The sequence below is a fragment of the Callorhinchus milii genome, unplaced genomic scaffold (assembly GCF_018977255.1).
Source record: "Callorhinchus milii isolate IMCB2004 unplaced genomic scaffold, IMCB_Cmil_1.0 Scaffold3, whole genome shotgun sequence".
Taxonomy (NCBI): domain Eukaryota; kingdom Metazoa; phylum Chordata; class Chondrichthyes; order Chimaeriformes; family Callorhinchidae; genus Callorhinchus; species Callorhinchus milii.
This window is the reverse complement of record NW_024704744.1, coordinates 24,903,987-25,152,674: the sequence shown is the minus strand read 5'-3', so window position 1 is coordinate 25,152,674 and position 248,688 is coordinate 24,903,987. Positions and strand designations below refer to the sequence as shown.

The 248,688-nt window shown below is 40.9% G+C and overlaps 5 protein-coding genes and 1 non-coding gene across 10 annotated transcripts in view; 1 reads left to right on the top strand and 5 right to left on the bottom strand.

Annotated features, from left to right (window-relative positions):
* The window catches only part of mpv17 (mitochondrial inner membrane protein MPV17), a 52,859-nt gene extending 44,137 nt beyond the window's left edge, over positions 1–8,722 (bottom strand). Inside the window, exon 1 of the mRNA XM_042333480.1 lies at positions 8,650–8,722. Within this exon, the coding sequence (XP_042189414.1) occupies positions 8,650–8,722 (73 nt within the window). The remainder of the gene's footprint in view (positions 1–8,649) is intronic.
* Positions 8,723–13,459: 4,737 nt separating this feature from the next.
* On the bottom strand, positions 13,460–57,562 carry si:ch211-243j20.2 (uridine-cytidine kinase-like 1). 3 transcript variants are annotated; one of them, XM_007904479.2, is made up of 15 exons: positions 57,433–57,562; positions 51,818–52,017; positions 44,898–45,004; positions 43,159–43,329; positions 41,785–41,856; positions 32,760–32,949; positions 29,979–30,040; positions 27,185–27,201; positions 22,006–22,104; positions 20,095–20,188; positions 19,096–19,158; positions 17,130–17,252; positions 16,410–16,517; positions 15,789–15,945; positions 13,460–14,896 (listed from the first exon to the last, which is right to left on the bottom strand). In XM_007904479.2, the coding sequence occupies exons 1-15, from the start codon at positions 57,510–57,512 to the stop codon at positions 14,820–14,822; spliced, it is 1,620 nt and encodes a 539-aa protein (XP_007902670.1). In that variant the 5' UTR covers positions 57,513–57,562; the 3' UTR covers positions 13,460–14,819. The 3 variants fall into 3 exon arrangements, with proteins under 3 accessions (XP_007902670.1, XP_007902669.1, XP_007902671.1); XM_007904478.2 differs by lacking the exon at positions 27,185–27,201 and adding an exon at positions 25,932–25,951; XM_007904480.2 differs by lacking the exon at positions 27,185–27,201 and adding an exon at positions 25,932–25,951 and having other exon boundaries at positions 57,442–57,562.
* A 17,812-nt stretch (positions 57,563–75,374) lies between these two features.
* slc30a2 (solute carrier family 30 member 2) lies at positions 75,375–121,797 on the top strand. The gene is made up of 9 exons (XM_007904489.2): positions 75,375–75,465; positions 77,332–77,422; positions 95,039–95,247; positions 99,454–99,600; positions 110,275–110,428; positions 112,592–112,820; positions 116,554–116,659; positions 117,602–117,736; positions 121,652–121,797. Exons 1-9 carry the CDS (start codon positions 75,375–75,377, stop codon positions 121,795–121,797), a joined length of 1,308 nt encoding a protein of 435 aa, XP_007902680.2.
* On the bottom strand, positions 108,419–108,512 carry trnay-aua. The gene is made up of 2 exons: positions 108,476–108,512; positions 108,419–108,454 (listed from the first exon to the last, which is right to left on the bottom strand). It is a non-coding gene; the product is annotated as a tRNA-Tyr (tRNA).
* Positions 121,798–135,700: 13,903 nt separating the features above from the next.
* gtf3c2 (general transcription factor IIIC, polypeptide 2, beta) lies at positions 135,701–188,611 on the bottom strand. The gene is made up of 18 exons (XM_007904481.2): positions 188,430–188,611; positions 182,608–184,161; positions 181,374–181,719; positions 179,708–179,814; positions 177,965–178,042; positions 176,534–176,632; positions 173,388–173,615; positions 172,711–172,822; positions 169,768–169,885; positions 156,988–157,019; positions 156,153–156,282; positions 152,669–152,813; positions 149,717–149,878; positions 149,204–149,291; positions 145,834–145,962; positions 140,771–140,959; positions 138,324–138,431; positions 135,701–136,732 (listed from the first exon to the last, which is right to left on the bottom strand). The coding sequence occupies exons 2-18, from the start codon at positions 184,098–184,100 to the stop codon at positions 136,499–136,501; spliced, it is 3,798 nt and encodes a 1,265-aa protein (XP_007902672.2). The 5' UTR covers positions 184,101–184,161; positions 188,430–188,611; the 3' UTR covers positions 135,701–136,498.
* A 3,593-nt stretch (positions 188,612–192,204) lies between these two features.
* znf512 (zinc finger protein 512) lies at positions 192,205–225,891 on the bottom strand. 3 transcript variants are annotated; one of them, XM_042332973.1, is made up of 16 exons: positions 225,719–225,891; positions 216,409–216,508; positions 212,914–212,981; positions 211,598–211,668; positions 210,631–210,824; positions 208,732–208,818; positions 206,203–206,319; positions 204,682–204,806; positions 203,577–203,663; positions 200,666–200,764; positions 199,399–199,566; positions 198,078–198,272; positions 197,539–197,640; positions 196,388–196,450; positions 195,138–195,236; positions 192,205–194,018 (listed from the first exon to the last, which is right to left on the bottom strand). In XM_042332973.1, exons 2-16 carry the CDS (start codon positions 216,497–216,499, stop codon positions 193,698–193,700), a joined length of 1,887 nt encoding a protein of 628 aa, XP_042188907.1. In that variant the 5' UTR covers positions 216,500–216,508; positions 225,719–225,891; the 3' UTR covers positions 192,205–193,697. The 3 variants fall into 3 exon arrangements, with proteins under 3 accessions (XP_042188907.1, XP_042188909.1, XP_042188908.1); XM_042332975.1 differs by having other exon boundaries at positions 208,732–208,815; XM_042332974.1 differs by having other exon boundaries at positions 225,679–225,723.
* Between the last annotated feature and the right edge of the window lie 22,797 nt (positions 225,892–248,688).

The following is a 248,688-nucleotide window of genomic DNA, read 5'->3' as shown; positions in this document are numbered from 1 at the left end:
CTGCTGTTGTATGTGGCAAGTTTCATTATTTCCAGGGCCCCTCTTGCATTATTTGTGTCCGGATAACTTAGTAGGGAAAACATGTCTACTGATACATCATGTAAAATAAGCAACTTAAACGGATAAATATGTTTGTCTCTTTGAGATTTCAGTCAATCTGGTTCTTGTGTTTACACTTCAGAGCTGACAGATACTATGCGCCATGTGGTCCATGGTCTCCATTCATGCTGTCACATCAGGCAGAGCTTTACGCAAAGGTGTGCTTCCAGGTTGTATCAGCGAGACATTTTGAAGAATGAAGTGGTGACAGACACAGATATGTGCCAGATATGTCCCTTTGGAGCACCATTAATTAGATAACTGTTCAGTAAAATATCCTTTCCTTTAAAGAGTTCATCTGGATCTGCTTTTCTCCAACTCTGCGACGCACCCTCCCACTATCTCATCCTCAGTGCACACCTGTTTTCCCAGCTCCTCCATTCACAAAATCCAACGGATTCAGGACCCCACCACCCGTACCAAACTCCGCAACCCCATCATCACAGGAATGCTGGGCATGTCCATTGGCTCCTGTTGTAGAAAGGATCGTTTTCGAAATCCTCACCCTCTCCTGCAAATCACTTCATGCCAGTTTGGGTCTTTTGTGTGACCCTCGACCCTCTACTCTATCATCAGCAGCTGTGCTTCCAGCCACTAGGCCCAGAACCTTTGGAACTCCCTGTCTCAATCCCTCTGCCTCGCCTCTTTTCCATCCTCAAATTGCACCTGATGATTCCTCTCCGTTTTCCAAAGCCCCCGGGGTCAAACTCTGCCACTGTGAGTCAGGTTGGCCCTGTTGTTAGCACTCTCGCCTCCACGTCAGAAGGTCATGGGTTCAAGCCACACATCAGGTCTTCAAACTCAATTAATCTAAGATGATACTTCAGTACAGTTCTGGAAATGTACTGAATTGTTGAAGTGCCGTCCTTTGGTTGCAATGTTAAATCAAGGGCCCCTCTGCCCATCAGTAATGCTCCTTTGTTCTCCAGGTGATGTACGATAATAATACTAATAATAATAATCCTTGCATTTGATATAGCGCTTTTCACGTCGGGAGGATGTCCCAAAGCGCTTCACAGAACACACTGTAGAGTGAATTGACTGTATATTTGTGGGCGAACGCGGCAGCCAATTGCGCACAGCAATGTCCCACAAACAGTCGTAGATTGAAAATGACCAATTTATTATTGTTTTTGGTTTTGGAGGGATTATTATTAGGCTCTGTGTGGAGTAAGGAAACTTGCCCAAGGTTTCGCCCTGCCTGGAATTGAACTCAGGACTCTCGCTTGCAAAGCGAGTGCTCTAACCACTGAGCTATAATGACTGACATGTAAGCAGAAAGAAAATTCATACCAGGGAACCGGGAAAAGTGGATCCTGCAACCGGTAGTAGAAATATTTTACTTACTGGAGGTGTAAGGAATGTCAAGTGGTAGGGAACAGACCCTGGTCAGCATTAATTACTGTCACAAGTTACAGATGAATATGGTTATTAAAAAAGTGCATTACTGACAAAGTCAAAAAAGTCATCATTGTACATCATCTAGAGAAGAAAGCAGCATTACTGTCATCCTCCAGTTTAAATATTAATGCTGAATTGTAAAACTTTCACATTCTCCAACTTGAATCCAATACTTAATATGATAAGCTATTAATGGTAAACTAAATGAATTTGCTCTTTGGTTACTTTAAGATACAGCAGGTAAAGTTATTTGACAGTTTATAACATATAACGTTTTCTATAATACTCAACAATATGAGAGTCCGTTACCATTCACCAGAGATTGGAAAACTCCACACAACAGCAAGTGAGTTTTTAGAAATTCTTACTATGTCAGCAATGCTCTTTTCTTACCATCCATAGTCACAAATTCACAAGAGAGTTACAGAACAAATCCTACCCTTTTTCCATTACAGCATCAAGCTGTTCCTGACATGGTTCATTGTCCTGTTCTCAACCTAATGTACCATCCTTTTTTTTTGGTCAGCCAGGTGTCTACATGTGTGGACTTTATCACGCCTTTATCACCTCAAGGCTGGACTATGGGAACTCTCTCCTCGCCGGCCTTCCTGGCACCTCCCTCCACAAGCTGCAGGTCATTCAGAACTCTGCAGCTCGTGTACTGTCCCGCACCAGGCTTCGGGACCACATCACTCCCACCCTCGCTCGCCTCCACTGGCTCCCCATCCCCCAAAGGATCGAATTCAAGATCCTCATCCTCACCTACAAGGCCATTCATGGCCTCGCTCCCTCCTACCTCTCCGACCTACTATCCCCCTACCTACCTGCCCGTACCCTCCGTTCCTCTGGCTCCGGTCTGCTCCACATCCCCCGCCCCAACCGCCCTACCAGCGGTGGCCGCGCCTTCAGCCTCTCAGCCCCGAGGCTCTGGAACTCTATCCCCCAGTGCCTTCGCCTTGCTTCCTCCCTTTCCTCCTTCAAGGCCGGTCTCAAAACCTTTCTCTTTGACCGTGCCTTCAGCTCCCCTCTCGACTCTCTACCCCCTCCTCGCTCCCTCCCTTCCCTCCGCTCACCCTGACCATTTCCCCCCTGCTCGGGTCCCGACCCAACTGTCCAACCGACGTGAAAGGCGCTCTATAAATCCAATCTTGTTGTTGTTGTTGTTGGAAACTATGTTTAAGCATATACAAACCAGAGTTCAGTGCATCCCATCTACACATGGAAATGTCAAAGAATTGGAATTGAATGCGCACTCTCTCCCTGGAGGGAAACATCTTGCTTACCTAATTCATGATTTTTAAAAACAATTGACTAAACTTACTCCCGAGTAAATATCCTTCTCTTGTAATAACTCGTATTTCAGTCAGCTTTTAATCATTTTTGTATTCCTGCAAGAATTAAGAAATATTTTTTATCCAAATTATTTTAAACTATCTTCTTCCAAACAAATGACCGAACAGAAAGAACTCTTCACTTTGACGGTGCGGATTGGGGGAGAATCATGACAGAGATATTTAAGATCATGAATGGTTTGAAAAATTTAGATCGAGATATGTCTCAAGAAAATTGAAGACCAAAGGGTCATACCTTCAAAATAAGGCTACCAAATCAAAAGAGGAATGCAAGAGATATCCTTCTTCTGAAAGGTGGAACAAACTACCAGCACCAGTGGTAGAACAAGAAAGTAGGAACTGGGCAAATTCCTTTCAAGTAAAAGCAATCAGGGTTATTAGATACATCAAAGGAATCTGGTGGGAAATTTGATGGGTTGAATAGATGGATCGATGATCTACAGCCTGTAATTATTACGACAATGGGTCTGTCCAAGATCTTTATTCTGTCTGCTATCTATCACCTTATTTAGTTATTATCACTTGAATATAGTTTACAGGAGTATTTCATAGTTCTCTGTTTGTGTCATACTGTTTTCTCTCATCCTAACAATACATGTTCCATTTCCCGTGTAAATACCCTCTCCTTGTTACAATACTCATGACCTTGATGCTTTCACTACAGTTCACATCTGTGAGTCAGCCTGTCTCAGTTGGTAACTCTGAATCAGAAGGTTGTGAGTTCAAGCCCTACGACAGGACTTGGAACATATAATATATGCTGACTCTAAAGCAATGCCTGGTGTTCTGTATTGCTAGACATACCTTCCTTTGGATAAGACATTAAAGCTAGTTCCTCCCTATTTCTGATCTTCTCCTACCCACAAAATATTTTGCCCACAAAATGTACAGTCAATTCACTTTACAGCATATTCTTTGAAGTGCTTTGAGACGTCTCAACGACATGATAAGGCTCTAAATCAAATGCATGGATTATTATTATTATTGCTCCCCTTCTGCTCAGCAACCTTAGGCCTGCTGTTTACTCACCATTGTTGCCCAAGTGTTTAGCAACTATGTCCGCACCCTTTGGAACTGCTTCCCTCTATCGTTTACCATACAAGCCATCAGTTCTTGGTGAATAACAACATATGAATAAATCCATACTCACATGCGCCAATCGACTAACAACCGGTTACTGCTTACTGCTAGGTAAACAGAGGCGTGTGGAGTATTGACAGTTACCCATCGTTTCGCCCTGCCGGGAATCGAACCCAGGTATCTCATTTGCGAGACGAATGCTCTAACCACTGAGCTACAGGGTTAGAGTAAGAACAATGTGCAGCTAATGGGAGAACAAACCCTCAGACCAAAACATCCATAACAACCATGCTAGTCACCTTCCTCGCTGAAAGTGGCCACTAAACTACATATAAAATATTACTAAATAAAGCGCTTGTGTAGTAAACTCAGCACGGATGCCAGCAAAACCTCCTTTAAAAGAAAAACAAAATACATTCCAGATGTACACTGAATACCAAGGAATAGGAATTTGAATGTGCTGAAGGCTAATCTCCAAAATTTTATTCAATAGTCATAACATGTTGTATTGTAGTCCAAAACTCAATTGGAAATCGAGATGGGAAAAGAGATGCAGATACTTTCTACACACAGCTCAGCAACGTTCACAAAACAATCCCCAGTAGTGGGAGGAGTTTCAAAAGGAAATTGAATAGATTTCTAACAGTGAATGGGGTGGGGACCATGTGATGTGATAACTGAAAAGTACCACATATGGATATAGTCTCTTTCCATCCTGCAGTTGCTTATATTCTTATAGTGGTTTGCATGTCTGCTGAAATAAGAGTTAAATTGCTTCTCCCTCACCCAAACACGATCACTGCAGTTTACAGTATATCCTTTGAGGCACTATGGGTGGTCCTCCTGATGTGAAAGGCGCTACAACAAATACAAGACTTATTATTTGATTAGTAGTACTCTATGGTGATCTTCTGAAAACAAAGCTACAACCTGATCCTTTGCATAATGGACCTACCTGAGGATAGATGCAAAATACATGAACTCACAGAGCACACCAACCAATAGTCTGAATACATAATCCTTGCATTTGGTATAGTGACTTTAACATCGGGAGGAAGTCCCACAGTACTTCAGGATTTCTTTTACTGTGAAATGGAGTCATTGTGTATTTGTAGGTGAACCCGCCAGGCCAATTGCACGCAACAATATCCCACAAATAGTCATGAAGTAAATGATCAACTTTATTTTGGGGCTTATTGGCCACCAAGAGAAACTCCCTTCTCTGTTTGAATAGTGTCTTGGGATAGTATCCATCTGAACAGGCAAACGGGAACTTGGTTTAACTTCTCATCCAAAGGATGGCATCACTAACAATGCAACACACCCCCTTTTATGTATGCATTGGAGTGTCAGCTTAAACTATATGAGTTCTAGTCCTGAAGTGGGACCGGCTTGTACCTACAGCCCTCTTACTCAGTAGCCGAGTGTGCTACCACTGAACCAGAAAGGGAGTAAAAAGAAATCTGACTTAAGATACTCCAGCTAAGTGTGCAAACTATATTCAGCGGATCAGGACTTGAAAGTTTAAAATAAATGATAAAAGATAACTGAGATGAAACCAAAGGCAAAAATAAAGATAGCTTTAAAATGCACACGGATAAAGGGCAGGAGGTGAAAGAAAGATTGAAAGAAGAAAGCTGCAAAGACTAAAGTAGACAGTAATGAATTTGGAAAACTATGTGAAACACTGAGCAGATTGGTGAAGATCTTTAGAGATCATTTTGTTTTAAACCTTTTTGGACTGTGAGCAGCGTATTAGGGTCTTTCTTCGCTCTCCCCCATCCTGATCGCCAGTCGTACAATTAATTTCTCTTAACTATAGCTTTCAGTGAACACTGTCCCCTGACAATCTGCCTCACCATCAGTGGTCGAGCTTTCAACTATTCTGTCATCTCGAAGGCCATCTGCCTCGCCCCCCCAGCCCCTCTCCCTCCCCAACTTAAAAGACTACATTAAGATCTTTCTTTTCAACCGTCTTACTTTTGATCACCTTCCGCAACCCCCACCCCCAGCCCAGGCTGCCTCTGAAGCGTTTTGAGATGTCCAACCCAATATAAACTGTGCTTTCTAAGTATTGCTGTATGTGACATTTCTCTATTGACAAACAGCACTATTGAACACCCTGTCACACGTACTCATTTTGCTTCAAATATTGCAATCTAGGACATTAGGACCACGAATGAGGAACAGGCAGGGTGGGGCAGGCTGTTCGCAGCTCACCCACCCAAGTCAAGTTTGCATTGCATCTACATACCTTCCCCATCTCTTTTCATTGTGAGCAAGCAACAAGAGGGGAGAGAAAGAAGACAGAACAGAGGTAAGAGAAGCACAAAATAACTTGTTAAGCGCTCTGAGACGCTACCCTGTGTGGAAGACGCTATATAAGTGGAAGTTGTTGTTATTATGCTTGTTCTTTCAAAATGAACCACCATGTCACAGTGCATTACAAGCTAAAAATCTGCATGTCTCTTGTAACGAACTGTCAGTGTGAAGGCTCAATAACCATAGATCATAATTGAAGAATGCTGTACCAACACTGGATCCTGTTTTTAATGCATTTTTGTGCACACAGGAAAAGCATTGTCATACTGGATAGCAAAGTGGGTGGAATTCATCTCTGTAAGCAGCTTAGAATCATACAAATCTACAATCTCTCTATGACTGTTAGGTCCCTGAAGTGAAATATGGATATCTTTAACTAGCTTCACAATTCAGTAAATGCAACCCCTTTAGCAGAAACCTGCCTGTAATTTAGCAGTGAATTAGCAACCTCACAAAGTGGTACCACAATTATGGTTGTGGGAAGTGGAAATATTATATAAAAGCAACGGAGGAGGGGAAGGCATGTTTTCTGACTATTCGCAGAATAATGTTGGGGTATTATGTTCAACTTTATTCTGCATTTAACTTGTGGTTCATCTGAATAGGGGATGCTCAGCAATGACCTCCACCTCTAGTTGGCAATTCAAATAATAAAAATTCAGATACAGAACAAGTACTTGGGCTTCAATTAAATAAACCACCACAAAAGGTGACAATCTTGCTTAACCTTTATTCTATATAATAACTAGAAGTGCATTACCAAGATTTTCAGTACGAGTCTAGAGCTCAGTATGTTTTGATGAGCTTATACATTTACACCGACTCTCATTTTAACTACATCCTGAGCTAAACCCAATGAACCACAACTCAATACACTAAACTATAATTTGGAACAGCGTTATTTTTGGAATCCAGTAACAAAGCGTGACATTCAGTGACTTAATAGCATTTTGATAAAGGTTTTTTAGTGGTCAGTTCAACAAGCCAACAATTCAGAATATCAATTAAGTTTAATTCCAATCTATTCAACAGGACAAGTAGTCATGGGTTTGACAAAAGTGCAGAAAACACGAGAGAGGCATATCCCTTCCTATACATACAATATACAGTTCAATTAAGATTTTGTGCAGTGCACTCTCTCTGATAGGGCTTTCAGTCACTTTTCCCTAATTCTCCTTAGTTCTCCCCCTGAGCTTGAGCTCCAAGTCAGCAGTGTGAGGTGCTCCTGATATGAAAGGCATTATATAAATGTCAATTCTTATTGTTTCAAAACAGCAGTTCGAAATTCGTAGCACTCTGTCATATTGAAAATTTCAAAGTATCTCCTCGGCAATTACTATCAGAATGTACTTGTAGGCAAATGTGGATCAGATATCTCCACCTCACTTTGAAGTTAACAGTGCCTCTCAGGTAAATTGCATATGCAGTAATCTTGTGCACACAACTACATTTTATTTGCTGATATCGCAGCCCAAGTTCACTCCTGCATCGAAGCCCCATGGCGTTTATCTCTACATTAAAGGTATTATTTAAATTCCATTAAAACTATAGCAACTAGAATGTCCACATATTGCGTAGGGAGAACAACCAAACAACTAGATGAAATAAATCATCCAGTTTTTTGTATGAGGGAGTCAGGCTTTTGTAACGTATTCAAGGGCTATTGTAATGTTGCACTGAGAAGCAAATTGGTCTCAGAGCTCAGCTCTCTCAGGCTACAGATTTGCATTGCCAGCAGCAGTCTTGGTTGGGTAAAAAACAAAAGCAGTTTCATTGATTCAGAAACAGGTTAATATTCAGGTCACATGCCATGTGAAAAAACACATTCAACACCATAAGCAACCAAGCCGATTTCACTAGAAATCCGTATGATCAAGTCGGAAGCTAAATAACTTAAAATAAAGTACTGCGCTTCACAAATAGGAAGATCAAATCATTGCCTAATAGTACACGATTTTTATAAAGTGCTGGGTACAAAAATGGCCGAGGACTCAGCCCACAAACTAAGAAGAGGGATCAGCAGAAATTCTAACTGCACTGATACTCAGGCATTGCTGGAGGCTGTCATTCAAACTACTTCAGTACAACCCATAGGCTTCTCCGAGTTAGATATCCCAGAGCAAAATAAATGTTCTGGATTGAATATTTCTTGATTTATGGCTATGATGGCCAACCTTTTTTAAAAAAAATCCTTGCATTGGATAACGTGACCATCCTTTGAAATATCTCAGAAGCACTTCACACGGAATTGCCATCAAGTGAGGTGACTGTGTATTTGTAGGTAAACACATCAGTTAATGTACGCATAGTAATTTCAGTCATCATTAACGTCTATCTGAAGAGGCAGATGGGACAATGAAATTGAAATTTCTGCACTTTTCTCTGAACTTCTTACCTGCAGTCATTATTTGCACTTTCCAAGGATCTGTTGACAGGATCCTTAAATAGGCTTTCCACAGTCCTGCCATTTTCTTCAATCTGCACAGAACACAGAGAAGGAAGGTGGTGACACAAAGATGTTGATAACAATGTAAAAATATATTACTTTAAAGGTATTTGACTCTGCTTGGCTCCACGGGGTTAAAGTAACTACACAAGTCCCTACATGCCAGGCTCCTTCAGGGAACCCAAGTAAAATTGTCTGAAATTGGATAAAATTATACTGTACTTAGCAGAGCACACACTTAAATTCGCACATACCTAAATCAATGAAAGAATGATATCCACTCGAAAGAGTCGTCCTCCTCCACCGCTTGTCCTCCCGCCTCAACCTTCAAGGCCCTGTCCTTGAGTGGTTTAGGTCGTACCTCTCCCACCGTCTTCATTTTGTTTCCACAAACGGCTTTTCCTCCAGTCCCCGCACTGTCTCGTGCGGTGTCCCTCAGGACTCTGTCCTCGGTCCCCTCTTCTTCACCCTCTATATGCTCCCCCTTTGGTGACATCATCCACAGACATGGGGTTAACTTCCACATGTATGCGGATGACACCCAACTCTGCCTGTCCGACATCGAGTCCTGGACGAGAGACAACTTTCCTCAGCTCAACGTGCGTAAAACCGAGGCCCTCCTGATTGGCTCACGTCAGCGCCTCCGCACCTCAGGCGCTGACAGCATCAGCATCCAAGGCTGCACTCTCCACCTCTCAACGCCATCAGGAGCCTCGGCGTTCTGTTCGACCCTGAGCTGTCCTTTCTCCCTCACATCCGCTCCACAACTGGCACCGCCTTCCATCACCTCCGAAACATCTCCAGACTACGGCACTACCTCACCCCTCACGCTGCTGAAACTCTGGTTCACGCCTTTGTCACCTCAAGGCTGGACTATGGGAACTCTCTCCTCGCCGGCCTTCCCGCCACCTCCCTCCACAAGCTGCAGGTCATTCAGAACTCTGCAGGTCGTGTACTGTCCCGCACCAGGCTTCGCGACCACATCACTCCCACCCTCGCTCGCCTCCACTGGCTCCCCATCCCCCAGAGGATCGAATTCAAGATCCTCATCCTCACCTACAAGGCCATTCACGGCCTTGCTCCCTCCTACCTCTCTGACCTACTATCCCCCCCATGTACCTGCCCGTACCCTCCATTCCTCTGGCTCTAGTCAGCTCCACATCCCCCGCCCCAACCGCCCTACCATCGGTGGCTGGGCCTTCAGCCTCTCAGCCCCGAGGCTCTGGAACTCTATCCCCCAGTGCCTTTGCCGCCTCCTCCCTTTCCTCCTTCAAGCCCGGTCTCAAGACCTTTCTCTTTGACGGTGCCTTCAGCTCCCCTCTCGACTCTCTACCCCCTCCTCGCTCCCTCCCTCCCTTCCCTCCCCTCACCCTGACCATTTCCCCCCAATGCTCAGGTCCTGACCCAACTGTACAGCGCCTTGGGACGTCCTCCCAACATGAAAGGCGCTCTATAAATGAAATCTTGTTGTTGACCCTCCTACACACACTACCACACACACTGACCCCCCCCATCACCCACCCCCACACACTGAAGCCCCGCCCACACACTGACTCCCCCTCCCACACACACACTGCCCCCCCCCCACACACACACTGCCCCCCCCACACACACACTGCCCCCCCCCCACACACACACTGCCCCCCCCACACAACCAACACTGGCGCCCCCTCCACATACTGACCCCCCCTCCCACACACACAGTGTCTCCCCCCCTCCCACACACACACTGTCTCCCCCCCTCCCACACACACACTAGCCCCCTCCCACACACACACCACTGCCCCCCCACACACCAACACTGGCGCACCCCCACACACCAACACTGACGCCCCACCACACACCAACACTGACCACCCCCACACACACCAACACTGACCCACCCCCACACACCAACACTGACCCCCCCACACACACCAACACTGACCCCCCCGCACACCAACACTGGCGCACCGCCACACACCAACACTGACCACCCCCACACACACCAACACTGACCCACCCCCACACACCAACACTGACCCCACCACACACACCAACACTGACCCCCACCGCACACCAACGCTGTCCCCCCCGCAATCTGATACACACCAACAGTGTCCCCCACCCCCCCATCATATATTCAACTCTAAAACACACTTCACAGAATATATTGTAAAGTGTAGTGACTGTATTTGTAGGCAAACAGCAGCCAATTTTGCATTGCCATAAAATCACATGGAGTGCGTGTTAACCAGAGTCCAGGAGAAACTCCCTTCACTCTTCAAAGTGACATGGGATCTTTAATACCCACCTGAACAGGCAGACAAGTCCTCAGCTTGACGTCCAAGGGCTGGTGTCGATTGTGCGATCGTTAGAAAACTATTTCTGGACCTAGAATTTTTAGAACTTATGATTTTTAAAATGATAGTGCATGAAGGGAGAATATAAAGTATAATTCCATATCCCTGGAGGGGAGCGCTGACACCTAGTGGCACTTTACGCTAGTATAAAGTAACAATGCATTAAAAACATCACAAACGTTATTCCATTGTTGTCACTGCAAGTGATAGTCAAGTCAAACAGTTATAAAACCTCAGATGTTATATATTCAGGAGAATTAGACCTGTAGGCTAGTTATGTATCTTTTATACATTATAACACAGTTAATGTAGTCTCACTCCAATTTTATTGTTTCAATTACATTATCCTTGAATATTACACAATAATTATATCGTAATTACATTTATTGGATAAATAGCACAAGTGATCTGCATAGCAAACTCTTATAATAATTATTTATGCAGTTACCAAACTGTCATTTGTATATTTCAAGACTTGTTCTTGTACACTTTGTTATAACTGTTTTGACGTTTGACTGATTCATATCCTTATTTCATCTCTGTTAAACGTCAGAGTTTATAGCACAAAAACTATTTGAAATTGCTTATAATAGTGAAGCAAAAGTAGAGCTTTTATTTTAGCCTCTTGCTTGTCAGACATCAAGGTCTGGATGTGTGTCAACTTTCTGCAGCTGAATGTTGACAAGATGGAAGCTATACTCCTCAACTCCCATCAATGTCTTTTCACCAGTGGCTCCGACCTCCTTAATGTCCCTAGCCTATCTCTTAGACACTGAATATGTGTACACTTGTCAGGTTCAATCACTAAGCTGTGCTTCCTACCCCACATCCGGTCGCTGGATGTGGGGTAAAAACTAGGTCCACTTTCCTTCACTTCCATCATATTTCCCATCTCTGACCTTACCTCACACCCAACGCAGATTAAAAGCTTATCTACGTATTTGTCACCCCCTGCCTCGATCATTCCAATGACCGCTTCACCACTGCACAATTCATAAAATTCAGCTAATTCAAAATTCCGCCATATCCTGACCTACACAAAACTCTGCACCCCCATCACTCATCCTTGCCAAGCTCCACTTGCTCACTATTGCAGAACAAATTGACTTAAAAATCTTCACTTACGTACAAATCAATTCACACCCTGGAACTCTCTACCTCTCTTACCTGCTTACACCCCACTAAACCAGCCACTGCCTCCGGCCTCTTGCGTGTCCCTCATCCCCTTGGCTCCACCATCAGCAGCCGTGCCTTTAGCCACTGGGCCCTCAAACTACTGAACTCTCTGCCTCAATCCCTCTACCTTGCCCCCTCCTTAACCACCTTCAAATCACACCCGAAGACCTTTCTCTTCAACCGTGCCTACGGTCACCTCCCCCCCTCTCCCAGGTTCGGTATTAAACTCTGACATTCTTAAGTGCTCCAAATTGCTACCCCGCATGAAGGGGCGTATATAAATGCAAGTTGTTGTTGTCGACAATGTGTTCAAACTAGGATCTACCTGTGCAAGTGTTGTGAACAGGAACAAAACAATACAACTAACTACAAAACTTTAAGATGATTGTGGGAACAAATTTAACACTGCTTTTTTAAAGAAAGGTATATATTACTAAGGGAAGATGATCTTAGAATTTTTGGGGTGCGACATAGTTTTGTACTCGACTTTCATAGAAAAAGTACAGAAACCTCAAGTCAAACTAATGCAATACATTTCAATTACTGTATTTTCCACTTTTGTACATACTTCATCAAAATAGAAAGAAATTGTACAATTAATCTAATCTTTACATTGTTCTTCCTAATTGCAGAAGCATAATTCTATTGAGACGTTTCAGAAGTAATTTGACTTCACTACTGATTGGCTCTAAAGCTCAACACCTGAGTTTAACACGGCTTATCCTTAGATCATATTTTGCTTTGCTCATCCATCTAGGTTTGTGCAGATATTCTGACTGGAAGATAAAACTAAATTCAATGTACTGTATGTAGCAATGTATCCCTATTTGATACAAACTGAATAAAAGCTGCAAGAATAGTGTGAGAAGACAAAATAGGATGATGCCGTGTACACATCATGAACACTAAATGACTTGGTCCTTAAAACATTAAAAAAGTGACACAGTATACTTCTCGGGGATTCTACAGAATCAACTGTTAACACTAACATCCCAAATAAAAGAATTCAGTGCTGCCATATTCACTTAAATAGCAGCAGAGAAACGAAGAACCACAAAACTCTTAATACCACAGTTTTGCATAAAATTGATGCAATTCCAATGAACAAATTGTAATGTATACAAAGTCAATCAAACATTAATAAATTATAGTGCACAGCACTTGCGGTCCCATTTATTTTTAAACACACTTGTATCTTGACAGGCTCAAACCTATTTCAGAGACAACAAAGGAATTAAATCTCTTTTAAATAACAGATTTTTATTTTTTAAAAAAACAAGACATTAGAGGCCTGGCTCTACAAATTTCAATCACAATTTATTAAGCATAAGCTGCATACACATATTGTACAACTTAACATCCTGCAGAATTTTGAAGGACTAAACCTCTGAAGAGTCCTGTATTATGCATCATTGCAGTGTCCCATGACATTTGTCTACAACTTTATATTAACCTGTCAAAGTTAATTTATGCTTTTCACTGTAACCACCAGAGAGAAAATGGGTTTCACCTACTCATTTTATTTAGTCCGACACTCCACAATGGGAAGTGAGTATAGCTTCGCTTTGCATCTCCCAATAAATACTTTCTATTCTTGATATACGATTGCAACATGGCAATCTGAACATTTCAGATGAAGTTACTTTCAGCAATGATGGCAGGTACTTTTGAGTGTTCACTGTAATACAATTAGAAGACAAGTGATGGGGGAAACTACACAATTGTGTGTAATTGATTAGTGCATTCAGAATCATCCTCATGCCTAATTAAAAACCTTATTTTCCCTTTGAAAACTTTTTTTCCCCCAGCATGAGAAGTGTCTTTGGACAGTTTAATAACAAAATCCCTTTTTCCAGATCAGTGATACAGAACTTCTATAAAGTCAGATCATTTAGAGGTTACCAAGGGAAATGTTGAGGGAAGTCGCTATAGATCCTGAGAGGTACCTGAAATAAGGTGAAATGAAGGTGGAGTTTTGTTCGATTGAAGATTGCTAATACAGTTTGGGATAATCAACGTTGAGGATGAATCGGGTAAAATCACAATATTACCCACGGTTAAGATCATTGGCATTTGGTTTGTCATTTGAATGTCCCATATATGAACAGCTATGACATGATGGTCCAATAAATTACTTTTTAGGCATTCATCAGTCCTGAGTGATACAAATAAATGTATTCGCCTTCTCATTTTGAAAATAAAACACAATAACTTCCAGAAATATCTTGATTTTCCCAGATTTTTAAAACTAAACAAGTTATGCTTCAAACTACTTAGTTGCTCAAAGAGGTCAGTTCTGTATATAGCACAGAAAACGAATCCTAGGCATTGTATTCAGATGAAATTGGGAAATAGTTCAGGTATTCTGAATATTACTTTAATAAATACATAGTTCCCTTTATGGAGCATTCAATGCCTGAATTTATAACAAACAGTAACATTTGGAAAAATCCAAAGTACATATGAATTGATCCAAATTTGGATCAAGAACTCATTTTGATATTGTCCTCAACATATGGTCAAAATACATCCAGGGATAACTGCAGTCTTTATAGCTTTGTCCAGATTGCTGTCATGTCCCTCAGGTAATGAGAATGATACTCAGCAGTCCATTCCCTCGTCACTCTCATACCAATCAGACGGTGCATCGGTGCCAAAATATCGATCTCCAAAGTTACCTGCATATTAAATACAACATTTATTAGTTGTGATTATTTATTATTATAACCCTCAAACAATATCTGGGTTACAGGTCAGGATTAAAATACACCTCTTAAAAAAAGATTCTGGGCAAGTTTCCACTTCTTTTTCAATTAACGGTTACTTTGTTAATTGAAAGTTAAGTTACTTTGCTAACTTACTTAAAAATCTTGTTTTGATCTACTTCCCTACAGGGGGCATATACTAACTATACACATTAGAAATTACACTAATTTGTTACGTGTTCCATCCCAGGTACTACATTGAAGATCAATGATTACCACAAGCATTATTTCACTAATATTTCGCTAATGTCATTCTCTTTGACCAGCACAAGTAATATTTCTAATTATGAGTCCAGATTGAATCATTACATAATAATCCTTACACGGATATTGTATCATACCCATTGCAAAGCCCTATGCTGAGACTTTGGCTTACACTCCAATGCAATGCTGGGAAACGTTCTGCATTGATGGAGGTGCTGTTCTTCGGATAAGACATTCAACTGAGATCGCATATCCTCATTCAGGTGGACATTAAAGAGCTCATGGCACTCTTCAAAAGGAGATATTTCTCCTGATGTTATGGCCAACAATCCCCCATATAAAATTCATTATCCACTTCATTCAATCCAGTTTACAAATATTACAAATTAGACCCCAATATCAGAACAATTAAATTAGAAAAAACAAGGCTCTAGCCTTCAATGTAAACCCAGTTTTAATAGAGAGAAAATGACTAGTCAGTCCAGCAATAATTTTAAGTGAGCCATCACACGATTTTTTATATTTTGAAGGAAAGGTGAATAAAATTAATACCATTTAGCTTCTTTCTAACAATAATCACAAAAGCTCAAGAATACCTTACCTATTCCTGGAATTATATGGAATTCATCATTTACTTTCTTGTCCACTGCTGTTGTGATGATATTGACCTTAGGAAAAGCATAAGCAACAGAATGCACACCCATCTCAGCCATTAGCAGCGAGATCAGAAAGATTTTATCCTCTTGTACATCATGATCCTGAAATAGCAATAAAAAAATAATTGTAAATAAAGCCTACAAAATGATAGCTTTATCTCTTACGTTTCCCCCACAAAATACAGTCATTTTACAGCTGTGAAGGCGCTTTAAGAGGTCTCAAAGACGTGATAAGACGCCACATCAAATGCAAGGATTATTACATTATATATAAAGTATTACATGTACATAATTAGTTTCCAATCATTTCCATTAATGAAAACAAGCCACTTTATTTTAAAAAAGATTCACATGCTTTGTAGTATATTCAGTCTCTCATGTGTCCAGTCATCAAGCAGAATGGTTCAAACAATTTACAGAAATAAACTACCTACAATTTGCTAGTTAGAATGAGATCTTTCTCATAATCATTATCACTAAATATTGCAATTTGTTTTGCCACAGGTGATGTATCATACTTAATACAGACAGCAATCCACACTCTTTTTGTGCAACTGGTTACTCACCAAAAGGACTCGAACTGCCATCATAGCAGCAGCTCCTGTTGATACTGTACTGTCCATGAGTATTACATAATCCTCACTGATATCCTTTGGTAACCGAAGATAATGGAGCTGGGTGAAGTAAGACAAGAGTATATTAGTCACAAAAATGCAAGGTAATTTTCATCCTTCTGAGACATGCATAACCAACGGCACCCCGAGTATTAAATAGAGGAAAGCAGGAATTCTTTGGGAGTAGAACCATCTCCATCATGACTGTGATGGCCATCTCTATTGAGAGACTGCCTGTTTAATTACATAGAATGTTACAGCACAGAAATAAGTTATTTGGGCCCAACTAGTACATGAGGATGAAGGGAAAGAGTTGAGCCAACTCTCTGTGGATTATGTAATCCAATACCTGAGACAGAGAGCGCTCCAGAGCACTGTTAATTGATCAGCCTGTCTGGCTCAACAACGGGAATGAGCGAGGTAGACTTGTCATGGGGAAAGGTGTTGAAATTCTTTCCCACTCAGCAGCAGCTAACAAGTAGGGTAGCCCAAACCAGCAAACAGCAGGAAGCTTATCAGTGCTTTGAAGTCAAGACTTGGTTTATGTCGCACAGTTAACCAATAGAGCTGATATTGATTAAGCTGCACTGCCCTAGATGTTGTTAGTTAACAGTAACTAGTATACTCTTTAGAATATGTGACTAATATACTGTTTAGTGTGCTAATACATACCTCAGGTTCTCCTGTATCATGGTTTGTTTGAATGAGAATCTTCCCTAGTCTGATATCCTTACACACTGCTGTCAGTGCTTGCTCCATTGTTTCACCAGCGCGAAGAATAGAGACTCCAGTTATCTAAGGAGTTCAAAATAGTTCTTTATTTCAATCCCGAATATGGTGATAAAATTATTGCAGATGCTAATCATTTCAAACACTATCAATGAATGCAGCTTTAAGATAAAATGTTTTTTTCTAATCGTTTAAGGATGACACATAAACACAAAATGGTGCTCTTATTATGTCAAACTAAAATGGTAGTTGACAATAAAAAAAGGATGTAATGCTGGAATTATTAATTTTAGCCATTCAATGAACTACTGGGTGACCAAAAGTCGTGATGTCTACCTTTACTATCTAAAAATAATATATATCCAAATTTCTTTAAGACATCGTATCATGACTTTTGGTCACCCTGTAGAAGAAAATATTTACAAAGATTACAAAGAATGTACAGCACAGAAAAGGTCACTCAGCTCAACCAGTCCATGCTAGTGCTTATACTCAAGACAGGTCTTCACCCATTCCTTACTCCTTCCCATATCCTTTTTAGATTTAGAGAAATAATTAGAAACTTCTCCACCTTTTCCTGCTTGACTCAATAGACCAATTACAATTTTGGATTACAAATAACCTGTCTTGTGTTCCCTACTTTAGTTGAAACAGAAACCTGTCTGAATATTCCAGCATCACCATGACTGTTATGTTTTTTGGGGTGAAGTAAATTCCTCTTGTTGCGAACTATAGCAACATGAAAATTCACTTTAATGAGAAAATTCCATGTATAACTTCATGTTGTCAAACGGCAGTAGAAATCCATAACATCCTGACAGCAAAAAAAACTGAAGGAGCTTTTTGGTTAATACTGGATGCATGAAAAACCCTAGGTTACATAATGGTTTACATCAAACTGAGAATTTCATTATATTTCTGCAAAGTTTTTCCTCAAGGAAAATATAAAAAAAAGCAAAATATGACCATGCAGAGCTGTCCAGTTTCCATACTTTATTTCAGATGATGTAATGCTTCATATCTCTCTATTAATGAAGGTTCCACAAAAGAAATGAGCTACAAATTAACCTGTCACCATAGTGAAATAGAAATGAGAATTCAATGACTGATGCCGTGTTTTGTACAGTGTTAAGCTCATTACTCAGTATGTACTCTTTTACCTTATACAGTACATTTCTATTAAGACAGCAACAACAAATTGCATTTATATAGCATTTTTCACATTGAAAGGACGTCCCAATGTACTGGACAGTGACGCGTTTGCACGCAAGCTGGAGGTTGAATTCAAGAAGGGTGTGGAGCAAGGAGTTTGGGGGTGGGAAGATGACCAAAGGCACGATCAAAGAGGAAGGCTTTGAGACAAGTCTTGAAGGAGGCAAGGGAGGGGGCGAGGCGACGCGACCCCGAAATGGAGTTCCAGAGGGTAGGGGCAGAGAGGTTGATGACTCGACCGCTGATGAGGCGGCAGAGAGTCATGGAGCAGGCCAGTGCCTGCTGAGTGGAAGGATCAGGTAAGGTGGTAAGATTTTAGCAGGTCGCAGAGGGAGAGTGAGGAAGGCCGTGGAGGACTTCAAAAGTGAGGACAAGGATCTTGAACTCAATCCTCTGGGGAGCCTGTGAAGCCAAGTGAGGACTGGAGTGATTGGCTCACAGAGCTTGGTGTGGGAAAGGACATGAGTCTCAGTCTGGCTCTCATTCTACAGAGTGGGAGAAGAATAAAATCATGGAACTGGTGACAAACATGAGCAACAACAAGTGAAAAACTACAATGCAACCCCCCATGGAACTGATATAATGGCAATCACTAACTCATTATTAGCAATAACTATAGGTAGGATTGATGCTTTGCATGTCTACAATTTTTTTTCATAATAATGTTCAAATTGATCAGAATCGGTATCAAACTCACCCTTTTCCCACCAAATCGTTTTCCTTCATATAGTTCTCCCTGAGGCGTTTCCACTGTAACAGGCTACAAATATTTATGTAAAAAATAAAGAAAATGAATAATCAGTTTTAAAAATAAATACTTTGAAAATCAGATGATAGTCAATTAAAAACAGTTGTACTAACAAGGGCTTTGCATCTTCATGCTACAAATCTAGACTAATGTTAACATAGAGAGGACCCCTTTTAAACCTTATTCTCTCTGCCTTTCTCCTTAATAGTCTCACTCTTCCCAACATAGTGATGCCAATTTTGTCTTCCACTCAGTCTCCATAATCTACACAAACTAACATTCAGTTATGACTGGTAGCCACCTACCATTATATGGTACAATAATGGAATGTACCATGTGCTCACAATCCCCATTTCGTTGCTATTAAGACTGCCAGAAAAAAATAGACCGGACAACTTGTGAACCCCCATCAAGTAGCAGCCCCCCAAACACTCGCACCGTTCTAGGTAAGTCTGTATTCAATCAGCAGTATGTTTATATTTTTTTCTTGATTGAATATATCTTGATTTACGGTATAGAGAGAGAGATAACATGTAAGGGTAGTTTTAGAGCTGTAAAGAGCAATTTCAGGACAGATAACCTACTCAGATGGTAATCAATGACTGGAACAGGCATCCAGAAAAGGTGAATGAAATCAGGACGCTGGACTCATTTAAAAAGCAGCTTGATGCTGTAATGGGGGACAACAGGATAGGTGGTCTGAAAGGGTGACATTGGATAGGACAAAGAACCTTCTTCATCCAAACTAATCTTGTGATTGATTCATTCTAAATCCAAGTTTTACACCTTGTAGGATTGAAGGATAGCACAGACAGGTGCTTGCAAAGCACAAGCTACCAAGCTGCTGTTTAACTGTATCTCACACAAGTAATCTTCAAATGAATGCAAGGATATCAGAATAAAATGTAAAATCTAGAAGTCACTGAAAGGGATAATAAGCACACTTGCCTTGAGTGGTAGGAAGGAGAGAGCATGCTCAATCAGCAGCCTCATTAATCTTTTTGAGTAAAAGATAAATTCATCTCGACTTGTATCCTTATTCCTGCGCAATAGACCAGAAATAATCAAAAACCCAATATATACATGCAGTGTAATTACTAAAATATTAGTTGTACCATATCAGATTTTCTAATGGATTAATCATAACAATTACAGAGTTATTTTTGTCTATTTTAAATGAAAGTCTTATACCATACTGAAAATAACTATGGTATAAAACACTCAATTAATGTATCTATTATCAAATTAAAGCAAAAAGGACAACTAATTTAGTTCTACAGAAAACAATGGAATGAGAAAATGCATTAATCTAATTGAGTGGTTTGAGAGACATCATAAACTGCAGCAAGAAGGCTTAAGTGCTTCATAAATCATCTGAACTCAGGTTGCATGATGGTATTGCAGAATTTGTATTTTTGAATAAATACCATGAAGTTGAGTGGTTATTTTTAGGTCAGGCAATTTTTTATTCCAGTAAGCGGCACTGGACTGACAGTCAGTGATTTTTCTACCATTGAATGAAGAAACCGTCATGTAAAAGATTAATGACTACCATCATTACTCAACATTTATTAGGAAATAACATGCTAAATAACTTTACTAGAAAATTCTATAGGCAGAAACAGCGCTTCTTCCTAACCTTAATAAAATGAAATTTTGTGAAAGACAAAATATAATAAAATAATAATAATCCTTGCATTTGATATAGCGCTTTTCACGTCTTCTAAACGTCCCAAAGCGCTTCACAGAATATACTATAAAGTGAATTGACTGCATATTTGTGGGCAAATGCGGCAGCCAATTGCGCACAGCAGTGTCCCACAAACAGTCGTAGATTGAAAATGACCAATTTTTATTATTGTTTTGTTTATTTTGGAGGGATTATTATTAGACGTGTGGAGTAAGGAAACTTGCCCAAGGTTTCGCCCTCTGCCTGGAATTGAACTCAGGTTTCTCGCTTGCAAAGTGAGTACTCTAACCACTGAGCTACAGGACTCCACAAATACATATACCTTGTATCTGCAAATAAAGGTGAACTTCGGGGATTTGTAAAATTTAAGTTATTTATTAAACCTTAGAAAGTTAGATAGTATCTTATGCACCAACAAATTTCTCTGAATAAATCTTCTTATTAGTCAATAAAGTAATTGGAAAATAAAATTTGAAACTAAAAGAAACTTACAGAAAGCAAGCTTGAAAATTAATGTTGTATTTTTCCGCAAGATAACTAGTTAAAGTTTTAAAAAACACGTTGATATGTACATGGAAAATTACTTAAAGAAAAATTTGAAATTATGGCAATCCTATTCAATTATCTATAATGTCAACAGGCCCAACTTCACATTGGGACATGCACAATAAAAACAATAAGTCTCATACAACAATAACAACTTGGATTTATATCGCGCCCTCCACGCCAGATGGCGTCTCAGAGCGCTTCACAGTAACGGATTCCGGGGCTGAGCCAGGGGGAGGGGGAGGAAGGTGACCAAAGGCGCGGTCGAAAAGACAGGTCTTAAGTAGAGACCTGAAAATAGGAAGAGAGGGGGCGAGGCGAATAGGTTGGACCTCACATTCAACTGCAGAATTAGTGTATGCACTTGAATGAGCAGATGAGATAAAGAATATTTTATCCTCTTCTTTTCTCTCACCATTTTCTTGTAGATAATTGAGCCATAGATCTGCCCAGAACTCCAATGACAAGTTTATTCCTACAATAAAGTGTGCTTAAATTTGAACATGAATAAATCTTATTTGCCTTCCTTGTGGTGTGATGTGCTCTAATTGTTGCATATCCTTTATCTTGCCATTCATTCCAAACTAAAATTACCCAATAATACCATTAATTGTTTACATTACCTGATAATGGTGTGCATCCCTCTAACCTGTGGAGTACTCTCAAGCACACTAAGCTTGTCTGGTAGAGGTTGTCCTTGATGGGCAGATGCCAGTGCTGCTCTGTAGTGATAAGAAATATGTTAACACCAGGGTAAAGTTTTGACTCTACAGCACAATACAATCATTCTTGCACCAGTTCAAAATTAAGTCTTGTAGTTAGCAAACTATTAAAAGACTGCTAAAAGAGTAACCCACAACTTCTGCTGTTCCAACTAACAGCATGTTTGTGTTGAAATGACATGGTAGGTTTGTGGATACTACATTTTTCAATATGAACTATTAAAATGAAAAACAAAGCAGATGTATAATAAGTTTTAACCTCATAATTCATTGTATTCAAATTGTAGTTTGGTGTGAGATGCATTAGTTTTAAGAATTGCCAGTAAAGGTTGCTTAAAACTTAAAACTTACAATATTAGATTCTTAACACCACCACAAAAGCTCATTGTATATGAAAAAATCCAATAAACTGCAATAATTATGCTTTATTTTATAGATACACACAAGATCATTGGCTATATCTCACAGTGACAGATTTTTAAAAAAAAATTTTTTTTTTAAAAAGGATGCACTCACTGGTACAAATCACCCAATTTGACAAATCATCAATTTTGACCAGCTCAGACAGTGGCTGATTAAATCAGATAATAATAATAATAATAATAATCCTTGCATTTGATATAGCGCTTTTCACGTCGGGAGGACGTCCCAAAGCGCTTCACAGAACACACTGTAAAGTGAGTTGACTGTATATTTGTGTGCGAACGCGGCAGCCAATTGCGCACAGCAATGTCCCACAAACAGTCGTAGATTGAAAATGACCAATTTAATTATTGTTTTTTTTGGTTTTTGGAGGGATTATTATTAGGCGTGTGGAGTAAGGAAACTTGCCCAAGGTTTCGCCCTGCATGGAATTGAACTCAGTTCTCTCGCTTGCAAAGCGAGTGCTCTAACCACTGAGCTACAGGACTCCACAGATTTCTGTACTATGCATTTTCCCCAGAAATTCTACGTAACCAGGTAATAGGTCAAATAAATAGCAATGATCAAAATCCCACATAACCTGGACCATGCATTTTTGCTGGTCCACCTATTTGAAAAAACACTTGAAACTTCAAGTGTTTCAATTTCAACAGTGCACATACATCAGGAACACTGTAGTAAGTGTTTTTGGAAAACCTATCACTTTTCTGTTAATTAATTGCAGAGGTTTTACGTAGTTATTATAAGAAAGCCACAAAAGGGATAATTATTGTGACATCATTCAACACAATGGGGAAAAAAAACAATGTCCTTCACTCAAACGTATAATCTGATTAAACCTCACACCAATGAAATTTTGAAGTAATAAAAGACCCATTCTGATGTCTTCATTAATTAAAGCATGACATTTCTAACTTTAATACTGAGGATGAAGTAGTTAAGATAGCTATGAAATTATTTCCTTCTCAGCATCCCAGATCTTTATAATACAAAAATCGAATGAGTATCTTGACAATGAACACCGATTTGACTAATAATAATCCTTGGATTTGATATAGCACCTAATCATATCGTTGAGTCATTTCAAAGCGTTTCACCAAATATACTGTAAAGTGGATTGACTATGTATTTTCTAGACTTTCTGAAGATCATCAGAGGTTTAGGTCCTCCTTTTGTTTAATACACAGAAAGTAGTCAGTCTGCTGAAACTGTACACATTACTTGAATAATAATGTTAGAAACATGCATTCATAATGTACACTAACTGCAGACATTGAATGCATCTTATTTGCTGATATATATTTCTTAGATAATTATAGAAATATAATGCAATTATGCTTTCCTTTCAATATACCTCAAGTTTTAATTCATATTTCAATTTCTTTCATATTGTGTAGGAATAACAATCATACAACACAAATTGGACTGACATAACATTTAACCAATCAATCAAAATGCATTTGTGCATTATCCTTGCAGTGCATTAAATTTGTTTTTAAATTATTTTCACCATTAGAACCCATTACGATTTTTTTCATGCAAATTACTGAAATGTTGACTACCGGTGTTAAATAAGATCAAACAGATGATCAGTTACAGTGCTACTCATGCTCCACAGGAAATAAAATGTATACTGTTAAAATGCACAAATAGAAAATAAACTACATATGCTTTACGCCTACAAGCTAGATTTCAGATCATGTTGCATTTTTCTAAACTGCTCTGTTTGCGCAGGAACTCCAATGATTTGAGATTTTTTTTTTGACTTGATATGAGGTACAGGGGGATATAAGTGACTGATCATTTGCACACAAGCAAAGGATATGTACAATTTGTGTAACAATTTTAGTTTGGATTCCCTTTGCTTTATTTCTCCATCTTAATAAACTGTTGCATCTCCGCCTATTCTTCAGTGAATGATGGATGGTGTTTAAATATATTCCCCATCACACAAGTTATTTTATTCCTGTACTACTTTAGGATGAAATCCAATGTCTAATTGAAATCAAGTAAAAAAAAATTGAAAAAGTAATAATGACAATTATATTTTGTTATTCTTAAGAATTATTCACTTCTAACTGTCGTACACTAAGGATAAGCTAAAAAGGGAAACATCTCAAAGGGAATTTCCTATATAGGCCATAGAAGGGAAAATAATAAAAAAAACTTGTAATTCCACAGCACCTTTCATATAAAATTAATGTCTTAAAGTGCTTAATAATTATGAAAAGGAGCACTGAGCACATAGAAAGGAAAGTTGACCAAAGCACATTAAAAGGAAAACATTTTAAAGATGGTCTTGAAAGCAAGGGAGAGAGGAAGCGAAGCAAAACAATTTTGGAAGAGAGTTCCGGTGGGCAGCAGTCTAGTGAAAGAAGTCTCTGTCTTCAGTTGCAATATGGAGAGAATAAAGAATGAGCAATAGACCAGATCAGAGGAACAGGGAGTAGGGTAAGGGAAGGACAAGTTTTTGAAGGAATTCAAAGGTCAAAATCAGGATTAAAAGTTGATCTGCTGGGCTAGTGGAAGGCTACAAAACCTAGCGAGAATGGGTATGTAGATGCTGGTGCAAGAGTGAATACGGTCTGTAGAATTTGGGATGAACTCAGTTTGTGGAGGGTGGAGATAGGAAGGACAAGTACAGCTGTAATGCTCATCAGCTAGATTCACATATGAACAGTGGCTAGTCACTTGATGCTGCCAGTGCAACTGTATCTCAACACAAGCCATTACTTTCAGGAGGGGAAAATTGACAAGAAATATCAAATGTAGGAGATAATAAAACTTTTGCCATTAGGATTCTTTAAAAGAAACAATACTGCATAATTATTGTGCATGTTTATCTAGATTTCAGCACTCAGGTGTGCTTCATAAGAAAAGTTTTCTGGTGGTCCACAGCCAATGAGAAAGGGACAGCTTCTATTCATGTATATGCACTAAATGAATTGCAGCAATACAAGAAGACAACTCTGTCTAAGGAAAAATTTAGTTTTTCATTAGCATCCAAATACTGAGGCTCTCATTAATATACTTTGACCAGGATGTTCCTTTTCAGGAGCTCACAGTAGAAATGGTGGAATATCTAAAAGCTAATAGAATCAATATTCACACTAAATGTTTATTTTATTTCGTGAAACAATGAAGATATTTTCTATTTTATTTAATTGTTTTTAACAAGATGAATACAGAAAATCTTCAAGTTGCATTTCACATACATCCAAATAACTTGTTGTTCACCCAGTTTGTTAATCCAAAACATTTCAGCTGTTTTAAACTAGTTGTGAGGAAAGCCAAGACAAAAAAAAACTGAAATGCAAAGAAGCCACGCAAGGGAAAAATCAAATTAACTGCAAATAACATCAAAAGTTGAAAACAAAACTCAAAAATACACAAGTTGTCCTCACATATCCCAGCGAAGTTTCCTCTGTTCAGTTCAGAATTATTCAAAGCGAGACAATTGGTGAAATATTCATGGACAGAAAGAGAAGACATCTATATTAGATGCTAGCACAAAGAAAAGCACATATGTATTGAAAAAGAAATAGGGAGTTGTCCAAAATTCATTTTCAAACAATGAACAGGAGATTCTACCAATACGGGCTCGACTGAGCTTTTGAGTAAGAAACGATCAGAGAAAAGGTGATGGAAGAGGCAGCACAACCAGCCAAGTGTAGTAAATGAGATGACTTTTTAAAAATCTGGCAGTTTCATGAACTCTGACCAAACCTGGGTGGAGACAGGGATATTTTCCAGTTGCTGGCTTTCAGATGAGACTTCTTTCATATTCAGTAGTCTCTATAATCCTGTTTGAGTGCCATACCAAAAGCTTATCATAAAGAAGAGGGTCTGCTTTGTATGGTCATTTATCAAATGAAGGAAGCCATAAACAAGGTGCGTTCTATTAGAAAGTATTTCATTGAAAAGCTACAGTAAAACATTCACTTATCTAAATGATTTTTGGACACAAAACAAATACTAGTTGTATTGATGGCATTTTGCAATTTCAGATTATTTCTGATATTTCACACTAAACAAAATTAAATTACCTTTATAATTAAATTGCCTTTACAATTAATACTGAGCGGCACAGCAGTATCGCTGCAATAGAATCATTATAACAACCCTTTTATTTCATGAATACAACAAAATAAAATACTCAAATGTTGTATATTCATATTCACCCTTAGACATTTCCGAAATTGTAAGCATATTATAAGAAACAAAACACCTAAAGGTTTTCAATCCTGAATGGGTTGTATATTCAAAGAATTACTGTATTTTTAAATCAGTGCATAGAATACTGCTGTTCAGGATATTCAGCATATCCGATTTGTGAAATCTGAGTACAAAAGCATAATTGGTGGTTGAAAATATACCATTGCAATAACTAGTATTTGGCTCTATGCATCTAAATATTGGGTAGTTTAACTATGAAAAGGAATGGGGGGAGGGGTTGAAACCAGAGCAGACAGAGGCACAGTCCAATTGGATCATGGTAAGTATCTATGAATTTCCACTAATTTGAAACAAGTGTATTCAAGCAGGCTCTATTGAGATAAAATGTGGCTCTTTTTGAAATGCCATCAGTGATGCCTGTAGTCTCATCATGCCCCCTTTCCCTTTCTGCAAACTAAAAACTTTGCTCTGCTTGTCATACCTTACTGTGATTTCACGCTGTGGTGATTACAGAAAATTCGTTCAGGATTTAGCAAGTATTTCATTATCACACATGGGAGGAAAGAAATAAAAATGAAACGGTCATTCTCATTAGCGGTAACAGTAAATATCAAGCTGTAACTGTTACAAGTACAAAAATACATTCGCTGTGCATTTTGCCATGAATGAAACCCATCATCACTTCCATTTTGGATGGACAATATGTAAGTAGGGAGGGCATTTGTCTTACAATATTCCTCAATTAAAATTATCCTTATGATGTATTATTACATAATAATTTAAAATCACACCGAAATACAGAAGCTTTTGGCTAGATGGCGAATTGAAAGCTGTCCCAGAATTACTTACATTCTTCAGATTATATTTTACTCCATTCAGTATGACAGAATTTTCAGAAGTTAGTTTTTTTGCAGAGGTTTCAAATAATCACATTTCAAAAGTAAATTCCAAACACATATCCTTTTTAAAGCTGCAGATAGCATTCAATAATCAAAAAATCCAGATTATAGTCATGGTAAGAATACACCATTGTTAAAAAATAAAGTTACTTAAGTTTACTATTTTTCCATCATTGATTCATTTAGTCCATATTTAGTTCAATCTATACAGTCCTGTGCCTAGGATCCGCATAAAAATCACTGCGTGCTCTGACCACTAGACTTTTGAATTTTATTCCATTCCAACGATCTATCTCTGGTATTTCCACGCGTAGGTGGGATGCATGGAATTCTCAGTTTGGTTTGGATACGCTTGAGCACGGTGATGGGTTTCTGCATTTGTCAGACACCCGACTGACAGAAAAAAAATCTTTCCGTGGGATACAGGGCTGCATCAAAGTGCTCATATCATATAGAACCACAGAAACAAGTTATTTGGTGTCAAATCTGCACTGGTGTTTCTCCCCCTACACCCCTTCTGGCACACATGAGCCAATCTACTCTCACTCTCCTGCTTGCTCTTCAAACCCTTTAATAATTCTTTTTCAAGCATTTATCTAATTTCACTTCAAAATAATTTCTGGACTCTGCTCAACTACAGAATGTGGTAGAGAATATCTAATTTCAACCACCATTAGTATAAAGAGCACTTTTGCTGTTCATCAGGGAGTATCTGATCTCAGCTGGTTATCACATGGAGGGCAGGGGCAAACCTATGAGAAGAAAAAATACCCAGCCAAGTCACCTTGGACTATCAGTATGAATATCCTAGTGATATGATCAGAGCAGAGGAACTTTCACAGAAACCTGGGGGCAAGTCATTTTCATTTCAGTAAAGGAACAGTGAGTCACTGGGCAATTGATAATTTGTAAAATATATCTTTCAGGTTTGTTGTATTGTAGTTATATTGTTTGCATGATCACTCTGCACTGTCAGCAGATAAGATTGAAAAGTCTTGTGGAGAGGGAAAGCAGTAATTTTTATGTGGATCCGAGGCACGTGATTATAGTTCAAATGCTAACGATTTATTTGCTGACTTTTAAAAAATTAATGAATGAAAATATGAAAAACGACTTTGATTTTACATGTCTAACCTAGTATTCTTTTTTAATAAGGAAGATGCTAAGAAAAATGCCCTGTATTCTTTGCATAAACCTTCACACACCAGATATAACTGATAATATCTGAATTAATTCATTGTAAAGATTACAATATTGTAGGCATCGCTCTATTTACTCATAAATGCTCAGATACTAGGGTACAGTAGCAAAAACTATATTGTAACTATTAATTTGTAAATATTAAATGTATGAATCTTTAATTCAACAGATGGAAAGTGATGAACTCTAAATCCATGAATTCATATGGCTTTTTAAAAGTTTTAGCAGCAGCTTCTGGATTAAGGTAACATATGATGATGCAACAGTCTATTCAAAGATTTGGTACTCATAATTGATTGAGCAATAAGAATGTATTACGGTATTGGTCAGCAATTTTAAAGGCTTCATGTGGACTAGTTAGCATTAGACAACTTGCTTTGGACACTTTACCATGGTCATCAATTCCAAATAGGTCATAGATTTCTCAAAAGACAAATTGATTACATTTGATTAGTTGAAATAAATGTGTAATGGTCAAAATGTTGCTTAGAATCAGGTACTGTGAACATGCCATGGACTGCCCGGAAGGTTCCAGGCAGCGAACAGAAGATCAACATTTGGTCCATCATGTCTGTATCAGATGCAACATCTATTAAACGAGATAGATACTCAAGAAGGAAATTAAATTAATATAGGGCGAAAATGGGGAAATGAGATAATCTAACAGCAGGTTTGACAGACTTACTCTTGTTCCTCATGACATATGAGGGCACTACCACTAAACGCTGAAAAAACTGAGAATTTATAAAATGCTGTTTATATCTCTGAAATTGACTTCACATCCTCTGGGCATTCAACACAAAGGGAATGACATTCAAGTTGTATGTGGCAAGTATATGCAATATCAGACAAGATGAACCAAATGCCCCGCTTCTGTGTAGAACATTTCTATCTTCTGTGGAATGTGTTTTACATGAAGTAAACTTGTAGATGTGTTGCATCATCAGAAGAATCCATGTGCAGAAGCATGTGTGCATTACTAAAGAAGTGTTTCGTACACTCATGGCAAACACATGAATTAATGGAACAATATAATTACGTCTAAGAAATAACTGTAAATTGTTCAAAACTAACAAAAATGTATAAAACAAATGCAAATCAATTAGCATCTTTATCAAGGATGAGTATATTTACAAAAATTACTACTTTCAAATAACATACAAAAGACACACCTACCTTTTCCAGCTGACTGTGTACATGCTGGACAATCAGGTCCAGTGCAACAAAATTTTCTCCACCTAGCAAATCAAAGAGAGCAAACAACGATTTTTTTCTAGGATTTGCTCAAAATTAAAGAACTGAGCAATGGGTTAGGTCGACAGTACCATACCTATAAATGCCTAATTTTCATAACAATTTGCATTTTTATACCTTCCTTTGCACACAATGAATGTCTGAAGCTACAAATTCTGTTAACTTGAAGCCCACTGTACTGTATATTCTTGGAACTATGGAGAAAAAAAGGTTGAAAGCAAAGCATGTTGGTACACAAATAAGAACATCAACAACATTGGTAATAAATGTCTAGAAACCCTTTAGTCCTCAATTGCAACATAAAGTTGAGCTATTAATATTGGCTATGAAGGTTAATATTGAAACTTTTACATGTCCAGAGAACATACAGGTGTAAGGGTATAAGGGTAGTGAATGAATTTTGTGGACGTATATGGCAGCCAACTTAAGTACAGCATAGTGCCACAAATAACTATGAAGTCAACGGTCAATTTATCTCGAGATGGTGAGAGGAATGATAGATACGCTCATGTACTGAATAGTGTATGAACAAATGGGCAAGACTCTAGAGGTGGTAGAAATTGACTCATCACTTGTGGCAATGGTAGATGTCCCAAGTAGACTTAATACAGATGTAAAGGTCCTAGGCTTTTAGCCTCACTACCAAACAGTTGGTTGCTGGTAAAAGACAGACCTGTTGTGTTATCCAGTACGTCGGTACAGATAAACAGCTTCAAAGTGCCTGCATCACAACAACAACAAGATTTCATTTATAGAGCGCCTTTCACCTCAGGAGGACATCCCAAGGCGCTAGACAGTTGGGTCAGGACCCGAGCAGGGGGGAAATGGTCAGGGTGAGGGGAGGGAAGGGAGGGAGAGAGGAGGGGGTAGAGAGTTGAGAGGGGAGCTGAAGGCACGGTCGAAGAGAAAGGTCGAGACCGGCCTTGAAGGAGGAAAGGGAGGAAGCAAGGCAAAGGCACTGGGGGATGGAGTTCCAGAGCCTAGGCGCTGAGAGGCTGAAGGCCCGGACACCGATGGTAGGGTGTTTAGGGCGGGGATGTGGAGCAGACCGGAGCCAGAGGAACGGAGGGTACTGGCAGATAAGTAGGGGGATAGTAGGTCGAAGAGATAGGAGGGAGCGAGGCCGTGAATGGCCTTGTAGGAGACGATGAGGATTTTTAATTCGATCCTCTGGGGGATGGGGAGCCAGTGGAGGTGAGCGAGGGTGGGAGTGATGTGGTCGCGAAGCCTGGTGCGGGACAGTACACGAGCTGCAGAGTTCTGAATGACCTGCAGCTTGTGGAGGGAGGTGCCGGGAATGCCGGCGAGGAGAGAGTTCCCATAGTCCAGCCTTGAGGTGATAAAGGCGTGGACCAGAGTTTCAGCAGCGTGAGGGGTGAGGTAGTGCCGTAGTCTGGCGATATTCTGGAGGTGATGGAAGGCGGTGCCAGTTGTGGCGCGGATATGAGGGTCGAACAGAACGCCGAGGTTCCTGATGGCTTTGAGAGGTGGAGAGTGCAGCCTTGGATGCTGATGCTGTCAGCGCCTGAGGTGCGGAGGCGCTGACGTGAGCCAATCAGGAGGACCTCAGTTTTGCGCACGTTGAGCTGAAGAAAGTTGTCTCTCGTCCAGGACTCGATGTCGGACAGGCAGGCTGTCAGGACATCAGTGGTCGTGGAGTTGAGGGTAGAGGAGGAAAGGTAGAGTTGGGTGTCATCCGCATACATGTGGAAGTTAACCCCATGTCTGCGGATGATGTCACCAAGGGGGAGCATATAGAGGGTGAAGAGGAGGGGACCGAGGACAGAGTCCTGAGGGACACCGCACGAGACAGTGCGGGGGCTGGAGGAAAAGCCGTTTGTGGAAACAAAATGAAGACGGTGGGAGAGGTACGACCTAAACCACTCAAGGACAGGGGCTTGAAGGTTGAGGTGGGAGGACAAGCGGTGGCCGGTAACTTGATAGCTGCGACGCATCAAGGGAGGGTTTTTTCAAAGTGGGAGTGATGTTTTTAGGGGAATGGGAACAGAGCCAGAGGAGAGGGACAGGTTGATGATGTCTGTGAGAAGTGGGGCAAGGAGGTGGAGCTGGGAGATAAGGAGTGGAGTGGGGATGGGGTCAAGGGAGCAGGTGGTGGGTTTCAGGGACAAGATGAGGTTGGTGACAGAGGGTGGGGAAACAGGTTTGAAGGTGTGTAGGGGAGGATGGGTAGGAGTTGGAGTGTGGGAGGGAAGGGGTGGGGGTAGGTGGAAGTTGGAGGGGCAGTGACCGTGGAGCGGATTCCCTTGATTTTGGATTCAAGGAAATCCAGCATCTCCTCGCAGTGAAGGTTGGAGGAGATGACCTGCGCGGGGTGGCGGTGGGGACAGAGGAGTCGGGATGTGTTAGAGAACAGAAGCCTGGGGTTGTTCTTCGCCTCCAGGATTATCCTGGAGTAGAAGGACGACTTGGCCGAGGCTAGAGTGGAGTGGCAGATTTTGAGGAGGTCTGTCCAGATTTGTCGGTGCTTGAAGTTGAAGGTGTGCTCCACCTGAAGCCTGTCACAGTCAGACGCTGTTACCTTATGGGCCAGGGTATCAAGATCCAAATTCTGGTGCTCCCCCATTATACAGGTAGGGAAACCTACTTACTTAATTAGAAAATAATATGGAAGACCTTTACTTTTGAGTGATTCTATTTGTATCATAAAGCACTGAAATCAACAATGCCCAGGTAGCTGCTTACCTCTCGGAACTACTATGTCTGCCAGCTGGACAGTAGGCTCTATGTACTGTTCAAATGCAGGTTTGACAAATTTGTTGTACAGTTTGATGACACCTCCAATGTCCCGACCTCTCTCAGATATATCTCTCTTTAAGCGGCGAACAAGTCTGATGTCAGAGTCAGTATCCACAAAAACCTTCATATCCAAAAGCTTAAAACACAAAGACAAAAAAAACGTTAATTTTAACCATTTATGCACGAGCCTGAAAGAAACTCATTTTTCTCCAAAATATCTCACATGTATGCTATTAATCTTATTCTGCATTCTCAAATCATAAAATGGCTTACATAAGTATGCTTTGATATATTCCTATTGAGCTGCTTCATTCCACTTCCGAGTATTTAACAATTTCTGGACATTCATGTATTAAACTCTTATTTCCCCCTTCCCTATATACTGAACTGTATTGACTACCCAAGGCGTCTAGCATTGCTTATCAATTTAAATGATTCCACTCTTTGACAAAATAACTGCGAAGTAATACTAGCTACAATGGTGCTCTTTTACTGCTATGAACTGGAGGCTAGGGAGGAGGACAATCACCTCATTTTGTGCAAGTTCTTTTAAAACAAAGTGGGTGAATCTCATGGATTCATGGACCAAGATTATTTGAGTTACAATATTCATTCTTATGAGCTCAAAAATGATCCAAATCTAAGTGGAGCGCAACTACTCATTTAAATTTATTACAAATGAATCTAACCTCTGTGCACTAATTTGTAAAAATTGTTTCAAGAATTATCTTTGAAAATAAACATTCAAACAATTGCAACAAAACTTATACTTGTATAGCCTCTTGGCACAACGCTTCAAAGCTTTTCCTTGACATAATCACTAATAAAAGTAATTTTTTTCAACAACAACAACAAGATTCCATTTATAGAGCACCTTTCACTTCGGGAGGACGTCCCAAGGCGCTGAATTTATTCATCAGTTGCCTTAATGAATAAACTGGGAATGGGAATTTCATCTTAAATCTGGACAGTATCGTTGTCAACTCATTATGTGCTCATAATTCATAATTATATAAAATCTACCAGTAAAAGTATATTTTATATAAGAGCACACATAGATCAAGAGTTTATGAAATCTATGAGAATCAAACTGTGTGGCATTTAATGTAATGTAAATTATGCCCATTAGTTGAACCCTGCAGTTTCAATGCCATGGTTATGTAAATCCTTAGAAAGTCTAGAAGACGTGCATTTTAAAGCTTGCAAGAAACAACAACAAAATTACATTTGTAAATTGCCTTTCATGTTGGGAGGAAGTCCCAAGTTGCTGAACAGTTGGAGATCAGAACCCGAGCGTGGTAGCCTGGATTGGGATGAGGGAGGCCAGAGAGGTGGGAGGGCGGCTGAAGGCACAGTTGAAAAGGATGGTCTTGAGTCATGCCTTGAAGGAGGCAAGGGAGGGAGCAAGGCAAAGGGATTGTGGGATGGAGTTTCAAAGGTTGGGGCAAAGAGGCTGAAAGCCTTGCCGCCGATGGTAGGGTGGGTCGGGCGGGAGACATGGAGCAGGGGAATTGTGGAGGCCAACAAGGAGGGAGTTTCCGCAGTCGAGCCTTGAGGTGACAAATGCGTGTATGAGGGTTTCGGGGGCCTGAGGGTTGAGGCAGTTGGGGAGTCGGGCAATGTTGCAGAGATGGGGGAAGACAGAATGGTTATGGCACAGATATGGGGGAGAAAGGACAGTTGAGAGTCGAACAAGACGCCCAGGATCCTGACTAGCTTACCGAGGTGGAGTATGCATCTGTGCTGATGCTGCCAGTGCCTGAGCTGCGGAGTACTCAAAAACATTTGAGTACTAGAAATTTCCAAAATAGCAAAGCGTTTTTTTAAAAACAAAATTCTGCTTCTTTCTGCACCATTCTTCCGTATTATTTTCCTTGGTTAGAACAAGGGACAATTCACATTGCAGATCATTTGATAAAACATATTTTTGCTCAGTCATCAACACACTCTACAACAACACAGTAACAGACTCTTTCAACATACACACATCACAAACACTACACAGACTTCCTCCTCCTGCCTCCATCCAAAACAAGAGACTTGAAAATGTGCTTTTAGGAGAAGCATGCAGGCTACAATTATATTATACTTCAGTTACAAGTTGGGACTTGAACGTGGCAAGAACAAATTACACTTGTATAGTGCCCTTCACATCGGAAAGACGTCCCGGGGCACTGGACAGACAGGGGTTTTTGGACCCAAGCTGGGAGTTGGGGTCAGGAGGGCAGAGGGGTTGGGGTGGGAGGGTGGCCAAAGGCACAGTCGAAGAGGAAGATCTTTAAACTGGACTTGAAGGAGGTAAGAGAGGGGGTGAGGGGGAGGGATTGCAGGGTAGAGTTCCAGAGTGTGGAGACAGAGATACTAAATGCCTGACCGCCAATGGTGGGGAGAGAAGTGTGGGGGACCTGAAGCAGGCTGGTCTCCACCGAGCGGAAGGAGCGGACAGGTTGATATGGGGTTACGAGATCGGAGTGGTTGGGGAGCAAGACGGTGGAGGGTCTTGAAAGTAAGAATGAGGTTTTGTACTTAATTTTCTGAGGACTGGGGAACCTGCGAAGCTGGGCAAGAACAGGGGTGATAGGTCCCCAGAGCCCGGTGTAGGAGGGGATACGAGCTGCAGAGATCTGAATAATCTGCAGCTTGTGGAGCGAAGAGTTGGGAAGTCCAGCGAGCAGGCAATTGACGTAGTCAACCCGGAACATGATGAAAGTGTGAATCAGGACCTCGGCGGCCTGAGGTAAGAGGCAGTGGTGGAGGTGGGCAATCTTGCGGAGGTGTGGAAAGGCGGAATGGATCACGGCACGAATGTGGGGATTGAAAAGGGCACCGAGGTTTCGTATTGGCTCAGTGAGGTGTAAAGTGCAGCCATGAATAGTGATAATGTCAACAGCTGAGGTGCAGAGGCGCTGCCGAGAGCCAAGTAGGAGGGCCTCTGTCTTGTCAACATTGAGCTGGAGGAAGTTGGCTCTCGTTCAGGACCTGATGTCAAACAGACAATTTGCTATGACATCAACAGGCTTGGAGTCGAGGGTGGAGTCGGCAAGATAGAGTTGGGTGTTATCCGCATACATGTGGAAATTGACCCAATGCCTGCGGATGACATTACTGAGTGGGAGCATGTATAGATTGAAGAGGAGGGGACCTAGGACAGAGCCCTGAGGGATACCACCCATTTCAGTGCGGGGACTAGAGGAGAAGCTGTTGGTTGACACGAAGTGCAGATGGGAAAAATAGGTATGGAACCAGGCAAAGACATAACCGTTGAGGCGGAGGTGAGAGGAGGTGATGGAGAAGATGAGTGGTTGACGGTATCGAAGCGGCCGAGAGGTCAAGAAGAACGAGGATACAGAGACAGCCCTGGTTGCAGGTTGACAGAATGTCATTTTGACCAGAAATGTCTCTGTGCTGTGAGCAGCACGAAACCCAGATTGGAGGGGTTCATGGAGGGAATGCTGGGAGAGGAAAGAACGAAGCTGGCACAGTCGGATACTGTAACATTGCAGTTGCTGTAGCATAGAAAACATTTTGCTTATAAATAAGGTTTTTGGTGGTGCAAAACAGGTTGAACAAGGGGAAAAGGTTCATGTGATGGATTATGTGTCTGAAGCTGGAAGTATTTTCCTCTCCCTTTTATAATGTCTCTTTAATACTCACACCACTACTCCATTTCTCTGGTTTCCATCACTTTTTATATAGAACTGAATAAAACAATTTCCATACAGATCTTGTATCGCTTCATTAACTTCATTACATTCAGCTTCCATAAATCATTGCCACAATAAATCAATATTAAGGGAAAAAGGTTAAAACAGAATAATGACAAATGTGCGAAACCAAAACAGAATTTTAAATTATAACAAAACAAATGGTTGTTTTCACTTGTCTCACTTCAATAAATGTTGTCTAAAATATGGGTTGAATCCAAAAACACATTTGAAAAATTAAGACATAACCTAATCTTCACTATTCTTCAAATAGTATCCTTCACAATGCCAGATTCTGATTATGCCAAAGGCTAGAATGGAGGCAGCAAAGTCATCATGAGTGTTTAGACATCTAAAGATTACAATCTTTATATTGTAATCCTTATACTGTAATATTAGGGAAATCACTCTGTTCCCAGACGCCATTCCTACACACTATAAAAAGTACAGCACATGGTTCTAAAAGTGCCAGTTAACATTTACAGCTGGAGAAAAAAGGGGAAGGGCTCTCGCAGATTCCAGCTGTTAACTCACCTACCAAGTTTTGGCAAACACTGTTGCAAAATTTTGGGAACGATATTTGGTAAAAGTAGGTTAGTTATGCAACATTGCAAATATTATTTATACACATTTGCTTCAAGAATGCCCATAGTATAGATGGACTAGCTCACATGAAGCTTTCTTGCCCATGATATGGTAACAATTGAGATTAGTTTTATTATCCACTTAGTGGATAATAGAATTGTTTCATGATTTCGTTCCCCAAGATCTTGGCTCCAAATTAAAAGAGCTGTTGGGCTCACAATGAGATTTGGGCCTGTTGACATACACTGCTAATGGTTCAGGTCCACATGTAGGTCGTGGCTGCTGCAGATTACGTGTGTACAAACAAACAAAATTATATTTGTATAAGGCCTTTCACGTCGGGAGGATGTTCCAAGACACTGGACAATCAGTGTTTCAGACCCAAGCTGGGGATCAGGATCGGGGAGGGTGGAGTGCGATGGGAGGTAAGGAGGGTAACCAAAGGCATGGTTGAAGAGGAAGTCTTGAGATGTGTTTTGAAGGAGGCAAGGGAAGGGGCAAGGTGGAGGGACTGCAGAATGGAGTTCCAAAGGGTGCGGGCAGAGTGGCTGAAGGCCTGCCTGCCAATGGTGGGGTGGGCGACACGGGGACATGAAGCAGGCAGGAGCCCTCTGAGCAGATAGGTTGGTATGGGGTTTAGGAGGTCACAGAGGTAGGTGGGAGCAAGACCATGAAGGGCTTTGAAGGTGAGGACCAGGATCTTGAACTGTATCCTCTGTGTGATGGGAAGCCAGTGGAGTCGGGCGACGGTGGGGGTAATAGGGTCGTGGAGCCTGGTGCGGGAGAGGACATGGGCTACAGAGTTCTGGACGAACTGCAGCCTAGAGAGGGAGGTCAACAAACAGGGAGTTTGGGTAGTCGAGCCTGGATGTGATGAATGAGTGTATGAGGGTCTCGGCAGCCTGCAGTGTGAGACAGTGGTGAAACGTCGAACAGGATGCTGAGATTCTGTATTGGCTCCATGAGATGTAGAGTGCATCCATGGAGGGATGTACAGTGTAAAAAAAGTAGGATAATCATGTTTGTATTTGATAATGGTGACTTTCATGTTAGAAGGCCATCTCAAATGCTTCACAGATTTCACTATAAAGTGTATTTTTGTAGTAGAAAGATGAGCTCGTCATTAGGAAATAATTTTAGGAATAAGGGTCAATCCATAAATATAACAAGATGCCATTAACCAATACCTGGATGTCATTAACTCCAGTTATAAGTGCTATGAACTTTCTTAAAAGAAATTTAGGCTCATATTAATTAAGATCTTGTGAAATAAGAAATTACAGAAGAACAGGCAGAATACAGCTCCCAGAGTGTATTCATAAATTGTTAGCTATGATTTCAATTTCTACAGTTCTACTCCAAGACAATCTTGGAGGCCAAGGACATCCCCAGGCTCCTCTTCCCCATCACCAACCGGCTCTTCCGCCGCCCTCTCACGCCTCGCCCAGCTTCACCTTCAATGCCAACTGTGAGGCGATGCTGGACTTCCTCGAATCCAAAGTCAAGGGGATCCACTCAGTTGCCTCTGCCCTTTCGTCTACTACTCCCTCCCCATCTCCTCTCACAACCCGGCTCCTACCCATCCCTCCTCTACACCTTCGAGCCCGTCTCCCGCTCCTCTTTCACCACCACTATATCCGCATGAAACCAACCACCTGCTCCCTCAACCCATCCCTATCCCTCTCCTTACCTCCCAGTTCCAACTCCTTGCCCCTCTACTCACAGACATCATAAACCTCTCCCTGTCTTCTGGCACAGCTCCCACCCTTTTAAAAACAGCCATCATTATTCCTATCATTAAAAAAACCTCCCAGAACCCATTCCTGTTCTCAAACTACCGCCCCATCTCCCGTTCCTCTCCAAGGTCCTGGAATGAGTCGTTGCTTCCCAGGTTTGCTCCTTCCTCTCCTGCCATTCCCTTTACGAACCCCTCCAATCGGGTTTCCATGTCGCTGATGTCCATCTGCGACCAGGGCTCCCTCTGTCTCCTCTTCCTCCTTGACCTCTCTGCTACCTTTGATGCCGTTGACCACTCTATCTTCATCCATCGCCTCTCCACGTTCTCCTGCAGCGTACCTCAGGGGTCTGTCCTTGGTCTTTATATCTATATGCTCCCCCTTGGTGACACCATCCGTAGACATGGGGTCAACTTCCAAATGTATGCGGATGACATCCAACTCTCTCTGCCACCACCCTCGACTCCAGGACCACTGCCGCCCTGACAGAATATCTGTCAGACATCAAGTCCTGGATGAGAGCTAACTTTCTTCAGTTGAACGTCAACAAGACCAAGGCTCTCCTGATTGGCTCCCGTCAGCGCTTCCACACCTCAGGTGCTGACAGCATCACCATCCATGGTTGCACACTCCACCTTGCTAAGCCAGTCTGGAACCTTGGGGTTTTGTTTGACTCTCAACTACCCTTTCTACCCCACATCCGCTTTGCCTACTCCCACCTCCGCAACATCACCTCACACCACAGGCTGCTGAACCCTCATACACGCATTCATAACATTGAGGCTTGACTATGCAAACTCCTTGCTTGTTGGCCTCCCAAACTCCTCCCTCCATAGGCTGCAGATTGTCCAGAACTCTGCAGCCCTTGTCCTCTCCCGCACCAGGCTCCGTGACCCTATCAACCCCATCCTCGCCCGACTCCACTGGCTTCCCATCACTCAGAGGATACAGTTCAAGATCCTGGTCCTTACTTTCAAAGCCCTCCATGGCCTTTCTTCCCCCTACTTCTATGATCTCCTAACCTCCTACCATCCTGCCAGCTCCCTCCGCTCAGCGGGCTCCAGCCTGCTTCATGTGCCCTGCTTCGCCCGCCCCACTATTGGCAGGCGGGCCTTCTGCCACTCTGCCCCATCCTCTGAAACTCCATCCCACAGAGACTCCGCCTCGCCCCCTCCATTGCCTCCTTCAAGACCTATCTCAAGACCCTCCTCTTCATCCATACTTTCGATCACCCTGCTTCCCCCACTGCCCTCCATTCTCCCCAATCCTGACCCAAGCTCGGGTCTTTAACAGACTATCCAGCGCCTTGGGACGTCCTCCTGAAATGAAATTGTGTTGTTGTAGCTGAAAGGTAGCTTCCCCAAGCAATCATTTAGGAAACCATTGCAGTTAATTACACAAACAGAGCTGGATTTCAGCCGAGCGTAACAAAACATTAAAGGTATTCTAAGACAATTTTGACTTCACGCGAGATAAGCACTATTGAACAAAATATTTAGAAAATCCCCTTAATCCAGATTGAAGACAAAGTCAAATCCAGTTTGACTACTGTATGGAAGCGCACAATTGCTGTTTCACTAACTCAAGGAGTTTGAGTTTTTATTTTACAAAGTATTTTACATTCTACAGTCAACATATCACAAAGCTAAAACCTTATTCTATCTCTGCAATTATGTGGTAGAATATGATCTAATGCCGTACTAAACCTCACAAATCAGATTATCCTTCTGAAATCATTTTTAAGGTGCAAGTCAAAGAGTTGCTGAGAGAGGTGGCAAAGACTGATATCACAGGCAATAAAACATCTAAGTATCTATCACTTTGCAGCCCTTGTGTCAAATTGTAAATCCGTACAAGATCTGCCGTAGGCATCCAACCAGTAACTTGCTATAACTCCCATATTCTAATGAGTGGCAGTTTTTAACCTTTGAGATTGGTGGGATGAACCAACAATTACATTTTGTCATGGGATAACATTTACATATTTTTATCTTGGCTTCCAGACTATCATGGTATTCTATGTTGAGAAAATCTGAGAAATGACATTCTTGCCAACATCCTTGCCAATATCTTGGTTTATGTGACAATTAAGTAGGCTCCAACGAAAGGACAGATTGCACTAATATTTTTTGATGTTAAGATACGGGAGGATGCCAACACAATCCTAGATCTTGGAAGGTTCTCAAGATTGAGTAGTTCAAGATCATTTTACTGTCTGAGATAAAAGTTACGAGGCCTACAGGAGACTTGAATGATGTTTATTTCCATATCATTCTGTCATGTTATAACAAGGTACCTCAGTTCTCATTTCCAGCTTCTCAGCTACTAGTGCAAGGTGTTCCAGTTGAACCTTCCAGCATATTAAAACAGCTACCCCTGGCTCACAACTACCAATGCAAAGTACAGACCAGCCTGTCAGCAGCATCGCACGTTAGATAAAATGCCTGTGAGCAATCTCAGCCCTTCACAAGCATTAAGTTTGCATCCCTATCCTTATATGATTGGTTTGGCTTCCCAACAACATCTGTGTCAAGAGGAAGCTTGAACAGCAGTCATGTCCTCAACATATTCTAGGAAACAGATGGCCATATGTGGCCCTCGTATCTATTTTACACATTGCGACCTTGCGGGTCACAAATGGGCCATCCCCATTCTAGGAGCTCAGCCTTGTATTAATTCTATAATTTCATAACATCTTTTTTCAAGGAATTCCATACTTTTAAGTTAAGGAATTTTCTTACATTTACATTGTTACATAAAAACTGTTACATTTCCCTATAATCCCTACTATTGCCCCATTTACTAGACTTGGAATAAGATGAATGAAATTTTCAGCCCCCGCAGTCTCTAATAGTGTTATGGTTCTTAATAGATTTTCACCCCAATAATCACAACCACTGCTCACACAAGCAACTTATTATTATTATATTAAAAACTGCTCTGCACCTTTAGAAGTTCCTTGTTGGCAAAGGCAAGAATTCCTTCAAAGATCACAACATTTGCTCCATAGACAGTTTTCTGTAAAACATAAATTTGTGAATCAACAAAATGCAAAATTAAACACCAATAATATTGTAAATTCTGCACTATGCTTCTATAAAGGTTGATGTAAAATAGTGAAGGTTACAACTTCTCCCACTTCTAGAATCTGAAATTACATCAAGTATCAACAGAGCTGAAGTACTTATAAAGCCTTATGTTGAGTATATAATTGTTTGAAAGTATGAGGATGGCCATTATAAGGGGTTCAACTTTTTGGACATGGATTAATCAGGCAACATGACTTTAGGAGTGTAGGTCATGCTTGAATGTATTGAATTTCAGAAAGTTAAACAATTTCACATAATAGGACTACATACATTTAATGCCTATTGGATATGTATCAATATACTGAACTGGATTATCAAATGGATAGTTAGTAGAAAGCGATACATGCACAGAAATGTGTCCAGTTGGGAACAATTTGCTAGCGATGTGCCACAGGGATCTGTATTGGGATTCTATGGATTATATTTTTATAGGTGATTTGGAAATTAACAGCATTTCAAAGGTTTTCAAATTTGCAGGTTAACAGGAGCAGTGACAAGTTTGGAAAATCAATGTGTATGAATGAAGTGGATCTGGAGAAGCTGGGTAAGTAGACAGATGCTTGGGCACAGATCTTCAGGCCACGATAGCTATATAAGTGACCATTCCTTATGCAGTGGAGACTAGTTATATTGCAGTTGGAATCCATTTATAGGGAGGTGCGATAGCCGGTTTCACCTCATAGCGCAGAGCTGGCTCACTCCTGGACTATAAAAAGACAACTTCCAGGTAATCAGGTTGCCATTGATGTCATTTGCAGTATGCTAAGTATGCACAAAGCAGGAAGCAACATTGAAGCAAACTAATAACCAAAAGTTAGCCTTTTTAAAGCACAGGAAATTAAATAGTCGACTTTCTGTCGTCAGATTGCCACCAATATCACTTCCTGCTTTACACACCAAACTGGAAATGACATCAGTAGTGACTTGATATCCCCCTCCTGATCAGTAAGGATAAAGCCAACAATAAATAGTATACTTTTGTCTGGATGGTTGAGATCAGCTGAATCAGCATAGGGCAGGGAACAAACTGGGCTCCTCTAGTTCTTCATTACAACCACATAGACTCTTGTGCATCTGTAAATTATCTTAAAATAAATAAGAATTTACTTCTGTAGACTAAAGGTATTTATGAATTACAAGCTAAAACTCGGAGGAAAAGCCACATAAATTGAAAGATGCAATGTAATCCCAAACAAATTTTTTCGTAAAATATTCAGAAGTATTTCCATACCCAATCTTTCCTCCGACTATGTGAATTGAAGTCATAAACTGGAACTTTTACACTTTTTCCTTTTTTCAGCTTCCTCAATGTATGTATAAGGAGATCAAAATCAAATCCATCTGGGTGGTCGAAGTTGTATTCATTTTTGGCAGCTAGTTCTTGTTCCTCCTTGTTTAAGACCTGATTGCAGAAATAAGACAGCCCAAAATATTTTGTTACACTGACTTTAGAAAGAAGGATCATAAGTAATTAAAACAGAGTTATTACTAAGTTCTTGATTATCACATTTAAAGGACAGCTAGACAAGTTTCGCAAAGGGCAGACCATATTTCATTAATTTGCTAGAGCTTTTTGAAGATGTTGCAAACAGAGTAGGGTACTGAAAAACTAGTTTCTAAACAGAAAAAGAAATTACTAGAAGTGTTCAAGCTGGACAAGATAAAGAACGGGTAAGCCTTGGGGTGTGTCAGGAAACATATGGTACAAATGATTTTGAAGATGACATGGAAACCAAGGAATCTAAATTTGTAAAGTATATTAAAATTGGAGGCAAATTAAACAATGCAACCAGATTAAACAATTTGGATATCTTAGGAAAGAGACAAAATCAGGCTAAGGCCAAAACAATTTTTAGGCCTCAAGTATCTAATGATGTGTGAATCGAGCTGACTTAATAATCAACATTGTTTTAATTTCAATTTTGCCCCCTTTCTTTTTCATGAAATAGGTTGGTTCTTTGGTTGGAAATGGGCTGTTGTGGTTCCTCGTGACATACAACCATCCAACTCCAACCAAGAAGGCAGCAATAACTTTCTTGAAAGTTCCTTCAATCTCATTCTGCAACCAGCTGTCCCAGTGCAATTGAGTCATATTCCCATTTTCTCCCCCACCAAAGGTTTCAGATGACTCCAAGCTGAAAATCTTTGACAATCCTACACCATATTATAACTATCAATGAGGAATTTCAAATGCAAGTGAGTAAGAAGTTATTTCTCGCATTCAAACTCTACAATCATAATAATCTTTGAATTTGGTGTAGTGCCTTATCACATCTTTGAGACGTCTTCAAAGTTCTTCACACGATCTACTGTAAATAATAATAATCCTTGCATTTGATACAGAGCCTTATCATGTCTTCGAGACATCGCAACGCGCTTCACAGAATATATTGGAATATGTATTGACTGTGTACTTTGTGGGAAAAAACGCAGCAGGCAGTTGTGCATAGCTATGAAATGAGTATCAATTTTATTTGGGAGATTGTTGGCCAGGACACCGGGAGAAACTCCCTTCTCTTTTCGAATAGTGGCATGGGATCTTTAACATCCACCTGAACAAGCAGATTGGACTTCAGTTTAATATCTCATCCAAAGGAAGGCAACCCTGACAATTCAACATCCTCCTCAACAATGCATTGGAGTATCAGCTTAGACTATGCAATTCCAAGTGCTTTTGTGGGGCTTGAATCTTCTGACTCACTAGAAGTGAGAGTGCTACCACTGTGCCAGGCTGACAAACAAATTGAGTTAGTATTTGTGGTTCACTGAAGTTCTTAAAGACTGATCTTTGGTGACCATAAGTACTTGGGTGACATCCACAAATGTCTACAAACCATTAACATTACAATTTAAGCTATATAAACTTTCATCCAGCCTTCACATATTCTTTGGACAAAGCTAAACATCTTGTTTTAAAATATGCAATATCTAAAGGGTTATAACCACCAATTGCAGAGAAGCTCAGTTTACCTTATAGAAGGAATCCATGGAGAGAAGCACCACCCAGGGAACATCCAAAGCCTCAATGATCTTGTTAGCCACAGTGGTTTTGCCAGAGGCACTTCCTCCACACAGACCTGAAATACAGTAATGGTTGAGCACAATAATAATCCTTGCTTTTGATATAGCGCCTTATCATGTATTCAGGACATCTCAAAGCGGGTCACATAATATACTATAAAGTGAATTAACTGTATATTTTACGGGCAAAACACAGCAGCCAATTGTGCAAGCAGTGTCCCACAAACAATCGTGGATTCAGTGAGCAAATGAATAATTTTTTTTTACATTTTTCTTTTTTTTTTGAAGGGATTATTACCCCTGGGAAAGCAATCCACCAAACAACTAACAACCAGGTTCCTCCTTACTGTTAGATAAATAGATTTCTGGAGTAAGGAAACTTCCTAATGTTTCCACTGCCTGGGAATCGAATCCAAGTTCTCTCGCTTGCGAGGCGAGTGCTCTAACCACAAAACTACAGGACTCCACAATATGCAATACACTATAGCAAAATTTGCTGGTTTCTATTTTAATCGGTAAGAATCAGTACTTTTTTTTAAATTTTCTCCAAAATGAGGTAAGTGAATTCCCATTGTTAAACAATGCTTTTTATGTCATGGTTTCAACTACAAACATGGCTAGCTTTTAGGTTGTAAGGTCACATGGACACCATTCCCTGCACACTGTGTGCAAGTAGCACTGCCATGTCCATTTTTGTAGTCAAGAAGCGTGCTAAAAATTGAAAAGCAAATCCACGTAAAATAAACATTGATATTATCCGTATAAAATTTAAAAAAAAACTGAATCAGGCAAGTCTGATTATTGGACTGAAATCTATTGAGTACGAACTAACACCCAGTCTCAGGAAAGAACTGCCATCTTTTTTAATATAACAGAGCAAATTTAATGGAAGGTGTCCCAAATTGCATTTTCTATTAATTTGCCAGTTTGCCAATTTGTCTCAAAAAAAGTCCAACTGTGCCCTGAGTCTGTGCTAAGCATTTTGCATGCACATCCAGCTCCAGCAGGCCACAAAGGCATGAAATAGTGAATGGCACTCAAGCTTCAGTCTGGAAGCAGCTAATACAAAATTAGTGCCAAGTCAGCAGTGGAAGGAGGTTAGGTCATATCATATGTCAATAAGAATTGGGAATAAACCACACAAACAGTTTTAAGATCAAAACAAACCATTATTTACTTCAATTTAAAAGCTACATAAATGGTTCCTTTCAAAGTGGCATGGTTAAGTTTTACAAAACATTTAGAACCACAAAAATATTCATCATGGTTATTGGTCCATGATTACTTTGCAGACAATATCAGAGTTGCTTGTTGAACCATTCTGATCATAAAAGATAAATCTGTAGTGTAAATGTAAATATTTCCATTTCTATTGATTTTTTTCAGCAATTCACTTTTATTCCGTTTTCCTGTACTTTCCCATGTTCTCATTTTAGTCTTGATTTTTTACTTTACTTTCCTTTATGGTTCTTTTTGGGGGAAATTCACTCAAATTCCTGCCCTCATTTCTCACTGCCTAACACAGTCCAAGCCTCGACTACATCAAACAAAGCAGAATGGGAAAGAACTGTGTGTCCATTCACTCCATGATTTTATTACTATAACTATTCTCTAAGGTCAGCTTGCTTTGTGACAGAACTTGACATTATGTAATAGCTCATGCAATATTGTTAAATTTGACCTTCGAATGCAAGATTTTACAGCTGTCATCCTGCTAAATTACAAACAGGATTAGAATAATGGGACCCTTGAATTCCAGAGAAAGTGTAAAGTATTAAGCTACTAAAGAAGTCAAAATTGTTTTGGAGCAAAATTTTTCTCAAATTGAGCAAGTCTCCAAATCCAATACTATAGTCCAAGGAATATTTTTTATTTATACCTGAAGTAAATAAATCTGTGACTTCAGACAAGAGAATTTTGATTCCTAAGCCTAAACATGGAATTTGCAAGTATTGAAATGTAACAGTTCACAGTGAAACATGAAAATGTTAATAATTACCCACAAGCAATCATAAAATTAGCAGAATGCAATAGTAAATTCAAAAACAATTTTAATCTATCTTACTCAACTTTTCAACCCTTACATTAATCTATGTGAAACAAACGTTAAAGTACATTCACAAAAAATAGCATACACTTTTACTGGAATTCTTTTGGGAGGGATTTTGTGTTCTTCAAGATAAGAGATAAACATGCTGTGAAATGGAACAAATGGTGTTTTAATGCAGAATTTTACATATTCTGTTTTGAAAGTGCTGAACTCTGAAATAACTAGGCATTTGCTATGTATTTAGTCTTCTTTCAGAAGAAACAAATAGGTGGCTACTTTTAAACTTAATTCATTTTGACAAGCGAATTGCCAGTGTGTGTACATGTTTATCATATGTTGATGCTAGTTAAAAAAAGTTAGATGTTTGTTTTTGTAACTCTAATTTCACAACCAGAACAAGCTTCCATCTTCATGTCCTGTTTCAGTAAAAAAAAGTTGATGTGGGTCTAAACCACCAACGAAAGCACTGAAGTTCATCATTTAAATGCAAAACAAGAACAGAAAACATGAATTCAGAGAAAGAATAGAGAACACTGAGAATAGGGAGCAATCAGAAGTAATGTTTTAAATTTAAGAATGAAAAAATAAGTTTGACTTGATCAACTTTGAAATTAAAAAGCAGTTGTCTGTATTCACTTCAGTAAAATGAATAGATGCTCGATTTGAGACTTTGAGAAGCCACTGAAGGCAGTCATCAAGGTGTGAAATTGTAACCTGACAGCTGCCAAGAACAAATGAATAGACATGGATGTTAAATATGGATGTGTAATAAAAATTCTCCAAAGTGACAATTGAAATTGAAGTCACCTTCACCGACAGCCTAACCACTGTTTCACCTTGATCTTTACTGTTAAATATCAGTGTTACTGAAAACAACTTCTTGTTTGCATGCTGCAATTTGAATATTTATAATCATGTTAGTATTCATACTCCTTCACCCTGGTAACCCAGGTTTTCAATTTGATGTACACATAAACATTTCATTTTTATAAGAAAAATATAAACAGTTACAGAAAGTGAAGTTAAAAGTATACAGGGAAAACTGTAGTCGACTAAGATATGTTTCAACAGCCACATTGTAAGCAAGATGTGAAAAAGTGTCCCACTTCCAAATTGTTATTTTGGGTCTAATATTATTTTCTACGCCTATGCACTCTATCATATTCAACTCTTACCTATCCCGGCATCTTTACTTATTCTCCTCCAATGGCTTCTACCCCCATTCCCTCATTTACATGTAGTGTTCCTCAGATCTCTTTCCTCCGTGTCTCTTCCACCAAATATATATGCTCCACCTTGTTGATATCATCTGCATCCATTTCCACATCATCGCTGGATTCCCCAGCGTCTCACTCTCACTAAGCTGCTGACCTTCAGAACTCCGCAGCCCACATCCTCTCTCCCATCAGACTCTGTGAGCCCATCAACCACATCGCTACTCAACTCCATTAGCTCCCCATCTCCTAGCAAATCGAATTCAAGAGTTTCGTCCTCACTTTCAAATCACTCCATGGCCTCTTCCTGCCCCATCTAAGAGCCTAATGCTCCTGACGCTCTCTCTGCTCAGCAAACAACAAACCTGCTTCAGATCCCCCAACATCGGTAGGCAAGTCTTCAGCCAATCTGTCTCTACTCTTGAGAACTCCATCCCTGAGTCCAGCTGCCTTGCTCCCAACCTCTCCACATTCAAACTCGCCTTGCGATACATCTTTTCAAACATGCTTTCAGCCATCCATCTTCCCTCCTCTTGGGTTCCCAATTAATTGTGTGAAGTGCTTTGTGACGGATTACTTCTGTACGTTATTATAATAATAATCCTTGCATTTGATATAGCGCGTTTCATGTCGGGAGGACGTCCCAAAGCGCTTCACAGAACACACTGTAAAGTGAATTGACTGTATATTTGTGGGCGAACGCGGCAGCCAATTGCGCACAGCAATGTCCCACAAACAGTCGTAGATTGAAAATGACCAATTTATTATTGTTTTGTTTTTTTGGAGGGATTATTATTAGGCTCTGTGTGGAGTAAGGAAACTTGCCCAAGGTTTCGCTCTGCCTGGAATTGAACTCAGGTTTCTCACTTGCAAAGCGAGTGCTCTAACCACTGAGCTACAGGACTCCAACTTATTGTTGTTATTGAAGTGGTACTAACATTATTTCCTTCGTGAAGTGATGTCAGATACACTTCCTGCACCCAACACATTACATCCTGATGTAATGGCAACCCGATAACCTAGAAGTGTGTACCAAACCTCTGTTAGCACGGGTCCAAAGTAGAGTAGCAAAGCACTATAAGCAAGGCAGCGCCCGTTTGAAGGGTGCTATAACTTTCACCTCCGAGTCTGATAGTGGTGGGTTGAACCCCCAAATCAGGACTTTGAACTTCCAAGTCTAGACCGTCCAATAGAGTACTGAAGATGCGTTGCATTATCAGAGGTGCCATCCTTTGGATGAAATGTTAAACCAATCTAGTCCATCTTTTCAGGTATATGTTAAAGATCTCCTCACCAACAATCCCCAGGATTAAAAAATTGGTCATTCACTTCATGGCTGCTTGTGGGATATTGCTGTACAAAAACTGGCTGCCTTGTTAGCCTATTAAATGCACAGTCACTATACTTTACAGTAAAATTATGTGAACTGCTTTGAAATGTACTGTAATCAAATGTAAGGATTATTTTATAATGCATTTCATCTGTACTTTTTTAAAATAAGATTTCAATATGGATCAAGAAATGAATGAAGAAAACTTATATAAATGTGTCAGTCCACCGGTTTCTGTGGGTATAGTGTTCAGAGGACTAAGGATATTAAACATAAGTGGAAATGAACGATGGCCACATCATAGCAGCTACTGAATATCATTCACTTTGTCCATAGTATAACTGTGTTAATATGAATTTGGCGAGTCTACGATGAAACATTTGTTACTACATTCCCCAAGGTCAGCTTTCTATATTACAAAACTTGACATTGTCCAATATCCCGTCTCAACTCCACTGGCTCCCCAACTCCTATGCTGTCAAATTTGACCTTGAACTGCTAAATTACAAACAGAATGATCCTTGTAGGCCCTTTGATATATAAAGGAAGTATTAAGCGATTTGTGAAAATTAAAACATTCTTCACACAGACAGAAGAATGTGCAATTCCCCATCATAAAGCGTAGCTGAATCCATAAATTATTTTAAAAGAGAATAGGATAGATGCTTGGAAAAGAAATACATCAAAGTGTGTAGGGAGTAAATAGGAGAGCGGGATTAGATTAGATGTGTCACATGGAAAGAAACACCAGTGAATGACTTGTTCCTGTGCTGCTTTAAGATTCTGTGCACGTCAGTGTAACACTGAAAAATGCCATTTGTGATATACAAGGCACAACCAGGTAGCAACACTTATAAACTCTAAGATAAGCTCCAAGTTAAACTCTACTTTTTGGAAAAAAATACTGATGATATCCATCATATTCATAAGAATACTGTACTTGTTTAAAAAATTGAGGTGGGGTGGGGGGGAGAATTTAGTCAATTGCCAACCTTGCATCATCCTTTCAAACTCTGCTTTCCAGACAGAAAAGGCTGTGATAGTTGGATACAATAACCTTTGAATTTAATGAGTTTCTTATGACATTGTTTAATGGTGTTAAAGGAACTTCACTTAGTTTTTATAGCACGGGTCTCAGTTTTGATGTCTCTTACTCATTGATTTTAGCAGTGAATGATCCAGTGACTCAGAAACAGTACAAATTTGCTGCATATTGTACTTTGACTCAGCCCAGAGTAGAGATTTATATTGTGAATTCACATTGATATTCAGAAGGATGAAAGACATATTATACATAACATGAAAATAGAATTAATATTTTTAACTAGCACCATGGGATTTTTAACTTCTACCTGGGCAGAGACTGTACATCTGTTTAATGTATCGGATCATGCAGTGCTTGCCCAGTCCCGGAGTCTCAACCTAAACTGTAAGCTCACAAAGAACTGAAATAGGGCTTGAACCCACAACCGTCTGACTTGAGCATTGAGATCGCTACTAACTAAGACAGGCTGACAAGTTCACCAAGACACATATTTCTTTAAACTTGTGTGATCAACAGCACAAGCTAATTCTGTCAGCACATCTTGACTGATCCATTTATAATTGAGATAAATCTCAAACTCCAGTGGGGTAGACAGAATGGGTCTATTGGCTTCCTATACTATAATTTTGTACAATACAAGAACGAATGCCGGTCCACAAGGTTTAAAAATATATTGCATTCAGCGAGACTGGATCCAAAACATGAGAAAAGACAGGTGAGCCCAATGCTACAGCACAGAGCTGTAGATTTATCTTTCCCATAGAGCAATATGCTCCCTTGGAGATATCCCTTCAGCTGCAATCATATCAGCTGAGTTGGGCGTATCTTCCACTACCAATTGTTTAACTCAGGCTAAGTCACAAGTAGTAACACTCCTTTCTTGCTGTTTCATATGGTTAGATGTTGGTGAAGGAAGATGGGCAACACAGAGTAAAAAGAGATTAATTTGTGAAGGAAGGAAAAGAACACGTTTTCAGTGTGTATTCCAGCACCAATTGTGTGTGTTTAGTATATTTGGTGTACATAACAAGTTTACTGAAATTATTCAACACACTTTAGGAGTAAGCACATGTACTAAAGACTAGATACTATAAAATAATTGACTGATTTATGAAATTTATTAAGTACCGACAATAGTAGATTACGGCGAGCATCCATTCCAATACTTTAGTTTATCTTTTAAGCGCTGTGTAAAATGCACGACCATTGAAAACATTAATATAAACTTACCAATGACAAAGGCTTCTTTAAATGGTGTTCCTGACTCATTGTACCAGGGAGGTCGCCCTGCAGTGTAGATTGTGCGTTTGCTGGTCCTCAGAAGGGGTGGCTCAGACCTACTTTGGCTGGTTGTTCTTTTCCGTGGAGAGAGAGATGGTGTTAATGGTAGTCTGGAATACAAGCTATCCAAGGAATCCTCACCACTGCCGCTAGGATAGAAAACACATTAGGTTAGATATTTTTTCCTTTTCTCAGGATACATTTTTCTGGAATGTGCTATTCTTAAGTTTATGGTGTCTTAGTACCAATACATTTTAGGCTTTTTTTCCCCCAATAACACCAATTTTAGGTGCCAAAAGAGAACAATTTATTTGCTGCAATCCCTACAGTCAGTATATAAATAAGTATCTTATTATAACCTTTGTGACCTTCTTAATCCCTTCAACCTGCCCACTCCTTCCGCTCGGCCGGCACGCATGACCTCCTCCCTTGCCCACCCGACCATTGACAGTTGGGCCTTCAGCCTTTCTCCTCCACTCCATGGAACTCCAACCCAGAGTCCCTTCAACTCAATCCTTCCCTCACCTCCTTTAAGGTCCATCTCAAGACCACCAGTTCCATCAACTTTCCACCCTCACCCCTGTTGGCCTCCACCACATGAATCCAATCCCCAATTCGGGCACCAACCATCCAGTACCTTGGAACATACTTCTGACGCGAAAGGCGCTATATCAATGCAATTTGTTGTTGTTTGCTGTTGTAATACCTTGTTATTAATAATACAATTTTTTGCCAGACTTAGTGTTAATTTTTATAGGCTAGGTATCTATTTTGAGGGCTCCCACACTTACATATCATATTAGGCGTGGAGTCCTGTAGCTCAGTGGTTAGACCACTCACTGCACAAACGGGTGACCTGGGTTCGATTCCCGTCAGAGCGCAATGTTGGGCAAGTTTCCTTACTCCACACGTACGCCTCTGGTTACCTAGCAGTAAGTAGGAACCCCGGTTGTTCATCGATTGGTGGGTCACTTTTCTGGGGATAATAATCCCTCAAAGAAAACCAATAATAATTTGGTCACTCAATCCACGACTGTTTGGGGGACACTACTGTGTGCAATTGGCTGCTGCATTTCACCCAGAAATATACGGTCAATTCACTTTACAGTATATTCTGTGAAGCACTTTGAGACGTCAAGAAGACATGAAAAGTGCTATATCAAATGCAAGGATTATTATTATTATTGGGAATGAATGATCCAGTTATTCACAAAACAATATAAACATTACTGTACAGTGTACTTTGACTTAGCCCACTAAGTAAAGATTACTATTGCATATTCAAATAGATTTTCAGAAGGCTTAAAATTGTATTACGCAAAACTAATGATGAAAATATAATTAAATAAGCCCTTTGAAAGGGATTAATTCCAACTTGACTACAGCATATTGTTAATTGGTACTCAACTGTTAAGACATATAATGTCAGTGTTTCCCTCTTTCTTTCATTCATTTACAGTATGATTAATTAATAGGGCAACAACCTACAGTAGTTGTACTGTATTTCAGTGGTCACACATTGCACACCCTGAAGCATTGGAGAGGGTTCAGAGAAGAATAGCAAAGTCATTCCAGAGTTAAATTCTCATGCTGTTTAGATGTGGTCAGAAGTGAAGTAGCCTTGTTGCAGTGTAACAACGGGGAGCAGAAAGCTGGGTTTGTTCTGCCCACTCCACATCGTTTTATTTGAGCTAGGAAAAATACAAACCCAATTCTGCTTTATTCAAATCTTCCTGATGATCCAACACATAGTCCAAGATCTTTCAAAGGAAAACCAAGGAGCAACTTGCTCAAATTGAACTTGCGTGCGCACAGACACAAATCACATCACTCCTGAAACCTCCTCCTCCAGATTGCTTTAGAAGTGTAACTGTAGCAACATTCACTGTATGAGCTCTGATTTTATTCACTGTTGGCAATTAATTTGCTAAACCCTCCGATTTATTGTCAATCTGTAGGACAATTCTAGGCACCAGGACATAAAGGAACTGCCCAGGCTCTCGAGGCAGTGCAGAGGAAAGTAATACATATGACCCCCAATGTTAGAAGTATGAGCTATGAATAATGATGAAACAAGCTTGGGAGGGCTTTATAGTCTTGAAAAGAGAAATATCTGAGGAGACCATAAAGAGGTATATGCAATGTTAAATGGGATTACACTAGTAAACTCAGATTATACTTTAGGATACCCTCAGACAGGGAACAGGATGACACTGGTTTAGGGTTGCAAAGGGCAATTTCAGGACAGAGATTAACACATTACACAGACATCAGTCTGGAATATTAACAGCACTAACACCTCTGAATCAGACAGTTGAGAGTTAAAGCCCAAGTCTTGAATCTATAGCCTAAGAGAGGGTGGTCCAAACTTTTGGGTATCGAGGCCGGATACCACATTTGAGAAACGTCCACAAGCCGCATAAGCAATATTTGCCGCATAAGCAATATTTTTGTTTTTCCCTTCCAGAAACATAAACGAATCATACAGAAATTCGATATTTTAAATTGTGTGACTGTATTACGTAATAATAGTCACATCTCAAATGGAAATAGATGCATACAATTTTGTAATATAAAGTCAAAATGCAAGATATCAATTCAGCATATGGAGGTCCCTACAGAGATTGCTCAACAAAACAGACTAATCCAGAATTGCAAAACTCCTTCAACACAGATATAACTTTCCAAGCAAACAAAGCACTTAGGTTTTCCAATACTTTCCATAAACAAGTAATCCACTTCCCACTAATATTGAAATCCTCTATTTTCCATGTCTACCTTACGTTTCCTCCTGAGATTCATAGTTCTGTACTTTTAGAATTGCAAAACACTCCTGCTGCTTGCTGTGTCTCACCAGACTGCACGGGGCTCAAGGGAGCACAAAACACGATGGGGAGGGACGGAGCAGGAGGACATCTCCTGCCTGCTCCAACCATCTTCCTGTCACTCTCTGCGCTGCTTCATGGTTACCCACCAGAAAAGAGTAGCAGCCGGAAGGTAAAGCAGTGAAATCAGAAATGTTACGCGAGCCGGACAAAATCACCCGCCACACCATTTGCTGGCCCTGCTGGACCACGCTGGTCTAAGCTGACACAGCAATACAATGTGGCAGGAGCGCTGCATTATTGGAGATATTGTCCCTCAGATGAGACAATAAACCGAGGTTCTGTCTGCCTGTTCGCGGGACATTAAAGATCCTGCGACATGATTCAAAAAGTGAAGTTTTTCGCAGTATCCTAGCCAACAATCCCACAGATGAAATTGGTTATTCATTTCATAGCTTTTTCTAGGTCATTGCTATGTGCAAACTGGCTACTGCATACACCTACAAAATACTGCAATTACCACATTTTACAATATATTCTGTGAAGTGCTTTGATACACTCCCAATGTGAAAGGCACTATATCAAATGCAAATATTATTATTGTTATTAAAAAGTAATGAATTACCCAGAGGGTAATTAGTGACTGGAACAGGTAACCAGGGAGAGTGGTTGAGGCCCAGACCTTTGACACAATTAAAAAGACAGATTGATGTTGGGATGGTACAATGAGGCAATCTTCATTCAAACCTCTCGTGTGACCTTTATATTTGGAGAATGCAGAAGAATCCATGGAGTAATTAATTTAAATTCTCAATCCACCATTTATATAGTACAGAATGTACCAAGAGCCAGATCTGCAGTAAGAACAGATCTAAAAAATTGCATATAAATTGCACCTCTGGCACTGGCAGCATCAGCATCCACGGATGCACACTCCACCTCACCAGTCTTTCCTGGGCGTTTTGTTCAAATCTCAACTGTCCTTTCTCCTCCACATCCATGCCATGACCCAATCTGCCTTCCCCCACCTCCGCAATATTGCCCAACTCCGCCACTGCCTCACCCGTCTTGCCTTCATCACATCTAGGCTTGACCCTGCCAATTCCCTGTTTGTTGGGCTCCCCAACTCTTCCGTCCACAAGCTCTCAGAGGATCGAGTCCAAAATTCTCATCCTCACCTTCAAGGCCCTCCATGGCTCCACGTCACCCCACCCGGCCCACCATTGGCGGTCGGGCCTTCAGCCTCTCTGCCCCCACCCTCTGGAACTCCATCCCATATTCCCTTTGCCTCGGTTCCTCCCTTGCTTCTTTCAAGGCACCCCTCAAGATCTTCCCCTTTGACTGTGCTTTCAGCCAGCCTCTTGCCCTCTACCCTCCCTGATACCAACACTCCCCCACCCGGGTCCAAATGACTCTGACTGTTCAGCGCCTTGGGACATCCTCCCAATATGAAAGGCACTGTACAAATGTAATTTTGTATTGTATATAAGCTTTGGCCGACAAAATTCGAACAGCATTTGATGAAAGTTGAGGCTCTCAACTTCAATATTAGATTAGCTCAGAATAATAAGATTTTATATTAAGATTAGTTCACATTGTCTGAGCCAAAATTGCTATTTGCAAGATAACAATGCAAACTATCAACAATATTCTTCAGTACCTGACTATTTTTCAAACAGCACACAGATCCTAGAGTTTATGTCTCATAATCTACCAAATATTACCTACTCTTGTAAATAAGTATAGATCTGTCTAAATAATATTCTTAACTACATAATACAATCTACATTGCAACTCAGTCTTTACGAGGTGAATGAAATGTTGAGTTATCCACTGTAGATATATTCTCTAAATGTTTAGCCTTTACATAATTTTTTTCTCCATACAAATACAACAACAAGATTCCATTTACAACAACAACAACAAGATTCCATTGATAGAGCGCCTTTCACGTCAGGAGGACGTCCCAAGGCGCTGGACAGTTGGGTCGGGACCCGAGCGTTGGGGGGAAATGGTCAGGGTGAGGGGAGGGAAGGGAGGGAGAGAGGAGGGGGGAAATGGTCAGGGTGAGGGGAGGGAAGGGAGGGAGCGAGGAGGGGGGAAATGGTCAGGGTGAGGGGAGGGAAGGGAGGGAGGGAGCGAGGAGGGGGTAGAGAGTCGAGAGGGGAGCTGAACGCACGGTCAAAGAGAAAGGTCTTGAGACCGGCCTTAATAATAATAATAATAATCCTTGCATTTGATATAGCGCTTTTCACGTCGGGAGGACGTCCCAAAGCGCTTCACAGAACACACTGTAAAGTGAATTGACTGTATATTTGTGGGCGAACGCGGCAGCCAATTGCGCACAGCAATGTCCCACAAACAGTCGTAGATTGAAAATGACCAATTTATTATTGTTTTGGGTTTTGGAGGCATTATTATTAGGGCTCTGTGTGGAGTAAGGAAACTTGCCCAAGGTTTCGCCCTGCCTGGAAGGAGGAAAGGGAGGAGGCGGCGAAGGCACTGGGGATGGAGTTCCAGAGCCTCGGGGCTGAGAGGCTGAAGGCCCGACCACCGCTGGTAGTGCGGTTGGGGCGGGGGGTGTGGAGCAGAGGGACGGGGGGTACGGGCAGGTATGTGGGGGGACAGTAGATCACACACACACACAGAGACACAGGGCCTTGGACATAGGAGCCGCCTATGCGGTGACTGACTGACTGACTGACTGCTGTTAGCTCCGCCGCCGCTGGTTGTTAATACCTGTCTGACCTGCAGATGAGTCTGTCCCTGTCCCTGTCCGCCTCCGCCTCCGCCACCATCTCCTCCACGTTACCGGCCATCGCTCCTCACCCACTCACTCGTCCACGCCGCTCGTCTCCACACGCCGGACAGGTCGTCAACGTCATCACGCACAGCGCGCCGCTTTTTCCCCGGAGCATTCTGGGAATTGTAGTTTCCCATCGGACGCCAACCTGCGTCCAACCCACACAAACACAGAGGCCACTGAGAGCAGGTCAGGCAGCATCCATGGAGAGAGGCTGCCCTCGCCTTTTGTTCTCTGTCTGATACACTTCTGGGATCCATTGAGGAGAGTGCATCCCTTCAGTGAAAGAATGCACTTTCCATAACCCAATAAATAATAATAAATAAATAATACTCCCTTGCATTTGCACGTTTTCCTGTAGCTCAGTGGTCACAGCACTCGCCTTGCAAGCGAGACACCTGGGTTCAATTCCAGGCAGGGCGAAACTTTGGGCAAGTTTCCTTACTCCACACGCCTAATAATAATCCTTCCAAAAACACACACTAGAGACACAGGCACACACAGGCACACAGGCACACACATACACACACAGACACAGAGACACACGAAGAATAAACAGGATGCAAAAGCCCACGGGGTTCTCCAAATTCCCAAACCTTAATAAACAATAATAAATTGGTCATTTTCAATCCACGACTGTTTGTGGGACACTACTGTGTGCAATTGGCTGCCGCGTTTCACCCACAAATATACAGTCAATTCACTTTACAGCATATTCTGTGAAGCGCTTTGAGACGTCTAGGAGATGTGAAAAGTGCTATATCAAATGCAAGGATTATTATTATTATTACATTTGATATAGCACCATATCATGTCTTCGAGTCATCTCAAAGGGCTTCATACAATATACTGTAAAGTGAATTGACTGTATATTTTGTGGGTGAAATGTGGCAGCTAATTGCGCACAGCAGTGTTCCACAAACAGTCATGGATTGAGTGACCAATTTTTTTGGAGGGACTATTATCCCTGGAAAAGCCAATTGACTAACAACCGGGTTCCTACTTACTGCTCGGTAAACAGGCGTGTGGAGGACTGTAGTTTCCTATTCCCTGCTCCTCCTCCCATCGCTCAATGGCCAGTGTTGTGTGTCCAAACTGCGGAGGATGGCAGCAGTGCTCTCTCTGATTTCATGCTGAGCTGCGCCGCTCATAGGGACGTTCAAGGGGAGTTCTGGGTATCTGCCATTCCACCATTTGAGGGCTAAAGCCCGCACTTGTCGTATGTCAAATGACCAATTGATGACTATCTACTTTTTGAGGGTTGGTAAACATGTCTCCTTGGAATAATAAGGAGACACACAAAATCGAGCCAACCCTCTGTGATGGGCTTGCTCGGCCGGTTCCTGAGCCAGGAGGGTCCCCAGTATTCTAAAGCACTGCTAATGCCAACACAGCCAGATTGGCTCATCAGCAGGACTCAAGGGCAGGGATTCTACCCACTCAGCTTCTGAGCCAGAGCCCCAGTGTATATGGCGAGGTCCTAGTTGAACAAGCTGTGGGAGGCTTGCCAGACAGTTCTTTCAATAACAAGCTATACAGTTTTAGCTGGCCAACCTCCTGTGGTACCCCATTGCACTTCTGGGATCCCCAAGTATTGGCTTTTGTTAAACTGCACCTTATACTCTGGGATTAGGTAACAGATTGCGGGCCTCTAGGGAGAGAATCCATGTTCCATTCCAGACACAGGTAAATTTTAATGTGTAGGCAGGATACATAAAACTCTGAGTCTGGTCTGAATTAATAATAATAATAATAATCATCCTTGCATTTGATATAGCGTCTCATCACATCTTTGAGAAATCTCAAAGCGCTTCATAGAATACACTATAAAGTGAATTGACGGTATATTTTGTGGACAAAACGTGGCCCAATTGCACACAGTAGTGTTCCACAAACAGTTGTGAATTGAAGTGACCTATGTATTATTATTATTTTTTTGAAGGAATTATTACTGCCAGAAAAGCGATCCCCCAATCGACTAACAACCGGGTTCCTACTTACTGCTAGGTAAACAGATGTGTGGAGTAAGAAAACTTGCCCAATATTTTGCCCTGCCAGGAATCGAACCCAGGTCACTCGCTTGCGAGGTGAGTCCTCCAACCACTGAGCTACAGGACTCCACATTCTCTTGGCATTCTCTTGGTAATGGGTTTCTGCATTTGTCAATCACCTGGCTGAACAAAATAAAATATTTAATTTTGAAATGAAATCTGTAGTAGGGAGACCAAAATAGTTCAAATCTCAGCTTGGTTTGGATACTTAGAAACATGGTGATGGTTTTCCGCACGTGTCACCAAAAAAAAAGTTCAAAGTTGCTGTTTCTGATTTCTATCCATTGAACTTCGCTGAAATTTTTTGTGTGTGGCTGTTAAATGAAAAGTGGCTGGTTTGGCTGCTATTGACCCACTGTCACTATCCTGGTGCCTGACAAAGTCTTTGACAGGCACTATAGTTGTCACTCATCCTCTCTGCTCCACCATCGGAGTTTTCAGTCACTATGCCCTGAAACTTTGGAACTCTCTACCCCAATCCCTCAGCCTTGCCCCCTCCTTCCCCTCTTTTAGATCACAACTGAAAACCTTCCACTTCAACCGGGCTTAGGGTCATCTTCTCTCTCCCCCCGTCTTGACGTCAGGCCCGTTAAGGCACTGTTAAGCGCTCTGAGACACATTTATGTAGCTCCCTTGCATGAAGGGAGCTACATAAATGGATGTTGTTGTTTTGTATAGCTCTTTGTAACTTTATCGTAGCTTGAATCAGACCTTCAAGCAAGGAAAGAAAATTTAATAAAATTGGAGGAAATATGCATAGATTTCTTTATAAAATAGATGAATATAAACAACAACACAGTTCCAGAAATTAAGAGATAAGTGGCACAGATGGCTCATGTAATCTGAGAAACATGATAACAACAGTCCAGTTCTATCTGTGAATGCCATCTTGGAATGAATGCAAAAGCAGATCAGGGTCGTGTAATAATTTGAGTGCATTTGGATGCTGGGGAGAAATTGCACAATTTGTTTTTCTTTAAAAGTGTTAACTGTGATTATTCATTTCATTCAGGAAATAAGATGTTAGGAGCAGCCGTACAGCACAAACTGTTCCCAAGAAGGGCTCGATCAGTCAAGTAACCTCCTCTTGTTTTATACTTTTTTGTACACTGTCATGGTTGCCCTATTCTTGCAGTCTTTAGTAATGTGTAAATAATATGATATATAACTATATAATATTATTTAAGGGAAATTGGATTGTGTTGCAGAAGCTGCTTGCAAAAGACTTAGCAAGAGTGCGTGAGATACACGAGTTTCAACAATATAGAGGTCCAGGGCTGTTTGACTGACTGTCAGTTAACAAGCAATCTGGAGAGTAAATTAACGTGGGCGCTAGATTGGGAAAAAGCCCTCGCATTCACATCATATGGTGGGCGGAGCCACACACCTATAAAAAGAAATGCTCGGTGCTCCTTGTGGTCGCTAAATATTGGTCATCATCCAGTACATACTGACATGTACAGGACTACTGTACAGTCAGGTTGGTTTAATATCTCTTTACTAATGAGGTATTGTGCTGTCAGTTGTTATAGTTATGTGTGACAGTTATATTCAATCCTATTGTTGTATATCTTAAATTGTTGTGTCCCTTATATGCAAGGTAGCCTAGGGTTACGAGGTCTTAATAAGGAGCTATTGTTTCTACCGAATGTACTCTCAAGTTTCTGTAATATTTTGAAACAGAAAAGGACTAAGCACTTCAGAGAGTAGCTGTCAACGTTAGAGTTCTGCTGGTGCAAGCAGACTCCGATCAGACATTCCAGTTACCAGGCATTGGAGTTAACTGGGAATACTGGTCTGTGTGTGACTCTGACTCGGTTGAGTCACCTTTGAAACAGGGACTCGCACCGACAGAGTTAGGAGAGAACAGAGGCCACTTAGTACAAAAGTGTTACTAAAATTCGCACGTACATCAAGGAGTGAAAACCGTCGCAGCATTAAATTGGAAGAAACACTGAAACAAATGGCACTACATGGGATGTGACAGTGAACAAAATGGCAAAATGTAGGAAGTGACAGTGAAAGAGGTGACAGTATGTGGGTAGTGACAATGATAGAAATGGCAGTGAGTGGGAAGTGACAAATAAAATAAATACCAATTTTCCACTGTATTTTTCTCTTTCGCTACAATAATACAATAATGCTCACTCGGTCCTTGTTTAAGAATATCTAGCTATGATTATAGCAGCTTCAGGATAATAATTTATTTTTTTAACAACACACATAAGTATCATAACAGCACTAAAAGGGACACCGCAGTTTTTCAACAACAGAAATTGCAACAAAGCTGATAAACTAGTTTCTGGAAACTTATTTTTGGAAAACAGCAACTGCTAACTGGGAAATGCAGAAGTGAGAAATACTCAGAGAATTTTCAGATACGGAATTATAATTACCACTGAGTCGTATCACTAATTTTGCTTTTGCAAGTACAGCATTTTCAACACATTACGTTTTCTTACAAGGGTTACAATTACGATAGTTACAGTTACAATAAAAATTATAGTGGATGTATATGGTATGTGATCTGATAATTATTATTGGTGACTGTTACATAATGCATATTTCCCACTATTACTCATACACAATATTGCAACAACCAACAATTATGCCTTTATACAGCACTTTTCATCTAGGCCCTAGGGATAATGTCTCATAGTACTTTACAAAAACTGAACAGGAGCGCAGGATAATGAAGGAGACAGGATGGGTAGTGGGAGGGGAGGTCGCCAAAACAAAGGCTCATAAAAATGGGGTTTGAAAGCCAAGAGGGAAGGGGTGAGGCAGAGGGATTTGAGTCGGAGACGACAGGACAGAGATGACAGAGCGGAAGTAGTTGGGGAGTAGGGTAGCAGGAGATCACTGAGGTAGGATAGGAGCGAGGCAATGGATGCATTTAAATGTAAGATGAGGATCTTAAAGTTGATCCTCCTGGGTAATCAGGAGCCAGACAAACATGAGGTGATGGACTTGCAGAGCTGAGTGCGGGAAAGCATACGACTTTACCAGTTAAGAATATCACAGTATTTTTTGTTCAATTTAGACAAACTCTGATTTTCCAGTGGTTTTGCAATCCATTTCCTCCAAATGCTCTTCAAATTCAATTTGAACTAGGTTTTATTACTGCTCAAAAACAAATCAACGAAGTGGCACACACCAGTCTGGACAATTTCTCACATTGAGAATTAATAGCTGCCCGGTGAGAGGAAAACTATGAATGTGAGATAAGAAAAGGGAGATCATTAGGAAAAGATCATATCCAAAGCAAAACTGCAAAGGGCAATGATGAATAACTTGATGTTATCTGGTGAAGTGGAAATGGAAGATTAGCTTCACCGAGGAAATGATTTGTGAGATTTTGCAACAGTTAATTTACAGGGTGTCATGCAGACCCTCTCTGCTATGCCTGTGGATGTAAATGTCAATGAGGCTATTCAGTTAATACTTGCTTTTGCCATGACACTTAGAGTAGATTACACTAAAGTCCAAGTGTCCAGGCTTTTTATTGGTATGGACCACATTCCTCAACTAGCTCATCACCACAGGCCACAGACTAACATTTTGTGTAAATGTTTTGTTGATTTAAACCTTTTATTCTTGTGAGTACAACTGTTGAGGTTTGTGGTATTTGCCCTTTCGCAAGATGTTTTCCTAATAGGGCATGTTTTTGGACAAGACAGTGCACGTACAAACGCATACAGGGAAATGTTTGTTTCCTAAAGTACTTTTATTTTCAGATTTCACAAACTTCATAATGCTCTACATGCACACATAGAGAGCCAAACATAGCTACAAATGAGATGGCTATTGTTTCAACCTGGTGTGGTAATAATAAAAATAATGTAGAAAGCTCTTAGCGTGGTTCACTGAGAGAAAATGCAAAAATACAGTATGTATATAAACTTTGTATTTTAAACATGGGTTCAAACTGACATTACATTCGAAGTAACATCAAACACCTAACAACAACAGTGCTACCAAGTGTTAGCTAATATTGGATGTTAGTTAGCACCCAAACAGCACTGAACGGTCAAGACTCTGAAGGCTTTCAATCAATATTCAAGATCAGGCAGGATGTCATTCGCTCCAGGGCTCTAGGGAGTCATGAGCTGGTTTATCACTGGCATCTACTAAGTGACTGAGTGCCAACTCTGAGATCTAAATTGGCATGTCTCCAGAAGGTCATGTTAATACATTTCAAACAAACGTCTGCTACAAGGTAGGAGTCTATTGTTCATAACTAACTAGATAGGAGAGAGAGTACATTATATTTACATTAAAATACTTTCTCCTTACAGTTCTTTTCTTTAAGTACAGTTGAAGATTAATCCTGACACAGTGATTATAGGAAGACTAGATATTGTGTTTGGTGAAGTTGATCATTAAACAACCCTGGAAATAATCTAAATATTACAATATATTGATGATAATAATAACGTGGTTACACAATCATAACTGTTTGTGGGACATTGCTGTTCACAATTGGCTGCCACGTTTCACCGACCAAACACAGTCATACACTTTACAGTATATTCTGTGAAGCGCTTTGAAACGTCACGAAGACGTGATAAGGCATGCTATCAAATTTAAGGATTATTATAAAACAAAAAAGGAAGTTGCTGGAAACTTCTCAGAAGTTCTTGTTTTGTTTCAGATTTCCAGAATTTGAGTATTTTGGTTTTGTTTAAGGATTATTATTATTGTTATTATTGTGTTTGAAATCCCTTATGCAGTCTGATAATAAATATTGCTCAGTTCAAGCTCTATTTTTAAAGTTTGCCGAAAAAAACAGTTACTAGAAGTTGTAATAAAATCCCATGTAGCCCTTTTGAGACATTCTCCCAATATGAAAGGTACTATATCAAATGCAAGGATTATTATTATTTTTATATTTTAAAGTCAGTAAATTGATATGCAAATATGTTACATCAAGTTTTTTTATTCATTCTCATCCATATCCCATAGCAAGCTGGCATTCTATAGCAGATCTGTGTTTAGTTTAATATTTTTAATTAATGGCTTTACCTCTTTATATTACTTTATGCACTGGATTACACTCTAATAGGTTTGCAAAATATCCTTCTTCAGTCCTTCTGGTGCCTGAAAGCCTTAGATTGTTAATCATTTTCATTAAAACTATTGTGAGGTAATAATTCCAATATTTAACAATATCACAAGATTGGTTTGGGTGAAGAAGGTGGTTTGGCCCATCTGATCTCATCCCTCCAGAATGAAATACCCTACCGTCCTCCCATCACATCATCAAGCTGCTTCTTAAATTAACTTGTTTTTATATAGATTTAGATTTGAAGACGATTTGTGCTAATGATTATTCTTCGTGTGGTTTACATTCTCCTTCAGCAGAATATTAAACTGGTTCTTCACTGGTGTGTCTTTAACATCAATTCTTACATCTGTGGAAAAGTAGCAGCTATGCAAACCTATGTTCGCGTACAAATACACAATCCCTCCACTTCCCAGTAAAATCCTGTGAAGAGCTTTGTGACGTCTTCTTGACATGAAAGGCACTATACCAAAAGCAAGGATTATTATAATTATGATTAATAATAAACATCTATTGCAAAGATATTCTTTGCTTCATCCAATATATTGTCATGAATCAAAGCCAAGGCTTTGGTTTTGTTACTCATATATATTTTATAAAATCCTGCCAGTATGACCTTGCACATCTAAATATTATCAGTACTGCACAGTGTATATTGTGAAGTGTTTTGAGACGTCCTCCTAACATGAAAGGCTCTACATCAAAGGCAAGGATTATTATTTTCTACATAATCTTGTAATAAAGTCTCCCCCCTCCCCCCAGCTCGGAGTCAGGCTCCGCCATTGTTAAGCGCTCTGAGACGCTATCCTGTGTGGAGGGCGCTATAGAAGTGCAAGTTGTTGTTGTAGTAAAGTGAGAAATGGAAAGCAATGATTACGAAAATTGTTATACAATAAAGGGAGTTGAGTACTAATCTTTGCATCTGATATAGGACCTATAGTGTTGAATCATTTTTGAAATGTTTCACGGATAATTAGTGTGAAATGTAGCAACTGAGTATTTGTAGCATATGTGATCAATTTACTTGTGTATGTTGACACTCCATTTTTGAACAGGGTTATCAGATCTTTAATGTCTACTTGAACAGACAGATGGGATTTAATTTAGTTTCTTAACTGACTATAACAATGTTTCTCCAGTACGGCATTGGACTGTCATAGAATATAACCAAATGACGTTATAAAGTAATGACGTTATCCTATCGTTCTGTAGCAGAGTTAAGGATCATTAAAGTGATTTTATTAACGACAAAATAAAAATTTGGGTATTTTTCAGGTCAATTTTTTGTATCACGAAAAATCAAGGAAAAATAATTTAATGCAAAAAACGAATCCCTGATAAATTTTGTGAAAATTGGTAAAAATCCATCACTAATTTCCATTTTCTGTCCATGTTAAAGGTAGGAAGAGAATACCATAAAGATTTTCGCAGCACAACTTCAAATAGCTGCACCACTCACAGATCACTATTCATGATTCTAGAGCTAAAAAATATACATGCATGAATACAGGCAGACATGCAGACATGCAGACATACATACTTTCATGCATGCATACAGTGTCGTAATGAGAACCATTGTAGACTGTAAGATCAACTGTGAGTGTGTGATTTGAATGTCAATCTGTACTGTGATGCTCACACATCCCAGAATCAAGGTGCATTGACACTTCCTCCTCATATGAAAGGCGCTATAAAAATACAAATTGTTTGGTATCCAAAAAAGCCTCTAAAGCCCCTGCAGACTACGGACTTTCACCAAATCATCTGGATATTTGCGGTGAAAATTGGTCAAATCTGATTTGAAAAATCCCTAACCGTAGTCCATTTGTGTCGAGCCTGCTGGCCCATTAGCAAAGCAATGTGCCAGCAGGCTGGATCCTCACCAGAAACATACTGCTAATCTGACATAGTTTTGTTTACAGTTATTTTCAAAGTGCTGCCAAATGCAATGTGAGAAAGCATTCAGTTGGAGATAAAAAAAATCCCAAATGTGCAGTTAACTTGGCACTTTGTATAATGCATGCTGGATCCATCCAGTACTAAACTATGCCTCTTGCACAATAAATTTACAATTGAAATTGTAGTCAATTTCATAAAGGAATTTAGAGAAAAAATACACGTCCAGGTAACAACAAAATCCAATAAGTACCATTATTCTACTGGTGTTCTTGATGGGTGATTGATGAGATCTGAGCTCTCTACAGTGTGAAAAGAGAGAACGTGGGCTTGAAGTCAAGGAAGTGGAGGAGTTATAAATTCACTGATAAATAAGTCTCATATGGTGGTGCTGATGAGCCAAGGAAAATCTCAGATCATCTGCTTTTTGCAATGATAAAACAGAACTGCAAATTTCATGACTATCATTTTGTATCAGTACTTTCTATATACTACACGACAACAACAACAACAAGATTACGTTTGTACAGCACCTTTCACGTCGGGAGGACGTCCCAAGGCGCTGGACAGAGTACAGCATTTAAGACCTGAGCTGGGGTTGGGAGGGGAAGGAAGGGGAGGGGAAGGGGGGTGGCCGATGGCATTGTCGAAGAGGAGGGTCTTGAGGTGGGACTTGAAGAAGGCTAAGGAGGGGTGAGGCGGAGTGACTGGGGGATGGATTTCCAGAGGTTGGGGGCAGAGTGGCTGAAGGCTCTCCCGCCAATGGTGGGGCGGGTGGGTTGAGGGACGTGGAGCAGGCCAGAGCCGGAGGAGTGGAGAGAACGGGCGGGTTGGTAGGGGGTTAGGAGGTTGCAGAGGTAGGGTGGGGTGAGACCATGGAGGGCTTTGTATGTGAGGATCAGGATCTTGAACTGGATCCTCTGAAGGATAGGGAGCCAATGGAGTCGGGCGAGAGTGGGAGAGATGGGGTCATGGAGTTTGGTGCGGGAGAGGACATAGGCTGCAGAGTTCTGGGTTATCTGCAGCCTGTGGAGGAAGGAGTTGGGAAGGCCGATAAGCAGGACGTTTTCATAGTCGAGCCTGGAGGTGATGAAGGCATGAACAAGAGTTTCAGCGGCCTGAAGGGTGAGGTAGTGGCGGAGTTGGGCGATGTTACGGAGGTGAGGGAAGGCAGAGCAGGTCATGGCTTGAATGTGGGGGAGAAAAGACAGTTGAGGGTGCTATACCATTGAAAGTAAGAAACCATGGAACAAGGAAATGTCATCTAGGCCAACAAGTCTGTTCCATCTGCTGACCATATCTGATTTATAATAATATGTAATTTATATTTATAATTAATATAATTTTTCCAATCAAGACTTTACCCATTTTGTTTAACAATTTAAACAAAATGTATAGCAAGTTTTGCAAAGTGACTCCTGGCTTTGTCTGTTGCTTTTCAGTGAATGATACTTCAATGGTTCCTGTGGATCAGCTGCATAATTATCTTCCACAGAGCAATTAATGATCTCTATCCTTATCCTGACCTTACACCATTCAATCTCATTTATGTACACATATCTGATATGTATTTGACTTTTTTAACAGCAAATGTTCTACTTGACAAGCCAAGAATCATTGGGAATATAGATTCACTCAGATGATTAATTTAAATTGAACCTAATTTAATATTATCATTATTGAACCCAACTCAGCTTTGAACTGTAGATTGTTGCAGTCCAAGAATAAGTCATTTGGACCATCCAGTCTGTGCTTGTATTTTTCTACACAACAGGCACCAGATCTAATCCTACTTGGCTCGCACCCCATGATCCTTAATATTTCTGAGGTAACTTTCCAAGCAAGTTTATCCCCTTCAAATATACTATTTGAATCCACAAGTTCAGGAAATGAATTCTCACTTTGTGACTACACAGTATGTTACATTGAGCTGCTGTATAAAAGTTAAATATTATGTTCAGAATCTTTATTACCACATTAGAGATCCACATTATTAATCAAAGAAAAAATTATACATTTCATCCATCATAAATACCAAACTATCCATGGTGACACTACAGTACTTTCTGCAGAGTTTAGCTTGCTGACAAGGTCACAGAAGAATTGAAGGAACAGAAATCAGCCCTATTTATGGCTCAGCATAAGTTAACCACAGTGGAACTCCGATTATCTGTCAAAATGCAGGAGATCTCTAGTGGATAATTATATTGGCACATGAATGCACATGTGTGATCTATGGGATGAATTCAGTATTATAAGAGTCCCATAATCATTGAAATATTCACACTAATTAACTTTTAATGCTAGCAGATTATTGAGGTCAAAATTATAGGATTCCTAAACCCATTCCCATCTGCTCAGATTGTGAAGTCTTTTATCAGGTGCACCTTTTGTGCTCCTTTGTCAAATACTCACCCAAGTATGTTTTGAAAAGCAAAAAAAGGTAAAAAAAAACTGCAGTAATTGGGACTCAAAAACAAGTGTATCGCTATTTTTTAAAAAAAGATGGTAGCCAAATTATCTGAGAAGCTTGAGGGAGAAACCATTCTCTGAGTGTCTGATAGAATTTGTCCTAAACCTGTTATTTTCACTTTCCACTTGATAAAGTCTATTGATAATCAAGGAACATCAGTGGCTCAGTGGTAGCACTCTAGCATCTGAGTCGGAAGGTTGTGGGTTCAAGCCCCACCTCAGGAATTCAACTCACATAGTCAAAGCTGACTATGTTGGGGTTGGGGGTGTAGTGTTCTGAATTGCCGTCCTTTGGATGAGACATTAAAAACTGAGGTCGCACATTTAGGTAGATGGTAAAGACCCCATGGCACTATTCATAAAGAGAAGGGAGTTTTTCTTAGTGTCCTGGCCAACAATCCCTCAAAAATAAAAATAATTGGTCATCAACTACATGGCTGTTTGTGGAACACTGTAGTGGAACAAATTGGCTGCCACTTCGTCCACAAATATACAGTGATTCCACTTCACAGTAAAACCCTGTGAAGTGTTTTGGGACATCCTCTCGAAGTGAAAGGTGCTATACCAAATGTAAGGATTATTCTTTTCATTATGTGGTTAGGAACACTGCACTGCAAATCTGACCCCTGTACTTAGAATATGAAAATAATCCCATAGTAAAAATTCTATCTCCTTTCCTTTCCCATTCTCTCCCACCCAATAGTACGCTTTCTGATAAAATGCAGGATTATCCAAATGTGGTTAACAGTTGCTTTAGACTGGGCCTCCCCACAGTCTTAATGCAGTGCCTGTAATGCAGGAACATTATGCTGCAGTTATACTCTGAAATAGACAGACAGTCAGCCAGCTATGGGAGCTGATAGATGGAAGGACCTCAGAGAAGTCTTTTGGTCTCTATGTCCAGTGTGACTGTCAGACTCTGTTGCACCCTGATATTTCCCCATTGATGTAAAAATACACTTGTTAAGTGGAGATTATTGATAACATGATATCCAATCTGGTAGCTGGATTGAATATACCTGTTGTGCATATATATTTCAAAGCTCTCTGGTAAAAATACATTTGTATTCTAGGACAGATAGAAGACTGAGATAATTTCCAACATGTCATTCAGATGTGCAGAGATTGCAATGGACCTGCTTCTTATTACATTTGATCATCAGCTGTAAGAGAAGAACACTGAACCTCGATTAAAATGCTACTGGAAAAATACACACATTTTGTAGGAAACGTCGCAATATGTTCAGAAATTAGATAGATTGCATTTAGATAGATAGATGGTGGCGGGGTGGGGGGGGGGGTGGGATGTGATGTATGCAATGGGATAGTTGTCACATTGCGCATCCAAAATCTTGGGTATTTTCTATAACACACTAAACACCAGTCTCGTTAGAATTGCAATCCAAGGAATGATATGTGATGTACGTGCACACACATGCAGACATGCAGACATACCACTGTGTGGATCCCAGAGCTCCTTTAAGTGGAATAAGCGAGGACTGTCCTTTGCACACGACTCGCTTTCCTCCCAATAAGCTGCACCATATACGACAGTGGGGACCAGCCTCTCAGTCCCAAAGCATCCTCCTCATCCTCATCGCGGGCACAGAAACTTTGCGGGCTTGGAGCAGCACCGGGAAGGAAGCATTTGCATTAAATAGTTTGCAGGCTGAGATGACTTTCGAAAGACAAGTGATATAGCCAGAGATTGCATCGGATCGGGAAAAAAAAAGATCCTGGATTTGCATTATTTATTTATTTATTTATTTATTTATTTATTTATTTATTTGTATCTTTATTTATTTACTTACTTACTTACTTGCTTTACTTACTTGACCCCCCAAGTTCCCCTGTGCTGCACTTTCAAGACCAGGAAGATATGGATCAGTTTGGGAATTCTGAGAAAGCTCATCTGATAACTGACAAGAAGGCAAACATGTACACCCTGCGCCTGAAAAGGTAAAGCTAAACCCCCCCCCCCTCCCCTCCCTCCCCTCCACCCCCTCCACTGGGGGTATATTTCTACAGCTATTACTGTATGTTTGAAAATGCGTGGGGTTTTATTTTTAAAAAAATATTGTTCGGAAGTCCTCCCACAATTTAACGAGATGAGGCGATCAAGTACCCACTTAATCAATTGGATCTTCCAATAGCCGAGGGTGAGGTCTGGGAACTGTGTTCCACATCTCACCCACTGTGCCGGAGACCACCGACTGCACACAGTATCCAACTGTGACACTGCGGTGTTGGGTTTGGCTGAATCTTTAGGGCTTTATTTCTCTGTTTCACACACACACACTCACACACACACACACACATACACACACACACACACTCACACACACACATTCACTCACACACATACACACACTCACACATACACATTCACTCACACACACACACTCACACACACACATTCACTCACACTCACACACTCACACACATTCACTCACACACACACTCTCTCACACACACACACTCGCACACACACACATTCACTCACACTCACACACACACTCTCACACACACACAATCACTCACACACACACTCTCACACACTCTCACACACTCACACACACACTCTCTCACACACACACTCTCACACACACACAAAATACAACGCGAAAGTAAAATGCGAATGAACTCACATGAGGGCGACCACATTGACAGCCACACGAGTTGGGACGTTTTCGTGGGTTAACCTCAGCACAGCCCAGACTGCTCTGCAGGAGAGTTGAGGGCCAAATTCTGGTTTCGTTTTAATGGGTTAAATGCAGCAAAAGTAAAAGATTTTTTGGGGGGTGATGGGTGGGGGTGGGGGGGAATCAAAGGTAACTGTTCCTTTGCCCACTAAGACTGTCGTGTGCAGGGGGTTTGCTGTTGAGCGAACCTGACCCATCCCAATGACTGGTTTTGTGGTGACTGATGTGTTCAGTATTACAGCTGCACAGAGTCTGGTAAAATGTGGAGTATTTATAAGCCACGATCTTTCTGCCTCGGCACCTAATGTGCAGTTGTATACTGTATATATATATATATGTATGTATGTATATATATGTACTGCAATACCAACAGTTGTTTGAAATACCCTGTTACACACCCAGAACAACATCTTTGAAAATGCACAGTGTGTGATCTGTGGATCTGTCCCCAAAGCAGCCACAGAGCCCCCGGTGCATGGCTTTCTCACCTTGCACAGTGTTTCAGTGTTTGCAAACCTACCCCCAGAGCTGAGCTGAGCTGAGCTGAGCTCCAGGAGGAGGGAGGGAGGGAGGGAGGGAGGGAGAGCAGTTTGTTCGAAGAAATTCATTTTCACGCTTGGTGTGTCTCAGACAATGTGTGATTAATAGCTCGGGGGGAGCTGATCATTCAGGAGATAACGCAAAAGGCAATACTCATGATTGATGCTTTTTTGGAGGAGAGGACATTATAAGCTCGTTACACACTCGCTTTCCAATCGTCAGCTCTCTCCGGGTACCCGGCAATATGAGCTGATAACGCTTCTCCCGATGCCTGATCCATATTGGAGGAATTATTCGTCTGTCAGGTGTGTGGGAAAAGGGGGAAAAAAAAGGACAAACAGCTCATCAGCTTCAAGAGATTTGGCAATTTGGTTGCATTGCATTTAACAAACCCCATTGTTTGTCCATCAACAATCTCTGTTACATTGTCCTTCTGTAAGTAATGTATATCACACCGTTCCTGTATAACCAATACATCTTCGCCCACAAAATACACATTCAATCCACTTCACAGTATATTCGGTGAAGCGCTTTGAGATGCCTCAACGACTTAATAATTCGTTATATCAAACGCGAGGATTGGTATTATTATTTAATATATTTAACTGATTCTACATCACCAAATTACCCCCCAAAATAGACAATTTTAGTAGCCTGGTTATTACACTGAACACACGGATTATCTGCTGATTATTGTGCAATGGAGATATTAATGTTTATCAAAGTCTATGTTCCACAACATATTCGCATAGCAAAACGTGGACCACTTTGAAAAGAAACCCTCGTTGATAAGAGTCGGATTTCAAGAAACATAAAAAGAATGCATAGAAGAGGATAGATTGTGTGAGGATAGGTTGTGTGTTTTTAGGATAGTTTGTGAGTGTGGAGAGCTTCTGCAAGAGGGAGCAATGATGCCCATCTAGTTAACGCTGGACCAAGGGAAAGTTTTAATCTATTATAGACATATATATAATATATATTAATCCAGTCTCTCTCCGTTCAGGATTTGCGGAAACTTGCAAAACCACCGCTAACTAAACACGCTGCATTTTGCATTTGATTTTTTTTTTGGAGTAATAAAACTTACATTAAACTCAATAATGCAACACAACCTTACAGACTAATTTCCATTTCAGACACAGGGACATTTCCGTGTTGTCGGTGGCAGATATGTGCGGACCTCTCATTCTGGTTCGAACCTGGTGATGGGTTTCTACCACTGTCAAACATCTGTCTGACCAAATAAAAAAATAAAAGTGGGATTTTTGCCTTCAGTTGCATACTTTTACTGCAGCAAATCACCAGAATTACAATACTTCAGTGCAAATCATGTCCAGCACACACTTTCCAGTGCATAAATTGGCCAACGTTTGGGAACTGATCATACAAATGAGTGGAGATAAACAGGTTGGTTATGGAATCCCCATTGATTCTATGTTTAATATATTTAGTATTAATATATCAGTAATATATTTAGCTGATTATATAACCACCAATATTCCCAAAGCGGACGATTCGCCTGATTCTATTTAAGAAAAGGACTACCTGCTTGATATTGTGCAATGAAGGTGTTAATGTGTATCACAGTCTGTGCTCCTTTCAAAGGAATTTCCTCGTACAGTTGTACTTACTTGTTTTTTTAAGTTGAGGTGTATTCGCATTGAGATTCCATGAGGGGTCGGATCCCCATCACCCCCTTTGGGGGGTGCAGTGGAAAATTGCGAGGCGTGTAATTGGTGCTGATATTTACCCAGAGAGAGTGTGCAGTGATACAGTTGGACTGGTGCACATCACACCCACTTCTCAGGTTTGGTGTCCCTCACCTCACCAGATGCACAGACCTGCAGCACCCAACAGCTCCAGGCGGATTGCTAAACTTTGGCACTGACTGTCTGAGCATTTTCACCTTAACTTTCATTCAGTTCAAACCACACTTGGCTCTGCGGTCAGATTGAGAAGTTGGGGGGCTATGGATTAAGGAACTGATCCCAAATATTATTATTATTATTGTTATAACTGGGGAATGGATCCAGACTCCAGCGTGAAACGAACCTGGTCAGAGCTGCAACCAACCAATTGCTATTTTCTCTCTGTGTGGCATCGTGATTTACCCCCCACCCCCCAAAAAATAATAATAATAAAGCGAATTATGGCTCAACATTGCTAAAGATCTAACAGAATTGAAGTAAATTGTAATACTGTATATTTAACACTGGACAGAACATTTTTGTTCTCAACGTTAAAGGTGGATTCTTCTCCCAGGAGACGAACAGGAATGGCTTTTTGAGGAATAAAGCATCATTTCAATCAAAACTGCAAATTCATACAATTGCACGATTTTCTCTTTACTGGGGGAGGAATGGTTTATTGATCCCATTTTGTTGTTATCCATCCCGATGTGTCGCTTCCACACACACAGACACCAATATTGTTTTATTTTTAAATATCACGAATGGTTTCAGATTTTCAACTCTGAGACCATAGAAATGAAATAGAATTTCTCCAATGCCTGATTTTGGGGGACAGGTTAGTGTGAATTTGCAACCTGAAGGCAGAAAGAAAGGCACACAGCACTTTTGCTTTGCTTTCTGTAAAAGTCTCGGCACATTGCATTAACAATCTTCTGTATGATTTATCACAGAGCTAAAAAGCATTTCCACTTTAGGATTTTCTTGAAAATTATCATCAGATCTTCAGTTACCTTTTTTTTAATGATGATCAAGCAATGCGCAATCATATTTAAAATTCACAATAATAAAGAGACATATTTGTTAGCGGGAAATGCTGATAAATAAATCAAAGAAGAAATGCTGTATTAAAAATAGGCAACTGAAAAGCTGTTACTACAGAAAACCAGAGTGTTATTGTTATTATTGTTATTAGCATTTAATCAACTAGATACAATCTTGAATACATTTCTGCTTGGCTCCATTAGTGATCTGGGCAAAATAATTACCAGTTTGCCTTTTTGTATGTATGTGTTATAACTTATAATAAAGACCAGACAAAACGATACAGTTATAACTGAAATATGTTGATAATTCTCACTGCTGTATAAAGCCAGACTTTCCCAGGAAATGGTATTGGGGGAGGTATTGAGGATGTAATCATTGGGGCCTTTTCAGGTTTAAGATTTTAGTCATCCTAAAGGAATGACATATCTCAGAACATTCCTCAGCTCGGCCGCCCAGTTCAGCTTTGAGCTATCCTACGGACGTAAAAAGCGTTACATCAATATAAACGGTATTGTACTGCAACGTCTAAAGAACTGGAAATGTCTTCAATATGAGTATTTATTTGGACTGTAATAATATTACATTCTTCAAGCCTCCTTCCAACTTAATTTTAAAAGGCTTTACAAAACTGAAATGCTGAATATTCATAAAGAGGACTAAAACCCAAACTTTTGTTTTAGTACATTTTTAATACAGGTTGCCTGAATGGTTTGCTAAGATAAACTGCCTTCTTATTGTTAACTACTATTGTTACTGATAAACATACTTGGATATATACTATAGAAGTCAGAATAAATGTCTTGACCAATATAAATTTGTCTTCATCATACATTATGCTAAGAAATAGGAATATAATATATGTATTTGTCGCATTAAAGAACTATGAAAATATCACAAGAAGAGGAATATTGTACTGTAAACTAATATATTTATAACTATAATTACTTTCAATAATGCCTGAGATAGTAAGGAGAATTGTGTAGTCAATATTACAACAAAAAAGTGAAAGGCTTTCTGGTGCAATGTTTGCTTTGCCACTATAAATCTGATCTTTCACTAGATTTTCTTTTGGGGATCGAAATTACTGTGATGTAGCAAACATTGTACGGAAATACTTACTTCATACATCCCAATAAAATACTCTTTGCCCACACAATCGCAACGTTGGCCAAGTTTCCTTACTCCACACACTTCTGTTTACCCAGCAGTAAGTAGGAACCCAGTTGGATCACTTTTCCAGGGGTAATAATTCTTTCAAAATAATTTTTTTAAAATAATTTGGTCACTCAATCCACAATGGTTTGAGGGACACTGCTGTGTGCAGTTGGCTGCTGTGTTTTGCCCAGAAAATATTCAGTCAATTCACTTTACAGTATGTTTCGTGAAGCGCTTTGAGACATCTCAAAGACGTGATGAGGTGCTCTATCAAATAAAATGATCATTATTGTTATTATTGCAATATTTTTCTGGTTCTTCAAACAAAATAAGTTTATTTTCTCACTCCAGTGTGCTGTTTTCCTCATCCATAACAGTATTTCAATCTTTATTCATACATCTAAAGTAAACTTCAAAATTATTGTCTGTTTTCCTTTTATGGGTGTAACTGATATGCAACACCCTTTTATCCTGTGCATGCTTTGTAAAAAGTAAATTCTTGACTTCTGCAACTTACTACAGAGAGATTTTTTTCCCACTTAATTGTTGCAAATGATTCAATTTCAAAAAATCTAGAATAATGTACAAATAGAATGTGATACAAAAAATCCAGCCACACATTTCAATGCACACCAATGTGGGCCGAACTCATCACTATTTTTATACGATGCATTCACGGAAATCAATATGGTAGACACACCTTCTAAAACACTCTAAAGTGGAAAAATACTTTAATATGTGAGGGAGTTTACACAGAATCAATTGGGATGTTTTGAAAAAGAGATAGAAATATACTTGGGGTTATAATATTTCTGTGCATTAAGGGAAGAAAAAAGGTGGGGAGATGAGATTAAAATATCTGCCGTGATCTAATAAATCGGTGGAACAGGTTTGATAGACTGAATGGCCTCCTCCTATTCGTATTTGAGTGTGATTTTTGTCAGCAAAATAAATGTTCAATTTAATTGAATTAAATTTCTCCATCAAAAAAATGGGTCAAAAGTCCACCAATAACAGATTCCCATTGTCTCAAAGAAATTTCATCGACAAGTCAATCACAATATGTCAGTGTACTTTAACGGTAGAACTATTATGATTTCAGAGTCTGGTTGTTACCCTTTCATTTCTATCACTCTTCTTCTCTCTGCATCATCATTCACTGATCAACCCGTCTCTTGGTTTAATTAATTTTTATTGCTGCTCTCTGTCTTGTTTTAAGGGTTCTTCCAATTCACTATTTCAGTTCTGATCAAAGGTTCTGCCAGAAACAATAACCTGAGGATTTCCAATGATTTTATGTCACAATTACTGTACGTAATAGCAAGTTGATGCAATTCCCCAAATATGAGATAAAATGGATGTTATATGCTGCACAAAATTAGCAAAAAAGGAAAATAAATAAACCCAAATTTGTTGATGTACAGGGTGATCTCAAACCATGGAGCGGGAGGTGAAATTCAAAGCATTTATAAAATCTACAACTGTAAAACAGGAGAATAAAATGTTCCAGAATGTTGTACATCATAGAACCACCGGTTGTTTCCATGTTCAACCGTGCCTTCTGCCACCTTCCCAACCCCACCCCCCTGCCCTCCTCCCCTTCTGACCCCAACTCCTGTCTAGGGACCAAAATCCCTGATTGTCCAGTGCCCTGGGACGTCTTTCCGACGTGAAGGGCATTATTAAGTGTAATTTGTTGTTGCTGTTATAGTTCAGATAGAGACCATTTGTCTGACTTGCCTTTTTCTTCTTATGAGCCACCTAATCTAATCTAATTCCCCTGCTCACTCGCCATACATAGTCTTTAATATTTCTCTTTTCTAAGCACCAATTTGATTCCTTTGAACATATCAGCCTGGCTCAGTTGGTAGTACTTTCACCTCTGATTTAGAAGATTATGGATCAAGCCCCACATCAAACAATACAATTTACACTAATACAGGATGACCAAAAAGTTATGATATCCATCCTATTATCTAAAAAAAACAAATATCATCATTTCTTTAAGACTTATTAGACATTGTAATGGTATCACAACTTTTTGTGTAGTGTTAGGGGTGTGCTGGATTGTTGGAAGTGCTGTGCTTCGTATGAGATGTTAAACCAATCCTGTCTACCTGTTTAGTTGGACATTAAAGATCCCATAACACTATTCAAAAGGAAAAGGGAGTTTCTCCCTGTGCCCTGGCCAACAATCTCGCAAATAAAATTAGCCATTCATTTTATGGCTGTTTCTGGGACATTGTTGCTGCATTCACCTACAAAGTACATAGTTATTGCACTTTACAGTATAACCTGTCAAGCTCGATAAGACTTCCTTCTGATATATCAAATGTAAGGATTATTATTATTATAAAGTAATTTATGTTCTCTCCTTCAATAACCCTTCATAATCTTGAGAACCTCTGCATGTCACCTCTTAAACATAACAATCAGCAAAGCTTTAATTTCTCAAGTCTCTCTTCAGAACTGAACCCTTCATCCCAGGTAACATACCAATGAATCTGTTACACCCTTTCCATTGATTTTATGTCATTCCTATAGATTTTGTTCTGTCCATTGAGGCTATTTCTGAGAGAAGTGAGCCCACAACAGGAATAGCAAAACTAAGTATCTAAATACAATGTTTGAAACTTTCAACAAAAACAGGAACACATATTGTACAGCAAAAAACGGATTAACAATAACAACTTGCATTTATATAACACACTTACATGGGGGAGCGTCTTGGAGCACTTAAAGCTACAGCAAAAGGAAAGGAAAGAGATAAGAGAATCAAAGTATCTCTTTGACAAAAGAGCTATCTGACCCTGCATGAAACTATTAGAATCAAGGCTATGAAGTATCCACAACAGTGAAAAGCAGACACCGTCATCAGCAAATGTCAAGGAACAATGTCACAATTTTCATGGCCACAGCTCAGCAAAAAAGTGAAAGCAGATTGCCAAAGTAATGCTGAATTCAGTTACGCCTCTTGCAGTTGTTTCTATGTTTAGCTTGAACTTGTGAAACACCGAAACAGATTGTCCAGCGCCTTGGGACATCCTCCCGACGTGAAAAGCGCTATACAAATGTAATTTTGTTGTTGTTGTGCTAGTTCCTTGCAGGCTACTCAGACTCAGTACACACACAGAACACACACACAGACATTATGATGTCTGTGCAAGGAGAAAATGCTGGACTTCCTCGAGTGCAAAATCGAGGGAATCCGCTCAGCTGCCACTGCCCTCCCAACTTCCAACCCCTCCCTACCCCCACCCCATACAATTACCCATCCGACAATTACCCATCCCTTCTTCCACACCTTTGAACCTGTCACCCCCTCCTCTGTCTTCAACACGGTAATCTCCATGAAATCCACCACCTGCTCCCTCGACCCTATCCCTACCCTTAAATCCCAGCTCCACCTCCTTGCCCCACTACTCGCCGACATCATTAACCTCTCCCTGTCATCTGGCACTGTTCCTTCCCCCCTCAAATCAGCCACTATCACCCCTACTTTGAAGAAACCTTCCCTCGACCCATCACAGCTATCCAGCTACTGGACTATCTCAAATCTCCCCTTCCTATCCAAGGTCCTTGAGAGAGCTTTTGCCTCCCAGCTTCGCTCTGTCCTCTCCTCTCACTCCCTCCATGAACCTCCCCAGTCGAGTTTCCGTACTGCCCACAGCACTTAAACTGCTCTGATCAAGGTCACAAACGACATCCTGACCATGTGTGACCAGGGCTCCCTCTGCCTCCTCATCCTCCTCGACCTCTCTGCCGCCTTTGACTCCGTGGACCATTCAATCCTCCTCCACCGCCTCTCCTCCCATCTCAACCTTCAAGGTCCTGTCCTTGACTGGTTTAGGTCCTACCTTTCACACCTCCACCACTTCGTCATGGCAAACGGCTTCTCCTCCAGCCCCCGCACTGTCTCGTGCGGTGTTCCTCAGGGGTCTGTCCTCGGTCCCCTACTCTTCACCCTCCACATGCTCCCTCTTGGTGATGTCATCTGCAGACATGGGATAAATTTCCACATGTATGCGGATGACACCCAACTCTACCTCTCTGCCTCCACTCTGAACTCCAGGACTACCAGCGTCCTGAATGACTGCTTGTCCGACATCAAGTCCTGGACGAGGGACAACCTTCTCCCACTCAACATCAGCAAGACCGAGGCCCTCCTGATTGGCTCGCGCCACCGCCTCCGCACCTCAGGCGCTGGCAGCATCAGCCTCCACGGCTGCACACTTAACCTCACTAAGCCAGTCAGGAACCGGAGTGTCTTGTTTGACCCTGAACTGTCCTTTCTCCCCCACATCCGCGCCATGACTGGCACTGCCTACCACCACCTCCGCAACATTGCCAGACTCCACCGCTGCCTCACCCCTCAGGCTGCCGAAACCATCACCCACGCATTCGTAACCTCAAAGCTCGATTCCGGGAACTCCCTCCTCATCGGCCTTCCCAACTCTTCCCTTCACAAACAGCAGATCATCCAAAACTCTGCAGCTCGTGTACTCTCACGCACCAGGCTCCGTGACACCATCACTCCCATCCTCGCCCGACTCCACTGATTCCCCATCCCCCAGAGGATCGAGTTCAAGATCCTCATCCTCACCTTTAAGGCCATCCATGGCCTTGCTCCCTCCTACCTCTCTGACCTGCTGACTCCCTAACAATCTGCCCACTCCCTCCGTTCATCGAGCTCCGGTCTGCTCCATGTCTCCCGCCCGATCCGCCCTACCATCGGTGGCCGGGCTTTCAGCCTCTCTGCCCCCACACTCTGGAACTCCATCCCACGGTCCCTTCACCTCGTTTCCTCCCTTGGCTCCTTCAAGGGGGGTCTCAAGACCCTTCTCTTCGACCGTGCCTTCAATCGCCCTCCCACCTCTCTGTCTTTCCTCACCCCTACACCACCCCTCCCCCATGCTCGGATTCTGACCCCTGACTGTTCAGCGCCTTGGGATGTCCTCCCGACGAGAAAGGCGCTCTATAAATGTAATTTTGTTGTTGCTGTTGTTGTTGTTGTAGGATCATCAGGGATAACAGCAGATATAGGTAGCAAGCTTTAGTAACCAATGTATACTCACCCTTGACTGCATCCATTATTCAAAGCTATTCCTTTAAGCAAAGAATTCCCCCAATAATCAGAAGTGTGAAAGGCACAATAAAGAAAGAATATTGATAAGAATTAGTGTTGATTGGTAGAGCTCAGCAACTGGTGCATTGATCGTAGTTTCAGTCAAACACAACAAGGGTGATTTCTCTGGCCTTCTTCTGATTCCTCATCTATGAGGAAGCTCATACAGAATTGTTAACCCTCTGAAACTTGTATCAAAGCTCATTGACACCCCATGCTGACCAGCCTAAATTAAAGAAAAAAATGCCCACTAATCAAAAAATTATCACAATTTTGAATAGAAATATATAAATTATATTAATTTTTATGCTTTTTTTTACACCATTTGGTTAAATTATGATAGTTACAAATTGGATACTGTAATAGAGATGCAATAACACAGTCTATGGTGAAGTGGGCTATTGGAAATATATGATAAAAAATAATAATAACAATCCTTGCATTATGTCGTCAAAGCACTTCACAGAAAATACTATGAAGTGAAATGACTGTGTATGAGATAGATTATTATTATACCTTATTATTATTTGAAACTAAAACATTCCTTCAGCCAGGGCAATTTGTATTCAATATCTCATTTCCTGTTGCAAATATATTATGATTTAACCAACTTGCAAAATATATTGTATTTGCAAAGGAAGTTTGCATGTAGAAAGATTAGTGTGATTATTCTTAATAGTGACTTTCCTCCTCCTTATGCAGCCTATTAGAGTACTCCACAATAGTTACTTGTATTTATTTATGTATATCCTGTACTGTGTTTGCTTTCCTCACCTAAAACCAAATTCAATGCTGCAATTCAGAAATGTAATAGCTTTTGAGAAACCAAAGTGAATATTTAGTGGTGGAGTTATTTCACACCCTGTTCATAACTAAACAAGTATCAAACTGTAAATAGGCCATTTAGGCTATAGTGTAAAAACGGTGTGTCATATAAATTTAATTATCTAAGTACATTTTCAAGATAGATTGTACATATAAATAGAAGTAAATGATAAACGTTATCTCTCTCTATTCAAGAACAATGAGTGTGCATTTTAATCCAGATCTTAATTTTGCATTTGTTTTTATTATTGGCGAAACATAATTTTCCAGAGGTAAACCTGCCTCAGTTGGTAGTTCCACAGAGTCAGAAGATTGTTGGTTCAAGCCCCACGTTCAGACTTTGAACTCACAGTCCAGGCTGATACTCCAGAACAGTGTTAGGAATCGCTGCATTGTAGGAGGTGCAGTCCTTCTGATATGTTAAATCAGGTCCTGTTTGCCTGTTCAGGTGGACATTAAAGATCCCATGGTACTACTTGAAAAGAAAAAGGAAATTTCTCCTGGTGTCCTGGCCAACAATCTTCCAAATAAAATTGGTCACTCACTTCATAGCTGTTTATGGGACGTTCCTGTGCGCAAAATGACTGTTGTGCTTGCTACCGATACACAGTCACTACACTTCACAGTAAAATCCTGTGATGCGCTTTGAAGCATCTCAACAACATGATAAGGTGCTATATCAAATGCAAGGATTATTATTATTATTCACCAGTGTACACTAACAAAATTGTGAAAACTTAATCATTTCCTTTAAAATGTTTGTGTGTGTTTCATCAAAACTAGCAGTTGTGTTTCTTTTCTTCTATCAGTAAATAGCAGCTGTGCACTGCAATCTTCCAACGGAAGGACACATCTATTTGCCTGACAGATAATTTCCATCTCCATGTGGTTTTATATGTACCTACTCCCAGATTGCTGCTTGCTGTGAATAATGCTAACTGTGTGATAGAAAAGATGAACTTGCATTTTTAAAGTGCCACTAACATCCAGAATGTCTCAGAGTGCTTTACTGTTTTGCTGTATTTGTGTGTCAGATTGGCTCAGTTGGTAGCATTCTTGCATTTGAGTCAGAAAGTTGTGGATTTGGGTGTCAGGACTTGGAACTCATATTGTACATGCTGACACTCCAATGCTAGGGGTATGTTACATTATCAGAGGTGACATCTTTTGGATAGTACATTAAACCAAGGCCCTTCTGCTTGTTCAAGTGGACATTAAAGATCCCATGGCACTTTTTGACAAGAGAAAGACGTTTTTCCTGGTGTCTTGGCCAACAATCCCCTAATAAAATTGATCATTCAATTCATGGCTATTTGTTGGACATTGCTGTGCAAAATGTGGCTGCAGTGTCTGCCCACAAAAAGACACACTACACTTTACAATATATCTTCTGAAGGGCTTTGGGATGTCCTCCTAATGTGAAAGGCACTATATCAAATGGAAGGATTATTATTATTTTCTTGTAAGCAAATGCAATTTACGAAACAGAAAGGCCCATGAACAGCAATGAGTTTAATGATTAATTAATATTCCCAAAAAGCAAAGTACTGCAAATGCTGGAAATCTGAAATAAAAACAGAAGGAACATGCAGCAGGTCAGCAAGCATCTAAGGAGAGAGGAAAATGAGTTAATGTTTCAAATCTATGATCTTTCATCAGAACTGGGGGGATGTGGGAAAGGAGCAGATTATAAGCATAATTAATATTTAGTATTATATTAATATATTACATTATTTAATTATAATATTATAATTAATTAATGTAATATATTAATATAATACTAAAACAATTATCCTTCTGCTGATTTCTTCCTCCCTTTGATAACCAACTTGACTTTAATCAGCACCTTGATGATTTGCCCAAGATTCTGAACTCACTATTAGGGAAACAGCAGATATGATCCGTGTCCTGCAACTTAGCCACCAAGATTGTTCATGTACCTAATCGCTTTGCCCTTGGCTTCCCTTGTTTTGTTTGCTGTTGCTTTGGTGCCAATTTATACAAATTGGAGCAGTCTCCAGGAAGACACAAACCTTCATTTTAGGTTACACTAGAAACTGTAATTGTTCACCCCACACAGGATTACACCATTGTATTATACTATTAATAATGTACCTAATAACTCTTATTCTCCCACAACAGGCCAAAAACAGCTTGTTACTTTGTATTGAAAGTAAAGAAAAATTGTGACAGTCAGGAATAAAAGGGTACAGCTGGTGTAATGAAAACTAGAATGGATCAGTTATAAAATTCACAAACCATCAAATAAAAGGAATAGTGTACCATAACTTCACATCAGTCAGAATTTATTGGCACCTGGAGAGCTTTTCATTCAAACCAAAATCTGCAGCTCTACACTGTGATATGTTTTACTAGTAAATTGCAAGAGTGGTTGGAAACGCAATGGAATAAGAGTATACGGTTTAATGTGCTGTCAGAATGACTGATGAATAGCTGTTGTTGGTTAAAAGCATGAATGAATTGGGTGATAAATTGCAGTATCCCTTGAGAATGTAATGGTGGAGAAAGACAAAGTGTAAATCAGGCACCTGCGTAATGATTCTTCCTAACAGGTTCTCCAACAACCAAGTCCTATTCCCGAACATCCTTCTTTTATCCTTTCTGTTAATCTACTTAGACAGTTGTTAAAAACTGAAAATGAGTTTACATCAGTAATTTATTAGCTTCATTCAGACATAAGCAAATGGATGACTGATTATTTAATAATCCTTGCATTTGATATAGCACCCTATCATGTCATTGAGATGTCTCAAAGGGCTTCACAGAATATACTGTAAAGTGCTTAAAGTGAAACGTAGCAGCCAATTGTGCACTGCAGTGTCCCACAAACACTCATGGATTGAGTGACCAAATTATTATTTTTTTTTAAGGAATTATTACCCCCAGAAAGCAATTTCCAATTGACCAACAACCAGGTTCTTACTTACTGCTCAATAAACAGAGGCGTGTGGAGTAAGGAAACTTGTCTAAGGTTTCATCCTTCCTGGGAAGTGAACCAGGGTTCTCTTGCTTGCGAGGTGGGTGCTCTAACCACTGAGCTACAGGATTATTTATATTATTTGCACTGTAGTACAGAAAAAGGAATTTCAAATAACATGGAAAAGAGTTTTGCAGTGCTGTTGAAGATTTGGCTCAGTTGAAACTCTTATTTTGGTTAGAAGTTTGTGATTTATCTCTGGGTCTATTTGCCAAGGCCCCTCGTATGAGGCCCTGGATTAAGCGGCTGATGCTGAGTAAACCTGGTACATGATACTGAACCTGGCCCTCGAAAACATCAACATGGCTGGTATATCACAAGCTATCCTGTAAAGGTTTTCCACACCACGAGGAAGGCAGATGCCCACCGGATAGCTGATGAGGAAACTCTGAGGCTTCGGGCGAGAGCTGCTGTAAGGCACTACCCGGAGTGCAATAATAATAATAATAATCCTTGCATTTGATATAGCGCTTTTCATGTCGGGAGGACGTCCCAAAGCGCTTTACAGAACACACTGTAAAGTGAATTGACTGTATATTTGTGGGTGAACGCAGCAGCCAATTGCGCACAGCAATGTCCCACAAACAGTTGTAGATTGAAAATGACCAATTTATTATTGTTTTTGGTTTTGGAGGGATTATTATTAGGCTCTGTGTGGAGTAAGGAAACTTGCCCAAAGTTTCGCCCTGCCTGGAATTGAACTCAGGTCTCTCACTTGCAAAGTGAGTGCTCTAACCACTGAGCTACAGGACTCCAGCAAGTTCGTGAACACACATTCGTACTTCCAACGCCTGGAATCCATCTTGATTGGTTTGCAGAGAGGTAAGCAGCCCCTGCTTAAGCTCTGCACATCCAATTGGTGGAAACATCGCTCAATGGAAAGGGATGTGTGCCCGAGCTGCAGACAGGAAGATGTGGCAATCCTCTCTCACGTTTCATGCTGAATTGTGTTGCCTATGTTAACATTTCCTGCTTTAGCTGGCTCCCAAGGGAGCTTGTTCCACAGGTTCACTGTTTGCTCACTGAAATAGTGGTTCCGTAGAATTATTCTGAATTTATTCCCTTCAATCACAGGCTTTACTTTGCTAGACTAGTTGAAACAGCCTGTCATGATCTACATTGTCTAGCCCTTTTTCGAATCTTAAAGACAGTAATCATATCTCCCTCAATCTTCTCTTCCAGTGTGAACATGCCCAATTTACTTTGTGGCTCCTCACAGTCCAGTCCCTCCTTTCCTTCAATCATTTTGGTTGCCCTCCTCTGTATCCTCTTGATTTCTCCCATATCCTTTTTGTACTGCAGCAACCAGAACTGTACACAGTGCTCTAAGTACAGACTCATCAATGATGTAACCAGCAACCCAAATCTTCATTCAGGTGGATATATTGTAATCATATATGTTGTTAATGAAAATAATGGAATCAAAATCAACAATTTAATCTTGGCTGGTCTGCAGTTTGAGTACAGAACATTTGCTTTACTTCCCAGTTGGGCTTTCTGACAACATCCGCAAATGGAATTTGCTTTATAATAATATAATAATAATCCTTGCATTTGGTATAGGGCCTTACCACGTCATTGAGACATCTCAAAACTCTTCCCAGGATATTTTGTAAAGTTGATTGACTGTAATTGTGGGCGAATACACATATTCTTATTGTTGCCTTCAGAGTGTTTCATTGATTTAATAGTGTTAAGGAGGAACTCCTTTATGCAGAGGCAGGTGAGATTGCGTAACTCCCTGCCAGAATCTGTGATTGACCCAAAAAACCATCAACACATTTAAGAGGAAAAGGATGAATACATGTGGGGGAAGGGACTGGAGGGAATGTTATGTCAAGAACAACAACAACTTGCATGTATATACTCTCATGCAGGGTAGCGTTCCAGACCACTTATCAGTGGCACTTATCAACGCTGAGGAGGGGTAGGACTGTTGGCACAGATGAGACCTGAAGATGAGAGTTCCTGGTACTTACCAGTTACCTAGTAAGAGCTCAAACCCACACTTGTCGGATGTCAAACAACAAAATAGTGACTATCCTCCTTGTGGGGGAGGTAAGTGGGATCTCCTTGGAGCTGAACTAGCTCCAAGGTGACATGTTTGGCAATAGAATGTCAGAATCGAGCCAGGTCTGTGGTGGTCTTGGTAGAGCAGTTCCTGAGCCAGGTAGGTCCACAATACTCCAGGGCACTTCTGATGACAGCACAGCCATCTCATTGATAGGACTTGAAGGGGCAGACCAGGCAGGGAATTCTCCCACACAGTTCCTGTTAACCATGCATGCCAATGCCCTAACAGGTGAGGTGATCCTTGATGGACAAGCAGTGGGAATGCTTTCAAAAAAGTGTTATCGATGGGAAGCTATGTGGTATTCACTGGTTAAACTCCAGCAGTATCCCAACTCACACTCTGGGGTCCCCAAACCTTGGTTCCTGCCAATCTGTACCTAATATTTCCGGAATTAGGTAATCAGGATGAGTCTCTCCAGAGAGAGAGTGCATATTTCATTCCAACAATCTATCTGTGGAATTTCCACATATAAGTGGGATGCATGGAATTCTCAGTTTGGTTAAATACTCTGAAGCATGGTGATGAGTTTCCGCATATGTCAGACACCTGGCTGACAAAAAAAAGGATCTCCCTTTGTAATTTGGACTTTAAATCTAGGCAGACACCCTGGTGCAGTTCTTGAGGGAGTACTGCATTTTTAAAGATGCATTTTTTCACATGATATTAAAAATCTGTCTGTTTTTAATTGGATGATAAAGATCCAATGAAAGTACTCAAAAAGAGAAGGATTTTATCTTGGTTTCCAAGTTAATAATCCTTCAGAATAACCTGACTAACGTGACTGGCTATGAGCTACTTTTCACAGAAGCAGAATGATTCATTTAAACATGATAATAAAAAAGGCTCTTTCTTATTTCTTACACCAGATGCAACTGAAAACCCGTCCATACGTTAGTCGCCACCGAACCCGACTTCTCAAATGCCCTCTTTGACGGTCTCCCCAGCTCAATCATGCACAGGATCCAACTGATCCAAAATTCCGCCGCCTGCATCCTCACCCATACTAAACTCTGTACCCTCCTCACACCAGTTTTAGCCAGGCTCCACTTGCTCCCTATTGCCGAATGGATCAGTTTCAAGATCCTCACACTCGTTTTCAAATCCCTTCATGCCCTGGCACCTTGCTACCTCTCCAACCCGCTTACTCCCCAACCTCCGCTTGACTGGCTCTAGCCTTCTGCACGTCCCTCCCCCATGGCCTCTGTTCCACCATTGGTGGCCATGCTTTCAGCCACTACATCCCAAAATTCTGGAATAGGCTTCATCTTTCCCTCTGCCTTACCCCTTCCTACCTCATCTTCAGGTGGCGCCTGAAGACCTTCCTATTCAACCTCCCCTGGCTCAGTGTTGTGCTCCCCCACTGTCAAGCGCTCTGGAACACTACCCTGGGTGAGGGGCGCTATATAAATGCAGCTTCTTGTTGCTGTTGTTTTGGGCTTAATGAGGTTTACACCATATTAGCTTGCCTTAGTTGGTAGGACTCTCACCTCTAAGTCAGAAGATTCAAGACCCACATCGGGAATTTGAACTCATAGTCTAGGATTCAAGGCTGACACTCCAATAAAATGCTAGGGGGAGTGTTGCATTGTTGGAAGAGCTGTCCTTTGGATGGGATTGTTAAATCAAGGTCCGGTCTGCATTTCTGGGAAGCATTAAAGATCCTGCAACACTGTTCAAAAGAGAAGGGAGTTTCTCTCATTGTTCCGGCCAATGATTTCCCATATAAAATTGGTTACTTACTTCACGGCTATTTGTGGGACATTGCTGTGCGCAAATTGACTGCCTTGTTCACCTATAAAATCACTGCACCGTAGAGTAAATCATGTGGAGCATTTTGAAACAACCTCACAATGTGTTATCATAATAACAATAATAATCCTTGCATTTGATATAGTGCATTATCAGGTCTTCTAGATGTCTCAAAGCTATATCAAAGTAATGATTATTTTTATTAGAGAAGAGGTTGCATATTTATAGCTCCTGTATTATCAAAAAGCACTTTCGAGTAATTACTGTTAAATTAAATAACTGATATTCTAGGCAAATATTTGTACTATTTTGAATGCAGCAAAGTCCCATAAACAGCGATACGGTGAAAACTAATCAATCTAGAAAATGGCTGGACAGGAGAATGGGAAAAGTTCTCTTCTCTTTTTGATAGTATTAAAGAATACTTAACATCAACCTGCACAACTGGCTCTGTTTTAAATATCTCATTCAAAGATTAGCATCTCTTATAATGCAGCAAGTCCCAACATAGGGGTGGAATCTTCACTTCTGACCCAGACAACCAAATGAGCCAAGATAAGACACATGAACCCTGTGCTAGTGCTTGTCAAAAATAGCTAACAGCATAATATAATTGTACTCCAAGTGTCAGCTTGACTCAGTTTATAGCACTCTCACCTCTGGTTCAGAAGGTTGTGGGTTCAAGTCCTAGGTCTCAGACTTTGAGCTCATCGTCCATGCTGACGCTCCAGAGCAATGCTGCATTGTCAGTACTCGCATCCTTCTGATGGGACATTAAACTGAGGTCTTGTCTGCCCGATCATTTGGATATTAAAGATCCCATGTGCTATTTAAAAAGAGAGTGAGTTTCTCCCACCAAATTGGTTACTCACCTCCTGGATGTTGATTGTTTGAGAAACATTGTTGCAAGCAAATTCGTCTACAAATACACAGTAACTATACTTAACAGTGATAACTTGTGAGGTGCTTTGAGAATTTTTCAATGAGATAAGATGCTATATCAAACAAAGATGAGTATTATTGCTATATTGTGAAGCTCACTGTTCGAGGAATGCAAAGGAGTTCCAGTCATGTCTGTGGCTATACATTTCTTATTTCAATGCACTACATGTGGTTAAGTGAAACGTATGAAACTGATTGTTAAGATATGAGAAAGTTGGTTCCAAAGTTGGTCCTGTAGCTCAGTGGTTAGAGCACTCGCTTTGCAAGTGAGAGACCTGAGTTCAATTCCAGGCAGGGCGAAACCTTGGGCAAGTTTCCTTACTCCACACGCCTAATAATAATCCCTCCAAAAACCCCAAATAATAATAAATTGGTCATTTTCAATCTACGACTGTTTGTGGGACATTGCTGTGCGCAATTGGCTGCCGCGTTCGCCCACAAATATACAGTCAATTCACTTTACAGTGTGTTCTGTGAAGCGCTTTGGGACGTCCTCCCGCTATATCAAATGCAAGGATTATTATTATTATTATTAAGTGGGAGTGCAGATCCTCTGAAGAGCATCTTCCCCCAGACAAGATCAGCCAGGCACACTCCAACTTCCTGTGCCAGCAGGTCCTGGTCAATGATCAGAGCCATGCCACATGCACCATTCATCTTTCAGCAGAGCCCCTTTAATTGCCCAGTAACTATGAAAACTCGAGTCACTCATCATCTCACACATTTCCTGTAGAGTAAGAACATGAATCTGCCTTGGGAAAGGTAAAATACAAACAGAAGTTGCCGGGAACACTCAGCAGGTCAAGTTCTGATGAAAGATCATCGACCTGAGATGTTAACTTACTTTCCTCTCTCCAAAGGTGTTGCCTGACCTGCTGAGTGTTCCCAGCAACTTCTGCTTTTATTTCAGATTTCCAGCATTTGCAGTATTTTGCCTTTTGGGAAACGTAAAGGCTGATCTCAAATCTTTTGCAACCCAAGAAATTGACGTTCCAAGAGGCAAAGGAGAGAACAGGCCTTTGAGAAATGTTCTTACACTTCTGATGTGGTGAGATTGTCGAGGCAGTTTACGGATGCTGGTCAATACAGCATCCAGCTGGGTGCATTTACCACCTACGCCCGTGTCCTAAACCTGAAGCGTGTCAAGGACATGAGCTTCAATCTCCTCCTGAAACCCAATCTCAAACCAAACCTTCTGAAGTCCTGGCACTGAAGAAGGCACCAAAGGATGGAATTCATGCCGAGATCTGGGCCAGGGTGTCTCACAAGATTGTCCATCATCAGATCTTTCACCTTTGATCCAGTTACAGACATGAACCCACTCAGGAAGAGCCTAGCACCACCATCCCATCCAGCCTTCTGTTGAGAACTCACCCCATCCAGAAAGATCTTTTTACTGTGATCAGTTTTGTGTATTTGTGAGCTGGTGGGTTCACTAACAGGCTGACTCCAGCCTTGCCAGCTTGTCCCTTTGGCCCAGGGCGGGGACTGTTCATTTGTTAGGGCTGCTCGCTAAGGGCCAAGCCATTTTAGTGAGCAACAGCTTTATCTATCTCACCAGAATTCCTGCCCCCTCACCAAGATGATTGCCATTGGCATCACCAGGCATTGATTTCACCTCATACTAGGTTTTCACAGTGGAAGTACCCTTGACCCGGCCAATTACAAGGTGGGCCCATCCTTGTAAGAATTAGGATCTTCAGTCATACTCTGGCAGGCCCTGCGGACTTGCCATTTTCCCTTTCCAAAACCCATCATTTTCCAATGGTTCACTGGTGATATTGAGGTGGATACAATTTACCATGAGTAGTAAGCTAAGATGTAATAAAAGCTTGTTGAGTCAACAACAACTGAATTGTGAAAGGAGCTACATAAAGGTAATGTTGTTCACATAAACGCCTAGTGTCATATTGTTATGCCAGATGCAAAAAGGATTTGGGCAGATGATTAACATAGTGCTGGTACTATGGAACAGAATTGCTCTGTGAACATCTGCTGTCTGGTTCTGGGCAAAGGAACTTATCTTGTTGAGAGCAGTACAGTTAAAATTACTTTAAAATTGCACTGTGCCGGTTATAGATTTACTTGTTGTGCAATAAAACCTTTCAGGGAACACAAGTTCCATGCAATGCTATTTAGTTGAAGATCAGAGCCTTACAAATGGATCCCTTTATCATAATTATGTTTCTCTGGCACAAGAATAGTGTTCATTCAAAGTAAGTCTCAGGTTATAAAACCTTGACCCTTTCTGAATGCATTGACTCCAATGATCGGTAAATATCTAGAAACCTAAATTCCATTAAAAAGGTACTGTTTTTATAAATAACTGTCAAATAGTATGTTAAATTTATAGAAGATAACACAAATATGTTAGAAAATAAAATCAGCCAAATCTGTAACAAAATAACGCTAATTCCTCTAACCAGATATCAGACTGTTTTATTATTATTCGTTCGTTATTCCCCAATATCCCGATGGGTCAGACCAAAGGCCGGTACAATCAACAGATCTTATAACAGAATAACACCACTATAGACATCTCGAGTTCAATTTCCAGATCGACACACAATATATCAACATATTCGAATGTCGTTCACACGCACATCAGCGCACTTAAATACCTGGTGCAATCGCCAGCGTACTCAAATGCCTGACAAGGAGACAATCACAAACCTCCTAGGTAATATAGTCAAATATTCAGCTTTAAAAACAATCAGACGTTGATGTATTCAAACATGCAACATCATTAAACGTTCGTCAAGGCTTGATTGTACCTCCCTTGTCTGTTTACTGGGGAATCCCGCCGACTACGCCAAATTGTTAGAAAATAAAATCTTCTTTTCGAGTTCCAATCAAACACAACCACTGTTTGCAACCAGAGTAGTGTTTATTAAACTCCAAGATCCGTCCAAGTTCCCGATGGGTGTGGGCAAGTAAGCACAATCAATAGATTCACTAACAGAACAATAGTACCGCGCAATCCCTCCTCGTGGTCGTCTACTTCTGTCTTCTAGCTCTCAGTCTTCCATCCACGGTAGGTACTGTCCTGGGCGCGCGTCGATTTTGGTCTGGCACGGTGTCTTAAGCTTGTGTCCATCCAATCATGGTGCGGACATTAGGTCACCTGGCCAAAATCATGCTGGGTTCACGTGAACATCTCATGGGGTGTACGTGCCTCACACACACAAAGACACTGTCCTTGAGACAGTCCGTTATCTCATGTACGTGCAGGACAGTAGTAGACATTTTGTCCTTGAGACACTCACGTGATCCTGGGTGTAAACTCATGAGTTTCAGTCCAGCTGCCCACAACACACTTAACTTAAAAGTTAACCCGTTCGCAACATCTATTATGATTCTAACATTATACAAAAAGTGTAAATTCTAACAAATAATATCCCTTGCATTTGGTAGGCAACAGATAGAGTAGTACTGGCTGCCCTTCAGTGGAAAGGATATCAATGTCATAGTAAGTTCACTAGGATGATACCAAGGATGAGGGTTGTAGTTATGAGGATAGGCTCAAAAGTTCTGTCCATTTTCACTGATACAGGGAGAGTTTAAGAGGGTACTTAATAGTTGTCTTCTGAATTTTGAAGTGTTTCGAGAGGGTACGACACAATACAATTCACATTTATATAGTGCCTGTCACATAGGAAGAATGTTGGAAAGCGCTTGAAAGAGTTTGAAATAGATAGTCAGTGGATAGCTAGCGAAAGATAGTTTCCAATGGTTGGTAGATCAGCAATAAAGGTCATAAAATGCAGATTGCCTCTGGAAAATCTAAAGGAAGATTTAGAAGGAAGTTTTTCATACCGAGCGCAATCTGAACATTGAGTCCATGCCTTGTCTGAAGTTATTATTCAGGCTGAGACCATGACACCATTCAGAAGGAAACTGAATGAAAATTTGAAGAAGAATATGAAAAGGAATGGGAAAATAACAAGGATTTGAGAATATAGTATTTATATCCATTTGAGGAGCAGGTACATCATGAGTCAATGGACCAAAAGGCCTCATGCTATTCTGTAATCTTTATGATTCTATAATAAACCTTTCTTTTTTTATTTACCAAACTCACAAGTCATGGAAGTTGTCATTCTAATTCAACAATCTCTTTTGCATGCTGTCTCACTGGCAGTGATGTGTGGCTCTTCTTTCTCACCAGATGTGAAGGCAGTCTCCTTTCCAATGAGCAGCGAAACATAGCTCTTTCTTTGCCTCCACTTGCAGTTTCTACTCAAATGGCTGAATACTCCCTATATGATGTAACTGCTATACAGTTCACAGCAGGAAAAAAGCAATATCTTGAGAAAGCAATGATTGACGCACAATTACTTAAATTTTTTCCATGACCAGTTCTTAGATTTTTTTNCCTGCCCTATGACCAGTTCTTAAAGTGATATTTCAAATGTGCTTGCGGAGCAGTCATCCGTTTTAGGTGAAAAAGAAACACGAATGATTTTGAAATGCTTGGAAATTGCCTCTACCATTTACGGAGTGAACTTATTTGTATCCTTTATAAAGTAAAGCCAGATGACCTAAAATTAATAGATCCAATCACTTGATATTACTAGATTCATAAGAACTGTAATGAACTAGAAAATGCAATTCAGCTCAACATCCTATCCTTTTTGATGTGTCCCAACCTTAGCTACCGACCATCTCACAAACTCTTTAATTTTATTTTATTCCATTATCGTCCATCATATAGCTGATGAGCAATTTTGACAATCTGCTACTATATCATATTTGTAATAGATTCCATATGTGTGCAACACAATTTAATCACAGCACATTTGCAGAACAGCATTGTTTGTTTTGAATAAAACCATAGGTTATCATTTCAAGGTATATGCATATTTTCACTGGAAGCCTGCATTATAGTACATTTCCTCTGGATATTATTTAATAAGTAAACCTTGATGTTGACCAACAATGAACTTAGCTGTATGTGAACCAGCTAAAAATACTGCACTTTGGCAGTTGTCCTGAACAGGTTATTCTCTGACTCCTGAATAAACAGGTAAAGTTTGTTGAAAGTGGATAAAGTAGGACCTTTAGATTATTACATTTAAGTATGGGCAACTTTTTAAAGAAAAACAATAACGTATTGCAGATTTCAATGTAAGCTTACTTTCTGAAAATTAGTGGAAAGAGATATGAGGACTCTCCTTAACAATAATACTTTGCATTTTCCTCTTCTGTTGCAGCCTTTTTTCCAGTTCAAAAGAAGTGTATCCAAACAATCCATTTGACAATGGGAGTAACACAAATTCCATTGAATTGGAGAGATATGTAAGCCAACACTGCCATACCAGAATATCATCAGAAATTGAAAACCGCGAAAAGCAACAAGCAAGAAGGAAACTCTATGTTGCTGCTATTGTTTGCCTAATATTTATGGTTGGGGAAATTGTAGGTAAGACATGTACCAAGTTGGACTTTTGATTTTCCTCAACTTCCAACTGTTTTTCTCCCAAAGGTTGTGGGTTCAGACCCTACATTGGAGCATAGGCACTATACAAATATAATTTTGTATTGTAATTTTGTATTGTATAAACTCACAGTCTAGGCGGACACTCCAGTGCAGTGATTTGGGAGTGCTGCATTGTTGGAGTTGATGTCCTTCACAAGAACACGAGACTGGTTCAGATGAAGAAGACCCTGAGGCCTATTGGATCTCATCCTTGCAGAACACTCACCCTATATTTACTCATCATATCAACAAGTTGCTTTTAAATGAGTTCAGTGCCCCAGCCTTAACCACCCTTCCTGGCAATGTGTTCCAATCATTAATTATCCCCTCTATAAAGAAAAATGTCCTGCTATCTATCCTGAAATTGACCTTCGCAACTCTAAACTTACCTCCTCTTAATATGCTGTTTTCCTAGCCCAGCAGCCTGTTTACTTTAAACCGAGGTCCCTTCTGCCTGTCCTCAGTCACACATTAAGGATACTGTGACACTATTCAAAAGGAGAATGAAGTTTCTCCCAGTGTGCGGGCCAACAATCCCTAACTTAATCAATAATGTACTTCAAGGTTGTCTATGGGTTGCCTGAAAGGGTGGTTGAGGCCGATTCGATAACTACTTTTAAAACCGCGGTGGACGGGTATTTGAGGAGGACGGGTTTGCAGGGTTATGGGGAAAGGGCTGGGGAGTGGGATTGACATTTCATTGCTCTATTCAAAGAGCCGGCACAAACTCGATGGGCCGAATGGTCTCTTTTTGTGCTGGACGATTCTATGATTCTATTGTAGATGTATGCTATACTAACATGCACTCCCACCCTCGCTTGCCTCCACTGGCTCCCCATCCCCCAGAGGATTGAATTCAAGACCCTCATCCTCACCTACAAGACCATTCACGGCCTCGCACCCTCCTACCTCTCCGACCTACTATCCCCCCACGTACCTGCCCGTACCCTCCGTTCCTCTGGCTCTGGTCTGCGCCACATCCCCCACCCTACCATCGGTGGCCGGGCTTTCAGCCTCTCAACCCCTAGGCTCTGGAACTCCATACCCCAGTGCCTTCGCCTTGCTTCCTCCCTTTCCTCCTTCAAGGCCAGTCTCAAGACCTTTCTCTTCAACCGTGCCTTCAGCTCCCCTCTCGACTCTCTACCCCCTCCTCGCTCCCTCTCTCCCCTCACCCTGACCATTTCCCCCCTGCTCCGGTCCCGACCCAACTGTCCAGCACCTTGGGACGTCCTCCCGACGTGAAAGGCGCTCTATAAATGCAATCTTGTTGTTGTTGCTGTTGCTTCCAAAAAAACCCTGCCTTGTCAAAAACTGCCATCGCATAAGACAGTAATTACTGTAAAACACTTTAAACCTTTTCAACATTATTGGTACTATAAAATAGAATAAAATATATTTTATATCCTATTTGCGATAAAGCTCCATCCTATTTAATTGCTCCATGCACGTGCAAACAAACTAGCTTTTAGTGAGCTAGGTACAACGGCCCTACATTCTCTTTGTTCATCTACCCATGTTATAGATATCTATTTATTGAGGCTCAATTAGGAGTAAATCATCTAAGTTTGGTCTCCAGATAAACAGTGGAAAGAAAATCATTTTATTAAATATTTTACTGGGGCAATAATAATAATAATCTTTGCATTTGATATAGCGCTTTTCACGTCGGGAGGACATCCCAAAGCGCTTCACTGAACACACGTAGAGTGAATTCACTGTATATTTGTGAGCGAACGCGGCAGCCAATTGCACACAGCAATGTCCCACAAACAGTTGTAGATTGAAAATGACCAATTTATTATTGTTTTGGGTTTTTTGGAGGGATTATTATTAGGCGTGTGGAGTAAGGAAACTTGCCCAAGGTTTTGCCCTGCCTGGGATTGAACTCAGGTCTCTCGCTTGCAAAGCGAGTGCTCTAACCACTGAGCTACAGGATGATGCTACATTGATGCTCCTTTAATATTTTGTTAATTTTAAGGGCTATTTGCATAATGAAAATAATTTGATTTAACTAGTCACATAATTAGAACTTCAAAAAAAAGTTACTGAAATGTACAATTCAACCCATCTAAGTACTCAGTATCACAATCTTCCATAAAGTAAAACATTATTAAAATATATTGGTCCTGTTAAGAAATATTTTTNATTGTAAACTATTACTCATTTACAGTCTGTCACACATTTGCAACAAACCAGTTTACAATGGATTAAAGGGACACGTTTCTTGGCTCTGTCAAAAAAATGTTCTAATGTTAAGTAAATATTGCTTGATATTTTCCAATTAAACCCTGTAGTAAAGATCTACAATTATTTTAGAAATCATGTAATATATCTGTATGTGCATGTTAGTATAGCATATTTCTACAATAGAATTATAGAATCATAGAATTGTACAGCACAAAAAGAGGCCATTTGGCTCATCGAGTCTGTGCCGGCTCTTTGAATAGAGCAATGTAATGTCAATCCCACTCCCCAGCCCTTTCCCCATAACCCTGCAAACCCGTCCTCCTCAAATACCCGTCCACCGCGTTTTTAAAAGTAGTTATCGAATCGGCCTCGACCACCCTTTCAGGCAATGCGTTCCAGCTTCGAACAACTCGCTGCGTGAAAAAGGAATAATTCATCAAGGTACCGTTTGTGTAGAGCACCTTAAATGGTTCAGTTGGGAAAGGCTGTAGGTCCAGTGTGAACTAAATAAAAGAGACCAAACCAATTACAGGATCAATCTCTGGTCTGTACTGCATTAGGTGATTTTCAGTAGGGATGATCACAAGATTCTAAGAGAGGTTTGGATGAACAACGCTCTTTAGCTTGGGACTTCCTCCCGATGTGAAAGGCGCTACACAAAAATAATTTATTGTTGTAGTTGTTGTAGGTTAGGTGGTGGGATTGAAGTGATCTCCTGCGGGCTTGATGGGCCAAATGGTATCCTTCAGCTCGGTCGATTTCTATGTTTTTATGTATTTCTGTGGCCCATTCCATCACATCCTGCCATCCACTCATTATAGCATCGGGCTGTTTTTTAAATGAGTGCAGCATCCTGGTCCAAATTACCCTTCCAGGAAACCTATTCCAGTTGTTTAATACTCTCTCTATATGGTAAGGGTGATAAAAATGATTTCACTGCTCCAGGGCTGGAGCAGGGCAAAAAAAACAATCTCTATCTAGGATCCTGCTGAACAGTACATATGTTTGAATGTTACATGAGAAGAGGATCAGATGTTATATGAGAACAGGATCAGATGTCAACCTGGATCCAGAGTCTGCCAAGACTCACTGTTTGGGTTTGCATAAAAAACTTAACATAAACAACAACAAATTACATTTGTATAGCGCCTTTCACATCAGGAGGTCGTCACCCAGTTTCCATATAGCCAGTATGAGTCAATGCCTTCATGAGAGGTGGAGAGATAATTAAGAAAAATATAGTGCATAGGAAGAATATGTATATAAAAAGAGGAATAATAATAAGGTGTATGTGGAGCATGGAGAAGAGTGAGATTAAATTGGTTCATATACAGACTGAATGGGCTAAATTGCCTATTTCTGTGAGTGCATAATCTTGTGAGCCTTTTTCCACCATAAAGCAAACTAGAAGTGATAGAGGCTGAAAGATTATCCACGATCAATACAGTGTTAGGAGTCCTACAGTGTGACAAATAAAGTGAAGAGCTCAATGATTCTTAAACCTCTTGCTGAAAGCAGAAAGTTGACTTTGATGATGAAACAATGCGTTTGCTTGATCATATTTTTCTTCCAGTTGTTTCTGTTTTGACGCGTTTATCACTTCCAGTGCTTTGACTTGACCTTGCTATGGGTGTTACCGCCAAACACTTTGTAGTTCCTATATCCCTCCAACACATTTGGAGTAAATTTTCACTTGGGTCTTTATTTACTCTATGAGGGTAACATGATTTTGTTAAATTCTTAAAATACAATTTTTACTTTTGAAGCTGGTTTTGAGTAAGTTATTTTGTGAACTGGAGATAACAGGAATTAAACAATTTGTCAATTTTTTCACACTCTGAAATACTACATTAATAGATTAAATCCAGATCCAGGTGGAATTTCTCCTCTTATATATCCTAAATAAGACTCCAAAAAATGACATTACAAAAAAGATGTACTGTGATTTATTTTCTCTTTCAGGTGGCTACTTTGCTCACAGTCTGGCAATTATGACAGATGCAGCACATTTGCTAACAGACTTCGGCAGTATGTTAGTTAGTCTCTTTTCCCTTTGGATTTCTGCACGTCCTGCCACAAAAGCTATGAATTTTGGCTGGCATAGATCAGGTAGGAGAGTTTTTCTGCATTGGGTTTTAGAAGTACAGTTCATGAATATTTACGAAACCTTCTTCCCATATAAACAAAGCCTGTTTAAGAGCTAGTTGCTGAAATGGAAGAACAAAGGGTAGGTTTCATCAAATGTCTTGCAGAATTCACTTTTTAAAAATTCACTATTGAAGAATTCAATTTTTAAAAATAGCCTGAACATTTCTCACAAAATAAAACATTTCTCTCTTTAGATCAAACTATAATGTTTCTCTCTTCAGATCAGAAGTTTGCATACAATCTATTTCCTGGTGTTTTATTTTGAGGTGAAACACGTCACTGCTTTAGAAAATGTGCCTGACTGGTAATGCTGGTCAACTGTATTATGTTGAATTAAGTAAATTAATGTAACATTTTTGAATAGATTATTTGCCACATTGAGATGTACAGCTTTGTGTTAACAATGTGGACTAATTTTGTCATAAATGGCAAACTTGTACTAAGATTGTGCAGGATATTGTTATGAGGAACTCAACATAAATATAAAACAATAACACATCAGAGACTGTCTACAATGTTTAGTGTACAATCCAATAGAAAATAATACGGGCCCTTGATTTCAGCAAGACATTTTAAAGTAAGGTGTTTTATCAACAGATAATTGAATTTATCAATTCAAGTCTAATGCTTGTTTCACACTGGTGAAACACTGTAATTGGTAATACACTACAATTATATTTAATTTGTATAGCATCTTTCACATTGGGAGGACGTCCCAAGGTGCTGGACAGTCAGGATTTGGGCCCAAGTGAGGATTAAGGGAGGGTGGAGGGCAGAAAGGGTAGGAGGATGGAAGGAGGCACGGTCATAGAGGAGGGTCTTGAGAGGTGCCTTGAAGGAGGCAAGGGAAGGAGCGAAGTGAAGGGAATGTGGGATGGAGTTCCAAAGGGTGGGGGCAATAAACAACATTTGACAAATAAGCAAATCGTAAATTCTATGTTGCTAAGAAGGGATTTCAAACAGATTTGGTTTATTGAAAAATTAAGCAGATTCAGAAAATCCAACATTTTAAATTTTCCTTAGATTTGAAATTTTTAGTCAATCCATAGTTTTGTAATCCATCCCAGTGTATCAAGTTCCCTGCCTTAAAAAAAATCCATATTAAAATACATGCTGAAAACTAGCTAAACAAAAGAATATATTAATATATGAATAAAAGTTGGGTATGCATGTCGTAGCATAAAAATCCTGAAAACATTTGACCATTCGTGGAACACAAACTTTTTGCTTTCTGGCCTCCAGCATTTCAGATCCCTGCAGCACACAGTGATTTATGGCTGTCTCTTCCTTTATCTCTGCAGTGTCTGACCTGTAAATCAACTCAGAACCTGCGGTTGTGGCCCAAAGGTTTTTCAATGTGAGATCACATCAGGATGTTCAGACCTCTTTTTATCCCAGCTTTAAATTGATTCAAAAATATGATCTTTGATTTTTGCAATGTATTCCTAATTATTTTTTATTAAGTGAGTCGTGCTGAATCCTCTGAATTTAACGGTATGGGGTTTTGTGCTCACGAACACACAACGTGTTGAGGAACGTAACACTCTACTATTGTTGCCGGCTATTTTTATCTGAAATCCTCCTTGGTTGGGTATAATTACCGCACTTGTTATCTTTCCTCCAAATGAAAGTATGACAATTGGTGGTGGGGAATTGCATTAGAATTGAGGTCAATTTATATTCAGAACAATAAGATTATTATCAATTGTCTAAAACATGCTTCAATATATTTAATGTTTATTTGGAACATGAATGCACAGGTAGAGGGCATAGATTTAAAAAGGAAAAGTGTCAAATAGCTCAAAAAAAATTTAACAGTCCCTCTCCCCACTCCATTATGTGGCATAACAGAAGCAAACAGAAGCAATTGATCCATTACAAATTACAGTACAATTTACACTTATATAGCGCCTTTCTCGTGGCACTTGATACTAAACTGATACCATGCAGATGGTAACTAATATAATATCTATTTTTTTTGAAAAAACTAAGCAAATATTCCTACCCACCATTCTCACATCCATAGTGCAAGAACAGTATTGGAGATATAGAAATGGGTGAGGAGTGAAATGAACAAATGCTACAAAGAACACAATGACCTCAGTCCTATTGGCGCTGGAAATTTAAGAGGTAAATAAGCGAAAGTATGGAGAGAAAAGAGGCCAACGGTGAAAAGGTGAAGATTTAAAGGATGCATATTCTGGATTCAAGTATAGTATATCTGTATAATATACAGTGGAAGCCACTTGAGCTGGATGTCGGTTAATCCATGATTGATGGGTGGAGCCCATTCATTCACAAGTGGCTTCAGGCTGTCAATAATCTTGGAGCTGCTGCTATTTGGTCCTATCGAACGGGAATGGCAACGCGAGGTAGAGGGTATTACTACTGCTCCTCTACTGGGTGGGATGAGGTAAGAGAACTTTGGTTAGCCTAGGACGCTGCTTAAGATAGACAAATGGCTGCCCCCGATGTGTCCATCTTAACCAGCTTCCACTGCATCGCACAAGGATTTAAAGCAGAGAATGAGCTAGGTTTGCCTTGGTTGTGGAAGGAATGCGCTTGCTAGTTTGAATGGCCTTTTCTCATTTCATGTTTTTGTATATTTTTTAGAAAATCTAATTTTGTTCTGTTCTAAGTAGAATTTTTACCCAAGCAATAACACGCTGGACGATTATTGCAGTTTTAATTTGCAGCATCTTAAATATAATTAATTACTGTCATATTTCACTTGGAGACAATACATTTTAGAAATCAGGTTTAAGTGCAGTGTTTCCATTTGGATTGAGCTGTTAAATTGCGGGGTTAATGGACTGTGCTATGAGCCTAACCAATGTGCTATTTTTAGCTGCTGTATCTAGAAGTCCTGATGCAAGCATAACATTTCTTGGCAAACCAGTCTAGCACTCATGAAAACTAAAGAGCCAGTACATCTAAGGCCCTTGTCCAGCAAGGTGGTGTGAATGCTTGTTGGCACTGTAGCAATACACATTAGCAAATTACCCATCTTGGAGCAAGATCCTTTCAATGTCTCCTGGGTTCTCTTTACTTTGTTTGTTCTGAACGAAACACTTATTAGAAATCACGCACTGCTTTTTGGAAACAATCCCGATTTTAAAAAAAATGCACAGTTTATGTTTTCAATGTAATTGCATTTGGATTCTTGTGTTACACCGTAAGAACAATTAACTCCCAATTGCTGTGTTGACAGCATATTGACTGATAGAAAAAATAAAGAAAAAACATAGAAAGTGGTTTGATTGATTGCAATCCTAAAGAATATAAGTAACCTGTTATCTAGTAAATTGTAAACCCTTGACTGTCTGGTGCCTTGGGAAATCCTTCCGAAGTGAAAGGCACTATATAAATGTAATAAATGTGGAGACCTGAGCGTTAGTGGTTAGAGCAGTCGGTCTGCAAGCGAGAGGCCCTGGATTTGATTCCCAGGCAGGGCGAAATGTTGGGCAAGTTTCTTTACTCCACACGCCTCTGTTTACCTATCTGTAAGTAGGAACCTGGTTTTTAGTCGATTGGTGTATCGCTTTTCCAAGGGTAATACGTTAAAAAGGAATGTGGTCACTCAATCCACCACTGTTTGTGGAACATTGCTGTGTACATTTGGCTGCCGCGTTTCACCCACAAAATGTACAGTCAATTCACGTTACAGTATATTCTGTGAAGCGCTTTGAGACGTCTCGAAGATGTGATAAGGCACTATATCAAATGCAATAATTATTATTATTAGAATTTATTGTTGTTGAACTGTAGAAATTACAGTACACACTCAATTGTGCCTGTGCTAGCAACCTGTCCATTTGATCCATTTAATCTGATGCTGTTTCATATATATTTTTATATTTCTCCTTTTGAGATATTTATCTAATTCCCTCTTTAAAACTAACATGGCCGTATCCATGGTTCCAGGTAGGACATTCCTTGTCCTAACAACCCTCTGTATTATAATTTGTTAGATTATATCACATTAGGGGTTGAAAATGTAATAATCACAAACTGGAAGCGACTGTGCAGATAATGATCTCTAATATTAAAATTAAACTGTGGGGTTCACTTAATAATCCTCACAATTGTTTATGCATTTCCCCACAAAATATACAGTCAATTCACTTTACAATACATTCTGTGAGGCGCTTTGAGACATCTCGAAGACGTGATAAGGTGCTATATCAAATTCAAAGATTATTAATATTATTTGGTTAGCAAATTTCACATTTGAGGATGTCCCAAAGCACTTCACAGGATTTACTGTAAAGTGGAATGACTGTGTATTTTGTGGGCCAATTTGCAGCCTAGATGTGAACCACTAATTCTATTTTGGGGGTTTGTTGGCCAGGATACCAAGAGAAACTCCCTTCTTGTTTTGAGTAGCACCAAAGGATCTTAATGTCCACCTGAACAGGCAGACAGAATCTTGATGTAACATCTAATTTGAAAGAATGGCAGGGTGGGTGTTTTGGATGGATGAAATTTGATGGGCCGATGAGCCTTCTTCATCCAGACCGATCTTCCGATCTTGTAAATTTCAGCTCATTCATATTGTCTTCTTCCCACCAATAGTGGGTGGCCAAGCCTATGCTCCCTGAACTCTCTCCCATAATCCCTTCACCTTGCTCTTTCTCTCTAACTTATTGCATTGACCATCCCTTTGGTCAACACTTTTAAATTCTTCCTTCTCTCGCCCCTACTGAGTTATCTCTATTATCTCTGTGAAGCACTTTGAGACTTTTATTCCCAGTGAAATGCACTGTATAAGTGAAAGTCTAAATCTGTGTCCTCTTGGTGCATCAAAAAATATTGTTCTGGGTTTTCTTTCTCAATCCCATTTAAAACTTTATCTATCTCAATTAGTTCCCCTCAGATATCTTTCCAGAAGAAAGTGAGGAAGAGATGTGATAATGTCATTAATTACTCATAATCTATTCTCCATATTATGTATGTTTTCATGGATACGCATAATAATAATTAAAGAAAAACATTGATCTGAAAAACCAAATATGCCATCAAACACCAGAAACAGTAGACCATACACTGTCAACGTGTCCTTTCTATAGTATGAGGGAATAATCCATTTACAACAATTATAATGTCATTAATGAATAATATAATTAACACCTGGATGTTTTCATTGTCAGAAATTTAAAACGAGCCTTAACATAAAATTGGAGCGCGTGGGATAGTGTGTGGCAGTGGATTACATTTGGCATGCAGCTCAAATCGATGGAATGAAAGCCTTTCCTTCTCTCTGCTGGTCATTGTAAAATCATTTCAGGGCAGAATCAATTTGGCTCCAACTGGATGAAAGTCAACAGCACAAATTTCAAGGAAATGACAAGGATGACTGGGGTATGAAGAAGCAACATTTGAATTACCACTGTATGGAGCACACCAGGGAGTGGTGCACATCAATTTTATGCTCTAACTTACCATGTCACACACCTCATGAGGCTCGGTGGCATTCATTGTTTCTCCAGTCTTTTGGCTTTTCTCTATACTGTTTTGCAGCTGTGCCATATTTTTCTATGTGGTTATGTTTTAAGTCAGCTTTAAATTATTTTCATGGCTGTACAATCAAACGCTCTGGGATGCAACTCCGCGTGAAGTGCACTATATAAATGCAAGCTGTTGTTGTTTTTGTACAATATGTTTGTTTAATTTAACGTTTGATGGCTCTGACTATTTCATAATTACTATTTTTATATTAAATTACATAAATGTTACAGCATTACAGGCCATTTGGTCCATGTGTCCTTGCCAGTGCTTTTTTNCATCATCCGTGTAACAACACATCCATATCTGACACATGCGGAAACCTATTATGTTTAAGAATATCCAAAGCAAACTGAGAATTCCATGCATCCCAACAATTCTTGGAAATTCCCGAGATATTTATTACAACAACAACAACAACAAGATTCCATTTATAAAGCGCCTTTCACGTCAGGAGGACGTCCCAAGGCGCTGCACAGTTGGGTCATGACCCGAGCAGGGGGGAAATGGTCAGGGTGAGGGGAGGGAAGGGAGGGAGCGAGGAGGGGGAAGAGAGTCGAGAGGGGAGCTGAAGGCTCTAATGTGAATTAGAATGGAATGCGCACTTTCTCCCTGAAGAGATGCATCTGGCTTACATAATTCTTTAGAGTATTAAACATTCTGAAACACCACCCTGTGTAAACAGTGCTGTATAAATGTCATTGTATTATCCAAGGTTGGCAAGAGCCAAGACCTGGGGACTCCAGAGTATGCACAGGTACTGCTGGAGCCTAAAACCACATTGCTTGTCATTACAAGTACAATCCGGCAAGCTTTGCCATTGTTTGTCCAGCTAGGACCTCCATATCTATTAAGGTATTGTGAATTGAATTAAGATTAGATCTAATTTTAGTAGTCCTCTATGGTGGTTTTGGTCGTCCAGTTCCTGAGCCAGTATGCCCCCAGTGCTCCAGGGCACTGCTGATGGCAGCACAGCCAGCCTGGTTCATCGGCAGGACTTGGAAGGACAGATTAGTCACTGGAGGTAGGGATTCTTCTCATTCAGCTGCTGTTAACCCTCCAAGTCAAAGCCCTAATGGGTAAGGTGATTCTATCTAGACAAGCAGTGGGAAAGCTTGTCAGACAGTTCTTTCAATGGCAAGCTATATGGTTTTAGCTGGTTAGACTCTTGCAGTATCCCCAACACATACTCTGGGGTCCCCAACCCTGGTCTCTTGCCAACCTGCGCCTAATACTTTCCAAAATTAAGTAAACGGGATGCATCCCTCCAGTGACACAGGGCACAATCCATTCCAATCAATATCTCAGGAATTTCCATGTGTAGGTGGGATGCATGGAATTTAGTTTGGTTTGGATACTCTTAAGCACGTTGATGGATTTCCACGTGTGTCAGATAGCCGTCTAACCAAACAAAATGTAGTTACAACATATGCTGAATCACATATGCTTCCCTGGTCGAGGGGAAGACAAGCTTCTCCTAAGCAGTCTTTAATCTGCTGTGAGAATCATCAATGTTCCAAGTGGCTGAGAGAGGAAGTTACTCGTCTGACAGTGTACATGACTCCAGACCTGAATGCCAAGTGAGAACTCTGCCATCTAATTACAAATCGCAATGCTTGATCAGTCAGTCTGCAATGTGGATAATGAGGGGATTGCTACAACACAATGCCAAGAAACCATTGGCCTGCTGAACAAAAGCGTTGTTATACATCTGGCTCAGTACCATCAAGGAAATCTGCCAGCACCACAAGTATAAATCTAATTGAAACTCACTGCTTTGGAAAACATGGATCCATTCTTTTGGTTTCACTTCCATTATTCGGGAGGGTATTATAAAGTAGGACAAATATGTTTCTGTTATAGTGCTCCAAGATGCTATCTTGTGGGAAGCATGCTGTATGAATTCATGCTGTTAAGATTTTACGCTAATTTAGTGTGAAACTCTAAATTTTTGCTACACAGAATGAAATACATAGCAATCAAATTAGATTATTTGAGGAAATGTAATAAATTATTACAATCTGTGCCTGGTGATTTCAGATAAAAAATAATACTTTGCTTCTAGTTTAATTAAGCTCTCATATTCAGAAGTTATGTTTAGTTTCACAGGCTTGAAATTCTCACATTGTAGTATTACCCTATAGGTCCATTTTGTCTTAATATTTAGGATCACACAGACACATGTAAAAACTCTTAATTCAGAAGCTGTTTCTTCCATGGTTCGTGCAAAGAAAGACTGATTTAAAGATTTTTTTTCAATTCTGTATGATTTTAAATTTTAAGACAAAATGGTTTTACTGGCTAACACTGCAATAATCTTTGCTTTTGATAATCCTTGTGTTTGATATAGTGTCTTATCACATTGTAAAGAAGTCTCAAATCACTTGACAGGATTTTTACTCAAGTGTATTTCTGACGGTAAACACTAAGTGCAGTTTCCGGCCTCATTAATGTTGAATTATCAAATGTCAGTTTGACTCATTTGGTAACACTCTCGCTTCTGAGTTAGATGGTTGTAAGTTGTAGGTTCACGCCCTATGTTCGTACTTGAGCTCATAGTCAAGACTGGCACTCCAATACAGTGGGATGCCAGGGTTGGTGTCCTTTGGATTAGATTTAAACTGAGATTAAGGTGGTATTAAAGATTCATTCAACATTCAAAAAGAGAAAGGAGTTTGTCCTGCCCCCAAATCCTCCAGATAAAATTAATGCCATGGCTGTTTGTGGGACATTGTTGTGCACAAATTGGCTGTCTTGGAGTCACAGTCACAGCCACTATATTTTAAGAAAATCCTGCAAAGCTCCTGAGATGTTTCAATGACATGATAAGGTGCTGTATCAAATGCAAGGATTATTATTATAATTCAAGCAAAAACTGCAACAATAAGAGCAATTCCTTGCTATGGATTTCACTGAACTGACATTATTTCTCTTATCAGTGTATTTTTCCCACCTTAACAGGTAACAAAATAAAAAAGAAATTGGCAAGAAAATGTGATTATTTTTCGCAATCTCACCTCCGTGTTCTAAGATTAGTGTGTGACAGCAGGGTAGGAAGTGATCACTGTCACATAAACGTTCCCAAACATTGGATTGCCAGTTAATAGAATGCCACTTATGTTTTAACGTTTTCATAGAATCATAGAATTACACAGCACAGAAGGAGGCCATTCGGCCCATGGTGTCTGTGCCGGCTCTTTGAAAAGAGCGATCCAACTCCCCTGCTCTCTCCTCATAGCCCTGCAAACTTGTCTTCCCCCAAAAATACATGGCGTCCTTCGAGCCGGAATCGAACCAGGGACCTCAGGATGTCCATGGCCGCTCAGGACTGCTATAGTCCTCCACTCTACCAGCTGAGCTATCGAAGGCGCTTTATTTAATGATTTTTTAACTTTAAAATCTGCTGGTTCTTACCTTTCTCAGCTTACGATCTATATCAGCTTCCAACCTTCCTCAGCTTCACTTTCTCAGTACTCAAAGTCCACCTTAGAAAATGGGATTATTTAAAATAAAACATTTTTTTCATTGGTTGAAACCTAACTTTACAGGCTGATTTTGCAGCTAACAGAAAGATCAATCACTAAAAATGGAGGGACCGTTTAACAGAAGTATCCATGGTTTTAATAATGATTTTTGACTTTTTTTTAAAAAGGCAAAAGAGCTTTTATTGACAGGAATGTAAAAACAAAATATTTTAATTTTCCAGATGTGTTCTGTATTGGGATAATCTTTGCACCCCTCCCCCAGCTCTCTCTCCCCCGCTCCACTGTGTGTGCCCAGTCAACTATGTGAAGCACTTTAAGAAGTCCTCCTGGTGTGAAAGGTGCTATATAAATGTAAATTATTATTATTGTTGTTAACAATAATTCCAGTAAATGATGTGGAGTGCGTTTCAGTTTCATAGATGCTCTTTTGCCTGAAAACCAGTGTCATTTTTATAAATATTTTATTTTAAACCATAATAATTATGCACTCTTATACACTTCTGAAAATAGCATACATTATAGGAAATTAGACATTGTTTATTATTATATCAAAACATAGTTCTCTATTTGGCTCACTGAGCTGGAGGAAGGGTGTGAATCAGCACCCAAGTTTGATTGAACTGTCACTGTGTAGCATTTGTTACACCAGATAATGCTTCAGGGCTATTTTGGAGAATCTGCTGAATTATTAATCAGCAATAAGCACAACTTTTTAAAAGGAAAATGTTGGATATTAATATTTCTGGGGCTAAAATCAATATAGTTTAAGAGTCATTTATATACAGATAAACAAATCTCGATTCATAAATAGTTACTTGAGCAAGTACCTTGTGAATGCTGTATGATTTCATATCTCTTATATTCGCCAAATTTATTCATGTATACATTTTCGGAGGTAAGTGTCAAAACTTCATTTGCATTAAACTGTCTCACAGTTAAATTATTTAGTGAAAAGTTCGCCCTCAGTGTTTTTTGAAGCAGGTTTTTGTCACGATTTTGGTCTGAAATGAATACAGCCAAATATTCATGCTATTCTAGAGTCAGGAAACACATTGTTAGTATGGAGAATCTTCTCTTTATAACAATGAAACATGTTTCATTCCACTTGCTTTTATTATCCAGCGTAGTCTATTCCCAATTATTTTCAGAAGATTCAAAACAATTGTGTTGCTGCAGTTTACTGTTTTATTGTCAATAAGTGTCTTTTTCTATTACTATGTTATACATAGTACATATGACAGAAGAAACGGTTTGCAGTTTGCTCTAAATGGGCATTCTAATTAAAATGTGCGCACCAAATTGCTAGCACGTCACTTGTTTACCTTACTGGGATTTTATTGCAAAATGTATTGAATGATTCTCTGAGGCAGACTGAATTGTTGTTGGAAATATACCTTGTTGTTGTCACTTTATGTTGCTCCCCCTTAGCTAGTGTGCAAAAAAGGCAACAACAGGGATCCATTTATAATAATATAATCCTTGCATTTGATATAGCCGCCTTATCACTTTATCAAGATGTCTCAACACACTTCACAGAATAAACTGTAAAGTGAATTGACTGCGTATTTTTGTGGATGAAATATAAGATTGTAATATAAGAATGGGTTCATCTTGCACTAATATCTTATTTTGCTTTGTGCCATAGAGATTCTGGGGGCCCTTGTTTCTGTGTTGTCAATCTGGGTGGTGACAGGGGTGTTGGTCTACCTTGCTATCCAGCGACTGATCAGCAAGGACTTTGAGATTGAAGGCCATGTTATGCTTATAACATCTGGGTGTGCAGTAGGAGTCAATATCATGTAAGCAATGTTAACGTTTGAGGATTTAACCATTCAAAGTTATACAGTATTTGGTTTTAATATTCAAACTAAATATTGTTGCTAAACTCTTATCACCAGAAATACATAAACCATTCATTGTTTTGATGGTGGGGAAAGGGATTTGTTTTCACTCAAGACGAAAAGCATATAACTGCATATATATTGTTGTGCAAGATTGGAACATCACTTTTGAGTGTCTTTCTACGAACATATACTATAATATATAATTACTTTAGTCGCAATCATAACACTGACTAACACATTGCTCTCTGTGAAGAGGTAAAATAATAAGTTAATGTTAAAAAACTGCCCTTGTAAATAATTTGCCAGCACAAATTCCTTGCCCAAAAAATAGTCACTTAAGAAAAGTACTAAAGGGTCTCTGTGATTGTCTTCAAGCGAGGAGAAATTATTGTGAGTAAAAATTATTAGAGTCATATTCAGGCCAGAAAGAGTGATGGTCTTTGGTGTGGGCTTCTTCATAGCTTTTAAGGCTGCATTTTATGTGTGGTCACTCAGCAGTTTGCCAGGTGTGTGGAATCCCTTTGCCATACTTGAGAGTTTCCAGTCTTGGAAAGCTGAGTTTCTGTTGCCAATTTCTTGAGTGCCCTTGGGTAAGTGAATGAGACAGGAGAGCTGGAACTGAACAGACTAAAATTATGCCATTTACTAATGTGAGGCCTGATACATTTCCCGTCTGGTATTGCAGCTTTGATCACCCTTCCCTTTATTAATTATTATTACTGTTATCAGCATTAATTTTCTGTGTCAGAACTGCATGAAATGGTTTAGTGACAAAGAAACCACATGGTGCAGTGGTAAGACTATACAGACAGGAAGTTTCAAAGCTGAATTAGCTGATTTCAGTCAGCGAACCAGTTGAGGTGTTCAGCTACCTCAGTACCCCCAAGGTAGGGAGGGGACAATCAACCAGAGTTCTCTTACTTGATCACTATCCAGAGACCTTTGCTTGAAAGTGTGCATGCAGCACATCAGTTGAGGGCACGATCAAACTTGGCTATGAAGCTCCTGCGCTCAAAAAGCCTGCTTTGAGACATCTTGAAGACGTGATAAGGCGCTATATCAAATGCACGGATTATTATAATACACTTCAGAATTAGGTAAGCCTCTCTCTGTCTGGGGAGAGAGTGTGTGTTCCATTTTAGGCACAGGGCAATTTCCATGTGAAGGTGGTATTACATATGTGGAATTCTCAGACTGGTCTGGATACTCTTAAGTATAGTGATGCTTTTACGCATGTGTCAAACACTTGACTGACCAAAAAAAAGTAAAATAGGTTGAAATATTTTCACAAAAACAGCAATAACAATAAATTAACAGCTCTACATATTACAAGTGTTTCTTTGGGGCCATCATCAAATACTTACATATTTAGTATTGCTTTCTAAATGTGCTGTCCATTCCCTTATTCCTCCTATGTGAATATTTAACCTGCAAGCATGTCCCTCTAGTTCAGATAACAGAACACACACAGCACGTAATTGTTATCAACAGTAAAATACTGGGCAATGTTAGAAAAGTTTGGAAGGGGATTAACATTCAACACAAATCACATGCAGAAAAAATAGCTTTGACCGGTTCCATGGATGACATATCCAATTAAAAAGACTTGAATGTCAAATTTTAGCTTCCTTGCTAAACTTAATGTAAAATGCAGGTGAAGAGTGCTATGATCTGATGTCCCACTGGTATGTGATTCCATTTTATGTCATGATATAATATTCAACCATTAAATTAGACACATGATTTTAGATATCGTATGATTAAAATTACTGGTAGGTTAGAGAAGCTTAAGAGAATTTTAATGTGAAAATGCTGATAAAATTCAAAATTAAATTCCCCAGAGGCTCAAAACTGTCATGGTCTTAGCCTTAAAATCAAATATAGTACAGGATTTTAGAAAATTCTTAAATTCCTTGTTAAATGGGAAGATTCTTTTTCAATTCTTTTTAGAAACTGGCAGAAAAATTGTTTCTAAGTATTTTAAGAACATTTGAAATATTTCTGCACAAATGCTGCCTTTAATTTTAAGATTTAAGGCTTGGACCATGAGAACTTTTGGTTCTCTTGTTAAAAAGAAGGAATTTGACAATTTCTTACACAAATGTTTTGTTGTTTCAGAATGGCTGTCATACTGCACCAGTCAACCCCTTTGCACAGTTACGTCCACAGGCACAGTCATGGGGGTGGATTCAGCTATGAGAAATTAGAAAACGGCGCTGTTGACAGTTGCACCACTGGAGCAGGTCATCATGGCAACACCAGTGTGAGAGCTGCCTTTGTACATGTCATTGGAGACTTGCTGCAGAGCATTGGGGTGTTCGTGGCAGCTATCATCATCTTCTTTAAGGTTTTTATTGTGTTTAAGTGACTGTATTCACATGGCATTTTATGAGATGGGTCTGGTGTCTGTCATCCAATTTTGGCAAACATCAACATTGAAACAAATTGTGTTGTAAATCTGGCTGACAAATTTTGTAACATATGCATTTTTTATATAAAGTTCGTGTGGTGAATTGTCTTCTAACTTTTCTCCCCATTGGCACATGATTGTGGTCCTGTCTCCAGCTACCTCTTGTCAGCAGTGCGGTTCTTTTGACCCTGACCATGGGAAGACCGGGATCAATTTAACCTCCTCACGCAGCCCATTATTGCAACAGCCGTTCCCAATTAAGATCATGGCACATCTGTTTATCCCATTTTCCTGCTTTTTCTTCATACTCTTTTACACCCTTACTCCCCAAGCATCCAACTAGGGCTACATCTACTGGCTTCTGAGGCAATGCATTCCACATTTTCATAATCCTGAGCACGGCTAACCACCCTAGCTCCAATGTTAAGGAATGGTGTAGATTGGCTTGATTCTTCTCCGTGAACAAAAAAGGAACATAACACCCTTCAACCTGCTGGTTTAATTTTAATTCAATGTAATCAAATTTTCGCAAAGACATGATAAGGCGCTATATCAAATGCAAGGATTATTATTATTATTATCCATGTGTGCCTGGTTACATTTTAGATTACATTTTATATCCTTGTGGAATATCCTCCATTCACATGTTCTTGGAAGAACAGATAAAGAGTCAAGATCAAGCCTTAAGGGATTCTTGATTCTTACGAGTATCACATTTTAGATTCCCACTGATCATAAGGGGATGTTACGGTAATGGGAGCACTGGTGCTTTATATGACAGGGTTCATAAATATTTGAGTTGAATTAATCTGGATCCTGTGCAGATATGGAAGAGTGGCGTCCTGTAGCTCAATGGTTAGAGCACTTGCTTTGCAAGCAAGAAATCTGGGTTCGATTCCCAGCAGGGTGAAAGCTTGGGCAAGTTTCCTTACTCCACACGCCTGATAATAATCCCTCAAGAAAAAACAATAATAAATTGGTCACTTCAATCCACGACTGCTTGTAGGACACTGCTGTGCGCAATTGGCTGCTGCATTTCGCCCACAAATATACAGTAATTTCACTTTACAGTTTATTCTGTGAAGTACTTTCAGACGTCTAGAAGATGTGAAAAGTGCTATATCAAAATGCAAGGATTATTATTATTAATTGTGGATCAAAGTGAGTGAGCAAAGGAAAATAAATTAACTGTAGCAATAGGGTTAGTTAGATCACTGAGCATTATGATTAACCTTTAAGTCAGGCAGAGGATTGATCAAGTTTAGCTTTAACGACTGAACTCAGTTAATATTTCAATAAGAATTACTTGAAAGAGCACTTTTTATTTGGCTACTTTACAATGTTTTCTGAAGCGTAGATTTCCCATTTGGGAACCTATCAATTCAGCCACAAATAACTGATTTGCTTCCGGGAAGTTGTATATAGATCTAAAGCCTTTAATTCCCCAGATAGGCCCTTCCATCATTTTTTGTTGAAATATGGTAGCTGTTTTGTTGAGTTTGTGCACTAGTGTGAGAGGAGCCTTTAAGGAACAGGAATTAGTAATCTTAAATGATTTTATAGGTTTATCAGTCATGTTAGAATCCTATTTCATTTGGAGATTTCTTGGAGATGGGCAGAAATAGAGCTCCCAGAGATTATTACATGTTAGATAGTGAAACATTTAATGAACTGGATAATTCATTCATGCGTATAGTGCTGTTCAGATATGAAGCAAAGTAATAATTACATTAATAGGCAATCATTTAATCTATATAATATATATATACTTGAAAAAGGAAACTGCTAGATATTTTTAAATTAAAAAGAAGCATGCTTTAACATGGTGATTATATGTTGTTTAGCAGTCTTCATATTTGATGAATGTTAATGGGATGCATCAAATCCCATTACCAGCCCAAACTGTTAAACGTTTAATCTGCTAATGGGATTTGATGAATCCAAATTTAGTTTGGATTTAAACTATACCAATCTTTAATTCAACCTAATTGAAGAAGAAAACCTTCACCATTTAATTCTATAATTGGTTGGGCATCAAAATGTTACCATACAAAACTGCACAGGTGCCCTCCCTCTATCACAAGAGAAGGTATACAATATTATTATTATTATTATTTATATCAGGGAAAACATTGGTTATATTGAAGAGTAGGTGGAGACTTTGAGTTTGTCATAATTTAAAATATTTGATACCCTACTTTGGTCACAGCAACTTTCTGCAGAAAAAATATGCCAGCAACAGGAAGGAGGCCATTGAACCCATCAAGCCTTCCAATTTATGAGAATAAGGCAAATCTTTTGAATTCCATTCTCCTGTCTTTACTTCATACCAATTCATGAAATTCCAATCACATAACACCAAAATCATTTGGTCAAATCAAATTTCAAAGTTGAATATTAGATCACGACATAAAATTCAATCACATACATTGGAGCAATGCATCTGATGCTTTGTGATTGACGAGGACTTTTAGTTTGTCAAGGAAACAAATATCTGATATTCAGTTGATGTTGTCCATCTCCCTTCATTTGAGTCGCTGTCTACATCAGTCTGGGTCTGTCTATGTCACTCAAGGACTCTACGTTACTCTGGGTCTCTTTGGAGGGAATGGAGGGTCAGAAAAAGTTGATTCTGGAGAAAGAGAGTGTAGAAATCCTTGTAGGACAAACAAAAGGCACACTGTTTTCCAGAAGGAAACTCAATGCTATCACAATTGCTTTCCTATCCAACTTACTTGCAGTCAATATTTATAAGTCAGATAGTTTAGATGTATTTAAGAGGAAGCTAAACCTTCATGTGAGGACAGGAGAATAGAGGTGGGGGGTGGGGGGGGGGGGGTGGTAAGGAGTGGGTAGATGCTCAGGTGAAGCATAAACACCGGCATAGACTGGTTGGGCTGAGTAGCCTGTTTCCATGCTGTACATTCTTTATATCAGATATAGTGAGCTTTTGACTTTCGTCTAGGCAGGATCATAAAATCATCTGAGATGCTTTTAAGAAAGAAATTTAAGTGAAAGCATCCTTCCATTTGATATGGTGCCTTTCATGTCAGGAGGTATCTTAAAGCAATTCCCTGGATTCACTGCAAGACATAGTGACTGTGTATTTTTGTAGGTGAACACATATTATTAAAAAGTGAAGATTCATGTGTTAAATGATTCACGTCCGGCTCCACTGGCTCCCCATCCCTCAGAGGATAGAATTCAAAATCCTTGTCCTCTACGGCCTTGCCCCCTCCTACCTCTCTGACCTGCTGATCCCCTATCAACCTATCTGCTCCCTCTGTTCAGCAGACTCTGACCTGTTCCATGTCTCCCTCCTGATACACCCTACCATCGGCGGCCGGGCTTTTAGCCTCTCTGCCCCCATCCTTTGGAACTCCATTCCACAATCTCTTCGCCTTGCTCTCTCCCTTGCCTCCTTCAAGGCATGACTTAAGACCCCCCTTTTTGACTGACCGCCCTCCTAGCGCTCTGCCCTCCCTCATCCCAACCCTCCCCCACCATGCTCAGGTCCTGATCCCTGACTTTTAGCGCCTTGGGACATCCTCCCGTTAAGGCGCTTTACAAATGTAATTTTGTTGTTGTTCTTGTTAAAATACATTGGTTGCCATGCCTGTTGAATTTACATTAAGCCAGCACTCTTTTGCTTTTTGTCTCTGATTTACAGCCTTCTTGTAAAATTGCTGATCCTATTTCTACATTCCTTTTCTCCATTTTTGTCCTGGGCACCACCAGTACCATTTTAAAGGATGTCTTCCGTGTGCTTATGGAAGGTAAGTAGGGCATATATAGATATAATCAATTTCTTAGAAAGGTGGAATCTATTCAATAGCTGCTTTCTCCCAACTTGGTATTCAGTAAAAACCATGACTTATGATATGGATAGAAAATAATGTTAATGTTTTATTTGATTTTTAAAAATAAGTATAGAATCTTACACTTTTGTACAATTTGACAAATCTGGCTGGACACTGGACTGAGGGTGGGATTTGAGGGGCCGAGGAGGGGAAAATGAACAAAAGCAAAACAGGTACGTTTTGAGACATACCTGGAAAGAGGGCAGGGGTGGAGGAAATCAGAGGAAGCTGGAGTGAAGTAGGCTAGTATCGGCTGAGTGAAGGGGAATGGCTGGGTTGATCTGGGTAAAATATGGTAGCGTGGGGCAAAGCCATGGAGGGATTAAATGCAAAAATGTGGTTCTTGAACTAGATCTGATGGGGAATGGGAAGCTAGGAGTTGAGCAAGTTGGGTTGGGCAATATCTTCGTGGAGAGGACCACGGGCCACAAAGCTTGGATAGTCTCCAGCCTGTGTAGGGAATATGTAACATAGTTGTAGAAAAGAAGATGCAAATATGGAGTAAAATGTATTATTTGTTTCTGCATGTGAAGTGTTTTGTTCAAACCCAAATTCATAGAATTTTACAAGAGAAAATGCTTGCAGAAACACCTCTTTGTCCCAACCTATATCAGGGTCAACGGGAATTCTAACCTTATTCCTTTTTAAATAATCCCATTGAGAATGACTGTAAATTAGAACTGTATCAGTGAAAATTGTGGGAACAGGTTTAAGCTACACTGTCTACTCTGCTTTAGATCAGAGCAAGCATATTGGACTGAAGCTAAAACAAAATGTACAGGCATGTATTCAAGTAAAACCTCAGGGAGTTATACTTTGCTCTTATATATAAAAAAACAATCCTGTTCCCCTGTTCAGGCACCCCGAAAGGAATGAATTTCAATGTGGTGAAGGACGTTCTTCTCTCTATTGAAGGAGTGAAAGCCATGCACAGCCTCCACCTCTGGTCTTTGACTTTAAGCCAGTCTGTGCTCTCAGTTCACATTGCTATTGGTGAGTGTCACTATGCAATTTCTAATTATTTGTCTTCAGAAATGTAGCTGTTCAATTTCTGTTATTGTCCCTTAAAGTGTCACTAGATTCATAGAATATTACGGCACAGAAGGAGGCCATTCGGCCCATCGAGTCTGTGCCGGCTATTTGACAGAGCAAGTCACTTTCACTCACCCCAATCACCAGCTTTCTCCCCATAACCTGAAAACCCATCTTCCCCAGATACCTATCCAGTTCTCTCTTAAAAGCTGTTATTGAATCGGACTCACTACCCTTTCAGGCAGATCATTGCAAATTCTAACAACTCGCTGAGTGAAAAAATTTCTTCTAACCTCCCCTCTGCTTCTTTTGGTAGATATCTTAAGACTGTGACCACTGCCACTGTCCCCTTAATACCGTGGGCCTCTAATTTTTTTATTAATCTCTTATGCGGTACTGTGTCAAAAGCCTTTTTGAAATCCATGTAAATAACGTCCACAGCATTTCCCTCATCAACCCTCGCAGTCACCTCTTCAAAACATTCTATTAGAATTATTAGGCAAGATTTGCCTTTAATAAATCCATGTTGGCTGTTTCTAATTACCTCATGTTCCTCTAAGTAGAGATTTATTCTGTCCCGGATTATGGTCTCCAGCAGTTTTCCTATTACCGAAGTTAGGCTGACTGGCCTGTAATTTCCGGGTTTGTCTTTCTGCCCCTTTTTGTAGAGGGGGGTAACATTAGCCACTCTCCAGTCTCTTGGCAGCACTCCTGTGTCCAATGAAGATTGAAATATAATGGCCAAAGCCTCCGCTATTTGAACCCACATCTCCCACAGCAACCTTGGGTGAAACCCATCTGGTCCTGGTGACTTATCAATTTTGAGCCCAGTCAATCTTTTCAGAACTTCCTCTCTGTCTATAGTAATCTGATCTACTTCCTCTACCCTCTCATCCAATACTGTGACATTTGGGGCATCCATTTCCGTTGTGAAGACAGATGCAAAGTACTCGTTCAGTAAATCAGCCAAGCCCTCTGCCTCCACAAGATTGCCGTCATTCTCTTTGATTGGCCCCATCCTACCTTTAACTAACCTTTTTTACTTTATGTGCTTGTAAAATATTTTAGGATTCCCCTTTATGTTACCTGCCAACCTCTTCTCATGCGATCTTTTAGCTGTCTTATCACTCTTCTAAGATCACTCCTTCATTCTCTATAATGCGCTTTGCTATCCTCAGTATCTTGCGTCTTCCAATTGTTGTTTTTTCAATTTTATTTTTCATCCTAGACAGAATATCCCTGGTCATTCAGGCTGGCTTGGTTGTCGCACATTTCCCTTTTGTGGGAATATATCTATTTAGACCTTGAGCTATCATATCTTTGAAGATCTCCCATTCTCATGAGTTGTTTTTCCTGCTCGTCTTAGTTGCCAGTCCACCAACTCTAGGTCCCTTTTTAGCCCATCAAAATTAGTCCTTTTCCAATCAAGCATTTTCACCCTTGACTGTACTTTGTGCCTGTTCATGAGTAATCTAAATCTAGTAATATTATGGTCCCCTAGATACTCCCCTACCGAAACCTGTTCAACCTGACCTAACCTAACCAGATGGATTCTGTTGTCGGGCCCTCCAGAGCCTCGTTCCTTTCTACAGCTATAATTGTATCCTTAACTAATATTGCCACCCCTCCTCCTATTGCTTCCTTCTCTATCCTTCCTGAACACATTATATCCTGGAATATTTAACTTCCATTCCTGTCCTGGCTTGAGCCATGTCTCGGTTACTGCCGCCACATTGTAACCCCCTATGGCCAGTTGAACCTGCAGCTCATCAACCTTATTCCCTAAGCTATGTGCATTTAGGTACATGCATTTGAGGAAATTGTCCACTTGTTCCTGCTCTACACTTCCCACTTGTCTTTTTCCTCTAACTCTAATCCATTGTTTATCCTTGGATACCCATCCCCCCTCGACACTGGTTTAAATCTGCCCCTTGGCAAGGAAGCTCACCCCTGCCTTGCTTAAGTGCCGCCCATCCTCAAGGTAAAGATCCCACCTCCCACAGTAGTGGTCCAAATTGTCCAGAAAACGTAAACCTTCTTTTCCGGACCATTTCTCCAGCCAATCGTTCATGCGTCTGATCCTTTCATTATGGTGCCTTGTTGTCCGAGGTACCGGAAGTAACCCAGAGATCAAAACCTTGGATGTTCTGGACTTGATTTTGCTCCCCAGCTTTTGATACTCACCCTGGAGCATCTCAGCCCTCTTCTTACCAATATCGTAGGTCCCCACATGGACCACGACTTCTGGACATTCTCCTTCCCCCCGAAGAATCTTGTCCATGCGCTTTGTGAAGTCCACTACCCTTGCACCAGGAAGGCAGCAAACCATCCTAGCCTCACGATTCTGATTACAGAAGATCCTGTCAGTGCCTCTTACTATTGAATCCACTATCACAACTGTATTGCCCTTGTGAACCATGCCCTTGTCCTGTTGGGACAGAATGTCCACTGCAGTCCTCACGAAAGGCTTCCATGCTCTCGATAGCTAATGTTGTGAACCGATTAGAGACTGGTACTCTGTTGGAGGTGCTCTGCCTTGAACAAGCCCTCTTCTTGCCCCGTCACACCGTCACCCAATCACTTTTAGCATGAATGAAGGGTGGCTGTGTGTTGGGCTCCTCTGGGAGTGGTCCTTTTCTTGAACTCTGACCTCCCGATAGCTCCAGTACAGCTCTCTCATGGCTCTTATACAGCGATGGGCGGCTATAACTGAGTCCTAGGGGAGTGAGGATCTCCTCTACCATGCTGTCCAGGAACCTCTCAATGTCCTGGACAGCATGGTGGAGGAGTCTGCATCTGAGACTCCAGCTCAGCTATTCTAAGTTGGCGCTTGCTCAGTTGCAGACATTTGCTGCAGATGAAGTCACCTGGGCTCAGGTTGCCCTCCATCAACTCCCACATACCACATTCCTCGCACATCACCTGCCAGGCCATTATCTATCTCCTCTTACTTCCCCTTAGATATATAACCTACACCTACTTCCCACTCTCACCCAATTCCTTCTCACTCTGGCCTCGCCTCACTCCGGACGTTGGGCTCTCTGCTCGAGTAAGGTTCTCGCAGCTATCCCCTTTATATAGCCTCTGGATGCAACCAGTTTCCAATTGGTCAGCAGTAATTTAGACTTAACACCTAATCTAATACTTCAATACCTACTAATGCTTCAATATTTGCTCCATTGTACTCATTGTGGTAGCACTCGAGTAATAAGTCTGTGAGAAGTTCAGATCAGCTGGATCTAGATATCAATGCAATTTACATTTAAATACATAGGCCGATGGTGAAAATATTCTTGGAGGAAGGGGCCGAGAAAAACTCAGATAAAGAGTTGCTCTCCTTTAAGACAGGTGAGCCATTGGGTTGACTGACAAGTCCATTGGCCAATCACAGGTGAGAAAGATCCAATAAGCAGTCTGCCAGACTGGAATTTATAAACACTGGCACAGGTTGGTTGGGCTGAATAGCCTGTTTCTAATGCTCTATTGCTATAGGAACAGGAGTAGGCATTTCAGTCCCTCAAGCCTGTTCCGCCATTCTATCAGATCATGCCTGACAGAATGGTGGAATAGGCTTGGGGGCCTGAATGGCCTATATAGTGCTGGAGCATTAGAAACAGACTATTCCATGCAACTTTATGTACCATATCTTCAAGATGAGGTAAGCCAGTGAAACATAAGTTTATAACAAATTATTAAAATTATTATTAAAATGTTACACAAAGGTCATGAGAATACAGAATCTATTATTCCCATGTTATTTTCCTATAGAAATTAAATTTGAAAATCCAATGACTGCTTACAGTTTCTATTAGGTACAGATATCTGAATATTCAAAAGTGCATTGCCTTTCTGATATGTCTGTCATTGGTATTACAGAGGAGAATGCAGATGCTCAGACAGTGTTGAAGGAAGCTACTGATAGCCTTCAAAGCAAGTTTACTTTTCATACCACGACAATTCAGGTCGAAAAATATTCAGATGACATGTTGGACTGCACCCAATGTCAAGATCCAAAGGACTGAGATTTCCTACAAATTTAAACTAATCCAAGGAGGTGGCATTTGTTGTTGTGTTGTACGTTCTTCTTTGTATTTGATGTGATTTTCCTGAAGCCAATTTAAGCTGCAAGGACATTGGAATACACAATCTAGACTCGCTAGAGAAATTGCTAGTCAGTTTCTCTCTGCAGGGCAAGTAAAACTCAATACAAGACAAAGGGAAAGAGGAGGCATGGTCAGTCCACTGCACTGGCGAGTAGCAAGGTTTCTGTGATTTATAGCTTCTTAAGACTTAAGAGGTATACATTAAACTCAGCAAAACATAGTAACTAACTTTATTTAAATGACTATGCATAACCTTGGGGGCTACATTGCCTAGAATTAAAAACTAGTTACTTTGCTGCCAAGACAAAATAATTCCTCTTTAGCATAGTACTATTTGGCATCACTGATTTGAGTCAGTTGTTACCGATTGTGAAACTGAGAGCACCCCAATGGATAAACAGGAATGAAGGAGGTTTAGAGTAACAGTGAAAATCGGAGAACATTACATTCAAAGGAACATGGGCCTGACCTGTTGTTTCCTTCTGTTGAAATGAATCAGGTGAGCAATAGTATTAAACCTATGATACAAGGCTTGCTGATTGGTGATGTTAACTCAAAAGATCTCAAGCTTTAAATATATGTTGACTCAAACATAGAAGAAAAAGAAATTGGTTTAGATCACGGTACTTTTGCCTCCGTCTAAATCCAAAGGTGCGTCTCTGTCCCTTCTCCATAAGCAACGGTGGATAGTACAGGAGGAATGGTCCTTATGCAATCCCAGGTGTGGTTGCCATGCTTTTCTGGCCATGGATACGGCGCACCATCAGTCTGATGTCAGCCTTTTTCTCAGACCTTCTAGCCCATAGAAATAGAGGCAAGCAGTCAGCCCCTAAGATGGATATTATATCAATTCTGTTTGTTAATCTCTGCTTCAAACAATTTACAAATATGTGAAGGCTTCTTTAATGCAAAATAAATGTTGAAGCACTTACGGAATGACATTAATGAAAAATGAAGTGTCAAAATCAACAAAAATCAGCATCTAATTGTAATCAGCAATATACTACTAACAACAATGGGATGAGTAGCCAAGTAATCTTGGAGGTGAATATGAGGAGACTATATAAATCAAGAAAATCAAGACAAAATCTCAATTGTTCTTGAAATAGAGGCAGAGAGACATCTCTTTACATCAACCTGAATCACAAAGTAAACAGGAATCAAATTAATGAGGCAAATGAATAAGAGCTGAGGATGTGTCATAGGAACAGAAGTAGACCATTCAGCCTCTATCTATCCACCTCAGTCTTGAAAATTTGAATGGATCCAGCATCCATAGCCTTTTGAGGGAGAGGGTTCCCGATTTCCACTATCGGGTTGTAGTAAATAACAATAAAGTTACATTTAATATGCTGTAGAATGTTATATAGGCAAACTCGGCAGATATCCTGTGCCAGCAACATCCCATAAACAATGAGATAAGTAATTAAATGAATTGATCCCAATCAAATCAGAGTAGTGACAATTATTTGCAGACCATACTGTAAAGATGGAAACTGGCCTGTTATGTCAGGAACAATACAGCTTTGATCCTCACATTTTCTCTGACATTTAAAGTAATATTAATGTGTCCTGATATTAAAAAATGATTGTAATGTATCAAAAAGTACCGAGTTCTAAAGCCAACGAGGTCATCATTTTAACTGAAGCTGTCAGGAGGTCTGATCATCTGGTGAGGTATATGTTAGCAGTGATTACAGTTTGGAGCTTAGAGTTAGGAGTTTTTAAAACCAGGAGAACTGATTATCCAAACCTAGAGAAATGCAAACAGTTTAGTCTTGTTTTATTGGAATATCTTACACAAAGGACTGCTGCTGTGAGCATCAGTATTCCTCTGGTAACTTGGCCAGCTGGCCATTCATTTGTGAGATTGGGCAATGACGAATGTGGTCTTCTTAATGATTAGATTCAGTACAACTAAGATCTATTTTGAACATACTCAACTGTTATATATTTCCAGAGCCATTTACAGTATTCATTAGAAGTGAGAACCTGGAACGTTTTTTCTTTCCGAGCCACGGGACAGTGAACCTAAAATTACCTCCATTTGCCATGCCTTTGTCTGTATGGCTCACAACCACACCTTAGTGCCTTTAACCCCATTGGGTCATTGCGACCACTACCTTTAAGAATTACTTTCCAACATTTGGTAGTTCACTTGCCGCAGATTTCTTAATCAGGTTAGCCTAAATCCAGGATAGCAATCTTTCAGGAAATCCTGTGCCCAAGTTTTAAATTTATCATTTAATACAGAATTAATGCAGAGCTGATGCCATTTAATGGAAGATTTGATCACCAGTGTTTTAATGTTGGTTCTTTTCAGCTTTTTCTTAATGTCTGTAAAATGTTTTTCTTCCCAATAAGTATCCAATTAATATAGGTTCTCATCATCCAGTATTGGTGCTACTAATGCATCCACAAAAATAGTGCAGTTTATACTAGTACATAACACAAAATTATTCAGGCAGTCGGTCTGATTTCTGTCAAGAATGCTCCAGTTGTACAGTTTTCTTGGTTTACCAATTAGGTTGGCTTCAATACTGACAGAAGGTGACATGAGGGGCAACATTTCCTGGTGTTAAGAAAAATGCTTTTGATACAGTCATACTTTATTAGAGAAAAATAGCTTCAATCTTAGCTGTGCTATTTGCAATGGATCACTGGCTGACACATATGTGATTGACATTGCTGTTCCTCAGGGAACAAAACCTTTCCTGTTCATTTGTTGCATTAATGATATGCCAAAGTAGCACTGATTCCCAAGTTTATTTTGATTTTAATTTTTTACTCAAAGCCAATAAAATAAATGGCTAAGCATTTCTCAGTAGTGGAATGGGAATCACCAAGTGCTGTAGAGAATTGTCCGGCCAGAGTTTGATTGAATTCATAGCACTGTGTTTTGAAATAGTGGATTGAATCAAATAGGTGTGCATGATAGAAAGAAAACAGAAACCTGCAAATGCTGGAAATCTGAAGTGAAAATAGAAATGTTGGGAGTCTACAGCAGGTCAATGAAAGAAAAACAGACTTGATATTTGGGCCGTATACCTTCATTAGAACTGAAAAAGTTAACTGAATATCTATAATAGGTGAGAGGAGGATAAGATGCCCCCTCCCCTCCAAAAATATTTACACGTACACATTTTAATTTACAAAATCTTATAGCTAAACCAACTAGTACATTTAACATTTTGGGGCTTAAAAGATATTCTTTTGAAAAATCATTCTGACAAAATATAAAATTTCTCGAATGCAGCCAAACTCTAATAACACACAAGTGATTTGCAGACAGTGGATGTGACGTGAACAGTTCAATAGATTGAGTGTGTCTTAATCACACTGCAGTAAGGTTCCAGCAGCTTCTAACCTGACATGACATACCTTGATAGCCACACACGCAACATTGTCAAAGGTTAGCTACAAACTGGAATTCAACTTTGGAATCCCCTCCTGATAATTCACAGTACTGTAGTCAGTGTAATTGCATGCACTGTTGTGATTGTGCATATATGTGAAATTCTGTGAACCTCCTTGGACAGGAAACCTAATGTAAAGAGATTTTGTGTTTAATAGACAATCCTTGTGCTTTTAAAAATAATTTAAAAAAGAATTGCAATAAGGAGCAGAATAATTTACAAGCGATTTAACATGAATATAATTTTTAAAAAAAATCCGGATTAGTCAGAATTGCAATGTTTATTTTGAGGTACAAGTTATGCATCCATTGTTTGCATGAATGTAACATGTAATATGATAAGAAAAAAGACATCATTCCCAGGATGTGGCTTCTGTATTCAGTCAGGATACCCAGGTCTAGCTTGGCTTTCTCTCAAATACAAGATCACAGGAGAGGCATGCACGAAGAAACCATTTGGCTTATTTTCTCACATTCTCTAGAATAGCAGGTTTACCATCTTCCCAATGCAGCATCAAGTTGAGCCCAGTGTTCTGGCCTCAACCAACTACTTTAGTAACCCATTTCAGCTGATGATTGCCCTCAGCAGTGCCATCTGAAGACAGCAGCCAAAGCAGTAAGGCCATAGAAAGTGAACAAAATATCACAAAATCCAGATCTGTCTTTGTTCTCCTAAATTCGGTTTTCCTAATTGACTAATTCAGAATGTAAGTGGCTAAGTGATAGAAAAGAGATTGCAAGAGTAGGAGAACTACTGTGATAAAACCTATCAAATAAATAAAATCTTCAATAGATTGAGAGCTGAGCTGGCTCAGGAGGAAAACACACAGATATCAAACTGAGGTCCAAACACTTATCTGCTCACGTTTAGCAGATGGTATCTGATCAAGTGGAATCTCTAAAGAGTGTCCTAGCAAGCAATGCACGTGATTAAAGTCTGTCAAAACCCCAGTAATGGATTTGATTTTTTGACTATACCAACTTTAAACGGGTAACAAAATATATTTTCTTGATTGAATATTTCCTGATGTATGCCATCAATCAAGAAATTTCAATTAAGAAAAAAATGAAAAACAAATAATTAAACATAACTTAAGACTTGTGTGAATGTTAGGGGGCTGCTTTTGACGGACCTGTCGGCCACAGGTTGGTCACTACTATACTGTATCCCAGTTCAAATGGATAAAAGGAGACCAGTGCTGATTCACCTGTCTTAAGGTTTTCATTTCTTTTTAAATTGTTTTTGTGCTTTGGAATACCAGTCTCAAAGAAGCTAATGTAGTTGCTGACTTGCTATCAACTCATTTAGCAAAATATTTCGACTGACTTTCATCAAGTCTACATATTTTACAGGATATACTCAATAACTCACTCCCGATAAAAACCTTATTATTAAAGCAAACAAATTAATTTCAATTAAGTGAGTGTGGATGGCATGAATATCTCACTGGAATTAAAAGGACCCGGAGGTCCTGATTGACAATAAATTAAAGCTATTGCAATAGTGCTCGGTAGCAGTGAGTAAGGCAAACCAGTTGCTGGGTTGTATTAAAAGGGCAACTTTGAGCCAAAATAGTGGGGTAATCCTGCCAATTTATAAATCACTGGTGCGACCGCACTTGGAATACTGTGTGCAGTCCTCATCACAATATAAAAAGGATATTGCTGTGAGAGGATACAAAGGAGGGCAACTAAAATGATTCAGGGGATGGAGGGACTGGACTACAAGGAGCGATTAAGTAAACTTGGCATGTTCACACTGGACAGAGGAGAAGGTTGAGGAGCGATATGATTACGATTCTGATTAAGAATTAAGATTCTGAGGGGATTGGATAATGTAGACCATGATAAATTGTTGTATCTTGTACTAAAAACTAGAACCAGAGGACACGGCCTGTGATTGTAAAGTGTGGGGGGGGGGTAAATTCAAAACCATTCTGTGGAGACACTACTTCAGTGAGCGAGTAGTAATAAACTTATGGAACAGGGAGATGGTAGAAGCAGAAAATGTTGTTTGTTTCAAGAAAAAATGAGATAGATTTCTGCTAGAAAATAATATCTCAGGGTACAGTATATCATTTGGGACACATGTCAAGTGACTGTGAGGAGGGTGGAAGGTGAACTAGATGGACCTTGGTCTTCTTTCGCCTAGCAATTCTTGTTCTTATATGGCATCCACATATTAATAAGTAAGATCCCATGGCTTAAAATGTATGGCCTGCCACAAAGCAGGTGGCTGAACTAATAGTGTGGAAGAAAAGAACATATTGTAATAAGTTTTCATTATTATCATTGATATGGTCACACACCATATTTACCGCGGATGGCTGGAGCTTTGATAGTTAGTCACATCAGTAGAAACATGTCTGTGCCTATAATTATGCCTTTGAGTTAAAGCGGAAATATTATCCTGGATAAAATCTCTTGTGCACTTTTAACCACTGCGGCATCACATCATGCAAATGTGATATAGTATTTAATAAACTTCTTAACTGGGGATATCCCGCAGATATACACTTGGCATTGGATTTCAGACTTGGGAGCAAAATTCCAGCTCCTGATATAAGTTCAGTGGCTCCTGCTGGAAGGTGCACTGGAGAAGAGGTTGGGTAAAGCCAGGATAGAATCATAGAAATGTACAGCACAAAGGAGGCCATTTGGCTTGTCAATTCTGCACTGGCTTTCAAAGAATGGTGTTCATTCAATTGCACTGTCCTGCCTTATCCTTATACCCGTTCAAGCCTCTATCCTTCATATACCTGCCTAATGAGGCTTGAAATCCACAACGGACTCTGTAATGATCCTTTTGATTTTGTGTTTTATGGAATGTTCTGCAGTCTACAGTATTGACTTGCTGACACTCACAGTCAGGGTTGACCCATGAATAACTTGAGCCTGGAGAATATGCCAGTAGAAAAGGGCAAAAGAGTCAAATGCCTTCAGTAGAGGAAAGTGGAGGGAAAAGAACTCCCGCTGGTATCCTGAAAACGTTTGTGTCAAATGCAATGGTCAAAAATCTCTCAGAAAAAAAATCATAAGTGTTTCAGGATTCAGCACACACTGCATTTTGTATGGTTGTGCATTCTTCTTTTTGACTTGCTGTATATCTTATGTTACTGTTACTGCTGCAATCCATGAACATTTATAACAAATCAAATTTATAGTATAATTCCCAAACACAAACTAATCGCAAAATGGAACATTTAAAAAAATGCAGGAAAAAAAAACGAGGAATCATTACTATTTTAGTAAAACCCTTTCCATCTCAACAGGGAAAAAAGAAAACTAAGTCTTCTTGAGAATAAATTAAATACTTTAGTTGTAAAAATCATGCAGTTATTTTTGGCTGTCAAACATAACTCTTGTTCTGTGAAGCGCTTTGAGACATCTCGAAGATGTGATAAGGCACTATATCAAATGCAAGGATTATTATTATTAATATAGTTATAACCTTAGGTTCAGACAGTAAAACAAATAGGTTGTGTAGACCAACTTCCCACTGTACATTTGTGGGGAAAATTCCTGAAATAATTCTGTCTTGAAAGATTGTGCTGATCAAATGCATATTGACGTACTTTTTGTGTGTCATTGAAATCCTTCAGCATTATAGGTTGAAAACGTAATTGAAATAGTTACTTATTGTAACCTACATGTATCTATGGAGTCTATCTATGGAGTACAATGCAGGCAAATCAATTCATGTACAGGTAACCAAGTTTACTCACATACATTAAAGGTTACAGCAAAGTCCAACAAACGTAATTTAAATAATATAAAGCCAAAAATGAAATTGCAAAATATCTTGTTGAAAAGAACTGGGATCGGTCTGTATTATGTTTTTTGTCTATTGCCTACAGTGTTAACATGGTTTAAGTGTTTGTGATGTGTCCCCGATTTTGAAATACAGGATGTTTTCTATGTAACAAAAGTTTGTTTTTAAATGTTGTAATGGTTTTTGTAGATGGAAGTAAATGTCTCTCTGTTTTATATGTAGGTGTACATTTGGACTGAAATGTTCTTCTGAATGGGATTTCCTGTATTTCAGAAATAGCCAATAAAAATGATTGCACACAGCATGAGACTACATTCTATTCTCACTTAATAACCTTGGAAATCCAACAATGAGCCCTTTCTAAAGCAGTGCACACTGAATTCACATGAATTAAATGCTAAGGTGTAAGACCTTGCTGCATGGTGAAGCCAGATGTTTGATCTGGTCAAACATTAGATCTCAAGATGAGAATGGTAATAAAATGATAATGGTTTGATCAAAGAATGAAGATGGGGAATCCCAACCCCTAAGTCACACAACAGTACTGTCAGTTCGTCAACTACTTTTACATCTTAGTAAAATGTAAAAATTCATTATCAAATATGTACTTAATAAAGAATGGTACAGTCCTTCCATTTCCAATTCTTTACTGAGCAAATGGACTGCGTGGTATGGTATTGAGTCATCGTGAAGTCTTGTAGCTCAGTGGTTAGAGCACTCGCCTCTCAAGCAAGAGACCTGGGTTCGAATCCTGGCAGGGTGAAACCTTGGGCAAGTTTCCTTACTCCATATGCCTGATAATAATCCCTCAAGAAAAAAAACAATAATAAATTGGTCACTTCAATCCACACTGTTTGTGGGACACTGCTGTGCGCAATTGGCTGCTGTGTTTCGCCCACAAATATAGAGTCAATTCACTTTACAGTCTATTCTGTGAAACGCTTTGAAACGTCTAGAACACGTGAAAAGCGCTATATCAAATGCAAGGATTATTATTATTATTCTGTGAAGCGCTTTGAAACGTCTAGAACACGTGAAAAGCGCTATATCAAATGCAAGGATTATTATTATGTTGTTCACCAAATACTGTAATTCGTCAGTTCTGGCCAGGCTCCATGGCTTCCTATCACCAAACGGATTGACTTCAAGATCCTCCCACTCGTCTTCAAATCCCTTTATGCCCTGGCACCTCGCTAGCTCTCCCTCATGCTTTCTCCCTAATCCACTACCCGCTGCCTCTGCTCAACTGGATCCGGCCTCCTGCTTGTCCCTTGTGCCCTTTGTTTCACCATGGGTGGCCGCGCTTTCAACTACTACCCCCCAAAACTGTGGAACACTCTTCCTCTATGTCTCTGCCTTGCTCCCTCTTTCCCCATCTTCAGGTCGCGCCTGAAAACTCTTCAGCCCTGTCTACGATCACCTCCCCCTCCCCCCTGCTCAGCGTTGAGCTCTGCCACTGTCCAGCGTTTCTGCACCAGAACCTCGGGATATCCCCCAATGTGAAAAGCACTATTTGAATGCAATTTGTTGTAGTTTGTGGTATATGAAGTGGCTAAATAAGCTTTTAAGATGTTCATCATTTTCTGAAATGTATATCATTTTTAAGCCTGGCTCCACTGGGACACTACTCAATCTGAGGGCGCTGTTTAAATGCACGTTGTTGCTGCTGTTGTTGTAGCACTGGCATCTAATTTATGAGACTGAAAAGGATTTGGAACTAATAAATTACTAACAGTTACAAGTACAAAATGTGTATTGTTCAAGATTTTAATTTTTCAAGTGGATGATTCTTAAGGTAGAACATTTAGAATTCAATACAGAAAACAAAATAAGTTGAATGTACCCTCTTGATTGTATTGTTGTGTAATTTCATTCATTTAATAAATATTACCAGTTTTATCCATGGTATAAAACTAAACAAGAGCATTGTGGTGATAATAAATTTCTGCACATTTACAGCACATCTCCAATGATAAGGGTTTTCTTTATACAGAGATAGCTAGAGAGTGAATTGAGTCCATCACACAATTTATACATGTCCATGGGTCCATCAACACCCAGTTGGCACCACGCTTAAAAATGATAAACATTTCAGAAAATGATGAACCTCTTAAAAGCTTATGCAGCCACTTCAAATACCACAAACAACAATAAATTGTATTCAAATTGTATTCTCAAAGTGCTGGGGTTGCACATAAAAGAGAAATACTACCTCTAATAAAAATTGGAAAATACACCAACATTAAATAAAATCAAATGTTTTAATTGCATTCTGATGTTCAGATCAAAATAACATTGAAATATAAAAGATATAACCGCTCAGTCTTTGAGATAGTCTTAATGCCTGAGTATACTAGAGTTCATACTCTACTAAAACACAGGGAGACATATTTACAGTAAACATCACAGTAAGAACATGATCATATAAAAAGAGCAAGCAAAAAGTTAATTGAAAATGATGGGTATATGACCAATGTCCTCAGGTAATAACATCATTAGCAACAATCAAAAATCAAATTACACAATGGAAAAAAAGGTCAATGAATCAGAAACTGTTTTTAACTTTTGCAAAAAAAGATTTTTATTGGGTAGAGATAAAAATCTGTTAACCTAAATTTTTTATTTTAAAATTTTAATTGACTGGAACAAAAAGGTTAATCTGAACTAGGACAACTAATACTTACCCTGAGTGGATTCGGTGATACAAATGCCAGAATCCAATCATCTTTGGCAAGTAAAAGTTTGACTTGTGAGGCCAACTGACCAGTGGAAATAAAGGGAATCAAACAACTCAGCCAAGTCGCCTCAGAGTCAGTTTGAAAGATGCCTCATTGTGGAGTACATCCATAACTCCTATTGTTCCTAAATAAACAAAAGGGGCTACAAGATTCATTTTAATAAATGACTTTGTATGCACAAATTTACAATATAATTAAGCCAAACTACTGTAGAACATTCACCAATCCTCTTTGTATCTAGCAGACAAGGCAATTAATCATTTTGAAAAACTGGAAGAAGCTCATGTAAGGTACTGTAACAAAAGTAGAAATTAAAAATATGTATAGGTTTGGGACCTTAGTCAAGTACACAGAAATTATACAAAGTTTTCAATACTACACAGATCTACAATATTGGACCCTGTCCTCTTGGTGACAACCCAATATGTTTGTTCAAAGAGTTCTGCCTTGCCTTCTTGAATGGATTCATATTTAAATACTGAACAATTATACTAGGTACCCGAGGACACTAGTTCAAAGGTCAATGTCACCTGGTTCGCTATACCTCACTATTAAGGCTGGCTATCCGACAATACAAACACTTTGTACATGCAGGACGCATTGTCATATCCATGTTCAAAACCCCAAGTGCATCACAGACACTAGTGTTCACCAAGTTGCACACTACTACAATATAATGGACCACAACATATTTACAATGGGAAAGAGCAAGATCTCTGAAGTAACACTGGACCAGTTTACACCCCAAAAAACAACCATTTTAATTACCATGTTCCATCCACAACATTGTAAATTCTGAAAAAAACACCTTTAAGAAATGTTACATTTAAACAACTCACCTACTTATCAGCAAAATTCTCACGTTGTAAATCTTGCTGTTATTTATGACTAAATTAACTTTGTAAGATCAAGGTTTTTTTCACCAAACACTTTGGATTTGTTTGGTGCAGAATAATAATCCATACATTTGATATAGCATCTTTCAAAGATGCTCCAAGATGCTATCTGCATGAAGGGCGTTACATAAATGCAAGTTGATTCACATCCGGAGTACGTCCCAAAGTGCTTCACAAGATACTGTAAACTGGAGTGACTCTGTTTTGTGGGCAAACATAGTCAGAATGACACCTGTGGAACTCTGAATGTACTTTAGATTTTTCGGGATCAGCAGATCTAAGAAGTTGTTGTGGGTTTACAGCACAAATATTGGATACTAACTAGCAATTTGGCTCTGAGACGCCATATAAAGAGTGATGTAGGAAATGAAGAAATGTCACCATGGTGTAGTGGGGAATGTTCTTCTAGCCTTGGCCTGAGGTGCAAGGCTGGAGCAGAGTTCAGGGCACTCCACTTGTCATCAAGCCAGATTGACCTGGAAGTGCTTGATATTAATACTAATGAAATTTCCCAGCAATGACATCCTTCACCTTGACAAGCACAAAACCCATCAAAAACGTGAAGAAAATTTTACACAACACGGCTACCCTAAAGTTACTATATCTTTTTCATGCAAGGGAAAAGGTAAGGATTCCTGAAGTTAACTAAAAGAAAAAGCATTTTTACCTTACTGAGCAGCAACAATATGGTTTAAAATAATTGGAATTCAACTGCATCTGAGTCACTACCTCTCAGATGCTAGCAACTAGTAACACAACAACATTGGCAGAGACTTACAAGCAAATTAGCTGCCTGATCACTTGCTTATGTAATGGCATTGGGAAGAACTTTGGAGGTGAAAAAACAAAATGGATTTTAAAAAAAGGAGATAATTTATACATTAATCGTAATTATTAATAAACCTCTCACCTACTTAATAATAACAATTCTTGCATTTGATATTGCGCCTTCTCATGTCATTGAGGCATCTCAAAGTGCTTCATTGGATATATTGTGAAGTGGTGTGACTGTGTATTTTGTTGGTGAAAGTTTAGAAGATTGCTCGGGGGAAAACTGTGGATAGCCCACTACGACACTGTTAGGCAATGCAATGTTGCATACACTTATTATCACTGGACAGCATCTCCTCATGCTGTCTATTTCAAATGGCTTGTTTATCAATGAACAATGTTATCAAATTAGTTTCAAATAGGAATAAATTCAAATGTTCTTCTAATAACAGTCTGTTGTAGACTCAATATAAATCATAAAATGTTGAATGACAATCCTAACCTAAAAAACATCTACTGCAGTTAGGCAGAAATTAAAAACCACAGCAGATATGTTATACAGTGCACTGAAAAACTCCAATGTGTAAGTAAGATATATAATTTAAGCTATATAGTTTAAGCGATAATATGTCATTGCATTCTGTATGGAAAATGCACATCTCTGCAACATCCTTTTTACAATAGAAGCCAGGGAAGTTGTAATCCTACCACAGGAGGGGAGGCAATAACAAAGAGTAGAGAAAGTTATCATGGCAATAATGGATCATTAAGCTTAAAATGATCATGTACTCTCATTAAAAAGATTGTAAGATATCTAAATTGTAGAAATACTACAAATCCCCTATTTAATCAACAAAGGTAAGGACATCAGTGCTACACATATGTGAAATGTAATATTCAGTTATTCCAGAGTGAAGCATTCAGTGGTAAAGACATCACTGTGCAACTGAAACATTGTGCAAATAGTCTACAGTATTAAGAGATGGATACAATACTTACCAAAATAGCCAATAAATGCATCATTGATCAGAATGCAGCCAAGTTGACAAAAAGTATGGCAAAATTGTTTTCTGTATTTGAGGTAGTTGTACATCAAGATGCACCCAAATACATCAGCAAGTTACAGATTTACTGGTCTTTGAAAGATTTACCTACGTGCAGTCACAAATTAAAGACATATGACGTAAAACTTTACAAATCTTTACAAAATAATTCAAAATAAACAGTAAATTCAGAATTAAACTTCCAGGGAGAGAAAGGGGCAAGACCTGTTCAGTTGTTCAAGGAATATAAACTTTTATAAAGGTTTTTAGCTAAAAGCCTCAATTTTACACACAGTGCAGTTCAACCTTCAAAAAGCAGTATGGAAATGGCAGCAATGCTCAGTGTGAGCAAATTGGCCAATGCCCACTTTACGATAACCAAGTTATAAAAATCATGAAATTTCGTTAATAAAAATGTAAAATGCAGTTACAATTAGATTTATCTTTGGATTTGGTATAACACCTTATAATGTCGTTGAATATATCTTAAGTGGCCTCAAGATTTCAGTGTGAAGTGGACTGACTGTGTATTTGATGGCAAACGTAGCAGCCAATTTGTGCACAGCAGTGTCCCACAAACAACCATGGAGCCATTGAACAATTTTATTTGGAGGATTACCTTGGTCTCGAGACCCTTCAAAACAGCAAATATTCATAGTTTTCCGAAGAAACAATATAGATTAAAACAACACATCAAATGCTGGCTCTTCAATAACATTCTTGGATCCAATATAGCATCTGTGTCAGACAATTCACCCTGTACATACCGAAAGTGTGAGCACGCGCACCAGTTGATCCGAGCACAAATGCATCATTTGTGACTGGAATGAACAAAATCATCATTGTTGCACCCACAATAGCTTTTCATCCTTCTACCAGCATATCATCAGCACAAAAGAGGCAACACAATGAATAGTTTGAGGGATTGTGCCTGGAGCCCCACTTTCTCTTTTGCATTACCAAATGCAGCCAGTAAAAGATTGTGTTCAAATAACATTAAATGTATTTTTTTTTAATTGTTTTTTTTAAAAAAAACATGCAATAAACTAGAGGCCCATTTAGCTCAGGCAACATGGTTTGCAGGCTATTTACACTTTTGTTTTTATTTAAAAAAATGTCTTCGAGCACTTAAGGCACACTAGTCACCTATATATTAACCTCCAACCCAGCATGCCAACTCTTGACTGCAAAGCCTCATTATTTGCATCTGATTAAATTGTTTTCTTGGTCAAATGAATACTTGAGAAAATGAATCCCTTAAGTGTCTGGCCATAAAATGGATGCAATGGGTAATACCCTGATTTCATGCCAATCAAATGTTCCGTTTCTAGCTGTGACACTAATAACACAACATTCTCTACTTAAATTTTTGCTTTTACACTTTTTAAAGCAATGTTAAGGAAAGAGCCTACTATATGTTGAGGGCTGAAGGTTAAATATAAAACAAGCGCATAAAGGAAGGAGTACATGTAAATTTTTTAAAGAAATGTTTTAAAAATTATTGTGATGTTTCATGATTTTTATAACGATGGTTTCATAAAACATTTCATAGCAGCTAAAAAAAAAGTCTAAAGCCCAGACACAATATTTGAATAGATTCTATTCACCTTCAATTACCTTTATTTCCCGTCCCCTCAAAAATAACTGAAAAAAAGTGACTGAATTTCAAGAAAAATAACAGCAACACTTTATAATTAGAACTGAAAAATGGAAAAAGTATTTCCGTTGCTTATTTAATTTGGAAAACTCTGTGTCAATTCAACAGGTTGAGCTTCAGGAGCACATTTAAATAAGACATATTATTCCACAACAAACTTCAGAAACGTATACAGCGGAATTGGCAGAGAACCATACCTGTACCATGATCAGCTATTGTGCCATGGCCATTTAGTATTCGTATCATTACTGCATTTGTTGGCTAGGAATTTGTATTGCGGTAAAACCATATTGAGAGTGTGTCTTTATATCTCCAGTCATGCTGTGTATCATTCTGTCTGTACTGCTAATTCTATATTGTGACTGACAACAGATAAAACAGGATTCTCCATGACATCAGTTTCCTTCGGTTGAAACATGGATTTAAACTGTGCTTGACACTCTTTAATCAGCTTCCTGCTTACATGCGTGTTAAGGCTCTGTACGCAGTGTGCTCTAACAATGCCCGACTGCCCTCCTGAGATAACCCATCCATGGGCATCAAGATTAGGATTGAAACGGACCTAGGAGAGAAACAGATAATGCAGTGTTAAAGACTCAAAATAGGTTTGGATTCAAAGTAATTTGGGAGAAATGAAATAATTAAGGTTAGCTCCGAGATAATAATAATCCTTGCATTAAAAAAATTAAAATATCAAGTTTTTTCAAGACAAAATACAAGGGTCTATCATATGCCGAAGATCACTAACAACAGCAATTTTTTATGACTTTTTTGATAAGACTTCCTATTTTAAAAATTTGAAAAAATACAAGAAAAGTCTGATCATGGCAATGGAACATTTTATCTTCTTTCCCTCCTTCATTTCCAATGGGCCTATATATACAGCTTCCTTCAGCTAAGCGGTGTGAAATAGCATCTCAGGATGTTAATAAGATTCCCTGTGGTGGCTGCGAGTCAATTGCAGGAAGAAAAATACCAATTTGGAGCTTCCAGCAACGCAGAAGTATCAAAACACATCGCAAGTATTCTACACGGAATTCCATACACTATATAAAACAGCATGACCAGAATTCACAGGTGAAACATTTAAGAACTGCAATTTTACATACAAAATGCAGGATAAATAAAATATTGCTTGTTCGGAAATCATAAAAACAAAAAGGATAGTGAGAAAGGAAGGCCAAATAAATGTTAAAAAGTATGCAAAAATTGATCTTGTGAAACTATCAGTGGTATACTTTAATATAACAGTCTATACTCTTCCATCATTATTGATAGATCATTAAGCTGCGCCCTACAGATAAACATCAGCGTGGTAAGGAACAAAAGACTGCAATTATTTAGAAGCCAAAGCATCCTTATATAGAATGGAGCAGTCAACTATGGCCAAAACCACTTTAATCAATACTCATTTTATTTTAAAAGGATCAGCCTTTACTAACAACTTGCATTTTTTTCTTTACATAGGGCTACAAATCAAGCAAACAGGCGTCCTCACTTGCTACTAGAAATGTATATGCTTGCACAACATTCAACGTGCTCAGTGGGACCCTGGAGTATTATATCCCATCAACAGCAGTATTATGGTTTCACATACTAGAATCTGAAATTAAATTTTCTTCATTTTACACCTCATTTACTCTTATCTATCTACATTTTATATGCCAGCCATCATCAAAACAGTGCTTATGTATTATTCTTCCAAAATGCTAAATGAAAGCACTAAAAGCATATTGTCATTCAGTAATCTGTGTCGACAATACAACGTCTCATTCTGTTTTTCATGGTTTGGTTTGATTAATATATTATTATATGAACAAAATTATTATAATTTTGCAAGAAACAGGCTGAAAAACATTTATACCTCTGTGAAACCAATGTTACAAGCAAGATATTTAAAGAGAAATAATAAAAATATTTCCTTGTATTTAATATACATGCTAGGCAATTTTGCCCACAAAATATACAGTCAATTACTTTGCAGTATATTCTGTAAAGCATGATAAGGCTTCATATCAAATGCAAGGAATAAATAACTTTGATGTGCGAAATAACAGCAATGATATAACAACAACAAATTGGATTTATATAGTGCCTTCACGTTGGGAGGACGTCCAAAGTCGCTGGAACTTAAAGAAGAAAACTTACACTACCTTATGAACAGACTCTAGTGGCATTCGGCCAAGATAGGTCTCTGTGTTTTTGTCCACTGCCTGCATTCTTAGAAAAGGTGCTCTGCAAAACCAGTCCTTGAAGCTTCTCTATAAAATAGCAAACATATATCACATACTTAGGAACTGGAAGAGAACTATTTACCAGGTGATTAATACAAAATATGGTATCAAAAGATAGCACTCCTTGAATGTTAACTAAGCCTGTAGTCAGTAGGTGCACAATAATGCATACCACAGTAACTTTGCCGTGCATATGACTGTTAGTATACTAAATGGGCTGGAGGCAGTCCTCCCCACATCTCAAATGTGAATTTGGATCTACAACGTTGGACTTTCAGCATGTGAACTGGTTGTAGCAGGATACAAGCATTATGGTAAGCAAAAAAATCTCATTAACTAGCAGTTGAAGCTGGGAATGGCGGGTGGGGAGGGGGATGGAAAGACAGAATTCCAGGATTCTAAAGCGGCTTGCCAGCAAGTCTTATTACAGAGTTAAGATAAACTTCTATTAAAAGAAACTTGTTGTAAGAACGGTGCATTATTGCAGTCAGCTGAAATTTCAATACAGTGTTGGGGATGTGCTGCATTGTTAAATAGTGGGAGGATGTTAAGGTCCCATCTGCCTGCTCAGGTGGATGTTAGAAATCCCATGGCACTATTCGGTGAGAAGAGTTTCTCCCAGTATCATTGCAAACAATCCCTCAGATACAATTGGTCATTTATTTTGTGACTGTTTGTGGGATATTGCTGTGTGGAAATTCTGGTAGAAATGTTGAAACTGTACACGCTTTTGTGAACATATAAAATATAGCAGCAACCACCTCTGAGGTTCTAAATGCATTCACAAGAGACAGCAAAACAATTACTTTGTAGATTAGGTGGAAGGGATTAAGGCAAGAGGAAGTCTAAAAATACAGTCACCATGCTGATTAATGGCCGCCACAGTTCTTAATTTCAAGGTGCAATTACTATTCAATTTGTCACTGAAAAAATGGCAAATGGAATTGTACAAATAACATTAACTTACAGTAAATTAAACAAATGATCTACTAAACGTACTGTGAAAAATATAGTGAATTAACTTTTCATGACAAAACAGACCGCATTTAACAAGATTTTGTGTTTTTTTTATTCAAGGAAACTCAAACATTGAAATAAATTAAAATCAGTTTTGCTCACAACTACTGAATGTCCATACTCCTAACGTCTGGGCTATAGACATATTTGCCTTGCACTTCTGTTCGACAGCTGCTAAGCTAATGATGCAAAACACCCTGTAGTTTTCAAAAATATTCACTATCTTTGGTGATGCAGCAAGCCAGCAAAGAGGAGTAAAATAATGAAAAATTTCATATTGAAATGATAGAACAAATGTTACAAATTCAGATGTAGGTTTTTCCTCCAAAAAATAATCAGCCACAAGGTAGCCAAGTGTATCTGTGTGGGAGACATTTGCTGAAATCCTATTCTGCTGATTATTAGCCTTGAAGTGTCTTGACAAAATTCAGCACATTGAAAAGTCACTGTGTGCTGAAATTTGTTTCTGAATTATGTAGCCCTTGAAATTGCCCTTGGTTTTACTGTTGTAATTAGACATCTTTGGAGTGAAGAAAAGCCACAAAATTTATTGTCTTGGTTATCTTTGTGATACACCTGAGTGAGCGGCTTTGATGTTTCTGGGAAAAAATAGTGCTATTGAAAAGTCAATGATTTCAACAAGGCACTAGCAATGGCCTTAATGGTTGATCTCCTGACAGCTACTCTGTTGATTAAGTAGCTCATCCTTCATTAATTTAAAAATTAATCTCTCTCTGCCGAGGGTATGCCATCTGTTCTGTTCTATTCCACTTCACCAGTTTCCTGTTGACTGCAACAACTCAGAGAACAGCAGAATTGGTCTCTTTTATAGAACTTGGCAGTCCATAAAGCACATCATTACTTTTAGCCTCCAGCTGTACCAGTCAGCAGTGGCTATGGTATAATAATAATCCTTGCATTTGATATCATGCCTATAATGTCCACAACATCTCAAATACTTCACAAAGTTACTGTAAAGTATAGTGACTGTATTTTGTAGGAAAATTATGGCAGCCAGTTCACACACAGCAAACCCCAAACAACAGCCATTGAAGTAAATGATTGATTTTTTTAAAAAAAATGTAAGTTTCTGAATGTAGCTGAACAAATAACCCATAGCTAATATTAACTTGGTGATAACTCTATATATAATTTTAGTAGAGGCCACACCTACTTTTCAGATTTCTGCCTTTTCCACTGACAAATGTACCTCAAATTATGCATCTGTAGTCCATTCATAACCTAATTGTAGACAATGTTACATATAAAAGCAAGGCATGAATAACTGTGAATAACCCATAACACCAAGAGGACCAAGAGGAATAAGATATACACATGTATCTGCTTACCAGGTCTGTATCATCAAACTGCAGATAGTATTGCTTCACTGCCTCACTATAGGTCTTCGGTCCAGTCCTGGTGTTCACATTGTCTTTCTCTATTTCAGAAGAGTCGAGTGTCTCTTTTCCTTGGACTAACCTTCTTGTTGAAGTGCGACCACAGGAGTTGTGTTCAACCATGTCAGCTTTATAAACAGGCTGTAAAATCAAACACAACAGCAAGTGATCAAAAGTGGAACAGAGCAGGAGATGAACAATAGATTTTAAAATCAAATTCATGTAGTTCTATTCCAGAATTCATCTGCCCTGTTCCCCTACGAAGTGAACACACAAATGAATGAAAGTACTGTACTAAGGGCATAATATCTAGTATTATTTAGCGAACTTGGCTTTTGAATTTTATTTCCAAGAATCATAGAAATTTACAGCATAGAAGGAGGCCACTTGGCCCATCAAGTCTACACTAGCTCTCAAAGCAACCTATCCATTCAATCCCACAGTCCCACCCTATCCACCATCCTTTCAAACTTTTATCTTACATGTACCAATCCCCCAAGTAAAAAACTGGCCAACAATCTCCAGATTAAAAAAAGGTTACTCACTTTATGGCTGTTATGGTCCACTGCAGTGCAAATTGGCTGTGGCATGTACTCCAAAGTACATTGTCACTACACTTCAAGTGAAATCTTGTGAAATGCTTTTAGATGTCTCGAAGAAATAGGGCGCGATATCCAATACCAGGATTGTTATTCATTATTACCAGTGGGAATATTCCTATCGGAATCTGGTGAATCTTCACTCGACACCCTCTTCTGTCTTGCAGTCACAATACAATATTGAAAACTGTGGGAAATCACAGCTTCAAATCAAATTGAGTATCTCTCTGAACAATATTGTAATGTGCTCAGACTGTGCGATCACGAGAGGGGGCTATCTGTGTCACGCTCCTGATGCTCAATTCCCAGCCCAGGATGTTGGAGCCAATCTGGGTGATTCTCTCTGCCTTGTCCCCTCACTCCCCACCTTCAAATCCTGGCTCAAGACCTTCCTTTTTGATCGTGCTTACGGTCACCTCCCCCCTCCCTCTGGCTTGCTGTCAGACTCCACCACTGTGAAAAGCTGCAGGACGCTACCCCGTGTCAAGGGCACTACATAACTGCAAGTTGTAGCTGAGGGGTCATACTCTCACCATACAGGAGATGGACCCAGGCCAAGGAGCAGCAACAAAAACAAAAAAATTACATTTGTATCGCGCTTTTCATGTCGGGAGGACGTCCCAAGGCGCTGGACAATCAGTGTTTTGGACCCGAGCTGGGAGTCGGGATCAGGGAGGGTGGAGGGCAGGGGGCGGAAGGAGGGCGATCGAGGAGGATCTTGAGAAAGGTCCTGAAGGAGGCAAGGGAAGGAGCGAGGCAGAGTGACTGTGGGATGGAGTTCCAGAGGGTGGAGGCAGAGTGGCAGAAGGCCCGCACACCAATGGTAGGGCGGGTGAGGCGAAGGACATGAAGCAGACTGGAGCCTAGTGAGCGGAGGGAGCGGGCAGGTTGGTAGGGAGATAGAAGGTTGCAGAAGTAGAGGGGAGCAAAACCATTCAGGGCTTTGAAGGTGAGGTCTAGGATCTTGAACTGTATCCTCTGTGTGATGGGAAATCAGTGGAGTCGGGCGAAGATGGGATGATAGGGTCGGGGAGCCTGGTGTGGGAGAGGACACAGGCTGCAGAGTTCTGAATGATCTACAGTCTATGGATGGAGGAGTTGGGGAGGCCGACAAGCAGGGATTTTGTGCAGTCGAGCCTGGATGTTATGAATGCGTATATGAGGGCCTTGGTGATTTGTGGTGTGAGACAGTGGATGAGCCAGGCGATGTTGTGGAGGTAGGCGAAGGCAGAATGGGACATGATTTAAGAATAAGTGATGACGGCCATTTTTAGAGGGGTGGGAACGGTGCCAGTGGACCGGTTTATGGTGTCTGTGAATAGGGAGCAAGGAGGTGGAGCTGGGAGGTAAGGAGAGGTATAGGGATGGGGTCAAGGGAGCAGGTGGTCTGTTTCATGTGTGTTATGGTGGTGAGAGGATTGGGAAGACAGGTTCAAAGGTGTGGAAGGAGGGATGGGTGGGAGCTGGGTTGTGAGGGGCCTATGGGGAGGGGGTAGTGGTCGGAAGGGCAGAGGCAGCTGAGCGGATCCCCTTGACTTTGGTTTCGATGAAGTCCGACATCTCCTCACAGGTGGCATTGGAGGAGAGGATGGGTGGGGCATGAGAAGGTGGACGGAGGAGCAGGTTGGTGATGGAGAAGAGGAACCTGGGGCTGTCCTTGGCCTCTAAGATTGTCTTGGAGTAGAAGAATGAATTAGCAGAGGCGAGGGCGGAGCGGAACGATTTGATAAGGTCCAGCCAGATCTGCTGATGGAACTGTTAAGTTGGATTTGAGCCAGGTGCGTTCAGCGGCACGCACCTGAGCCTTAAGGGAGCGCAGGTGGCTGGTGTACCAGTGTGATTTCCATGAGTAGGAGATGGTTCGGGAAGTGAGGGGGGCAAGGGCACTGAGAGTGGAAGAGAGGGAGTTGTAGAGGAGAGTGACCGAGGAAGATGGGTCATTGCTGGAGGAAAGCCCAGAGGGAGAGGAGTTCAGATGACTCCAAGGCAGCAGAAGGGGGAGATTATTTTTCCAGCAGCACAAGGCTGCCACACCCCCAAGAGGATGATGGAAATGCAGGTCGATCAGACCCCAGCACAATGTCCTCCAAAGGCTGGAGCAATATATACTTCCAATGAGATAATCCATGCTCCCTTGCAGAAGGGAACCAGGAGTTTGGTTTGTTCACCAAATTTGGCTGGTGATGTTGACTGCTTCAAAATCCCTGTTCGGCTGATATTAAATGTAATTTAATACTGACTTATGTTATTATTGATCAAACTAGTTTGAATAACATAAAGTATTGATCAGTAGAAGTGCGAGATAGATTGCCCTGCATACCTTTTGCACTCTTTGAAAACATGCCTGTACTGACGAGTGTAATTCCTGTAGACTACTCAGCCCCAGGAAGACCTCTCTTGCCTTTCCCCAGAGGGATTATTATTTCCATATGGTGCTTATTTCATCAAGCAAAAGGGTAAAGGAGCTTCAAACCCAGAATCTTCTTATCAGCATGTGTCCAACCAACTGTGCTGCCTGGGATGTGTTATAACTACATATTACCGTCCATGTGCCAGTAGTATTCAGCTTTTAAATTAAAAAAGCACCAACCTTAACAGTGGCTATCTTACCAACATGTATATTACTTTCAAAATATATATTGCCCATTATTAAAACACACGTACGTACATATTGGTACAGCTAATAAAACGTTCATACCAATCCATATAAAACAGAGACAGAATTACTGAGCCAGTCCTCGAATGTTTGGTGATATGGTATTTGAAATAATGCACAATTAGCATGGCCCCGTAATAATGCAGTTATGATGCTCATATTGCAATTATGAATTCAGTGATATTGAGTCCAAGAACTACATAATATTTAAATCAACTAAGTTATAGTTCCAGGAGTACACAACAGCAGTTTCCCCTTGAGGTAAATATACCTTCAATCAGCCAAGTACTCAGTGCTCAAGTCAATAAATTATTTTCTTGGTCACTAGTCCAGAACCACTAAACACAAAAAATACTAATGAAGCTTTCAAGGTTGCCATAGTGACTATATTGTGCCAAGAGAAATGCTGAAATCAACTCAACCTTTGATTACTACCTTGTTAAAACACGAGATTTGAGTATATACATTTTCTTAAATAAATTTGTGTAAGCCTTCAGCAAAACCGTATTGCTATTAAAGATGAATAGCATTCAGCATGATCTGGACAAGGAGCAAGAAAGGATTATAACAACGATAAATCTAGAATAAAAACAGGAACTTGGGTATGCAATGAAGCGAAATGCATCAGCAGAGATGGAGAAGGAAACAAATTTGGTGCGATTATCAATCACTCAAGTGAAGCTTCCAGACAATGTGAAACTGCCAATCAGAAAACTGATGAAATACTAAGTTGGATCCTGAGAAAATTTGGTAACTCAATTTTTTAAAATTTTTTTATAAATGAATGGCTCAACTATGCCAATGCTCTGCTTGTTGGCCTTCCCAACTCTTCCCTCCACAAGCTACAGATCATTCGGAACTCTGCAGGTCATGTCCTCTCCTGCACCAGGTTCTGTGACCCCGTTACCCCCACCCTCGCCCGGCTCCACTGGCTCTCCCCATCCCTCACAGGATAGAATTCAAAATCCTTGTCCTCACCTTCAAGGCCCTCTATTGCCTTGCCTGCTCCTAACTGCTAACTCCTTATCAACCTGTCCGCTCCCTCCGCTCAGCAGGCTCTGGCCTGCTCCATGTCCCCCACCCGGCCCATTGCACCATTGGCGGTCAGGCCTTCAGCCTCTCTTCCCCCACCCTCTGGAACTCCATCCCACATTCCCTTCGCCTTGATTCCTCCCTTGCCTCCTTCAATGATGCCTCAAAAGACTCTTCTTCGACCACCCACTTTGCCCTCCATCCTCCCTGATCTCAAACCCTACCCACCCCCGCTCGGGTCCTAATCCCTTACTGTTCAGCGCCTTGGGACGTCCTCCCGATGTGAAAGATGCTTCACAAATGTAATTTTATATTTTATTGTTATTCTAAACTGTGGAGTTCTATGATGGAGTGCAGCTTTGACTACCTTACCTTATAAAAAATCACTGAAGGAGGGAAGGAGCCAGATTTCAGCAATGAAGATGGATGCATTTTCTCCTCAATTTTCTTATGTTCCAGGGAGTTGTCAAATAAAATATTTCCCCAGAAGATGAGTAGATTTAGTGAAGTCTATGATAGGGTACAATTTACAGAGGTGTGGAAAAAGCAGGCTCAATGGGCAGAATAGCCTTTTCTCATTTCATACTTTCTTGTGCACTGATGCATTTTATACTATCTTAATGTAAAATTGATCATGGGGAATCAAATGTTGTGCTGTTTTCAAATCTACAATAGTCTTGAAGGTCATGTATACTTAAGCTAAAAGACAGTGATTAATGTGTACTCACAAAACGCCGCTCATTAGGCCGCTTGACGTTCATGGTGGTGTTCTTGCAATCAGGAAGAATCACCCCTATTACTTCACCACTATTGTCTCCTGAGGCACAGGTATTCAACCAGTCAGAGCCAGAAACACTCTACAAGCAGAAAACCAAAGCACAAAATTAATACCTGAAAAGAAGGGAAGCAATGTAGCTCTGAATTGGAAATAACTTTTTGAAATGAGCACTCCATTCAAGAACGCTCAATAACAGCATTAACTTATATTTTATCATGCTCTTCACATGCTCTTCACATAAGATAACATCTTGGGAGTCCTTCAGTTGGATGGTGTTAGCCACTGAGCAAGGTGGGGAGGAAGAGATTGAGTGGTGACCATAGGTGCAGTTGAAGAGATGGATTTCTGGCAGGATATAAAGATGGATAGACAGGGGGCGAGAGGAGCTCCTAGTGGAGAGGAGTTCCAAAGGGTTGGGCCATATTTACTGAAGGCTCAGCAACTGATGGGAAGGAGAATGCAAAATAGGCCTGAGTTTGCCAAGTGGAGGGAAAACAACAACAAGATTACATTTGTATAGCACCTTTCACGTCAGGAGGACGTGAAAAAAAGTGGGGTTTGAGAGGATCACAGAGATAGGGAGGTGCTAGGGCATGAAGGGATTTATAGGTGAGGCCTATGAAATCAATCTGTTGGGGGGCAGGGAGTTAGTGGAGTCTGACAAGGACTGAGGTGATACTCAGAGTGCCAAATAAAAGCTGACAGGCGATGTGTTGTAGCAACAACTCATTCAGCAGTTCTGTTCTATTTCAATGTGTAAAAACAAATTAAAGAGGTGTTTTCAAATACTGAAACATAAATAGCAGGAAAGGTAGTTTAAAAGGTAACAATTTTATGTAAGGTAGTTTTCAGTCAACGGAACCCAATTCTTTTAACCTTGCTGCCATTTCCAAAATGGGTAGTGGCTAGGAGGCAGGAGAAAGAAGAAAATAGTTACAGAAATGATTTAACTTAACTTTAGAAAACAACAATATAAAATAACTACATTAGACCTTACAGAGCTAATTTTGGTGACTTTTGTGGGATTTTCTGCAGGTGATGGCTTTTTTTCCGGAGTGAGACTTGAATCCACAACCCTTTGACTCAGAGATGAGAGTCCTACTAACTGAGCCAAGCTGTCAAGTAAATAATGAAATAAAAGACCCGAGGCCACCTATCCTTACTGTGTGGTCCAACTCACATAATTATATTAATAATAATAATCCTTGCATTTGATATAGCGCTTTTCACATCTTCTAGACGTCTCAAAGTGCTTCACGGAATATACTGGAAAGTGAATTGACTATATTTGTGGGCAAAATGCGGCAGCCAATTGCGCACAGCAGTGTCGCACCAACAGTCGTGGATTAAAGTGACTAATTTTTTTTAATAAATTAAAAATTGCAGCCAATTAACAGTCACCAATGTGTAGAGGGCACCCACGATAAAGGTTGCGGGCCCATAAAATTGTGGTTTGGAATGGGATAGCTGGGTAACTGAGGATTCTATCTATAGCAATGCGTGCTATAATGATTCTGGCTCCAGAATTTAGATGCCAGGAGCAAATAAGAGATTCCAGCTCCGAGGTGGGAAAAGGGAGTCGAGAAGGATTCAAAGGCATGGATAGTGAAATATGCATGGAGACAGGCCATGAGCAAGACCTAATTGTATTTTGGGTGCCCTCTATACATGATTCCTGTTGCTTTTTAATAGTCAAGGGACTTGGAGCACATAAGAGATGAGCGGCTTGAAGAGTCTTATTTCATTATTATATATAAGGAATTTAACAAATCATTTATACTGTATTAATATAATTATACAAATGCATATGAAGTTATAACATTTCTTGAGGAATAGAATAAACTTTCAAAAATAAAGTTGTTGTATTATAATAAGGAAAAAAATGATCCCTCCTTTTTCCTGTTAAATAAAACTTTTCTTGGGTTTAAACAAGATTTCTATAGTGTTATGATTTATACATAGCTGCACTAAAAGGCCTACCAAAACTCACAATAAAAAAACGAATCTGAGGCATGTCTTTTAATTTAGCCAATTAATTTGGGAGTAACCACTGGAAAGGGAGTGAGCTCCATTTTGTTGAATAATGGAGACAATAATGTTCAAAGCAAAATATCTTTAGATTGGAAGACAACCAACTTCCAAATTTAGAAATTGCTGCACGAAGGAATGGGAAACCCCCTCTGTAAAAATGAAGTGCCGTTATTGCGCATCATAAATCCCTGGTTCGAGTTTAAGCATTCAGATTTAGTCCATGAACTCAACCCAATAGGTTGATAGATGCCCATTACACATTCTAACTTTCAAGCAAATCAACCAGAGCAGGATAAAAATAGAATAGCAATGCCCAAAAGTAGCAAAACACAGTCTGCCACTGTTTTGTTTGTAATTTTGCTTTGAACTGTTGGAAGACTTAATGCAAAGTCAACCCCATTCTCTTGATAAAGTGATTTGTGCCAGAAAAAGCTGTTGCAATATTGTTTTATCAAACTAATGCCACTCACACCGTATTGTATGTACATGTGATTAAAGTAGGGAAACATGGTAACTTCCCAAACCTCAAACACAACAATAACTGGAGAATGTCCCCACTATATAATTATTTTAGAGCTTTGAAAAAAATGCACATCTTAATGACCAAATCGTAATGCAGGACAACCCTGTTATAGCACTGCAGTCTGGGACAATAGATCAGTCCCTCACGTTAAATCGAAGCATTAAGAAAGGCTACATTCTGGGTTGCCAGGTGACAGCTAATGTGATTTTCTGCATGTTGTGTTCCTGCAGTGCCGCTGACGTCATTTCCGTTGCGAAGTGATATCAATACTTCATTCACATAGCGTGCATATGTAGGAAGTGATGGTTGGTTGCAACTTGACAACCTGGAAGTTGTCCATTTTTTAGTGTGGGAGGCTGTCCAGTCTGTGCTGGAAGACATAAGTGTAAGGGGCCCACACAACATCTGTCCACATAACATCTTAAGACCCTCCTCTTCAACCGCGCAGTCGGTCACCCTCTTACACCTACTATCCCTGCCCTCCACTCCTCCTGATCTCAACCCCTTACTGGGTCTAAATCCATGACAGTCCAGTGCCTTGGGATGTCCTCCTGAATGTGAAAGGTGCTATGCAAGTGTAATTTGTTGTTGTTAATCTCACTCGAGCAAGCCATCTAAAAAACATATTGCTATGTAGAAAAAAATACCCTACAGCTGCACCAAAACAACAACATCTAGCAGTTGTATAGGCGCACTTCATGCCGGAAAGGGTATTATTGCTAGTTTAGTTACAACTTATTTATCATAACAATTTAGGAAAACTTACCCAGACACTTCCTGTTCTCGGAGCAGCAAAATATGGCTTGTACCCAAGGTAGCCAGCATCCACAAAGTGAATCCCACTGAGCCCAAACCTGGAAAAGAAACATTGCTGAGGACACTGAAGTATATACAGGAGACCTTTTTGTCAGGTGGTCAGAACAAATCTCCCCATGGTCCTCAGCAGGTTAATAACTGAAGTACAGCCAACCAGAGTAGTTTATTCATCTAAACAACAAAATTAATATATAAAGCACCATTTCCACCTCCCTAAATTCAACAATGCACTTAAACGCTACACATTTTCATATCTTTTGTTCTTAAATGGATTGTGAAATAAAATTAAAGAGTAAAAGAGCAACAAAAAAAATTACAATTTCTGATGGAATCACTTAAGCATCTCAAATAACAATCATTTAGAAATGTGAACAGAAACAAACACAAAAATGCTATGCACAGAAAAGGAGCACTCGAATGCACCATGTCTGTGCCAGTGGTCAAAAAGGTACTTAAAACTTACGCAGAATAGCAATTTTCCTGGGCTACCATAACTCCACACCAGGGCACCAACCAGGAAACTTCAGTGTTCAGGTGTCGCTTGAGAACATTGAGTGGATGGTATGTTCTCTTGAGGTCCCAGAACTTGATCTTCCTGTCAGGACTGGCTGTCACTAAAAAATCACTACCAAGAGATGTTTTGAGAGAAGGGGAAATTAAAATTAATTTAATAATAAAAGAAAATCACATCAAGTAAAATGACTCACAAAGGAAATTTATGAACTTTAGAACAAAGCTATAACACTTATGGCTGGACATTTATCAATACTTCCACAGGATTATATAGTATACAACATTTCAACTAAATTCAATATTATACTACTCTACAACACTCAATGATAATTACGAGTAACACATTAAAATAAAAAGTGGTTGAGATTTTAACCTTTTAAGGTACATGCCAAAGGTCTTCAAAATCTACATTATGTCAATTGCACAATGCCATGTTGAAAAAGTTTTTGCTCTTGTTGATGATGTGGCCACGGTTTAAATGCCTCCCATATACAATAGAATGCAACTTTTTTCTTTTAGGTGTTCGTTCATTGGAACTAATTTGGTATTGCACTGCAAAAAATTCCTACTTCCTATAATTCAACAGGCATACTACAAAAGTAGCCTATTAACGAAGGTTTGAGCTTCAGTTGTCCGGATGTACTTTTCACTTCATTTGCAGTGTTTCTCCTTTTTAATGTGTCATAGTGAAGTTATGGTTCAGTTAAATTTGAATAAAATGTAGATGTACAAGATTCAATTCTTCAGTGAACAAAATCTTCTCTTAAACAGTTTAACAGACCCGGATGTCATTCTACAACATTTAAAGTGGAACACTGGGATTGAGCACTAGATGTGAAGTGTTTGCTTATTTGTTAACACTGTATATCAAGATATAGAATCTATAGAAATGTACAAACTAATTGATTTGTTCCTCATAGCTCAGTGGGTAAATGAACCGCTTGGTGTGTTCTGAGTAAGGCTGTGCTCAGTTTACCTGATTTTAGCGAGGCTGGCTGTGTCACATTACAAAGACGGGTAGGGGGGTGGGGGAGAGACATTATTCTAATTGTTATGCTTGTAGAATGTGCATATCTGATGAAGCTGCTGACACTCTCCATTGTCAACAAAGCTGTTGACACTGGATACCCACACTCACACATGCAGAATTGCCTCCCTCTTAAGGGAGGTACAGGGTGGTTGGAGGCTGTGAAGCTACAGTTAAGGAAAGGACAGCAAAATGGAAGAAAACTAGAAAAAAATACTTGTATTTAACAGACTGCAAAGCTGATGCTTTTAAACTCCTATCGAAAGCAGCTTTTGGAACATTTATACAATTCATTCGCAGGCATCAGCAGCAAAGATGGAATACTGTGACGTACAACAATAAACTGCATTTATAGAGCATCTTTCATGTTAGGAAGATGTCCCAAGATGCTGATGTAACACCAAGTAGACGAGGGCTGCCTGAAAAGAGTTTCCTCCTCCACCTACATTGTTAATATCGAGTTTAGAAATGAGAAGCAGAAACCCAAAATCAGTTTTCCATTTGTAGAAGTAAGACACTCTAAACTGCAGCCGTGTTAGTGAGAACACACACGTCAGCAGTGCTAAGTGCTAATAGGGGGTAAAAAAAAAAAGTGTTATTATTGTTTCTTGCAGATGTTGCTGTATTTAGTTCAGTGTGTGTTGATTCTACTTAAAGCTGTTTATACATGTGACACAACATATGGAGACTAAATGTGATCAAATGGGTTCACTCTAAATACCTCTCCTGCAGGCCACCTGCTGGTTGTTCTATAAATATTGTCAAACAATCTGCAACTATCTCTTTTCCTCACTTTTAGTTGGGTCCATTTGGAGAAACTATATTTAAAAACACACTAGAGTACACCCTCATAACTGAAGTCTATTACAAGGCACTACTAAAGAGAGATTTTCAGGCAGACTTAAATGGATGGCACTACAGAGGTATGCAAACTTTAAGGAAACCTAATCCAGGATGTAACCACAATACTGATGGAAACATAAGATTAAAACATTAGATGCCAATGTGAAGGAAATTTTAACAAAGCTATTAAATCCCAGGTTGCAGGATTCAGAGAAGAGTCAGAAGACTAGGCTCTAGACTAGGAGAAAAAGCTCACAGAGGTGAACTTACATTAGGTTAGTTGAAAAAGACTAAAGAGAACATGATTCAAGACTTTGAAATGTTCAGTAGCATAGATAATGTAGCAATAATTTGTTTTTTGGCTTAAAGAGACTGTAAACATACAACTGGATGACATAACTTTAAAAGATCTGCCAAGTGTTGGAACGGGTTAATGGGCTGAACGACCTCCTCCTGTTCTTCTATATTCCTATATAAGAGTGATTGGCAAAATCCTAGAAGTAGGTTGTCTGTGCACCAGCTAGGTTAGGAAGATTGACCAATGTCATTATCTTGAATTTGCTTTCTCATGTTCTTATTTCAGTCTATATCTATCACCACCTCTACAACATATCCTCAGCTGCTCATACTGGCATACTGGCAGTCACGGCAGGATAAATTGTACATGGTCTGCAGGAGAAAGAAAGAAAGGTTGTAAGAAACCTTGTTCTATGTGGGCCTATACAAAATTTGTTGGGCGATAAAATTGTATGAAGTTTCTGTATGTCTTTGATAAAATAGCACTGTGGAGGAGAAAGTGCAAAGCCATACACCTCCTTGCAATTTTTACTCAGAATAGAATTAGCCAATAACCAAGTTCCAATGACCAAGAATGACCTGCTCTGCTGCTGTAGCCTATATCTGCGACCTGGGGAGATGAAGGTTAAATGGAGGGAATTGGTACAATGAAAATTGTTCTCTGTACTTTCTAATATTTCAAATGCTATTCAAATTGGCATTTCACAGGTTTATATATAGTATATTCTACTCTACCTGTGGCATTTGCTCCAGGCAATGGCTTTAACAGCATGGTCATGTGCAACAAAGGAGTGGAAAGGGTAAATCTTCAAAGTTCTGTCTGCTTGGCGAACTCGTAATAGTAACGACTTTGTAGTCAGATTCCAGAGTCCAACCGTACCTGATTTAAATAAAAAAAAATTCCTTCAATTGTTTTTCACATTTAGATTTTTACATTATAAACAATGCATGGTACAGGTGGCACTTCACGGTGGCAATCATGAATTCCGTTAGTCTGGCTTGCCAATTCTAATATCTCACAAAATAAACTTCCCATTCTGTCATGTTGGAAAGAGAGGGCAGCATTTTAACCAAATTAAGGGAGGGAAAGTACACAATAATAATAATCCTTGAGTTGAGGCGTCGCCAAGCGCTGCACAGAATATATTGTAAAGTGGATTGACTGTATTTTGTGGGAGAAACACAGCAGCCAATTGCACACCGCAATGTCCCACAAACAGTCGGGAATTGAGTGACCATTTTTTTTGGAGTCAATCTGGGAATGAAATTGTATCACACACTTTCTGTTGACACAGAGCCCTACAAGTAGGATGTCTGCGTTCCCACATGGCCGGAAAGGGTGATTATTGATAGGGTGAAGTGAACAAGGAAACACATTTAAAATGGAGTAAATAGAGTAAACAATTAGCCACATATGTGCTTTTTGTGCTGCATTTTATGGTATCCTATCATCCAAATAATTCATAATAATTAGTTAATGTGTTTCTAGGATTGCAGGAAAAAAAGATAGAATTCTGAGGTGTGATTGGTCATCCAGAATTTATACTTGCTGTCATCAATCCCAGAAGTCTCTCTCACCCCTTTCAGCCTCTCGTCTTACTCCTTTCTATGCTCTCCACTTTGCTCTTCTCTTTCCTAATCTTTCCTTAGGGCTGCTGTACCCCTCTTCTCTCAGAACCACTCTGCTGCTACTTTATTTTCTTCTGATGGCTGTTCGTTTTAAAGTTTGGGCCAGAGGTTGAGGGTTCAAGCCCCATATAGGGAACTTTGAGCTCACAGTTCAGGAGAACCCTGCATAGTCAGAGTCAGGTCATAGTCAGGTCCCGTCCTTTGTATGAGAGGTTAAACCAAGTCCCATCTGCCTGCTTGAGTGGACACTAAAGAGAAGGAGTTTCTCTGTCTCCTGGCCAACATTCCTCCAGATAACTAGGTTATTCACTTCATTGCTTTGTGGGAAATTGTTGGGACACAATGGTGTTTGCCTATAAAATGCACAGTCACTACAATTAACAGTAACTGCTGTAAACACTTCCAAGACATTTTTACGTTATAGATGTTTTCTCAAATCGAAAGATTGTTACCTACTGTTTAGCTAAAATATACTTTACAGTTTTTTAAATAAATATTTTACTTATTTCTGTTGAATTTAATTCTCACAGTGCTTCAGGATTGATACAATACTAAAAAAAAGTGTTCAGAAAATGAAGCGATTTGGAAGATCTAACTTGCTTATAGATTGCAATCTCAAAAATAGTAAAACGTCATAATAATAGGATTTGATTTATACAGGCATCATCAAACAATCCCTCTGTTCAGGATCAGGCTGATGCTCCTTTAGAATAGGAGAAGTATTCGAATTATGCTTGTTAGTGGTTGTGTAATTCTCAAGAGTGTACCTTGAAAAAGGACATTAATACATTATAAAGAATAGAGGGAAACAGCAACAAGGATGATTCCCCAACTTTGGAGATCTACATTACGAGAATAGACTTACAGAGATGTATATTTCTTTTAAACAAAGTAACAACATCATCTTGGATTTATACAGCACCCTTCATGCGGGGTAGTGTCTCGAAGCAACAAAGCAAAAAAAAAGTTTAGCTCGATGATAAATTTAAGACGAGGTTAGTTTTGTAGCCCCACTAAAATTAAGTTAGAAATGCTTTTGGGTGTTAATTTTTGCTTTCAAATTCATAGTGGGAATTGGACAATAAAGTAACTGTGTAATCAAAATTGTATTTAATTTGTAAGCAATATTTTCTAATGTTTTAATGTTATTGTTCCAGTATCAATTATCCAACTCCGTACAGCCTCAAATCCCACAGCACTTTGATTGCCATTACTCTTTTATCTAGATCATGCCATGTGACATCATCCACCAGGCAACGGGAAGGAATATATTTGAAATTCAAACATTAGCTGCTGTAATATTTCAGGCGCTGACTGAGTGAATTTAAGACATGACAAGGGAAGTCATAATTCTATTGACATTTATTGTGTGCTTAAACTTTGCTTTTTAAAAAAAAAGAAAATGGGAACAGGTGGAGGATATTCAGCCCATCTAGCCTGGTCCACCTTTACTAGATTTTGGCAGATTTTTAATTCCATTGCTCTGCCCTTTCATCGTACCCCTTAATATCACGACTATCCAGGATCTATCTTTCTCTTATTTAAACATTCCTGTTGATTACGCCTCTACAGCTTTCTAGGGTAAAGCATTCCACATCTTCACAATCGTCGGTGTGAAGAAATGCTTCCTCCTCTGCTCTGAGGAGAGGTTTGAGATGCAACTAACTGCTCAGCCAACCCCCCTGAAACGTACAGCCAGCTACCATTATCCTAGCTTTATTTCAGTACTTTTAACACTAGTCTCATCTAATTATTTGACAACTATATTGTACACTGGAAGTATAATTCCAGTCATGTTCTTAAGATAGCTTCAATCCAAGATGCATTCATAGCATAGCCCTGAGGTATTCTACTGGAGGAAATTATTTCTACTCTGCGTGTTTGACTCTGATCTGTTCCATTATATGAAAATGCTAGTTTATAAGAGCACTCACAGCAGAATATTTAAAAAAAAACGCAAGATTCTCGCATTTTAAAGATATATGCAAATGGAAAGCTCCAGAAATCGAAAGCCTCCTTTCCCACTGCGCCCCCTCTGCCAGCAATCTTTTAAACCTTGCAACCTACACATGGAAATTCCAGTGTTTGGAATGGAATATACATTCTCTCCCTGGAAACGTTTACCTAATGCAGAGTACTGGGCGCAGGTTGTCAAGAACCAAGGCTTCAAGATCATTTTTCTAATTAACAACTCAGACTAGGAGAAATAACTTCTCCCTGTTTATTGTACAAAACTGCCTGATAGACACACGCACAAAGACACATAAACAAACGCACACACACATATGCACACAGATAGAAACACGTACTCGATCGCACATCCTAATAATAAACCGTCCAAAAACAAAAAACAATAAGTTGGTCATTTTCAATCCACGACTGTTTGTGGGACACTGCTGTGCGCAATTGGCTGCTGCGTTTCGCCCATAAATATATGGTCAATTCACTTTACAGCATATTCTGTGAAGCGCTTTGAGACATCTAGAAGACGTGAAAAGCGCTATATCAAGTGCAAGGATTATTATTATTATAATTTTGGTAAGGGCTGGTAGTAGAATGGGGATATGATTACTTTGAACACAATACATACCATCATAAAAACCTGCAGCCACATGGAGATGTTCTTTGGAGGGCATCCAGTCAAGGCAAAAACACTGGCCACATTGTGAAGTTGCACCAAAATGAACTGATCCAATCTCTAGAATGGCATTACATTGGACCTGGAGAAATAAAACCATAGAAGTCTATGTCAGACTAGGAGGCCATTATTATTGTGTCACTGTTTGCTATTTCAACTGGCCCATCTCAGCCTGGCTCAATTGGCAGCATGTGTGCCTCTGAGTTGGAAAGTTGTAGTTTCAAGTCTTAAGTTAGGACTTTATGAGACCCATAGTCAAGGCTGGCACTCCAATACAAAGCTGAGAGAGTGCTGCATTGCTGGACGTTGTAAACTTTGGATAAGATGTTACATTGCAGCCCTTTCTTCCTGTTCAGGTGAATGTTAAAGTATTCCATGGCACTATTCGAAAAGAGAAAGGAGTTCTCCTGGTGTCTTGGCCATCAATCCTCCAGATAAATTGGTCATTCGCTTCATGGTTGATTGTGGGAACATTGCTGTACGCAAATTAGTTGCTGCTTTTGCCTACAAAATATACAGCCACTGCACTCTACAGTAAATCCTGTGAAGCATTTTGAGATGAACAACACCCAGAAAACGACGCCAGGAGCAACCTCATGACCCAGTATTTAGGCTGGGGCTCGGGAAGCATGTGGGCTAGCTAAACACATGTGCAATGAAACCTGTTATCACAGCCCCTTTATAAAAGGGGTTGAGATATTATGACAACCCCCACCCTCCCTCCTCACACACACAACCATGGAGTTATAACAGACACTACCGTAACTACTTCTATTAATTAGTTTACCTTGCATATGATTGGTTCTTGATCAGATGAACCTAGAAAAAATTTAAAACAGATTCAAAGAGAGAATATTTTGTAAGCTAAAAAATAACCATAAATAACAGTATTGTACATGTTATGCTGCTCAGCTGACCTATCTTCAAAACTCAAATGTAGGTGAGGTACCAAGTGAGGTACCAAGGGAGATTTGCATCGGTGATAACATACCCCAATTTGAAGCAAAAGGTGTCAAAGATCCATTCACAAGGGGAAAGGGGGAGAGAATTGAAGAAAATGTGGTGGAAAAATTAGCAAAAATAGAGGTCAATGATTGATGCTAACACTTGGTGCCAATTGTTTGTTCCCCAATACAGATACAGTCATGTTGATAAGCACCAAAATACCAACACAAATACAATTGATGCCAGAGCTCAATAAAGCACCACACTATTTACCTCCAAAACGATCTTGAATAAAGTTTCATACGATGAATTTTAAAGGAAATTGTAAAGCTGAAACTTTGATTTCTTGAATCAAAAATTCAAAGCATAAAAGTTGCAAAACTCCACAACATGAAACTTGTTCTCTCCCCCGCACACCCCCCCACCAACTTTATCTGCCCTTGGGTTTACTTAACCTGGAGTCATTGGCTCATCTGAGCTGCAGTCTGAACCATTAAGACTCTAATTTCCATTCAGCTCTACCATCTAAAGGGACAGTACCTAAAGCCTTTTCTAATATGTTCTCTGCAAGTTAATAGTGTCTATAGTTCACACAGAATTGCATGAATGGCTGGTAATGTAATTATGAACAGCTCACTGCACAGTTTACAGCACTCATAACCCCAGGGAGAAATATAAATTCTTGAAGTCGATACATGATTTTTTTTTGTTCTCATTTAAGTAATGTATTTTGACTATCATTCCCTGGTATATCTGCACTGTTTGCAGATGGACCACAAAAAAATTCCTGTACATTCACATGTAGCTAACTAATGTCTTGAAAATGGACTTTACAAAGGAATTATAGGGTCACAGTAGCAGTCTTTACCCATAATATTTAGAAGGAAAATGGGTTGTGGCAATACTAGCTGATTCACTGAACGAAGAATTAAGAATCAGCAGAGAGGGCACCCCAATGGTGGTGTGGCTAGAGGTACAGCTTGCATTCCCAGGAGTTTGTGGGTCCAAATCCTAAATTGACCCTGTTTTTTTACGATTAAAGGTAAGAACTACCCAGGGCTCCTGCTCCCAGTTCATCTCCAGCATTCTCTACTGCTTATAAATGTGTGTGGCAGCTGAGTGGGAAATGGTCAGGTATTGAATTTGTCTTCATTTATGGCTGTGCCATGGGTATCGCAGCTCAGTAGCTATTGGAACATCTGCTGTAGATGTTTGTCAGGCTACGTCTTGACACTCCAAGAAGTCGACTGTGATTGACGCTAAACTGGTTGCAGATCCCTGCATGAGTGGAACAGGCTTGATGGCCTGAATAACCTCTTCCTGTTATCCTGTGTTTTATTTCTTGAAAATGCACACAAAGAGTTCATGAAATATTCATTTTCCAGTTCTAAGAATGAAAGTTCTAATAAAGTTCCTTAAAGAAAATACGTACTTTTTCATATGTGTGAAAAAGATAAAGGTGTTATCTTTAGAAAAATGAGAAATTAGAACCCATATAGACTAGGCTGACACTGCAATACAATACTGGAGGTGCCACCCTTCAGATGAGATGTTAAACCAAGCTCTCATCTGCCTATCCAGGCAGACATTAAAGATCCCAAGGCACTATTTGAAAAGAGAAAATAATTTCTCTTAGTATCCTGACCAACAATCCCCCAAATAAAATTGGTCACTCACTCTATGGCTGTTTGTAGGACATTGTTGTGTGCTATTTGGCTGTAGTGTTCACCCACAAAACACGCTTGGTCATGATCATTATTATACTACTTTACAGTATATCCTGTGAAGTGCTTTGAGATATCTCAATGATGTGATAAGGCACTATAATATCAATGCAAGGATTATTATTAAATATCTTCATTCACATTTTTACCAAAGATACAATGAACGTGTCTTGCATCAATATAAGACTTTTTACACAGTAAAACTTGTAGTCTTATCCTTATAAATCTTCTATTCACCTAAGTCATACATGCACCCGAAGTTGTTCGTGCATTCAGTTTCCTAACAAAAAACGCTTAAGATTTCTTTGCATCAGTCACATTTTATAAAGCAAATAATTTCCTAACTGATAACAACGCTACTGCACTTACCAGCTGCATTGAACTGTGGGAAATTAAGTTCTGACCCATCGATGCATGTGCATTTAGCAGCTGCATTGAAGTATACATGCACAGTGTAGATTATTGATTGAATCAGATTTTATATGACCTATGGAAATTTGCCTGCAATTCATACTTTGCGTATGTCATATTAAATATTATGGTCCCGAATGTTATTTGAGTTTTACTGTACTGCCATGTACACGATAACTTTTTGGTGATCCTCAGTGTAGCCTTTCCCAACTTGCTTATCGTAAAACCTCATGCTAATTTATCACTTGAGTTTACATACATACTTACAATAAATATACACAGTTTTGATTTAATGCCTTTGTGGGTTGTTACTTGCAGATTAGTATTCACCCCAGAACTATTTGAGATTATGAGATTTGTATAAAAAGAATGAATGAAGACTTTAAGTTTTCTTCTGATCTTAAACCTGATAAAGAGATTACAAATGTTATGATAGCCACCAAAGGTGCTTCTTTTTAACAGCCTAAATGCTCACCAACACTGGGAAGTCAATTAAATGAGCAAATCGTATTGCATACATAAAAATCAATTATCTAGGCATCAACAGTTCCCAGCAGCAAAAGGTAAACACTCCCAAGCATGAAGATTTACATTTATTAATGTTCTTCAGATAAAGCCACTAGCAAAGGGTAGTGAATAAATCTCAAAAGTATTCCTATTGCAGACAATATGGTTTTAAGGATGGCCTGAATTTTGCAATTACAATTGCACTGTAAACCTCAAGAGAAAATTGCCTGCCAAGTTGATGATAAAAGATTCTTAACATTAATTAACCTTGTAAGATTCTCTCAGGCAGCTCTTATCTTTCCAGACACAACTCATCTGCAAATAGCAATGACACTGATTCTGAGGGTAAGTTATGGGGAAGTAAAAGTAAATGTAATAAGATCACACCAGAGTTATTAAAAAGGATAAGGTAGAAACCCAACACCATTTTAGGACAACTAGCTTTTGCATACAATCCACAAATAAAATGGGTTTGAAAAAATATAGTATTTTACTCATTTTTGTGGTAGATGTGTTACTCAAATTCAAGCAGTCACCAGTCACCTTTAAGGTCACAAAAAAGGTTGTAAGAAGAACACCCTTTTTGAAGTATGGTCCATTTTATTTAATCTTCTTTTAGTTTAATCATTAACTGTATATACAAATCTCTACAAATTCAAGCAGTAGTTGAAGTTAGTCCAGTGTCTTGGCCCCAACTATCCCTTCTAATAATCCACTATTACAATATCCACTTGTAACCCTCTGGGTAAAAAACAATTTTTTTACATTTCTCCCTGAACCTGCCCTTTTATTCTGATGCTTTGGTGTATTTGCTTTCTCTAACCTGTTAAGTAATATAATAATAATCCTTGCATTTGATATAGCACCTTATCATGTCTTCGAGATGTCTCAAAGCGCTGCACATAATATACTGTAAAGTGAATGGACTATATATTTTGTGGGCGAAACATGGCAGCCAATTATGCACAGCAGCGGCCCATAAACAGTCGTAGATTGAGTGACCAATTATCTAAAAAGTCCTCGGTGAGATGCCTCTTTTTAAGGCAGAATCTTACCTGGTCCTGCACCATCCACTGAAAGAATACTGTATTTCAATTTTCTCTTCAAAATAATACTCCAAGAAATACTTACTCTAAAAAAGGATTTGTGAATCAAACGTCAATAAACTAAAAGTTGCTTAGGTCAAAAAATAACTTTAAACTTAATTTTTAGTTAATTTTTTCTTGCATTAAGAACAAAGCAGCACAACATGATCTATGCTGCTGTTATCCACTCTTGCTCATTCGTGAAGCATATCAGTGCTCAGAAATAGCACAGAATGTTGAACGTTATGCCCGACCTCCCCAAATTCAATGCTGAATTAGGTAGTTTTAAAAGGAAATTTATTTGATGCATTGCCCTCCCACTCTCGCAGATTTCAACTTGTGTGAATGAACAAAAAAGTTAAAGAACAGTTAAAAGAGGGAGAAATGAAATGCGTTACAAAAGGACCAAACTCCACTTCAAGACCTTGAATCAAATCCAGCTCAGCTGGATAATAGTGTAACTGCTTTAATAATCCTTGCATTTGGTATAGTGCCTTTCACATGTGGAGGAGAGCTCAAAGTGCTTCACAGGATTTACTGTAAAGTGGAGTGAGCAACTGTGTACCTTGTAGGCACACACGGGAGCCAATATGCACACAGTAATGTCCCACAAACATCCATGTAGTAAATGACTATTTTTGGAATACTGGTGGCCAGGACACCAAGACAAAATTCCTTCTTTATTTTTTGGTCAGCCAGGTGTATGACACGTTTAAGAGTATCTAAAGAAAACAGCTGCCTGCATCCCACCTATACATGGAAATTCCAGAGATATTTATTGGAATGGAAAGCGTACTCTCTACCTGGATGGATGAATCCTGTTTACCTAATTCCAGAGAGTATTAGGCACAAGTTGGCAAAGAGCCAAGGCTTTAGGACCCCAGAGAGTCCGTTGAAGCCTAACCAGCTAAAACCGCATGCCTTGCTTTTGAGAGCACTGACTGGCAAGCTTTCCCACTGCTTGTCCAGCTAGGACCGCCTTACCCATTAGGGCTTTGGCTTATAGGGTTAACAGGAGCTGAGTGGGATGACTCCATGTACCCAGTGACTGGTCTGCCCTTCCAAGTCCTGCCGATGAGCCAGGCTGGCTATGCTGTCATCAGGAGTATTGCGGACCACCCTGGCTCAGGAACTGGACTGACTGGGGCGGGATATTCTGACCCTGTTTATCTCCCCAACCCCCCAGCGGGAGGATAGCCTCCCTTCTCATTTGAAATAGTGTCATGGGATATTTAACATCCACCCGAACATGCCAATGGGAACTCTTGTTTAACATCTCATCCAAAGGAAGATAGCTCCAACAATGCAGCACACCCCCAGCACTGCATTATGGTGTCAGCCTAGACTGAAAGTTCAGAAGTCCTGATGTGGGAATTTGCTGATGATGTTTAAAGTTTCAATGTAAACCTTGGAACCAAGTTCCAAGTGCAAATGATCCACAGCACCAATTATAATTCAGTACTAACTGAGCAATATTTTGCAGAAGATAGAAAAATTGGTGTTTTGGGAAATTAAACCCATCACAATGATGAACACAATACATTCTTAGTCAAGATAAAGCTCTGAGCTGCACCCAAACCTGTGGGTTAATGGGTAAAGTGCTCCACTCTCCATACACTGTTCTTTCATCTCAATGAAGCCAAAATGAAGTCTCTGAAAATTTTGTTTTCAAAGTTTAATTTTTCCTTCCATGTCTGCACGTTGTCATTGTTAATAAGCAGACTCCAGCTACATCTTGATTTCCTCTTGTGGCAGTGTACCACTGACACTGTGGCAACATGTGCAGTACATCGTGAATTATCAAGACTGTTAAAAGAAGCCTTTGTTCTACAAATGGTTCTAGGATGTGGTGATTATAGGTTATGTTGAAAATTAGGTTAATAAAACTACTGGAATAAAAATAGTAAAGTAACAGTTGCTTTCAATTTGCGTTTTAAAATCTAAATAGTTGTGCTTTTTTTCTCACATTAATGATTCCCCTTCAAGAATCAAGGCAGGGCTTGCTTATATAATCCAGATGTTTGCATGGCTTCTGTGATCACTATGTACTGGTTGACAAGAGACAGACGTGTGACAAAATTGGTCTCCCTCCCTAGATCTACACAGAATAGTTCCACTTGCGCAATCCAACAGAAGCCTCAAATCAGATTTGATCAAATTCTCCATTTTTTTCTTGGCAGAGAACAAATTGGTTCATTAATGATCCATGTGGTGAGTGATGAGAATCTCTTTATTTTGCTTTGTACTGTATCTGTTAGAATGTGTTAGATCTGTTTGGTATGCAGACTGCAATGAGTGGCTCTAGTTGAGAGTGCTGATAACATAGATGAGAGAAGCTGTTGCTGAAGATAAGACTAACCAAAATGAGAAAAACAAAAGGAAATGTTGACTTGGGAAAATGGACCAATGGCTTGCCTTGTAGAATGAGACCCAACTGAATAAAAAATGAAGAAAGGGAAGGAATAAGTTCTGATGATAATCAAATTCTCAGACTATTATCAGTATATTCAAAGCTGTCAAGTGCATACAACACAATTTTATTTGCCACCTCCACCATTGGAGATCGGATGTTTAGTCTTTCTGCACCCACCCTCTGAAACTCTATTCCGAAGCCCCTCTGCTTTGCCCCCTTCAAGGCCTGTCTCAAGACTTTTCTCTTCGACCGCGCCTTCAGTCTTCTCACCACCACCCCCCACCCTTTGCCCTCTATCCCTCTTGGCTCCAGCCTGCAGTTTGGGTTAAAACGCTTGACTGGCCAGGGTCTTGGGATGTACTCCCGACATGAAAGGTGCTAATAAATGAGATTTGTTGTTGTTAACAGGGGAGAAAGGGCAAAGTATTGCAAATAACTTCACAGAATCTGAACTGAATCCCCCCACCCACATACACACTCAATTAACTGTTTCACTGCTACTATGTTTCGCATCACCTTCCAGATGCAGGGCTCAGCTTGTAGCCGTTCTGGAGTGTTCCAGGTCACATCTAGTCTATTTGGAACAGTGGCATCAATCAGGACAAAACCACTGTGTCTTCAACGCTGTGCTGGAGGCCTGCATTGACTGTACAATCTCAGCAGTCTGGAGATGTGCCCAACAACAACAACAACAACAAGATTCCATTTATAAAGCGCCTTTCACGTCAGGAGGACGTCCCAAGGCGCTGCACAGTTGGGTCATGACCCGAGCAGGGGGGAAATGGTCAGGGTGAGGGGAGGGAGGGGAGGGAGCAAGGAGGGGGGAAATGGTCAGGGTGAGGGGAGGGAAGGGAGGGAGCGAGGAGGGGGAAGAGAGTCGAGAGGGGAGCTGAAGGCACGGTCAAAGAGAAAGGTTTTGAGACCGGCCTTGAAGGAGGAAAGGGAGGAAGCAAGGCAAAGGCACTGGGGGATAGAGTTCCAGAGCCTGGGGGCTGAGAGGCTGAAGGCCCGACCACCGATGGTAGGGCGGTTGGGGCGGGGGACGTGGAGCAGACCAGAGCCAGAGGAACGGAGGGTACGGGCAGGTAGGTAGGGGGATAGTAGGTTGGAGAGGTAGGAGGGAGCAAGGCCGTGAATGGCCTTGTAGGTGAGGATGAGGATCTTGAAATCAATCCTCTGGGGGATGGGGAGCCAGTGGAGGCGAGCGAGGGTGGGAGTGATGTGGTCCCGAAGCCTGGTGCGGGACAGTACACGAGCTGCAGAGTTCTGAATGACCTGCAGCTTGTGGAGGGAGGTGGCGGGAAGGCCGGCGAGGAGAGAGTTCCCATAGTCCAGCCTTGACTACACTATCTAATATTTGAAAGATAGAAGAACTGCCTACCTAGGCTACTGAATTTAAAGGAAAAGTTCACCATTTGGAGGACTGAAGAAGTCCGTTTTTATTTGACTGAACTACAGATTTGAAAGGTTTCAAACTTTTTTTTGTATATTTTTACAAAAAAAACATTCTTGTTCTTCCTTTGTCAATACGTTTTCCCTTACTTGAGAATCTCATTAGTTTTTAATTTTCCCTCAATCCCTCTGCTTTGCCCCCTCTCTCCCTTCTTTCAAGTCCTGCCTGAAAACGTTCCTGTTCGACCTTGCTTACGGCCTCCCCCTCCCCCCGGCTCGGAGTCAGGCTCCGCCACTGTTAAGCTCTCTGAGACGCTACCCTGCGTGGAAGGCGCTTTATAAGTGCAAGTTGTTGTTGTTTTACTTGTATTCTGTGGAATGTAGCATTTAAATTGATTTTTGTTCTGAAGGATATAAAAATGCTATAGAAAGAAAAAATATAATTATTAGTTTTCCAGAATGCTGGTCTGTTCCTCGTCATATTTTTATATGTATTATTTATACAGTACATAAAGTATCTTTCTGATTTTTATTTACATATATTTACATTATGGGACTCCACATCTGTCGTGCCTGCAGGTTTAGCAAGGAGACAGATTGGACATGATGCATCAGAATGCTGGTCAGTGAAGATAAACAGCTGTCAGAGCACAACTCTGAAAGGTGAAACAAGGTAAATTAAAAGAAACATCTAAAGACTCCTCTGGCAGAGGAATTTTGCAGAACATATAGTTGGGGGTACAGAAACCAAGATTAACATGGTTCAGGCAAATATTCAACTGTTTATACATGAACATTATACATTGTTTGGGGCCTCCATGAGGCAAGCAGAAAATGATGATCAGATCATATAAATCTTCCCAACACAAGATCGTAACACTCATTGTTTAAAAGGGCAATTGTTGTGTTTTGATTTCTCAATATAAAGACAACAAAACAATTATTAACTTAGCAATTAATGTAAAGTCTTCCTTTCAGAACAAAGAAAATCTAATAATGGACCTGCAGATCAAATCATGTCCACTCCAGTGGTGTGAAGCATCAAATGAATAAGCCAAATAGAATCACTTTCAAGATTCATGGCAAGATATACAATGATCTTCAATTCACTGAAGAAGATGGAATGATGTAGAGGTTTTCGTATAAGATGTAATTTTCTTGTGACTTTGCTTTGTAGATCATATTGTATCCCTAACTAATGGTCTGCACTCGATTTTCAACATGACTTGATTCAATATTCAGAGAAGTTTGGTGCTATTTGGCTGAAGAACAAAGGGAGTGTTGGAGTAGCAGGAATGCTCAACTGTATCCGGACTTCCTAGTTTTGGTTGGATGCTGTGTTCACAGCATGTGTAGAAGACAAATGCTGCGCAGCAAAATAATTTGTAACAAGGACAGATGTCTCAAAGATTTGGCTTTTGTGCTTGCGCCTTTGTTACTTCCCTCCACCTTGCTCAGTGTCCAACCTCACCATTGTACAGCACTCCAAGATGCTATCCTGCGTGAAGGGTGCTATATAAATGCAAGTTATTGTTGTTGCTCAAAATGCAGTATCAACAAACATATCTGAGACATTGCATCATCACATAGAATCTCTAATGGTACAATTTGCTTCATTAACCTAATTAGTACAAATATCTTTTTTGATGAATTGAGAAAAGAATGCATCTGAATTTTTTGAAATTAAAATGTTATAGGGTTGCATCACTGCTATAAAACATGGGTAAACTGTTCGAAACTAGTAAGTACGTATGTATGAGCAATAAATGGCACGACTGAAGAAGAAACATATATTAAACTCATGAATGTGTTTTTAGATAACTTTCAACTACCACTGCTCTCAGTGAAGGACAAAGACTGTGGAGGGGAAGGTACGAATTGTATAATAAAGCTTGCACCACAGTGATGAATATATAGGCAGTCCAAACAGCTTACAAACAGTTAAGATTCTCTTTTTGCACAAAATGGTACAAATAAATCATTTCAAACAAAGAAAATTTTGGATCAACCCTTACCACAAATGGCAACAGAAAGATGAGAAATAGGAAGATATGGAGAGAACTGTATGTAACCTGTTTTTTTTATTACTGCACTTCCTACAGAAATTGCTCATTTTACAACACTTGCTTGTATATTATGAGGAAAAACTCCAAATACAATTAGAGCAGCAGAACCATTTAACAACTGTATTAAGAAATCAGCAATTCAAAATGTACAAGTGTATTACAAGTTATGCTCAGGCAAATGGCTTTGATCACCTGTGCAATTCATTCAACCTCCTGAACTTGTACTTTAGTTTTATCACTTTAACTAGGTCAACAGCTATCATTTGATGCCCCCTGGTGGACATGGTTTCACAGCACCAATTGACACTATACCAGTTTAGCTGAGTTGGTTGCATTCCTATCTCTAGGTCACATACGTTCAAGATTGTAATCTAGTCCGTGCAATACCAAGGGAATCCTGGATAGAATACGGTAAAATCCCATTGTAATGCAATTCATCTTATAGTATGATTGGGGTGCGAACTCTGACATTTCTTTACCCCAAAAATGTGCATACTGGCTCCTTCAGGCCTTCAAAATGCTGGCCGGGTTACAGAACGTCAAAATGGCCAACGTCTGGGTCATTAGGTCACTGCAGACATTTTTTCCTTATACAGCGACCAGGAAGTCAGCCATTTTGTCATCCCATTTGCCAGCTAGCATTTTGAAGTGCGGATGGAGCTAGTCGTCTTTCTTCTCACAAGTGCAGTGAACGTGGAAGTGCTGAACAGCGATCCCGCCCCATTAAAGTGCTGACTGAAATTTTATGGATCCCCATTAACCAATTGACAGCAGGGTCCACTGTAACAGACATTATGTTGAGGTTCCAGGAGGATGTTAGCAATCACATGGCACTATTTCCAAAACTATGGAACGCTCTTCCTCTAGCACTCTGCCTTGCCCCCGCCTTCCTCATTTTCAGATTGTGCCAGAAGACCTTCCTCTTCGACCGTGCCTACGACCGTCACCTCCCCCCTCGGAGTCATGCTCTGCCACTGCCAAGCACTTTGAAACGCTTCCCTGTGTGAGGGGTGCTACATAAATGCAAGTTGTTATTGTTATTCCAAAGAGTAGAGAATTCTCCTGGTATCCTGGCCAGGAATCCTCCCCCCCACCCACATATAGATTGTTCATGTCATTGTTGTTGCTGGTTTCACCTTTACTATAGTCACTATACTTTGAAGTCACTTAGTGAAGTCTCAACAGCATTGGCAGTTTGATGTTACAATGCACTACAATAAATATAAGTATTAATTACTTTTGCCTTATGTTGCCAAATAAGATCACTTGAAAGAATTTGATGTCGCATGTCTGAACAGAGGAACACATTCATACTCCTCATTCTAACCTTTACATCTCTCCAATGGTCTTGCCCCACCCTACCTTTGCGACCTCCTCAAACCCTACGCCGCCGCTCCCTCTGCTCAGCCTGCTTCATGGCCCCGGTCTCTCGAACCCATCCTCAGCAGTCAAGCTTTCAACCCCACCCGCTAGAACTTCATTCCAGAATCCCTTCAAATCACCCCTTCCCTCACCTTCAAAGTCTGCCTCAAGACCTTCCTCTTTGACTGTGCTTTCAAACACCTTGCCCACCGACCAACCGCCCCCCTCCTCCTCACCACCAGCTTGGGTGCAAACCTGCACTGTTCCATGCCTTGCAATATCCTCATGACGTGAAAGACAGTATATAATTGTAAATTTGCATTGTATTGTATATTTCATTGCTTGCTGCTACTATGCTGCAAATTTCCAAAACATGTATAAATAAATAAAGCAAATTAATCTTCAGAATATATAGAATACTTCTGTAGCTGAGTAGGTTGAGCACTGGACTTGAGACCATATGGTCTGGATTGAAATACCAATGGATATACTCAGCCTTATCTGAGAGTAGGACTGGGTGTGTCCACTGGTATTTGACCGCACTTGGAATACTGTGTGCAGTTCTGGTCACTGCAAAAAAACAAGGATATTGCAGCGATTGAGAATATACAGAGGAGGGCAACCAAAATGAGGAGCGATTAGGTAAACTGGGCATGTTCATGCTGGAGAAGAGAAGGTTGTGGGGCGATATGATTACAATCTAAGATTCTGAAGGGACTAAATAATGTAGAACATGATAAGCTGTTGTATCATGAATTGAAAAGTAGAACCAGAGGACACAGCCTGCAATTGAAAATGGGTAAATTCAGAACAAATCTACGGAAATACTCCTGCAGTGAGCAAGTAGTAAACTTATGCAATAGGTTCCCTAGGGAGATGGTGGAAGCAGAAAGTGTCATTTGTTTCAAGAACAAATTAGATAGATTTCTGCCAGAAATTAACATCTCAGGATACAGTATAGTTTGGGAAACGATATATTAAGCGACTGCCAGGATGATGGAAGCTGCACTAGATGGACCTTGGTTTTCTTTCGCCTCGCAAATTCTTATGTTTTTATGAGTAAAGTAAGTAGTGAATAGTGACTATTATTTGGGCACGCACAATTTGGGATTTATTTTAGTGTAAATTTTTATTGGAAAATGTAAACCTATTTTAAATATGCCCACCATATCTAAAATAGAGTGTAAATCAATTCTCAGGATAGTTAAACAGATCTAAATGTACAAATGAGATTACTGCAGTGTTAGCTTGCTCTAATCACAACATAGTTACCTTCAGACTTCTTGAGACGGGTGTGACAATAGATCACAATCAATCACTTTAAAATATAGTATGGTTTCTTTATCTTTGGTCATGTCATTTTAGCTTAGTCATTTTTATACTATATTAGTAGGTGTTTAGCACTCTAGGAAATTTCAGGGGTTGGCCTGACTCTGTTGGGAGCAGTCTTGCTTTCGAGTCAGAATGTTGTGGGTTCAAAAATACAATCACTACAATTTACAGTAAAATCCTATGAAGTAATTTGAGACATTTTTATGAATTAATAAGGCGCTTTATCAAATGATGATCATCATAAATCTCCAAATCTCTGATTAAATGCGATGGAGCACAAAGCATGAATTGCACAGATCAATAATTCTCAACTCAAGGGACGTCACATACCTTTTGATTGCAACATCTTGTATTTAGTTAGGGGTTTTGGGTGAGGCAAACTATAGATAACAATTTTTCCAGTAGAAAATGCAACAGCCAGGATCCCAAGTCTTGCCACCTGAGGACTCTACAGAAGAAAAAGGCATTAGAGGAAAATTAACATAACTGTATATCCAACTGCCTACCACTTTGCTTCAAGCATATTTTTTTCTTAAGATTTATTTTTACTGCTCCCAAATCACCATTGGAACGGTTTTCCGAACCCATCTTTCTACCTATACCCCTGTTTTCAAAGAACTACTTAATATTCTTCTCTTCAAAAGTGCCTTCAGACACTTCTAGTCCCCAGCTCAGGTCCAAATCTTGACTGTCCAGCACCTTGAGACATCTTCCTAACATCAAAGGCACTATACAAGTGTAATTTGTTATTGTTGTTAGAATTTCCTTCCACTTCATGTTCAGTCTCCATTGTTAAGCACTTTTGAGATTTTCTTGTATAAAAATTGCTATGTGTAACATCAGCTTTATCTTAATTCTATTCTCTCCAAATGTTGAACTTCACAAATCAAGCTCATCAGAAGGGAAGCACACCACATTGAAAACTATCACAAATTTATAAAGCACTGTTGGAAACTATTCATTTGTATTTCCAAACCACAAACTGATTTCAGTTAACATTGTGTGGAAACTAAATATGAATGAGAAAAGTCAGCTGCCTGTTTTGCTCTTTACCTCAATTCCAATCATCAGCACACATGTAGATGATTTTTGCAAATACCACCAACCCTGTTCCTCTTGCAAAAGGGATTAATAATTGACAGTGAACAAGAAGTGGGAGGAATTTAGAAGTGTCTTAAGGTACTTTTGGAAAGATGAGTCTTGAGCTCTTTGAAAGCTGGGATAGAGGCAGCAAAGTGAATATTTAGGCTGGATCAACAAAATTGTACCATCAACAAAACTTACACTGGGACAGAATTCTAAAAAGGTAAATCATCTACTTAAAAATAAATGTGAGTTTCTCCCTGTCCTAGCCAAGAATCCCCCAAATATAATTGATCATTTCTTTCATGGCTGTTAGTGGGAACATTGGAGTGAGCAAATTGGCTGCTGCATTCATGTACAAAACACTCACTGCACTTTACAGTAAAATCCTTTGATGTTTTGAGACTTTCCCCCAACATGATAAGGTGCTATGGTGCAATGATTAATATTTTGTTCTGGTGCAATCAATTACTTCAATTAATCTTCCACGTATCAATAACACAAACAATAGGTAAAATATTGAGTTTTAGATATAATTATGGATTTTGGTAATGTTTCACATATTTCTAAATTATTCAATTTATGTTGCATTGTGGAAAAAAAGCTCTCTGCGTGCGTCAAGATCACTCATTGAGCCAATTAGGAGGCAGAAACCCAGCCAAATACTGGTCACCATGAATCTCCAGGATGTCTTGAATGTAGACTTCATTTTTAAAAATGGCACAATGTGAAATATGCATGATCCCTCTCCGTCAAAAACAGTTTTAACACAACGAATTGCATATTCCTTTTCAATTAATAATTATAAAACATTTTTCAAAAAAAAGTATATAATTCTGATTGCTAAAAATTTCTAAGAAAACCTCTTGAGTATTTTGCCATTGATGTAAAGGGGAAAAGAGCAAAATACTTGTGAAGTAACACATTCCAAGCTAAATGCCAGGTTAACATTTAACACATAAGAGCAGATCATAGATCCATAGAATCTTACAGCACAGGAGGCCCATCATGCCTGTGCCGGCTCTTTGAATGAGCTGGTATCCAACTAGTCCTACTCCCCTATATTTCCCCGTAGCCCTGCATTTTTTTTCTTTTTCAAGTACCTATTCAATTCCCTTTTGAAAGCGATTATTGAATCTGCTTCCACCACCCTTTCAGGCAGTGCATTTCAGATCGTAATAATTCTTTGGGTAAAAAAAATTCTCCCCGGCTCCCCTCCCGTTCTTTTGCCAATTATCTCGAAATAATCTTAGATGATTCTAGACATTCTTCAAAACCAAACAGTCAGATTGAAAATGTTTAAAGATCACATGAATTATGCACAATATAATGGTTAGGAAAAAAATAAAAGGCCCAGCAAGCGACATGGTTTCAATGACTTGACACTTGACACTTTTCTACTTGAACTTTTCTTTTAGAATCCTCACTGAGAATCCTATATACCGATTATTATGAGACAAACACTGAGTAAATAAAGGAGAGCTTCTGAACGGGACTGTACAGGTCGACTGGAAAACCTGAGTGCTTCCTCTTCTGCCATAAGCAAATTAAGTAATTAAAATCCACAATAAAAATCTACAATACAAATCACAGCCCTGTTGTAAAGCTCATTCACACAGAGATATATGTTGCTCTCTTACATTTAGATAGCACAGATGCATAAAGGTATGAGATATAATACTAGATTTTATAGCAAAGAAAGAATTTGCACTTTTATAGCTTCTTATTATGTCAAAACGTCTCAAGGAGGAAGACTGTCTAGTGGATGATTCAACAGAATGCTAGCCAGACCTTCCCACCTCAAAAATGTGACCAATCTGCCACTCGCAAACTGAATTTTAATTCCTGCTGTGTTTTTAAAAATATTCAAACATACCTAACCTTTTGGTCAAAACAGGCTTGCTCTGCTTAAGAATGTTGCAATGTAAACAAAAAATATTTAAAAATGAAATTACCGTAGTAACTCAGAGTGTGCAGAACTAGACAAATTGTTGAATTAACGTTGAAGCCGCTTTTTTCTGTACTTCTTAAAAGAACTTAACAGAAAAAGCTTAAAAATTAAATATTGCATTTAAGAATTTGATAAATTCTGGACGCTCTGAAACAGTTATAAACTTAAACCCAGGTGAAATTACTAACCAGTGGTTCACAAAGAATACATGATTAGTTTTAACTGAGTTGGTTAATTACCTTTCTAGTGGTCTCTGGCAGCTCCCATGCACCACTGGGACACCACTTCATATCCCAGATACAACCATGGTCTGTAGCAACACCGTAGGCGAAAGCAGAATTCATCTGAGGGCTGGATATAAAATACGTTTTCTGAGATTAGCTTTACCTTTTCATTATTTTGGGGGTTAGCTGGAGCTGCCAGGGAGATATGAAGAGGTGGCGCAGAGAAGCCACTAATGAACTTCAGGGAATTGCTTACTCCATATAATTTTATGTCATCTGTCCAGCCAGACTCCTTGTAATTATGTAGAGTGCACTGTATTAGGTGCAGATTGGTGAGTGTGCACTGGGGTATTGCTGGAGTTTAACCGGGTAAAACCGCTCAGCTTACTATTTAGAACACACTCTCTGGCAAGCTTCCTGCTGCTTGTCCAGCTAGGATCACCCTCCTAGTTCCTGCTTTGGCTTAAGGAGAAATTTAATGAGAACGTTGGTGAAATCAAATGAGGTCTGCAACTTGTTGAGTTTTCAAATATACAGCTTCCATTTCATCCAATGCGGTGAGTTTATAAATTGAATAGTGCCAACCCAATTATTGTATGCTTTCACTTTGATGGTGAACTAATTAAAGTGCTAGTTCTCAACAGGATCTTTAATACGTTGTCTTCTTTAATCTCTACCAAGTTCTCACTCACCAGCTATCCTGCTGTAAGTCTCCGAGTTGCCATATCTGTAGCAGTGCGGGCCCTGCATTCAAGTTCTTCAGTGAATGACGATCATCCATTCTTTTATTACAGTAAATGGCTGCATACTGACAGGTAGCTGAGCCCTCTGGGGTTGGACACCATTCCATAGACCATACAGGACCACCGACAAAGAAGCTTATATCCCAGCGTGTATTGTGAGTAGGTAATGATTGAAATCTGCAAACGTGAAAGATATATGTGTGTAAACATTCAATAAAGGTATAGATCTTATAATGTTAAACATTTCCTGCTCTCCTCATCCACAGAATAAAACAAGCAAGTCCAAGCCTTCACAAAGAAGAGTCACTGCATTTATTCGACTAAGGATCCAACACATTCAAGCCTTGTCCTTATCCAACATCCACACACATGCACCTTCCAGTAAGCCAGGAATGGAGTTAGAAAGAGTGTGTGGGTGTTATGCTTATGATAAGTATGTACTGAAATAAATGTATGGACAGAATTGAGTCTGACTGCAACAACCCACAAAGTTAAGAAGTCGATCTTTAACTCACTCTAGAGGTTCTTTTTGAACCAACTGGATGTCTGACACAGGTGGAAACCATCAACCATCTTGGAGTCCCATATCGCATTAGTTAGAGAACTCACCTCGCAAGTGAGAGTACCCAGGTTTGATTCCCAATGGGGGCAAAACCTTAGGCGCAATATCAAATACAAGGACTTTTATTATTCTCATCATGCTTTTATGAGCCTCCAAACCAAACATCAGAGTTCCACATAAATATGGTGTCTGTTCACATGTGAAGGAAAGCTGCTATGGCAAAGTACCAGAAACATCCTGGTCCACCTATCTGTCTGCAGTTTTCTTTCATGGCCCAGATTTATTCTTGTGAGACACTGCACCTCAGTCATGCGCAGAAACAAATGTGCTAGCCTGTTAAATTGTACCTGTGCATCTATTTGCCAGGCTTTCATGTACCATTATACACACCTTGTAAACAATGATTAATTATGGATGATTATATTATATATCACCATGGCTATAAGCATTGATTCATATGATTATGGGTAACCTACCCGCAACTTTAATGCAGAAAATGGGCGATTGAATGACCTATGAAACCCCTGAAGTAGTAAAATGGAACATAGTGGTCAGAAGGCTAGTACAAACTGATTTAGAGCTATCAAAGAAGTTAGACAAAGTTACATTTTCCAGAACAAAGAAACATGTCAAAAAACAGTTTCAAGGCCAGGACAGGGAGACTGGGACGAGGAGATTAGGAGTCAGGAGAAGAGTCATGAGGGGAAAAGGAATGTGTGAGAACCCATCACTGAGGGGAACCGATACAATGAACTCCATGTGCAGGTTAAAATGAGCAGATCTGAAGGAAAGTAATGGTCCAAAGGTGATGTGACTGTAAGAATCAGTACTTCTAGAAATCTGAGTGAAGTTATAATAATAATAATCCTTCGCTGAAATTCTTGTTCATGCCTTCATCACCTCCAGGCTCGACTATGCAAACGCCCTGCTTGTCGGCCTTCCCAACTCCTCCCTCCACAGGCTGCAGATAATCCAGATCTCACTGCAGCCCGTGTGCTCTCCTGCACCAAACTCCGTGACCCCATCTCCCCCACTCTCGCCCAACTCCATCGGCTCCCTATCCTTCAGAGGATCCAGATCAAGGTTCTGGTCCTCACCCACAAAACCCTCCATGGTCTCGCCGCACCCTACTGTGACCTCCTAACCCCCTACCAACCCGCCCGTTCTCTCCGCTCAGTCGGCTCCGGCCCTGTCCACGTCCCCCCACCCACCCGCCCCACTATTGGCGGGAGAGCCTTCAGCCACTCTGCCCCAATCTCTGGAACTCCATCCCCCAATCACTCCGCCTCACCCCCTCCTTAGCCTCCTTCAAGTCCCACCTCAAAACCCTTCTCTTCGACCATGCAATCGGTCACTCCCCTTCCCCTCCCTTATCCTCGCCCCGATCCCAGCTCGGGTCTGAAATGCTGTACACTGTCCAGCGCCTTGAGATGTCCTCCTGACGTGAAAGGCGCTGTACAAATGTAATCTTGTTGTTGTTGCATTTGATATAGTGCTGTTCACGTCTTCCAGACGTCTCAAAGCGCTTCACAGAATATACTGTAAAGTGAATTGACTGTATATTTTGTGGGCGAACCGCGGCAGCCAATTACGGACAGCAGTGTCCCACAAACAGTCATGGACTGAAGTGACCAAATTATTATTTTTTTTGTTGAGGGATTATTATCAGGCGTGTGGAGTAAGGAAACTTGCTCAAGGTTTCGTCCTGCCGGGAATCAAACCCAGGTCTCTCACTTGCAAGGCGAGTGCTCTATCCACTGAGCTACAGGACTCCACCTGTCCTGTTGGTGAGAAAACAGAGGAGGAGCTCTATGGTCACCTTTGCAAAGGGCTGACCTCTCCGACCAAAACCACAGAAACTCAAGATTGGAAACGGCAGACTGTTAGAAGACAAACTTCTCTGCAGCCCATGTCCTCTCCCGCACCAAACTCCGTGACCCCATCTCCCCCATTCTCGCCCGACTCCACTGGCTCCCTATCCTTCAGAAGATCCAGTTCAAGATCCTGGTCCTCACCTACAAAGCCCTCCATGGCCTCGCCCCACCCTACCTCTGCGACCTCCTAACCCCCTACCAACCCGCCCATTCCCTCTGCTCAGCTGGTTCCGGCCTGCTCCATGTCCCAATCCACTCGCCCCACCATTGGCGGGAGAGCCTTCAGCCACTCTGCCCCCAACCTCTGGAATTCCATCCCCCAATCACTCCGCCTCGCCCCTCCTTAGCCTCCTTCAAGTTCTGCCGCAAGACCCTCCTCTTCGACCGTGCCATCAGCCACCCCCCTCCCCCCCCACCCCACCGATCCCAGCTCGGGTCTGAAATGCTCTGTCCGGCACCTTGGGACTTCCTTCCAACGTGAAAGGCGCTATACAAATATAATCTTGTTGTTGTTGTATATTAAAACCAGAGAACCAAGAGAAATCACCACTGTATACACAATATTTTATTTTCTCCAATCTGAGTTACATGAATATTCATGTGTTCACAGATCACATGCTCAGAGATTCAAATAGGCCTTCAGAAAAGACTTGACTCACCTCCCCAGGCTTTGAGTTGTGCTGTCCTCTTGAATTCCCTCCCTCTTAATTGTAAAAAGTGCTGACTTTGGCTCATCAGGCAAATACTGAAGTGATTCACTACAATAAAATTAAGTTTATGGCATTGGTTAGAACTGAATAAATCATCCAATACAATCTGTACAGAATGTCGCAATGAGTTGTACAGATAATAACGGTGTTTTATCAATCTTGCTTCACTGGTATTAAAAGCTTATCTCTTCCAGAGAGCTCTACTTAAGAAAGAAAAATAAGCTCATTGATAGGGCTGTTAATAATTGAACACAAATAACTGTGGTAGCATGTTTTCACCAGGAGCTAAAGCAGCACAAATAAACAAGCACTTAGCAAAATGTGTGAAAGAAGACTGCATTTATCCACGCAATTCCCTACATTCTAAATTTGGAAAGAAAATCCTTCTGCTGTTTAGGCCCTTTTGCACAATACTGGAAGGGGAATACATTCAACTGCAAGAATGAAGTAGGTCAATTGAGATGCATTTTTGTTCTCACAAAAGAGGTATGAAAGCCCATTTGATCTCGTCTTTCTAGAATACCCTCCCAATTATTTTTGCATTATAGCATCAGCATCTTGTTGTCTAACACACTTACTGGTAATTCTTTGCCATCATTGTTTGCATATTTTGTGTAATGAAATACTTCCATGTACCCAACCTAAAATTGCCCTTCATGACATTGAACCTGTGCACTCCTGTCCTGCTGCCTTGTTACATCTAATAGAATTGTTTGGGGTTTACTTTCTCCATTCTATTTAGCATGTTTTTTTATATTAGATCCCCTCAAAGGCATCTCTTTTCAAGGCTGACAAGCACAAGCATATCTAGTTCCTCACAGCTAATAGCCCTGTAGCCCTTAACTGATTTTTCAATGTCAGCCAGGACCCTATTGCCTTGCTTATTGCTGTCTCACACTGTTTCAACAACAGAGAGTTACTGTCATGAGTTAATGCAAAAGTGCTCAAACACTAGAATAAACACTTGTGACTTAAACTCAGTTTTCAACAGGGAAACATGTTGTTCTGAGAAGATATCCAATCAAAACCAAAGTCCTGTGAGTCACAGTGACATACAAGGGTTTCCTCCCTGCCCCTCCACCCATCAATTTCATCTTTTGAATGCTTTATCAATACACAAACTAAAAGGATTCCATGATGGTAGAGGCGGAAAAGAATAATGGTCATAGGATAGTAATTAGACCAGTGAGTGATTTGCAAAGACATATGAAACCTGAGGTTCATAGCAAAACCCAAGTAGTTTGTTACGTTATCTAAATTGCAGCCTTCATTTCATTGCTCAGTACAATTTGTACATTATGTAGTTATAGTTCAAACAAAGTTGGTAAATTCTCCATTAGGGTACACTAATACTCAAAATTGTAAAACATTTTACATTACCTTTGACTTAGAAAAGTCCAATCCTGTGATGAAGGAATCCATTCTGGAAATACCCACGAAGAATGATGTTTTTCTCGACTATTGAGCATACAAATATATGAAACAGTTAGTGTATTTAGTGGAGTTATGTGTCAGTTTGGTTCAGTTAATGTTTCTCTCGCCTACTGGTAAGGGGTGTGGGTTCAAGCCCAACATAGGGCCTTCAGGTCAGTCTAGACTGATACTTCAGTGCAGTAATGGCGTTGCTGGCTTTTGAATCGCAAGCGATCAATTAGCAGGAAACCAATTCTATTGACATTTTCTACTGGAGACTCGAAATTACTCACATGTGTAAAATGAAGGCTATCTATCACCTTAGAATTTAAGATAATGCAGAATTTAAAAAAAAAATTAGTATCAGTCTCATCTAGAAACTGATTGGGGCTGGAGTCCACAATAGTATAAATCACATAGCATAGAAACAATTTTTGGCAGTAGACCATTGTATCAACTTGCTTTCCTATCTAGGGTAATTTCCCACAAAATGCAAAGACTATTAAAATTAAAGTTACTTCTGAAAATAAATTAAAGATTTGAAGAACAAAGGTACTAAAACGGTATGAGCAAAGAGCAGGGAAATGGCCTTTGAGTTTAGTGTGGGAGCTAGTACATTACAATGGAGAATAACCTTAAAGGTAGACCAAGAGAGCTAGAAATGAAGTTAAGAAGCAATGTTTCATACAGAGGGTTGTGAAGATGTGGAACTCTCTGCCCCAGAAAGCTATAGAGGCAGAATCAATAAGGATGAGCTAGACAGATCTTGGGTAACAGAGGTATAAGGGGCATAAGAAAATGAGATTAAAGAAACCTATCAAGGTCTAATAATCTGGTGGAACAGCCTCAGTGGGGTGAAATGGCTTCCTCTTGTTCCTATGTTCCAATCACGGCCACTGTGGAATCCTGTAGCGTATTGGTTAGAGCACTCGCCTAACAAGCGAGAGGACCTGAATTTGTTTCCCAGGCGGGGTGAAATCTTAGGCAAGTTTCCTTACTTCACACGCCTCTGTTTACCTAGCAGTATGTAGGAATCTGGTTGTTAGTCGATTAGTAGATCGCTTTCCGAGGGTAATAATTCCTTAAAAAAAAACTTGTTCACTCAATCCATAACTGTTTGAGATACTGTTGTGTATAATTGTTTGTTGCGTTTCGTTCACAAAATATACAGTCAATTCACTTTACAATATATTTTGAAGCTCTTTGAGATGTCTCAACGACATCATAAGGCATTATCAAGTGCAAGGATTATTATTACTATTAAATTTACTGGTCTCCTGTACAGAAATATAGCATTCTAAAAGATTTCTTTAAAATACATTCAATGCAGCTTGATTCAAGATTAATACAAAGTCACTTATAAATTTCAAATCAGAGCAAAGCAAGCTAGAGCATGAAATTGCTTGAAACACGGCTTTCCTGAAGTACACTGTAGCACACTTCTGGCACCATGTGGCCTACTTTCTTTAGCAACCACCGTGAAACATTGATTTGCGATTGATTGGTAGCTATTTTTTTTGCAGCCCCTTTACAATGTGTTGTCTATTTGGATCCAAGGCACCCCATCATAATAGGATTATTACACCACATTATTGCATAATGGTAAAAAAAAATTAGCCACTGGCAAGTCAAATTCTTCCCTTTAAAACCTCACAAATCACAAGTGTGTTACAACTTTTTTGCTTAGTATATTTTGTCATGGAGACTTACTGCTCTTTTGTTATTGTGGTAGATTCCCAAACTGTAACCATTATAGTATTATGCAGGCCATTTGCAAAATTCCCACACAGGCGCGGTTTTGAACTGGGAACTTGTTTCTGAAAATTAAAGATTACATTGTTATTCCTTCTTTAAAAAAACGGAAGTACTATAAAACCAATTATTCAGATCAAAGGAAGTTCAAATTTAACTGATTTAAAATCACTTAATTTTTGTAATAACACATTTTCTTGACTACTCTAAGTGATGTACTCATAAATTACATTGAACTAGTCATCAGGCATGCTTAAAGATGGCTCATTACTGAAGAGAGAAGTGCCAAGCTTCACTTTGACATTATCCACAAGTAACACAATTAAAGTTTACACAATTAAATTAACCTATTACCAACCAAAAATGTCACCTAAAACCATTTGTAAAACCGTCTGTAAAACCATTTTGCCTTAAAATTGAAGATTGCACAGCCTTATGGAAAAAACTATGAATTCAGTCCTAACTTGGAAGCTAGGTTTTCAGCATTACTTAAAAAAAAGCTTCCAAGTTAAAACAATTTAAAATATTTCCACAAGTAAGTTTGCACCATCTTAAATTTTAAGGCAAAATGTTCTTACAGGCTCGACGGGTTAAATTTTGGTCCTAACATTTTGTCTTGTCAAACGAGAGCAAATAAAGGTTTACCAAACAACTCTTATGGGCAACTGTTTTCCTTAAGATGCAATTATTATACAATTTTACCATTTAATAATTTGAAGGTGAAAATAAATCTGAGTAAATATCATTATTATTAAATATTGAAAGCAGATCATCTCCATGTTTTCAGTAAACAGTTAATGTAGTACCTGTAAATTAGAAATAGTAAACAAGAATATTGTAAATTAACAAACTCTAGAAAAACAAAAATGAAACTTAGAAGCATCAGGCTACCTCTGTCGGCAATCATAGAGAATTAGAGTAAACTGGAAGGTACTAGGATTATCTACATTACAGAAGCACAATAATAGAAAGAACCATACAAATTTACAGCACAGAAGTTCATTTTGGACCATCGTGTCTGTGATTAACTACTGTAGCAACATTTTGCTGTACAAATTTCCAATTATTCACTTGAAGAATGAGGATATAACATGAAACCCACTCCTATTAATAGTTCTAGTTTACAAAACAAAATCACAGAATTTTCTGCAGGCTTTGAGTAGAATCACTCGCTACACTTTACAGTAAAATCTTGTGAATCACTTTGAGACACTTTGACGACATAAGGCGTTTATCAAATGCAAGAATTATCAGTTTTATTAAATAATAATCCTTGCATTTGATATAGCGCTTTTCACGTCTTCTAGATCTCGTCTCAAAGAGCTTTACAGAATATACTGTAAAGTGAATTGACTGTATATTTGTGGGCGAAATATGCATAAATTAAATAATATCAGAATGGCAGCATAATCCCCACCTCATTGTACTTCTGCATAATGTTATATGGTATAGCTTACTATTATATTAGACATCTTTCACTTTATGTTTCCTGCTGTTCATAAACAGATTTCATGTTAAATAGTTAATAAATTGTATTTATTATCGGAGGTCTACAGATTACTTGGACAGGAAATTCCACAATGCAGACAAAAGTAGAGAAAGACTCTAATGTAATAGGACTCACATTTATTGACATCCTTTTCAATTTCTGAGCTGAGTCGTCCAGATCCTCCAGGTCAGATTCACAAACACCACTCGATGAATCTGCCTCACTAAATTCCTCCTCTTCATCCTCCTCATCCTCCTCTGATACACCATCGATCTCAAAATCTTTATCTTCGGACACGTCGTCAAAATCGTCATCACTGAATTTTTTCCTCTTCCTTCCTTGTCTTCGTTTGGGAGGTGACTGGGGCTGGCCTTGGGATTGGTCACGATCACTGTTAGCATTCGCACTGTCAGTTACCTCGTCTACAAGGTGAGTCGGTGATTTTATTTCTGCCACTATTTCATGCAGGTAAAGCAAGGCACTGAAAGAAAATATAATACAAGTTAATACTTTACGCAGAATAAAGTCATACACTGCAGCTCAAATTACATAGTGCAATTTCACTTCAGTTTCAAGTAGCATTGTTCTGCCATTGGCACAATAGCAAAAAAATGTGAAGTGGCACATTTTGGTAGCATAAATAGGGAAAGGAAACATCCCTTAAATGGTAAGATTTTAAATGGAGTGGGAGAGCAGAGCGACCTTGGTATAGCAGTGATGAAAAGAATACAGCATAGCTTTACTAGGATGTTACCAGGCCTGGTGAGTTACTGCTATCAGATTGTATAGGTAAGGACTTCCATTGCTAGAGATGTTTGGAGGGGACCTAATAGTTTCACACACACTGGGTAACGAGGATTAACCCTCTAACTGCCTCTCTCCAGTTACACACACACAGGGTAGCGAGGATTAACCCCCTCACTACCTCTCTCCGGTTATGTGGAGTCCTGTAGCTTAGTGGTTTAGCGCGCTTGGACCCGGGTTCGATTCCCGCCAGGGTGAAATGTTGGCCAAGTTTCCTTACTCCACACGCCTTTGTTCACCTAGCAGTAAGTAGGAATTGGTTGTTAGTCGATTGGCGGATTGCTTTTCCAGAGGTAATATCTGCCTTCAAAAAAAAATTGGGTCACTCAATCCAGGACTGTTTGTGGGACACTGCTGTGCGCAATTGGCTGCCTCATTTCACCCCCAAATGTACATTCACTGAACCTTACAGTATATTCTGTGAAGTGCTTTGAAACGTCTCGAAGACGTGATAAGGCGTTATATCAAATGCAAAGATTGTTATTAGTATAACATATCTGCCAATGACAGTAACTTTCCTAAGGTTAACAAGACAGTGAACCACCAAGACAAGATTATCTCTTACGCCCTCGCTGCTCTCCTCTTCGGTCGTCCGCTTGCTGTTAATTCTTCGTCTGCACCACTTTCGTCTAACAACCTCTGGACAATTGGCTTCAATAGTCCATGTGTGTCAGTGTTCTCTTCCTTTGGCACCATTTCACTTTTCGGTTTTCTTCCTCTTTTCTTTGGAATCTTCACAGGTTGAGGAGTCCCCATGTCACCACCATTCTCAGTACTAATAATGCCTTCTGCACAATGATGTGCCTGGTCTCCTTCAGCAGACACTACCTCTGCATTTTTAGGTTTTCTTCCCCGTTTCTTCGGGATCTTCACTGCCTGAGGTTCTCCCACCTGACTGCTGCCTCCATTCTCAGTACTAATAGTGCCCTCTGCAGATAGAGGTTGTGCCAGGCCTCCATCAACAGGCACTTCGTTCACCTGTTTAGGTTTTCTTCCCCGTTTCTTTAGGATTTTCAAAGGCTGAGGAGATCCCATCGGACTGTCGCTGCCATTCTCCACGCTGATAGTGCTTTCTGCAGAGAGATGATGTGCCAGGACTCCATCAACATGCATTTCCTTCGCATGTTTAGATTTTCTTCCTTGTTTCTTTGGGATTTTCACAGGGTGAGGTGTTCCAATCTCACTCCCACCACCATTTTCAGTGCTGCTGCAACTCAGAATTGTTTTCCCACCTATCTCTATTATACATTTAGGTTTCCTTCTCCGTTTCTGAGGGAGAATCACAGGCTGAGGACCCGTTTCACCTGAAATAGCGTTCAAGGAGACATTACAGTCTTCTGTTGATTGATTACATATCAATCCATCTTTCTCTTCTTTGACTATTTTTCTGGGTCTTCCCCTTTTTCTACCAGTACTTTGCGGGATGGTACCGGTAGTTAGGCAAGGCTGATCTGCAGACAACACAGAAGGAATCTCGATATTCTCATCCAATCTTGTTACCATGTTATAATCGGTTTCCTGTGTTGTACCAGCAGAATGACAAGGTTCATCTAAAGACGCTCTAGAAGGAATCTCAGTATTGGTGTTTGATTGCTCTCCTTTTTTACAAGCACTTTGTTGTCGAGATGCTGTATCCATTGTTAACAGATTGAAATCTCCTGAAGAGACTTCAGCATCTATTACAGTACTGTCATCAGCATTGGAAGGACTATTTGTAAATTGCAAGTTGTGGTCCAACTGATGAGAATCTGTTTGAGCGATTTTCCTCTTTGCTAGGTCCGTACATTCCTGCAAAGAGTTTGTGTCTGTGGTGGACACATCACTTGTAAACGTTAGGCCAGGAATCTTATTTTGTCCAGGCTCAATAATCTGAGTGGACATTTCACACCGTGCAATGTTTTCAGTGGGGGTTCCCATGCTACAGTCACTAGATACCATATTATCGATCTTTATTTGAGAAGGAATGTCCCCACTAGCTTGTGTGATTTCCAAGGATATGCCCATTTTTTGCGCTTCCTCTGCATCCGTCTCGCATGCTTCCTGAACATTTGGTTCCATAAATGTATTTTCCTTGTAATTTTCAGGCAGTTAAGCTCAGGCTCAGCAATTTCATTAAACTCTTGAAAGACAAATAGGAAAACAGAATTAACCGTTGCACACAGTACAATACAATTTACATTTATATAAGACCTGCCATGACTAGACAACATCTCATGCAGTCTAAAACGTTACAAACCACAATTCTAATGGAAGATTCACCTTAAAGTCCATTTGTAAATTTACACAGCAGCTAATCTCAGAGCAATGCTATAATAATACTTGGATTTAAATAAAGCATGTTGTATATCAGGTAGATGTTCCAAAGCAGTACATAATTATACTGTAAAGTATAGGGACTGTGTATTTCGTGGAGTCCTGTAGCTCAGTGGTGAGCGCTCGCTTTGCAAGTGAGAGACCTGAGTTCAATTCCATGCAGGTCAGGGCAAAACCTTGGGCAAGTTTCCTTACTCCACACAGAGCCTAATAATAATCCCTCCAAAAAACCAAAAACAATAATAAATTGGTCATTTTCAATCTACGACTGTTTGTGGGACATTGCTGTGCGCAATTGGCTGCCGCGTTCACCCACAAATATACAGTCAATTCACTTTACAGTGTGTTTCTGTGAAGCGCTTTGGGACGTCCTCCCAACATGAAAAGCGCTATATCAAATGCAAGGATTATTATTATGATTATAGGTGAATGTGGAGCCAACTTTGCGCACAGAAATGGCCACAATCAGCCATGACCAAATTAATTTTAGGGATTATGGCCAGAACATCAGAGAAACTCCATTCTCTTTCAGAACAGTACCAGACAGGAGCTTGGTTTTAATATCTCATCTGAAAGATGGAATCTCCAACATTGCAGTTCACCCGCACACTGTATTGCACCATCAGACTAGAGGTTAGAGCACTCGCCTCGCAAGCGAGAGGACCTGGGTTTGATTCTCGGACAGGGCAAAAAGTTGGTCAGGTTTCCGTACCCCCCATTCCTCTGTTTACCTAGCAGTAAGTAGGAACCCGGTTGTGAGTTAATTTGCGGATCGCTTTTATGGGGGTAATAATCCCTTAAAAAAACAATTTGGTCGCACGACTGTCTGTGGGATACTGCTGTGCACAATTGGCTGCCGCGTTTCGCCCACAAAATAAACAATCAATTCACTTTATAGTATATTCTGTGAAGCGCTGAGACGTCTCGAAGACGTGATAAGGTAATATATCAAATGCAAGGATTATTATTATTATTATTGAACTCACAGCCTTCTGACTTTGAGTGCTACCAACTAAGCCAGGTTAACACCTAAGTAAATTATGCCTGATATACCTCAGTAAATTGAAACAGCACACATGACAATCATCTGATCGTGCACTATCCTGGTATAATGTCGCAATCAAAGGACAGTAATGTAGCAGGCCCTCAGTACTGATAGGTTATGCACTAGATGACTAGAGTGTTAGTCTAGATTTCTATAGTCTCTAAAGCTCAGGAACAATTGTACTTGATCATCTTGATGGTCTCCAAGTGAAACTAACAATTATTGTTGAGCCAAGCAACTCATGCCTACGTAATGTTGCATTGAAGTGTGAATAAATACTTCTGTGAAGTAACTGTATTTGTATTACTATTTAATAACAATCCTAGCGTTTGATATAGTTCCATAACACATCAAAATGCATTCAGCTTTCTGTAAAAGGTAGTAATTGTGTATTTTTAGGCAAATACACAATCTATTCCTAAACTGATGGAGATAGTGCAATTTGAGACAGTGTTCCAGTTTTCATATAAATATATTTGATAAAAATTGAAGGGAACTGGTTTTAACTATTTTCAAAGGAGAAAACAAATGAAAGATTCCTAATCTAATCCAGTCCACTGATTTCCGCCAGTGCTGAAGAGATACTACAATTGGCTTCGGTATCTCTGGACTGCGGGGCATCGAGGAAGTCCTCCCGGCTACACAAATGTAATTTTATTGTTGTTGTGACTGTGTTCTTGGGGGTCCAGTGAGAAAAGAAAGCTTTCTGTGATCCCACCCATTGTAAATTGGTCCTAAAACTATCCGGATTGAACACCCAAATACTAAGGTCAGCCTGTCTCGACTGGTTGCATTCTTGCCACTGAGTCAGAAGGTTCTAGGCTTACATCCCCATTGACACTCCAGTGCAGTTGTTTCACACGTCCATAAAAACCGTAAGAGTTGGTAACTGTAATGTTCTGACAAAACACCTCACTTATTCAAATTCAATTTAATTACATTTGGTTATACACTTTTTTTTTTGCTGTTGCAGGCATTATATATCTTGACTTGTTTGTCCTCTTCATAATAGCAACAACACCTCAAATAGCTTCGGAGACATTTCAATGTGATAAGATTACATATCTGAACACAAGAGGCCTACAACTCCCTCCCAAATAAAACTGGTCATTCACTTCATGGCACTTTGTTGGACATCACCATGTGCAAATTGGCTGCCTTATTGGCTTACCAACAACAACAACAACACCAAAATTACATTTGTATAACGCCTTTCACGTCGGGAGGATGTCCCAAGGCGCTGGACAATCAGTGTTTCGGACCCAGGCTGGGGACCAGGATTGGGGAGGGTGGAGGGCAGGGGGTGAAGCAGGGTGATCAAAAGCATGGTCGAAGAGAAGGGTCTTGAGAGAGCTTTTGAAGGAAGCAAGGGAAGGGGTGAAGCGGAGGGACTGCGGGATGGAGTTCCAGAGGGCGGAGCAAAATGGCAGAAGGCCGCCTGCCAATGGTGGGGCAGGTGAGGCGGGGGACGTGAAGCAGGCTGGAGCCCGCTGATTGGAGGGAGCTGGCAGGATGGTAAAGATTTAGGAGGTCGCAGAGGTAGGGGGGGCTTTGAAGATGAGGACCAGGATCTTGAACTGCATCCTCTGAGTGATGGGAAGCCAGTGGAATTGGGCGAGGATGGGAGCGATAGGGTCACGTTGCCTGTTGAGTGAGAGAACACGGGCTGCAGAGTTCTGGATGATCCGCAGCCTATGGAGGGAGGAGTTGGGGAGGCCAACAAGCAAGGAGTTTGCATAGTCGAGCCTCGATGTAATGAAAGCATTTATGAGGATTTCGGCAGCCTGCCGTGTGAGACAGTGGCAGAGCCGGGCGACGTTGCGGAGGTGGGGGAAGGCAGAGCAGGTCATGGCGCAGATGTCGGGTAGAAAGGACAGTTGAGGTCCAAACAAGACCCCAAAGTTCTGGACTGGCTTAGCGAGATGGAGTGTGCAACCATGGATGGTGATGCTGTCAGTGCCTGAGGTGAGGAGGCGCTGACGGGAGTCAATCAGGAGAGCCTCGGTTTTGTTGACGTTCAACTGAAGAAAGTTAGCTCTCATCCAGGACTTGATGTCTGACAGATATTCAGTCAGGACAGCAGTGGTCCTGGAGTCGAGGGTAATGGTCACACTTCACCAGAAAATCTGTCGAAGTTGTTTGAGACCTTTTGCTGACGATGATAAGACACTATAGTATATCAAATACAAAGATTATTACGATCATCACTAGTTGGGCAAAGTATAGGGAAGATCCAGGGAAGTAATCAATGGCGGTGGAACTATTTGTCAACAAGAATCAATGCCTTCAGGTGAGGAGAAAGTGGAAAGTAAAGATATATAACAATAATCCTTGCATTTGATATAGCACCTTATCACATCATTGAGATGTCTCAAAGCGCTTCACAGAATATATTGTAAAGTGGATTGACTGCATACTTTGTGGACGAAACTCAGCAGCCAATTGCACACACAGTCGCGGATTGAATGACCAGATTTTTTTTGAGGGATTATTAAGTCCAGGAAGCGATCCGATAATTGACTAAGAACCAGGTTCCTACTTGCTGCCTGGTACGCAAAGGCGTGTGGAGTACGGAAACTTGCCTCAGGTTTCACCCCCAGGCCGTCGTCAACAACAACAACAACAACAACGTGCACGTATACAGGGCCCTCCGCGCAGGGCCGCGTCTCAAGGTCCCTTCGCTCGCACGGCGAACGCGCCAACCCACCAACAGCAGCCCCTGCAGTACGCCACGGCACGTTTAAACGGTCATGTAAATAAGTTAAGAAAAAAAAAGTGGAGACCCTCACGAAAGACAATCTGCCCCAAAGGAGGGCTGTGAGTGTAAGGCAGTCTCCGGGGGATGGGGAGGAGCCTCTGTCGCACACAGCCTGACTGAAGGCAGGGCGGGGCGGGGGAGGGGAGGGGAGTGGGGGGGTAACAGGGACCGGCGGGGCCCGCAGCCCCAGGTCGGCCACTCCAGGGGGAGTGTAACCGGGCGGGGGTTGGGGGGGGGTGGGCGCGGGGGCCGCGGTGACACGCAGCGGTACCTGGTCTCATCTCACCCCCCCCCCTCCCGGCGTCTCCTCTCACTGGACGGACGAGGCCCAGCAGCACGTGCCGCTGCCGCTGCCGCTCCCCCACCAGCTCACAGGCCACGAGCTTCCGCCTCGCTCTCTCTCTCCTCTCTCTCCTCTCTCTCGCGCTCCCCCGAGCCGCCGTACTGGGCGGACCCCGCAGCGCAGCGCAGCGCCCGGCAGGGCAGGGCAGGGCGGGGCGGGGCGGAGTAGGCCGCTCGGTGATTGGCGCCGCCGCCGACCACAGGCCGCCCCACACCAGGCGCTGAGTGACGGCCACACGGCCTGACTGACAGCGGCCTCGACCAATAGAATTCACCAAGCGTGCGGAGGGGGCGGGGCCGGTGACGTTCAGATGACGCTCGCTTCCGGCGGAAATTGCGTTGATGTAAAACACCTGCCCTGCTCCAATAGCAACGAGGGTACGTTTGGATACAACAACAACGACAACGATTACATTTGTACAGCGCCTTTCACGTCGGGAGGACGTCCCGAGGCGCTGGACAGTGTACAGCATTGCAGACCCGAGCCGGGGTCAGAGGGTGTCAGGGGGGGGTGGCCGATGCCATGGTCAAAGAGGAGGGTCTTGAGGCAGGACTTGATGGAGGCTAAGGAGGGGTGAGGCGGAGGGACTGGGGAATGGAATTCCAGAGGTTGAGGGCAGTGGCTGAAGGCTCTCCCACCAATGGTGGGCGGGTGGGTCGGGGGACGTGGAGCAGCCAGAGGCAGCTGAGAGGAGGGAGCAGGCGGGTTGGTAGGGGGTTAGGAGGTCGCAGAGGTAGGGTGGGGTGAGGCCATGGAGGGCTTTGTAGGTGAGGGTTAGGATCCTGAACTGGATCTTTTGAAGGATAGGGAACCAATGGAGTCGGGCGAGAATGGGGGAGATGGGGTCACAGAGTTTGGTGCGGGAGAGGACACGGGCTGCAGAGTTCTGGATTATCTGCCGCCTGTGGAGGGAGGAGTTGGGAAGGCCGACAAGCAGGACGTTTGCATAGTCGAGCCTGGAGGTGATGAAGGCGTGAACAAGAGTTTCAGCGACCTGAGGGGTGAGGTAGTGGTGGAGTCGGACGATGTTTCGGAGGTGAGGGAAGGCAGAGAGGGTCAAAGCTTAAATGTGGGGAAAAAAAGACAGTTGAGGGTCGAACAAGACACCTTAAGCAACTGAAATAATAACAATAGTAATCCTCAATGAAATCAAGGCTTAAATACAATAATAATCCTTGCATTTGATATAGCACCTTACCATGTCTCCGAGAGCCTCAAAGCTCTTTACAAAATATACTGTAAAGTGAATTGACTGTATATTTGTGGACAAAAGTTGGCAACCAGAAACCGTCGTGGATTGAAATGACCAAATTATTGTTGTTTTTGAAGGAATTATTATCCCCAGAAAAGTGCTCCGCCAATCGACTAACAACCGGGTTCCTACTCACTGCTCGGTCAACAGAGACGTGTGAAGTAAACTTGCTCAACGTTTTGCCCTACCCGGGAATAGAACCCAGGTCTGTCGCTTGCGAGGCGAGTGCTCTAACCACTGAGGTACAGGACTCCACATAGTGACAACGACTGAATTAGTATCATCACTGCTAAAGAATCATCCTTGAAGTTGTGGATAGGATGGCATGTTTGACAGATTTCAATCAGATAACCAAGTAGTGACTATCCTCCTTGGTGGTGGGAGGGGGGTGAGGTAAGTGGGATCTCCTTGGAGCTGAACTGGCTCCAATGTGACTTGCCTGGTAATGGAAGGTCGGAAACGAGTCACACCTCTGGCTGTCTCGGTTGTCTGGTTTCTTAGCCAGGTGGATCCGCAGTATTCCAGGGTAATGCTGATGACAGCACAGCCAGCCTGACTAGTCGGCAGGACTTGGAAGAGCAGACCAGTCACTGGGGCCAGGGAGTTATTCCACTCAGCTGCTGCTAACCCAGCAAGCCAAAGCCCTTACAGGTAGGGTGGTCCTAGCTGGTCAAGCAGTAGGAAAGCTTGTCAGATAGTGATATCAATGGCAAGCTATGTGGTTTTAGATGGTTAAACTCCAGCAGTACCTGAACACACACTCTGGGTTTGGCTCTTGCTAACCTACACCTAATACTTACTCAAATTAGATAAGCAGGATGCGTCTTTCCAGGGAGTGCGCATTTCATTCAAGGCACAGGAATTTCCATTTATAGGTGGCATATATGGAACTGTTTGGATTTCCAACTAATATTCTTCTGCCTGACCCCACATTTTTTAATGTTAAATTAAATCTGCATTAGTTCTGCCCACACACAATCTTTCTATGAATGTTTTCCTTATCTTCACAATTTACACCTCCTAATTTAGTGTCATCCACAAACTTAAAAATAGATCCCTCTAATGTATCCATGTCATTGAGCGAAATGCTGGAATACACCACTTTTCATTGCTTAGCAATCATTTAAAAAATCAATTCTGCCTCCCATCTTCCAATTAATTTCCTATTCATAACTTTTTTGTACAACTGTGTGCAGTAATTTAGCTAGTAATCTTTTATGTGGCGCTTTATCAGATATTTTCTGTGAATAAAATACTTTATAAACAAGCAAATTATATCATGTAACAAATAAAATTAACTTTTTATTAAAAGCCTATTTGCTAACAATAGCTTATATCAAGGGATTGTTATGAATAACAATGTCCCTTTCAATAAATTCTTGGGGCAACAGATACAGCAAATGCCTTCGGTGTCATTTAAAATGCTTTACTGCATTCTTACAAATTAACAAGACAGTCATTGAGGTTAAATAATCACATTACAGATAAAATCAAACATTCAAAAAATTTGTGAATTTTGAAGTGTTCCTTAATGTACCTTTTAGTGTAAAAAGCACAAAATGTATAACTGTTTTAACTGTTACATTCATTCCTCCATGAAGATAAAAACAGCCTCTCTTTGTGAAGATAAAAGCAAGACTTTGTGAAGCACTGTACTTAAAAATACTGTACCTGTACTAAGGTAGCGTACTGTTTAAAGGCACATCACATGGTTCTTTGAATATACCATTGATTTTGAAGAGGCACCATCCTCTCGGTTAGTTTACAAAGGCTGTAACTCAAAAATGGCATCAACTAAAGATTGAAAGTCATCCATTACTCTACATCCTACATGGTCACATCTATTATTTATGAACACTAGCTCTTTTAAAAAAAAGGCAGTTTTAAAAACTACCCTCCATAAAGAGACTGTAAGAAATACCTCTTTATTAAAATGTTGTATTCAGGCTTTTCAGGGTTTAATAGTTCTGAAAGCTACAATATCTTTTGGTTGTGCAGCAATGAGGAACTGGGAACTAATTATACCTTTACCGTTAGGTATGCGGTTACCAGCTGTAAATTTAAAGACGGGTCCATTACAGCTTAATACAGTATCAGGAAGTGCATCAGTTTAGCAGCAAATTTTGAAAAGCTTACTCAAGCTTGCTACCAGCTCTTGCCTTGTATCTGAACAGTTTTCAAATACAGCCTCAGTAGACAAATCGATAAAGGATAGTGTCTCTCTAGCAAACAGGTTGGCCAGCTTGGAAAGGAGCTCCCTTCTCCAGGGAGGAAACATTTTATAATCATGTTAATAAAACAGTCAGGTCGATAACTAAACAATATCAAGGCGATTGCACTCAGCAGAGAAAAAAACAGGTTTTTATCAGAATTAGCTTGTATAGCCAATTTTAACAATCTGGTTTTACTTAATAACCCTTGCATCTGATATAACATCTTTGAGATGTTTCAAAGCGCTTCACAAGATTTACTGTAGAGTGTGGTGACTGTATTTTGTTGGCAAGCTACAATTGTGTACATAAGCATACAGTAACTGGTGATGGACTGTAAAACAGGTTTTATTAAAAGTATTTACATCATTGCTTATGTGTAATTATGGGTTAACTTGTCCAGTGTGAAAATTGTTGCATTGAATAACCTTGATGATGTCCCAAAAAACTATATTCGGATGCCTAGCAGGTTTGTCACAATATCATAAAACAGCTTAAACTACCAGCAACACACTGAAAATAACTGGGAGGATTTATTTTCAAAAATGATTATGTCTAAATTCTATCTAATCTATAAACAAAATACACAGTGGGGTACAGTAAAATTCAAAGATTTACACTTGCATTATTTGGGAGCTATGAGGTATTCCTTACGAGTGGACCAAACTTGATATTCCACTATTTCTAACATATCCTCTAAAGTAATAACTTGACATAGATCACATCAGTCAGTAAACCAATGTTTTAATGTCATGCACGTGTAGACTCCTCTCGAACTAACAGGTGGGAAATTTTATTTACGGTGCTTTTGGATAATTACCAAAGTGCCACATGTAACAGCCACCAAAACTACCATCTATGTACGATACAAATCTACAATTTCTCCTTGTAACAAATTGCTACACTTCAATCTTACAATAAGTGTTATCAGCACTGGATCCTAAGAAATTAAGGCGTTATAATGTCAAGACTACTCAACAACTAGTCTTTGTAAGAAGAGGCCTGGGATACTTGTGTTTACCACAATAAATATCATTCTTTCTCCCCATGTCTATGCAGGTGATTTCTGGCGGTAATATCTAATCTGAAAATGTACTTTACCCTCTAAATGTGGATTAAGTAGCAACTTGTATGGTACTTAAAAATGCAGCTCTGCCTTTCATTCTCTTTACCCTCCATCCCACATACATAAATACAGCACCAGTGACTTCCTAGCGTTTTTCAAATTGGTGGTGTATAAAAACAGAATAGGAACATATTTGCCTGAATGACACTTGTTCAAACTGAGTCTGGATTCCCCAACTATACTGAGGTATATATTGATTATTGTCATCCCCTCCTTCCCTCTCTCAAGCCTCTGATGCAATGATTGCATCATGTTGACACAATTTATTTATAACCATTAAACAATTTTAAGGTGGGAGGTTTACAATACAAATCCAAAAACACATTCAACATTTTCACCCACTAAATTACAGACATATTCTGGACAATTTATTCCCTTTTCCAAGCTCGTTTTGAATCAATATCTGAACAGAATTTTCCCTGGAATCAATGCACTAGGGTCTGACACCTGTGTAAATGGGACTATAGACACGATTTATGTAAAGAAGCCTTATGGATATATGCATCCAAGTTATGATTGTTTGCAGAACTGTTAAAACCAACGCTGTCAGATGCTTTCGCTGCAAACCTACACAATCTGCTCAATTTCCCCACATTCAACAAAGACACTTATTTTTTGACCCGACCAGTCTTCAATTCAGCTTTTGCACTAGGCCTTTTAATGCGCCAATTTTGTATTCTTTCTTCTTCCTCCTGGTCATCCTCACTGTCAGTAAACTTGTACTGATCTTTCTCTTTTGAAGGTTCATGGACCTTTTTAAGGAAACTGTTCTCGCTCACAGACATCAGTTGTGAACTTTGTTTCTTGCTAACTTTTGGAGATAATTTTTTCTTGATTGAAGTCTTAGATGTTTTTTTTATTTGTTTTTTCTTGGTTTTTACCAAGGGCTTGAACTCTTTAGCTGCTTTGGAGGTGGCCAGAAACCAATCCTGCCAGAAAAATAAACATTAAGCAAAACAATGTCAGTTTATAAGTGCAAATGTTGCTTTGACAACAGTGTGAAGTATGTCATAGAATACAAGACTTTGGATGCTTTAAAGTTTTTAAAATCAGAAATCATCAGTGTCCTCCAATCTTTCTAGATATTTAATCGTGTCCTACCATTGGGTCTATTAATATTAATAATCCTTGCATTTAATATAGGGTCTTATCACAGCGTTGAGACGTCTCAAAGTGCTTCACAGGATTGATTGAATTTTTGTGGGCGAAATGCGGCAGCCAGTGTGCACAGCGATGTCCCACAAATAGCCACGGAGTGAGTGACCAATTAATATAGACAAAACAGTTTTTATTTTGATCCTGTAATTTATGTGGAAGTGCTGCCATCATCAGAGCATGAGTTCATGGAACCAAGCCTCCATTTTACAGCAGGATCAGCCTGTATGCCTAGAGACAGTACTTTTCAGGGTTTGATTTCAATGAAGAGTTTTGTTAGGTGCTCTTCCAGACCTCAATGTCTATAAAGCCACATCTTGTGCATCACCTTTGGTTCGTAGACCAAATGGCAGCAGAGAAACTTGTTTATTATTCAGAGATTCTGAGAAACCAGTTTATCTGAAAATAATCCTCTATAGTGCAACGCCCTAAAATGAACAAAGCTCCTAGATATCTCCTCCAAACCATAACACCCCCTCTCCCACTTAATTTAAAATTGAGCTAAAATAAGTTCGAAGAATTAAAAAAAAATTGAAGAGGAAGGATATTAATGGGTATTGGGAAAGAGCAAGGAATTTGTATTAGTGTGAATGGTTTCTTGGAGCAATCACTATCACAAAATAACAGATTGAATGGCCTCTTAAAAATGTTGTATATCATACATTTCTATGGCCACCTGGAAGCTGAAATAAAAAATTCAGAGTCCAAATGTGCGGTAAGCAGACCTGCAATTACTTTGGCGTCCTCATATATGGAGCCATTGTTTAAGGTTTCTCAACCATTAAAGAGTCAAGTTATATCGAAACAGAGATTAATGAAAGCAGTGGTTACTTGGATGTGACCTGGGCTTATTGCTATTGTTGTCAGATACTGCAAAGGGAAAGTGCATTTACCTGAGAATGCACGTTATTGATGTGGTACTTCACTCCACTCTCTGAGCTGAATTCCTTTTCACAGATCAGACACTTGTACTTTCCAGCAACATACTCCCCCTAGTGGTTCAACAAACAAATACCATGATGATCAGGTAGTGAAATTACATACACAAAAGCTACCGCACACTGAAGACACCTCATCTCTTCATCTTAAACCAGCACTTCAAAATAAGGAGCTGAAGTGTCAGTCTTTCATATTCTCATTTTTTTAAAAAGCAAGATTTACTACACAGTTAAATGTGATGCGTGTGTGAACAAAGCACTGCATTAATTGCATAGTACCTCTGACCCATAATTAACAAGTGAGGGTTTATTACAAAGCTCCACTCAGTAGTAATAATAAATTTCTCGCAGTAAGTAAAGCAGAAGCACCACTACTTCATATACTGAATATTTCCCAAAATGTAATACTGGCACACAATTCTAGAACAATTCGCAAACTAAACTATTTTGAAATAAAAGGTATGGGCATTCTTCCTTATTGTGTATCATTAATTCAACGATCCAAATGTGGTCTTTTTTTTCGTTTATTAACTGCATAGTTATAGTCACTATACGCTATTCTGAAACCCCCATTACTGGTGCCATTGAAAAAACCCTAGGTCCCATCCCATGCCCCATGCCGATTGAGACAACCTGCTGCAAAGTGCTATGACATGCCATGACAGTGGAAACAGGGATTCGTGCAATGGAGGATAATGGTCGTGAATGGTCCCACCAGTACTTGATGAGTGTTTCACTGTGCTGCACCACCTTTGAAAATGTGGCTGGCTGCCTGAAAGTGCATCCACAGTACTAAGAAGATTAATTTGGTGTAGCTGTTTTGACCAAATTGGCAGTGGCATTTAACACAAACGAAACTTCATAAAATCACAGTAAAGCTAGAAACAAAATCTCTGGGATAATTCTGTAAAATACTTCAATTTAGTAACTAGCAATAACTTGCTAAATTAACCCCTTACAGTTTGAGATGATTTCAGTTAATGTTCTTGAACAGACTGACACAAAAGGCAACGGCTTTGAATTAATCTTATCAGTTCCCAGGAATATAAATAACTGGAACAATAAGCATGCCTCCGATCTCCTTTATGGTATTAAAACAATGCGTCAGAAGCCTATCATCAGTCTATTAAACAGAACAAATAATTGAGTGCATTTATTCTTGATTATCTTTTTTTTAAATAGAAAAGAGAAATGGTTACACTCACCTTTGTACAAGATCCAAGATGAGCCTTCAAGCCTGACACACTGGTATAATGAGCATCACAACCCTAATGAAATAAGATTGTGTGTCATTAATTCAATGATCCAAATGTGGTCTTTTTTTCCTTTATTAAAAGGAAAGACAAGTTGTTGCTTGATACAAAGGAAATGAAGCAACAACACCCGTTTATATTGCACTGTTCACTTAGGTAGCGTCTCGGGAGCATTTTAAAGGAATGGAGTTGGATGCCAAGCGGGGGGGGTGGGGGGGGGGGCTGGAGATGGTAATAAGCACATTCGAAAAGGTAGGATTTCAGGTTGGATAAAGACAGAAAGACAGGGGTGAGATTGGTAGAGTTCCAGAGGTTCGGATGTTGGCTAGGGTGGAGAATGCACAGCAAGTCAGAGATAGCTGACAAGAAGAATAACAACAAGATTACATTTGTACAGCGCCTTTCACGTCGGTAGGACGTCCCAAGGCACTGGACAGTGTGCAGCATTTCAGACCCGAGCTGGGGTCAGGGGGGGAGAAGGGAGGGGAGGGGAAGGGGGGTGGCCGATGGCATGGTCGAAGAGGAGGGTCTTAAGGCGGGACTTGAAGGAGTCTAAGGAGGGGTGAGGCGGAGTGATTGGTGGTTGGAATTCCAGAGGTTGGGGGCAGTGGCTGAAGGCTCTCCTGCCAATGGTGGGGCAGGTGGGTCGGGGGACGTGGTGCAGGCCAGAGCCGGCTGAGCGGAGGGAGCGGGCGGGTTGGTAGGGGATTAGGAGGTCACAGAGGCAGGGTAGGGCGAGGCCATGGAGGGCTTTGTAGGTGAGGACAAGGATCTTGAACTGGATCCTCTGAAGGATAGGGAGCTAATGGAGTTGGGAGAGAATGGGGGAGGTGGGATCACGGAGTTTGGTGCAGGATTTGGAATAGGGTAGTAGAGGTTAGAGATGAGCCAACAGGGGGTGTATGGATTTCTGGGCGAGGGCCAGAGGGCCATCTGCATTGTATGCAAGTGGAGGCAAATAAATAAGCTGATATCTATTTTATCCTGAGAGGAATCTGAGACTCCACCACAGACTACTCTTTACAGCAGAGCCTATTGTGGATGCAAAGGGCTTTAAAATCTAACTCATACAAGTGTACAATGCTAAATGTTTCTGAGTTTACCTTGTTTGGACATTGAACCCTCTTATAGGCTTTCATCTCATTTTTCCATTTGCGAAGCACTTCATGACTGAATGTAGGCAAGCCAGGCCGTGTGTATTTCAACTAAGACAAAGAGAAAAACACATAATCTTCTCAAAGAAAGTACCAGGTGAAATATTTCCGGATATCCAAGCTTTCGATAACAATCACAACAGAAGTATAATGGACAAGGGAAAGCTCACTCTCAATTGCAGGGTCAGAATACCTGATCAGATGTATTTTCTTGGTGCCTTACATTTACAGTATAATTTCCATCATGCCATTTTACTACCTAACAAAATATAATTTTAATATAAAATCATTCCTAAACATTGTCGTCAATATACTGAAAATTGAAAAGATGATGATGAAGAATTGCATGGACATTTTATTTAAAATAATGTTTTTAATAAAACTTCATTAAAAAAAGGAAAATAAGTCCCAAAAGTGCTACTAATAAGGAATCCTCGCCATACCAACAGATATGGAGTCGTCATCAAAACCATGAAAATGTCACATACCTTATCGTCATCAGGTACCAGGTCCCGCTGGATTTTTCTCCGAGGCCATTCCCGAGCAAGCTCATCCGCCACTATCTCATGTAGGTGGTAGGCAGCCAGCTTAGCAGAGCTCCTCCGCACTCGCCCACTGGATGTTCTTTCCACTTCAGGTTCACTCTCTTTCTCAGCAGTTTCATCATCGGTGGTTTCTGGGGACTAATCAGTCAAACAATGCAATTTGGGATACTTCAAGGTGGGTTTTACAACTCATATGTTTAGTACAGAAATATGAACACGAATTACGTAATTTCTCAATGAGATGGGTGTCAACACGTATCAACAAAATGAAGCATCCAGGCACCTGCCCTGCACTAAGTCTTTTTTAAAATATTGTATGTCCATTTCTTTTTCTAGTTTTCTCCCCACTGGCATATACCTCTCCACTCCTGGTTTGGCCTCACATTGGGTGCAAGTCTACAACACCGGTTGCCCGCTGGCACATGCCGAAGTAACCATGGTTCTTGTGTGGGCCTTGGCAGTGAGTGTTCGTATATCACTGGATTGGAGCACAGCCTAACCTGACCTCTCCCGACCCTGCTGAATACAACCAGTAAAGCAAGCTGAAGAGTGACCAGGAACCCTGGCTGCTCTCTCTTCCCTAACCCAGAAGCTAATTTAGCTTCCCCATAAAAATTAGCTTCAGTACCAACCTCAAAACTAAAAACTGAATGTTTCCGGTTGAGGGAGAAAGAAAACATACACCTCCCTGAGGCAGTCATCACTTAATCAGTTTTACTTACAATTGACATAAAATATCAGAGGAACAGGAACACGGTAAGCATATTCACAAGCAAAATTACAAATAATAGTCTCATTAATGCAGACTTACTGATCTTCCAATGGCTAGTGTATAGATGCACCTCATATTGCACTAAGCAAAAGAAACCAGAGGGTAGCAAGGTTCAAACCCCAGTCTCCTCGAATTAAACTGGTCTTAATTCAGGCTTCACAATTGATCTCAGTGCCCTTTGGTCAGTGATGGGAAAGATCCCACCTGACTGTTATTCAAAGATTCCGGTATGAATATCAGGCGATGGTGCCCGAGTATGATAAGCCTTCAAATAGACTTCAAATACTGACTATCACGGCTCACACATGAATAAATGGCCACTTAATTTAGATGACAGTAATTGCCAACCTTTTTCTAAGAAGTTGGGGGAGCAAAGAGTATGTTCTTGTTACACGTCCCACAATATATTGTTAGGTTTGAGAACTGGCATTTAACAAGATGAAAACAATCAATTATATTCCATAGAAATGTAAAATAACATAAAACACATACCGGTGCGTGCTCGGATTTCAAGTGATAATCCAGTCCTGCTTTTGACTTGTACAGTTTGCCACAGTGTTGGCATTTAAACAATTGCTTCACCAGCTCAGACTCTTCCTTGCCGCACTTTTTTAGGTGATAGAGGTAACCCATTATACTTGTGAAGCTGGCAGCACACGCCTACAACAGAGCAAAAAGGTGCATAAGTCAGCAAGGCAATAACAAAGCTCAGGGAAAGGTATATTATTATTAAAGGTAGCATGCTTTATTTGCAATCAGAATGTACCAGGACAATTTGGGAACAAAACATCTGGCAGTCATTTATGACGTGTTCAATATGACAGTTACCATAGGAACTTTGATCAAAAGAGATTGGTTCACCAACATGATTCGCCATATTTTACTCAAGATCTCAAAATACTAAGGACATGTAGGGAGAGTAGGGAAAGAAAGAGTGAAGCAGGGAAGCAATTACTCATTTGGAGTTGGGACGGAAATTAGAGAATAAGATTATCACGTCTTCGAGATGTCTCAAAGCACTTCACAGAATATACTGTGAAGTGTAGTGACTGTGTATTCTGTGGGTAAAACTTATTTTGTGGCACCTAAGCAACACGTCAAAGAATTCAAATTAGTTCAACTAAGGCTAAGCAGATTGCACGCAGGATGGAGGGCAAGGTCAGCTCTCAATCATTACTGTGCTGTCAAAGGAAGGTTGCAAGTCAAAGCCATGTGCTGTCTTATGGAGAGTGGGGAAGAAATACATCAAGAGCAAATCCTTCAGCTTCCGAAGCAGTTTCTGAGCAACATCAATTCGGATGTGTGAGCAACATCAATTCGGATGTGTGCATGTGTGTAGGGGGAGGGGTGGGTAAAGGAGGGTGTATTGAGCCTTGGCTCTCAGCACGACTGGAATTTATTGATTCACTTGTAATAGTAGAAGACACTAACATTGAAATATGAGCGTTCACTCCCAGCTTTGGAGACATTAAAGAAGGCAGCTTTGATCAGGAGACCTTGCATTGTATGGGAAAAAAATTCTAAATAGGTATTAAAGGAACTGGGAATGTTGCTGTTTTTCCAGGAGATTATGTTTCATTCTATGAAATAACAAAAATTTGCATTTACAAAGCACTTCTCACGTCAGTAGGACGTCCCCAAGCACTGGTCCCCAATAAGTCCAAATGCTTTTAAAATTATTTTTTGAGAACCCTGGTGTTCATTCATGTATTACTATGAATAAAAAGAAGTTAAAGTTTGTTAATCATTTAGCTCTTACCTCATGGAGGCACTTCAGTCGCCCCATTCTTTTTAACACCTTGCGGAGTCTATCCCTATCAGACTGCTCATCAAGCTCATCCCCATCTTTCAAAATTGGCTGGGAAGAGGGAAATTCGTATTAGAAAACATTTCAAGGCACAGCAAATTCTAACCTAAGCAGAAAATTAATTATTGTAAACCTCTTTAAAACTCATTTAAATATGAAAATAAATCATAGTATGTAGGCTAATGTTCAGTTAATTTCATCTGACCACATTTGCATGACACTGGATATCCAGAAATGTAGCAGAGCCAAGCATTTTTGTGTTGCACTCAGTGCTGTATGGCTCCTATAATGCATGGTTCAACCGAGCCATCAGGAAGCTTAGCAATCTGAACCTTGAAAGGATGGGGCTATGATCAGTTTAAAGTACTCTTCTATCTATACCAGAATAGTTATTAATAAGTTATCACTATTTAAATTTCTTAAATAAGGATTGCAGAGATCCACTATTAGAGGATTCCCTCCTGATCCGCTCAGGTGAGGAAAACCTATGCACTCAGAGTGGCTCCATTCACTTCAACACTTAAGAGAGTCCTGGTAGCTAAAACAGGAGTCTAACCCGGAACAAAACATTAGCTGGGTACCATATAAACGTACAATATTGTAATAAGCCATTTGATTCATTAAGGTGTCAAAGTTTGCCTCTATCCCAATTTTCTGTTCTTTTTCTGTATCCTCTAATACCACTACATGTGTCTGTCTACTTATTTTTTTAATTGCCCTCAATCCACTCTGCTCAAACAGACACCCCTGTCAAATCATTCTGTACCCAGGCAGGAGCACTGGTTGCAAATCTTCCATCAGAGTGCTCATTGTGACAACATCTGCTGGGTTATAATTTGCTAGATGCTGTTCTTTGCAAATGTTGCTAAGGATTGCTGTGCGATTAGTTCTGAATTCATTTTGTTATCTATGAAAGTTCTTATCTTAAAAGTATTTTCAAGAATGAAGAAATCCCATTAAGAATTGATTGCTGTAGTTTGGAATCTCATTAGATGTAATGAGAAGGTCTTTTATAAGATATGCATCACAACTGACTTGGAGTTTAAGTACTGCCAACCATAATAATAGTACTGCCAAGAAAATCTGAAAAGACCAAGAACTTCAGAAAAGATCTTGATTCATAATAATCCTTGCATTTGACATAGCTCCTTATCACTTTGTCAAAACATCTCAGTGTTTTACAGGATTTTAATGTGAACAACAACGGACATCCCAAGGTGCTGGACAGTTAGTGTTTCGGACCTAAAATGAGGGTTGGGATTGGGGAGGGTGGAGGGCAGGTGGGGGAAGGAGGTTGACCGAAGGCATGGTCAAAGTGGAGGGTCTTGAGATGGTTCTTGAAGGAGGCAAGAGAGGGAGCGAGGCGGAGGGACTGCAGGATGGAGTTCCAGAAGGTGGGGATAGAGTGGCTGAAGGCCAGCCTGACAATGGTGGGGCGGCCGAGGCGGGGGACATAAAGCAGGCTGGAGCCTGCTGAGCAGAGGGAGCGGGCAGGTTGGTAGGAGGTTAGGAGGTCGCAGAGGTAGGGGGGGAGCAAGACCATGGAGGGCTTTGAAGGTGAGGACCAGGATCTTGAACTATATCCTCTGTGTGATCGGAAACCAGTGGAGTCAGACGAGGATGGGGGTGATAGGGTCACAGAGCCTGGTGCAAGAGAGGACGTGGTTTTAAAGCTAAGCAGTGGAAATATAAGGGCAACTATTTAAATAATAATAGTATTAATGCTTGCATTTGATAGAGCGCCAATCAGGAGGGCCTTAAGTCTTTTTGACGTTCAACTGTAGAAAGATAGCGCTCATCCAGGACTTCGAAGTCTTACAGACTTCTGTCATTCATGACAGCTGTGGTCCTGGAGTCGAGGGTGGAGGCAGAGAGATAGTTGTGTGTCATCCGCACACATGTGGAAATTGACCCTATGTCTGCGGATGATGTCACCAAAAGGGGGCATATAGATATTGAAAAGAAGGGGACGAAGGACAGAACCCTGAGGAACTTTGCACGAGTCGGTGCGGGGCTAAAGGAGAAGCCGTTTGTGGAGATGAAATGGAGACGGTGTGAGAGTTAGGATCTGAACCATTCAAGGACAGAACCATGAAGGTTGAGGTGAGAGAAGAGGCGGTGGAGAAGGATAGAGTGGTCAACATTATCGAAGCCAGCAGAGATCAAAGAAGACGAGGACGCAGATGGAGCCCTGGTCGCAGATGGCCAAAATTTGCAGGTAATGTGTATTTGTAGGCAAACACGGAAGTCAAATTGCACACAGCAAAATTCCACAAACAGCAATGAAGTGAATGACCAAATTTATCTGGAATTGTTGGCCAGGACACCTGCAGAAACTTTCTTCTTTTTTCAAATAGTCCTTAACATTCACTTGTACAAACAGACAGGACCTCGATTTAGCGACTCATCCGAAGGCCAATATCTCCAGCAATGCGGTGCTACCCCTAACACTGCACTAGAGGATCAACCTAGACTATGAGCTGAAAGTGCTAATGGTGGGGTTGAACCCACAACATTCTGTCTCAGTCTACTCAAGAGACCAAGATGACAGTCTCCTCTTGAGAGACAGCTGCCAATGGTTTATATACATGGCAGCCTGTAGATCACATAACTGAGCATTTAGCTTCTAACCACAAACTTGTGACATTTGAGAAATTCTGAAACATTCACTTTAATCTGCTGAATGAATATGTTTTCATTCAGTCAGTGTCAGGTATAAGCAATGTTATTTGTTTTTAATGTTAGGAGTGCAAACCAGGATTACATATTATTTTACTTGATATAAAAGTGGAAAAAAAGTTTAGTTCTTTCATATGACATTACAGTAAACAGCAGCAAGTCTTCAAAAAGTCAACTTAATTACCATGTTATTATGATCTGCCATTAGATGGTACTTGAGTCCAGCTAAAGATTTTAATTGCTTTCCACAGTGTTGGCACTCATAGGGCTCCTAGAAGGAAAATAAGTTATTTTTAGGGTAGAATTGCACTGCAAGTTTTATGATGTGAAAAAAACTAGTTAAAGAAATAACTGAAAAAAAATCCTCTACATTAAGGTTAACCCTACCCTTAATGCAGTTTTAAAAAAAAACAAGCATTTAGTAAGTAAACAATTCAAAATATCAAATTCAGATGAGAAACACTTCAAATAGAAAAGTTATGTAAGCGATTATACAGAACAGCTTCTGGAAATGCAGCTCAACACCCAAGCGGCTGCGTAATTATTTAGCAATTATGTCCCATTTGAAGTTGCGTGTGTGTGAGCTTCCCGGCCCTGCACAACAGGTGCACTTGTTAATCTGCAGCGGAGAGAAATCAAGACATAATAATACCTACATTTGATGTAATAATCATCCTGCATTTGATATAATAACTCCTTACCATGCTGTCAAGATGTCACAAATCGCTTCACAGGTTATACTGTAAAGTGCAGTGATAGTGTAAACTTTGCGGCCAAATCCAACAGCCAATGTACGTACAGCAATATTACACAAAACAGCTTTGGAGTAAATGATGAATTTTTATTTGTCCAGAACACTGGGAGAAACTCCCTTCTCTTTTCAAATAATATCCTGGGATCTTTAACTTCCACCTGGACAGGCAGACAGAACCTCAGTTTGATGTCTCATCCAAAGGACGCAACTTCTGACAATGCAGCACACCTCCCAGGAATGCACTGAAGTATCAGCATAGATTATATGGGTTCCAAGTCCTGATGTGGAGCTTGAATCGACAGCCTTCTGACTCAGAAGAGAGTGCTACCAACTAAGAAATTCACACAGCTTAGGCCTCAAAAATGGTGGTTTCTATATCTATTAGTACTAAAAACCATATCTGCACAATCTTCCATACTGCAGTGAATCAGAGTAAAATATATCAAGCACAGAGGTAATAAATAACTCTATACTTTCACAGTAGACCTATTCAAGGCAACATTTTAATTTCTGAGAGGCATAAGAGTAAGAGTACCTCTTTACAGTTAATCATGTGTTTTTTCAATCCTTCCACTGTCTTCCTTATAACAGCCTTACAGGTGGGACATGCAACCTTTCCCTTTTCCAGTATCTCCAGGTACCAGTGTTCCTCCTGACTTCCTACAAGTTAAACATCACATTTAAAGTTCACATTGTACGCAGTCGTTTTTCAGCAAAATGAAGATAATTTCTACGAGGCTAATTACAATTTAAACACTCCCATTTCCCCCCTCACCCCACACACAATTTCCCTCCAGATTCAGATCAACTGTATTCAACACTGATTTAAAACAAAGCACCACAGATCCCCCTGAACAGTTCAGTTGGAGTTAAGTCCGCCAACAGTTTTGTCACTGGTAACATTTAACACAAGGATACTAAAGTGTATAACAATAGGCTTCACCCTTGTGGAACACATTTCATTAACCACATCAAAATCACCTGCTGGAGGAAAAGAAAATTCTACTCAAGCCTATTCCAGGTCTCATAATGCTCCCAAATCTGCACCATAATGTTGCTTGCATAAAATTCTCTGTTAAATACAACTTGATTTTGTACTTATTTCCAGATCACCCTCCATTTTTTGGCTGAGTTATTAATTTAAATCTAGATTGCCTCGTAATTCAGATGACCATGACTAGCAATATTTCAAAGAAAACAAGTTTTCCTCCTGGTTATTCACGATCATATTCAAATTCACCCACCAAAATTCTGAAATTCCAACCTCATTGTTATTTCAATACATCTGTATGTATAAGTCACTGCTGACACACATCAGATGCTGCATTTCGTTCCATAAAATTCATAATGCTTCTATTCAAGGTACAAGCTAACAAACAGAAAATGACCCTCGCCCCTTCATTTTATGCAAAAAATCATATTATATAGAGGCTATTAAAGAAATAAACCGAACACACTAAAACTCTGACTAGACTGCACCACGAGGTTGGGGGTGGGGGGGCTGGGTATGGTGGAGGGCGAGAGCCGATCTGGCTCGATGAATTTTCCGGCTAAGTGTATTTATTACCAATAATGCAAAAATGCATATGCATTGCTGAAAATGCACTGCATATGCATTTTTTTAATTTGCTGTCACTTTCCAGCATTGCGTATGCATTTCTAAGTAGTCACTCACCCACATGCATGGGCACTGGAGACCAGACAAAGGACAGTGAGGTGGGAAGCTATGTAGCAGAACTGGTCCGGTAGGAGTCTACACGTTGGCCTGAGGAAATTTGTGGTCTGTGGAAAGGTCGAATTCTGGATACTCAAGGGTCCGGTGAGCCAGGGATTTAAGAGTAAAAACTAAATCCAATTCAAAACTAATTTCAGAAATAAAACTGAAACATTCCTTCCCTAGAAACTTCCACCATGTTGCAAGTCATCTCGTTTCCTGGTAAAAATTTAAGTTACTTTACTAATGTACTCCTTAACGGACACATTTATCCTGAAACACATGCCAGCAGCAAAACTCCACAAATGAAGGTCGGTTACTGTTAACACATTTACCTCATACCTGCTGGGTACGAAGGAGGATCTTTTCTCACATATCGAGGTCCACTTTTGGGTTTTGGACTCTGCACTTTTGCGTGGACCTTCAAGGACTTTCGCTTTTTAATAAGTTTCTTTGTGACTGCAAATAAAAGACGGCATTTACTGAAAGAGTCATGGAAATCCATGCTCAACATTCTAAACCAATGCAGCCAAACAGAAAAATAGGTATACAATCTGATTTAACCTTATTCGCTGCATTCAAATGATACATGCACTGCTCACAAGCTTAAACCTATATGACTAACACTAATGCACAGTGCAATGCCGATAAACTACATTCCATCATAATTCAAGTTTGTTTGCAAGGCAGATGACTGAATTCCTGCACACATGAGCTAACTTACCTAGATTAAAATTTTATGGACCTCAACCTCTGAGGTATAAAGAGCTGCAATAATCTAAGAGCAATGATGAAGGGCATTGGAGGTGAGCAGGAGAATGGGATTAGATTAAGTGCGTCATGTGGAGAAAGGGCCCACTGCAGAAGTGATGTGTTGAATGGCTGTACTGGAGCATTTTATAATTCTACAAGAGAGGCTTGAGTTTTGATATCTAAAGTTCGAAATGAGGACAATCTATCCTTTCGTTCATATACAAAACTGCCATTTTATTTTAAAACTCACAATATTAATTGCATATTAACAGCTCTAGTAATTTGTGCAACAAATTATTACTAACAGTTTCCACCCACATTTATATTCTAGGACATTAATTTCACCCAAGAATATAAGCAAAAATAAATATGCAACACAGGAGAGAAGGCAGTGAAGTAATGCAAACATTTGCAATGGTGTGTAAATAGCTCCCTTCAGCCACTGCGCAACCGTTGAAGGAATACTTGGGAGATTGTGTTCCACGTATCACTGAGGCACAGTCTGGCACAGACCACAGAGTTTTCACTCAGTTACAAGCTCAAGCTATTTGGCAACATGGCAAACAAATACATTCTAGGATTTTTCTAATTATTTTGTTTTCTCCTTTTCCGCTTCCCACAAAGTGTTGACTTCTTTTCTCCCTTCCACTTGAAAACAGTTCCCGTCACCCTCCAGTATCTTCCCTAGGTGGCCATTATTGGAGTCCTTTAGCTCAGTGGTTAGAGGACTCGCCTCGCAAGCGAGAGACGAGGGTTCGATTCCCAGGCAGGGTGAAATGTTGGGCAAATTTCCTTAATCTGCACGCCTCTGTTTACCTAGTAGTATGTAGGAACCCAATTGTTAGTCGATTGGCGAATTGCTTTTCCGGGGGTAATAAACCCTTCAAAATAAATGATTTGGTCACTCAATCCACGATTGTTTGTGGGACACTGCTGTGCGCAATTGGCTACCCAATTTCTCCCACAAAATATACAGTCAATTCACTTTACAGTATATTCTGTGAAGCGCTTAGAGATGTTTCAAAGACATGATAAAGCACAATATCAAATGCAAGGATTATTATTGTTGTTATTGACACACAAGTCTCTGTAGTGAATGCTGGAACACCTTATAACTATGAGGTCACTGTGGTTGAACCCGAACCTGTTCTCAACCAATGTACACCTTTCAGTTAGGAGGGGAGGGGACTTGCGTCTCCGGATGGTGGTCAGGAATAGGAAGCACGGCTAATGCTCCCATTCCTAACTGAGAGCTACAAAGACCAATCCTATACATCAAAACGCCCTCTAATCTGCCATGTACTGGGCACTAGCACCAGCACCAACATCTAGTTAATCTTAGCACAAAAACAGGAACCACAGACTTTTCCACGAGCTTAACAGTTAAATACCAAAAGATGGTTATTCCAATTCTTTATGATTTTTTGCATTATAAACTGCACTTTATAAGGCTGTTAGATCCATCCTATGAAATTCATAGTAAGGAAACAAGTCAGAAACTCACACAGCAATTCCTTAGCTAAGGAAAAAATAGGCTCCTTGAGCTACATCCTCCATGAACTTCAACTCATTAAATAAACGCCCATACGCTCTCTCTCCCCCTCATCAGCCTCCGCATGACCATTATTCCATCCAAAGCTCCACTGACTCCCAGCACCTCAGTAGATCAACTTCAAGATCCTTGTCCTGATATTCAATTCCCTTCACAATCTTTCCCTTCACTAACTGGGCAATCTCCTCCATCCTTCCCTCTTCTGGTCTATCACTCATTCCTTGCTTCCTTCAACCACTGCATCTCTGTTCTCTGGAACTTTCTATCAATATCCCTTTACCTTGCAGCATCTTCCCTGGTCTTCAAAACTCTCTGAAAATCTTCACTCTTTGATCAACACTCTTAAAAATTCTTACTCCTTTCTTTCCTGCTCCAGTTCCATCTCTGTAGATATTCACCCTATGTGAAAGAAGCGATATAATTGCAGGTTGTTGCTGCTAAATCTGCTAAAAGGAAAATGAGGGGTTTGCAATTCAAATGCAACATTCTAATAACTGACTTTCAAGATTCTGCATGTTATGTGATTGATGCTTTCCAGATAGTATTATAACATCTAAACTCTGGACCTGTAAGCTTTATCTGCTTCCTCGGAGACGCTTTATCAGCATCAGCACTGCTCATTTTCCTTTTTTTCTGTGATGTTTTGGAATCTGCTGCAAAAAAAACAATTCGCAGATTAATTAAACAGTAGTTGCTTTTTTGTATTATGTATATGCATAATCTACATTTCTTTAAAAAAAGTAAAATAAATACATTTGTGCAGCGTTTCTGCTAATACTCGGTTTCTATTTAAAAAACAGTAACCAGCAAAAGCTAATTTAGTGCTTTACCAACTAAAGCATAACCAACTAATAAATTGGAAATATCCACATTACAGTGGAAACTCTCTACCATACTGAATAACGTTAAGCAGTGTACATGGCAAGATATGAAAAGAAGGAACATATGTAGAAAAACACTAATTTGTGGTACAACAACTTGGATTTATATAGCACCCTCCACGCTGGACGGCATCTCAGATCGCTTTACAGTAATGGATCCCGGGACCGAGCCAGGGGATGGGGAGGAAGGTGACTAAAGACGCGGTCGAAGAGAAAGGTCTTCAGCAGGACCTGAAAACAGGAAGAGAAGGGGGAAGGCGAAGAGAGTGAGGAAGGGAATTCCAGAGCCTCAGGGCACAGTGGCTGAAGGCACGGCCACCGAGGGTGGAGCGGAGGACTCGGGGGATGAGGAGGAGGCCAGACCCGGAGGAACAAAGGCAACGGGTACTGTTTTGAGGAGAGAGGTCAGAGAGGAAGGGGGGTGCAGAGGAGTTGAGGGATTTGAATACAAGGGTGAGGATCTTGAAGTCGATCTTCTCTGGGATAGGCAGCCAGTGCAGTCTGGCAAGGACTGGGGTGATCGGGGAGCGGAGTTTGGTGCGGGTGAGAATGTGGGCGGCAGAGTTTTGAATGATCTGGATTTTATGGATGGTAGTGGATGGGAGACCGGCGAGGAGGGTGTTTGACTAGTCCAGCCGAGAGGTGACAGAGGCATGGACTAGGGTTTCAGCGGCTTTCGGAGACAGGTATTGGCGGAAACGGGCGATGTGTTGGAGGTGGAAGAAGGTGGTGCTGGTGAGGGACCGGATGTGGGGGAGGAAGGATAATTGGGAGTCGAACCTGACCCTAGGTTGCGTACGGGTTTGGAGAGTTTTAGGGGGAGGTCGGGTAGGTGGAGGAGGTGAGAGCTGTGAGATTTTAGATGTTGACGAGAGCCAAAGAGTATGGCTTCCGTCTTGTCAACATTCAGCTAAAGGAAATTTGCGCTCATCCAACCCCTGAGATCTGACAGGCAGGCTGACAGAACATCAAGGGACTGGGGGTCGCAAAGAGAGGTGGAAAAATAAGAGTTGGGTGTCGTCCGCGTACTTGTGGAAATGTACCCCATGTCTGTGGATGACATCCCCAAGAGGGAGCATGTAGATCAGAAAGAGGAAGGGGCCAAGGATGAATCCTTGGGGTACCCCGCAGGTGAGCGGGTGAGAGCGGGAGGAGAAGCTGTTTGTGCAGATGTACTGCTGGCGGTTTGTGAGGTAATGACCTTCACAGGCCAACACTCCAAAGAAAAAAACACTTTTCTGGCAGAAAAACCTATTATACAGTTTGTCACATAAAATGCTTCAAGACAAACAAATATGACTCAACGATTTAGAAGAATTGGACTAATTACAACTATAGTTATTTCATGAAAAATTGAATGAAGTAGAATTAGGTGAATCCAGGATCTTTAGAATAGGATATCACAGAATATTCTATCACAGTCACTAAAAGCCAATGTCTCTCCCTTGAGGGCCGCTCTCATCTCTTTAATATTATCCACCTACTTTCAAATTCATCATGACACTCAGGCAGCGATTGACCAGAGGGAAACATTCTGCAAGAGTGAAATACATGATTATATTATAACAAAAACATGCATCTTACCCTTCCCTTTCGATTTACATTTTTCTACATAAGCATCCATTCCTTTCATCTCCAGCCAGTATCTGGGCTTCCGGATTGCCAGCTGTCCATCATCCTCCCCATTAATTTTATCTTCTGATGTTGAGGATGAAGCATCACTGAAAGACTCCTCTTGGCTTTCTTTTGTAACAAAACCACTTTTATACTGTTTATTCCTGGTAAAAGTAAACATTTGCCATCAATAATGACAAACATTATGAGAACAGGAATTTATAATTTTATTTGGAATAAAAAGGAGAATTATATGAAAAGGGGAGAAGGACACAGAAAGAGGATTCTGGTGACTACCATTTATATATCAATAAGAACTACTGAAGTTGTGAAACACTGTCCTTTGGAACATGAACTAGCTGTAGGCATTGGGCTCATGGAACATGTTACATAGAATTACATACACTAACAGCACATAACAGGCCATTCAGCCCAACTAGTCTGCACCAGTGTTTATACTCCATAGGAGGCTCCATCCGTTCTATTCTTCTCCTGCTAGGCCTCTCTATTCCATTCACCCTCATATGTGTTCTACTAATTCAAGGTAGGTCTAATCTAAATCCTACTTTCACCTTCCTCCCTACATCCAGAAATGATCGCAAATAGGTTCAATATAAATATGATTGATATACTTATTAAATATATTAAGATATATCTATCTCAGTTACAGAGAAAAGGGAATTGCTATTAAACTAATAGCTATTAATGCTATTAAAACTAATAAAATACAGGATGAGGTGGGGTTTCCCGATTAACTCGATCACACTCAAACATCAGACACAGGCATAATGTTTCAAAATGAGTGATTATATAATATTTGTTGCTGGTGTTGTGGATTACAATTGTTCCCAATGCTCTGGCCACTTACCTGTACCTTGCAAATTACCTGGATCTAAATGAAAATAAAATGAATTACTCGGTTCATCAAACCACTTACTTCTTGCCTCCCAAAGTAATCTTTATTTTCTGTATTCTTGGTTCTAGATCCTCTTCAACAGGTTGAGTTGTCTAAAAGAGAACACTAGCATAAATTTTCTTATCATAACAGTATAGTGGAAGGTTACCTGTTGGAAGTAAATTCCCATTTACTTCTCACCATCACATGTACGTTAATGTTGCATTGAAATAGCGGGTACTTTACCCGATTCAACAGTGTGTTACATTAGACCCATTAAAATTGTGATTTTAGGGTGGCATTGTGTCCTAGAACTATAGATTATGACTTCGATACAGGACGATTAAAGAAACCCATAATAATGGACCTGGGATACCTCAAGAGAATACTGTAGTATCAAGACTATAGTAAAACTTGCATAAGTCTTCTATTTATAAATCACAAAATTGCTTAAAGCTTACATGCACTCGAGAATTACTAGAAGGTGGAAGAAATGTTTTACAAAAGCATCAGTTGGATGTAAAACATTACGAAAGTGGCAACTGAAGCTACTTCAATTACAAAAAATTTAATTCAATTGAATTGACATGAAATACAAATTAGATAAATACAAAAATGCGCAGACAAGCAGCAGGGAAATGGGATGAGAGTAAACAGCTCTTGTGGAGGGTGGAGTTAGATGGTCAAATGGCTGCCTTCTGTGCTTGAATATCCAGGATTCTTTTTACAGTGCTTTAATTTAAATTATAAGCACTTTAGGCCTGTGAATTATTCATGCTCAGCACAGGGCAAAATGCAGTAAACTCCAGATAATTCAACCCTAACTTAACTTGTCACTACCACTTAAGTCACCATGTTGGTAATATGCTGGTTGCACATAGTTTTATAAATATATAATATATATATGCCTGATTCACTACTCACTGAGCCCTTTTATAATACTTGCATTTGATATCGCGCCTTATCACGTCTTTGAGACGTCTCAAAGCACTTAACAGAATATACTGTAAAGTGAATTGACTGTATATTTTGTGAGTGAAACATGGTAGCCAATTGCGTACAGCAGTATCCCACAAACAGTTGTGGATTGAGTGCCCAAATTGTCATTTTTTTAAGGTATTATGACCCCAGGAAAACCGATCCGCCAATCGACTAATAACCGGGTTCCTACTTTCTGCTAGGTAAACAGGGGGTGTGCAGTAACGAAACTCGCCCAACGTTTCACCCTGCCCAGGAATTGAACCCAGGTCCTCTCGCTTGCAAGGCGAGTGCTCTAACCACTGAGCTACAGGACTCCACTTTTCCTCTGAGTGAAAAGTTATTAGGTGTTTACTGTATTAAAAGTACAATTCCCTTACCTGGATTTTAAATGTTTTAACATTCTTCCCTCTCATCAATTTTTCTTCATTCCCAGACACTTTTTTCCCTAGGGGGAAAAAAAAAGGTGAATTGTTTTTAAAATGCCACTGAATGTAATCATCCAGTGGATCTGCTAAAATCTCCATTCCATGAATACATTTCCATCATTCCATCACCCATGATTAGCAAACGGGTTCAGAATAGGTATTAAAAAGCACATCTGCTTTAAAAGAAAACTTCAAAGAGTGGGTGTGATTGAAACATCTATAATTGTTGCTCAGACTGTTCAACTCATCTGTGAATACATACAGTGCATCTATGAAGGCCTGAAATTCCACTTAGTCTTATCCCATAAGATCATGTTATAACATTTAAGATTGCACGGATTATGGAAAATCTTAAATTCAGTCAATGTGGAATCCACTTCTTTAAGAATGTCAGAAAAATGGGTTCCAAATTAAGATCAAATGTAATTTTGCACATTTCCGTATGATTTAAAATTTAAAGACAAAATGTTTTTTTTTACAGACTAAGACCCATTTTGATGCTGTTTTCTAATGTATAATATAAACAACACACAAACATACATTCATGAACAAAGTAAAGAGGCTTATACTGGAAGAGCACAATATTGACAGTAGGTATCAAAGGTTGACAAATCCAGCCGGGAATGACAGGATGAGTCTCCTTCCTTTCTCTCTCTCTCGTTCTCTCTCAAGCACGCTTCAGGACTGTAGAAAGAACAGTCTGGCAAGTCTCAATATATATCTCCTTGCATTTGATATAGTGTCCTATCATGGTATTAAAGGAACTGTGACAACATGGATCCAGAACTGGCTAGGAGACAGAAAGCAGAGATTAGTAGTAAACGGTTGCTTTTCTGACTGGAGGGAGATATGTAGTGGTGTCCCTCAGGGGTCGGTACTGGGACCACTTTCTGATCTATATTAATGACCTGGATATTGGGAGCACAATTTCCAAATTTGCAGACGTTACTAAGCTAGGAAAAGTAGTTAATGACACCAAGAGGACTTAGACAGATTGGTAAAATGGGCAGAAACCTGGCAGATGAGGTTTAATGTAGAGAAATGTGAAGGGTTGCATTTTGGTAGGAAGAATGAGGAGAGGCAGCATAAGATAGATGGTACAATCTTATAAGGGGGCAAATGAACAGAGACACCTGGGGGTCCACATAAGCAAATCTCTAAAGGTGGCAGGACAAGTAGATAAAACTGTTAAAAAAGCATACAGGATACTAGGTTTTATAAATAAGGGCATAGAATTCAAAAGGCAGGAAGTTATGTTGAATATTTACAAAATGCTGGTGAGGCCTCAGTTGGAGTACTGCGTTCAGTTCTGGGCACCGCACTTCAGGAAAGATGTTAGTTAGGGCATTGGAAAGGGTGCAAAGGAAGTTTACCAGGATGGTACCAGGAATGAAGGACCTTAGTTATGAGGAGAGGTTAGCGAAACTAGGATTATTCTCCCTCGAGCAAAGAAGATTAAGAGGGGATTTAACAGAGGTTTTCAAGATCATGAGAGGATTTGATAGGTTGAACCGGGAAAAACTGTTTCCACTGGCATGTGGGTCAGTAACCCGAGGAAACCGATTTAAGTTAGTTGTTAAAAGAAACAAGAGTGGAGGTTAGGAAAAAATTTTTCACCCAGCGAGTTGTTCGGATCTGGAATGCATTACCTGAAAGGGTAATGGAAGCCGATTCAATAACAACTTTTAAGAGAGAAGTAGATGGGTATTTGGGGAGGACGGGATTGCAGGGTTATGGAGAGAAAGCGGGCCTGTGGGATTGAGTTGGATTGCTCTTTTCAGAGCGGTGCAGACACGATGGGCTGAATGGCCTCTTTCTGTGCTGTATGATTCTATGTCATCGAGACGTCTCAAAGAGCTTTATATTCCTACTGGATCAGAGTCAGCAGGAGAATTCATGCAGTAAGTGACCTCTAGTTGTCATTCCATAATATACAACCACCAGTGTCTGCAGCCATCTAACAAGCCAGTAACTTACATTGGCAGCAAAAATTAGAATAACCAAAATGAGCCAAGTTCTCAATTGCTAAGAGGAGTAACAGGGAGAAATTCTAATCACTCGTTCACAGAATTAGAGAATGATTCATCACAGAAGCAGGCCATTCCATCCAACTTGCCAGTACAGGAGTTTATGCTGCACTTCACATAAGACTCTACCCTCCTATATTTCCTTCTCCCTATACCTTATACCGGCAGATTGGATGGGCTGAAGAACCTTCTTCATCTTCATCCAAACCAATGTTGTGATCTTGTGACCCTCATGGATGCATCAAGTTCTTTCAAAGACACTGTTGTTTTTTTGCTGCAGCCCAACTTCCAGAAGTGAATTCCACACGCACCACTTCCTGCGTTAAGAAGTTCCTCCAAATCGCCCTTTTAGATCTGCTACTGGCTACCTTATATTTACGTTGTTCCCTCCCACCCAACATTTTGGACTTACACACATGCAGAAACAATCCATCAATGTCCATCTTATGAAAATCTTAAAATATCTTTATCACTATTCTTTTATATCCACAGTATCTCATAAGTCAATTTAGAAAAAAAATCTGTGTACTATTTGCACACAATTGTCAATTTTTATTTTTCCACCAAGCCTCCCTCGTCTTCTATTAAACAGAAAAATGTCTTTCATAAACCTCCATACAAATCCACAAAGCAAAATTCACCAGCTACAATAAGTTATCACTGGTAACAATAACTAATAATCTGAAACTATGACGGCAAAGCTCTGAATACAATACAAACAAAACACAAGTAGCAACTCTTGTCCCCCCAAAAGCAACAAGTGAAACAAAAAGATAACTAATGTTTTGGGTAGCACTTGTCATTCCTTTTTTAGATAAGGGAGACGAGAATGAAGCTCAACAGAAAGGGACAAGCAAAGATACCAACAATAAGAACAGAACAAGAACACATCCAGGGCTGACCTTTTGGGGAGGGAAGTGGGAGTGAATCAACAGTACAAAAAAAAAAGAACCGCAAATGACAAGACTTTATTCAGAAGCAGTAACGATTGGAACAGATTGCAAGACAGGGTGGTTCAGGCCTGGACACTGGGCTCAAGTTAAAAACCTGCTTGGTGCTGTATTGGGAGCACAGCAGGATGGACGTTCTAGAAGGATGATAGGATGATAATTTCGAATGGCTATTTTCATCAAAACCAATGTTGTGATGTTGTGAGCCATTAATAAATCTTTCTCTTCGAGGCGCTTCTTGCCCTGCTGTGTATTTCCAGTGTTTTGGCTTCATTATCAAATTTCCAGCAATGTAAAGTTTTCTTTCATTTATATATAATGTTTCAGAGAAAGGCCCAACTCACTGCTAATTCATTTAAACAAACAAACAAACAGGTGGATTTAAAATCCAGCTTGATCATCAAGTACCTTTGAAATGCATCAAATGCCACTCTCTCTCACACACACACACACCTCATCTTTATTTTTACCTCGTCTCTTTCTCTTTTGTTTCAGCTTGGATTTTGATGACTTCTTACGTGAAACCTCTATAGCGGAACTGGTCTTGTCCTTTTGTGCCATCACAACGAACTGAAAAAGACGACAACAAAAATACCTTTACTCCACATCGACTTGTCCACTCCCTCCGCTCCGGCCTGCTCCACATCCCTGGCACGACCTGCCCCATCATCAGCATTTGAGCCATCAGCCTCTCTGCCCTCACCCTTTGGAACTCCATCGGACAGTCCCGCCTCGCTCCCTCCCTTCCTTCAACGTATGTCTCATGACTCCTCTTCGAACACCCTCCACCCCTCCTGATCTCGACCCCTTTGCTCAGGTCGCAATCCCTGATTGTCCAGCGCCTTGGGTTATCCTCCCGACATGAAAGGCACTATACGAATGTTGTTTTCAAAATGCAACTTCTGCAGTTTTTATCAATATGAAATATTAAAATAAGATGACAAAATATTAGCATTCAAATTGAAAAATGATTCTTTTACCCCTGTCCCCACCTGATACACATTGAAAACCTTCAGATTCTCCATTTACCATTCCTGCCACCTGAAAATAATCAGCGTATATGACAAAGCACCATTCATTCATAGCCTTGACTCTGCATTGGAATGGAAAAAGGAACAATATACAAAGCAGACCCTTTCAAACTGCTGGAATCAAAACAAGAAGCACACATTGTGGCAAGATCCAGGTTATCTCCCATCTGTCAGTAAAAAATACCCCACACCACAAGAATTGTTCAGTGTAGGCCTTGGCATTCGGGGGAGCCACATTATCCATACATAATGCGGCTGGCTCATGGTCTAAATTAATAGATTCCTATCTATACATTACCAGAAATCATGGCATCAAATTGTTAATACTGATATCAGTGGAGTCCTGTAGCTCAGTGGTGAGAGCACTAGTTGAGCAAGCGAGAGACCTGGGTTTGATTCGGGACAGGGCAAAATGTTAGGCAAGTTTCCTTACTCCACATGCCTCTGTTTACCTAGCATTAAGTAGGAACCCAGTTGTTAGTCAATTGGTGGATCCCTTTTCCTTTTAAAAATAATTCCTTTTAAAAAAAATTCAGATCAGGTTCAAATCGTATCTCTCACACTGCCTGCACTTCATTTCCACAAACGGCTTGTCCTCTAGTCCCTGGACCGTCTCATGCGGCGTTCCTCAGGGCTCTGTCCTTGGTCCCCTCCTCTTCAATATCTATACGCTCCCCTTGGTGACATCATCCGCAGACATGGGATCAACTTCCACTGTATGTGGATGACACCCAACTCTACCTCTCTGTCTCCACCCTCGATTCCAGGACCACTGCTGTCCTGACAGAATGTCTGTTGGACATCAAATCCTGGATGAGAACCATCTTTTTTCAGTTAAACGTTAACAAGACCGAGGCTCTCTTGATTGGCTCCCATCAGCACCTCCACACCTCAGGCACTGACAGCATCACCATCCATGGTTGCACACTCCGCCTTACTAAGCCAGTCGAGAACCTTGGCGTCTTGTTTGACCATCAACTATCCTTTCTACCCCACATCTGCGCCATGACCTGCTCTGCCTTCCCCTACCTCCTCAACGTCGGCCGGCTCTGCCACTGTCTCACACCGAAGGTCACTGAAACCCTCATCACGCATTTATTACATCGAGGCTCAAATATGCAAACTCCTTGCTTGTCAGCCTCCCCAACTCCTCCCTCCACAGGCTGCAGATCATCCAGAACTCTGCGATTCGTATCCCCTCCCGCACTAGCCTCTGTGACCCTATCAACAACAACAACAACAAGATTCCATTTATAGAGCGCCTTTCACGTTGGGAGGATGTCCCAAAGCGCTGTACAGTTGGGTCAGGACCCGAGCAGTGGGGAAATGGTCAGGGTGAGGGAAGGGAAGGAGCGAGGAGGGGGGGAAATGGTCAGGGGGAGGGAAGGGAAGGAGCGAGGAGGGGGTAGAGAGTCGAGAGGGGAGCTGAAGGCACGGTCAAAGAGAAAGGTTTTGAGACCGGCCTTGAAGGAGGAAAGGGAGGAGGCGGCGAAGGCACTGGGGGATAGAGTTCCAGAGCCTCGGGGCTGAGAGGCTGAAGGCCCGGCCACCGATGGTAGGGCGGTTGGGGCGGGGGATGTGGAGCAGACTGGAGCCAGAGGAACGGAGGGTACGGGCAGGTACGTGGGAGGGATAGTAGGTCGGAGAGGTAGGAGGGAGCGAGGCCGTGAATGGCCTTGTAGGTGAGGATGAGGATCTTGAATTCGATCCTCTGGGGGATGGGGAGCCAGTGGAGGCGAGCGAGGGTGGGAGTGATGTGGTCGCGAAGCCTGGTGCGGGACAGTACACGAGCTGCAGAGTTCTGAATGACCTGCAGCTTGTGGAGGGAGGTGCTGGGAAGGCCGGCGAGGAGAGAGTTCCCATAGTCCAGCCTTGAGGTGACAAAGGCGTGGACCAGAGTTTCAGCAGCGTGAGGGGTGAGGTAGTGCCGTAGTCTGGTGACATTCCGGAGGTGATGGAAGGCGGTGCCAGTTGTGGAGCGGATGTGAGGGAGAAAGGACAGCTCAGGGTCGAACAGAACGCCGAGGTTCCTGATGGCTTTGAGAGGTGGAGAGTGCAGCCTTGGATGCTGATGCTGTCAGCGCCTGAGGTGCGGAGGCGCTGACACGAACCAATCAGGAGGGCCTCAGTTTTTCGCACGTTGAGCTGAAGAAAGTTGTCTCTCGTCCAGGACTCGATGTCGGACAGGCAGCTGTCAGGACATCGGTGGTCGTGGAGTTGAGGGTAGAGGAGGAAAGGTAGAGTTGGGTGTCATCCGCATACATGTGGAAGTTAACCCCATGTCTGCGGATGATGTCACCAAGGGGGAGCATATAGAGGGTGAAGAGGAGGGGACCGAGGACAGAGCCCTGAGGGACACCGCACGAGACAGTGCGGGGGGGGGAGGAAAAGCCGTTCGTGGAAACAAAGTGAAGACGGTGGGAGAGGTACGACCTAAACCACTCAAGGACAGGGCCTTGAAGGTTGAGGTGGGAGGACAAGCGGTGGAGGAGGATAGCGTGGTCGACCGTATCGAATGCTGCCGATAGGTCGAGGAGGACGAGGAGGCAGAGGGAGCCCTGGTCACAGATGGTCAGGATGTCATTGGTGACCTTGACCAGGGCAGTTTCTGTGCTATGGGCAGCACGGAAACCCGACTGAAGGGGTTCGAATAATGAATGGGTGGAGAGGAAAGAGTGCAGCTGGGAGGCGACAACTCGTTCCAGGACATTGGACAGGAAGGGGAGGTTGGAGATGGGCCGGTAGCTTGACAGCTGCGACGCATCAAGAGAGGGTTTTTTCAAGGTGGGAGTGATGGTGGCAGTTTTTAAGGGAATGGGAACAGAGGAGAGGGACAGGTTGACGAGTTGACATGTCCTCCTTTATCACCCCCATCCTTGCCCAACTCCACTGGTGTCCCATCACTCAGAGGATACAGTTCAAGATCCTGGTCCTCACCTTCAAAGCCCTTCATGGTCTTGCTACCCCTTACCTCTGCGACCTCCTAATCCCCTACCATCCTGTTTGCTTCCTCCGCTCAGTGGGTTCCGGCCTGCTTCACGTCTCCCCCCTCGCTCGCCCCACTAGTGACGTGCGGGCCTTCGGCCACTCTGCCCCCACCCTCTGGAACTCCATCCCGCAGTCCCTCCGCCTTGCCCCATCCCTTGCCACCTTCAATACCCATCTCAAGACCCTCCTCCCCTACCCCGACCTCCAGCTCGGGTCTGTAATTCTTGTCTGTCCAGCACCTTGGGACGTCCTCCTGATGTGAAAAGTGCTTTACACATGTAATTTGTGCAGAGACTATCCACGAAGCACAAAGCAAGCTCACTAACTCCCACAGCCACTTCAAATACACTTCTTCACACACCGCTTCCTGTAAGGACTCCATTCCCTTCTCCCAGTTTCTCCGCCTCCGCTGCACCTGCTCTGACAATGCTACACCAGAGTTTCTGAAATGTCCTCCTTTATCCTCAGCCGAGGATTCCCCTCCACCGGGGTAGCCCTTGACCGTGTCTGTCCTATTTCCCGTACCCCTGTCCTCACCCTTCCCCTCCCAGAACCATGACAGGGTGCCCCTCGACCCCACCTTCCATCCCACCAGCCTCCATGTTCAACGGATAATCCTCTGCCATTTCCGCCACCTCCAGCGTCATCCCACCACCAAACACATTTTTCCATCCCCTCTCCTCTCAACATTCCGGAGGGACTGCTCGCCGTGTGACTCCCTTGTCCACTCCTCCATGACCACCGACACCTGCTCTCCTTCCCCCAACACCTTCCCGTGCCAGCGCAGGAGATGCAACACCTGCCTGTTCACCTCCTCCCATACCACTGTCCAGGGCCCCAAAACTGCTTCCGGATGAGACATGGACTTCCACTAATGCAGTTTACTGTATTCGTTGCTCACACTGTGGTCTCCTCTACATTGGGGAGACCAAATGCAGATTGGGTGATCGCTTTGCCAAACACCTCCATTCTGTCCGCAAGTGCAATCCTGAGCTTCTGCTTGCACTTTAATTCTCCTTCCCATTCTGACCTCTCTGTCATTGGCCTCATATGCTGTTCGAACCAAGCACAATGCAAGCTTGAAGAACAGCACTTCATCTACTTCCCAGGCACCTTACAGCCCTCTGGCCTCGACACTGATTTTAACCACTTTAGACCTTAGCTCCAGCTCCCATCTTCTTCCTACCTTGCCTCACCCCCCTTCCCTTTAACCATTCACACATCCTCTTTTATTTCTATAGTCTCCCACTTTCGCTTTCGTTTGTCTTGCGCCATCAACATCTCTGATCTTGTCAACTCCTGTCCCCCACCTAAATTTTTCCGTTGTCTTTCTTTCCCTGTCCCTTTCTCTGCTTGTCCCTTTAAGCTGCATCCTTCCATAGACCCAGTTCCGACAAAAGGTTTTCAACCTGAAACGTGAACTCATTTTCCTCTCTTCATAGATACTGCCTGACCTGCTGCGTGTTGCCAGCGACTTCTGTTTTTATTTTACCTGGGGGATTTAAGCGTTCCGGGACACTACCACGCATGAAGGGCACTACATAAATGCAAATCGTCGATGTTGTTGTTGGCCAAGCCATTGACAAAGAACATTGACAGAAAATGAAGGAGGCACGTTTCATATCTTTTGCAAAAGATTTATGCATCTTGCAAACAGTATTTCTCTCATACACTAACGCATTCATTAAAGTCAGGTTGTAGGAATTAATTGTTTCGGATAATTAATTTGTACCTACATTGGGAGTACAGCTAATAGCAATGCTGTCTTACAAATAGTTCTGAGTCCCCACTTTCCCATACCTTTCCTCCCTATCCATTCATTTTCTCATTTAACGTAGGACACATTAATAATGTGATGTCAACCTGGTTCAGTTGGTAGACTCCTGCCATTGAATTAGAAAGTCTAGGTATAAGCCCCACATAAGAACTTTGAACTCATATATTCCATGCTGACCACACCTAAGCCAGTCAGGAACCTGGGTGTCTTGTTTGACCCTGAACTGTCCTTTTTTCCCCACATCCTCGCCATGACCCGCACTGTCTACCACTACCTGTGCAACACTGCCAGACTTCGCCACTGCCTCACCCCTCAATTCTCTGCCGAAATTCTCACCCACGCATTCGTCACATCAAGGCTCGATTATGGAAACTTCCTCCTCATCGGCCTTCCCAACGCTTCCCTTCACAAGCTGCAGATCATCCAAAACTCTGCAGCTCATGTACTCTCACGCACCAGGCTCCTTGACCCCATCACTCCCACCCTCGCCCGACTCCACTGGCTCCCCATCTCTCAAGAGGATCAAATTCAAGATTCTCGTCCTCACTTTCAAGACCATCCATGGCCTTGTCCCCTCCTACCTCTCTGATCTGCTGACTCCCTTCTTACCTTTCAGCCTCTCTGCCCTCACACTCTGGATCTCCATCCCAGTCCCTTCGCTTTGCTTCCTCCCTTGCCTCCTTCAAAGCCAGATTCAAGACCCTCCTCTTCGATCATGCCTTCAGTCGCCCTCTCACCTCTCTGCCTTCCCTCACCCCTACCCCACCCCTCCCCCATGCTCTGGTCCTGACCCCTGACTGTCCAGCGCCTTGTGACGTTCTCCCGACATGAAATGCGGTCTATAACCGGCGTCCTGTAGCTCAGTGGTTAGAGCACTCGCTTTGCAACCGAGAGACCTGAGTTCAATTCCAGGCAGAGGGCGAAACCTTGGGCAAGTTTCCTTACTCCACACACCTAATAATAATCCCTCCAAAACCAAAAACAATAATAAATTGGTCATTTTCATTCTACGACTGTTTGTGGGACATTGCTGTGCGCAATTGGCTGCCGCGTTCGCCCACAAATATACAGTCAATTAACTTTACAGTGTATTCTGTGAAGCGCTTTGGGATGTCCTCCCGACGTGAAAAGCGCTATATCAAATGCAAGGATTATTATTATAACCGTAATTTTTGTTGTTGGCACTGGCACCGGCCTCTAGCTACTAAGCCCCAAAACTCTGGAACAGTCTCCCTCAATCCCTCTGCCTTGCCCCTCTCTCCCTTTTTTCAATTCCCGCCTGAAAACCTTCCTGTTCTTACGGCCACCGCCCCCCCATCTCGGAGTCAGGTTCCATCACTGTTAGGCGCTCTGAGACGCTATCCTGCATGAAGGGCGCTATAAGTGCAAGTTGTTGTTGGCACTCCCAAAAGAGTGATGGTGGTGTGCCTCATTTATTAAGATATCATCCTTTGCATGTGGCGTAAAACCGAATTCCTGTCTGGCTGTTCAGTTGCACATTAAAGATCCCATGGCAAAATTCGAAAAGAGAAAGGAGGTTCTCTTGGTGTTCTGGCTAACATTCCCTCATATAGAAATTAGTCACTCACTCCAGGGCTGTTTGTTGGACTTTGCATTGTGCAAATTGGCTGCTGTGTTTGCCTACAAATAGTCACTCCACTTTGCAGTAATTGCTGTGAAGCACTTCAATGACATAATAAAGCACTGTATCAAATGCAATTGTTAAGTACGATAATAATTTACATTACATTCATTGTGCACTGTCTTCCTAACCAATTCCTGCTATTCCCCCTCAGCTGGTACTTTTTTGCTACCAAACAGATTAATTCCTGCGAACTACTGTGACAATCTCGCACAAGTATCTCAATTCATATAATTATACATCTGAAATTTTGCACAGTTATACTGTTGTTGTCAAAACATTTTAGTCACTCATATTCTGATTTCTACCTTTCTTGCTGGAGCATCAAAACATCATCAGCTACATAAAGATTACAAGCAAAAAGGAACCTTTAAAGCTTTAAGCTACTCAATCAAAATGCAACATTCCAGAAGAAAACATCCACACGGTGGGGCGAAGGAGGAGAGAGAGAAACAACAACAAATTGCATTTATATAGCGCCTTTCACATCAGGAGGGCATCCCAATCCCAAGAAAGAGGAATCATGTCAGGTGCGCAGACACTCCGAGTAAATTTTTGCACTAATTCTTAACAAAGGGATTTCTTAATCATGAAATCCAAGTGGGTTCTCCTTCTGATAACTGGAAGTATGTCACACTGACTCAGGGGAATCCCGCTCCGAAAACAGATTGGTGACACGGGCTGAATTATGGAATCCAGTTAAGAAATACCGCAAAATTGCCCCACATACATGACCGCACAGGTAAAAAACGGCCCATTCTTCCCATATTTTCCATTCAGCGGCTTCGACGCGAGTACTGCAACCGCCAAAGCCTATTCCGGAACACAAGAGGTCACCGAACACGAAAAGGGCCTGAATAAGATTAAACCGAGGATACAGGTCCGCGCGATTCCTCACAGCACATTTTAAGCATCCCGTCTTTTTAGGCCCGAGACATGTCATTTGCAGTAAAAGCCCAGCATGCCGGTCATTCCTGGCACGGCTTCTTTGGAGCGGCTCTGGCCCACACAATAGTTAATGGTCTTTTCTTTTTTTTTTGCGCGTAAAACGCCAGCACAAGTCGGACCCAAAAGTAACCACGGGAAACGACACATTTTTTTTTCTTTGCCGGCGGCTTCTCCATATCCTGAGACAGGAATCAAGCTGAACTTTGAGGGGAAGGGGAATCCCATAAAACCACAGCCCAGAAAGCCAGGCTTCATGTCACTTTAAACTTTAATTTTCCACCCCTTCCCCCCCCCCCCCCCTTTCTCCTCCTCTCCTTCCCTCAAAGGAGCTGCTGAGCAAACGAGAGTAGAGAGAGGGAGGGAGGGAGGGGGAGAGAGGGAGGGAGGGAAGGGGAGAGAGAGGGAGGGAGGGGGGGGGGGAGAGAGAGGGAGGGAGGGAGAGAAGGAGGGGGAGGGAGAGGGAAGGGGAGAGAGAGGGAAGGAGGGGAGAGAGAGGGAAGGGAGAGAGAGGGAAGGAGGGGGAGAGAGAGGGAGGGGGGAGAGAGAGGGGGGAGAGAGAGAGGGGGGAGAGAGAGGGAGGGAGGGGGGGAGAGAGAGGGAGGGGGGAGAGAGAGGGGGGGAGAGAGAGGGGGGAGAGAGAGGGGGAGAGAGAGGGAGGGAGGGGGAGAGAGAGGGAGGGAGGAGAGAGGGGGGGAGAGAGGGGGGGAGAGAGGGAGGGAGGGAGGGGAGAGAGAAGGGGGGGGAGAGAGAGGGAGGGAGGGGGGGGGAGGGGGGGAGAGAGGGGGGGGGAGAGAGAGGGGGGGGAGAGAGGGGGGGGAGGGAGGGGGGGGAGAGGGGGGGGGGGGGAGAGAGAGGGAGGGAGGGGAAAGGAGGGGGGAGAGAGTGGGGGGAGGGGGGGGGGGGAGGGGGGAGAGAGGGACAAGAATAAAAGCACATTCCTTTCTAAATAAACAAACAAACAAACGTTTACAAGATAGAAAAAAAAACACAGGCACAGCGTGCAAACCCGCCGAGCAAACGCTTAAAAAGCGACGTGTTTTTCTTTCTTTTCTCCCCTTCCCTCCCTCCCTCCCTCCCTCCCTCCCCCTCCCTCCCTCCTCTCTCCCTCCCTCCTCCTCCCCTCTCCCCACTCCCCCACTCCCTCCTCCGCTGCCCTCAAATCACATTTCTCCCGCAGCGGCTGCGAAAGAAAAAAAAAAAATGGCGTTAACAACAAAACCCCTTCGAGAAGAGATGGGAAAAGACACAGAGAGAGAGAGAGAGAGAGATGAAGGAGGGAGGGAAGGAGAGAGAGAAAGAGAGAGAGAGAGAGAGAGCAGCGGGGCCCTCAGGCTCCCCGCCGCCATGTCCTCACTGCTCCTCTCTCGGGCCTCCCCTCCTCGCTGCTCGGTTACCTGCTGAATGGCCGCTCGTTGACTCCCCCCCCGGGCCGTGTCCTCCTCCTCCTTCTCTCTCTCTCTCACTCACTCACTCTCCTCTCTCTCTCTCACACACACTGACCCGCACCCACAGTCTCAGGCTACAGGGCGGGGCTTCCCGAGCTCACGTCACTTCCGCCGCCCGCCCTTCAGTCCCCCCCCCCCCCCCCACTGTCTGCAGAGAAATGCAGCAGCAACACACATGCACACGCACATGCACACACACACACAGAGAGTGTGTGCGTGTGTGTACATGTGCACGTGTACGCGTACGAGGGGGACACGGGCGCAGTGCTTTGCGCTGCATGTCGCTTCACCTCGCGCGGCCGCCGGAGTCGTGGCGGCGCCAGACGTGGCCGCGGTCCTTGCGAGGCGATAAGGGCGCGCGCCGTCTTATCCCGTCTTCCAGGCGCCTCGAAGCTCGTCGCGGGCGCCTCGAAGCTCGCCGCGGGCTACGCCGTAAAGCGGGTGGACTGTGCGTTTCGTGGGCGGTCCGCGCCAGTCAGTTGCGCCGGGGACAGCAGCGTTCCCACGGACAGTCGTGGACTGAGTGACCAAATCGTTTATTTTTAAAAAAAATTTGGAAAGGTTATTACCTCCCAAAAAGCGATCCGCCAATCACAAATGACTGGGTTCTTACTGCTGAGTGTGGAGTATGGAAGGAAACTTACCTAAGGTTTCCTAACTTTCCAGGACATGATGCTTTCATCTTGACTACGCCAACTGACTGCTCCACAAGTTGCAGATTATTTAAAAACTGCAGCTAGTGTACTCTCCCGCACCGGGCTCCGCGAACCAACCAGCCCCATTCTTGCCCGGTTTCACTGGCTCCCCATCCCTCAGAGAATCGAGTACAAAACCCTCATTCTCACCTTCAAAGCCCTCTACGATCTTGCTCCCCGCTACCTCTCCGACCTCCTAATGCCATATCAGCCTGTTCGCACCCTCTGCTTGGTGGATACTGGCCTGCTTCAGGTCTCCCTCACTCCCTCCCTACCATCGGTCGGGCCTTTAGCATCTCTGCCCCCACACTCCAGAACTCTATCCTGCAATTCCTCTTCCTCACCCCCTCTCTTGCCTCTTTCAAGCCCCGTCTGAAGACCTTCCTCTTCAATTGTGCCTTTCCATAATATTATTACTTCCCATACACGGTGCATGTACACCACCACCACCACCAACAACTTGCATTTATATAGTGCCTTTTACCCCGGACAGCGTCTCAGAGAACTCACACCACTGCACACAGCTATCGGTTTCCATAAACAGAGTATATGTACTGTATACGGAGTATGTGTGTGTGAGAGGGACACACATGGGAGTGCATGTAATGTACTGTATATGTGTAGGTGAACCCAACAATTTGTGTACTGCGATGTCTCATAAAGAGTCATGAAATATTTTATTTTGTTCAGTCCGGTGTCTGACACATGCGGAAACCCATCACCATGCTTAAGAGTATCCAAACCAAGTTAAGATTTCCATGCAACTCACCTACACATGGAAATCCCAGAGATAGATTGTTGGAATGGAATCTGCACTCTCCCTGGAGGGACACATCCTGCTTACCAATTCCAGAAATTGTTAGGCACCGTTCAGCAAGAACCAAAGCTTGGGGACTCCAGAGTGTGCGTTGGGATACTGTTGGAGGCTGACCAGCTAAAAACGCATAGATTGCCATTGATGTTGCTGTCCAGCAAGCTTTTCAGCGAGGACCGCTGTAGCCATTAGGGCTTTGGCTTGCAGGGTTAACAGGAACTGAGTGGGATGATTCCCTGCCCCCAGTGACTGCTCTGCCCTTCCAGGTCCTGCCGATGAGCCTGCTGTGCTGTCATCAGCAGTGTCCTGGAATACTGCAGACCCAACTGGCTCAGGAACCAAGGCTGCCACAGAGGGTTGGCTCGATTCCGACATTCCGTTGCCATGCATGTCACCTTGCAGTTCAGCTCCAAGGAAACCCCACTTACCTCCTCCCCCCCAGTGGATAGTCACTAGTTGGTCGTTTGACATCCGACAAGTGCAGGTTTGAGCCCTCACTAGGTGGATGGAAGATACCATGAAATCCCTGCAAGCTTCCCAGTGGGCAACACAGCTAAGCATGAAATGCATGAGAGCATTGCCACTATCTTCCTGTTCACAGCTCGGACACACATCAGCAGCTGCTTGCCTCCCTGCTGGTTAATCAAGGTGGATTTCAGGCGCTGGTTGTACGCAAATGTGTTCACGAACTCGGACTCCAGATAACACCTTGCAGCAGCTGTTGCTCTAAGCCTTAGAGTTTCTTCACCAGCTATCTGGTGGCATCTGCCTTCAGCATGGTGGGAGGACCTTTACAGGATAGCTTGTGATGTGCCAGCCACCTTGATGTTCTCAAGTCCAAGTCCAATGTCGCGTACCAGGTTTACTCAGCACCAGCTGCTTAATGCAGCTCATGCGAGGGGCCTTGGCAAATAGACGTGCCTGCTATGAAGCCGCCTCCACCTCCAGGGTACTTAGCAATAGGTCAGTGTAGACTGGAGCTCTCACTTCCTGTATAGGCTGTAGCCCTTTCTCCCTGTCTGCCACAAATCCACCTCACTGCTTGATCCCGGACTTTGCAAATGGGTCGGAGGGAACTTTTCCACTGAATCCCCAGGAGCTCCGTTCCATAAAGGAAGACTGTTTGCACACAAGTCTTGTATGCCACAAGCTTGGGGTTCTGCTGTGTCTCTCGTTCTCTCTCTGGTATATACAATTATTGCCATGTCTCTCTCATTCTATCTTTATAAATGCAAAGATATTGAGTTATCTTGAGTTATTGTTGTGTCCTGTGCACAATCTTTCTCCGTATATGAGATGTGTGTACTGCACACAAACACAACATCCTTCAACTGTGTATACTGCACTCACCTGCCATCCTTCAGGTGAAATATTAAACTGAGTTCTGTCATTGCCACTGTACAGAGAGTAGGGAGCTTCTCCAGTTGTCCTGGCCAACAATCTCCCAGACTAAATTGGTCATTGGTCTATCCTCCTTTGGGGGGGAAGGGAGGTAAGCAGGGTCTGCTTGGAGCTGAATTGGTTCCAAGGTGACATGTTTAGCAACGGAATGTCAGAATCAAGCCAACCTTCTGTGGCAGTCTTGGTGGTCTAGTTACTGAGCCAGATGGATCCACAGTATTCCAGGGCATGTTGATGACAGCTTAGACAGCCTGGCTCATCGGCAGGACTTGGAACGGCAAACTTGTCATGAGGGCAGGGAATCCTCCCACTCAACTTCTGTTAACCCTGCAAGCCAAAGCCTTAACAAGTAGGGCAGTCCTAGCTGGGAAGTATTGGGAAAGCTTGTCAGACAGTGCTATTGAAGGCAAGCTATGCAGTTTTACAAAAACAACAACTTGCATTTATATACTGCCCTTCAGGCTGGACGGAGTCTCGGAGTGCTTTTTAGCTGGTTAGACTCCAGCAGTACCCCAACGAACACTCTGGGATCCCCAAGCCTTGCACCTAATGCTTTCCGGAATTTGGTAAGCAGGATGCATCCCTCCAACAATTTGGATTTGTCATGTGTAGGTGGGATGCAGTTGGGATACTCTACACCTGTAGGTAGGATACTCGAATTCAAGATCCTCATCCTCACCTACAAGACCATTCACGGCCTTGCTCCCTCCTACCTCTCTGACCTACTATCCCCCTACTTACCTGCCCCTACCCTCCGTTCCTCTGGCTCCAGTCTGCTCCACATCCCCCGCCCCAACCGCCCTACCATCGGTGGCCGGGCCTTCAGCCTCTCAGCCCCTAGGCTCTGGAACTCTATCCCCCACTGCCTCTGCCGCCTCCTCCCTTTCCTCCTTCAAGGCCGGTCTCAAGACCTTTCTCGTTGACCGTGCCTTCAGCTCCCCTCTCGACTCTCTACCCCCCCCTCGCTCCCTCCCTTCCCTCCCCTCACCCTGACCATTTCCCTGCTGCTCGGGTCCTGACCCAACTGTACAGCGCCTTGGGACGTCCCCCCGACGTGAAAGGTGCTCTATAAATGGAATCTTGTTGTCGTTGTTGTTGTTGTCTTAAGCATGGTGATGGGTTTCTGCATGTGTTAGACACCCTGCTGACGAAAAAAACCCCAGCAGTAACCATATTCAGAGAGAAGTAGGGACACTATATATATATAGAGAGAGAGAATGAAGGACATAGTAATAGTTGTATATATGGAGCGAGAGAATGCAGGATCCACAGCGATGGTTGTACATACAGCGAGAGAATGCAGTACACACAGCAATAATATTAGCATATATATATATATATAGAAAGAGAGAAAGTGAGAGAACAGGATACATAATGGTTCTATATGTACACGAATGTCCCAACAAGAGCAACAGTTCCAGCAATGGAAGAATTTGTCTGCTTGGAAGAGGAGAATGTGACTAGTAAGACATCTCTCACATCAGCAAGTCATCCCTAATTGGGCAAGCATGCAATAATGATTTATAAATTTTAATTATAAGTTTAATAATAGTATTAAAGTTTGATACTTCGCCTTTCATACCAGGAGGTCGATTAAAGTGCTTCACAGCATTCCTGTGAAGTGCAATGACTGTAGTTGTATAGGCAAACACTAAAGTGATTTGTAGCTGAACTTTACAGATATCCATTAATTTGTATTTGAACCATGTGGTTGTGATACCTGTAGCGAATCCAATTTTTCTCCACATATTGACCAGGACGATGATTAATGCCTGCAGTGATCGCCAGCTGATCATAACCTGTTGGGGACCAAACATCTATGGCTTTGCTGGAAGTTAATTGTTAAACTCAACATGCGGTTTGAGAATGTAACACAGTAACACACCAACTCATCTCCATTTTATTTCTCTCAATCTTTCACAAGTCAGAGATTGTGCATGGCTAAGAATGATCAGGTGACTTACTGAGTTTGTCCATTCTGAGTCCTGGGGCTGTTCAGATTGATGGGATGAAAGACCAAGGTTTACAGATTTGACCCCTTCACTAATCCCAACAGGACCTTACGACTATCCCTTGTGAATCTGCCTTGTAGTATGGCTACACTTCCCTCCCTCCTTTCTTTTCACCTCTCCCTGCTTATTGTTCCACCCCATACTGCTCCATCATCTACCTTGCCCTTTGATTTGAGGGATGCTGTGTGGTTGTAATGTTTACATCGTTTATACCTGGCTGCATGTCCAGGCGATAGTTATCACCTCATTGTGCTTGCCGAACAAATCCCTTCATACCTTAGGACCTCCCTACATCTCTCACCTGCTCACCCACTCCACGGTCTGCCTCTTTCACTCAGTGGACACGTCCACTGTGTTCACGTCCCCGATGCCACTATCAATTCTCGCGCTTTCAGTCACTACGCTACTAATTGCCGAAACGCCCACCTCTATCTCTCCACCTCGCTTCCTCTATCTTCAAATCCCTCCTTAAAACTTGGTCACCACCCCTCTTGCTCACTTAGTGTCCAGCCCATTTGTGCAGTGCTCCGAAACACTAAGTCTTCTGAAAATGGCTTCTGATTGGCTATGGTGCTGCAGTCAGATTATGATCTTATCAGACACTAACACTGAGAAAACACAATTTGTGTGTGCAACATGTGGTTGCATAATCAGTTTTTAAATGACTGTTGTCCAGACCCCTTTACTCAAAGCTGTTTGACTGATATAATTTCCAGCCACTCATGTCTGCATACATACACCTGTAGGTAGGAGGCTCTGGATAGACATGGGAAGTGATGTCTATTGATTTCATTGATTTTTCATTTTGGTAACCATGATGAGCCACTAGTATCAGTCCTATTTGTGCCACAGCATCACCCCTTTTTTGAATATGTTAAGTCAATATCCCATATGTTTTGTGCACATTCAAGTGGTGGTGAGGGTGGGGTGGGGAAGAGTTTTGTATGGTCTCTTAGCAGCAATACTGACTTCAAAGTGATGTTCTGGTGAAGCATTCTAGGATCATGTTGCCAATTAACCAGCCAATTAACCGGCCTAATGGTCCACCGGCACATCTGGCTGGACCACATCAAAACCTACCGCTCTGCTCTTGCCTTGGCCTAATCGTCCTTCTATTCCAGGTTACTCCTGGATGCAAAGGGCAACCCTAGGCTCCTCTTCTCCATCACCAACCGACTCTTCCACCCTCCCCACCATGCCTCGCAGATTCTTTCCTCCAACTCTCACTGCGAGGAAATGCTGGACTTCCTCGAGTCCAAAATCGAGGGAATCTGCACTGCCCTCCCAAATTCCACCCCCTCCACCACACTCCGACCACTACCCATCCCTCCTTCCATACCTTTGAACCTGTCACCCCCTCTTCTATCATCACCATCATATCCTCCTTGAAGCTCACCACCTGCTCCCTGGACTCCATCCCCACCCCTCTCCTTAAATTCCAGCTCCACCTCCTTATCCCACTACTCGCTGACATCATTAACCTCTCCCTGTCATCTGGCACTGTCCTACCCCCCTCAAAACAGCCACTATCATAATAATAATAATCCTTGCATTTGATATAGCGCTTTTCACGTCGGGAGGACGTCCCAAAACGCTTCACGGAACACACTGTAAAGTGAATTGACTGTATATTTGTGGGCAAACGCGGCAGCCAATTGCGCACAGCAATGTCCCACAAACAGTCGTAGATTGAAAATGACCAATTTATTATTGTTTTGGGTTTTTGGAGGGATTATTATTAGGCGTGTGGAGTAAGGAAACTTGCCCAAGGTTTCGCCCTGCCTGGAATTGAACTCAGGTCTCTCGCTTGCAAAGCGAGTGCTCTAACCACTGAGCTACAGGACTCCACTATCATCCCCACCTTGAAGAAACCTTTCCTTGATCCAACACAGCTATCCAGCTACCGGTCCATCTCCAACCTACCTTTTCTGTACAAGGTCCTTGAGACAGCCGTTGCCACCCAACTTCGCTCTTTCCTCTCCTCCCACTCCCTCCATGAGCCCCTCCAATCGGGTTTCCGTGCTGCCCACAGCACAGAAACTGCTCTGGTCAAGGTCACAAATGACATCCTGACCATGTGTGACCAGGTCTCCCTCTGCCTCCTCATCCTCCTCGACCTCTCCGCCGCTTTTGACACTGTGGCTCATTCAATCCTCCTCCACCGGCTCTCCTCCCACCTCAACCTCCAAGGTTCTGTCTTTGACTGGTTCAGGACCTACCTTTCTCACAGCCTTCACTTTGTCTCAGCTAACGGCTTCTCCTCCAGCCCCCGCACCGTCTCGTGCAGCATTCCTCAGGTCTCTGTCCTCGGTCCCCTCCTCTTCACCCTCTACATGCTCCCCATTGGTGATATCATCTGCAGACATGGGGTAAATTTCCACATGTATGCGGATGACACCCAACTCTATTTCTCTGGCTCCACCCTCAACTCCAGAACTGGTGTCCTGACCAACTCCCTGTCCGACATCAAGTCCTGGACAAGGGACAACTTTCTCCAGCTGAACGTCAACACGACTGAGGCCCTCCTGATTGGCTTGGGCCAGCACTTCCGCACCTCAGGCGCTGGCAGCATCAGCATCCACGGCTGCACACTCAACCTCACTAAGCTGGTCAGGAAACTGGGTGTCTTGTTTGACCCTGAACTGTCCTTTCTCCCCCACATCCACGCCTCTCTGTCCCCAAACTCTGGAACTCCATTCCAAAGTCCCTTCGCCTCGCTTCCTCCCTTGCATCCTTCAAGGCCGATCTCAAGACCCTCCTCTCCGATCGTGCCTTTGGTCGCCCTCCCACCTCTCTGCCTTTCTTGATCCCTACCCTCCCCCCACCCCCGCCCCCATGCTTGGGTCCTGACCCCTAACTGTCCAGTGCCTTGTGACGTCATCCCAAAGTGAAAAATGCTTATAAATGTAATTTTGTTGTTGATGTTTGTCTATCTCATGATTGGGGTTAAGGAAGGGAAGGCAAACTAACATTAATGGATACTGTGATCCTAGTTAGAGAAACACTGGAAGTTTATCAATGTCTGGTAATCTTATGTTCCATGTTTTAGTTTGTTTAATTTAATTGTGTACTTTAGAAGCTCTAACGCTTTGACTTTTGTTTGCATAGGACATAGGTCTTTTTCAGGCATTGAAAAATACAGGGTGTGTCTTCTTGGTGGGGGGAAGGGAGGTAATGCACTTCAGAACTGGCAAGGGAATACTCTCTTTCTATAAGTTTTCAGTAACTGGAATAAACAACAATAATATAACTTGCATTTATATACCACCCTTCACACAGCATAGTGTCTAGGGGCGCTATCCTATTTATCCTATATTCTAAATTCTTTCAACCCCTATTCTTTTCACAATTGTCAACTTGTTCTTTCACAAGAGTAAGTGTCAGAGATTTTTTTTTCTTCAGGGTCAGCCAGGTGTCTGACATGTACGGAAAGCCATCACCAAGCTTAGGTCTATCCTGTTTGGAGTCCTGTAGCTTAGCGATTAGAGCGGTCGGCTCACAAGCGAGAGGACCTGGGTTCGATTCCTGGCAGGGCAAAACGTTGTGCAAGTTTCCTTACTTCACATTCCTCTGTTTACCTAGCAGTAAGCAGAAACCTGGTTGTTAGTAATTGGAGGATCACTTTTTCAGTTTGTCACTTAATCCATGATTGTTTGTGGGACACTGCTGTGAGTAATTGGCTGCTGCGTTTTGTCTAAAAAATATATAGTCAATTCACTTTACAGTATATTCTGTGAAGTACTTTGAGACGTTTCCAAGATGTAATAAAGCACTATATCAAATGCAAGGAATATTATTATCCAAACCAAACTGAGAATTCCATGAATCCCACCTACAATTGCAGAGATAGATAGTTGGAATGGAATACACACTCTCTCCCTGGAGGGATGATCCTGCTTACCTAATTCTGGGAAGTATTAGGCACATACTGCCAAGAACCAAGACCAAGGGACCCCAGAGTGTGCGTTGGGTACTGATAGAGTCTAACTAGCTAAAACCGCACGGCTTGCCATCAATAGCACTGACTGGCAAGCTTTCCCACTACTTGCCAGATAGGACAACCCCACAGATTAGGGCTTTGGCTTGCAGTGTTAACAGGAGCTAAGTGTGAGGATTCCCTGCCCCCATGACTAGTCTGCCCTTCCAAGCCGATGAGCCATCAGGAGTGCCCTGTGCTGTCATCAGGAGTGCCCTGGAATACTGCGGACTCACCTGGCTCAGGGACGGGAGTAGATAATATATATAAATGATCTGGACTTGGGTATAGCAAGTACCATTTCCAAGTTTGCAGATGACACAAAGTTAGGTAGGGTGGTAAACAGTGAGAATGATAGGAGCCAACTGCAGGAAGACACAGACAGAATGGTAAAATGGGCAGACACATGGCAGATGAATTTCAATGTGGAGAAATATGAGGTATTGCATTTTGAAAGAAAGAATGAGAGGAGGCAATATAGGCTGGTAATACAATCTTAAGGGGGGGGTGAAGGAACAGAGAGACCTGGGGGTTCAGGTAAATGAATCCTTGAAGGTGGCAGGACAGGTAGATAAAGCTGTAAAAAGGGCATATGGGATACTAGGCTTTATAAATAGGGGCATAGAGTACAAGAGTCAGGAGGTTATGATTAATCTATATAAAACACTGGTAAGACCTCAGTTAGAATACTGTGTCCAGTTCTGGGCACCACACTATAGAAAGGATGTTAAGGCATTGGAAAGGGTGCAGAGGAGATTTACAAGGATGGTACCAGGAATGAGGGACCTTGATTATGAGGAAAGGCTAGAGAGGCTGGGATTATTCTCATTGGAGCAGAGAAGGTTACGAGGAGACCTAATAGAGGTTTTCAAAATCATGAGGGGATTTGATAGGTTAGAAGGGGGAAAACTGTTTTCATTGGTGGGTGTGTTGGTGATTCCAGGTCACAGATTTAAAATAGTTTCTAAAAGAAGCAGAGGGGAGATGAGAAGAAATGTTTTCACGCAGCGAGTTGTTTGAATCTGGAACGCATTGCTTGAAAGGATGGTGGAGGCCGATTTGATAACAACTTTTAAAAATGTGGTGGGTGGGTATTTGAGGAGGACGGGTTTGCAGGGTTATGGGGAGAGGGCTGGGGAGTGGGATTGATATTACATTGCTCTTTTCAAAGAGTCGGCACAGACTCGATATACGATTCTATGATTCTACAGAGGGTAGACTGGATTCTGATATTCTGTTGCCCCACTTGTCCCCCAAAGAGGACAGTCACTAGTTAGTCATTTGATATCAGACAAGCGTGGGTTTGAGCCCCTACTAGGTGAATAGTAGGTACTAGGAACTCTCTGCGAACTTCCTAGTGAGCAACACAGTTCAAATGTCAGAGACAATGCGCACAATTAAGTAATTACGTTCGACTGAGTACACCTAAGTTACACGGACACTATAAACAAACACACAACACAATTTACTCAGTGAAATTCTGGTTGCAAAAGAAAGGAAAATAGCTTGCAGAAAATGACAAAAATAGAATTTTAACTTTAATTTCAAAGATTTCCATTTTATCTAAGTTTAGCAGATCATGCATACTTGTGTAGTTTGTTTATGTGCACAGTAAATGCACTTACTTTTTCATTTATCATTTATTAATGGACTATTACACACAGGATCAGAACTGCACAATGTGCAGAAACATAATGCAATTGAAAGTGCAAATAGACATGCAGGAGTAAACCAATGAGCTGTTACAACAAAGTATATTGTCTTAAAGGAACTATGGTTGAGAAATTCCTCTTGCATCCAATTGTATTGAGGTAGATCTACCTAAAAAAAATTGTGAGAATGTTTACACAGTGAAATACCTTTTTCTATTAACTTGAGTATAGATCATTAACAATAAGGTTGCTCTGGCAAAGTCTGCAACTTTGTGTGTGTGTGTGTGTGTATGTGCATGTGCATTAAAGTACAGGACAAATTGTAAAGGTAGCCTTGTGCTATTGATTCACATTTATTGTGGACTACAATGAAATGAAAAACGTTCATTTAATTTGGAAGTGTTAGAGATGAGACCTCAATTCTACTTGCCTGGTTTTGTTTTGAATCCAGGTCCCAATGGGTCAATGTTGTGACACAGTGCACCACCTATTAAATGTATTTAATTGTTGTCTGCCATTTGGATTGTCAAAATGATCCATGTCACAATAAGCCCATCAGTTTGACGTTCTCTTTGGTGGGCAAACGTGTTTAATTTTGCTGGGTTAAACTCAGTTAGTAATTCATCAGTACCTTTGCTGTTAATTGCATTAATGAAATGACCTTCACCTTGAAATAGAAAGAATGAAATCTCCAGGGTCAATTGGTTCAGATAACGTATGAATCATCATGTAGAATACTGTATTAAGCTTCCAGCATTTGCACCAAATCATTTGTATTACTCTTGTGTGCAGGTCAAACATCCCCTGAAGAGGAAATAAATAGGCTTCCTTTGAGGACAGAATGATCTAATCCTTGCCTTTGCACTAGTCCCTGAAGAATCAATTCAGAATGAAGATATGAGACAATCAGTTCTTGAAGAAGATTTGTATTACAAACATGAGAATCACAGATGTTTATAGAACTGGATATTAATGTAAATTATAGAAATTGAAACAAACAGCTGAGCCTCTGTGATCTAGGTTGCTGTGATTGCACAGCTCCACAGCAATTTGCAAGGTTTCTCTTCATATTTATCTAATGGTTATAATTTCTCACATGAAATTGTGTCCAGAACCAAAGGACATAATGGTCCCTTGTTGACTCCAACCCATCAACACTGAGGCCTGCTTTCCTGCAATCATCTGATCTTGACTGACAAATGTTTACTGCAAACCATGCTAACTTGGAACTGTGGCCCTGAATCAGTGACATAATTACTGTACTACAAAGGACTCTCAGACCTGGCTGCTTCCCAGTCATCTAGGAGGTACATCTAGCCATTGTCCCATGTTATCTGCTTATCTGCCTTTTCTACATTGACAACATAGGGGAGATAACATCTTAGCACCAAATGAGTTTGTAGGATTGATGAAAAACCTTTGTCATTTCAGTTCTGCCAGAGAAATAAAACCTGTATTTTGCTAACATGCAGCTCTGACTTCTAGCTAAATAAATTTTCCATGTGAAAAAATCACCAATGTTAACAACTTGTATTTACATAGAGGCCTTCACTCTTAGTCTCTCGGGATATCAACACAACAAAAGCAACAAGATTTTAAACGCTAGTACAAATATTCTGAAGTAAGCAATTTTCCCTTGTTGGTTGACATTTTGATAACAAATGTGATCTTTTACAAGAGTTCCAATAGAATTGCAATGGTGCTACGTTTCATACATCCTATCTAAATTCCACAACTTTCAGTCACCGACAGACACTGTGATGAACAATCAGTAATAACTTGAAACAAAAACAGACCCTTCATCAGAACTTGAAACGTTGACTCACTTTCCTTTCTCCATAGATGCTGCCTGACCTGCTGAGTGCTCCCAACGACTTCTGTTTTTGTTTCAGATTTCCAGCATCTGCAGTATTTTGCGGTTTGTCAGTAATAACTTGATGTTTCTATGAAAATATTAATTTATGAGTACAATTTCTAATTGTTGCACTTTGTAACAGAGGGCTAATTCCCATCACAGCAGTCTTGGCTTTGAGAGTGATTGCAGTTCGGTCAATAGCAAATCAACACCATTTAAGTTATATTTTAATAAATAATATGGAAGACAGAAAGGGTCTATTGTAGTAAAACTTGTATCTTGCTTAATTTTGATCTTATTCTTCAGTGCTAGAGGGCAGAAAACATAACACATCTCTCCAAACATAGGAGACAACAATTTATTGGCCAATTATCTTACTTCACTTGCTAGTAAATCCCTAGTTTAAAATATGGGACAAAATCACTTGGAGAAAAACAAGCTAATTAGGGTTGCTTGGCATAGATTTCTAAAAGGCATGACATATTTGGCCAACTTTATAGAATTGTTTGAAGAAATAACAGATGGATAAATAAAGGAAATGTAGTAGATCTGGTATATACACATATATTTGATATATTTCGACAAGGGATTTGAAATGATAAGATTTTAAATGGAATGGAGGAACCTTGATGTGCTGATATATTGGCCATTAAAGATGGCTTTGAGAATAGATAAGGCCATACAAAGGTAAAATAAATCCTTGGTTTTATATTTAGAAGCATAAAATACAAAGTCAAGGAAGTAATGATAAACTTGTAAAAGACCATAGATAGGTAGGCCACACTTGGATTACTGTGTGCAGTTTTTGGCAACCATTATAGGAAGGATATAATAATAATAATCCTTAAATTTGATATAGCACCTTCATTTCAGGAGGACGTCTCAAAGCACTTTACAAGATATACTGTCATGTGCAGTGACTGTGAATTTTTTTTGAACCCAAGCCCTGAAATTTGCTGCATTATTTTTGACATGGTAGAGCAAAATGTGAGATAAAAGTAATGAAAAAGTGCAGGGCGATCTATTCACTAGAGATGAGAAGTTTCAGTATGAAGAGAGACCTGAGGTTAGGGTGTTTATTTCTCATCGACCTGTGGAGGTTACGGACTGATCTGGTAGAGTTCTTTAAGATTGAAAAGATTTGTGAGAGACTAAAAGATAATAAAATATTCCCACTGGTCAACAAGTCAGTAACAAGTGGGTGCAAATTTAAAATAATTATAAAAACATTCTTTTACACCGAATGGTGTGAAATTTTTGGCCACAAACAATTTTTGGAATGCCATCCATAACTTACTTTAAAAAGAATTAGAGGAATGGTAGAGTACTCGGAATATTAAAATATATGTGGAGTGAGCAGGAGATTGGAATTAGACTAGATGACTGATGTGGTAAAAGATATCATTACAAATTTGATGGCCTAAATGGGTTGTTTCTGTGAATACCATTCTAGACCAGGTTGACATTTTAATGCACTGCTGGAGGAGCGCTGCATTGTTGTAGATACATTTCTTCAGATGACAGGTTAAATCAAGTCAGCCTGTTCAGATAATTGTTAAAGATCACATGGCATTAGACAAAAAGGAAAATAAGTCTCTATGGTATCCTGGCCAACAAACCTCCAGATAAAATATTGGTTATCCATTTTATAGCTGTTTGTGGGTTGTTGTTTGCAAATTGACTGCTGTGTTTGCCTATAAATACACAGTCATTACACTTTACAGTAAAAAATCTGTGAAGTGCTTTGAGACATTGTGACGTGATGAGGCATTATGTCAAAAGCAAGTATTATTATTATTGTATCATTCTGTGAAATGAGCTGAAGGGCTTCTTCACCTGTACTCTTCTTACGAATATGGGTTGAGACGACTATGCTTTCTCTTTCAGCAAACTGGTAACACGACAAGGTCACAAAACAGCCTAGGAGTACAGACCTCATAGAATTACCACAGTCATTACTAATTACCACATTAATGCATCGGAGGGTAATTAATATCAGTGTTAATTAAAACATTGTTGAAAAATGTGGCTGCCAATGTTTTAATTTATCGACTGGTCCACAGGTTTTAACTCTGTCAACACGGTACAGCCCAAAGCATAAGAGTGTATTGGATTGATTGCCAGTTAGCAGAGGTTTGCAGGAAAAAAATCAAATATAAAAGCTCATATCTTGCTAAATGGCAAGCTGAGTGCACACTGTGACTGGGTTTGAGTCCGTCTAGTCCAATCGAGTCAGGGGTGGGAAGAGTTGTGGGAATCATACCCATGTGGGGGGTGAGAGGAATTATACCCGCAAACTAGTCAATGCTTTTAGTCAAGAACTGACTGCATTTCTTTCAATAATGTGTGAATTGACACTATTATTAATTATAATAATTAGGTTGTTATTTTCACCCCAATATTATTTAACTTAAAACACCGGGTACTGTATATGCACAAGCTTCATTTGCAATTTCAGGAATAGATGAATTTCAATGTAATTTGACAAAACTGAAGTTATTTTATTCCAATTTGCGCCAAATGATTGTCAGTTAGTGACACAGAATTCAAATATTATGCAATTGATCATGAGATTAGTAACCCCTTAATACATTATTTTTTGTGATAATTACTGGAAGAGATGACAGTTTTAGAGAGTCAAACATTATGCTACTATTATATGCATTCAGCACTCCTTAGACCTGTGTGGCATAGATCAGTAGCAAAGCTAAACTCAATTTGCCCAACAATGCAACTGAATTGAATCTCAGAAGAATATCCCCTATCTAGCTAAGGCACTTTCCTTTTATCTGTCCTCTCTCAATGATGAGCCTGCAAATGTTGACATTTAATTAGTGCCAGATTTATACAGGTTCTAATCCAAATCTTTCCACTGATGAGCGAGCTTAAACTATAACAATTACATTTTGGAAACTGCAAATTCAGCCTTGATAGAAGCTACAATATTTGCCAAAAATGCTGGCAAGCCTTGCAGCCGACAGAAAACGTGAACATAGTGACAACCTAATATATCACAATGTAAATGATAGAATGTGCAGCATTGGATTAGAATTTATTGTTTCATTATTAAACAGAATTCACTTCTATTAATTCCATCCTAACTAGCTCTTGATTCCCTAACCATGTCTTTCCATATGTATTATCTATTTCAATTGCTTAAGTGATAAATAAGAACCAATTAAAGTGGTCATATAATAAACAGCTTTAATATTTACAGAAGTAAGATATGTTTTTTTCTGGTGTAACATGATGGTATAAATGTATCATGAAGTAAATTTTTTTTAATATGGTGAATACCGTTAAATATAGTTTGATTTATTTGCTCTGCTTGTCTGATATAGAAAAAACATTTTTAAATGTCACCTCTATTTCGTGTAGTGGTCTCTCTGAAATTAATGTTGCCTGGCAGTCATATTTTGTTTCTTGGAACTTTCCACATTTCTAGATCTAGGATGCAGAAAGCATTCATAAAGGTCAATTGTGTATAATTTTATGATCCCATTGAAAATGACCTTGAATCAGGTGCTGCTTTCTTCTTGTCTGCAGAATACATATGTGTGGCTGCTCACAGTGAGAAAAGAAGTTTCATTAGGTACCAATCAGGTATCAAACATCTCTCCTTCATATTAATCAGTCAGATTCTGTTTCTGATCAATATGCTCATTGAAACTGGAATAACAACAACAACTTGTATTTATATAGCTCTCTTCGCGTGGGGTAGCGTCCCAGAACACTTGACAATGGTGGAGTCTGACGCCGAGCCGGGGAGGAGAGGGAGGTGGGGAGATGACCATAAGCATGATCAAAAAGGAAGGTTTGTAGGTAAGATTTGAAAGTGGGGTGTGAGGGGCAAGGCACAGGGATTCAGGGAGAGAGATCCAGAGTTTTAGGGAGTAATAGCTGAAAGCACGTCCACCAATGGTGGTGCAGAGGGGATGAGGGACAAATTGGAGGCAGCGGGTGGTGGAGTGGGAGTAAACAGATTGGATAGTTAGGGAGGTGTGAGGGCAAGAAGGGATTTGAAAATGAGTGAGAGGATCTTGAAATCAATCCGATCGATAATTGGGAGCCAGTGGAGCAAGGCAAGGACTGATGTGATGGAGATATGGAGTTTTGTGCCGGTGAGTATCTCTGTTTTGGATTAGCTGAATTTTGTGAATGGTGGAGCTGGTGAGACAAACAAGTAGGGCATTGGAATAGTCCAGCCAGGAAGTGCCAAAGGTGTGGACGACAGTTTCATTGCATTGGTTGTGAGGTACGGACGGAGGCGGACAATGTGACAGAGGTAGGAACAAGCTGATAGGACATCAGCAGACTGGGAGTCGCAGCTGGAGGAGGAGAAGTAGACATGGGTGTCATCCGTATACATGTGGAAGTTGATCCCATGTCTGCAGATGATATCGCCGAGAGGGAGTGTGTAGATAAAAAAAAGAAGTGGGCCAAGGTATGGAGCCCTGGTGTACCCCACAGGGACAAATGAAACCCAGGCAAATGTTGTGAAGCACATATGCGATCTTTTGAGATTGTAATTTTTTATTTATGTCATTGATGATCAGTTATGCTCTTCAGCAGTGAAAGCTTCCACAATATCACTAGGTGGCATCATAATACAACACTTCCTACCACAGCAGCAGAATTGCTTTTGTTATTTTTCCCTTCCTCACCAATTTTCTCCTCTTTTCTGAAAATGCTCGCCTCCTTTTTTTTCCTACTGAGTTATGGTACCTTGGTTACCAATTGCCCTGCAGTACCTAGTTCAAGTAGCCATTATTCATGTGTGAGCCTTGACAGTGAGACAGAGCAATTAATCTGACCAAATGAGTGTTGTAGCCTGAGCCTGTCCCACTCATGTCCACTTCCAGCCAAGCCTCTGGATGGCGATCAGAAGTACTGGAGCAGAAATACCAGGAAAAGTTGAGGCTAGTGAAGGAGAGAAACTTACAGGGATGGACATAAACTTTTTTCGTAACAACAACAATAAATTGCATTTATATAGCGCCCCTTATGCCAGATGGTGTCTCAGAGTGCTTGATAAACTTAACAGGACTAAAGTTGGAGAAATCTTCTTGCTGAGATAGTTTCTGTCGTAGAGTTGCTGAGTGAGTAAGAAGGAAAGGGAGAGATGGAACAAACTTGTATTCATATAGTGTTTATACATTGAAACATTTCAAAGTACTTCAAAGGTAAAATGGGCCAGACAATTTGTGTACAACAAGGTGTCATAAACAGCCATAATGCGGATGACCATTAATCTGGATTGTTTTATCTAGGAGAAAATCTTTTTTTTGATAATGTCATGGAATCTTTATATTTTACCTGAGAACAGGTAAATGTGACCTCAATTTAATATCTTATCCAAAGCATGGCACCTCTGACAATGCATGCAACACTACCCCCTATATTGACTAAAATATCAACCTAGATTATGAGCTCAAGTCCCAACATGGAGCTTGATCCCACAGCCGTTCTGACCTAGATGCAAGAATGCTACCAACCGAGCCAACTGCAGAATATAAATGAAGAACTTGTACATTCATTAACTATACTCTTTGTATTCAGGGATAACACTAGATACTTGGAAGGCAGGAAATGTTTTCCATTATTCAAGAAGGGAAGAACTAACCACATAACTATAGATCAGTGAGTTCACCACCAATTCTAGGAAAATTACTTGAATCAATCATGAAGGTTAGAGTATGAGCATCTGGATAAATATGAACTGCTCAGGCAAAGTTTGCCTGGTTTTGTGAAAAGTAGATTATGTTTGATTAACCCCATGGAGTTCTTTGGCAGATCAACTGAGGTATTAGATAAAAGAGGATTGATGGATATAATTTATATGGATTTGCAAAAGGCATTTGATAAAAGTGAAATTAAAGTGCATAGATTTGGAGGCAATATTGTGACAAAGATAGGAAATTGGTTGAGAGGTAGGAAACAGAGAGTTGACACAATATCAAAAAAATCAAAAGATTAATGGGATACTGGGCTTTACAACAAGGGGTCTGAAATACAAAAGCAAGGACCTATTGTATGTATAAATCACAGATCAGACCTTATTTAGAATATTGTGTTTAGTTTTGGGCACCATAACAGTAGAAAATTATTATGGCCTTCAACAGTCATTCATCAGATCATTACTCTAGCTGGGATGAAGGGATTTAGCTATGATGGGATTCTTGATTAAATTCACAATATCACAAGTATTATTACTGCTACTACTGTGTGTGACCTGCGTTGGGTCATCGTGACCTCCACCATAATCAATCACGTGTAGTGAGCGCTGACCTCTCACACCACAAATGTCTCAGATGTCCACAAGGCCACCTCTAGGTCTGAGCCATGGTAAATCTGAACCATCAAGTGCAAGAGTCCAGTGCGACTGTTCTTCCATCCAGTGGACATGTCTGATGAATAATTGATGTCTTCATGCTGTGTCGCTGCGCACTTTGGATAATTGGATCTGAGCCTACACTACAACATTCGTAACATGGTTGGAACCAGTTTATTTCAAGCTGGCGCTGCATGTGCAATGCTTGAAGTGTGTCTGAGTGTCTCCTCAGCAACATTCATGTCTCTGAGTTATATAGAAGCACTGGAGTCACACAGGCTTTGTAAATATGCAACTACATGGCCAGAAACAGACATCATTGCCTCCAGAGCTCACTATGCCATTGTGTCTGTGAATGTCCGGTCCACAGTAACTCGAGGGGATAATGTCACATCCTAGTTCTGTAAGCCTCTGCATTGAATCGACCATCTCACTTGAGAAGGTTCTGTAATCAGGCCTTTATCCAGCAGCGACCTTCAGCAGCTTCATCTTGGTCCATGATGATCAGACCCCCATGGAGACAACTGCTTCCTCAAAGTGCTTTAGGATGGCTGGCCATTTTGTCAGTGAACAGAACAGTGTCTTCAGTGTAGACAAGGTCCGTAAACGCTCTCTTGCCAAGGAGTAGGTTGAGCTGATTGGAACACCTATTCATGATCCAGTTAATTGCTCTGCAGAAGAGCGACGGAGAACACAACCCTATTGGACTCCAGACCCGGTCGCAAAAGGGGACTTATCAGCTCCCACCCACACACATGCTGTCATGTCTTTGTGTAGCACCCTGATAAAGCGTACATTGACATCAAGGCGATGTTTGACTTGGTAGCCTGTGAGTTACTATGGAAGGCTTTGAACGGTCTTGGCATTCCCAATGTCTTGTTCCCCTTGATCACAAGTATTAGTGTACTTTAAAGTACTGTATTATTTTACAATAACAACTTGCATTGATACAGCGCCCTTCAAATGGGGTCGTGTCTCAGAGAGCTTATGTGTTTTTACATTCTCAGTTCCATTTAAAATGTTATATACCTCTCAAAGGTATATAAGTTTCCTCTTATATTCCGCTCTGTGATATTTTCAAGGCTGAAGAGTCTTAGATTGCCTAAAAGCTAATGAGTGAGCTCTCAGCTCATTCCTCTAACATTGGAGATCAACCTCAACACTGTCCGCTGCACTGCTTCCAGGGCCTAAGCAACTCCCTACGTCACAGCATCCAGAACTGTTTGTAGCAATGCAGGTGATGCCCGCGCAGAGTACTGTACAATCTGAGCATAACGTTTGGGCATCCAGACAGGTTTGATCTGATTGAGACATTCAAAATAATAATGGGAATTGATAAGCTAGATAAGGGATGACTCTTGCCTCCAATAAAGGGATCAAGGGATCCAAAACAAAGGAAGGTAAAATTAATCATAATAATCCTTGCATTTGATATAGCACGTTATCACGTCATTGAGACATCTTAAAGTGCTTCACAGAATATACAGTGAAGTGGATTGTATTTTGTGAGTAAAATGTGGCAGCCAGTTGCACACAGCAGTGACCCAAAAACAGTCAAGGATAGATTGACCAAATTAATATTTTTTTAAAAAAGGGATTATTAACCCCGCAATGCGATCTGCCAATCGACTAACAACTGAGTTCCTACTTACTGCTAAGTAAACAGAGGCATGTGGAATAAGGAACCTTGCCTAAGGTTTCACCCCACCTGGGAATCGAACCCGGGTCCTCTCACTTGCGAGGCAAGCGTGCTAACCAATACACTACAGAACTCCAATATTAAAATAGAGCTAAGGCAGAAAACATGTCTTCACACACAGGGTTGTGAGGATAATAATCCCTCCAAAACCGAAAACAATAATAAATTGGTCATTTTCAATCTACGACTGTTTCTGGGACATTGCTGTGTGCAATTGGCTGCTGCGTTCGCCCACAAATATACAGTCAATTCACTTTACAGTGTGTTCTGTGAAGCGCTTTGGGACGTCCTCCTGATGTGAAAAGCGCTATATCAAATGCAAGGATTATTATTTATTATTATTATTTATGATGGATTGGCCAGCAGGTTATAGATGCAAAATAAATGAGGGCGTTTAAAAAAGATAAATACTGATTAAACAAAGTTTTATAAATCTTGGTTAGACCACATTTAGTGTGCTATGTGCAGCTCTGTAGGAAATTGTAGAAATGGAGAGAGTATGAATTCAATCAATGGCTTGAATTCATTCAAACATAATTTAGATGGATTTCTTTCAGAAAGTAATATTTTGGTATACTATATATTAGTAATTTGAGTCATGACATATGACAAGTGTAGTATGCTTCGGAAAAACAGACAGCTTTGGACCTATGATTCCTAAAGCTTTGGACCACTGGCGGGTTTTCCTTGCCTGAAGCCTGAGTCTGTTGTAGACCAATCGATGGAGATTGATTGCTATGATTAGTCAACATCTCTATTTTTATTGTGGTATGTGAGTAGCCGGATGGTAGAAGGCAAACTAAATGGACCTTGGTCTTTTCGTCCAGCAATTTCTATGTTTCTAGGAGTACAGAATAGATTTACTAGGATGTTACCTGGGATGACTGCCTAGAGCTATCAAAACAGGTTGAACTAGTTGGAATTTTTCTTTCTGGAGATAAGAGGATTAAGAGGGAATCTGATAGAGGTGTTTAAAATTATGAAGGGGTTCAATAAGGTGGATATTAATAGGCTGTTTCCATCTATTGGTGAGTTAAAAACAAAGGAGCATAAATATAAGCTAGTCTGTAGCAGATTTAAAGGGGTTCTGGATGAACTTCTTTACGCATAGAGTGGTGAGAATGTGGAACTTACTGATTGGAGCAGTTGTTGAACCAAAAAGTATCAATCTATTTAAGAGAAAACTGAATTCCTACCTGAATAGGGAATACAGAGAATGGGTGGGGGGGGGGGGGGGATGACTTATGTGGAATATAAACACTGGCACAGTCTCGTTAAACCGAATGACCCGATTCTGAGCTGTATAGCAAATGTAGTGTATTCGGATATGTGGGTAATCAGTGTATTAAAGAATATGGAGTAAAGGTGTGGAAATTGGATTAAATGATCTGCCTTGACACAATAAAAGGATGGAACAGACTCAAGAGAAGGAACTGCTCTTTTTCCTATGTTTCTCTGCCTACCACCACCTCCGCAACATTGCCAGACTCCGCCACTGCCTCACCCCTCAGGCTGCCGAAACCCTCACCCACGCATTCGTCACATCAAGGCTCTTCCCTTCACAAGCTGCAGATCATCCAAATCTCTGCAGCTCGTGTACTCTCACGCCCCAGGCTCCGTGACCCCATCACTCCCACCCTCGCCCGACTCCACTGGCTCCCCAAATCCCAAAGGATCGAGTTCAAGATCCTTGTCCTCACCTTTAAGGCCATCCATGGCCGTGCTCCCTCCTACTTCTCTGACCTGCTGACTCCCTACCAACCGGCCCGTTCCCTCTGTTCAGTGAGCTCCGGCTTGCTCTATGTCTCCCGCCTGACCCGCCCTACCATCGGTGACCGGGCTTTCAGTCTCTCTGCCCCCACACTCTGGATCCATCCCACGGTCCCTTCGCCTCACTTCCTCCCTTGTCTCCTTCAAGGCCGGTCTCAAGACCCTTCTCTTCGATCGTGCCTTTGGTTGCCCTCCCACCTCTCTGCCTTTCCTCACCCCTACACCACCCCCTCCCCCATTCTCGGGCTCCGACACCTGACTGTTCAGGGCTTTACGATGTCCTCCCGGCATGAAAGGCATGAAAGAGATTCTTTCAAGCTAGCTTCTAGTCATCTTTGCCTCTCTAATCCAAATAAACTAGTAAGAGTCATAATCTTCTCCCCAGGGCAAGTCCATGTTTGAATGCCATTCAGGGTTGGGATTTGAATCAGTTCTCCATTGATAGAATTGTGGAGTCCTGAAGCTCAGTGGTTAGAGCGCTCGCCTTGCAAGCGAGAGACCTGGGTTCAATTCCAGGCAGGGCGAAACCTTGGGCAAGTTTCCTTACTCCACATGCCTAATAATAATCCCTCCAAAACAAAACAATAATAAATTGGTCATTTTCAATTCACGACTGTTTGTGGGACACTGCTGTGCGCAATTGGCTGCCGCATTTTGACCACAAATATACAGTCAATTCACTTTACAGCATATTCTGTGAAGCACTTTGAGACG

Bases quoted from the DNA above. Each gene is read 5' to 3' on its own strand.
- si:ch211-243j20.2 (XM_007904478.2), bottom strand. From the start codon at position 57,512: ATGGCCGGTAACGTGGAGGAGATGGTGGCGGAGGCGGAGGCGGACAGG. The intron at 43,330-44,897 runs GTAAACTGAGCT...TTCTGCAATCAG, and splicing joins CCATGGATTCCTTCTATAAG to GTCTTAAACAAGGAGGAACA. The intron at 30,041-32,759 runs GTAAGCAGCTAC...TTGATTTGCTAG, and splicing joins AGACATAGTAGTTCCGAGAG to GTGGAGAAAATTTTGTTGCA.
- slc30a2 (XM_007904489.2), top strand. From the start codon at position 75,375: ATGACATATCTCAGAACATTCCTCAGCTCGGCCGCCCAGTTCAGCTTT. The intron at 77,423-95,038 runs GTACGTAATAGC...CTTCTGTTGCAG, and splicing joins GATTTTATGTCACAATTACT to CCTTTTTTCCAGTTCAAAAG. The intron at 112,821-116,553 runs GTTTTTATTGTG...TCTGATTTACAG, and splicing joins CTATCATCATCTTCTTTAAG to CCTTCTTGTAAAATTGCTGA.
- gtf3c2 (XM_007904481.2), bottom strand. From the start codon at position 184,100: ATGGAACCAAATGTTCAGGAAGCATGCGAGACGGATGCAGAGGAAGCG. The intron at 169,886-172,710 runs GTAATTAACCAA...TTTCTTCTGTAG, and splicing joins TGCCAGAGACCACTAGAAAG to AGTCCTCAGGTGGCAAGACT. The intron at 152,814-156,152 runs GTATGTATTGTG...TATTTAAATCAG, and splicing joins GGCTGCAGGTTTTTATGATG to GTACGGTTGGACTCTGGAAT.
- znf512 (XM_042332973.1), bottom strand. From the start codon at position 216,499: ATGGCACAAAAGGACAAGACCAGTTCCGCTATAGAGGTTTCACGTAAG. The intron at 206,320-208,731 runs GTCCAGAGTTTA...TTTTATTTGCAG, and splicing joins GAAGCAGATAAAGCTTACAG to TCACAAAGAAACTTATTAAA. The intron at 195,237-196,387 runs GTGAGTGTAACC...TTGAACCACTAG, and splicing joins ATCTTGGATCTTGTACAAAG to GGGGAGTATGTTGCTGGAAA.